The sequence below is a fragment of the Theobroma cacao genome, chromosome 4 (assembly GCF_053813885.1).
Source record: "Theobroma cacao isolate CCN51 chromosome 4, ASM5381388v1, whole genome shotgun sequence".
In the NCBI taxonomy this organism is placed as follows: domain Eukaryota; kingdom Viridiplantae; phylum Streptophyta; class Magnoliopsida; order Malvales; family Malvaceae; genus Theobroma; species Theobroma cacao.
The window spans coordinates 16402170-16690527 of record NC_142642.1 but is presented as its reverse complement, the minus strand read 5'-3'; the positions used below and the strand labels follow the sequence as shown (position 1 = coordinate 16690527).

The following is a 288358-nucleotide window of genomic DNA, read 5'->3' as shown; positions in this document are numbered from 1 at the left end:
ACTATGTTTTAATGAAAAATGTAAAAAAATATAACCTATAATCAATAATGAGATTATAAAACCATTTAAAGCGAGTTATAAGGCTTTCAAAGGCAAGAGTGACTATAAACGGAATTTTCTTGTTAGTGGATGGCTTTCGCTCTATGTTTCCCAAGGTAAACATGCAATCTCAATATGTTTTAACGAAAAATGTAAAAAAATTCAACTTAAAATCAATAATGAGATTATAAAACCATTTAAAGCAAGTAATAAGGCTTTCAAAGGCATGAGTGACTGTGAATAGACTTTTCTTGTTAGTGGATGGCCTTCACTCCATGTTTCCCGAGGTAAACATGCAATTTCAATCTGTTTAAAGAAAAATGTAAAAACATTCACCTCAAAATTAATAATGAGATTATAAAACCATTTAAAGCGAGTAATAAGGCTTTCAAAGGCATGAGTGACTATAAATAGACTTTTCTTGTTGGTGGATGACTTTCAAAGGCATGAGTGACTATAAATAGACTTTTCTTGTTGGAGGATGGCTTTCGCTCCATGTTTCTCGAGGTAAACATGCAATCTCAATATGTTTTAACAAAAAATATAAAAAAACTCAACTTAAAATCAGTAATGAGATTATAAAACCATTTAAAGCGAGTAATAAGGCTTTGGAAGGCATAAGTGACTATAAATAGACTTTTCTTGTTAATGGATGGCTTTCGCTTCACGTTTCTTGAGGTAAACATTCAATTATAAGCTGTTTTTATCAAAATTGTAAAAAAATTCACCTCAAAATTAATAATGAGATTATAAAACCATTTAAACCGTGTAATAAGGCTTTCAACGACATGAGAGACTAAAAGTGGACTTTTTTTGTTAGTGGATGGCTTTCACTCCATGTTTCTCGAAGTAAACATTCAATTTCAATCTGTTTTAATGAAAAATGTAAAAAAATTTACCTCAAAATTAGTAATGAGATTATAAAACCATTTAAAGTGAGTAATAAGGCTTTCAAAGGCATAAGTGAATGTAAATAGGCTTTTCTTGTAAGCGGATGGCTTTAACTCCATGTTTTCTGAGATAAACATGCAATTTCAATCTGTTTTAATAAAAAATGTCAAAATATTCACCTAAAAATTAGTAATGAGATTATAAAAATATTTAAAGCGTGTAATAAGGCTCTCAAAGGCATGAGTGATGTAAATAGGCTTTTCTTGTAAGTGGATGGCTTTCACTCCATGTTTCCCGAGGCAAACATGCGATTTCAATCTGTTTTAATAAAAAATGTAAACATATTCACCTCAAAATTAGTAATGAGATTATAAAAACATTTAAAGCGTGTAATAAGGCTTTCAAAGGCATGAGTGACTATAAATAGACTTTTCTTGTTGGTGGATGGCTTTCGCTCCATGTTTCTCGAGGTAAACATGCAATCTCAATATGTTTTAACAAAAAATATAAAAAAACTCAACTTAAAATCAATAATGAGATTATAAAACCATTTAAAGCGAGTAATAAGGCTTTGAAAGCCATGAGTGACTATAAATAGACTTTTCTTATCAATGGATGGCTTCCACTTCACGTTTCTTGAGGTAAACATTCAATTATAAGCTGTTTTTATCAAAAATGTAAAAAAATTCACCTCAAAATTAATAAGGAGATTATCAAACCATTTAAAGCGAGTAATAAGGCTTTCAACGGCATGAGTAACTAAAAATGGACTTTTCCTATAAGTGGATGGCTTTCAATCCACGTTTCCCATGGTAAACATGCATTTTCAATATGTTTTAATGAAAAATGTAAAAAAATTCACCTCAAAATTAATAATGAGATTATAAAACCATTTAAAGCGAGTAATAAGGCTTTCAACGGCATGAGTGACTAAAAATGGACTTTTCTTGTAAGTGGATGGCTTTCACTCCACGTTTCCTGAGGTAAACATGCAATTTCAATATGTTTTAAAGAAAAATGTAAAAAAATTCACCTCAAAATTAATAATGAGATTATAAAACAATTTAAAGCGAGTAATACGGCTTTCAACGGCATGAGTGACTAAAAATGGACTTTTCTTGTACATGGATGGCCTTCACTCCACGTTTCTCGAGGTAAACATGCAATTTCAATATGTTTTAATGAAAAATGTAAAAAAATTCACCTCAAAATAAATAATGAGATTATAAAACCATTTAAAGCGAGTAATAAGGCTTTCAACGACATCAGTGGCTAAAAATGGAGTTTTCTTGTTAGTGGATGGCTTTCACTCCACGTTTCTCGAGGTAAACGTGCAATTTCAATATGTTTTAACGAAAAATGTAAAAAAATTCACCTCAAAATTAATAATGAGATTATAAAACCATTTAAAGCGAGTAATAAGGCTTTCAAAGGCATGAGTGACTGTAAATAGACTTTTCTTGTCAATGAATGGCTTTCGCTTCACGTTTCTTGAGGTAAACATTCACTTATAAGCTATTTTTATCAAAAATGTGAAAAAATTCACCTCAAAATTAATAATCAGATTATAAAACCATTTAAAGCGAGTAATAAGGCTTTCAACGGCATGAATGACTAAAAATGGACTTTTCTTGTTAGTGGATGGCATTCACTCCACGTTTCTCGAAGTAAACATTCAATATTAATATGTTTTAATGAAAAATGTAAAAACATTCACCTCAAAATTAATAATGAGATTATAAAACCATTTAAAGCGAGTAATAAGCCTTTCAAAGGCATGAGTGACAATAAATGGACTTTTCTTGTAAGTGGATGGCTTTCACTCCATGTTTCTCCAGGTAAACATGCAATTTCACTCTGTTTTAATGAAAAATGTAAAAAAATATAATTTATAATCAATAATGAGATTATAAAACCATTTAAAGCGAGTTATAAAGCTTTCAAAGGCATGAGTGACTGTAAATAGACTTTTTTTGTTAGTGGATGGCTTTCACTCCATGTTTCCCGATGTAAACATGCAATTTCAATCTGTTTAAAGAAATGTAAAAACATTCACCTCAAAATTCATAGTGAGATTATAAAACCATTTAAAGTGAGTAATAAGGCTTTCAAAGGCATGAGTGACTATAAATATACTTTTCTTGTTGGTGGATGGCTTTCAAAGGCATGAGTGACTATAAATAGACTTTTCTTGTTGGTGGATGGCTTTCAAAGGCATGAGTGACTATAAATAGAATTTTCTTGTCAATGGATGGCTTTCGCTACACGTTTCTTGAGGTAAACATTCAATTAGAAGCTGTTTTTATCAAAAATGTCAAAAAATTCACCTCAAAATTCATAATGAGATTATAAAACCATTTAAAGCGAGTAATAAGGCTTTCAAAGGCATGACTAACAATAAATGGACTTTTCTTGTTAGTGAATGGCTTTCACTCCATGTTTCTCGAGGTAAACAAGCAATTTCACTATGTTTTAATGAAAAATGTAAAAAAATATAACCTATAATAAAAAATGAGATTATAAAACCATTTAAAGCGTGTTATGAGGCTTTCAAAGGCATGAGTGACTATAAACGGAATTTTCTTGTTAGTGGATGGCTTTCGCTCTATTTTTCCCAAGGTAAACATGCAATCTCAATATGTTTTAACGAAAAATGTAAAAAAATTCAACTTAAAATCAATAATGAGATTATAAAACCATTTAAAGCGAGTAATAAGGCTTTCAAAGGCATGAGTGACTGTGAATAGACTTTTCTTGTTAGTGGATGGCCTTCACTCCATGTTTCCTGAGGTAAACATGCAATTTCAATCTGTTTAAAGAAAACTGTAAAAACATTCACCTCAAAATTAATAATGAGATTATAAGACCATTTAAAGCGAGTAATAAGGCTTTCGAAGGCATGAGTGACTGTAAATAGACTTTTCTTATCAATGGATGGCTTTCGCTTCACGTTTCTTAAGGTAAACATTCAATTTTAAGCTATTTTTATCAAAAATGTAAAAAAATTCACCTCAAAATTAATAATCAGATTATAAAACCATTTAAAGCGAGTAATAAGGCTTTCAACGGCATGAATGACTAAAAATGGACTCTTTTTGTTAGTGGATGGCATTCACTCCACGTTTCTCGAAGTAAACATTCAATTTCAATATGTTTTAATGAAAAATGTAAAAACATTCACCTCAAAATTAATAATGAGATTATAAAACCATTTAAAGCGAGTAATAAGGCTTTCAAAGGCATGAGTGACAATAAATGGACTTTTCTTGTAAGTGGATGGCTTTCACTCCATGTTTCTCGAGGTAAACATGCAATTTCACTCTGTTTTAATGAGAAATGCAAAAAAATATAACCTATAATCAATAATGAGATTATAAAACCATTTAAAGCGAGTTATAAGGCTTTCAAAGGCATGAGTGACTATAAACGGAATTTTCTTGTTAGTGGATGGCTTTCTCTCTATGTTTCCCAAGGTAAACATGCAATCTCAATATGTTTTAATGAAAAATGTTAAAAAATTCAACTTAAAATCAATAATGAGATTATAAAACCATTGAAAGCGAGTAATAAGGCTTTCAAAGGCATGAGTGACTGTAAATAGACTTTTCTTGTTAGTGGATGGCTTTCACTCCATGTTTCCCGCGGTAAACAAGAAATTTCAATCTGTTTAAAGAAAAATGTGAAAACATTCACCTCAAAATTAATAATGAGATTATAAAACCATTTAAAGCGAGTAATAAGGCTTTCAAAGGCATGAGTGACTATAAATAGACTTTTCTTGTTGGTGGATGGCTTTCAAAGGCATGAGTGACTATAAATAGACTTTCCTTGTTGGTGGATGGCTTCCAAAGGCATGAGCGACTATAAATAGAATTTTCTTGTCAATGGATAGCTTTCGCTACACGTTTCTTGAGGTAAACATTCAATTATAAGTTGTTTTTATGAAAAATGTCAAAAAATTCACCTCAAAATTAGTAATGAGATTATAAAACCATTTAAAGCGAGTAATAAGGCTTTCAAAGGCATGACTAACAATAAATGGACTTTTCTTGTTAGTGGATGGCTTTCACTCCATGTTTCTCGAGGTAAACAAGCAATTTCACTCTGTTTTAATGAAAAATGTAAAAAAATTATAACCTATAATCAATAATGAGATTATAAAACCATTTAAAGCGAGTTATAAGGCTTTCAAAGGCATGAGTGACTATAAACGGAATTTTCTTGTTAGTGGATGGCTTTCGCTCTATGTTTCCCAAGGTAAACATGCAATCTCAATATGTTTTAACGAAAAATGTAAAAAAATTCAACTTAAAATCAATAATGAGATTATAAAACCATTTAAAGCGAGTAATAAGGCTTTCAAAGGCATGAGTGACTGTGAATAGACTTTTCTTGTTAGTGGATGGCCTTCACTCCATGTTTCCTGAGGTAAACATGCAATTTCAATCTGTTTAAAGAAAAATGTAAAAACATTCACCTCAAAATTAATAATGAGATTATAAAACCATTTAAAGCGAGTAATAAGGCTTTCAAAGACATGAGTGACTATAAATAGACTTTTCTTGTTGGTGGATGGCTTTTAAAGGCATGAGTGACTATAAATAGACTTTTCTTGTTGGTGGATGGCTTTCGCTCCATGTTTCTCGAGGTAAACATGCAATCTCAATATGTTTTAACAAAAAATATAAAAAAACTCAACTTAAAATCTGGAATGAGATTATAAAACCATTTAAAGCGAGTAATAAGGCTTTCAAAGGCATGACTAACAATAAATGGACTTTTCTTGTTAGTGAATGGCTTTCACTCCATGTTTCTCGAGGTAAACAAGCAATTTCACTATGTTTTAATGAAAAATGTAAAAAAATATAACCTATAATCAAAAATGAAATTATAAAACTATTTAAAGCGTGTTATGAGGCTTTCAAAGGCATGAGTGACTATAAACGGAATTTTCTTGTTAGTGGATGGCTTTCGCTCTATGTTTCCCAAGGTAAACATGCAATCTCAATATGTTTTAACAAAAAATGTAAAAAAATTCAACTTAAAATCAATAATGAGATTATAAAACAATTTAAAGCGAGTAATAAGGCTTTCAAAGGCATGAGTGACTGTGAATAGACTTTTCTTGTTAGTGGATGGCCTTCACTCCATGTTTCCTGAGGTAAACATGCAATTTCAATCTGTTTAAAGAAAACTGTAAAAACATTCACCTCAAAATTAGTAATGAGATTATAAGACCATTTAAAGCGAGTAATAAGGCTTTCGAAGGCATGAGTGACTGTAAATAGACTTTTCTTATCAATGGATGGCTTTCGCTTCACGTTTCTTGAGGTAAACATTCAATTTTAAGCTATTTTTATCAAAAATGTGAAAAAATTCACCTCAAAATTAATAATCAGATTATAAAACCATTTAAAGCGAGTAATAAGGCTTTCAACGGCATGAATGACTAAAAATGGACTTTTCTTGTTAGTGGATGGCATTCACTCCACGTTTCTCGAAGTAAACATTCAATTTCAATATGTTTTAATGAAAAATGTAAAAACATTCACCTCAAAATTAATAATGAGATTATAAAACCATTTAAAGCGAGTAATAAGGCTTTCAAAGGCATGAGTGACAATAAATGGACTTTTCTTGTAAGTGGATGGCTTTCACTCCATGTTTCTCGAGGTAAACATGTAATTTCACTATGTTTTAATCAAAAATGTAAAAAAATATAACCTATAATCAATAATGAGATTATAAAACCATTTAAAGCGAGTTATAAGGTTTTCAAAGGCATGAGTGACTATAAACGGAATTTTCTTGTTAGTGGATGGCTTTCGCTCTATGTTTCCCAAGGTAAACATGCAATCTCAATATGTTTTAACGAAAAATGTTAAAAAATTCAACTTAAAATCAATAATGAGATTATAAAACTATTGAAAGCGAGTAATAAGGCTTTCAAAGGCATGAGTGACTGTAAATAGACTTTTCTTGTTAGTGGATGGCTTTCACTCCATGTTTCCCGAGGTAAACAAGCAATTTCAATCTGTTTAAAGAAAAATGTGAAAACATTCACCTCAAAATTAATAATGAGATTATAAAACCATTTAAAGCGAGTAATAAGGCTTTCAAAGGCATGAGTGACTATAAATAGACTTTTCTTGTTGGTGGATGGCTTTCAAAGGCATGAGTGACTATAAATAGACTTTCCTTGTTGGTGGATGGCTTCCAAAGGCATGAGCGACTATAAATAGAATTTTCTTGTCAATGGATAGCTTTCGCTACATGTTTCTTGAGGTAAACATTCAATTTAAAGCTGTTTTTATCAAAAATGTCAAAAAATTCACCTCAAAATTAGTAATGAGATTATAAAACCATTTAAAGCGAGTAATAAGGCTTTCAAAGGCATGACTAACAATAAATGGACTTTTCTTGTTAGTGGATGGCTTTCACTCCATGTTTCTCGAGGTAAACAAGCAATTTCACTCTGTTTTAATGAAAAATGTAAAAAAATATAACCTATAATCAATAATGAGATTATAAAACCATTTAAAGCGAGTTATAAGGCTTTCAAAGGCATGAGTGACTATAAACGGAATTTTCTTGTTAGTGGATGGCTTTCGCTCTATGTTTCCCAAGGTAAACATGCAATCTCAATATGTTTTAACGAAAAATGTAAAAAAATTCAACTTAAAATCAATAATGAGATTATAAAACCATTTAAAGCGAGTAATAAGGCTTTCAAAGGCATGAGTGACTGTGAATAGACTTTTCTTGTTAGTGGATGGCCTTCACTCCATGTTTCCTGAGGTAAACATGCAATTTCAATCTGTTTAAAGAAAAATGTAAAAACATTCACCTCAAAATTAATAATGAGATTATAAAACCATTTAAAGCGAGTAATAAGGCTTTCAAAGACATGAGTGACTATAAATAGACTTTTCTTGTTGGTGGATGGCTTTCAAAGGCATGAGTGACTATAAATAGACTTTTCTTGTTGGTGGATGGCTTTCGCTCCATGTTTCTCGAGGTAAACATGCAATCTCAATATGTTTTAACAAAAAATATAAAAAAACTCAACTTAAAATCTGTAATGAGATTATAAAACCATTTAAAGCGAGTAATAAGGCTTTGAAAGGCATGAGTGACTATAAATAGACTTTTCTTGTCAATGGATGGCTTTCACTTCACGTTTCTTGAGGTAAACATTCAATTATAAGCTGTTTTTATCAAAATGGTAAAAAAATTCACCTCAAAATTAATAATGAGATTATAAAACCATTTAAAGCGTGTAATAAGGCTTTCAACGGTATGAGTGACTAAAAATGGACTTTTCTTGTTAGTGGATGGCTTTCACTCCATGTTTCTCGAAGTAAACATTCAATTTCAATCTGTTTTAATGAAAAATGTAAAAAAATTTACCTCAAAATTAATAATGAGATTATAAAACCATTTAAAGCGAATAATAAGGCTTTTAAAGGCATGGGTGACAATAAATGGACTTTTCTTGTTAGTGGATGGCTTTTACTCCATGTTTCTCGAGGTAAACATGCAATTTCACTCTGTTTCAATGAAAAATGTAAAAACATTTAACCTATAATCAATAATGAGATTATAAAGCCATTTAAAGCGAGTAATAAGGCTTTCAAATGCATGAGTGACTATAAACGGAATTTTCTTGTTAGTGGATGGCTTTCGCTCTATGTTTCCCAAGGTAAACATGCAATCTCAATATGTTTTAACGAAAAATGTAAAAAAATTCAGCTTAAAATCAATAATGAGAGTATAAAACCATTTAAAGCGCGTAATAAGGCTTTCAAAGGTATGAGTGAGTGTAAATAGACTTTTCTTGTTAGTGGATGGCTTTCACTCCATGTTTCCTGAGGTAAACATGCAATTTCAATCTGTTTAAAGAGAAATGTAAAAACATTCACCTCAAAATTAATAATGAGATTATAAAACCATTTAAAGCTAGTAATAAGGCTTTCAAAGGCATGACTGACAATAAATGGACTTTTCTTGTTAGTGGATGGTTTTCACTCCATGTTTCTTGAGGAAAACATGCAATTTCACTCTTTTCAATGAAAAATGTAAAAAACTTTAACCTATAATCAATAATGAGATTATAAAACCATTTAAAGCGAGTAATAAGGCTTTCAAAGGCATTAGTGACTATAAACGGAATTTTCTTGTTAGTGGATGGCTTTCGCTCTATGTTTCCCAAGGTAAACATGCAATCTCAATATGTTTTAATTAAAAATGTAAAAAAATTCAATTTAAAATCAATAATGAGATTATAAAACCATTTAAAGCGAGTAATAAGGCTTTCAAAGGCATGAGTGACTGTGAATAGACTTTTCTTGTTAGTGGATGGCCTTCACTCCATGTTTCCTGAGGTAAACATGCAATTTCAATCTGTTTAAAGAAAACTGTAAAAACATTCACCTCAAAATTAATAATGAGATTATAAGACCATTTAAAGCGAGTAATAAGGCTTTCGAAGGCATGAGTGACTGTAAATAGACTTTTCTTATCAATGGATGGCTTTCGCTTCACGTTTCTTGAGGTAAACATTCAATTTTAAGCTATTTTTATCAAAAATGTGAAAAAATTCACCTCAAAATTAATAATCAGATTATAAAACCATTTAAAGCGAGTAATAACGCTTTCAACGGCATGAATGACTAAAAATGGACTTTTCTTGTTAGTGGATGGCATTCACTCCACGTTTCTCGAAGTAAACATTCAATTTCAATATGTTTTAATGAAAAATGTAAAAACATTCACCTCAAAATTAATAATGAGATTATAAAACCATTTAAAGCGAGTAATAAGGCTTTCAAAGGCATGAGTGACAATAAATGGACTTTTCTTGTAAGTGGATGGCTTTCACTCCATGTTTCTCGAGGTAAACAAGCAATTTCACTATGTTTTAATGAAAAATGTAAAAAAATATAACCTATAATCAATAATGAGATTATAAAACCATTTAAAGCGAGTTATAAGGCTTTCAAAGGCATGAGTGACTATAAACGGAATTTTCTTGTTAGTGGATGGCTTTAGCTCTATGTTTCCCAAGGTAAACATGCAATCTCAATATGTTTTAACGAAAAATGTAAAAAAATTCAACTTAAAATCAATAATGAGATTATAAAACCATTTAAAGCGAGTAATAAGGCTTTCAAAGGCATGAGTGACTGTGAATAGACTTTTCTTGTTAGTGGATGGCCTTCACTCCATGTTTCCTGAGGTAAACATGCAATTTCAATCTGTTTAAAGAAAAATGTAGAAACATTCACCTCAAAATTAATAATGAGATTATAAAATCATTTAAAGCGAGTAATAAGGCTTTCAAAGACATGAGTGACTATAAATAGACTTTTCTTGTTGGTGGATGGCTTTCAAAGGCATGAGTGACTATAAATAGACTTTTCTTGTTGGTGGATGGCTTTCGCTCCATGTTTCTCGAGGTAAACATGCAATCTCAATATGTTTTAACAAAAAATATAAAAAAACTCAACTTAAAATCTGTAATGAGATTATAAAACCATTTAAAGCGAGTAATAAGGCTTTCAAAGGCATGACTAACAATAAATGGACTTTTCTTGTTAGTGAATGGCTTTCACTCCATGTTTCTCGAGGTAAACAAGCAATTTCACTATGTTTTAACGAAAAATGTAAAAAAATATAACCTATAATCAAAAATGAGATTATAAAACCATTTAAAGCGTGTTATGAGGCTTTCAAAGGCATGAGTGACTATAAACGGAATTTTCTTGTTAGTGGATGGCTTTCGCTCTATGTTTCCCAAGGTAAACATGCAATCTCAATATGTTTTAACGAAAAATGTAAAAAAATTCAACTTAAAATCAATAATGAGATTATAAAACCATTTAAAGCGAGTAATAAGGCTTTCAAAGGCATGAGTTACTGTGAATAGACTTTTCTTGTTAGTGGATGGCCTTCACTCCATGTTTCCTGAGGTAAACATGCAATTTCAATCTGTTTAAAGAAAACTGTAAAAACATTCACCTCAAAATTAATAATGAGATTATAAGACCATTTAAAGCGAGTAATAAGGCTTTCGAAGGCATGAGTGACTGTAAATAGACTTTTCTTATCAATGGATCGCTTTCGCTTCACGTTTCTTGAGGTAAACATTCAATTTTAAGCTATTTTTATCAAAAATGTGAAAAAATTCACCTCAAAATTAATAATCAGATTATAAAACCATTTAAAGCGAGTAATAAGGCTTTCAACGGCATGAATGACTAAAAATGGACTTTTCTTGTTAGTGGATGGCATTCACTCCACGTTTCTCGAAGTAAACATTCAATTTCAATATGTTTTAATGAAAAATATAAAAACATTCACCTCAAAATTAATAATGAGATTATAAAACCATTTAAAGCGAGTAATAAGGCTTTCAAAGGCATGAGTGACAATAAATGGACTTTTCTTGTAAGTGGATGGCTTTCACTCCATGTTTCTCGAGGTAAACATGCAATTTCACTCTGTTTTAATGAAAAATGTAAAAAAATATAACCTATAATCAATAATGAGATTATAAAACCATTTAAAGCGAGTTATAAGGCTTTCCAAGGCATGAGTGACTATAAACGGAATTTTCTTGTTAGTGGATGGCTTTCGCTCTATGTTTCCCAAGGTAAACATGCAATCTCAATATGTTTTCACGAAAAATGTTAAAAAATTCAACTTAAAATCAATAATGAGATTATAAAACCATTGAAAGCGAGTAATAAGGCTTTCAAAGGCATGAGTGACTGCAAATAGACTTTTCTTGTTAGTGGATGGCTTTCACTCCATGTTTCCCGAGGTAAACAAGCAATTTCAATCTGTTTAAAGAAAAATGTGAAAACATTCACCTCAAAATTAATAATGAGATTATAAAATCACTTAAAGCGAGCAATAAGGCTTTCAAAGCCATGAGTGACTATAAATAGACTTTTCTTGTTCGTGGATGGCTTTCGCTCCATGTTTATCGAGGTAAACATGCAATCTCAATATGTGTTAACAAAAAATATAAAAAAACTCAACTTAAAATCAATAATGAGATTATAAAACCATTTAAAGCGAGTAATAAGGCTTTCAAAGGCATGAGTGACTATAAATAGACTTTTCTTATCAATGGATGGCTTTCACTTCACGTTTCTGGAGGTAAACATTCAATTATAAGCTGTTTTTATCAAAAATGTAAAAACATTCACCTCAAAATTAATAAGGAGATTATCAAACCATTTAAAGCGAGTAATAAGGCTTTCAATGGCATGAGTAACTAAAAATGGACTTTTCTAGTAAGTTGATGGCTTTCACTCCAAGTTTCCCGAGGAAAACAAGCAATTTCAATATGTTTTAATGAAAAATGTAAAAAAAATTCACCTTAAAATTAATAATGAGATTATAAAACCATTTAAAGCGAGTAATACGGCTTTCAACGGCATGAGTGACTAAAAATGGACTTTTCTAGTAAGTTGATGGCTTTCACTCCACGTTTCCCGAGGAAAACAAGCAATTTCAATATGTTTTAATGAAAAATGTAAAAAAATTCACCTTAAAATTAATAATGAGATTATAAAACCATTTAAAGCGAGTAATAAGGATTTCAAAGGCATGAGTGACTGTAAATAGGCTTTTCTTGTAAGTGGATGGCTTTCACTCCATGTTTCCCGAGGTAAACATGCAATTTCAATCTCTTTTAAAAAAAATGTAAGAATATTCACCTCAAAATTAGTAATGAGATTATAAAAACATTTAAAGCGTGTAATAAGGCTTTTAAAGGCATGGGTGACTATAAATAGACTTTTCCTGTTGGTGGATGGCTTTCGCTCCATGTTTCTCGAGGTAAACATGCAATCTCAATATGTTTTAACAAAAAATATAAAAAAACTCAACTTAAAATCAATAATGAGATTATAAAACCATTTAAAGCGAGTAATAAGGCTTTGAAAGGCATGAGTGACTATAAATAGACTTTTCTTATCAATGGATGGCTTTCACATCACGTTTCTTGAGGTAAACATTCAATTATGAGCTGTTTTTATCAAAAATGTAAACAAATTCACCTCAAAATTAATAAGGAGATTATCAAACCATTTAAAGCGACTAGTAAGGCTTTCAACGGCATGAGTAACTAAAAATAGACTTTTCCTGTAAGTGGATGGCTTTCAATCCACGTTTCCCGTGGTAAACATGCATTTTCAATATGTTTTAATGAAAAATGTAAAAAAATTCACCTCAAAATTAATAATGAGATTATAAAACCATTTAAAGCGAGTAATACGGCTTTCAACGGCATGAGTGACTAAAAATGGACTTTTCTTGTAAGTTGATGGCTTTCACTCCACGTTTCCTGAGGTAAACATGCAATTTCATAATGTTTTAATGAAAAATGTAAAAAAATTCAGCTCAAAATTAATAATGAGATTATAAAACCATTTAAAGCGAGTAATACGGCTTTCAACGGCATGAGTGACTAAAAATAGACTTTTCTTGTACATGGATGGCTTTCACTCCACGTTTCTCAATGTAAACATGCAATTTCAATATGTTTTAATGAAAAATGTAAAAAAATTCACCTCAAAATAAATAATGAGATTATAAAACCATTTAAAGCGAGTAATAAGGCTTTCAACGGCATCAGTGACTAAAAATGGACTTTTCTTGTTAGTGTATGGCTTTCACTCCACGTTTAACGAGGTAAACATGCAATTTCAATTTGTTTTAAGGAAAAATGTAAAACAATTCACCTCAAAATTAATAATGAGATTATAAAACCATTTAAAGCGAGTAATAAGGCTTTCAAAGGCATGAGTGACTGTCAATAGACTTTTCTTGTCAATGGATGGCTTTCGCCTCATGTTTCTTGAGGTAAACATTCAATTATAAGCTATTTTTATCAAAAATGTGAAAAAATTCACCTCAAAATTAATAATGAGATTATAAAACCATTTAAAGCGAGTAATAAGGCATTCAACGGCATAAATGACTAAAAATGAACTTTTCTTGTTAGTGGATGGCATTCACTCCACGTTTCTCGAAGTAAACATTCAATTTCAATTTGTTTTAATGAAAAATGTAAAAAAATTCACCTCAAAATTAATAATGAGATTATAAAACCATTTAAAGCGAGTAATAAGGCTTTCAAAGGCATGAGTGACAATAAATGGACTTTTCTTGTAAGTGGATGGCTTTCACTCCATGTTTCTCGAGGTAAACAAGCAATTTCACTCTGTTTTAATGAAAAATGTAAAAAAATATAACCTATAATCAATAATGAGATTATAAAACCATTTAAAGCGAGTTATAAGGCTTTCAAAGGCATGAGTGACTATAAACGGAATTTTCTTGTTAGTGGATGGCTTTCGCTCTATGTTTCCCAAGGTAAACATGCAATCCCAATATGTTTTAATGAAAAATACAAAAAAATTCAACTTAAAATCAATAATGAGATCATAAAACCATTTAAAGTGAGTAATAAGGCTTTCAAAGGCATGAGTGACTGTGAATAGACTTTTCTTGTTAGTGGATGGCCTTCACTCCATGTTTCCCGAGGTAAACATGCAATTTCAATCTGTTTAAAGAAAAATGTAAAAACATTCACCTCAAAATTAATAATGAGATTATAAAAGCATTTAAAGCAAGTAATAAGGCTTTCAAAGGCATGAGTGACTATAAATAGACTTTTCTTGTTGGTGGATGGCTTTCAAAGGCATGAGTGACTATAAATAGACTTTTCTTGTTGGTGGATGGCTTTCGCTCCATGTTTATCGTGGTAAACATGCAATCTCAATATGTGTTAACAAAAAATATAAAAAAACTCAACTTAAAATCAATAATGAGATTATAAAACCATTTAAAGCGGGTAATAAGGCTTTCAAAGGCATGAGTGACTATAAATAGACTTTTCTTATCAATGGATGGCTTTCACTTCACGTTTCTTGAGGTAAACATTCAATTATAAGCTGTTTTTATCAAAAATGTAAAAAAATTCAGCTCAAAATTAATAAGGAGATTATCAAACCATTTAAAGTGAGTAATAAAGCTTTAAACGGCATGAGTAACTAAAAATGGACTTTTCTAGTAAGTTGATGGCTTTCACTCCACGTTTCTCGAGGAAAACAAGCAATTTCAATATGTTTTAATGAAAAATGTAAAAAAATTCACCTAAAAATTAATAATGAGATTATAAAACCATTTAAAGCGAGTAATACGGCTTTCAACGGCATGAGTGACTAAAAATGGACTTTTCTTGTAAGTGGATGGCTTTCACTCCACGTTTCCCGAGGTAAACAAGTAATTTCAATATGTTTTAATGAAAAATCTAAAAAAATTCAGCTCAAAATTAATAATGAGATTATAAAAACATTTAAAGCGAGTAATAAGGCTTTCATTGGCATGAGTGACTGTAAATAGGCTTTTCTTGTAAGTGGATGGCTTTCACTCCATGTTTCCTGAGGTAAACATGCAATTTCAATCTCTTTTTAAAAAAATGTAAGAATATTCACCTCAAAATTAGTAATGAGATTATAAAAACATTTAAAGCGTGTAATAAGGCTTTTAAAGGCATGGGTGACTATAAATAGACTTTTCCTATTGGTGGATGGCTTTCGCTCCATGTTTCTCGAGGTAAACATGCAATCTCAATATGTTTTAACAAAAAATATAAAAAAACTCAACTTAAAATCAATAATGAGATTATAAAACCATTTAAAGCGAGTAATAAGGCTTTGAAAGGCATGAGTGACTATAAATAGACTTTTCTTATCAATTGATGGCTTTCACTTCACGTTTCTTGAGGTAAACATTCAATTATGAGCTGTTTTTATCAAAAATGTAAAAACATTCACCTCAAAATTAATAAGGAGATTATCAAACCATTTAAAGCGAGTAATAAGGCTTTCAATGGCATGAGTAACTAAAAATGGACTTTTCTAGTAAGTTGATGGCTTTCACTCCAAGTTTCCCGAGGAAAACAAGCAATTTCAATATGTTTTAATGAAAAATGTAAAAAAATTCACCTTAAAATTAATAATGAGATTATAAAACCATTTAAAGTGAGTAATACGGCTTTCAACGGCATGAGTGACTAAAAATGGACTTTTCTAGTAAGTTGATGGCTTTCACTCCACGTTTCCCGAGGAAAACAAGCAATTTCAATATGTTTTAATGAAAAATGTAAAAAAATTCACCTTAAAATTAATAATGAGATTATAAAACCATTTAAAGCGAGTAATACGGCTTTCAACGGCATGAGTGACTAAAAATGGACTTTTCTTGTAAGTGGATGGCTTTCACTCCATGTTTCCCGAGGTAAACAAGTAATTTCAATATGTTTTAATGAAAAATGTAAAAAAATTCAGCTCAAAATTAATAATGAGATTATAAAACCATTTAAAGCGAGTAATAAGGCTTTCAAAGGCATGAGTGACTGTAAATAGGCTTTTCTTGTAAGTGGATGGCTTTCACTCCATGTTTCCCGAGGTAAACATGCAATTTCAATCTCTTTTAAAAAAAATGTAAGAATATTCACCTCAAAATTAGTAATGAGATTATAAAAACATTTAAAGCGTGTAATAAGGCTTTTAAAGGCATGGGTGACTATAAATAGACTTTTCCTGTTGGTGGATGGCTTTCGCTCCATGTTTCTCGAGGTAAACATGCAATCTCAATATGTGTTAACAAAAAATATAAAAAAACTCAACTTAAAATCAATAATGAGATTATAAAACCATTTAAAGCGGGTAATAAGGCTTTCAAAGGCATGAGTGACTATAAATAGACTTTTCTTATCAATGGATGGCTTTCACTTCACGTTTCTTGAGGTAAACATTCAATTATAAGCTGTTTTTATCAAAAATGTAAAAAAATTCAGCTCAAAATTAATAAGGAGATTATCAAACCATTTAAAGTGAGTAATAAGGCTTTAAACGGCATGAGTAACTAAAAATGGACTTTTCTAGTAAGTTGATGGCTTTCACTCCACGTTTCTCGAGGAAAACAAACAATTTCAATATGTTTTAATGAAAAATGTAAAAAAATTCACCTAAAAATTAATAATGAGATTATAAAACCATTTAAAGCGAGTAATACGGCTTTCAACGGCATGAGTGACTAAAAATGGACTTTTCTTGTAAGTGGATGGCTTTCACTCCACGTTTCCCGAGGTAAACAAGTAATTTCAATATGTTTTAATGAAAAATGTAAAAAAATTCAGCTCAAAATTAATAATGAGATTATAAAAACATTTAAAGCGAGTAATAAGGCTTTCATTGGCATGAGTGACTGTAAATAGGCTTTTCTTGTAAGTGGATGGCTTTCACTCCATGTTTCCTGAGGTAAACATGCAATTTCAATCTCTTTTTAAAAAAATGTAAGAATATTCACCTCAAAATTAGTAATGAGATTATAAAAACATTTAAAGCGTGTAATAAGGCTTTTAAAGGCATGGGTGACTATAAATAGACTTTTCCTATTGGTGGATGGCTTTCGCTCCATGTTTCTCGAGGTAAACATGCAATCTCAATATGTTTTAACAAAAAATATAAAAAAACTCAACTTAAAATCAATAATGAGATTATAAAACCATTTAAAGCGAGTAATAAGGCTTTGAAAGGCATGAGTGACTATAAATAGACTTTTCTTATCAATGGATGGCTTTCACTTCACGTTTCTTGAGGTACACATTCAATTATGAGCTGTTTTTATCAAAAATGTAAAAACATTCACCTCAAAATTAATAAGGAGATTATCAAACCATTTAAAGCGAGTAATAAGGCTTTCAATGGCATGAGTAACTAAAAATGGACTTTTCTAGTAAGTTGATGGCTTTCACTCCAAGTTTCCCGAGGAAAACAAGCAATTTCAATATGTTTTAATGAAAAATGTAAAAAAATTCACCTTAAAATTAATAATGAGATTATAAAACCATTTAAAGCGAGTAATACGACTTTCAACGGCATGAGTGACTAAAAATGGACTTTTCTAGTAAGTTGATGGCTTTCACTCCACGTTTCCCGAGGAAAACAAGCAATTTCAATATGTTTTAATGAAAAATGTAAAAAAATTCACCTTAAAATTAATAATGAGATTATAAAACCATTTAAAGCGAGTAATACGGCTTTCAACGGCATGAGTGACTAAAAATGGACTTTTCTTGTAAGTGGATGGCTTTCACTCCATGTTTCCCGAGGTAAACAAGTAATTTCAATATGTTTTAATGAAAAATGTAAAAAAATTCAGCTCAAAATTAATAATGAGATTATAAAACCATTTAAAGCGAGTAATAAGGCTTTCAAAGGCATGAGTGACTGTAAATAGGCTTTTCTTGTAAGTGGATGGCTTTCACTCCATGTTTCCCGAGGTAAACATGCAATTTCAATCTCTTTTAAAAAAAATGTAAGAATATTCACCTCAAAATTAGTAATGAGATTATAAAAACATTTAAAGCGTGTAATAAGGCTTTTAAAGGCATGGGTGACTATAAATAGACTTTTCCTGTTGGTGGATGGCTTTCGCTCCATGTTTCTCGAGGTAAACATGCAATCTCAATATGTTTTAACAAAAAATATAAAAAAACTCAACTTAAAATCAATAATGAGATTATAAAACCATTTAAAGCGAGTAATAAGGCTTTGAAAGGCGTGAGTGACTATAAATAGACTTTTCTTATCAATGGATGGCTTTCACTTCACGTTTCTTGAGGTAAACATTCAATTATGAGCTGTTTTTATCAAAAATGTAAACAAATTCACCTCAAAATTAATAAGGAGATTATCAAACCATTTAAAGCGACTAGTAAGGCTTTCAACGGCATGAGTAACTAAAAATAGACTTTTCCTGTAAGTGGATGGCTTTCAATCCACGTTTCCCGTGGTAAACATGCATTTTCAATATGTTTTAATGAAAAATGTAAAAAAATTCACCTCAAAATTAATAATGAGATTATAAAACCATTTAAAGCGAGTAATACGGCTTTCAACGGCATGAGTGACTAAAAATGGACTTTTCTTGTAAGTTGATGGCTTTCACTCCACGTTTCCTGAGGTAAACATGCAATTTCATAATGTTTTAATGAAAAATGTAAAAAAATTCAGCTCAAAATTAATAATGAGATTATAAAACCATTTAAAGCGAGTAATACGGCTTTCAACGGCATGAGTGACTAAAAATAGACTTTTCTTGTACATGGATGGCTTTCACTCCACGTTTCTCAATGTAAACATGCAATTTCAATATGTTTTAATGAAAAATGTAAAAAAAATTCACCTCAAAATAAATAATGAGATTATAAAACCATTTAAAGCGAGTAATAAGGCTTTCAACGGCATCAGTGACTAAAAATGGACTTTTCTTGTTAGTGTATGGCTTTCACTCCACGTTTCACGAGGTAAACATGCAATTTCAATTTGTTTTAAGGAAAAATGTAAAACAATTCACCTCAAAATTAATAATGAGATTATAAAACCATTTAAAGCGAGTAATAAGGCTTTCAATGGCATGAGTGACTGTAAATAGACTTTTCTTGTCAATGGATGGCTTTCGCCTCATGTTTCTTGAGGTAAACATTCAATTATAAGCTATTTTTATCAAAAATGTGAAAAAATTCACCTCAAAATTAATAATGAGATTATAAAACCATTTAAAGCGAGTAATAAGGCATTCAACGGCATAAATGACTAAAAATGAACTTTTCTTGTTAGTGGATGGCATTCACTCCACGTTTCTCGAAGTAAACATTCAATTTCAATTTGTTTTAATGAAAAATGTAAAAAAATTCACCTCAAAATTAATAATGAGATTATAAAACCATTTAAAGCGAGTAATAAGGCTTTCAAAGGCATGAGTGACAATAAATGGACTTTTCTTGTAAGTGGATGGCTTTCACTCCATGTTTCTCGAGGTAAACAAGCAATTTCACTCTGTTTTAATGAAAAATGTAAAAAAATATAACCTATAATCAATAATGAGATTATAAAACCATTTAAAGCGAGTTATAAGGCTTTCAAAGGCATGAGTGACTATAAACGGAATTTTCTTGTTAGTGGATGGCTTTCGCTCTATGTTTCCCATGGTAAACATGCAATCCCAATATGTTTTAATGAAAAATACAAAAAAATTCAACTTAAAATCAATAATGAGATCATAAAACCATTTAAAGTGAGTAATAAGGCTTTCAAAGGCATGAGTGACTGTGAATAGACTTTTCTTGTTAGTGGATGGCCTTCACTCCATGTTTCCCGAGGTAAACATGCAATTTCAATCTGTTTAAAGAAAAATGTAAAAACATTCACCTCAAAATTAATAATGAGATTATAAAAGCATTTAAAGCGAGTAATAAGGCTTTCAAAGGCATGAGTGACTATAAATAGACTTTTCTTGTTGGTGGATGGCTTTCAAAGGCATGAGTGGCTATAAATAGACTTTTCTTGTTGGTGGATGGCTTTCGCTCCATGTTTATCGAGGTAAACATGCAATCTCAATATGTGTTAACAAAAAATATAAAAAAACTCAACTTAAAATCAATAATGAGATTATAAAACCATTTAAAGCGGGTAATAAGGCTTTCAAAGGCATGAGTGACTATAAATAGACTTTTCTTATCAATGGATGGCTTTCACTTCACGTTTCTTGAGGTAAACATTCAATTATAAGCTGTTTTTATCAAAAATGTAAAAAAATTCAGCTCAAAATTAATAAGGAGATTATCAAACCATTTAAAGCGAGTAATAAGGCTTTAAACGGCATGAGTAACTAAAAATGGACTTTTCTAGTAAGTTGATGGCTTTCACTCCACAGTTCTCGAGGAAAACAAGCAATTTCAATATGTTTTAATGAAAAATATAAAAAAATTCACCTAAAAATTAATAATGAGATTATAAAACCATTTAAAGCGAGTAATACGGCTTTCAACGGCATGAGTGACTAAAAATGGACTTTTCTTGTAAGTGGATGGCTTTCACTCCACGTTTCCCGAGGTAAACAAGTAATTTCAATATGTTTTAACGAAAAATGTAAAAAAATTCAGCTCAAAATTAATAATGAGATTATAAAAACATTTAAAGCGAGTAATAAGGCTTTCAATGGCATGAGTGACTGTAAATAGGCTTTTCTTGTAAGTGGATGGCTTTCACTCCATGTTTCCTGAGGTAAACATGCAATTTCAATCTCTTTTAAAAAAAATGTAAGAATATTCACCTCAAAATTAGTAATGAGATTATAAAAACATTTAAAGCGTGTAATAAGGCTTTTAAAGGCATGGGTGACTATAAATAGACTTTTCCTGTTGGTGGATGGCTTTCGCTCCATGTTTCTCGAGGTAAACATGCAATCTCAATATGTTTTAACAAAAAATATAAAAAAACTCAACTTAAAATCAATAATGAGATTATAAAACCATTTAAAGCGAGTAATAAGGCTTTGAAAGGCATGAGTGACTATAAATAGACTTTTCTTATCAATGGATGGCTTTCACTTCACGTTTCTTGAGGTAAACATTCAATTATGAGCTGTTTTTATCAAAAATGTAAAAACATTCACCTCAAAATTAATAAGGAGATTATCAAACCATTTAAAGCGAGTAATAAGGCTTTCAATGGCATGAGTAACTAAAAATGGACTTTTCTAGTAAGTTGATGGCTTTCACTCCAAGTTTCCCGAGGAAAACAAGCAATTTCAATATGTTTTAATGAAAAATGTAAAAAAATTCACCTTAAAATTAATAATGAGATTATAAAACCATTTAAAGCGAGTAATACGGCTTTCAACGGCATGAGTGACTAAAAATGGACTTTTCTAGTAAGTTTATGGCTTTCACTCCACGTTTCCCGAGGAAAACAAGCAATTTCAATATGTTTTAATGAAAAATGTAAAAAAATTCACCTTAAAATTAATAATGAGATTATAAAACCATTTAAAGCGAGTAATACGGCTTTCAACGGCATGAGTGACTAAAAATGGACTTTTCTTGTAAGTGGATGGCTTTCACTCCATGTTTCCCGAGGTAAACAAGTAATTTCAATATGTTTTAATGAAAAATGTAAAAAAATTCAGCTCAAAATTAATAATGAGATTATAAAACCATTTAAAGCGAGTAATAAGGCTTTCAAAGGCATGAGTGACTGTAAATAGGCTTTTCTTGTAAGTGGATGGCTTTCACTCCATGTTTCCCGAGGTAAACATGCAATTTCAATCTCTTTTAAAAAAAATGTAAGAATATTCACCTCAAAATTAGTAATGAGATTATAAAAACATTTAAAGCGTGTAATAAGGCTTTTAAAGGCATGGGTGACTATAAATAGACTTTTCCTGTTGGTGGATGGCTTTCGCTCCATGTTTCTCGAGGTAAACATGCAATCTCAATATGTTTTAACAAAAAATATAAAAAAACTCAACTTAAAATCAATAATGAGATTATAAAACCATTTAAAGCGAGTAATAAGGCTTTGAAAGGCATGAGTGACTATAAATAGACTTTTCTTATCAATGGATGGCTTTCACTTCACGTTTCTTGAGGTAAACATTCAATTATGAGCTGTTTTTATCAAAAATGTAAACAAATTCACCTCAAAATTAATAAGGAGATTATCAAACCATTTAAAGCGACTAGTAAGGCTTTCAACGGCATGAGTAACTAAAAATAGACTTTTCCTGTAAGTGGATGGCTTTCAATCCACGTTTCCCGTGGTAAACATGCATTTTCAATATGTTTTAATGAAAAATGTAAAAAAATTCACCTCAAAATTAATAATGAGATTATAAAACCATTTAAAGCGAGTAATACGGCTTTCAACGGCATGAGTGACTAAAAATGGACTTTTCTTGTAAGTTGATGGCTTTCACTCCACGTTTCCTGAGGTAAACATGCAATTTCAATATGTTTTAATGAAAAATGTAAAAAAATTCACCTCAAAATTAATAATGAGATTATAAAACCATTTAAAGCGAGTAATACGGCTTTCAACGGCATGAGTGACTAAAAATAGACTTTTCTTGTACATGGATGGCTTTCACTCCACGTTTCTCAAGGTAAACATGCAATTTCAATATGTTTTAATGAAAAATGTAAAAAAATTCACCTCAAAATAAATAATGAGATTATAAAACCATTTAAAGCGAGTAATAAGGCTTTCAACGGCATCAGTGACTAAAAATGGACTTTTCTTGTTAGTGTATGGCTTTCACTCCACGTTTAACGAGGTAAACATGCAATTTCAATTTGTTTTAAGGAAAAATGTAAAACAATTCACCTCATAATTAATAATGAGATTATAAAACCATTTAAAGCGAGTAATAAGGCTTTCAAAGGCATGAGTGACTGTAAATAGACTTTTCTTGTCAATGGATGGCTTTCGCTTCATGTTTCTTGAGGTAAACATTCAATTATAAGCTATTTTTATCAAAAATGTGAAAAAATTCACCTCAAAATTAATAATGAGATTATAAAACCATTTAAAGCGAGTAATAAGGCATTCAACGGCATAAATGACTAAAAATGAACTTTTCTTGTTAGTGGATGGCATTCACTCCACGTTTCTCGAAGTAAACATTCAATTTCAATTTGTTTTAATGAAAAATGTAAAAAAATTCACTTCAAAATTAATAATGAGATTATAAAACCATTTAAAGCGAGAAATAAGGCTTTCAAAGGCATGAGTGACAATAAATGGACTTTTCTTGTAAGTGGATGGCTTTCACTCCATGTTTCTCGAGGTAAACAAGCAATTTCACTCTGTTTTAATGAAAAATGTAAAAAAATATAACCTATAATCAATAATGAGATTATAAAACCATTTAAAGCGAGTTATAAGGCTTTCAAAGGCATGAGTGACTATAAACGGAATTTTCTTGTTAGTGGATGGCTTTCGCTCTATGTTTCCCAAGGTAAACATGCAATCCCAATATGTTTTAATGAAAAATGCAAAACAATTCACCTCAAAATTAATAATGAGATTATAAAACCATTTAAAGCGAGTAATAAGGCTTTCAAAGGCATGAGTGACTGTAAATAGACTTTTCTTGTCAATGGATGGCTTTCGCTTCATGTTTCTTGAGGTAAACATTCAATTATAAGCTATTTTTATCAAAAATGTGAAAAAATTCACCTCAAAATTAATAATGAGATTATAAAACCATTTAAAGCGAGTAATAAGGCATTCAACGGCATAAATGACTAAAAATGAACTTTTCTTGTTAGTGGATGGCATTCACTCCACGTTTCTCGAAGTAAACATTCAATTTCAATTTGTTTTAATGAAAAATGTAAAAAAATTCACCTCAAAATAAATAATGAGATTATAAAACCATTTAAAGCGAGTAATAAGGCTTTCAAAGGCATGAGTGACTATAAATAGACTTTTCTTGTTGGTGGATGGCTTTCAAAGGCATGAGTGACTATAAATAGACTTTTCTTGTTGGTGGATGGCTTTCGCTCCATGTTTATCGAGGTAAACATGCAATCTCAATATGTGTTAACAAAAAATATAAAAAAACTCAACTTAAAATCAATAATGAGATTATAAAACCATTTAAAGCGGGTAATAAGGCTTTCAAAGGCATGAGTGACTATAAATAGACTTTTCTTATCAATGGATGGCTTTCACTTCACGTTTCTTGAGGTAAACATTCAATTATAAGCTGTTTTTATCAAAAATGTAAAAAAATTCACCTCAAAATTAATAAGGAGATTATCAAACCATTTAAAGCGAGTAATAAGGCTTTCAACGGCATGAGTAACTAAAAATGGACTTTTCTAGTAAGTTGATGGCTTTCACTCCACGTTTCCCGAGGAAAACAAGCAATTTCAATATGTTTTAATGAAAAATGTAAAAAAATTCACCTCAAAATTAATAATGAGATTATAAAACCATTTAAAGCGAGTAATACGGCTTTCAACGGCATGAGTGACTAAAAATAGACTTTTCTTGTACATGGATGGCTTTCACTCCACGTTTCTCAAGGTAAACATGCAATTTCAATATGTTTTAATGAAAAATGTAAAAAAATTCACCTCAAAATAAATAATGAGATTATAAAACCATTTAAAGCGAGTAATAAGGCTTTCAACGGCATCAGTGACTAAAAATGGACTTTTCTTGTTAGTGTATGGCTTTCACTCCACGTTTCACGAGGTAAACATGCAATTTCAATTTGTTTTAAGGAAAAATGTAAAACAATTCACCTCAAAATTAATAATGAGATTATAAAACCATTTAAAGCGAGTAATAAGGCTTTCAAAGGCATGAGTGACTGTAAATAGACTTTTCTTGTTGGTGGATGGCTTTCAAAGGCATGAGTGACTATAAATAGACTTTTCTTGTTGGTGGATGGCTTTCGCTCCATGTTTATCGAGGTAAACATGCAATCTCAATATGTGTTAACAAAAAATATAAAAAAACTCAACTTAAAATCAATAATGAGATTATAAAACCATTTAAAGCGGGTAATAAGGCTTTCAAAGGCATGAGTGACTATAAATAGACTTTTCTTATCAATGGATGGCTTTCACTTCACGTTTCTTGAGGTAAACATTCAATTATAAGCTGTTTTTATCAAAAATGTAAAAAAATTCACCTCAAAATTAATAAGGAGATTATGAAACCATTTAAAGCGAGTAATAAGGCTTTCAACGGCATGAGTAACTAAAAATGGACTTTTCTAGTACGTTGATGGCTTTCACTCCACGTTTCCCGAGGAAAACAAGCAATTTCAATATGTTTTAATGAAAAATGTAAAAAAATTCACCTCAAAATTAATAATGAGATTATAAAACCATTTAAAGCGAGTAATACGGCTTTCAACGGCATGAGTGACTAAAAATAGACTTTTCTTGTACATGGATGGCTTTCACTCCACGTTTCTCAAGGTAAACATGCAATTTCAATATGTTTTAATGAAAAATGTAAAAAAATTCACCTCAAAATAAATAATGAGATTATAAAACCATTTAAAGCGAGTAATAAGGCTTTCAACGGCATCAGTGACTAAAAATGGACTTTTCTTGTTAGTGTATGGCTTTCACTCCACGTTTCACGAGGTAAACATGCAATTCCAATTTGTTTTAAGGAAAAATGTAAAACAATTCACCTCAAAATTAATAATGAGATTATAAAACCATTTAAAGCGAGTAATAAGGCTTTCAAAGGCATGAGTGACTGTAAATAGACTTTTCTTGTCAATGGATGGCTTTCGCTTCATGTTTCTTGAGGTAAACATTCAATTATAAGCTATTTTTATCAAAAATGTGAAAAAATTCACCTCAAAATTAATAATGAGATTATAAAACCATTTAAAGCGAGTAATAAGGCATTCAACGGCATAAATGACTAAAAATGAACTTTTCTTGTTAGTGGATGGCATTCACTCCACGTTTCTCGAAGTAAACATTCAATTTCAATTTGTTTTAATGAAAAATGTAAAAAAATTCACCTCAAAATAAATAATGAGATTATAAAACCATTTAAAGCGAGTAATAAGGCTTTCAAAGGCATGAGTGACTATAAATAGACTTTTCTTGTTGGTGGATGGCTTTCAAAGGCATGAGTGACTATAAATAGACTTTTCTTGTTGGTGGATGGCTTTCGCTCCATGTTTATCGAGGTAAACATGCAATCTCAATATGTGTTAACAAAAAATATAAAAAAACTCAACTTAAAATCAATAATGAGATTATAAAACCATTTAAAGCGGGTAATAAGGCTTTCAAAGGCATGAGTGACTATAAATAGACTTTTCTTATCAATGGATGGCTTCCACTTCACGTTTCTTGAGGTAAACATTCAATTATAAGCTGTTTTTATCAAAAATGTAAAAAAATTCACCTCAAAATTAATAAGGAGATTATCAAACCATTTAAAGCGAGTAATAAGGCTTTCAACGGCATGAGTAACTAAAAATGGACTTTTCTAGTAAGTTGATGGCTTTCACTCCACGTTTCCCGAGGAAAACAAGCAATTTCAATATGTTTTAATGAAAAATGTAAAAAAATTCACCTCAAAATTAATAATGAGATTATAAAACCATTTAAAGCGAGTAATACGGCTTTCAACGGCATGAGTGACTAAAAATAGACTTTTCTTGTACATGGATGGCTTTCACTCCACGTTTCTCAAGGTAAACATGCAATTTCAATATGTTTTAATGAAAAATGTAAAAAAATTCACCTCAAAATAAATAATGAGATTATAACACCATTTAAAGCGAGTAATAAGGCTTTCAACGGCATCAGTGACTAAAAATGGACTTTTCTTGTTAGTGTATGGCTTTCACTCCACGTTTCACGAGGTAAACATGCAATTTCAATTTGTTTTAAGGAAAAATGTAAAACAATTCACCTCAAAATTAATAATGAGATTATAAAACCATTTAAAGCGAGTAATAAGGCTTTCAAAGGCATGAGTGACTGTAAATAGACTTTTCTTGTTGGTGGATGGCTTTCAAAGGCATGAGTGACTATAAATAGACTTTTCTTGTTGGTGGATGGCTTTCGCTCCATGTTTATCGAGGTAAACATGCAATCTCAATATGTGTTAACAAAAAATATAAAAAAACTCAACTTAAAATCAATAATGAGATTATAAAACCATTTAAAGCGGGTAATAAGGCTTTCAAAGGCATGAGTGACTATAAATAGACTTTTCTTATCAATGGATGGCTTTCACTTCACGTTTCTTGAGGTAAACATTCAATTATAAGCTGTTTTTATCAAAAATGTAAAAAAATTCACCTCAAAATTAATAAGGAGATTATCAAACCATTTAAAGCGAGTAATAAGGCTTTCAACGGCATGAGTAACTAAAAATGGACTTTTCTAGTACGTTGATGGCTTTCACTCCACGTTTCCCGAGGAAAACAAGCAATTTCAATATGTTTTAATGAAAAATGTAAAAAAATTCACCTCAAAATTAATAATGAGATTATAAAACCATTTAAAGCGAGTAATACGGCTTTCAACGGCATGAGTGACTAAAAATAGACTTTTCTTGTACATGGATGGCTTTCACTCCACGTTTCTCAAGGTAAACATGCAATTTCAATATCTTTTAATGAAAAATGTAAAAAAATTCACCTCAAAATAAATAATGAGATTATAAAACCATTTAAAGCGAGTAATAAGGCTTTCAACGGCATCAGTGACCAAAAATGGACTTTTCTTGTTAGTGTATGGCTTTCACTCCACGTTTCACGAGGTAAACATGCAATTTCAATTTGTTTTAAGGAAAAATGTAAAACAATTCACCTCAAAATTAATAATGAGATTATAAAACCATTTAAAGCGAGTAATAAGGCTTTCAAAGGCATGAGTGACTGTAAATAGACTTTTCTTGTCAATGGATGGCTTTCGCTTCATGTTTCTTGAGGTAAACATTCAATTATAAGTTATTTTTATCAAAAATGTGAAAAAATTCACCTTAAAATTAATAATGAGATTATAAAACCATTTAAAGCGAGTAATAAGGCATTCAACGGCATAAATGACTAAAAATGAACTTTTCTTGTTAGTGGATGGCATTCACTCCACGTTTCTCGAAGTAAACATTCAATTTCAATTTGTTTTAATGAAAAATGTAAAAAAATTCACCTCAAAATTAATAATGAGATTATCAAACCATTTAAAGCGAGTAATAAGGCTTTCAAAGGCATGAGTGACTATAAATAGACTTTTCTTGTTGGTGGATGGCTTTCAAAGGCATGAGTGACTATAAATAGACTTTTCTTGTTGGTGGATGGCTTTCGCTCCATGTTTATCGAGGTAAACATGCAATCTCAATATGTGTTAACAAAAAATATAAAAAAACTCAACTTAAAATCAATAATGAGATTATAAAACCATTTAAAGCGGGTAATAAGGCTTTCAAAGGCATGAGTGACTATAAATAGACTTTTCTTATCAATGGATGGCTTTCACTTCACGTTTCTTGAGGTAAACATTCAATTATAAGCTGTTTTTATCAAAAATGTAAAAAAATTCACCTCAAAATTAATAAGGAGATTATCAAACCATTTAAAGCGAGTAATAAGGCTTTCAACGGCATGAGTAACTAAAAATGGACTTTTCTAGTAAGTTGATGGCTTTCACTCCACGTTTCCCGAGGAAAACAAGCAATTTCAATATGTTTTAATGAAAAATGTAAAAAAATTCACCTCAAAATTAATAATGAGATTATAAAACCATTTAAAGCGAGTAATACGGCTTTCAACGGCATGAGTGACTAAAAATAGACTTTTCTTGTACATGGATGGCTTTCACTCCACGTTTCTCAAGGTAAACATGCAATTTCAATATGTTTTAATGAAAAATGTAAAAAAATTCACCTCAAAATAAATAATGAGATTATAAAACCATTTAAAGCGAGTAATAAGGCTTTCAACGGCATCAGTGACTAAAAATGGACTTTTCTTGTTAGTGTATGGCTTTCACTCCACGTTTCACGAGGTAAACATGCAATTTCAATTTGTTTTAAGGAAAAATGTAAAACAATTCACCTCAAAATTAATAATGAGATTATAAAACCATTTAAAGCGAGTAATAAGGCTTTCAAAGGCATGAGTGACTGTAAATAGACTTTTCTTGTTGGTGGATGGCTTTCAAAGGCATGAGTGACTATAAATAGACTTTTCTTGTTGGTGGATGGCTTTCGCTCCATGTTTATCGAGGTAAACATGCAATCTCAATATGTGTTAACAAAAAATATAAAAAAACTCAACTTAAAATCAATAATGAGATTATAAAACCATTTAAAGCGGGTAATAAGGCTTTCAAAGGCATGAGTGACTATAAATAGACTTTTCTTATCAATGGATGGCTTTCACTTCACGTTTCTTGAGGTAAACATTCAATTATAAGCTGTTTTTATCAAAAATGTAAAAAAATTCACCTCAAAATTAATAAGGAGATTATCAAACCATTTAAAGCGAGTAATAAGGCTTTCAACGGCATGAGTAACTAAAAATGGACTTTTCTAGTACGTTGATGGCTTTCACTCCACGTTTCCCGAGGAAAACAAGCAATTTCAATATGTTTTAATGAAAAATGTAAAAAAATTCACCTCAAAATTAATAATGAGATTATAAAACCATTTAAAGCGAGTAATACGGCTTTCAACGGCATGAGTGACTAAAAATAGACTTTTCTTGTACATGGATGGCTTTCACTCCACGTTTCTCAAGGTAAACATGCAATTTCAATATCTTTTAATGAAAAATGTAAAAAAATTCACCTCAAAATAAATAATGAGATTATAAAACCATTTAAAGCGAATAATAAGGCTTTCAACGGCATCAGTGACCAAAAATGGACTTTTCTTGTTAGTGTATGGCTTTCACTCCACGTTTCACGAGGTAAACATGCAATTTCAATTTGTTTTAAGGAAAAATGTAAAACAATTCACCTCAAAATTAATAATGAGATTATAAAACCATTTAAAGCGAGTAATAAGGCTTTCAAAGGCATGAGTGACTGTAAATAGACTTTTCTTGTCAATGGATGGCTTTCGCTTCATGTTTCTTGAGGTAAACATTCAATTATAAGTTATTTTTATCAAAAATGTGAAAAAATTCACCTTAAAATTAATAATGAGATTATAAAACCATTTAAAGCGAGTAATAAGGCATTCAACGGCATAAATGACTAAAAATGAACTTTTCTTGTTAGTGGATGGCATTCACTCCACGTTTCTCGAAGTAAACATTCAATTTCAATTTGTTTTAATGAAAAATGTAAAAAAATTCACCTCAAAATTAATAATGAGATTATAAAACCATTTAAAGCGAGTAATAAGGCTTTCAAAGGCATGAGTGACTATAAATAGACTTTTCTTGTTGGTGGATGGCTTTCAAAGGCATGAGTGACTATAAATAGACTTTTCTTGTTGGTGGATGGCTTTCGCTCCATGTTTATCGAGGTAAACATGCAATCTCAATATGTGTTAACAAAAAATATAAAAAAACTCAACTTAAAATCAATAATGAGATTATAAAACCATTTAAAGCGGGTAATAAGGCTTTCAAAGGCATGAGTGACTATAAATAGACTTTTCTTATCAATGGATGGCTTTCACTTCACGTTTCTTGAGGTAAACATTCAATTATAAGCTGTTTTTATCAAAAATGTAAAAAAATTCACCTCAAAATTAATAAGGAGATTATGAAACCATTTAAAGCGAGTAATAAGGCTTTCAACGGCATGAGTAACTAAAAATGGACTTTTCTGGTAAGTTGATGGCTTTCACTCCACGTTTCCCGAGGAAAACAAGCAATTTCAATATGTTTTAATGAAAAATGTAAAAAAAATTCCCCTCAAAATTAATAATGAGATTATAAAACCATTTAAAGCGAGTAATACGGCTTTCAACGGCATGAGTGACTAAAAATAGACTTTTCTTGTACATGGATGGCTTTCACTCCACGTTTCTCAAGGTAAACATGCAATTTCAATATGTTTTAATGAAAAATGTAAAAAAAATTCACCTCAAAATAAATAATGAGATTATAAAACCATTTAAAGCGAGTAATAAGGCTTTCAACGGCATCAGTGACTAAAAATGGACTTTTCTTGTTAGTGTATGGCTTTCACTCCACGTTTCACGAGGTAAACATGCAATTTCAATTTGTTTTAAGGAAAAATGTAAAACAATTCACCTCAAAATTAATAATGAGATTATAAAACCATTTAAAGCGAGTAATAAGGCTTTCAAAGGCATGAGTGACTGTAAATAGACTTTTCTTGTCAATGGATGGCTTTCGCTTCATGTTTCTTGAGGTAAACATTCAATTATAAGCTATTTTTATCAAAAATGTGAAAAAATTCACCTCAAAATTAATAATGAGATTATAAAACCATTTAAAGCGAGTAATAAGGCATTCAACGGCATAAATGACTAAAAATGAACTTTTCTTGTTAGTGGATGGCATTCACTCCACGTTTCTCGAAGTAAACATTCAATTTCAATTTGTTTTAATGAAAAATGTAAAAAAATTCACCTCAAAATTAATAATGAGATTATAAAACCATTTAAAGCGAGTAATAAGGCTTTCAAAGGCATGAGTGACTATAAATAGACTTTTCTTGTTGGTGGATGGCTTTCAAAGGCATGAGTGACTATAAATAGACTTTTCTTGTTGGTGGATGGCTTTCGCTCCATGTTTATCGAGGTAAACATGCAATCTCAATATGTGTTAACAAAAAATATAAAAAAACTCAACTTAAAATCAATAATGAGATTATAAAACCATTTAAAGCGGGTAATAAGGCTTTCAAAGGCATGAGTGACTATAAATAGACTTTTCTTATCAATGGATGGCTTTCACTTCACGTTTCTTGAGGTAAACATTCAATTATAAGCTGTTTTTATCAAAAATGTAAAAAAATTCACCTCAAAATTAATAAGGAGATTATCAAACCATTTAAAGCGAGTAATAAGGCTTTCAACGGCATGAGTAACTAAAAATGGACTTTTCTAGTAAGTTGATGGCTTTCACTCCACGTTTCCCGAGGAAAACAAGCAATTTCAATATGTTTTAATGAAAAATGTAAAAAAAATTCACCTCAAAATTAATAATGAGATTATAAAACCATTTAAAGCGAGTAATACGGCTTTCAACGGCATGAGTGACTAAAAATAGACTTTTCTTGTACATGGATGGCTTTCACTCCACGTTTCTCAAGGTAAACATGCAATTTCAATATGTTTTAATGAAAAATGTAAAAAAATTCACCTCAAAATAAATAATGAGATTATAAAACCATTTAAAGCGAGTAATAAGGCTTTCAACGACATCAGTGACTAAAAATGGACTTTTCTTGTTAGTGTATGGCTTTCACTCCACGTTTCACGAGGTAAACATGCAATTCCAATTTGTTTTAAGGAAAAATGTAAAACAATTCACCTCAAAATTAATAATGAGATTATAAAACCATTTAAAGCGAGTAATAAGGCTTTCAAAGGCATGAGTGACTGTAAATAGACTTTTCTTGTCAATGGATGGCTTTCGCTTCATGTTTCTTGAGGTAAACATTCAATTATAAGCTATTTTTATCAAAAATGTGAAAAAATTCACCTCAAAATTAATAATGAGATTATAAAACCATTTAAAGCGAGTAATAAGGCACTCAACGGCATAAATGACTAAAAATGAACTTTTCTTGTTAGTGGATGGCATTCACTCCACGTTTCTCGAAGTAAACATTCAATTTCAATTTGTTTTAATGAAAAATGTAAAAAAATTCACCTCAAAATAAGTAATGAGATTATAAAACCATTTAAAGCGAGTAATAAGGCTTTCAAAGGCATGAGTGACTATAAATAGACTTTTCTTGTTGGTGGATGGCTTTCAAAGGCATGAGTGACTATAAATAGACTTTTCTTGTTGGTGGATGGCTTTCGCTCCATGTTTATCGAGGTAAACATGCAATCTCAATATGTGTTAACAAAAAATATAAAAAAACTCAACTTAAAATCAATAATGAGATTATAAAACCATTTAAAGCGGGTAATAAGGCTTTCAAAGGCATGAGTGACTATAAATAGACTTTTCTTATCAATGGATGGCTTTCACTTCACGTTTCTTGAGGTAAACATTCAATTATAAGCAGTTTTTATCAAAAATGTAAAAAAATTCACCTCAAAATTAATAAGGAGATTATCAAACCATTTAAAGCGAGTAATAAGGCTTTCAACGGCATGAGTAACTAAAAATGGACTTTTCTAGTAAGTTGATGGCTTTCACTCCACGTTTCCCGAGGAAAACAAGCAATTTCAATATGTTTTAATGAAAAATGTAAAAAAATTCAACTCAAAATTAATAATGAGATTATAAAACCATTTAAAGCGAGTAATACGGCTTTCAACGGCATGAGTGACTAAAAATAGACTTTTCTTGTACATGGATGGCTTTCACTCCACGTTTCTCAAGGTAAACATGCAATTTCAATATGTTTTAATGAAAAATGTAAAAAAATTCACCTCAAAATAAATAATGAGATTATAAAACCATTTAAAGCGAGTAATAAGGCTTTCAACGACATCAGTGACTAAAAATGGACTTTTCTTGTTAGTGTATGGCTTTCACTCCACGTTTCACGAGGTAAACATGCAATTCCAATTTGTTTTAAGGAAAAATGTAAAACAATTCACCTCAAAATTAATAATGAGATTATAAAACCATTTAAAGCGAGTAATAAGGCTTTCAAAGGCATGAGTGACTGTAAATAGACTTTTCTTGTCAATGGATGGCTTTCGCTTCATGTTTCTTGAGGTAAACATTCAATTATAAGCTATTTTTATCAAAAATGTGAAAAAATTCACCTCAAAATTAATAATGAGATTATAAAACCATTTAAAGCGAGTAATAAGGCACTCAACGGCATAAATGACTAAAAATGAACTTTTCTTGTTAGTGGATGGCATTCACTCCACGTTTCTCGAAGTAAACATTCAATTTCAATTTGTTTTAATGAAAAATGTAAAAAAATTCACCTCAAAATAAGTAATGAGATTATAAAACCATTTAAAGCGAGTAATAAGGCTTTCAAAGGCATGAGTGACTATAAATAGACTTTTCTTGTTGGTGGATGGCTTTCAAAGGCATGAGTGACTATAAATAGACTTTTCTTGTTGGTGGATGGCTTTCGCTCCATGTTTATCGAGGTAAACATGCAATCTCAATATGTGTTAACAAAAAATATAAAAAAACTCAACTTAAAATCAATAATGAGATTATAAAACCATTTAAAGCGGGTAATAAGGCTTTCAAAGGCATGAGTGACTATAAATAGACTTTTCTTATCAATGGATGGCTTTCACTTCACGTTTCTTGAGGTAAACATTCAATTATAAGCAGTTTTTATCAAAAATGTAAAAAAATTCACCTCAAAATTAATAAGGAGATTATCAAACCATTTAAAGCGAGTAATAAGGCTTTCAACGGCATGAGTAACTAAAAATGGACTTTTCTAGTAAGTTGATGGCTTTCACTCCACGTTTCCCGAGGAAAACAAGCAATTTCAATATGTTTTAATGAAAAATGTAAAAAAATTCAACTCAAAATTAATAATGAGATTATAAAACCATTTAAAGCGAGTAATACGGCTTTCAACGGCATGAGTGACTAAAAATAGACTTTTCTTGTACATGGATGGCTTTCACTCCACGTTTCTCAAGGTAAACATGCAATTTCAATATGTTTTAATGAAAAATGTAAAAAAATTCACCTCAAAATAAATAATGAGATTATAAAACCATTTAAAGCGAGTAATAAGGCTTTCAACGACATCAGTGACTAAAAATGGACTTTTCTTGTTAGTGTATGGCTTTCACTCCACGTTTCACGAGGTAAACATGCAATTCCAATTTGTTTTAAGGAAAAATGTAAAACAATTCACCTCAAAATTAATAATGAGATTATAAAACCATTTAAAGCGAGTAATAAGGCTTTCAAAGGCATGAGTGACTGTAAATAGACTTTTCTTGTCAATGGATGGCTTTCGCTTCATGTTTCTTGAGGTAAACATTCAATTATAAGCTATTTTTATCAAAAATGTGAAAAAATTCACCTCAAAATTAATAATGAGATTATAAAACCATTTAAAGCGAGTAATAAGGCACTCAACGGCATAAATGACTAAAAATGAACTTTTCTTGTTAGTGGATGGCATTCACTCCACGTTTCTCGAAGTAAACATTCAATTTCAATTTGTTTTAATGAAAAATGTAAAAAAATTCACCTCAAAATAAGTAATGAGATTATAAAACCATTTAAAGCGAGTAATAAGGCTTTCAAAGGCATGAGTGACTATAAATAGACTTTTCTTGTTGGTGGATGGCTTCCAAAGGCATGAGTGACTATAAATAGACTTTTCTTGTTGGTGGATGGCTTTCGCTCCATGTTTATCGAGGTAAACATGCAATCTCAATATGTGTTAACAAAAAATATAATAAAACTCAACTTAAAATCAATAATGAGATTATAAAACCATTTAAAGCGGGTAATAAGGCTTTCAAAGGCATGAGTGACTATAAATAGACTTTTCTTATCAATGGATGGCTTTCACTTCACGTTTCTTGAGGTAAACATTCAATTATAAGCTGTTTTTATCAAAAATGTAAAAAAATTCACCTCAAAATTAATAAGGAGATTATCAAACCATTTAAAGCGAGTAATAAGGCTTTCAACGGCATGAGTAACTAAAAATGGACTTTTTTAGTACGTTGATGGCTTTCACTCCACGTTTCCCGAGGAAAACAAGCAATTTCAATATGTTTTAATGAAAAATGTAAAAAAATTCACCTCAAAATTAATAATGAGATTATAAAACCATTAAAGCGAGTAATACGGCTTTCAACGGCATGAGTGACTAAAAATAGACTTTTCTTGTACATGGATGGCTTTCACTCCACGTTTCTCAAGGTAAACATGCAATTTCAATATCTTTTAATGAAAAATGTAAAAAAATTCACCTCAAAATAAATAATGAGATTATAAAACCATTTAAAGCGAGTAATAAGGCTTTCAACGGCATCAGTGACTAAAAATGGACTTTTCTTGTTAGTGTATGGCTTTCACTCCACGTTTCACGAGGTAAACATGCAATTTCAATTTGTTTTAAGGAAAAATGTAAAACAATTCACCTCAAAATTAATAATGAGATTATAAAACCATTTAAAGCGAGTAATAAGGCTTTCAAAGGCATGAGTGACTGTAAATAGACTTTTCTTGTCAATGGATGGCTTTCGCTTCATGTTTCTTGAGGTAAACATTCAATTATAAGCTATTTTTATCAAAAATGTGAAAAAATTCACCTCAAAATTAATAATGAGATTATAAAACCATTTAAAGCGAGTAATAAGGCATTCAACGGCATAAATGACTAAAAATGAACTTTTCTTGTTAGTGGATGGCATTCACTCCACGTTTCTCGAAGTAAACATTCAATTTCAATTTGTTTTAATGAAAAATGTAAAAAAATTCACCTCAAAATTAATAATGAGATTATAAAACCATTTAAAGCGAGTAATAAGGCTTTCAAAGGCATGAGTGACTATAAATAGACTTTTCTTGTTGGTGGATGGCTTTCAAAGGCATGAGTGACTATAAATAGACTTTTCTTGTTGGTGGATGGCTTTCGCTCCATGTTTATCGAGGTAAACATGCAATCTCAATATGTGTTAACAAAAAATATAAAAAAACTCAACTTAAAATCAATAATGAGATTATAAAACCATTTAAAGCGGGTAATAAGGCTTTCAAAGGCATGAGTGACTATAAATAGACTTTTCTTATCAATGGATGGCTTTCACTTCACGTTTCTTGAGGTAAACATTCAATTATAAGCTGTTTTTATCAAAAATGTAAAAAAATTCACCTCAAAATTAATAAGGAGATTATCAAACCATTTAAAGCGAGTAATAAGGCTTTCAACGGCATGAGTAACTAAAAATGGACTTTTCTAGTAAGTTGATGGCTTTCACTCCACGTTTCCCGAGGAAAACAAGCAATTTCAATATGTTTTAATGAAAAATGTAAAAAAATTCACCTCAAAATTAATAATGAGATTATAAAACCATTTAAAGCGAGTAATACGGCTTTCAACGGCATGAGTGACTAAAAATAGACTTTTCTTGTACATGGATGGCTTTCACTCCACGTTTCTCAAGGTAAACATGCAATTTCAATATGTTTTAATGAAAAATGTAAAAAAATTCACCTCAAAATAAATAATGAGATTATAAAACCATTTAAAGCGAGTAATAAGGCTTTCAACGGCATCAGTGACTAAAAATGGACTTTTCTTGTTAGTGTATGGCTTTCACTCCACCTTTCACGAGGTAAACATGCAATTTCAATTTGTTTTAAGGAAAAATGTAAAACAATTCACCTCAAAATTAATAATGAGATTATAAAACCATTTAAAGCGAGTAATAAGGCTTTCAAAGGCATGAGTGACTGTAAATAGACTTTTCTTGTCAATGGATGGCTTTCGCTTCATGTTTCTTGAGGTAAACATTCAATTATAAGCTATTTTTATCAAAAATGTGAAAAAATTCACCTCAAAATTAATAATGAGATTATAAAACCATTTAAAGCGAGTAATAAGGCATTCAACGGCATAAATGACTAAAAATGAACTTTTCTTGTTAGTGGATGGCATTCACTCCACGTTTCTCGAAGTAAACATTCAATTTCAATTTGTTTTAATGAAAAATGTAAAAAAATTCACCTCAAAATTAATAATGAGATTATAAAACCATTTAAAGCGAGTAATAAGGCTTTCAAAGGCATGAGTGACTATAAATAGACTTTTCTTGTTGGTGGATGGCTTTCAAAGGCATGAGTGACTATAAATAGACTTTTCTTGTTGGTGGATGGCTTTCGCTCCATGTTTATCGAGGTAAACATGCAATCTCAATATGTGTTAACAAAAAATATAAAAAAACTCAACTTAAAATCAATAATGAGATTATAAAACCATTTAAAGCGGGTAATAAGGCTTTCAAAGGCATGAGTGACTATAAATAGACTTTTCATATCAATGGATGGCTTTCACTTCACGTTTCTTGAGGTAAACATTCAATTATAAGCTGTTTTTATCAAAAATGTAAAAAAATTCACCTCAAAATTAATAAGGAGATTATCAAACCATTTAAAGCGAGTAATAAGGCTTTCAACGGCATGAGTAACTAAAAATGGACTTTTCTAGTAAGTTGATGGCTTTCACTCCACGTTTCCCGAGGAAAACAAGCAATTTCAATATGTTTTAATGAAAAATGTAAAAAAATTCACCTCAAAATTAATAATGAGATTATAAAACCATTTAAAGCGAGTAATACGGCTTTCAACGGCATGAGTGACTAAAAATAGACTTTTCTTGTACATGGATGGCTTTCACTCCACGTTTCTCAAGGTAAACATGCAATTTCAATATGTTTTAATGAAAAATGTAAAAAAATTCACCTCAAAATAAATAATGAGATTATAAAACCATTTAAAGCGAGTAATAAGGCTTTCAACGGCATCAGTGACTAAAAATGGACTTTTCTTGTTAGTGTATGGCTTTCACTCCACATTTCACGAGGTAAACATGCAATTTCAATTTGTTTTAAGGAAAAATGTAAAACAATTCACCTCAAAATTAATAATGAGATTATAAAACCATTTAAAGCGAGTAATAAGGCTTTCAAAGGCATGAGTGACTGTAAATAGACTTTTCTTGTCAATGGATGGCTTTCGCTTCATGTTTCTTGAGGTAAACATTCAATTATAAGCTATTTTTATCAAAAATGTGAAAAAATTCACCTCAAAATTAATAATGAGATTATAAAACCATTTAAAGCGAGAAATAAGGCATTCAACGGCATAAATGACTAAAAATGAACTTTTCTTGTTAGTGGATGGCATTCACTCCACGTTTCTCGAAGTAAACATTCAATTTCAATTTGTTTTAATGAAAAATGTAAAAAAATTCACCTCAAAATTAATAATGAGATTATAAAACCATTTAAAGCGAGTAATAAGGCTTTCAAAGGCATGAGTGACTATAAATAGACTTTTCTTGTTGGTGGATGGCTTTCAAAGGCATGAGTGACTATAAATAGACTTTTCTTGTTGGTGTATGGCTTTCGCTCCATGTTTATCGAGGTAAACATGCAATCTCAATATGTGTTAACAAAAAATATAAAAAAACTCAACTTAAAATCAATAATGAGATTATAAAACCATTTAAAGCGGGTAATAAGGCTTTCAAAGGCATGAGTGACTATAAATAGACTTTTCTTATCAATGGATGGCTTTCACTTCACGTTTCTTGAGGTAAACATTCAATTATAAGCAGTTTTTATCAAAAATTGAAAAAAATTCACCTCAAAATTAATAAGGAGATTATCAAACCATTTAAAGCGAGTAATAAGGCTTTCAACGGCATGAGTAACTAAAAATGGACTTTTCTAGTAAGTTGATGGCTTTCACTCCACGTTTCCCGAGGAAAACAAGCAATTTCAATATGTTTTAATGAAAAATGTAAAAAAATTCACCTCAAAATTAATAATGAGATTATAAAACCATTTAAAGCGAGTAATACGGCTTTCAACGGCATGAGTGACTAAAAATAGACTTTTCTTGTACATGGATGGCTTTCACTCCACGTTTCTCAAGGTAAACATGCAATTTCAATATGTTTTAATGAAAAATGTAAAAAAATTCACCTCAAAATAAATAATGAGATTATAAAACCATTTAAAGCGAGTAATAAGGCTTTCAAAGGCATGAGTGACAATAAATGGACTTTTCTTGTAAGTGGATGGCTTTCACTCCATGTTTCTCGAGGTAAACAAGCAATTTCACTCTGTTTTATTGAAAAATGTAAAAAAATATAACCTATAATCAATAATGAGATTATAAAACCATTTAAAGCGAGTTATAAGGCTTTCAAAGGCATGAGTGACTATAAACGGAATTTTCTTGTTAGTGGATGGCTTTCGCTCTATGTTTCCCAAGGTAAACATGCAATCCCAATATGTTTTAATGAAAAATGTAAAAAAATTCAACTTAAAATCAATAATGAGATCATAAAACCATTTAAAGTGAGTAATAAGGCTTTCAAAGGCATGAGTGACTGTGAATAGACTTTTCTTGTTAGTGGAAGGCCTTCACTCCATGTTTCCCGAGGTAAACATGCAATTTCAATCTGTTTAAAGAAAAATGTAAAAACATTCACCTCAAAATAAATAATGAGATTATAAAACCATTTAAAGCGAGTAATAAGGCTTTCAAAGGCATGAGTGACTATAAATAGACTTTTCTTGTTGGTGGATGGCTTTCAAAGGCATGAGTGACTATAAATAGACTTTTCTTGTTGGTGGATGGCTTTCGCTCCATGTTTATCGAGGTAAACATGCAATCTCAATATGTGTTAACAAAAAATATAAAAAAACTCAACTTAAAATCAATAATGAGATTATAAAACCATTTAAAGCGGGTAATAAGGCTTTCAAAAGCATGAGTGACTATAAATAGACTTTTCTTATCAATGGATGGCTTTCACTTCACGTTTCTTGAGGTAAACATTCAATTATAAGCTGTTTTTATCAAAAATGTAAAAAAATTCACCTCAAAATTAATAAGGAGATTATCAAACCATTTAAAGCGAGTAATAAGGCTTTCAACGGCATGAGTAACTAAAAATGGACTTTTCTAGTAAGTTGATGGCTTTCACTCCACGTTTCCCGAGGAAAACAAGCAATTTCAATATGTTTTAATGAAAAATGTAAAAAAATTCACCTAAAAATTAATAATGAGATTATAAAACCATTTAAAGCGAGTAATACGGCTTTCAACGGCATGAGTGACTAAAAATGGACTTTTCTTGTAAGTGGATGGCTTTCACTCCACGTTTCCCGAGGTAAACAAGTAATTTCAATATGTTTTAATGAAAAATGTAAAAAAATTCAGCTCAAAATTAATAATGAGATTATAAAACCATTTAAAGCGAGTAATAAGGCTTTCAAAGGCATGAGTGACTGTAAATAGGCTTTTCTTGTAAGTGGATGGCTTTCACTCCATGTTTCCCAAGGTAAACATGCAATTTCAATCTCTTTTAAAAAAAATGTAAAAATATTCACCTCAAAATTAGTAATGAGATTATAAAAACATTTAAAGCATGTAATAAGGCTTTTAAAGGCATGGGTGACTATAAATAGACTTTTCCTGTTGGTGGATGGCTTTTGCTCCATGTTTCTCGAGGTAAACATGCAATCTCAATATGTTTTAACAAAAAATATAAAAAAACTCAACTTAAAATCAATAATGAGATTATAAAACCATTTAAAGCGAGTAATAAGGCTTTAAAAGGCATGAGTGACTATAAATAGACTTTTCTTATCAATGGATGGCTTTCACTTCACGTTTCTTGAGGTAAACATTCAATTATGAGCTGTTTTTATCAAAAATGTAAACAAATTCACCTCAAAATTAATAAGGAGATTATCAAACCATTTAAAGCGACTAATAAGGCTTTCAACGGCATGAGTAACTAAAAATAGACTTTTCCTGTAAGTGGATGGCTTTCAATCCACGTTTCCCGTGGTAAAGATGCATTTTCAATATGTTTTAATGAAAAATATAAAAAAATTCACCTCAAAATTAATAATGAGATTATAAAACCATTTAAAGCGAGTAATAAGGCTTTCAACGGCATGAGTGACTAAAAATGGACTTTTCTTGTAAGTGGATGGCTTTCACTCCACGTTTCTCGAGGTAAACATGCAATTTCAATATGTTTTAATGAAAAATGTAAAAAAATTCACCTCAAAATTAATAATGAGATTATAAAACCATTTAAAGCGAGTAATTAGGTTTTCAAAGGCATGGGTGACTGTAAATAGGCTTTTCTTGTAAGTGGATGGCTTTCACTCCATGTTTCCCGAGGTAAACATGCAATTTCAATCTGTTTCAATAAAAAATGTAAAAATATTCACCTCAAAATTAGTAATGAGATTATAAAAATATCAAAGCGTGTAATAAGGCTTTCAAAGGCATGAGTGACTCTAAATAGGCTTTTCTTGTAAGTGGATGGCTTTCACTCCATGTTTTCCGAGGTAAACATGCAATTTCAATCTGTTTTAATAAAAAATCTAAAAATATTCACCTCAAAATTAGTAATGAGATTATAAAAACATTTAAAGCGTGTAATTAGGCTTTCAAAGGCATGAGTGACTATAAATAGACTTTTCTTGTTGGTGGATGGCTTTCGCTCCATATTTCTCAAGGTAAACATGCAATCTCAATATGTTTTAACAAAAAATATAAAAAAACTCAACTTAAAATCAATAATGAGATTATAAAACCATTTAAAGCGAGTAATAAGGCTTTGAAAGGCATGAGTGACTATAAATAGACTTTTCTTATCAATGGATGGCTTTCACTTCACGTTTCTTGAGGTAAACATTCAATTATAAGCTGTTTTTATCAAAAAGGTAAAAAAATTCACTTCAAAATTAATAAGGAGATTATCAAACCATTTAAAGCGAGTAATAAGGCTTTCAACGGCATGAGTAACTAAAATGGACTTTTCCTGTAAGTGGATGGCTTTCAATCCACGTTTCCCGTGGTAAACATGCATTTTCAATATGTTTTAATGAAAAATGTAAAAAAATTCACCTCAAAATTAATAATGAGATTATAAAACCATTTAAAGCGAGTAATACGGCTTTCAACGGCATGAGTGACTAAAAATGGACTTTTCTTGTAAGTGGATGGCTTTCACTCCACGTTTCCTGAGGTAAACATGCAATTTCAATATGTTTTAATGAAAAATGTAAAAAAATTCACCTCAAAATTAATAATGAGATTATAAAACCATTTAAAGCGAGTAATACGGCTTTCAACGATATGAGCGACTAAAAATGGACTTTTCTTGTACATGGATGGCTTTCACTCCACGTTTCTCGAGGTAAACATGCAATTTCAATATGTTTTAATGAAAAATGTAAAAAAATTCACCTCAAAATAAATAATGAGATTATAAAACCATTGAAAGCGAGACATAAGGCTTTCAACGGCATCAGTGACTAAAAATGGACTTTTCTTGTTAGTGGGTGGCTTTCACTCCACGTTTCTCGAGGTAAACGTGCAATTTCAATATATTTTAAGGAAAAATGTAAAACAATTCACCTCAAAATTAATAATTAGATTATAAAACCATTTAAAGCGAGTAATAAGGCTGTCAAAGGCATGAATGACTGTAAATAGACTTTTCTTGTCAATGGATGGCTTTCGCTTCACGTTTCTTGAGGTAAACATTCAATTATAAGCTATTTTTATCAAAAATGTGAAAAAATTCACCTCAAAATTAATAATGAGATTATAAAACCATTTAAAGCGAGTAATAAGGCTTTCAACGGCATAAATGACTAAAAATGGACTTTTCTTGTTAGTGGATGGCATTCACTCCACGTTTCTCGAAGTAAACATTCAATTTCAATATGTTTTAATGAAAAATGTAAAAAAATTCACCTCAAAATTAATAATGAGATTAAAAAACCATTTAAAGCGAGTAATAAAGCTTTCAAAGGCATGAGTGACAATAAATGGACTTTTCTTGTAAGTGGATGGCTTTCACTCCATGTTTCTCGAGGTAAACATGCAATTTCACTCTGTTTTAATGAAAAACGAAAAAAAATATAACCTATAATCAATAATGAGATTATAAAATCATTTAAAGCGAGTTACAAGGCTTTCAAAGGTATGAGTGACTATAAACTGAATTTTCTTGTTAGTGGATGGCTTTCGTTCTATGTTTCCCAAGGTAAACATGCAATCTCAATATGTTTTAACAAAAAATGTAAAAAAATTCAACTTAAAATCAATAATGAGATTATAAAACCATTTAAAGCCAGTAATAAGGCTTTCAAAAGCATGAGTGACTGTAAATAGACCTTTCTTATTAGTGGATGGCTTTCACTCCATGTTTCCCGAGGTAAACATGCAATTTCAATCTGTTTAAAGAAAAATGTAAAAACATTCATCTCAAAATTAATAATGAGATTATAAAACCATTTAAAGCGAGTAATAAGGCTTTCAAAGGCATGAGTGACTATAAATAGACTTTTCTTGTTGGTGGATGGCTTTCAAAGGCATGAGTGACTATAAATAGACTTTTCTTGTTGGTGGATGGCTTTCAAAGGCATGAGTGACTATAAATAGAATTTTCTTGTCAATGGATGGCTTTCGCTACACGTTTCTTGAGGTAAACATTCAATTATAAGCTGTTTTTATCAAAAATGTCAAAAAATTCACCTCAAAATTAATAATGAGATTATAAAACCTTTTAAAGCGAGTAATAAGGCTTTCAAAGGCATGACTAACAATAAATGGACTTTTCTTGTTAGTGGATGGCTTTCACTCCATGTTTCTCGAGGTAAACATGCAATTTCACTCTGTTTTAATGAAAAATGTAAAAAAATATAACCTATAATCAATAATGAGATTATAAAACCATTTAAAGCTAGTTATAAGGCTTTCAAAGGCATGAGTGACTATAAACGAAATTTTCTTGTTACTGGATGGCTTTCGCTCTATGTTTCCCAAGGTAAACATGCAATCCCAATATGTTTTAACGAAAAATGTAAAAAAATTCAACTTAAAATCAATAATGAGATTATAAAACCATTTAAAGTGAGTAATAAGGCTTTCAAAGGCATGAGTGACTGTGAATAGACTTTTCTTGTTAGTGGATGGCCTTCACTCCATGTTTCCCGAGGTAAACATGCAATTTCAATCTCTTTAAAGAAAAATGTAAAAACGTTCACCTCAAAATTAATAATGAGATTATAAAACCATTTAAAGCGAGTAATAAGGCTTTCAAAGGCATGAGTGACTGTAAATAGGCTTTTCTTGTAAGTGGATGGCTTTCACTCCATGTTTCCCGAGGTAAACATGCAATTTCAATCTCTTTAAAGAAAAATGTAAAAACGTTCACCTCAAAATTAATAATGAGATTATAAAACCATTTAAAGCGAGTAATAAGGCTTTCAAAGGCATGAGTGACTGTAAATAGGCTTTTCTTGTAAGTGGATGGCTTTCACTCCATGTTTCCCGAGGTAAACATGCAATTTCAATCTCTTTAAAGAAAAATGTAAAAACGTTCACCTCAAAATTAATAATGAGATTATAAAACCATTTAAAGCGAGTAATAAGGCTTTCAAAGGCATGAGTGACTATAAATAGACTTTTCTTGTTGGTGGATGGCTTTCAAAGGCATGAGTGACTATAAATAGACTTTTCTTGTTGGTGTATGGCTTTCGCTCCATGTTTATCGAGGTAAACATGCAATCTCAATATGTGTTAACAAAAAATATAAAAAAACTCAACTTAAAATCAATAATGAGATTATAAAACCATTTAAAGCGGGTAATAAGGCTTTCAAAGGCATGAGTGACTATAAATAGACTTTTCTTATCAATGGATGGCTTTCACTTCACGTTTCTTGAGGTAAACATTCAATTATAAGCAGTTTTTATCAAAAATTGAAAAAAATTCACCTCAAAATTAATAAGGAGATTATCAAACCATTTAAAGCGAGTAATAAGGCTTTCAACGGCATGAGTAACTAAAAATGGACTTTTCTAGTAAGTTGATGGCTTTCACTCCACGTTTCCCGAGGAAAACAAGCAATTTCAATATGTTTTAATGAAAAATGTAAAAAAATTCACCTCAAAATTAATAATGAGATTATAAAACCATTTAAAGCGAGTAATACGGCTTTCAACGGCATGAGTGACTAAAAATAGACTTTTCTTGTACATGGATGGCTTTCACTCCACGTTTCTCAAGGTAAACATGCAATTTCAATATGTTTTAATGAAAAATGTAAAAAAATTCACCTCAAAATAAATAATGAGATTATAAAACCATTTAAAGCGAGTAATAAGGCTTTCAAAGGCATGAGTGACAATAAATGGACTTTTCTTGTAAGTGGATGGCTTTCACTCCATGTTTCTCGAGGTAAACAAGCAATTTCACTCTGTTTTATTGAAAAATGTAAAAAAATATAACCTATAATCAATAATGAGATTATAAAACCATTTAAAGCGAGTTATAAGGCTTTCAAAGGCATGAGTGACTATAAACGGAATTTTCTTGTTAGTGGATGGCTTTCGCTCTATGTTTCCCAAGGTAAACATGCAATCCCAATATGTTTTAATGAAAAATGTAAAAAAATTCAACTTAAAATCAATAATGAGATCATAAAACCATTTAAAGTGAGTAATAAGGCTTTCAAAGGCATGAGTGACTGTGAATAGACTTTTCTTGTTAGTGGAAGGCCTTCACTCCATGTTTCCCGAGGTAAACATGCAATTTCAATCTGTTTAAAGAAAAATGTAAAAACATTCACCTCAAAATAAATAATGAGATTATAAAACCATTTAAAGCGAGTAATAAGGCTTTCAAAGGCATGAGTGACTATAAATAGACTTTTCTTGTTGGTGGATGGCTTTCAAAGGCATGAGTGACTATAAATAGACTTTTCTTGTTGGTGGATGGCTTTCGCTCCATGTTTATCGAGGTAAACATGCAATCTCAATATGTGTTAACAAAAAATATAAAAAAACTCAACTTAAAATCAATAATGAGATTATAAAACCATTTAAAGCGGGTAATAAGGCTTTCAAAAGCATGAGTGACTATAAATAGACTTTTCTTATCAATGGATGGCTTTCACTTCACGTTTCTTGAGGTAAACATTCAATTATAAGCTTTTTTTATCAAAAATGTAAAAAAATTCACCTCAAAATTAATAAGGAGATTATCAAACCATTTAAAGCGAGTAATAAGGCTTTCAACGGCATGAGTAACTAAAAATGGACTTTTCTAGTAAGTTGATGGCTTTCACTCCACGTTTCCCGAGGAAAACAAGCAATTTCAATATGTTTTAATGAAAAATGTAAAAAAATTCACCTAAAAATTAATAATGAGATTATAAAACCATTTAAAGCGAGTAATACGGCTTTCAACGGCATGAGTGACTAAAAATGGACTTTTCTTGTAAGTGGATGGCTTTCACTCCACGTTTCCCGAGGTAAACAAGTAATTTCAATATGTTTTAATGAAAAATGTAAAAAAATTCAGCTCAAAATTAATAATGAGATTATAAAACCATTTAAAGCGAGTAATAAGGCTTTCAAAGGCATGAGTGACTGTAAATAGGCTTTTCTTGTAAGTGGATGGCTTTCACTCCATGTTTCCCAAGGTAAACATGCAATTTCAATCTCTTTTAAAAAAAATGTAAAAATATTCACCTCAAAATTAGTAATGAGATTATAAAAACATTTAAAGCATGTAATAAGGCTTTTAAAGGCATGGGTGACTATAAATAGACTTTTCCTGTTGGTGGATGGCTTTTGCTCCATGTTTCTCGAGGTAAACATGCAATCTCAATATGTTTTAACAAAAAATATAAAAAAACTCAACTTAAAATCAATAATGAGATTATAAAACCATTTAAAGCGAGTAATAAGGCTTTAAAAGGCATGAGTGACTATAAATAGACTTTTCTTATCAATGGATGGCTTTCACTTCACGTTTCTTGAGGTAAACATTCAATTATGAGCTGTTTTTATCAAAAATGTAAACAAATTCACCTCAAAATTAATAAGGAGATTATCAAACCATTTAAAGCGACTAATAAGGCTTTCAACGGCATGAGTAACTAAAAATAGACTTTTCCTGTAAGTGGATGGCTTTCAATCCACGTTTCCCGTGGTAAAGATGCATTTTCAATATGTTTTAATGAAAAATATAAAAAAATTCACCTCAAAATTAATAATGAGATTATAAAACCATTTAAAGCGAGTAATAAGGCTTTCAACGGCATGAGTGACTAAAAATGGACTTTTCTTGTAAGTGGATGGCTTTCACTCCACGTTTCTCGAGGTAAACATGCAATTTCAATATGTTTTAATGAAAAATGTAAAAAAATTCACCTCAAAATTAATAATGAGATTATAAAACCATTTAAAGCGAGTAATTAGGTTTTCAAAGGCATGGGTGACTGTAAATAGGCTTTTCTTGTAAGTGGATGGCTTTCACTCCATGTTTCCCGAGGTAAACATGCAATTTCAATCTGTTTCAATAAAAAATGTAAAAATATTCACCTCAAAATTAGTAATGAGATTATAAAAATATCAAAGCGTGTAATAAGGCTTTCAAAGGCATGAGTGACTCTAAATAGGCTTTTCTTGTAAGTGGATGGCTTTCACTCCATGTTTTCCGAGGTAAACATGCAATTTCAATCTGTTTTAATAAAAAATCTAAAAATATTCACCTCAAAATTAGTAATGAGATTATAAAAACATTTAAAGCGTGTAATTAGGCTTTCAAAGGCATGAGTGACTATAAATAGACTTTTCTTGTTGGTGGATGGCTTTCGCTCCATATTTCTCAAGGTAAACATGCAATCTCAATATGTTTTAACAAAAAATATAAAAAAACTCAACTTAAAATCAATAATGAGATTATAAAACCATTTAAAGCGAGTAATAAGGCTTTGAAAGGCATGAGTGACTATAAATAGACTTTTCTTATCAATGGATGGCTTTCACTTCACGTTTCTTGAGGTAAACATTCAATTATAAGCTGTTTTTATCAAAAAGGTAAAAAAATTCACTTCAAAATTAATAAGGAGATTATCAAACCATTTAAAGCGAGTAATAAGGCTTTCAACGGCATGAGTAACTAAAATGGACTTTTCCTGTAAGTGGATGGCTTTCAATCCACGTTTCCCGTGGTAAACATGCATTTTCAATATGTTTTAATGAAAAATGTAAAAAAATTCACCTCAAAATTAATAATGAGATTATAAAACCATTTAAAGCGAGTAATACGGCTTTCAACGGCATGAGTGACTAAAAATGGACTTTTCTTGTAAGTGGATGGCTTTCACTCCACGTTTCCTGAGGTAAACATGCAATTTCAATATGTTTTAATGAAAAATGTAAAAAAATTCACCTCAAAATTAATAATGAGATTATAAAACCATTTAAAGCGAGTAATACGGCTTTCAACGATATGAGCGACTAAAAATGGACTTTTCTTGTACATGGATGGCTTTCACTCCACGTTTCTCGAGGTAAACATGCAATTTCAATATGTTTTAATGAAAAATGTAAAAAAATTCACCTCAAAATAAATAATGAGATTATAAAACCATTGAAAGCGAGACATAAGGCTTTCAACGGCATCAGTGACTAAAAATGGACTTTTCTTGTTAGTGGGTGGCTTTCACTCCACGTTTCTCGAGGTAAACGTGCAATTTCAATATATTTTAAGGAAAAATGTAAAACAATTCACCTCAAAATTAATAATTAGATTATAAAACCATTTAAAGCGAGTAATAAGGCTGTCAAAGGCATGAATGACTGTAAATAGACTTTTCTTGTCAATGGATGGCTTTCGCTTCACGTTTCTTGAGGTAAACATTCAATTATAAGCTATTTTTATCAAAAATGTGAAAAAATTCACCTCAAAATTAATAATGAGATTATAAAACCATTTAAAGCGAGTAATAAGGCTTTCAACGGCATAAATGACTAAAAATGGACTTTTCTTGTTAGTGGATGGCATTCACTCCACGTTTCTCGAAGTAAACATTCAATTTCAATATGTTTTAATGAAAAATGTAAAAAAATTCACCTCAAAATTAATAATGAGATTAAAAAACCATTTAAAGCGAGTAATAAAGCTTTCAAAGGCATGAGTGACAATAAATGGACTTTTCTTGTAAGTGGATGGCTTTCACTCCATGTTTCTCGAGGTAAACATGCAATTTCACTCTGTTTTAATGAAAAACGAAAAAAAATATAACCTATAATCAATAATGAGATTATAAAATCATTTAAAGCGAGTTACAAGGCTTTCAAAGGTATGAGTGACTATAAACTGAATTTTCTTGTTAGTGGATGGCTTTCGTTCTATGTTTCCCAAGGTAAACATGCAATCTCAATATGTTTTAACAAAAAATGTAAAAAAATTCAACTTAAAATCAATAATGAGATTATAAAACCATTTAAAGCCAGTAATAAGGCTTTCAAAAGCATGAGTGACTGTAAATAGACCTTTCTTATTAGTGGATGGCTTTCACTCCATGTTTCCCGAGGTAAACATGCAATTTCAATCTGTTTAAAGAAAAATGTAAAAACATTCATCTCAAAATTAATAATGAGATTATAAAACCATTTAAAGCGAGTAATAAGGCTTTCAAAGGCATGAGTGACTATAAATAGACTTTTCTTGTTGGTGGATGGCTTTCAAAGGCATGAGTGACTATAAATAGACTTTTCTTGTTGGTGGATGGCTTTCAAAGGCATGAGTGACTATAAATAGAATTTTCTTGTCAATGGATGGCTTTCGCTACACGTTTCTTGAGGTAAACATTCAATTATAAGCTGTTTTTATCAAAAATGTCAAAAAATTCACCTCAAAATTAATAATGAGATTATAAAACCTTTTAAAGCGAGTAATAAGGCTTTCAAAGGCATGACTAACAATAAATGGACTTTTCTTGTTAGTGGATGGCTTTCACTCCATGTTTCTCGAGGTAAACATGCAATTTCACTCTGTTTTAATGAAAAATGTAAAAAAATATAACCTATAATCAATAATGAGATTATAAAACCATTTAAAGCTAGTTATAAGGCTTTCAAAGGCATGAGTGACTATAAACGAAATTTTCTTGTTACTGGATGGCTTTCGCTCTATGTTTCCCAAGGTAAACATGCAATCCCAATATGTTTTAACGAAAAATGTAAAAAAATTCAACTTAAAATCAATAATGAGATTATAAAACCATTTAAAGTGAGTAATAAGGCTTTCAAAGGCATGAGTGACTGTGAATAGACTTTTCTTGTTAGTGGATGGCCTTCACTCCATGTTTCCCGAGGTAAACATGCAATTTCAATCTCTTTAAAGAAAAATGTAAAAACGTTCACCTCAAAATTAATAATGAGATTATAAAACCATTTAAAGCGAGTAATAAGGCTTTCAAAGGCATGAGTGACTGTAAATAGGCTTTTCTTGTAAGTGGATGGCTTTCACTCCATGTTTCCCGAGGTAAACATGCAATTTCAATCTCTTTAAAGAAAAATGTAAAAACGTTCACCTCAAAATTAATAATGAGATTATAAAACCATTTAAAGCGAGTAATAAGGCTTTCAAAGGCATGAGTGACTATAAATAGACTTTTCTTGTTGGTGGATGGCTTTCAAAGGCATGAGTGACTATAAATAGACTTTTCTTGTTGGTGGATGGCTTTCGCTCCATGTTTATCAAGGTAAACATGCAATCTCAATATGTGTTAACAAAAAATATAAAAAAACTCAACTTAAAATCAATAATGAGATTATAAAATCATTTAAAGCGTGTAATAAGGCTTTCAAAGGCATGAGTGACTATAAATAGACTTTTCTTATCAATGGATGGCTTTCACTTCACGTTTCTTGAGGTAAACATTCAATTATAAGCTGTTTTTATCAAAAATGTAAAAAAATTCACCTCAAAATTAATAAGGAGATTATCAAACCATTTAAAGCGAGTAATAAGGCTTTCAACGGCATGAGTAACTAAAAATGGACTTTTCTAGTAAGTGGATGGCTTTCACTCCACGTTTCCCGAGGAAAAGAAGCAATTTCAATATGTTTTAATGAAAAATGTAAAAAAATTCACCTCAAAATTAATAATGAGATTATAAAACCATTTAAAGCGAGTAATACGGCTTTCAACGGCATGAGTGACTAAAAATGGACTTTTCTTGTAAGTGGATGGCTTTCACTCCACGTTTCCCGAGGTCAACAAGTAATTTCAATATGTTTTAATGAAAAATGTAAAAAAATTCAGCTCAAAATTAATAATGAGATTATAAAACCATTTAAAGCGAGTAATAAGGCTTTCAAAGGCATGAGTGACTGTAAATAGGCTTTTCTTGTAAGTGGATGGCTTTCACTCCATGTTTCCTGAGGTAAACATGCAATTTCAATCTCTTTTAAAAAAAATGTAAGAATATTCACCTCAAAATTAGTAATGAGATTATAAAAACATTTAAAGCGTGTAATAAGGCTGTTAAAGGCATGAGTGACTATAAATAGACTTTTCCTGTTGGTGGATGGCTTTCGCTCCATGTTTCTCGAGGTAAACATGCAATCTCAATATGTTTTAACAAAAAATATAAAAAAACTCAACTTAAAATCAATAATGACATTACAAAACCATTTAAAGCGAGTAATAAGGCTTTGAAAGGCATGAGTGGCTATAAATAGACTTTTCTTATCAATGGATGGCTTTCACTTCACGTTTTTTGAGGTAAACATTCAATTATAAGCTGTTTTTATCAAAAATGTAAAAAAATTCACCTCAAAATTAATAAGGAGATTATCAAACCATTTAAAGCGAGTAATAAGGCTTTCAACGGCATGAGTGACTCAAAATGGACTTTTCTTGTAAGTGGATGGCTTTCACTCCACGTTTCTTGAGGTAAACATGCAATTTCAATATGTTTTAATGAAAAATGTAAAAAAATTCACCTCAAAATTAATAATGAGATTATAAAACCATTTAAAGCCAGTAATTAGGTTTTCAAAGGCATGGGTGACTGTAAATAGGCTTTTCTTGTAAGTGGATGGCTTTCACTCCATGTTTCCCGAGGTAAACATGCAATTTCAATCTGTTTTAATAAAAAATGTAAAAATATTCACCTCAAAATTAGTAATGAGATTATAAAAACATTGAAAGCGTGTAATAAGGCTTTCAAAAGCATGAGTGACTACAAATAGGCTTTTCTTGTAAGTGGATGGCTTTCACTCCATGTTTCCCGAGGTAAACATGCCATTTCAATCTGTTTTAATAAAAAATCTAGAAATATTCACCTCAAAATTAGTAATGAGATTATAAAAACATTTAAAGCGTGTAATACAGCTTTCAACGGCATGAGTGACTAAAAATGGACTTTTCTTGTAAGTGGATGGCTTTCACTCCACGTTTCTCGAGGTAAACATGCAATTTCGATATGTTTTAATGAAAAATGTAAAAAAATTCACCTCAAAATTAATAATGAGATTATAAAACCATTTAAAGCGAGTAATAAGGCTTTCAAAGGCATGAGTGACTGTAAATAGGCTTTTCTTGTAAGTGGATGGCTTTCACTCCATGTTTCCCGAGGTAAACATGCAATTTCAATATGTTTTAATAAAAAATATAAAAATATTCACCTCAAAATTAGTAATGAGATTATAAAAACATTTAAAGCGTGTAATAAGGCTTTCAAAGGCATGAGTGACTATAAATAGACTTTTGTTGTTGGTGGATGGCTTTCGCTCCATGTTTCTCGAGGTAAACGTGCAATCTCAATATGTTTTAACAAAAAATATAAAAAACTCAACTTAAAATCAATAATGAGATTATAAAACCATTTAAAGCGAGTAATAAGGCTTTGAAAGGCATGAGTGACTATAAATAGACTTTTCTTATCAATGGATGGCTTTCACTTCACGTTTCTTGAGGTAAACATTCAATTATAAGCTGTTTTTATCAAAAATGTTAAACAATTCACCTCAAAATTAATAAGGAGATTATCAAACCATTTAAAGCGAGTAATAAGGCTTTCAACGGCATGAGTTACTAAAAATGGACTTTTCTTGTAAGTGGATGGCTTTCACTCCACGTTTCCCGAGGTAAACATGCAATTTCAATATGTTTTAATGAAAAATGTAAAAAAATTCACCTCAAAATTAATAATGAGATTATAAAACCATTTAAAACGAGTAATACGGCTTTCAACGGCATGAGTGACTAAAAATGGACTTTTCTTATAAGTGGATGGCTTTCACTCCACGTTTCTCGAAGTAAACATGCAATTTCAATATGTTTTAATGAAAAATGTAAAAAAATTCACCTCAAAATTAATAATGAGATTATAAAACCATTTAGAGCGAGTAATAAGGCTTTCAAAGGCATGAGTGACTGTAAATAAACTTTTCTTGTTAGTCGATGGCTTTCACTCCACGTTTCTTGAGGAAAACATGCAATTTCAATATGTTTTAATGAAAAATGTAAAAAAATTCACCTCAAAATTAATAATGAGATTATAAAACCATTTAAAGCGAGTAAAAAGGCTTTCAAAGGCATGAGTGACTGTAAATAAGCTTTTCTTGTTAGTGGATGGCTTTCACTCCACGTTTCTCGAGGAAAACATGCAATTTCAATATGTTTTAATGAAAAATGTAAAAAAATTCACCTCAAAATTAATAATGAGATTATAAAACCATTTAAAGCGAGTAAAAAGGCTTTCAAAGGCATGAGTGATAATAAATGGACTTTTCTTGTTAGTGGATGGCTTTCACTCCATGTTTCTCGAGGTTAACATGAAATTTCACTCTGTTTCAATGAAAAATGTAAAAAAATTTAACCTATAATCAATAATGAGATTATAATACTATTTAAAGCAAGTAATAAGGCTTTCAAAGGCATGAGTGACTATAAACTGAATTTTCTTGTTAGTGCATGGCTTTCACTCTATGTTTCCCAAGGTAAACATGTAATCTCAATATGTTTTAGCGAAAAATGTAAAAAAATTCAACTTAAAATCAATAATGAGATTATAAAACCATTTAAAGCGAGTAATAAGGCTTTCAAAGGCATGAGTGTCTGTAAATAGACTTTTCTTGTTAGTGGATGGCTTTCACTCCATGTTTCTCGAGGTAAACATGCAATTTCAATCTATTTAAAGAAAAATGTAAAAACATTCACCTCAAAATTAGTAATGAGATTATAAAACCATTTAAAGCGAGTAATAAGGCATTCAAAGGCATGAGCGAATATAAATGGACTTTTCTTGTTAGTGAATGGCTTTCACTTTATGTTTCTCGAGGTAAACATGCAATTTCACTCTGTTTCAATGAAAAATGTAAAAAAATTTAACCTATAATCAATAATGAGATTATAAAACCATTTAAAGCGAGTAATAAGGCTTTCAAAGGCATGAGTGACTATAAACGAAATTTTCTTGTTAGTGGATGGCTTTCGCTCTATGTTTCCCAAGGTAAACATGCAATCTCAATATGTTTTAACGAAAAATGTAAAAAAATTCAATTTGAAATCAATAATGAGATTATAAAACCATTTAAAGCGAGTAATAAGGCTTTCAAAGGCATGAGTGACTGTAAATAGACTTTTCTTGTTAGTGGATGGCTTTCACTCCATGTTTCCCGAGGTAAACATGCAATTTCTATATGTTTTAATGAGAAATGTCAAAAAATTCACCTCAAAATTAATAATGAGATTATAAAACCATTTAAAGTGAGTAATAAGGCTTTCAAAGGCATGGGTGACTGTAAATAGGCTTTTCTTGTAAGTGGATGGCTTTAACTCCATGTTTACCGAAGTAAACATGCAATTTCAATCTGTTTTAATATAAAATGTAAAAATATTCACCTCAAAATTAGTAATGAGATTATAAAAACATTTAAAGCGTGTAATAAGGCTTTCAAAGGCATGAGTGATTGTAAATAGGCTTTTCTTGTAAGTGGATGGCTTTCACTCCATGTTTCCCGAGGTAAACATGCAATTTCAATCTGTTTTAATAAAAAATGAAAAAATATTCACCTCAAAATTAGTAATGAGATTATAAAAACATTTAAAGCGTGTAATACAGCTTTCAACGGCATGAGTGACTAAAAATGGACTTTTCATGTAAGTGAATGGCTTTCACTCCACGTTTCCCGAGGTAAACATGCAATTTCAATATGTTTTAATGAAAAATGTAAAAAAAATCACCTTAAAATTAATAATGAGATTATAAAACCATTTAAAGCGAGTAATAAGGCTTTGAAAGGTATGAGTGACTGTAAATAGGCTATTCTTGTAAGTGGATGGCTTTCACTCCATGTTTCCCGAGATAAACATGCAATTTCAATCTGTTTTAATAAAAAATGTAAAAATATTCACCTCAAAATTAGTAATGAGATTATTAAAACATTTAATGCGGGTAATAAGGCTTTCAAAGGCATGAGTGACTATAAATAGACTTTTCTTGTTGGTGGATGGCTTTCGCTCCATGTTTCTCGAGGTAAACATGCAATCTCAATATGTTTTAACAAAAATAATAAAAAAACTCAACTTAAAATCAATAATGAGATTATAAAACCATTTAAAGCGAGTAATAAGGCTTTAAAAGGCATGAGTGACAATAAATAGACTTTTCTTATCAATGGATGGCTTTCACTTCACGTTTCTTGAGGTAAACATTCAATTATAAGCTGTTTTTAACAAAAATATAAAAAAATTCACCTCAAAATTAATAAGGAGATTATCAAACCATTTAAAGCGAGTAATAAGGCTTTCAACGGCATGAGTGACCAAAAATGGACTTTTCTTGTAAGTGGATGGCTTTCACTCCACGTTTCCCGAGGTAAACATGCAATTTCAATATGTTTTAATGAAAAATGTAAAAAAAATCACCTCAAAATTAATAATGAGATTGTAAAACCATTTAAAGCGAGTAATACGGCTTGCAACGGCATGAGTGACTAAAAATGGACTTTTCTTGCAAGTGGATGGCTTTCACTCCACGTTTCCCGAGGTAAACATGCAATTTCAATATGTTTTAATGAAAAATGTAAACAAATTCACCTCAAAATTAATAATGAGATTATAAAACCATTTAAAGCGAGTAATTAGGTTTTCAAAGGCATGGGTGACTGTAAATAGGCTTTTCTTGCAAGTGGATGGCTTTCACTCCATGTTTCCCGAGGTAAACATGCAATTTCAATCTGTTTTAATAAAAAATATAAAAGTATTCACCTCAAAATTAGTAATGAGATTATAAAAACATTTAAAGCGTGTAATACAGCTTTCAACGGCATGAGTGACTAAAAATGGACTTTTTTTGTAAGTGGATGGCTTTCACTCCACGTTTCCCGAGGTAAACATGCAATTTCAATATGTTTTAATGAAAAATGTAAAAAAATTCACCTCAAAATTAATAATGAGATTATAAAACCATTTAAAGCGAGTAATAAGGCTTTCAACGACATGAGTGACTGTAAATAGGCTTTTCTCGTTAGTGGATGGCTTTCACTCCATGTTTCCCGAGGTAAACATGCAATTTCAATCTGTTTTAATAAAAAATGTAAAAATATTCACCTCAAAATTAGTAATGAGATTATAAACACATTTAAAACGTGTAATAAGGCTTTCAAAGGCATTAGTGACTATAAATAGACTTTTCTTGTTGGTGGATGGCTTTCGCTTCATGTTTCTCAAGGTAAACATGCAATCTCAATATGTTTTAACAAAAAATATAAAAAAACTCAACTTAAAATCAATAATGAAATTATAAAACCATTTAAAGCGAGTAATAAGACTTTGAAAGGCATGAGTGACAATAAATAGACTTTTCTTATCAATGGATGGCTTTCATTTCACGTTTCTTGACGTAAACATTCAATTATAAGCTATTATTATCAAAAATGTAAAAAAATTCACCTCAAAATTAATAAGGAGATTATCAAACCATTTAAAGCGAGTAATAAGGCTTTCAACGGCATGAGTGACCAAAAATGGACTTTTCATGTAAGTGGATGACTTTCACTCCATGTTTCACGTGGTAAACATGCAATTTCAATATTTTTTAATGAAAAATGTAAAAAATTCACCTCAAAATTAATAATGAGATTATAAAACCATTTAAAGCGAGTAATACGGCTTTCAATGGCATAAGTGACTAAAAATGGACTTTTCTTCTAAGTGGATGGCTTTCACTCCTCGTTTCTCGAGTTAAACATGCAATTTCAATATGTTTTAATGAAAAATGTAAAAACATTTACCTCAAAATTAATAATGAGATTATAAAACCATTTAGAGCGAGTAATAAGGCTTTCAAAGGCATGAGTGACTGTAAATAGGCTTTTCTTGTTAGTGGATGGCTTTCACTCCAGGTTTCTCGAGCTAAACATGCAATTTCAATATGTTTTAATGAAAAATGTAAAAAAATTCACCTCAAAATTAATAATGAGATTATAAAACCATTTAAAGCGAGTAATAAGGCTTTCAAAGGCATGAGTGACTGTAAATAGGCTTTTCTTGTTAGTGGATGGCTTTCACTCCATGTTTCTCGAGGTAAACATTCAATTTCAATCTGTTTTAATAAAAAATATGAAAATATTCACCTCAAAATTAGTATTGAGATTGTAAAAATATTTAAAGCGTGTAATAAGGCTTTCAAAGGCATGAGTGACTATAAATAGACTTTTCTTGTTGGCGGATGGCTTTCACTCCATGTTTCTCGAGGTAAACAAGCAATCTCAATATGTTCTAACAGAAAATATAAAAAAACTCAACTTAAATTCAATAATGAGATTATAAAACCATTTAAAGCAAGTAATAAGGCTTTGAAAGGCATGAGTGAATATAAATAGACTTTTCTTGTCAATGGATGGCTTTCGCTGCACGTTTTTTGAGGTAAACATTCAATTATAAGCTGTTTTTATCAAAAATGTCAAAAAATTCACCTTAAAATTAATAATGAGATTATAAAACCATTTAAAGCGAGTAATACGGCTTTCAAGGGCATGAGTGACTAAAAATGGACTTTTCTTGCAAGTGGATGGCTTTCACTCCACGTTTCCCGAGGTAAACATGCAATTTCAATATGTTTTAATAAAAAATATAAAAAAAATCACCTCAAATTAATAATGAGATTATAAAACCATTTAAAGCGAGTAATAAGGCTTTCAAAGGTACGAGTGACTGTAAATAGGCTTTTCTTGTAAGTGGATGGCTTTCACTCCATGTTTCCCGAGGTAAACATGCAATTTCAATCTGTTTTAATAAAAAATGAAAAAATATTCACCTCAAAATTAGTAATGAGATTATAAAAACATTTAAAGCGTGTAATACAGCTTTCAACGGCATGAGTGACTAAAAATGGACTTGTCTTTTAAGTGAATGGCTTTCACTCCACGTTTCCCGAGGTAAACATGCAATTTCAATATGTTTTAATGAAAAATGTAAAAAAAATCACCTTAAAATTAATAATGAGATTATAAAACCATTTAAAGCGAGTAATAAGGCTTTGAAAGGTATGAGTGACTGTAAATAGGCTTTTCTTGTAAGTGGATGGCTTTCACTCCATGTTTCCTGAGGTAAACATGCAATTTCAATCTCTTTTAAAAAAAATGTAAGAATATTCACCTCAAAATTAGTAATGAGATTATAAAAACATTTAAAGCGTGTAATAAGGCTGTTAAAGGCATGAGTGACTATAAATAGACTTTTCCTGTTGGTGGATGGCTTTCGCTCCATGTTTCTCGAGGTAAACATGCAATCTCAATATGTTTTAACAAAAAATATAAAAAAACTCAACTTAAAATCAATAATGACATTACAAAACCATTTAAAGCGAGTAATAAGGCTTTGAAAGGCATGAGTGGCTATAAATAGACTTTTCTTATCAATGGATGGCTTTCACTTCACGTTTTTTGAGGTAAACATTCAATTATAAGCTGTTTTTATCAAAAATGTAAAAAAATTCACCTCAAAATTAATAAGGAGATTATCAAACCATTTAAAGCGAGTAATAAGGCTTTCAACGGCATGAGTGACTCAAAATGGACTTTTCTTGTAAGTGGATGGCTTTCACTCCACGTTTCTTGAGGTAAACATGCAATTTCAATATGTTTTAATGAAAAATGTAAAAAAATTCACCTCAAAATTAATAATGAGATTATAAAACCATTTAAAGCCAGTAATTAGGTTTTCAAAGGCATGGGTGACTGTAAATAGGCTTTTCTTGTAAGTGGATGGCTTTCACTCCATGTTTCCCGAGGTAAACATGCAATTTCAATCTGTTTTAATAAAAAATGTAAAAATATTCACCTCAAAATTAGTAATGAGATTATAAAAACATTGAAAGCGTGTAATAAGGCTTTCAAAAGCATGAGTGACTACAAATAGGCTTTTCTTGTAAGTGGATGGCTTTCACTCCATGTTTCCCGAGGTAAACATGCCATTTCAATCTGTTTTAATAAAAAATCTAGAAATATTCACCTCAAAATTAGTAATGAGATTATAAAAACATTTAAAGCGTGTAATACAGCTTTCAACGGCATGAGTGACTAAAAATGGACTTTTCTTGTAAGTGGATGGCTTTCACTCCACGTTTCTCGAGGTAAACATGCAATTTCGATATGTTTTAATGAAAAATGTAAAAAAATTCACCTCAAAATTAATAATGAGATTATAAAACCATTTAAAGCGAGTAATAAGGCTTTCAAAGGCATGAGTGACTGTAAATAGGCTTTTCTTGTAAGTGGATGGCTTTCACTCCATGTTTCCCGAGGTAAACATGCAATTTCAATATGTTTTAATAAAAAATATAAAAATATTCACCTCAAAATTAGTAATGAGATTATAAAAACATTTAAAGCGTGTAATAAGGCTTTCAAAGGCATGAGTGACTATAAATAGACTTTTGTTGTTGGTGGATGGCTTTCGCTCCATGTTTCTCGAGGTAAACGTGCAATCTCAATATGTTTTAACAAAAAATATAAAAAACTCAACTTAAAATCAATAATGAGATTATAAAACCATTTAAAGCGAGTAATAAGGCTTTGAAAGGCATGAGTGACTATAAATAGACTTTTCTTATCAATGGATGGCTTTCACTTCACGTTTCTTGAGGTAAACATTCAATTATAAGCTGTTTTTATCAAAAATGTTAAACAATTCACCTCAAAATTAATAAGGAGATTATCAAACCATTTAAAGCGAGTAATAAGGCTTTCAACGGCATGAGTTACTAAAAATGGACTTTTCTTGTAAGTGGATGGCTTTCACTCCACGTTTCCCGAGGTAAACATGCAATTTCAATATGTTTTAATGAAAAATGTAAAAAAATTCACCTCAAAATTAATAATGAGATTATAAAACCATTTAAAACGAGTAATACGGCTTTCAACGGCATGAGTGACTAAAAATGGACTTTTCTTATAAGTGGATGGCTTTCACTCCACGTTTCTCGAAGTAAACATGCAATTTCAATATGTTTTAATGAAAAATGTAAAAAAATTCACCTCAAAATTAATAATGAGATTATAAAACCATTTAGAGCGAGTAATAAGGCTTTCAAAGGCATGAGTGACTGTAAATAAACTTTTCTTGTTAGTCGATGGCTTTCACTCCACGTTTCTTGAGGAAAACATGCAATTTCAATATGTTTTAATGAAAAATGTAAAAAAATTCACCTCAAAATTAATAATGAGATTATAAAACCATTTAAAGCGAGTAAAAAGGCTTTCAAAGGCATGAGTGACTGTAAATAAGCTTTTCTTGTTAGTGGATGGCTTTCACTCCACGTTTCTCGAGGAAAACATGCAATTTCAATATGTTTTAATGAAAAATGTAAAAAAATTCACCTCAAAATTAATAATGAGATTATAAAACCATTTAAAGCGAGTAATAAGGCTTTCAATGGCATGAGTGATAATAAATGGACTTTTCTTGTTAGTGGATGGCTTTCACTCCATGTTTCTCGAGGTTAACATGAAATTTCACTCTGTTTCAATGAAAAATGTAAAAAAATTTAACCTATAATCAGTAATGAGATTATAATACTATTTAAAGCAAGTAATAAGGCTTTCAAAGGCATGAGTGACTATAAACTGAATTTTCTTGTTAGTGCATGGCTTTCACTCTATGTTTCCCAAGGTAAACATGTAATCTCAATATGTTTTAGCGAAAAATGTAAAAAAATTCAACTTAAAATCAATAATGAGATTATAAAACCATTTAAAGCGAGTAATAAGGCTTTCAAAGGCATGAGTGTCTGTAAATAGACTTTTCTTGTTAGTGGATGGCTTTCACTCCATGTTTCTCGAGGTAAACATGCAATATCAATCTATTTAAAGAAAAATGTAAAAACATTCACCTCAAAATTAGTAATGAGATTATAAAACCATTTAAAGCGAGTAATAAGGCATTCAAAGGCATGAGCGAATATAAATGGACTTTTCTTGTTAGTGAATGGCTTTCACTTTATGTTTCTCGAGGTAAACATGCAATTTCACTCTGTTTCAATGAAAAATGTAAAAAAATTTAACCTATAATCAATAATGAGATTATAAAACCATTTAAAGCGAGTAATAAGGCTTTCAAAGGCATGAGTGACTATAAACGAAATTTTCTTGTTAGTGGATGGCTTTCGCTCTATGTTTCCCAAGGTAAACATGCAATCTCAATATGTTTTAACGAAAAATGTAAAAAAATTCAATTTGAAATCAATAATGAGATTATAAAACCATTTAAAGCGAGTAATAAGGCTTTCAAAGGCATGAGTGACTGTAAATAGACTTTTCTTGTTAGTGGATGGCTTTCACTCCATGTTTCCCGAGGTAAACATGCAATTTCTATATGTTTTAATGAGAAATGTCAAAAAATTCACCTCAAAATTAATAATGAGATTATAAAACCATTTAAAGTGAGTAACAAGGCTTTCAAAGGCATGGGTGACTGTAAATAGGCTTTTCTTGTAAGTGGATGGCTTTAACTCCATGTTTACCGAAGTAAACATGCAATTTCAATCTGTTTTAATATAAAATGTAAAAATATTCACCTCAAAATTAGTAATGAGATTATAAAAACATTTAAAGCGTGTAATAAGGCTTTCAAAGGCATGAGTGATTGTAAATAGGCTTTTCTTGTAAGTGGATGGCTTTCACTCCATGTTTCCCGAGGTAAACATGCAATTTCAATCTGTTTTAATAAAAAATGTAAAAATATTCACCTCAAAATTAGTAATGAGATTATTAAAACATTTAATGCGGGTAATAAGGCTTTCAAAGGCATGAGTGACTATAAATAGACTTTTCTTGTTGGTGGATGGCTTTCGCTCCATGTTTCTCGAGGTAAACATGCAATCTCAATATGTTTTAACAAAAATAATAAAAAAACTCAACTTAAAATCAATAATGAGATTATAAAACCATTTAAAGCGAGTAATAAGGCTTTAAAAGGCATGAGTGACAATAAATAGACTTTTCTTATCAATGGATGGCTTTCACTTCACGTTTCTTGAGGTAAACATTCAATTATAAGCTGTTTTTAACAAAAAGATAAAAAAATTCACCTCAAAATTAATAAGGAGATTATCAAACCATTTAAAGCGAGTAATAAGGCTTTCAACGGCATGAGTGACCAAAAATGGACTTTTCTTGTAAGTGGATGGCTTTCACTCCACGTTTCCCGAGGTAAACATGCAATTTCAATATGTTTTAATGAAAAATGTAAAAAAAATCACCTCAAAATTAATAATGAGATTATAAAACCATTTAAAGCGAGTAATACGGCTTGCAACGGCATGAGTGACTAAAAATGGACTTTTCTTGCAAGTGGATGGCTTTCACTCCACGTTTCCCGAGGTAAACATGCAATTTCAATATGTTTTAATGAAAAATGTAAACAAATTCACCTCAAAATTAATAATGAGATTATAAAACCATTTAAAGCGAGTAATTAGGTTTTCAAAGGCATGGGTGACTGTAAATAGGCTTTTCTTGCAAGTGGATGGCTTTCACTCCATGTTTCCCGAGGTAAACATGCAATTTCAATCTGTTTTAATAAAAAATATAAAAGTATTCACCTCAAAATTAGTAATGAGATTATAAAAACATTTAAAGCGTGTAATACAGCTTTCAACGGCATGAGTGACTAAAAATGGACTTTTTTTGTAAGTGGATGGCTTTCACTCCACGTTTCCCGAGGTAAACATGCAATTTCAATATGTTTTAATGAAAAATGTAAAAAAATTCACCTCAAAATTAATAATGAGATTATAAAACCATTTAAAGCGAGTAATAAGGCTTTCAACGACATGAGTGACTGTAAATAGGCTTTTCTCGTTAGTGGATGGCTTTCACTCCATGTTTCCCGAGGTAAACATGCAATTTCAATCTGTTTTAATAAAAAATGTAAAAATATTCACCTCAAAATTAGTAATGAGATTATAAACACATTTAAAACGTGTAATAAGGCTTTCAAAGGCATTAGTGACTATAAATAGACTTTTCTTGTTGGTGGATGGCTTTCGCTTCATGTTTCTCAAGGTAAACATGCAATCTCAATATGTTTTAACAAAAAATATAAAAAAACTCAACTTAAAATCAATAATGAAATTATAAAACCATTTAAAGCGAGTAATAAGACTTTGAAAGGCATGAGTGACAATAAATAGACTTTTCTTATCAATGGATGGCTTTCATTTCACGTTTCTTGACGTAAACATTCAATTATAAGCTATTATTATCAAAAATGTAAAAAAATTCACCTCAAAATTAATAAGGAGATTATCAAACCATTTAAAGCGAGTAATAAGGCTTTCAACGGCATGAGTGACCAAAAATGGACTTTTCATGTAAGTGGATGACTTTCACTCCATGTTTCACGTGGTAAACATGCAATTTCAATATTTTTTAATGAAAAATGTAAAAAATTCACCTCAAAATTAATAATGAGATTATAAAACCATTTAAAGCGAGTAATACGGCTTTCAATGGCATAAGTGACTAAAAATGGACTTTTCTTCTAAGTGGATGGCTTTCACTCCTCGTTTCTCGAGTTAAACATGCAATTTCAATATGTTTTAATGAAAAATGTAAAAACATTTACCTCAAAATTAATAATGAGATTATAAAACCATTTAGAGCGAGTAATAAGGCTTTCAAAGGCATGAGTGACTGTAAATAGGCTTTTCTTGTTAGTGGATGGCTTTCACTCCAGGTTTCTCGAGCTAAACATGCAATTTCAATATGTTTTAATGAAAAATGTAAAAAAATTCACCTCAAAATTAATAATGAGATTATAAAACCATTTAAAGCGAGTAATAAGGCTTTCAAAGGCATGAGTGACTGTAAATAGGCTTTTCTTGTTAGTGGATGGCTTTCACTCCATGTTTCTCGAGGTAAACATTCAATTTCAATCTGTTTTAATAAAAAATATGAAAATATTCACCTCAAAATTAGTAATGAGATTATAAAAATATTTAAAGCGTGTAATAAGGCTTTCAAAGGCATGAGTGACTATCAATAGACTTTTCTTGTTGGCGGATGGCTTTCACTCCATGTTTCTCGAGGTAAACAAGCAATCTCAATATGTTCTAACAGAAAATATAAAAAAACTCAACTTAAATTCAATAATGAGATTATAAAACCATTTAAAGCAAGTAATAAGGCTTTGAAAGGCATGAGTGAATATAAATAGACTTTTCTTGTCAATGGATGGCTTTCGCTGCACGTTTTTTGAGGTAAACATTCAATTATAAGCTGTTTTTATCAAAAATGTCAAAAAATTCACCTTAAAATTAATAATGAGATTATAAAACCATTTAAAGCGAGTAATACGGCTTTCAAGGGCATGAGTGACTAAAAATGGACTTTTCTTGCAAGTGGATGGCTTTCACTCCACGTTTCCCGAGGTAAACATGCAATTTCAATATGTTTTAATAAAAAATATAAAAAAAATCACCTCAAATTAATAATGAGATTATAAAACCATTTAAAGCGAGTAATAAGGCTTTCAAAGGTACGAGTGACTGTAAATAGGCTTTTCTTGTAAGTGGATGGCTTTCACTCCATGTTTCCCGAGGTAAACATGCAATTTCAATCTGTTTTAATAAAAAATGAAATAATATTCACCTCAAAATTAGTAATGAGATTATAAAAACATTTAAAGCGTGTAATACAGCTTTCAACGGCATGAGTGACTAAAAATGGACTTGTCTTTTAAGTGAATGGCTTTCACTCCACGTTTCCCGAGGTAAACATGCAATTTCAATATGTTTTAATGAAAAATGTAAAAAAAATCACCTTAAAATTAATAATGAGATTATAAAACCATTTAAAGCGAGTAATAAGGCTTTGAAAGGTATGAGTGACTGTAAATAGGCTTTTCTTGTAAGTGGATGGCTTTCACTCCATGTTTCCTGAGGTAAACATGCAATTTCAATCTCTTTTAAAAAAAATGTAAGAATATTCACCTCAAAATTAGTAATGAGATTATAAAAACATTTAAAGCGTGTAATAAGGCTGTTAAAGGCATGAGTGACTATAAATAGACTTTTCCTGTTGGTGGATGGCTTTCGCTCCATGTTTCTCGAGGTAAACATGCAATCTCAATATGTTTTAACAAAAAATATAAAAAAACTCAACTTAAAATCAATAATGACATTACAAAACCATTTAAAGCGAGTAATAAGGCTTTGAAAGGCATGAGTGGCTATAAATAGACTTTTCTTATCAATGGATGGCTTTCACTTCACGTTTTTTGAGGTAAACATTCAATTATAAGCTGTTTTTATCAAAAATGTAAAAAAATTCACCTCAAAATTAATAAGGAGATTATCAAACCATTTAAAGCGAGTAATAAGGCTTTCAACGGCATGAGTGACTCAAAATGGACTTTTCTTGTAAGTGGATGGCTTTCACTCCACGTTTCTTGAGGTAAACATGCAATTTCAATATGTTTTAATGAAAAATGTAAAAAAATTCACCTCAAAATTAATAATGAGATTATAAAACCATTTAAAGCCAGTAATTAGGTTTTCAAAGGCATGGGTGACTGTAAATAGGCTTTTCTTGTAAGTGGATGGCTTTCACTCCATGTTTCCCGAGGTAAACATGCAATTTCAATCTGTTTTAATAAAAAATGTAAAAATATTCACCTCAAAATTAGTAATGAGATTATAAAAACATTGAAAGCGTGTAATAAGGCTTTCAAAAGCATGAGTGACTACAAATAGGCTTTTCTTGTAAGTGGATGGCTTTCACTCCATGTTTCCCGAGGTAAACATGCCATTTCAATCTGTTTTAATAAAAAATCTAGAAATATTCACCTCAAAATTAGTAATGAGATTATAAAAACATTTAAAGCGTGTAATACAGCTTTCAACGGCATGAGTGACTAAAAATGGACTTTTCTTGTAAGTGGATGGCTTTCACTCCACGTTTCTCGAGGTAAACATGCAATTTCGATATGTTTTAATGAAAAATGTAAAAAAATTCACCTCAAAATTAATAATGAGATTATAAAACCATTTAAAGCGAGTAATAAGGCTTTCAAAGGCATGAGTGACTGTAAATAGGCTTTTCTTGTAAGTGGATGGCTTTCACTCCATGTTTCCCGAGGTAAACATGCAATTTCAATATGTTTTAATAAAAAATATAAAAATATTCACCTCAAAATTAGTAATGAGATTATAAAAACATTTAAAGCGTGTAATAAGGCTTTCAAAGGCATGAGTGACTATAAATAGACTTTTGTTGTTGGTGGATGGCTTTCGCTCCATGTTTCTCGAGGTAAACGTGCAATCTCAATATGTTTTAACAAAAAATATAAAAAACTCAACTTAAAATCAATAATGAGATTATAAAACCATTTAAAGCGAGTAATAAGGCTTTGAAAGGCATGAGTGACTATAAATAGACTTTTCTTATCAATGGATGGCTTTCACTTCACGTTTCTTGAGGTAAACATTCAATTATAAGCTGTTTTTATCAAAAATGTTAAACAATTCACCTCAAAATTAATAAGGAGATTATCAAACCATTTAAAGCGAGTAATAAGGCTTTCAACGGCATGAGTTACTAAAAATGGACTTTTCTTGTAAGTGGATGGCTTTCACTCCACGTTTCCCGAGGTAAACATGCAATTTCAATATGTTTTAATGAAAAATGTAAAAAAATTCACCTCAAAATTAATAATGAGATTATAAAACCATTTAAAACGAGTAATACGGCTTTCAACGGCATGAGTGACTAAAAATGGACTTTTCTTATAAGTGGATGGCTTTCACTCCACGTTTCTCGAAGTAAACATGCAATTTCAATATGTTTTAATGAAAAATGTAAAAAAATTCACCTCAAAATTAATAATGAGATTATAAAACCATTTAGAGCGAGTAATAAGGCTTTCAAAGGCATGAGTGACTGTAAATAAACTTTTCTTGTTAGTCGATGGCTTTCACTCCACGTTTCTTGAGGAAAACATGCAATTTCAATATGTTTTAATGAAAAATGTAAAAAAATTCACCTCAAAATTAATAATGAGATTATAAAACCATTTAAAGCGAGTAAAAAGGCTTTCAAAGGCATGAGTGACTGTAAATAAGCTTTTCTTGTTAGTGGATGGCTTTCACTCCACGTTTCCCGAGGTAAACATGCAATTTCAATCTGTTTTAATAAAAAATATAAAAGTATTCACCTCAAAATTAGTAATGAGATTATAAAAACATTTAAAGCGTGTAATACAGCTTTCAACGGCATGAGTGACTAAAAATGGACTTTTTTTGTAAGTGGATGGCTTTCACTCCACGTTTCCCGAGGTAAACATGCAATTTCAATATGTTTTAATGAAAAATGTAAAAAAATTCACCTCAAAATTAATAATGAGATTATAAAACCATTTAAAGCGAGTAATAAGGCTTTCAACGACATGAGTGACTGTAAATAGGCTTTTCTCGTTAGTGGATGGCTTTCACTCCATGTTTCCCGAGGTAAACATGCAATTTCAATCTGTTTTAATAAAAAATGTAAAAATATTCACCTCAAAATTAGTAATGAGATTATAAACACATTTAAAACGTGTAATAAGGCTTTCAAAGGCATTAGTGACTATAAATAGACTTTTCTTGTTGGTGGATGGCTTTCGCTTCATGTTTCTCAAGGTAAACATGCAATCTCAATATGTTTTAACAAAAAATATAAAAAAACTCAACTTAAAATCAATAATGAAATTATAAAACCATTTAAAGCGAGTAATAAGACTTTGAAAGGCATGAGTGACAATAAATAGACTTTTCTTATCAATGGATGGCTTTCATTTCACGTTTCTTGACGTAAACATTCAATTATAAGCTATTATTATCAAAAATGTAAAAAAATTCACCTCAAAATTAATAAGGAGATTATCAAACCATTTAAAGCGAGTAATAAGGCTTTCAACGGCATGAGTGACCAAAAATGGACTTTTCATGTAAGTGGATGACTTTCACTCCATGTTTCACGTGGTAAACATGCAATTTCAATATTTTTTAATGAAAAATGTAAAAAATTCACCTCAAAATTAATAATGAGATTATAAAACCATTTAAAGCGAGTAATACGGCTTTCAATGGCATAAGTGACTAAAAATGGACTTTTCTTCTAAGTGGATGGCTTTCACTCCTCGTTTCTCGAGTTAAACATGCAATTTCAATATGTTTTAATGAAAAATGTAAAAACATTTACCTCAAAATTAATAATGAGATTATAAAACCATTTAGAGCGAGTAATAAGGCTTTCAAAGGCATGAGTGACTGTAAATAGGCTTTTCTTGTTAGTGGATGGCTTTCACTCCAGGTTTCTCGAGCTAAACATGCAATTTCAATATGTTTTAATGAAAAATGTAAAAAAATTCACCTCAAAATTAATAATGAGATTATAAAACCATTTAAAGCGAGTAATAAGGCTTTCAAAGGCATGAGTGACTGTAAATAGGCTTTTCTTGTTAGTGGATGGCTTTCACTCCATGTTTCTCGAGGTAAACATTCAATTTCAATCTGTTTTAATAAAAAATATGAAAATATTCACCTCAAAATTAGTAATGAGATTATAAAAATATTTAAAGCGTGTAATAAGGCTTTCAAAGGCATGAGTGACTATAAATAGACTTTTCTTGTTGGCGGATGGCTTTCACTCCATGTTTCTCGAGGTAAACAAGCAATCTCAATATGTTCTAACAGAAAATATAAAAAAACTCAACTTAAATTCAATAATGAGATTATAAAACCATTTAAAGCAAGTAATAAGGCTTTGAAAGGCATGAGTGAATATAAATAGACTTTTCTTGTCAATGGATGGCTTTCGCTGCACGTTTTTTGAGGTAAACATTCAATTATAAGCTGTTTTTATCAAAAATGTCAAAAAATTCACCTTAAAATTAATAATGAGATTATAAAACCATTTAAAGCGAGTAATACGGCTTTCAAGGGCATGAGTGACTAAAAATGGACTTTTCTTGCAAGTGGATGGCTTTCACTCCACGTTTCCCGAGGTAAACATGCAATTTCAATATGTTTTAATAAAAAATATAAAAAAAATCACCTCAAATTAATAATGAGATTATAAAACCATTTAAAGCGAGTAATAAGGCTTTCAAAGGTACGAGTGACTGTAAATAGGCTTTTCTTGTAAGTGGATGGCTTTCACTCCATGTTTCCCGAGGTAAACATGCAATTTCAATCTGTTTTAATAAAAAATGAAAAAATATTCACCTCAAAATTAGTAATGAGATTATAAAAACATTTAAAGCGTGTAATACAGCTTTCAACGGCATGAGTGACTAAAAATGGACTTGTCTTTTAAGTGAATGGCTTTCACTCCATGTTTCCCGAGGTAAACATGCAATTTCAATATGTTTTAATGAAAAATGTAAAAAAAATCACCTTAAAATTAATAATGAGATTATAAAACCATTTAAAGCGAGTAATAAGGCTTTGAAAGGTATGAGTGACTGTAAATAGGCTTTTCTTGTAAGTGGATGGCTTTCACTCCATGTTTCCCGAGATAAACATGCAATTTCAATCTGTTTTAATAAAAAATGTAAAAATATTCACCTCAAAATTAGTAATGAGATTATTAAAACATTTAATGCGTGTAATAAGGCTTTCAAAGGCATGAGTGACTATAAATAGACTTTTCTTTTTGGTGGATGGCTTTCGCTCCATGTTTCTCGAGGTAAACATGCAATCTCAATATGTTTTAACAAAAATAATAAAAAAACTCAACTTAAAATCAATAATGAGATTATAAAACCATTTAAAGCGAGTAATAAGGCTTTAAAAGGCATGAGTGACAATAAATAGACTTTTCTTATCAATGGATGGCTTTCACTTCACGTTTCTTGAGGTAAACATTCAATTATAAGCTGTTTTTAACAAAAATATAAAAAAATTCACCTCAAAATTAATAAGGAGATTATCAAACCATTTAAAGCGAGTAATAAGGCTTTCAACGGCATGAGTGACCAAAAATGGACTTTTCTTGTAAGTGGATGGCTTTCACTCCACGTTTCCCGAGGTAAACATGCAATTTCAATATGTTTTAATGAAAAATGTAAAAAAAATCACCTCAAAATTAATAATGAGATTATAAAACCATTTAAAGCGAGTGATACGGCTTGCAACGGCATGAGTGACTAAAAATGGACTTTTCTTGCAAGTGGATGGCTTTCACTCCACGTTTCCCGAGGTAAACATGCAATTTCAATATGTTTTAATGAAAAATGTAAACAAATTCACCTCAAAATTAATAATGAGATTATAAAACCATTTAAAGCGAGTAATTAGGTTTTCAAAGGCATGGGTGACTGTAAATAGGCTTTTCTTGCAAGTGGATGGCTTTCACTCCATGTTTCCCGAGGTAAACATGCAATTTCAATCTGTTTTAATAAAAAATATAAAAGTATTCACCTCAAAATTAGTAATGAGATTATAAAAACATTTAAAGCGTGTAATACAGCTTTCAACGGCATGAGTGACTAAAAATGGACTTTTTTTGTAAGTGGATGGCTTTCACTCCACGTTTCCCGAGGTAAACATGCAATTTCAATATGTTTTAATGAAAAATGTAAAAAAATTCACCTCAAAATTAATAATGACATTATAAAACCATTTAAAGCGAGTAATAAGGCTTTCAACGACATGAGTGACTGTAAATAGGCTTTTCTCGTTAGTGGATGGCTTTCACTCCATGTTTCCCGAGGTAAACATACAATTTCAATCTGTTTTAATAAAAAATGTAAAAATATTCACCTCAAAATTAGTAATGAGATTATAAACACATTTAAAACGTGTAATAAGGCTTTCAAAGGCATTAGTGACTATAAATAGACTTTTCTTGTTGGTGGATGGCTTTCGCTTCATGTTTCTCAAGGTAAACATGCAATCTCAATATGTTTTAACAAAAAATATAAAAAAACTCAACTTAAAATCAATAATGAGATTATAAAACCATTTAAAGCGAGTAATAAGACTTTGAAAGGCATGAGTGACAATAAATGGACTTTTCTTGTTGGCGGATGGCTTTCACTCCATGTTTCTCGAGGTAAACATGCAATTTCAATATGTTTTAATAAAAAATGTAAAAAAAATCACCTCAAATTAATAATGAGATTATAAAACCATTTAAAGCGAGTAATAAGGCTTTCAAAGGTATGAGTGACTGTAAATAGGCTATTCTTGTAAGTGGATGGCTTTCACTCCATGTTTCCCGAGATAAACATGCAATTTCAATCTGTTTTAATAAAAAATGTAAGAATATTCACCTCAAAATTAGTAATGAGATTATTAAAACATTTAATGCGTGTAATACAGCTTTCAACGGCATGAGTGACTAAAAATGGACTTTTCTTGTAAGTGGATGGCTTTCACTCCACGTTTCCCGAGGTAAACATGCAATTTCAATATGTTTTAATGAAAAATGTAAAAAAAATCACCTTAAAATTAATAATGAGATTATAAAACCATTTAAAGCGAGTAATAAGACTTTCAAAGGTATGAGTGACTGTAAATAGGCTATTCTTGTAAGTGGATGGCTTTCACTCCATGTTTCCCGAGATAAACATGCAATTTCAATCTGTTTTAATAAAAAATGTAAGAATATTCACCTCAAAATTAGTAATGAGATTATTAAAACATTTAATGCGTGTAATAAGGCTTTCAAAGGCATGAGTGACTATAAATAGACTTTTCTTGTTGGTGGATGGCTTTCGCTCCATGTTTCTCGAGGTAAACATGCAATCTCAATATGTTTTAACAAAAATAATAAAAAAACTCAACTTAAAATCAATAATGAGATTATAAAACCATTTAAAGCGAGTAATAAGGCTTTAAAAGGCATGAGTGACAATAAATAGACTTTTCTTATCAATGGATGGCTTTCACTTCACGTTTCTTGAGGTAAACATTCAATTATAAGCTGTTTTTAACAAAAATATAAAAAAATTCACCTCAAAATTAATAAGGAGATTATCAAACCATTTAAAGCGAGTAATAAGGCTTTCAACGGCATGAGTGACCAAAAATGGACTTTTCTTGTAAGTGGATGGCTTTCACTCCACGTTTCCCGAGGTAAACATGCAATTTCAATATGTTTTAATGAAAAATGTAAAAAAAATCACCTCAAAATTAATAATGAGATTATAAAACCATTTAAAGCGAGTAATACGGCTTGCAACGGCATGAGTGACTAAAAATGGACTTTTCTTGCAAGTGGATGGCTTTCACTCCACGTTTCCCGAGGTAAACACGCAATTTCAATATATTTTAATGAAAAATGTAAACAAATTCACCTCAAAATTAATAATGAGATTATAAAACCATTTAAAGCGAGTAATTAGGTTTTCAAAGGCATGGGTGACTGTAAATAGGCTTTTCTTGCAAGTTGATGGCTTTCACTCCATGTTTCCCGAGGTAAACATGCAATTTCAATCTGTTTTAATAAAAAATATAAAAATATTCACCTCAAAATTAGTAATGAGATTATAAAAACATTTAAAGCGTGTAATACAGCTTTCAACGGCATGAGTGACTAAAAATGGACTTTTTTTGTAAGTGGATGGCTTTCACTCCACGTTTCCCGAGGTAAACATGCAATTTCAATATGTTTTAATGAAAAATGTAAAAAAATTCACCTCAAAATTAATAATGAGATTATAAAAACATTTAAAGCGAGTAATAAGGCTTTCAACGACATGAGTGACTGTAAATAGGCTTTTCTTGTTAGTGGATGGCTTTCACTCCATGTTTCCCGAGGTAAACATGCAATTTCAATCTGTTTTAATAAAAAATGTAAAAATATTCACCTCAAAATTAGTAATGAGATTATAAACACATTTAAAACGTGTAATAAGGCTTTCAAAGGCATTAGTGACTATAAATAGACTTTTCTTGTTGGTGGATGGCTTTCGCTCCATGTTTCTCAAGGTAAACATGCAATCTCAATATGTTTTAACAAAAAATATAAAAAAACTCAACTTAAAATCAATAATGAGATTATAAAACCATTTAAAGCGAGTAATAAGACTTTGAAAGGCATGAGTGACAATAAATAGACTTTTCTTATCAATGGATGGCTTTCATTTCACGTTTCTTGACGTAAACATTGAATTATAAGCTATTATTATCAAAAATATAAAAAAATTCACCTCAAAATTAATAAGGAGATTATCAAACCATTCAAAGCGAGTAATAATGCTTTCAACGGCATGAGTGACCAAAAATGGACTTTTCATGAAAGTGGATGACTTTCACTCCATGTTTCCCGAGGTAAACATGCAATTTCAATATTTTTTAATGAAAAATCTAAAAAGTTCACCTCAAAATTAATAATGAGATTATAAAACCATTTAAAGCGAGTAATACGGCTTTCAATGGCATAAGTGACTAAAAATGGACTTTTCTTCTAAGTGGATGGCTTTCACTCCTCGTTTCTCGAGTTAAACATGCAATTTCAATATGTTTTAATGAAAAATGTAAAAACATTCACCTCAAAATTAATAATGAGATTATAAAACCATTTAGAGCGAGTAATAAGGCTTTCAAAGGCATGAGTGACTGTAAATAGGCTTTTCTTGTTAGTGGATGGCTTTCACTCCAGGTTTCTCGAGCTAAATATGCAATTTCAATATGTTTTAATGAAAAATGTAAAAAAATTCACCTCAAAATTAATAATGAGATTATCAAACCATTTAAAGCGAGTAATAAGGCTTTCAAAGGCATGAGTGACTGTAAATAGGCTTTTCTTGTTAGTGGATGGCTTTCACTCCATGTTTCTCGAGGTAAACATTCAATTTCAATCTGTTTTAATAAAAAATATGAAAATATTCACCTCAAAATTAGTAATGAGATTATAAAAATATTTAAAGCGTGTAATAAGGCTTTCAAAGGCATGAGTGACTATAAATAGACTTTTCTTGTTGGCGGATGGCTTTCACTCCATGTTTCTCGAGGTAAACAAGCAATCTCAATATGTTCTAACAGAAAATATAAAAAAACTCAACTTAAATTCAATAATGAGATTATAAAACCATTTAAAGCAAGTAATAAGGCTTTGAAAGGCATGAGTGAATATAAATAGACTTTTCTTGTCAATGGATGGCTTTCGCTGCACGTTTTTTGAGGTAAACATTCAATTATAAGCTTTTTTTATCAAAAATGTCAAAAAATTCACCTTAAAATTAATAATGAGATTATAAAACCATTTAAAGCGAGTAATACGGCTTTCAAGGGCATGAGTGACTAAAAATGGACTTTTCTTGCAAGTGGATGGCTTTCACTCCACGTTTCCCGAGGTAAACATGCAATTTCAATATGTTTTAATGAAAATTGTAAAAAAAATCACCTCAAATTAATAATGAGATTATAAAACCATTTAAAGCGAGTAATAAGGCTTTCAAAGGTACGAGTGACTGTAAATAGGCTTTTCTTGTAAGTGGATGGCTTTCACTCCATGTTTCCCGAGGTAAACATGCAATTTCAATCTGTTTTAATAAAAAATGTAAAAATATTCACCTCAAAATTAGTAATGAGATTATTAAAACATTTAATGCGTGTAATAAGGCTTTCAAAGGCATGAGTGACTATAAATAGACTTTTCTTGTTGGTGGATGGCTTTCGCTTCATGTTTCTCGAGGTAAACATGCAATCTCAATATGTTTTAACAAAAATAATAAAAAAACTCAACTTAAAATCAATAATGAGATTATAAAACCATTTAAAGGGAGTAATAAGGCTTTGAAAGGCATGAGTGACAATAAATAGACTTTTCTTATCAATGGATGGCTTTCACTTCACGTTTCTTGAGGTAAACATTCAATTATAAGCTGTTTTTATCAAAAATGTAAAAAAATTCACCTCAAAATTAATAAGGAGATTATCAAACCATTTAAAGCGAGTAATAAGGCTTTCAACGGCATGATTGACTAAAAATGGACTTTTCTTGTAAGTGGATGGCTTTCACTCCACATTTCCCGAGGTAAACATGCAGTTTCAATATGTTTTAATGAAAAAAGTAAAAAAACTCACCTCAAAATTAATAATGAGATTATAAAACCATTTAAAACCAGTAATACGGCTTGCAACGGCATGAGTGACTAAAAATGGACTTTTCTTGCAAGTGGATGGCTTTCACTCCACGTTTCTCGAGGTAAACATGCAATTTCAATATGTTTTAATGAAAAATGTAAACAAATTCACCTCAAAATTAATAATGAGATTATAAAACCATTTAAAGCGAGTAATTAGGTTTTCAAAGGCATGGGTGACTGTAAATAGGCTTTTCTTGTAAGTGGATGGCTTTCACTCCATGTTTCCCGCGGTAAACATGCAATTTTAATCTGTTTTAATAAAAAATGAAAAAATATTCACCTCAAAATTAGTAATGAGATTATAAAAACATTTAAAGCGTGTAATACAGCTTTCAACGGCATGAGTGACTAAAAATGGACTTTTCTTGTAAGTGGATGGCTTTCACTCCACGTTTCCCGAGGTAAACATGCAATTTCAATATGTTTTAATGAAAAATTTAAAAAAATTCACCTCAAAATTAATAATGAGATTATAAAACCATTTAAAGCGAGTAATAAGGCTTTCAAAGGCATGAGTGACTGTAAATAGGCTTTTCTTGCAAGTGGATGGCTTTCACTCCATGTTTCTCGAGGTAAACATGCAATTTCAATATGTTTTAACAAAAAATATAAAAATATTCACCTCAAAATTAGTAATGAGATTATAAAAACCTTTAAAGCGTGTAATAAGGCTTTCAAAGGCATGAGTGACTATAAATAGACTTTTCTTGTTGGTGGATGGCTTTCGCTCCATGTTTCTCGAGGTAAACATGCAATCTCAATATGTTTTAAAAAAATATATAAAAAAAGTCAACTTAAAATCAATAATGAGATTATAAAACCATTTAAAGCGAGTAATAAGGCTTTGAAAGGCATGAGTGACTATAAATAGACTTTTCTTATCAATGGATGGCTTTCACTTCACGTTTCTTGAGGTAAACATTCAATTATGAGCTGTTTTATCAAAAATGTAAAAACATTCACCTCAAAATTAATAAGGAGATTATCAAACCATTTAAAGTGAGTAATAAGACTTTCAACGTCATGAGTGACTAAAAATGGACTTTTCTTGTAAGTGGATGGCTTTCACTCCACGTTTCCCGAGGAAAACTTGCAATTTCAATATGTTTTAATAAAAAATGTAAAAAAATTCACCTCAAAATTTATAATGAGATTATAAACCCATTTAAAGCGAGTAGTAAAGCTTTCAAAGGCATGAGTGACTGTAAATGGGGTTTTCTTGTTAGCGGATGGCTTTCCCTCCATGTTTCTTGAGGTAAACATGTAATTTCAATCTGTTTTAATAAAAAATATAAAAATATTCACCTCAAAATTAGTAATGAGATTATAAAAACATTTAAAGCGTGTAATAAGGCTTTCAAAGGCATGAATGGCTGTAAATAGGCTTTTCTTGTAAGTGGATGGCTTTCACTCCATATTTCCCGAGGTAAACATGCAATTTCAATATGTTTTAATGAAAAATGTAAAAAAATTCACCTCAGAATTAATAATGAGATTATAAAACCATTTAAAGCGAGTAATACGGCTTTCAACGGCATGAGTGACTAAAAATGGACTTTTCTTGCAAGTGGATGGCTTTCACTCCATGTTTCCCGAGGTAAACAAGTAATAAGGCTTTCAAAGGCATGAGTGACTGTAAATAGGCTTTTCTTGTAAGTGGATGGCTTTCACTCCATGTGTCCCGAGGTAAACATGCAATTTCAATCTGTTTTAAAAAAAAATGTAAAAATATTCACCTCAAAATTAGTAATGAGATTATAAAAACATTTAAAGCGTGTAATAAGGCTTTTAAAGGCATGAGTTATTATAAATAGACTTTTCTTGTTGGTGGATGGCTTTCGCTCCATGTTTCTCGAGGTAAACATGCAATCTCAATATGTTTTAACAAAAAATATAACAAAACTCAACTTAAAATCAATAATGAGATTATAAAACCATTTAAAGCGAGTAATAAGGCTTTGAAAGGCATGAGTGACTATAAATAGACTTTTCTTATCAATGGATGGCTTTCACTTCACGTTTCCTGAGGTAAACATTCAATTATAAGCTGTTTTTATCAAAAATGTAAAAAAATTCACCTCAAAATTAATAAGGAGATTATCAAACCATTTAAAGCGAGTAATAAGGCTTTCAACGGCATGAGTGACTAAAAATGAACTTTTCTTGTAAGTGGATGGCTTTCACTCCACGTTTCCCGAGGTAAACATGCAATTTCAATTTGTTTTAATGAAAAATGTAAAAAAATTCACCTCAAAATTAATAATGAGATTATAAAACCATTTAAAGCGAGTAATTAGGTTTTCAAAGGCATGGGTGACTGTAAATAGGCTTTTCTTGTAAGTGGATGGCTTTCACTCCATGTTTCCCGTGGTAAACATGCAATTTCAATATGTTTTAATAAAAAATCTAAAAATATTCACCTCAAAATTAGTAATGAGATTATAAAAACATTTAAAGCGTGTAATACAGCTTTCAACGGCATGAGTGACTAAAAATGGACTTTTCTTGTAAGTGGATGGCTTTCACTCCACGTTTCCCGAGGTAAACATGCAATTTCAATATGTTTTAATGAAAAATGTAAAAAAATTCGCCTCAAAATTAATAATGAGATTATCAAACCATTTAAAGTGAGTAATAAGGCTTTAAAGGCATGAGTGACTGTAAATAGGCTTTTCTTGTAAGTGGATGGCTTTCACTCCATGATGCCCGAGGTAAACATGCAATTTCAATCTGTTTTAATAAAAAATCTAAAAATATTCACCTCAAAATTAGTAATGAGATTATAAAAACATTTAAAGCGTCTAATACAGCTTTCAACGGCATGAGTGACTAAAAATAGACTTTTCTTGTAAGTGGATGGCTTTCACTCCACGTTTCCCGAGGTAAACATGCAATTTCAATATGTTTTAACGAAAAATGTAAAAAAATTCGCCTCAAAATTAATAATGAGATTATCAAACCATTTAAAGCGAGTAATAAGGCTTTCAAAGGCATGAGTGACTGTAAATAGGCTTTTCTTGTAAGTGGATGGCTTTCACTCCATGTTTCCCGAGGTAAACATGCAATTTCAATCTGTTTTAATAAAAAATGTAAAAATATTCACCTCAAAATTAGTAATGAGATTATAAAAACATTTAAAGCGTGTAATAAGGCTTTAAAAGGCATGAGTGACTACAAATAGGCTTTTCTTGTAAGTGGATGGCTTTCACTCCATGTTTCCGGAGGTAAACATGCAATTTCAATATGTTTTAATAAAAAATATAAAAATATTCTTCTCAAAATTAGTAATGAGATTATAAAAACATTTAAAGCGTTTAATAAGGCTTTCAAAGGCATGAGTGACTATAAATAGACTTTTCTTGTTGGTGGATGGCTTTCGCTCCATGTTTCTCGAGGTAAACATGCAATCTCAATATGTTTTAACAAAAAATATAAAAAAACTCAACTTAAAATCAATAATGAGATTATAAAACCATTTAAAGCGAGTAATAAGGCTTTAAAAGGCATGAGTGACTATAAATAGACTTTTCTTATCAATGGATGGCTTTCACTTCACGTTTCTTGAGGTAAACATTCAATTATGAGCTGTTTTTATCAAAAATGTAAAAAATTCACCTCAAAATTAATAAGGAGATTATCAAACCATTTAAAGCGAGTAATAAGGCTTTCAACGGCATGAGTGACTAAAAATGGACTTTTCTTGTAAGTGGATGGCTTTCACTCCGCGTTTCCCTAGGAAAACATGCAATTTCAATATGTTTTAATGAAAAATGTAAAAAAATTCCTCTCAAAATTAATAATGAGATTGTAAAACCATTTAAAGCGAGTAATACGGCTTTCAACGGCATGAGTGACTAAAAATGGACTTTTCTTCTAAGTGGATGGCTTTCACTCCACGTTTCTCGAGGTAAACATGCAATTTCAATATGTTTTAATGCAAAATGTAAAAAAATTCACCTCAAAAGTAATAATGAGATTATAAAACCATTTAGAGCGAGTAATAAGCCTTTCAAAGACATGAGCGACTGTAAATAAACTTTTCTTGTTAGTGGATGGCTTTCACTCCACGTTTCTCGAGGAAAACATGCAATTTCAATATGTTTTAATGAAAAATGTAAAAAAATTCACCTCAAAATTAATAATGAGATTATAAAACCATTTAAAGCGAGTAATAAGGCTTTCAAAGGCATGAGTGGCTGTAAATAGGCTTTTCTTGTAAGTGGATGGCTTTCACTCCATGTTTCCCGAGGTAAACATGCAATTTCAATCTGTTTTAATAAAAAATCTAAAAATATTCACCTCAAAATTAGTAATGAGATTATAAAAACATTTAAAGCGTGTAACACAAGTTTCAACGGCATGAGTGACTAAAAATGGACTTTTCTTGTAAGTGGATGGCTTTCACTCCACGTTTCCCGAGGTAAACATGCAATTTCAATATGTTTTAATGAAAAATGTAAAAAAATTCACCTCAAAATTAATAATGAGATTATAAAACCATTTAAAGCGAGTAATAAGGCTTTCAAAGGCATGAGTGACTGTAAATAGGCTTTTCTTGTAAGTGGATGGCTTTCACTCCATGTTTCCCGAGGTAAACATGCAATTTCAAGATGTTTTAATAAAAAATATAAAAATATTCACCTCAAATTTAGTAATGAGATTATAAAAACATTTAAAGCGTGTAATAAGGCTTTCAAAGGCATGAGTGACTATAAATAGACTTTTCTTGTTGGAGGATGGCTTTCGCTCCATGTTTCCCGAGGTAAACATGCAATTTCAATATGTTTAATAAAAAATATAAAAATATTCACCTCAAAATTAGTAATGAGATTATAAAAACATTTAAAGCGTGTAATAAGGCTTTCAAAGGCATGAGTGGCTGTAAATAGGCTTTTCTTGTAAGTGGATGGCTTTCACTCCATGTTTCCTGAGGTAAACATGCAATTTCAATCTGTTTTAATAAAAAATCTAAAAATATTCACCTCAAAAATAGTAATGAGATTATAAAAACATTTAAAGCGTGTAATACAGGTTTCAACGGCATGAGTGACTAAAAATGGACTTTTCTTGTAAGTGGATGGCTTTCACTCCCCGTTTCCCGAGGTAAACATGTAATTTCAATATGTTTTAATGAAAAATGTAAAAAAATTCACCTCAAAATTAATAATGAGATTATAAATCCATTTAAAGCGAGTAATAAGGCTTTCAAAGGCATGAGTGACTGTAAATAGGGTTTTCTTGTTAGTGGATGGCTTTCACTCCATGTTTTCCGAGGTAAACATGCAATTTCAATCTATTTTAATAAAAAATGTAAAAATATTCACCTCAAAATTAGTAATGAGATTATAAAAACATTTAAAGCGTGTAATAAGGCTTTCAAAGACATGAGTGGCTATAAATAGGCTTTTCTTGTAAGTGGATGGCTTTCACTCCATGTTTCCCGAGGTAAACATGCAATTTCAATCTGTTTTAATAACAAATCTAAAAATATTCACCTCAAAATTAGTAATGAGATTATAAAAGCATTTAAAGCGTGTAATACAACTTTCAACGGCATGAGTGACTAAAAATGGACTTTTCTTGTAAGTGGATGGCTTTCACTCCACGTTTCCCGAGGTAAACATGCAATTTCAATATGTTTTAATGAAAAATGTAAAAAAACTTACCTCAAAATTAATAATGAGATTATAAAACCATTTAAAGCGAGTAATAAGGCTTTTAAAGGCATGAGTGACTGTAAATAGGCTTTTCTTGTAAGTGGATGGCTTTCACTCCATGTTTCCCGAGGTAAACATGCAATTTCAATATGTTTTAATAAAAAATATAAAAATATTCACCTCAAAATTAGTAATGAGATTATAAAAACATTTAAAGCGCGTAATAAGGCTTTCAAAGGCATGAGTGACTATAAATAGACTTCTCTTTTTGGTGGATGGCTTTTGCTCCATGTTTCTCGAGGTAGACATGCAATCTCAATATGATTTAACAAAAAGTATAAAAAAACTCAACTTAAAATCAATAATGAGATTATAAAACCATTTAAAGCGAGTAATAAGGCTTTAAAAGGTATGAGTGACTAGAAATAGACTTTTCTTATCAATGGATGGCTTCCACTTCACGTTTCTTAAGGTAAACATTCAATTATGAGCTGTTTTTATCAAAAATGTAAAAAAATTCACCTCAAAATTAATAAGGAGATTATCAAACCATTTAAAGCTAGTAATAAGGCTTTCAAAGGCATGAGTGACTAAAAATGGACTTTTCTTGTAAGTGGATGGCTTTCACTCCACGTTTCTCGAGGAAAACATGCAATTTGAATATGTTTTAATGAAAAATGTAAAAAAATTCACGTCAAAATTAATAATGAGATTATAAAACCATTTAAAGCGAGTAATACGGCTTTCAACGGCATGAGTGACTAAAAATGGACTTTTCTTGCAAGTGGATGGCTTTCACTCCATGTTTCCCGAGGTAAACAAGTAATTTCAATATGTATTAATGAAAAATGTAAAAAAATTCAGCTCAGAATTAATAATGAGATTATAAAACCATTTAAAGCGAGTAATAAGGCTTTCAAAGGCATGAGTGACTGTAAATAGGCTTTTCTTGTAAGTGGATGGCTTTCACTCCATGTGTCCCGAGGTAAACATGCAATTTCAATCTCTTTTAAAAAAAAATGTAAAAATATTCACCTCAAAATTAGTAATGAGATTATAAAAACATTTAAAGCGTGTAATAAGGCTTTTAAAGGCATGAGTTATTATAAATAGACTTTTCTTGTTGGTGGATGGCTTTCGCTCCATGTTTCTCGAGGTAAACATGCAATCTCAATATGTTTTAACAAAAAATATAACAAAACTCAACTTAAAATCAATAATGAGATTATAAAACCATTTAAAGCGAGTAATAAGGCTTTGAAAGGCATGAGTGACTATAAATAGACTTTTCTTATCAATGGATGGCTTTCACTTCACGTTTCCTGAGGTAAACATTCAATTATGAGCTGTTTTTATCAAAAATGTAAAAAATTCACCTCAAAATTAATAAGGAGATTATCAAACCATTTAAAGCGAGTAATAAGGCTTTCAACGGCATGAGTGACTAAAAATGGACTTTTCTTGTAAGTGGATGGCTTTCACTCCGCGTTTCCCTAGGAAAACATGCAATTTCAATATGTTTTAATGAAAAATGTAAAAAAATTCCTCTCAAAATTAATAATGAGATTGTAAAACCATTTAAAGCGAGTAATACGGCTTTCAACGGCATGAGTGACTAAAAATGGACTTTTCTTCTAAGTGGATGGCTTTCACTCCACGTTTCTCGAGGTAAACATGCAATTTCAATATGTTTTAATGCAAAATGTAAAAAAATTCACCTCAAAAGTAATAATGAGATTATAAAACCATTTAGAGCGAGTAATAAGCCTTTCAAAGACATGAGCGACTGTAAATAAACTTTTCTTGTTAGTGGATGGCTTTCACTCCACGTTTCTCGAGGAAAACATGCAATTTCAATATGTTTTAATGAAAAATGTAAAAAAATTCACCTCAAAATTAATAATGAGATTATAAAACCATTTAAAGCGAGTAATAAGGCTTTCAAAGGCATGAGTGGCTGTAAATAGGCTTTTCTTGTAAGTGGATGGCTTTCACTCCATGTTTCCCGAGGTAAACATGCAATTTCAATCTGTTTTAATAAAAAATCTAAAAATATTCACCTCAAAATTAGTAATGAGATTATAAAAACATTTAAAGCGTGTAACACAAGTTTCAACGGCATGAGTGACTAAAAATGGACTTTTCTTGTAAGTGGATGGCTTTCACTCCACGTTTCCCGAGGTAAACATGCAATTTCAATATGTTTTAATGAAAAATGTAAAAAAATTCACCTCAAAATTAATAATGAGATTATAAAACCATTTAAAGCGAGTAATAAGGCTTTCAAAGGCATGAGTGACTGTAAATAGGCTTTTCTTGTAAGTGGATGGCTTTCACTCCATGTTTCCCGAGGTAAACATGCAATTTCAAGATGTTTTAATAAAAAATATAAAAATATTCACCTCAAATTTAGTAATGAGATTATAAAAACATTTAAAGCGTGTAATAAGGCTTTCAAAGGCATGAGTGACTATAAATAGACTTTTCTTGTTGGAGGATGGCTTTCGCTCCATGTTTCCCGAGGTAAACATGCAATTTCAATATGTTTAATAAAAAATATAAAAATATTCACCTCAAAATTAGTAATGAGATTATAAAAACATTTAAAGCGTGTAATAAGGCTTTCAAAGGCATGAGTGGCTGTAAATAGGCTTTTCTTGTAAGTGGATGGCTTTCACTCCATGTTTCCTGAGGTAAACATGCAATTTCAATCTGTTTTAATAAAAAATCTAAAAATATTCACCTCAAAAATAGTAATGAGATTATAAAAACATTTAAAGCGTGTAATACAGGTTTCAACGGCATGAGTGACTAAAAATGGACTTTTCTTGTAAGTGGATGGCTTTCACTCCCCGTTTCCCGAGGTAAACATGTAATTTCAATATGTTTTAATGAAAAATGTAAAAAAATTCACCTCAAAATTAATAATGAGATTATAAATCCATTTAAAGCGAGTAATAAGGCTTTCAAAGGCATGAGTGACTGTAAATAGGGTTTTCTTGTTAGTGGATGGCTTTCACTCCATGTTTTCCGAGGTAAACATGCAATTTCAATCTATTTTAATAAAAAATGTAAAAATATTCACCTCAAAATTAGTAATGAGATTATAAAAACATTTAAAGCGTGTAATAAGGCTTTCAAAGACATGAGTGGCTATAAATAGGCTTTTCTTGTAAGTGGATGGCTTTCACTCCATGTTTCCCGAGGTAAACATGCAATTTCAATCTGTTTTAATAACAAATCTAAAAATATTCACCTCAAAATTAGTAATGAGATTATAAAAGCATTTAAAGCGTGTAATACAACTTTCAACGGCATGAGTGACTAAAAATGGACTTTTCTTGTAAGTGGATGGCTTTCACTCCACGTTTCCCGAGGTAAACATGCAATTTCAATATGTTTTAATGAAAAATGTAAAAAAACTTACCTCAAAATTAATAATGAGATTATAAAACCATTTAAAGCGAGTAATAAGGCTTTTAAAGGCATGAGTGACTGTAAATAGGCTTTTCTTGTAAGTGGATGGCTTTCACTCCATGTTTCCCGAGGTAAACATGCAATTTCAATATGTTTTAATAAAAAATATAAAAATATTCACCTCAAAATTAGTAATGAGATTATAAAAACATTTAAAGCGCGTAATAAGGCTTTCAAAGGCATGAGTGACTATAAATAGACTTCTCTTTTTGGTGGATGGCTTTTGCTCCATGTTTCTCGAGGTAGACATGCAATCTCAATATGATTTAACAAAAAGTATAAAAAAACTCAACTTAAAATCAATAATGAGATTATAAAACCATTTAAAGCGAGTAATAAGGCTTTAAAAGGTATGAGTGACTAGAAATAGACTTTTCTTATCAATGGATGGCTTCCACTTCACGTTTCTTAAGGTAAACATTCAATTATGAGCTGTTTTTATCAAAAATGTAAAAAAATTCACCTCAAAATTAATAAGGAGATTATCAAACCATTTAAAGCTAGTAATAAGGCTTTCAAAGGCATGAGTGACTAAAAATGGACTTTTCTTGTAAGTGGATGGCTTTCACTCCACGTTTCTCGAGGAAAACATGCAATTTGAATATGTTTTAATGAAAAATGTAAAAAAATTCACGTCAAAATTAATAATGAGATTATAAAACCATTTAAAGCGAGTAATACGGCTTTCAACGGCATGAGTGACTAAAAATGGACTTTTCTTGCAAGTGGATGGCTTTCACTCCATGTTTCCCGAGGTAAACAAGTAATTTCAATATGTATTAATGAAAAATGTAAAAAAATTCAGCTCAGAATTAATAATGAGATTATAAAACCATTTAAAGCGAGTAATAAGGCTTTCAAAGGCATGAGTGACTGTAAATAGGCTTTTCTTGTAAGTGGATGGCTTTCACTCCATGTGTCCCGAGGTAAACATGCAATTTCAATCTCTTTTAAAAAAAAATGTAAAAATATTCACCTCAAAATTAGTAATGAGATTATAAAAACATTTAAAGCGTGTAATAAGGCTTTTAAAGGCATGAGTTATTATAAATAGACTTTTCTTGTTGGTGGATGGCTTTCGCTCCATGTTTCTCGAGGTAAACATGCAATCTCAATATGTTTTAACAAAAAATATAACAAAACTCAACTTAAAATCAATAATGAGATTATAAAACCATTTAAAGCGAGTAATAAGGCTTTGAAAGGCATGAGTGACTATAAATAGACTTTTCTTATCAATGGATGGCTTTCACTTCACGTTTCCTGAGGTAAACATTCAATTATAAGCTGTTTTTATCAAAAATGTAAAAAAATTCACCTCAAAATTAATAAGGAGATTATCAAACCATTTAAAGCGAGTAATAAGGCTTTCAACGGCATGAGTGACTAAAAATGAACTTTTCTTGTAAGTGGATGGCTTTCACTCCACGTTTCCCGAGGTAAACATGCAATTTCAATTTGTTTTAATGAAAAATGTAAAAAAATTCACCTCAAAATTAATAATGAGATTATAAAACCATTTAAAGCGAGTAATTAGGTTTTCAAAGGCATGGGTGACTGTAAATAGGCTTTTCTTGTAAGTGGATGGCTTTCACTCCATGTTTCCCGTGGTAAACATGCAATTTCAATATGTTTTAATAAAAAATCTAAAAATATTCACCTCAAAATTAGTAATGAGATTATAAAAACATTTAAAGCGTGTAATACAGCTTTCAACGGCATGAGTGACTAAAAATGGACTTTTCTTGTAAGTGGATGGCTTTCACTCCACGTTTCCCGAGGTAAACATGCAATTTCAATATGTTTTAATGAAAAATGTAAAAAAATTCGCCTCAAAATTAATAATGAGATTATCAAACCATTTAAAGTGAGTAATAAGGCTTTAAAGGCATGAGTGACTGTAAATAGGCTTTTCTTGTAAGTGGATGGCTTTCACTCCATGTTGCCCGAGGTAAACATGCAATTTCAATCTGTTTTAATAAAAAATCTAAAAATATTCACCTCAAAATTAGTAATGAGATTATAAAAACATTTAAAGCGTCTAATACAGCTTTCAACGGCATGAGTGACTAAAAATAGACTTTTCTTGTAAGTGGATGGCTTTCACTCCACGTTTCCCGAGGTAAACATGCAATTTCAATATGTTTTAATGAAAAATGTAAAAAAATTCGCCTCAAAATTAATAATGAGATTATCAAACCATTTAAAGCGAGTAATAAGGCTTTCAAAGGCATGAGTGACTGTAAATAGGCTTTTCTTGTAAGTGGATGGCTTTCACTCCATGTTTCCCGAGGTAAACATGCAATTTCAATCTGTTTTAATAAAAAATGTAAAAATATTCACCTCAAAATTAGTAATGAGATTATAAAAACATTTAAAGCGTGTAATAAGGCTTTAAAAGGCATGAGTGACTACAAATAGGCTTTTCTTGTAAGTGGATGGCTTTCACTCCATGTTTCCGGAGGTAAACATGCAATTTCAATATGTTTTAATAAAAAATATAAAAATATTCTTCTCAAAATTAGTAATGAGATTATAAAAACATTTAAAGCGTTTAATAAGGCTTTCAAAGGCATGAGTGACTATAAATAGACTTTTCTTGTTGGTGGATGGCTTTCGCTCCATGTTTCTCGAGGTAAACATGCAATCTCAATATGTTTTAACAAAAAATATAAAAAAACTCAACTTAAAATCAATAATGAGATTATAAAACCATTTAAAGCGAGTAATAAGGCTTTAAAAGGCATGAGTGACTATAAATAGACTTTTCTTATCAATGGATGGCTTTCACTTCACGTTTCTTGAGGTAAACATTCAATTATGAGCTGTTTTTATCAAAAATGTAAAAAATTCACCTCAAAATTAATAAGGAGATTATCAAACCATTTAAAGCGAGTAATAAGGCTTTCAACGGCATGAGTGACTAAAAATGGACTTTTCTTGTAAGTGGATGGCTTTCACTCCGCGTTTCCCTAGGAAAACATGCAATTTCAATATGTTTTAATGAAAAATGTAAAAAAATTCCTCTCAAAATTAATAATGAGATTGTAAAACCATTTAAAGCGAGTAATACGGCTTTCAACGGCATGAGTGACTAAAAATGGACTTTTCTTCTAAGTGGATGGCTTTCACTCCACGTTTCTCGAGGTAAACATGCAATTTCAATATGTTTTAATGCAAAATGTAAAAAAATTCACCTCAAAAGTAATAATGAGATTATAAAACCATTTAGAGCGAGTAATAAGCCTTTCAAAGACATGAGCGACTGTAAATAAACTTTTCTTGTTAGTGGATGGCTTTCACTCCACGTTTCTCGAGGAAAACATGCAATTTCAATATGTTTTAATGAAAAATGTAAAAAAATTCACCTCAAAATTAATAATGAGATTATAAAACCATTTAAAGCGAGTAATAAGGCTTTCAAAGGCATGAGTGGCTGTAAATAGGCTTTTCTTGTAAGTGGATGGCTTTCACTCCATGTTTCCCGAGGTAAACATGCAATTTCAATCTGTTTTAATAAAAAATCTAAAAATATTCACCTCAAAATTAGTAATGAGATTATAAAAACATTTAAAGCGTGTAACACAAGTTTCAACGGCATGAGTGACTAAAAATGGACTTTTCTTGTAAGTGGATGGCTTTCACTCCACGTTTCCCGAGGTAAACATGCAATTTCAATATGTTTTAATGAAAAATGTAAAAAAATTCACCTCAAAATTAATAATGAGATTATAAAACCATTTAAAGCGAGTAATAAGGCTTTCAAAGGCATGAGTGACTGTAAATAGGCTTTTCTTGTAAGTGGATGGCTTTCACTCCATGTTTCCCGAGGTAAACATGCAATTTCAAGATGTTTTAATAAAAAATATAAAAATATTCACCTCAAATTTAGTAATGAGATTATAAAAACATTTAAAGCGTGTAATAAGGCTTTCAAAGGCATGAGTGACTATAAATAGACTTTTCTTGTTGGAGGATGGCTTTCGCTCCATGTTTCCCGAGGTAAACATGCAATTTCAATATGTTTAATAAAAAATATAAAAATATTCACCTCAAAATTAGTAATGAGATTATAAAAACATTTAAAGCGTGTAATAAGGCTTTCAAAGGCATGAGTGGCTGTAAATAGGCTTTTCTTGTAAGTGGATGGCTTTCACTCCATGTTTCCTGAGGTAAACATGCAATTTCAATCTGTTTTAATAAAAAATCTAAAAATATTCACCTCAAAAATAGTAATGAGATTATAAAAACATTTAAAGCGTGTAATACAGGTTTCAACGGCATGAGTGACTAAAAATGGACTTTTCTTGTAAGTGGATGGCTTTCACTCCCCGTTTCCCGAGGTAAACATGTAATTTCAATATGTTTTAATGAAAAATATAAAAAAATTCACCTCAAAATTAATAATGAGATTATAAATCCATTTAAAGCGAGTAATAAGGCTTTCAAAGGCATGAGTGACTGTAAATAGGGTTTTCTTGTTAGTGGATGGCTTTCACTCCATGTTTTCCGAGGTAAACATGCAATTTCAATCTATTTTAATAAAAAATGTAAAAATATTCACCTCAAAATTAGTAATGAGATTATAAAAACATTTAAAGCGTGTAATAAGGCTTTCAAAGACATGAGTGGCTATAAATAGGCTTTTCTTGTAAGTGGATGGCTTTCACTCCATGTTTCCCGAGGTAAACATGCAATTTCAATCTGTTTTAATAACAAATCTAAAAATATTCACCTCAAAATTAGTAATGAGATTATAAAAGCATTTAAAGCGTGTAATACAACTTTCAACGGCATGAGTGACTAAAAATGGACTTTTCTTGTAAGTGGATGGCTTTCACTCCACGTTTCCCGAGGTAAACATGCAATTTCAATATGTTTTAATGAAAAATGTAAAAAAACTTACCTCAAAATTAATAATGAGATTATAAAACCATTTAAAGCGAGTAATAAGGCTTTTAAAGGCATGAGTGACTGTAAATAGGCTTTTCTTATAAGTGGATGGCTTTCACTCCATGTTTCCCGAGGTAAACATGCAATTTCAATATGTTTTAATAAAAAATATAAAAATATTCACCTCAAAATTAGTAATGAGATTATAAAAACATTTAAAGCGCGTAATAAGCCTTTCAAAGGCATGAGTGACTATAAATAGACTTCTCTTTTTGGTGGATGGCTTTTGCTCCATGTTTCTCGAGGTAAACATGCAATCTCAATATGTTTTAACAAAAAGTATAAAAAAACTCAACTTAAAATCAATAATGAGATTATAAAACCATTTAAAGCGAGTAATAAGGCTTTAAAAGGTATGAGTGACTAGAAATAGACTTTTCTTATCAATGGATGGCTTCCACTTCACGTTTCTTAAGGTAAACATTCAATTATGAGCTGTTTTTATCAAAAATGTAAAAAAATTCACCTCAAAATTAATAAGGAGATTATCAAACCATTTAAAGCTAGTAATAAGGCTTTCAAAGGCATGAGTGACTAAAAATGGACTTTTCTTGTAAGTGGATGGCTTTCACTCCACGTTTCTCGAGGAAAACATGCAATTTGAATATGTTTTAATGAAAAATGTAAAAAAATTCACGTCAAAATTAATAATGAGATTATAAAACCATTTAAAGCGAGTAATACGGCTTTCAATGGCATGAGTGACTAAAAATGGACTTTTCTTGTAAGTGGATGGCTTTCACTCCACGTTTCTCGAGGAAAACATGCAATTTGAATATGTTTTAATGAAAAATGTAAAAAAATTCACGTCAAAATTAATAATGAGATTATAAAACCATTTAAAGCGAGTAATACGGCTTTCAATGGCATGAGTGACTAAAAATGGACTTTTCTTGTTAGTGGATGGCTTTCACTCCACGTTTCTCGAGGAAAACATGCAATTTCAATATGGTTTAATGAAAAATGTAAAAAAGTTCACCTCAAAATTAATAATGTGATTATAAAACCATTTAATGCGAGTAATAAGGCTGTTAAAGGCATGAGTGACTATAAATAGGCTTTTCTTGTTGGTGGGTGGCTTTCGCTCCATGTTTCTCGAGGTAAACATGCAATCTCAATATGTTTTAACAAAAAATATAAAAAAACTCAACTTAAAATCAATAATGAGATTATAAAACCATTTAAAGCGAGTAATATGGCTTTGAAAGGCATGAGTGACTATAAATAGACTTTTCTTATCAATGGATGGCTTTCACTTCATGTTTCTTGAGGTAAACATTCAATTATAAGCTGTTTTTATCAAAAATGTAAAAAAATTCACCTCAAAATTAATAAGGAGATTATCAAACCATTTAAAGCGAGTAATAAGGCTTTCAACAGCATGAGTGAGTAAAAATGAACTTTTCTTGTAAGTGGATGGCTTTCACTCCACGTTTCTCGAGGTAAACATGCAATTACAATATGTTTTAATGAAAAATGTAAACAAATTCACCTCAAAATTAATAATGAGATTATAAATCCATTTAAAGCCAGTAATTAGGTTTTCAAAGGCATGGGTGACTGTAAATAGGTTTTTCTTGTAAGTGGATGGCTTTCACTCCATGTTTCCCGAGGTAAACATGCAATTTCAATCTGTTTTAATAAAAAATCTAAAAATATTCACCTCAAAATTAGTAATGAGATTATAAAAACATTTAAAGCGTGTAATAAGGCTTTCAAAGGCATGAGTGGCTGTAAATAGGCTTTTCTTGTAAGTGGATGGCTTTCACTCCATGTTTCCCAAGGTAAACATGCAATTTCAATCTGTTTTAATAAAAAATCTAAAAATATTCACCTCAAAATTAGTAATGAGATTATAAAAATACATAAAGCGTGTACTACAGCTTTCAACGGCATGAGTGACTAAAAATGGACTTTTCTTGTAGGTGGATGGCTTTCACTGCACGTTTCCCGAGGTAAACATGCAATTTCAATATGTTTTAATGAAAAATGTAAAAAAATTCACCTCAAAATTAATAATGAGATTATAAAACCATTTAAAGCGAGTAATAAGGCTTTCAAAGGCATGAGTGATTGTAAATCGGCTGTTCTTGCAAGTGGATGGCTTTCACTCCATGTTTCCCGAGGTAAACATGCAATTTCAATATGTTTTAATAAAAAATATAAAAATATTCACCTCAAAATTAGTAATGAGATTATAAAAACATTTAAAGCGTGTAATAAGGCTTTCAAAGGCATGAGTGACTATAAATAGACTTTTCTTGTTGGTGGATGGCTTTCACTCCATGTTTCTCGAGGTAAACATGCAATCTCAATACGTTTTAACAAAAAATATAAAAAAACTCAAATTAAAATCAATAATGAGATTATAAAAACATTTAAAGCGCGTAATAAGGCTTTGAAAGGCATGAGTGACTATAAATAGACTTTTCTTATCAATGGATGGCTTTCACTTCACGTTTCTTGAGGTAAACATTCAATTATGAGCTGTTTTTATCAAAAATGTAAAAAAATTCACCTCAAAATTAATAAGGAGATTATCAAACCATTTAAAGTGAGTAATAAGACTTTCAACGACATGAGTGACTAAAAATGGACTTTTCTTGTAAGTGGATGGCTTTTACTCTACGTTTCCCGAGGAAAACATGCAATTTCAATATGTTTTAATGAAAAATGTAAAAAAATTCAACTCAAAATTAATAATGACATTATAAAACCATTTAAAGCGAGTAATACGGCTTTCAACGGCATGAGTGACTAAAAATGAACTTTTCTTCTAAGTGGATGGCTTTTACTCCACGTTTCTCGAGGTAAACATGCAATTTCAATATGTTTTAATGAAAAATGAAAAAAAATTTACCTCAAAATTAATAATGAGATTATAAAACCATTTAGAGCGAGTAATAAGGCTTTCAAAGGCATGAGTGACTGTAAATAAGCTTTTCTTGTTAGTGGATGGCTTTCACTCCACGTTTCTCGAGGAAAACATGCAATTTCAATATGTTTTAATGAAAAATGTAAAAAAATTCACCTTAAAATTAATAATGAGATTATAAAACCATTTAAAGCGAGTAATAAGGCTTTCAAAGGCATGAGTGACTGTAAATAGGGTTTTCTTGTTAGCGGATAGCTTTCCCTCCATGTTTCCTGAGGTAAACATGCAATTTCAATCTGTTTTAATAAAAAATATAAAAATATTCACCTCAAAATAAGTAATGAGATTATAAAAACATTTAAAGCATGTAATCAGGCTTTCAAAGGCATGAGTGGCTGTAAATAGGCTTTTGCTGTAAATGGATGGCTTTTACTCCATGTTTCCCGAGGTCAACATGCAATTTCAATATGTTTTAATGAAAAATGTAAAAAAATTCACCTCAGAATTAATAATGAGATTATAAAACCATTTAAAGCGAGTAATACGGCTTTCAACGGCATGAGTGACTAAAAATGATCTTTTCTTGCAAGTGGATGGCTTTCACTCCACGTTTAAACAAGTAATTTCAACATGTTTTAATGAAAAATATAAAAAAATTCAGCTCAGAATTAATAATGAGATTATAAAACCATTTAAAGCGAGTAATAAGGTTTTCAAAGGCATGAGTGACTGTAAATAGGCTTTTCTTGTAAGTGGATGGCTTTCACTCCATGTCACCCGAGGTAAACAAGCAATTTCAATCTCTTTTAAAAAAAAAATGTAAAAATATTCACCTCAAAATTAGTAATGAGATTATAAAAACATTTAAAGCGTGTAATAAGGCTTTTAAAGGCATGAGTGACTATAAATAGACTTTTCTTGTTGGTGGATGGCTTTCGCTCCATGTTTCTCGAGGTAAACATGCAATCTCAATATGTTTTAACAAAAAATATAACAAAACTCAACTTAAAATCAATAATGAGATTATAAAACCATTTAAAGCGAGTAATAAGGCTTTGAAAGGCATGAGTGACTATAAATAGACTTTTCTTATCAATGGATGGCTTTCACTTCACATTTCCTGAGGTAAACATTCAATTATAAGCTGTTTTTATCAAAAATGTAAAAAAATTCACTTCAAAATTAATAAGGAGATTATTAAACCATTTAAAGCGAGTAATAAGGCTTTCAACGGCATGAGTGACTAAAAATGGACTTTTCTTGTAAGTGGATGGCTTTCACTCCACGTTTCCCAAGGTAAACATGCAATTTCAATTTGTTTTAATGAAAAATGTAAAAAAATTCACCTCAAAATTAATAATGAGATTATAAAACCATTTAAAGCGAGTAATTAGATTTTCAAAGGCATGGGTGACTGTAAATAGGCTTTTCTTTTAAGTGGATGGCTTTCACTCCATGTTTCCCGAGGTAAACATGCAATTGCAGTCTGTTTTAATAAAAAATGTAAAAATATTCACCTCAAAATTAGTAATGAGATTATAAAACCATTTAAAGCGTGTAATAAGGCTTTCAAAGGCATGAGTGGCTGTAAATAGGCTTTTCTTGTAAGTGGATGGCTTTCACTCCATGTTTCCCGAGGTAAACATGCAATTTCAATATGTTTTAATAAAAAATATAAAAATATTCACCTCAAAATTAGTAATGAGATTATAAAAACATTTAAAGCGAGTAATAAGGCTTTCAACGGCATGAGTGACTAAAAATGGACTTTTCTTGTAAGTGGATGGCTTTCACTCCGCGTTTCCCGAGTAAAAGATGCAATTTCAATATGTTTTAATGAAAAATGTAAAAAAATTCGCCTGAAAATTAATAATGAGATTATAAAACCATTTAAAGCGAGTAATAAGGCTTTCAAAGGCATGAGTGACTGTAAATAGGCTTTTCTTGTAAGTGGATGGCTTTCACTCCATGTTGCCCGAGGTAAACATGCAATTTCAATCTCTTTTAATAAAAAATCTAAAAATATTCACCTCAAAATTACTAATGAGATTATAAAAACATTTAAAGCGTGTAATACAGCTTTCAACGGCATGAGTGACTAAAAATGGACTTTTCTTGTAAGTGGATGGCTTTCACTCCACGTTTCCCGAGGTAAACATGCAATTTCCATATGTTTCAATGAAAAATGTAAAAAAATTCACCTCAAAATTAATAATGAGATTATAAAATCATTTAAAGCGAGTAATAAGGCTTTCAAAGGCATGAGTGACTGTAAATAGGCTTTTCTTGTAAGTGGATGGCTTTCACTCCATGTTTCCCGAGGTAAACATGCAATTTCAATATGTTTTAATAAAAAATATAAAAATATTCACCTCAAAATTAGTAATGAGATTATAAAAACATTTAAAGCGAGTAATAAGGCTTTCAACGACATGAGTGACTAAAAATGGACTTTTCTTGTAAGTGGATGGCTTTCACTCCGCGTTTCCCGAGTAAAAGATGCAATTTCAATATGTTTTAATGAAAAATGTAAAAAAATTCTCCTCAAAATTAATAATGAGATTATAAAACCATTTAAAGCGAGTAATACGGCTTTCAACGGCATGAGTGACTAAAAATGGACTTTTCTTCTAAGTGGATGGCTTTCACTCCACGTTTCTCGAGGTAAACATGCAATTTCAATATGTTTTAATGAAAAATGTAAAAAAATTCACCTCAAAAGTAATAATGAGATTATAAAACCATTTAGAGCGAGTAATAAGGCTTTCAAAGGCATGAGTGACTGTAAATAAGCTTTTCTTGTTAGTGGATGGATTTCACTCCACGTTTCTCGAGGAAAACATGGAATTTCAATATGTTTTAATAAGAAATGTAAAAATATTCACCTCAAAATTAATAATGAGATTATAAAACCATTTAAAGCGAGTAATAAGGCTTTCAAAGGCATAAGTGGCTGTAAATAGGCTTTTCTTGTAAGTGGATGGCTTTCACTCCATGTTTCCCGAGGTAAACATGCAATTTCAATCTGTTTCAATAAAAAATCTAAAAATATTCAACTCAAAATTAGTAATGAGATTATAAAAACATTTAAAGCGTGTAATACAGGTTTCAACGGCATGAGTGACTAAAAATGGACTTTTCTTGTAGGTGGATGGCTTTCACTCCACGTTTCCCGAGGTAAACATGCAATTTGAATATGTTTTGATGAAAAATGTAAAAAAATTCACCTCAAAATTAATAATGAGATTGTAAAACCACTTAAAGCGAGTAATAAGGCTTTCAAAGGCATGAGCGACTGTAAATAGGCTTTTCTTGTAAGTGGATGGCTTTCACTCCATGTTTCCTGAGGTAAACATGCAATTTCAATATGTTTTAATAAAAAATATAAAAATATTCACCTCAAAATTAGTAATGAGATTATAAAAACATTTAAAGAGTATAATAAGGCTTTCAAAGGCATGAGTGACTATAAATAGACCTTTCTCTTTGGTGGATGGCTTTCGCTCCATGTTTCTCGAGGTAAACATGCAATCTCAGTATGTTTTAACAAAAAATATAAAAAAACTCAACTTAAAATTAATAATGAGATTATAAAACCATTTAAAGCGAGTAATAAGGCTTTGAAAGGCATGAGTGACTATAAATAGACTTTTCTTATCAATGGATGGCTTTCACTTCACGTTTCTTGAGGTAAACATTCAATTATGAGCTGTTTTTATCAAAAGTGTAAAAAAATTCACCTCAAAATTAAGAAGGAGATTATCAAACCATTTAAAGCGAGTAATAAGGCTTTCAACGACATGAGTGACTAAAAATGGACTTTTCTTGTAAGTGGATGGCTTTCACTCCGCGTTTCCCGAGGAAAACATGCAATTTCAATATGTTTTAATGAAAAATGTAAAAAAATTCTCCTCAAAATTAATAATGAGATTATAAAACCATTTAAAGCGAGTAATACGGCTTTGAACGGCATGAGTGACTAAAAATGGACTTTTCTTCAAAGTGCATGGCTTTCACTCCACGTTTCTCGACGTAAACACGCAATTTCAATATGTTTTAATGAAAAATGTAAAAAAATTCACCTCAAAAGTAATAATGAGATTATAAAACCATTTAGAGCGAGTAATAAGGCTTTCAAAGGCATGAGTGACTGTAAATAAGCTTTTCTTGTTAGTGGATGGCTTTCACTCCACGTTACTCGAGGAAAACATGCAATTTCAATATGTTTTAATGAGAAATGTAAAACTATTCACCTCAAAATTAATAATGAGAATATAAAACCATTTAAAGCGAGTAATAAGGCTTTCAAAGGCATGAGTGGCTTTAAATAGGCTTTTCTTGTAAGTGGATGGCTTTCACTCCATGTTTCCCGAGGTAAACATGCAATTTCAATCTGTTTCAATAAAAAATCTAAAAATATTCACCTCAAAATTAGTAATGAGATTATAAAAATATTTAAAGCGTGTAATACAGGTTTCAACGGCATGAGTGACTAAAAATGGACTTTTCTTGTAGGTGGATGGCTTTCACTCCGCATTTCCCGAGGTAAACATGCAATTTGAATATGTTTTGATGAAAAATGTAAAAAAATTCACCTCAAAATTAATAATGAGATTGTAAAACCATTTAAAGCGAGTAATAAGGCTTTCAAAGGCATGAGCGACAGTAAATAGGCTTTTCTTGTAAGTGGATGGCTTTCACTCCATGTTTCCCGAGGTAAACATGCAATTTCAATATGTTTTAATAAAAAATATAAAAATATTCACCTCAAAATTAGTAATGAGATTATAAAAACATTTAAAGAGTGTAATAAGGCTTTCAAAGGCATGAGTGACTATAAATAGACTTTTCTCTTTGGTGGATGGCTTTCGCTCCATGTTTCTGGAGGTAAACATGCAATCTCAGTATGTTTTAACAAAAAATATAAAAAAACTCAACTTAAAATCAATAATGAGATTATAAAACCATTTAAAGCGAGTAATAAGGCTTTGAAAGGCATGAGTGACTATAAATAGACTTTTCTTATCAATGGATGGCTTTCACTTCACGTTTCTTGAGGTAAACATTCAATTATGAGCTGTTTTTATCAAAAATGTAAAAAAATTCACCTCAAAATTAATAAGGAGATTATCAAACCATTTAAAGCGGGTAATAAGGCTTTCAACGACATGAGTGACTAAAAATGGACTTTTCTTGTAAGTGGATGGCTTTCACTCCGCGTTTCCCGAGGAAAACATGCAATTTCAATATGTTTTAATGAAAAATGTAAAAAAATTCTCCTCAAAATTAATAATGAGATTATAAAACCATTTAAAGCGAGTAATACGGCTTTCAACGGCTTGAGTGACTAAAAATTGACTTTTCTTCTAAGTGGATGGCTTTCACTCCACGTTTCTCGAGGTAAACATGCAATTTCAATATGTTTTAATGAAAAATGTAAAAAAATTCACCTCAAAAGTAATAATGAGATTATAAAACCATTTAGAGCGAGTAATAAGGCTTTCAAAGGCATGAGTGACTGTAAATAAGCTTTTCTTGTTAGTGGATGGCTTTCACTCCACATTGCTCGAGGTAAACATGCAATTTGAATATGTTTTGATGAAAAAAGTAAAAAAATTCACCTCAAAATTAATAATGAGATTGTAAAACCATTTAAAGCGAGTAATAAGGCTTTCAAAGGCATGAGCGACAATAAATAGGCTTTTCTTGTAAGTGGATGGCTTTCACTCCATGTTTCCCGAGGTAAACATGCAATTTCAATATGTTTTAATAAAAAATATAAAAATATTCACCTCAAAATTAGTAATGAGATTATAAAAACATTTAAAGAGTGTAATAAGGCTTTCAAAGGCATGAGTGACTATAAATAGACTTTTCTCTTTGGTGGATGGCTTTCGCTCCATGTTTCTGGAGGTAAACATGCAATCTCAGTATGTTTTAACAAAAAATATAAAAAAACTCAACTTAAAATCAATAATGAGATTATAAAACCATTTAAAGCGAGTAATAAGGCTTTGAAAGGCATGAGTGACTATAAATAGACTTTTCTTATCAATGGATGGCTTTCACTTCACGTTTCTTGAGGTAAACATTCAATTATGAGCTGTTTTTATCAAAAATGTAAAAAAATTCACCTCAAAATTAATAAGGAGATTATCAAACCATTTAAAGCGAGTAATAAGGCTTTCAACGACATGAGTGACTAAAAATGGACTTTTCTTGTAAGTGGATGGCTTTCACTCCGCGTTTCCCGAGGAAAACATGCAATTTCAATATGTTTTAATGAAAAATGTAAAAAAATTCTCCTCAAAATTAATAATGAGATTATAAAACCATTTAAAGCGAGTAATACGGCTTTGAACGGCATGAGTGACTAAAAATGGACTTTTCTTCTAAGTGGATGGCTTTCACTCCACGTTTCTCGAGGTAAACATGCAATTTCAATATGTTTTAATGAAAAATGTAAAAAAATTCACGTCAAAAGTAATAATGAGATTATAAAACCATTTAGAGCGAGTAATAAGGCTTTCAAAGGCATGAGTGACTGTAAATAAGCTTTTCTTGTTAGTGGATGGCTTTCACTCCACGTTTCTCAAGGAAAACATGCAATTTCAATATGTTTTAATGAGAAATGTAAAAATATTCACCTCAAAATTAAAAATGAGATTATAAAACCATTTAAAGCGAGTAATAAGGCTTTCAAAGGCATGAGTGGCTGTAAATAGGCTTTTCTTGTAAGTGGATGGCTTTCACTCCATGTTTCCCGAGGTAAACATGCAATTTCAATCTGTTTCAATAAAAAATCTAAAAATATTCAACTCAAAATTAGTAATGAGATTATAAAAACATTTAAAGCGTGTAATACAGGTTTCAACGGCATGAGTGACTAAAAATGGACTTTTCTTGTAGGTGGATGGCTTTCACTCCACGTTTCCCGAGGTAAACATGCAATTTGAATATGTTTTGATGAAAAATGTAAAAAAATTCACCTCAAAATTAATAATGAGATTGTAAAACCACTTAAAGCGAGTAATAAGGCTTTCAAAGGCATGAGCAACTGTAAATAGGCTTTTCTTGTAAGTGGATGGCTTTCACTCCATGCTTCCCGAGGTAAACATGCAATTTCAATATGTTTTAATAAAAAATATAAAAATATTCACCTCAAAATTAGTAATGAGATTATAAAAACATTTAAAAAGTGTAATAAGGCTTTCAAAGGCATGAGCGACTATAAATAGACTTTTCTCTTTGGTGGATGGCTTTCGCTCCATGTTTCTCGAGGTAAACATGCAATCTCAGTATGTTTTAACAAAAAATATAAAAAAACTCAACTTAAAATCAATAATGAGATTATAAAACCATTTAAAGCGAATAATAAGGCTTTGAAAGGCATGAGTGACTATAAATAGACTTTTCTTATCAATGGATGGCTTTCACTTCACGTTTCTTGAGGTAAACATTCAATTATGAGCTGTTTTTATCAAAAATGTAAAAAAATTCACCTCAAAATTAATAAGGAGATTATCAAACCATTTAAAGCGAGTAATAAGGCTTTCAACGACATGAGTGACTAAAAATGGACTTTTCTTGTAAGTGGATGGCTTTCACTCCGCGTTTCCCGAGGAAAACATGCAATTTCAATATGTTTTAATGAAAAATGTAAAAAAATTCTCCTCAAAATTAATAATGAGATTATAAAACCATTTAAAGCGAGTAATACGGCTTTCAACGGCATGAGTGACTAAAAATGGACTTTTCTTCTAAGTGGATGGCTTTCACTCCACGTTTCTCGAGGTAAACATGCAATTTCAATATGTTTTAATGAAAAATGTAAAAAAATTCACCTCAAAAGTAATAATGAGATTATAAAACCATTTAGAGCGAGTAATAAGGCTTTCAAAGGCATGAGTGACTGTAAATAAGCTTTTCTTGTTAGTGGATGGCTTTCACTCCACATTTCTCGAGGAAAACATGCAATTTCAATATGTTTTAATGAGAAATGTAAAAATATTCACCTCAAAATTAATAATGAGATTATAAAACCATTTAAAGCGAGTAATAAGGCTTTCAAAGGCATGAGTGGCTGTAAATAGGGTTTTCTTGTTAGTGGATGGCTTTCACTCCATGTTTCCCGAGGTAAACATGCAATTTCAATCTGTTTCAATAAAAAATCTAAAAATATTCACCTCAAAATTAGTAATGAGATTATAAAAACATTTAAAGCGTGTAATACAGGTTTCAACGGCATGAGTGACTAAAAATGGACTTTTCTTGTAGGTGGATGGCTTTCACTCCACGTTTCCCGAGGTAAACATGCAATCTGAATATGTTTTGATGAAAAATGTAAAAAAATTCACCTCAAAATTAATAATGAGATTGTAAAACCATTTAAAGCGAGTAATAAGGCTTTCAAAGGCATGAGCGACAGTAAATAGGCTTTTCTTGTAAGTGGATGGCTTTCACTCCATGTTTCCTGAGGTAAACATGCAATTTCAATATGTTTTAATAAAAAATATAAAAATATTCACCTCAAAATTAGTAATGAGATTATAAAAACATTTAAAGAGTATAATAAGGCTTTCAAAGGCATGAGTGACTATAAATAGACTTTTCTCTTTGGTGGATGGCTTTCGCTCCATGTTTCTCGAGGTAAACATGCAATCTCAGTATGTTTTAACAAAAAATATAAAAAAACTCAACTTAAAATTAATAATGAGATTATAAAACCATTTAAAGCGAGTAATAAGGCTTTGAAAGGCATGAGTGACTATAAATAGACTTTTCTTATCAATGGATGGCTTTCACTTCACGTTTCTTGAGGTAAACATTCAATTATGAGCTGTTTTTATAAAAAGTGTAAAAAAATTCACCTCAAAATTAATAAGGAGATTATCAAACCATTTAAAGCGAGTAATAAGGCTTTCAACGACATGAGTGACTAAAAATGGCCTTTTCTTGTAAGTGGATGGCTTTCACTCCGCGTTTCCCAAGGAAAACATGCAATTTCAATATGTTTTAATGAAAAATGTAAAAAAATTCTCCTCAAAATTAATAATGAGATTATAAAACCATTTAAAGCGAGTAATACGGCTTTCAACGGCATGAGTGACTAAAAATGGACTTTTCTTCTAAGTGGATGGCTTTCACTCCACGTTTCTCGAGGTAAACATGCAATTTCAATATGTTTTAATGAAAAATGTAAAAAAATTCACCTCAAAAGTAATAATGAGATTATAAAACCATTTAGAGCGAGTAATAAGGCTTTCAAAGGCATGAGTGACTGTAAATAAGCTTTTCTTGTTAGTGGATGGCTTTCACTCCACATTTCTCGAGGAAAACATGCAATTTCAATATGTTTTAATGAGAAATGTAAAAATATTCACCTCAAAATTAATAATGAGATTATAAAACCATTTAAAGCGAGTAATAAGGCTTTCAAAGGCATGAGTGGCTGTAAATAGGGTTTTCTTGTTAGTGGATGGCTTTCACTCCATGTTTCCCGAGGTAAACATGCAATTTCAATCTGTTTCAATAAAAAATCTAAAAATATTCACCTCAAAATTAGTAATGAGATTATAAAAACATTTAAAGCGTGTAATACAGGTTTCAATGGCATGAGTGACTAAAATTGGACTTTTCTTGTAGGTGGATGGCTTTCACTCCACGTTTCCCGAGGTAAACATGCAATTTGAATATGTTTTGATGAAAAATGTAAAAAAATTCACCTCAAAATTAATAATGAGATTGTAAAACCATTTAAAGCGAGTAATAAGGCTTTCAAAGGCATGAGCGACAGTAAATAGGCTTTTCTTGTAAGTGGATGGCTTTCACTCCATGTTTCCTGAGGTAAACATGCAATTTCAATATGTTTTAATAAAAAATATAAAAATATTCACCTCAAAATTAGTAATGAGATTATAAAAACATTTAAAGAGTATAATAAGGCTTTCAAAGGCATGAGTGACTATAAATAGACTTTTCTCTTTGGAGGATGCCTTTCGCTCCATGTTTCTCGAGGTAAACATGCAATCTCAGTATGTTTTAACAAAAAATATAAAAAAACTCAACTTAAAATTAATAATGAGATTATAAAACCATTTAAAGCGAGTAATAAGGCTTTGAAAGGCATGAGTGACTATAAATAGACTTTTCTTATCAATGGATGGCTTTCACTTCACGTTTCTTGAGGTAAACATTCAATTATGAGCTGTTTTTATAAAAAGTGTAAAAAAATTCACCTCAAAATTAATAAAGAGATTATCAAACCATTTAAAGCGAGTAATAAGGCTTTCAACGACATGAGTGACTAAAAATGGACTTTTCTTGTAAGTGGATGGCTTTCACTCCGCGTTTCCCGAGGAAAACATGCAATTTCAATATGTTTTAATGAAAAATGTAAAAAAATTCTCCTCAAAATTAATAATGAGATTATAAAACCATTTAAAGCGAGTAATACGGCTTTCAACGGCATGAGTGACTAAAAATGGACTTTTCTTCTAAGTGGATGGCTTTCACTCCACGTTTCTCGAGGTAAACATGCAATTTCAATATGTTTTAATGAAAAATGTAAAAAAATTCACCTCAAAAGTAATAATGAGATTATAAAACCATTTAGAGCGAGTAATAAGGCTTTCAAAGGCATGAGTGACTGTAAATAAGCTTTTCTTGTTAGTGGATGGCTTTCACTCCACATTGCTCGAGGAAAACATGCAATTTCAATATGTTTTAATGAGAAATGTAAAAATATTCACCTCAAAATTAATAATGAGATTATAAAACCATTTAAAGCGAGTAATAAGGCTTTCAAAGGCATGAGTGGCTGTAAATAGGCTTTTCTTGTAAGTGGATGGCTTTCACTCCATGTTTCCCGAGGTAAACATGCAATTTCAATCTGTTTCAATAAAAAATCTAAAAATATTCACCTCAAAATTAGTAATGAGATTATAAAAACATTTAAAGCGTGTAATACAGGTTTCAACGGCATGAGTGACTAAAAATGGACTTTTCTTGTAGGTGGATGGCTTTCACTCCACGTTTCCCGAGGTAAACATGCAATTTGAATATGTTTTGATGAAAAATGTAAAAAAATTCACCTCAAAATTAATAATGAGATTGTAAAACCATTTAAAGCGAGTAATAAGGCTTTCAAAGGCATGAGCGACAGTAAATAGGCTTTTCTTGTAAGTGGATGGCTTTCACTCCATGTTTCCTGAGGTAAACATGCAATTTCAATATGTTTTAATAAAAAATATAAAAATATTCACCTCAAAATTAGTAATGAGATTATAAAAACATTTAAAGAGTGTAATAAGGCTTTCAAAGGCATGAGTGACTATAAATAGACTTTTCTCTTTGGTGGATGGCTTTCGCTCCATGTTTCTCGAGGTAAACATGCAATCTCAGTATGTTTTAACAAAGAATATAAAAAAACTCAACTTAAAATCAATAATGAGATGATAAAACCATTTAAAGCGAGTAATAAGGCTTTGAAAGGCATGAGTGACTATAAATAGACTTTTCTTATCAATGGATGGCTTTCACTTCACGTTTCTTGAGGTAAACATTCAATTATGAGCTGTTTTTATCAAAAATGTAAAAAAATTCACCTCAAAATTAATAAGGAGATTATCAAACCATTTAAAGCGAGTAATAAGGCTTTCAACGACATGAGTGACTAAAAATGGACTTTTCTTGTAAGTGGATGGCTTTCACTCCGCGTTTCCCGAGGAAAACATGCAATTTCAATATGTTTTAATGAAAAATGTAAAAAAATTCTCCTCAAAATTAAAAATGAGATTATAAAACCATTTAAAGCGAGTATTACGGCTTTCAATGGCATGAGTGACTAAAAATGGACTTTTCTTCTAAGTGGATGGCTTTCACTCCACGTTTCTCGAGGTAAACATGCAATTTCAATATGTTTTAATGAAAAATGTAAAAAAATTCACCTTAAAATTAGTAATGAGATTATAAAACCATTTAGAGCGAGTAATAAGGCTTTCAAAGGCATGAGTGACTGTAAATAAGCTTTTCTTGTTAGTGGATGGCTTTCACTCCACGTTTCTCGAGGAAAACATGGAATTTCAATATGTTTTAATGAAAAATGTAAAAAAATTCACCTCAAAATTAATAATGAGATTATAAAACCATTTAAAGCGAGTAATAAGGCTTTCAAAGGCATGAGTGACTGTAAACAGGGTTTTCTTGTTAGTGGATGGCTTTCACTCCATGTTTCCCGAGGTAAACATGCAATTTCAATCTGTTTTAATAAAAAATGTAAAAATATTCACCTCAAAATTAGTAATGAGATTATAAAACCATTTAAAGCGTGTAATAAGGCTTTCAAAGGCATGAGTGGCTGTAAATAGGCTTTTCTTGTAAGTGGATGGCTTTCACTGCATGTTTCCTGAGGTAAACATGCAATTTCAATCTGTTTTAATAAAAAATCTAAAAATATTCACCTCAAAATTAGTAATGAGATTATAAAAACATTTAAAGCGTGTAATACAGCTTTCAACGGTATGAGTGACTAAAAATAGACTTTTCTTGTAAGTGGATGACTTTCACTCCACGTTTCCCAAGGTAAACATGCAATTTCAATATGTTTTCATGAAAAATGTAAAAAAATTCGCCTGAAAATTAATAATGAGATTATAAAACCATTTAAAGCGAGTAATAAGGCTTTCAAATGCATGAGTGACTGTAAATAGGCTTTTCTTGTAAGTGGATGGCTTTCACTCCATGTTGCCCGAGGTAAACATGCAATTTCAATCTCTTTTAATAAAAAATCTAAAAATATTCACCTCAAAATTACTAATGAGATTATAAAAACATTTAAAGCGTGTAATACAGCTTTCAACGGCATGAGTGACTAAAAATGGACTTTTCTTGTAAGTGGATGGCTTTCACTCCACGTTTCCCGAAGTAAACATGCAATTTCCATATGTTTTAATGAAAAATGTAAAAAAATTCACCTCAAAATTAATAATGAGATTATAAAACCATTTAAAGCGAGTAATAAGGCTTTCAAATGCATGAGTGACTGTAAATAGGCTTTTCTTGTAAGTGGATGGCTTTCACTCCATGTTTCCCGAGGTAAACATACAATTTCAATATGTTTTAATAAAAAATATAAAAATATTCACCTCAAAATTAGTAATGAGATTATAAAAACATTTAAAGCGTGTAATAAGGCTTTCAAAGGCATGAGTGACTATAAATAGACTTTTCTTGTTGGTGGATGGCTTTCGCTCCATGTTTCTTGAGGTAAACAAGCAATCTCAATATGTTTTAACAAAAAATATAGAAAAACTCAAGTTAAAGTCAATAATGAGATTATAAAACCATTTAAAGCGAGTAATAAGGCTTTGAAAGGCATGAGTGACTATAAATAGACTTTTCTTATCAATGGATGGCTTTCACTTCACGTTTCTTGAGGTAAACATACAATTATGAGCACTTTTTATCAAAAATTTAAAAAAATTAACCTCAAAATTAGTAAGGAGATTATCAAACCATTTAGAGCGAGTAATAAGGCTTTCAACGGCATGAGTGACTAAAAATGGACTTTTCTTGTAAGTGGATGGCTTTCACTCCGCGTTTCCCGAGTAAAAGATGCAATTTCAATATGTTTTAATGAAAAATGTAAAAAAATTCACCTCAAAATTAATAATGAGATTATAAAACCATTTAAAGCGAGTAATACGGCTTTCAACGGCATGAGTGACTAAAAATGGACTTTTCTTCTAAGTGGATGGCTTTCACTCCACGTTTCTCGAGGTAAACATGCAATTTCAATATGTTTTAATGAAAAATGTAAAAAAATTCACCTCAAAAGTAATAATGAGATTATAAAACCATTTAGAGCGAGTAATAAGGCTTTCAAAGGCATGAATGACTGTAAATAAGCTTTTCTTGTTAGTGGATGGCTTTCACTCCATGTTTCTCGAGGAAAACATGGAATTTCAATATGTTTTAACGAGAAATGTAAAAATATTCAAATCAAAATTAATAATGGGATTATAAAACCATTTAAAGCGAGTAATAAGGCTTTCAAAGGCATGAGTGGCTGTAAATAGGCTTTTCTTGTAAGTGGATGGCTTTCACTCCATGTTTCCCGAGGTAAACATACAATTTCAATCTGTTTCAATAAAAAATCTAAAAATATTCACCTCAAAATTAGTAATGAGATTATAAAAACATTTAAAGCGTGTAATACAGGTTTCAACGGCATGGGTGACTAAAAATGGACTTTTCTTGTAGGTGGATGGCTTTCACTCCACGTTTCCCGAGGTAAACATGCAATTTGAATATGTTTTGATGAAAAATGTAAAAAAATTCACCTTAAAATTAATAATGAGATTGTAAAACCATTTAAAGCGAGTAATAAGGCTTTCAAAGGCATGAGCGACTGTAAATAGGCTTTTCTTGTAAGTGGATGCCTTTCACTCCATGTTTCCCGAGGTAAACATGCAATTTCAATATGTTTTAATAAAAAATATAAAAATATTCACCTCAAAATTAGTAATGAGATTATAAAAACATTTAAAGAGTGTAATAAGGCTTTCAAAGGCATGAGTGACTATAAATAGACTTTTCTCTTTGGTGGATGGCTTTCGCTCCATGTTTCTCGAGGTAAACATGCAATCTCAGTAGGTTTTAACAAAAAATATAAAAAAACTCAACTTAAAATCAATAATGAGATTATAAAACCATTTAAAGCGAGTAATAAGGCTTTGAAAGGCATGAGTGACAATAAATAGACTTTTCTTATCAATGGATGGCTTTCACTTCACGTTTCTTGAGGTAAACATTTAATTATGAGCTGTTTTTATCAAAAATTTAAAAAAATTCACCTCAAAATTAATAAGGAGATTATCAAACCATTTAAAGCGAGTAATAAGGCTTTCAACGACTTGAGTGAATAAAAATGGACTTTTCTTGTAAGTGGATGGCTTTCACTCCGCGTTTCCCGAGGAAAACATGCAATTTCAATATGTTTTAATGAAAAATGTAAAAAAATTCACCTCAAAATTAATAATGAGATTATAAAACCATTTAAAGCGAGTAATAAGGCTTTCAAAGGCATGAGTGACTGTAAACAGGGTTTTCTTGTTAGTGGATGGCTTTCACTCCATGTTTCCCGAGGTAAACATGCAATTTCAATATGTTTTAATAAAAAATGTAAAAATATTCACCTCAAAATTAGTAATGAGATTATAAAACCATTTAAAGCGTGTAATAAGGCTTTCAAAGGCATGAGTGGCTGTAAATAGGCTTTTCTTGTAAGTGGATGGCTTTCGCTCCATGTTTCTCGAGGTAAACATGCAATCTCAATATGTTTTAACAAAAAATATAAAAAAACTCAACTTAAAATCAATAATTAGATTATAAAACCATTTAAAGCGAGTAATAAGGCTTTGAAAGGCATGAGTGACTATAAATAGACTTTTCTTATCAATGGATGGCTTTCACTTCACGTTTCTTGAGGTAAACATTCAATTATGAGCTGTTTTTATCAAAAATGTAAAACAATTCACCTCAAAATTAATAAGGAGACTATCAAACCATTTAAAGCGAGTAATAAGGCTTTCAACGGCATGAGTGACTAAAAATGGACTTTTCTTGTAAGTGGATGGCTTTCACTCCGCGTTTCCCGAGGAAAACATGCAATTTCAATATGTTTTAATGAAAAATGTAAAAAAATTCCTCTCAAAATTAATAATGAGATTGTAAAACCATTTAAAGCGAGTAATACGGCTTTCAACGGCATGAGTGACTAAAAATGAACTTTTCTTCTAAGTGGATAGCTTTCACTCCACGTTTCTCGAGGTAAACATGCAATTTCAATATGTTTTAATGAAAAATGTAAAAAAATTCACCTCAAAAGTAATAATGAGATTATAAAACCATTTAGAATGAGTAATAAGGCTTTCAAAGGCATGAGTGACTGTAAATAAGCTTTTCTTGTTAGTGGATGGCTTTCACTCCACATTTCTCGAGGAAAACATGCAATTTCAATATGTTTTAATGAAAAATGTAAAAAAATTCACCTCAAAATTAATAATGAGATTATAAAACCATTTAAAGCGAGTAATAAGGCTTTCAAAGGCATGAGTGGCTGTAAATAGGCTTTTCTTGTAAGTGGATGGCTTTCACTCCATGTTTCCCGAGGTAAACATGCAATTTCAATCTGTTTTAATAAAAAATCTAAAAATATTCACCTCAAAATTAGTAATGAGATTATAAAAACATTTAAAGCGTGTAATACAGGTTTCAACGGCATGAGTGACTAAAAATGGACTTTTCTTGTAAGTGCATGGCTTTCACTCCACGTTTCCCGAGGTAAACATGCAATTTCAATATGTTTTAATGAAAAATGTAAAAAAATTCACCTCAAAATTAATAATGAGATTATAAAACCATTTAAAGCGAGTAATAAGGCTTTAAAAGGCATGAGTGACTGTAAATAGGCTTTTCTTGTAAGTGGATGGCTTTCACTCCATGTTTCCCGAGGTAAACATGCAATTTCAATATGTTTTAATAAAAAATATAAAAATATTCACCTCAAAATTAGTAATGAGATTATAAAAATATTTAAAGCGTGTAATAAGGCTTTCAAAGGCATGAGTGACTATAAATAGACTTTTCTTGTTGGAGGATGGCTTTCGCTCCATGTTTCCCGAGGTAAACATGCAATTTCAATATGTTTTAACAAAAAATATAAAAAAATTCACCTCAAAAGTAGTAATGAGATTATAAAACCATTTAGAGCGAGTAATAAGGCTTTCAAAGGCATGAGTGACTGTAAATAAGCTTTTCTTGTTAGTGGATGGCTTTCAGTCCACGTTTCTCGAGGAAAACATGGAATTTCAATATGTTTTAATGAAAAATGTAAAAAAATTCACCTCAAAATTAATAATGAGATTATAAAACCATTTAAAGCGAGTAATAAGGCTTTCAAAGGCATGAGTGACTGTAAACAGGGTTTTCTTGTTAGTGGATGGCTTTCATTCCATGTTTCCCGAGGTAAACATGCAATTTCAATCTGTTTTAATAAAAAATGTAAAAATATTCACCTCAAAATTAGTAATGAGATTATAAAACCATTTAAAGCGTGTAATAAGGCTTTCAAAGGCATGAGTGGCTGTAAATAGGCTTTTCTTGTAAGTGGATGGCTTTCGCTCCATGTTTCTCGAGGTAAACATGCAATCTCAATATGTTTTAACAAAAAATATAAAAAAACTCAACTTAAAATCAATAATGAGATTATAAAACCATTTAAAGCGAGTAATAAGGCTTTGAAAGGCATGAGTGACTATAAATAGACTTTTCTTATCAATGGATGGCTTTCACTTCACGTTTCTTGAGGTAAACTTTCAATTATGAGCTGTTTTTGTCAAAAATGTAAAAAAATTCACCTCAAAATTAGTAAGGAGATTATCAAACCATTTAAAGCGAGTAATAAGGCTTTCAACGGCATGAGTGACTAAAAATGGACTTTTCTTGTAAGTGGATGGCTTTCACTCCGCGTTTCCCGAGAAAAACATGCAATTTCAATATGTTTTAATGAAAAATGTAAAAAAATTCACCTCAAAATTAATAATGAGATTATAAAACCATTTAAAGCGAGTAATACGGCTTTCAACGGCATGAGTGACTAAAAATGGACTTTTCTCCTAAGTGGATGGCTTTCACTCCACGTTTCTCAAGGTAAACATGTAATTTCAATATGTTTTAATGAAAAATGTAAAAATATTCACCTCAAAAGTAATAATGAGATTATAAAACCATTTAGAGCGAGTAATAAGGCTTTCAAAGGCATGAGTGACTGTAAATAAGCTTTTCTTGTTAGTGGATGGCTTTCACTCCACGTTTCTCGAGGAAAACATCCAATTTCAATATCTTTTAATGAAAAATGTAAAAATATTCACCTCAAAATTAATAATGAGATTATAAAACCATTTAAAGCGAGTAACAAGGCTTTTCAAAGGCATGAGTGGCTGTAAATAGGCTTTTCTTGTAAGTGGATGGCTTTCACTCCATGTTTCCCGAGGTAAACATGCAATTTCAATCTGTTTTAATAAAAAATCTAAAAATATTCACCTCAAAATTAGTAATGAGATTATAAAAACATTTAAAGCGTGTAATACAGGTTTCAACGGCATGAGTGACTAAAAATGGACTTTTCTTGTAAGTGGATGGCTTTCACTCCACGTTTCTCGAGGTAAACATGCAATTTCAATATGTTTGAATGAAAAATGTAAAAAAATTTACCTCAAAAGTAATAATGAGATTATAAACCATTTAGAGCGAGTAATAAGGCTTTCAAAGGCATGAGTGACTGTAAATAAGCTTTTCTTGTTAGTGGATGGCTTTCACTCCACGTTTCTCGAGGAAAACATGCAATCTCAATATGTTTTAATGAAAAATGTAAAAAAATTCACCTCAAAATTAATAATGAGATTATAAAACCATTTAAAGCGAGTAATAAGGCTTTCAAAGGCATGAGTGACTGTAAATAGGGTTTTATTGTTAGTGGATGGCTTTCACTCCACGTTTCCCGAGGTAAACATGCAATTTCAATCTGTTTTAATAAAAAATGTAAAAATATTCACCTCAAAATTAGTAATGAGATTATAAAACCATTTAAAGCGTGTAATAAGGCTTTCAAAGGCATGAGTGGCTGTAAATAGGCTTTTCTTGTAAGTGGATGGCTTTCACTCCATGTTTCCCGAGGTAAAAATGCAATTTCAATCTGTTTTAATAAAAAAGCTAAAAATATTCACCTCAAAATTAGTAATGAGATTATAAAAACATTTAAAGCGTGTAATACAGGTTTCAACGGCATGAGTGACTAAAAATGGACTTTTCTTGTAAGTGGATGCCTTTCACTCCGCGTTTCCCAAGGCAAACATGCAATTTCAATATGTTTTCATGAAAAATGTAAAAAAATTCGCCTGAAAATTAATAATGAGATTATAAAACCATTTAAAGCGAGTAATAAGGCTTTCAAAGGCATGAGTGACTGTAAATAGGCTTTTCTTATAAGTGGATGGCTTTCACTCCATGTTGCCCGAGGTAAACATGCAATTTCAATCTCTTTTAATAAAAAATCTAAAAATATTCACCTCAAAATTAGTAATGAGATTATAAAAAGATTTAAAGCGTGTAATGCAGCTTTCAAAAGCATGAGTGACTAAAAATGGACTTTTCTTGTAAATTGATGGCTTTCACTCCACGTTTCCCGAGGTAAACATGCAATTTCCATATGTTTTAATGAAAAATGTAAAAAAATTCACCTCAAAATTAATAATGAGATTATAAAACCATTTAAAGCGAGTAATAAGGCTTTCAAAGGCATGAGTTACTGTAAATAGGCTTTTCTTGTAAGTGGATGGCATTCACTCCATGTTTGCCGAGGTAAACATGCAATTTCAATATGTTTTAATAAAAAATATAAAAATATTCACCTCAAAACTAGTAATGAGATTATAAAAACATCTAAAGCGTGTAATAGGGCTTTCAAAGGCATGAGTGACTATAAATAGACTTTTCTTGTTGGTGGATGGCTTTCGCTCCTTGTTTCTCAAGGTAAACATGCAATCTCAATATGTTTTAACAAAAAATATAAAAAAACTCAACCTAAAATCAATAATGAGATTATAAAACCATTTAAAGCGAGTAATAAGGCTTTGAAAGGCATGAGTGACTATAAATAGACTTTTCTTATCAATGGATGGCTTTCACTTCACGTTTCTTGAGGTAAACTTTCAATTATGAGCTGTTTTTGTCAAAAATGTAAAAAAATTCACCTCAAAATTAGTAAGGAGATTATCAAACCATTTAAAGCGAGTAATAAGGCTTTCAACGGCATGAGTGACTAAAAATGGACTTTTCTTGTAAGTGGATGGCTTTCACTCCGCGTTTCCCGAGGAAAACATGCAATTTCAATATGTTTTAATGAAAAATGTAAAAAAATTCACCTCAAAATTAATAATGAGATTATAAAACCATTTAAAGCGAGTAATACGGCTTTCAACGGCATGAGTGACTAAAAATGGACTTTTCTCCTAAGTGGATGGCTTTCACTCCACGTTTCTCAAGGTAAACATGCAATTTCAATATGTTTTAATGAAAAATGTAAAAAAATTCACCTCAAAAGTAATAATGAGATTATAAAACCATTTAGAGCGAGTAATAAGGCTTTCAAAGGCATGAGTGACTGTAAATAAGCTTTTCTTGTTAGTGGATGGCTTTCACTCCACGTTTCTCGAGGAAAACATCCAATTTCAATATCTTTTAATGAAAAATGTAAAAATATTCACCTCAAAATTAATAATGAGATTATAAAACCATTTAAAGCGAGTAATAAGGCTTTCAAAGGCATGAGTGGCTGTAAATAGGCTTTTCTTGTAAGTGGATGGCTTTCACTCCATGTTTCCCGAGGTAAACATGCAATTTCAATCTGTTTTAATAAAAAATCTAAAAATATTCACCTCAAAATTAGTAATGAGATTATAAAAACATTTAAAGAGTGTAATACAGGTTTCAACGGCATGAGTGACTAAAAATGGACTTTTCTTGTAAGTGGATGGCTTTCACTCCACGTTTCTCGAGGTAAACATGCAATTTCAATATGTTTTAATGAAAAATGTAAAAAAATTTACCTCAAAAGTAATAATGAGATTATAAAACCATTTAGAGCGAGTAATAAGGCTTTCAAAGGCATGAGTGACTGTAAATAAGCTTTTCTTGCTAGTGGATGGCTTTCACTCCACGTTTCTCGAGGAAAACATGCAATTTTAATATGTTTTAATGAAAAATGTAAAAAAATTCACCTCAAAATTAATAAAGAGATTATAAAACCATTTAAAGCGAGTAATAAGGCTTTCAAAGGCATGAGTGACTGTAAATAGGGTTTTCTTGTTAGTGGATGGCTTTCACTCCAGGTTTCCCGAGGTAAACATGCAATTTCAATATGTTTTAATAAAAAATATAAAAATATTCATCTCAAAATTAGTAATGAGAATATAAAAACATTTAAAGAGTGTAATAAGGCTTTCAAAGGCATGAGTGACTAGAAATAGACTTTTCTCTTTGGTGGATGGCTTTCGCTCCATGTTTCTCGAGGTAAACATGCAATCTCAGTATGTTTTAACAAAAAATATAAAAAAACTCAACTCAAAATCAATAATGAGATTATAAAACCATTTAAAGCGAGTAATAAAGCTTTGAAAGGCATGAGTGACTATAAATAGACTTTTCATATCAATGGATGGCTTTCACTTCATGTTTCTTGAGGTAAACATTCAATTATGAGCTGTGTTTATTAAAAATGTAAAAAAATTCACCTCGAAATTAATAAGGAGATTATCAAACCATTTAAAGCGAGTAATAAGGCTTTCAACGACATGAGTGACTAAAAATGGACTTTTCTTGTAAGTGCATGGCTTTCACTCCGCGTTTCCCGAGGAAAACATGCAATTTCAATATGTTTTAATGAAAAATGTAAAAAAATTCTCCTCAAAATTAATAATGAGATTATAAAACCATTTAAAGCGAGTAATACGGCTTTCAACGGCATGAGTGACTAAAAATGGACTTTTCTTCTAAGTGGATGGCTTTCACTCCACGTTTCTCGAGGTAAACATGCAATTTCAATATGTTTTAATGAAAAATGTAAAAAAATTCACCTCAAAAGTAATAATGAGATTATAAAACCATTTAGAGCGAGTAATAAGGCTTTCAAAGGCATGAGTGACTGTAAATAAGCTTTTCTTGTTAGTGGATGGCTTTCACTCCACGTTTCTCGAGGAAAACATGGAATTTCAATATGTTTTAATTAAAAATGTAAAAAAATCCACCTCAAAATTAATAATGAGATTATAAAACCATTTAAAGCGAGTAATAAGGCTTTCAAAGGCATGAGTGACTGTAAATAGGGTTTTCTTGTTAGTGGATGGCTTTCACTCCACGTTTCCCGAGGTAAACATGCAATTTCAATCTGTTTTAATAAAAAATGTAAAAATATTCATCTCAAAATTAGTAATGAGATTCTAAAACCATTTAAAGCGTGTAATAAGGCTTTCAAAGGCATGAGTGGCTGTAAATAGGCTTTTCTTGTAAGTGGATGGCTTTCACTCCATGTTTCCCGAGGTAAACATGCAATTTCAATCTGTTTGAATAAAAAAGCTAAAAATATTCACCTCAAAATTAGTAATGAGATTATAAAAACATTTAAAGCGTGTAATACAGGTTTCAACGGCATGAGTGACTAAAAATGGACTTTTCTTGTAAGTGGATGCCTTTCACTCCGCGTTTCCCAAGGCAAACATGCAATTTCAATATGTTTTCATGAAAAATGTAAAAAAATTCGCCTGAAAATTAATAATGAGATTATAAAACCATTTAAAGCGAGTAATAAAGCTTTGAAAGGCATGAGTGACTATAAATAGACTTTTCATATCAATGGATGGCTTTCACTTCATGTTTCTTGAGGTAAACATTCAATTATGAGCTGTTTTTATCAAAAATGTAAAAAAATTCACCTCAAAATTAATAAGGAGATTATTAAACCATTTAAAGCGAGTAATAAGGCTTTCAACGACATGAGTGACTAAAAAAGGACTTTTCTTGTAAGTGCATGGCTTTCACTCCGCGTTTCCCGAGGAAAACATGCAATTTCAATATGTTTTAATGAAAAATGTAAAAAAATTCTCCTCAAAATTAATAATGAGATTATAAAACCATTTAAAGCGAGTAATACAGCTTTCAACGGCATGAGTGACTAAAAATGGACTTTTCTTCTAAGTGGATGGCTTTCACTCCACGTTTCTCGAGGTAAACATGCAATTTCAATATGTTTTAATGAAAAATGAAAAAAAATTCACCTCAAAAGTAGTAATGAGATTATAAAACCATTTAGAGCGAGTAATAAGGCTTTCAAAGGCATGAGTGACTGTAAATAAGCTTTTCTTGTTAGTGGATGGCTTTCAGTCCACGTTTCTCGAGGAAAACATGGAATTTCAGTATGTTTTAATGAAAAATGTAAAAAAATTCACCTCAAAATTAATAATGAGATTATAAAACCATTTAAAGCGAGTAATAAGGCTTTCAAAGGCATGAGTGACTGTAAATAGGGTTTTCTTGTTAGTGGATGGCTTTCACTCCACGTTTCCCGAGGTAAACATGCAATTTCAATCTGTTTTAATAAAAAATGTAAAAATATTCACCTCAAAATTAGTAATGAGATTATAAAACCATTTAAAGCGTGTAATAAGGCTTTCAAAGGCATGAGTGGCTGTAAATAGGCTTTTCTTGTAAGTGGATGGCTTTCACTCCATGTTTCCCGAGGTAAACATGCAATTTCAATCTGTTTGAATAAAAAAGCTAAAAATATTCACCTCAAAATTAGTAATGAGATTATAAAAACATTTAAAGCGTGTAATACAGGTTTCAACGGCATGAGTGACTAAAAATGGACTTTTCTTGTAAGTGGATGCCTTTCACTCCGCGTTTCCCAAGGCAAACATGCAATTTCAATATGTTTTCATGAAAAATGTAAAAAAATTCGCCTGAAAATTAATAATGAGATTATAAAACCATTTAAAGCGAGTAATAAGGCTTTCAAAGGCATGAGTGACTGCAAATAGGCTTTTCTTATAAGTGGATGGCTTTCACTCCATGTTGCCCGAGGTAAACATGCAATTTCAATCTCTTTTAATAAAAAATCTAAAAATATTCACCTCAAAATTAGTAATGAGATTATAAAAAGATTTAAAGCGTGTAATGCAGCTTTCAAAGGCATGAGTGACTAAAAATGGACTTCTCTTGTAAATGGATGGCTTTCACTCCACGTTTCCCGAGGTAAACATGCAATTTCCATATGTTTTAATGAAAAATGTAAAAAAATTCACCTCAAAATTAATAATGAGATTATAAAACCATTTAAAGCGAGTAATAAGGCTTTCAAAGGCATGAGTGACTGTAAATAGGCTTTTCTTGTAAGTGGATGGCTTTCACTCCATGTTTCCCGAGGTAAACATGCAATTTCAATATGTTTTAATAAAAAATATAAAAATATTCACCTCAAAATTAGTAATGAGATTATAAAAACATTTAAAGCGTGTAATAGGGCTTTCAAAGGCATGAGTGACTATAAATAGACTTTTCTTGTTGGTGGATGGCTTTCGCTCCTTGTTTCTTAAGGTAACCATGCAATCTCAATATGTTTTAACAAAAAATATAAAAAAACTCAACCTAAAATCAATAATGGGATTATAAAACCATTTTAAGCGAGTAATAAGGCTTTGAAAGGCATGAGTGACTATAAATAGACTTTTCTTATCAATGGATGGCTTTCACTTCACGTTTCTTGAGGTAAACATTCAATTATGAGCTGTTTTTGTCAAAAATGTAAAAAAATTCACCTCAAAATTAGTAAGGAGATTATCAAACCATTTAAAGCGAGTAATAAGGCTTTCAACGGCATGAGTGACTAAAAATGGACTTTTCTTGTAAGTGGATGGCTTTCACTCCGCGTTTCCCGAGGAAAACATGCAATTTCAATATGTTTTAATGAAAAATGTAAAAAAATTCACCTCAAAATTAATAATGAGATTATAAAACCATTTAAAGCGAGTAATACGGCTTTCAACGGCATGAGTGACTAAAAATGGACTTTTCTCCTAAGTGGATGGCTTTCACTCCACGTTTCTCCAAGTAAATATGCAATTTCAATATGTTTTAATGAAAAATGTAAAAAAATTCACCTCAAAAGTAATAATGAGATTATAAAACCATTTAGAGCGAGTAATAAGGCTTTCAAAGGCATGAGTGACTGTAAATAAGCTTTTCTTGTTAGTGGATGGCTTTCACTCCACGTTTCTCAAGGAAAACATGCAATTTCAATATCTTTTAATGAAAAATGTAAGAATATTCACCTCAAAATTAATAATGAGATTATAAAACCATTTAAAGCGAGTAATAAGGCTTTCAAAGGCATGAGTGGCTGTAAATAGGCTTTTCTTGTAAGTGGATGGCTTTCACTCCATGTTTCCCAAGGTAAACATGCAATTTCAATCTGTTTTAATAAAAAATCTAAAAATATTCACCTCAAAATTAGTAATGAGATTATAAAAACATTTAAAGCGTGTAATACAGGTTTCAACGGCATGATTGACTAAAAATGGACTTTTCTTGTAAGTGGATGGCTTTCACTCCACATTTCTCGAGGTAAACATGCAATTTCAATATGTTTTAATGAAAAATGTAAAAAAATTTACCTCAACAGTAATAATGAGATTATAAAACCATTTAGAGCGAGTAATAAGGCTTTCAAAGGCATGAGTGATTGTAAATAAGCTTTTCTTGTTAGTGGATGGCTTTCACTCCACGTTTCTCGAGGAAAACATGCAATTTCAATATGTTTTAATGAAAAATGTAAAAAAATTCACCTCAAAATTAATAATGAGATTATAAAACCATTTAAAGCGAGTAATAAGGCTTTCAAAGGCATGAGTGACTGTAAATAGGGTTTTCTTGTTAGTGGATGGCTTTCACTCCATGTTTCCCGAGGTAAACATGCAATTTCAATATGTTTTAATAAAAAATATAAAAATATTCACCTCAAAATTAGTAATAAGATTATAAAAACATTTAAAGAGTGTAATAAGGCTTTCAAAGGCATGAGTGACTATAAATAGACTTTTCTCTTTGGTGGATGGCTTTCGCTCCATGTTTCTCGAGGTAAACATGCAATCTCAGTATGTTTTAACAAAAAATATAAGAAAACTCAACTTAAAATCAATAATGAGATTATAAAACCATTTAAAGCGAGTAATAAAGCTTTGAAAGGCATGAGTGACTATAAATAGACTTTTCATATCAATGGATGGCTTTCACTTCATGTTTATTGAGGTAAACATTCAATTATGAGCTGTTTTTATTAAAAATGTAAAAAAATTCACCTCAAAATTAATAAGGAGATTATCAAACCATTTAAAGCGAGTAATAAGGCTTTCAACGACATGAGTGAATAAAAATGGACTTTTCTTGTAAGTGCATGGCTTTCACTCCGCGTTTCCCGAGGAAAACATGCAATTTCAATATGTTTTAATGAAAAATGTAAAAAAATTCTCCTCAAAATTAATAATGAGATTATAAAACCATTTAAAGCGAGTAATACGGCTTTCAACGGCATGAGTGACTAAAAATGGACTTTTCTTCTAAGTGGATTGCTTTCACTCCACGTTTCTCGAGGTAAACATGCAATTTCAATATGTTTTAATGAAAAATGAAAAAAAATTCACCTTAAAAGTAGTAATGAGATTATAAAACCATTTAGAGCGAGTAATAAGGCTTTCAAAGGCATGAGTGACTGTAAATAAGCTTTTCTTGTTAGTGGATGGCTTTGAGTCCACGTTTCTCGAGGAAAACATGGAATTTCAGTATGTTTTAATGAAAAATGTAAAAAAATTCACCTCAAAATTAATAATGAGATTATAAAACCATTTAAAGCGAGTAATAAAGCTTTCAAAGGCATGAGTGACTGTAAATAGGGTTTTCTTGTTAGTGGATGGCTTTCACTCCACGTTTCCCGAGGTAAACATGCAATTTCAATCTGTTTTAATAAAAAATGTAAAAATATTCACCTCAAAATTAGTAATGAGATTATAAAACCATTTAAAGCGTCTAATAAGGCTTTCAAAGGCATGAGTGGCTGTAAATAGGCTTTTCTTGTAAGTGGATGGCTTACACTCCATGTTTCCCGAGGTAAACATGCAATTTCAATCTGTTTGAATAAAAAAGCTAAAAATATTCACCTCAAAATTAGTAATGAGATTATAAAAACATTTAAAGCGTGTAATACAGGTTTCAACGGCATGAGTGACTAAAAATGGACTTTTCTTGTAAGTGGATGCCTTTCACTCCGCGTTTCCCAAGTCAAACATGCAATTTCAATATGTTTTCATGAAAAATGTAAAAAAATTCGCCTGAAAATTAATAATGAGATTATAAAACCATTTAAAGCGAGTAATAAGGCTTTCAAAGGCATGAGTGACTGTAAATAGGCTTTTCTTATAAGTGGATGGCTTTCACTCCATGTTGCCCGAGGTAAACATGCAATTTCAATCTCTTTTAATAAAAAATCTAAAAATATTCACCTCAAAATTAGTAATGAGATTATAAAAAGATTTAAAGCGTGTAATGCAGCTTTCAAAGGCATGAGTGACTAAAAATGGACTTTTCTTGTAAATGGATGGCTTTCACTCCACGTTTCCCGAGGTAAACATGCAATTTCCATATGTTTTAATGAAAAATGTAAAAAAATTCACCTCAAAATTAATAATGAGATTATAAAACCATTTAAAGCGAGTAATAAGGCTTTCAAAGGCATGAGTGACTGTAAATAGGCTTTTCTTGTAAGGGGATGGCTTTCACTCCATGTTTCCCGAGGTAAACATGCAATTTCAATATGTTTTAATAAAAAATATAAAAATATTCACCTCAAAATTAGTAATGAGATTATAAAAACATTTAAAGCGTGTAATAGGGCTTTCAAAGGCATGAGTGACTATAAATAGACTTTTCTTGTTGGTGGATGGCTTTCGCTCCTTGTTTCTCAACGTAAACATGCAATCTCAATATGTTTTAACAAAAAATATAAAAAAACTCAACCTAAAATCAATAATGAGATTATAAAACCATTTAAAGCGAGTAATAAGGCTTTGAAAGACATGAGTGACTATAAATAGACTTTTCTTATCAATGGATGGCTTTCACTTCACGTTTCTTGAGGTAAACATTCAATTATGAGCTGTTTTTGTCAAAAATGTAAAAACATTCACCTCAAAATTAGTAAGGAGATTATCAATCCATTTAAAGCGAGTAATAAGGCTTTCAATGGCATGAGTGACTAAAAATGGACTTTTCTTGTAAGTGGATGGCTTTCACTCCGCATTTCCCGAGGAAAACATGCAATTTCAATATGTTTTAATGAAAAATGTAAAAAAATTCACCTCAAAATTAATAATGAGATTATAAAACCATTTAAAGCGAGTAATACGGCTTTCAACGGCATGAGTGACTAAAAATGGACTTTTCTCCTAAGTGGATGGCTTTCACTCCACGTTTCTCAAGGTAAACACGCAATTTCAATATGTTTTAATGAAAAATGTAAAAAAATTCACCTCAAAAGTAATAATGAGATTATAAAACCATTTAGAGCGAGTAATAAGGCTTTCAAAGGAATGAGTGACTGTAAATAAGCTTTTCTTGTTAGTGGATGGCTTTCACTCCACGTTTCTCGAGGAAAACATGCAATTTCAATATCTTTTAATGAAAAAAGTAAAAATATTCACCTCAAAATTAATAATGAGATTATAAAACCATTTAAAGCGAGTAATAAGGCTTTCAAAGGCATGAGTGGCTGTAAATAGGCTTTTCTTGTCAGTGGATGGCTTTCACTCCATGTTTCCCGAGGTAAACATGCAATTTCAATCTGTTTTAATAAAAAATCTAAAAATATTCACCTCAAAATTAGTAATGAGATTATAAAAACATTTAAAGCGTGTAATACAGGTTTCAACGGCATGAGTGACTAAAAATGGACTTTTCTTGTAAGTGGATGGCTTTCACTCCACGTTTCTCGAGGTAAACATGCAATTTCAATATGTTTTAATGAAAAATGTAAAAAATTTACCTCAAAATTAATAATGAGATTATAAAACCATTTAGAGCGAGTAATAAGGCTTTCAAAGGCATGAGTGACCGTAAATAAGCTTTTCTTGTTAGTGGATGGCTTTCACTCCACGTTTCTCGAGGAAAACATGCAATTTCAATATGTTTTAATGAAAAATGTAAAAAAATTCACCTCAAAATTAATAATGAGATTATAAAACCATTTAAAGCGAGTAATAAGGCTTTCAAAGGCATGAGTGACTGTAAATAGGGTTTTCTTGTTAGTGGATGGCTTTCACTCCATGTTTCCCGAGGTAAACATGCAATTTCAATATGTTTTAATAAAAAATATAAAAATATTCACCTCAAAATTAGTAATGAGATTATAAAAACATTTAAAGAGTGTAATAAGGCTTTCAAAGGCATGAGTGACTATAAATAGACTTTTCTCTTCGGTGGATGGCTTTCGCTCCATGTTTCTCGAGGTAAACATGCAATCTCAGTATGTTTTAACAAAAAATATAAAAAAACTCAACTTAAAATCAATAATGAGATTATAAAACCATTTAAAGCGAGTAATAAAGCTTTGAAAGGCATGAGTGACTATAAATAGACTTTTCATATCAATGGATGGCTTTCACTTCATGTTTCTTGAGGTAAACATTCAATTATGAGCTGTTTTTATTAAAAATGTAAAAAAATTCACCTCAAAATTAATAAGGAGATTATCAAAGCATTTAAAGCGAGTAATAAGGCTTTCAACGACATGAGGGACTAAAAATGGACTTTTCTTGTAAGTGCATGGCTTTCACTCCGCGTTTCCCGAGGAAAACATGCAATTTCAATATGTTTTAATGAAAAATGTAAAAAAATTCTCCTCAAAATTAAAAATGAGATTATAAAACCATTTAAAGCGAGTAATACGGCTTTCAACGGCATGAGTGACTAAAAATGGACTTTTCTTCTAAGTGGATGGCTTTCACTCCACGTTTCTCGAGGTAAACATGCAATTTCAATATGTTTTAATGAAAAATGAAAAAAAATTCACCTCAAAAGTAGTAATGAGATTATAAAACCATTTAGAGCGAGTAATAAGGCTTTCAAAGGCATGAGTGACTGTAAATAAGCTTTTCTTGTTAGTGGATGGCTTTCACTCCACGTTTCTCGAGGAAAACATGGAATTTCAATATGTTTTAATGAAAAATGTAAAAAAATTCACCTCAAAATTAATAATGAGATTATAAAACCATTTAAAGCGAGTAATAAGGCTTTCAAAGGCATGAGTGACTGTAAATAGGGTTTTCTTGTTAGTGGATGGCTTTCACTCCACGTTTCCCGAGGTAAACATGCAATTTCAATCTGTTTTAATAAAAAATGTAAAAATATTCACCTCAAAATTAGTAATGAGATTATAAAACCATTTAAAGCGTGTAATAAGGCTTTCAAAGGCATTAGTGGCTGTAAATAGGCTTTTCTTGTAAGTGGATGGCTTTCACTCCATGTTTCCCGAGGTAAACATGCAATTTCAATCTGTTTGAATAAAAAAGCTAAAAATATTCACCTCAAAATTAGTAATGAGATTATAAAAATATTTAAAGCGTGTAATACAGGTTTCAACGGCATGAGTGACTAAAAATGGACTTTTCTTATAAGTGGATGCCTTTCACTCCGCGTTTCCCAAGGCAAACATGCAATTTCAATATGTTTTCATGAAAAATGTAAAAAAATTCGCCTGAAAATTAATAATGAGATTATAAAACCATTTAAAGCGAGTAATAAGGCTTTCAAAGGCATGAGTGACTGTAAATAGGCTTTTCTTATAAGTGGATGGCTTTCACCCCATGTTGCCCGAGGTAAACATGCAATTTCAATCTCTTTTAATAAAAAATCTAAAAATATTCACCTCAAAATTAGTAATGAGATTATAAAAAGATTTAAAGCGTGTAATGCAGCTTTCAAAGGCATGAGTGACTAAAAATGGACTTTTCTTGTAAATGGATGGCTTTCACTCCACGTTTCCCGAGGTAAACATGCAATTTCCATATGTTTTAATGAAAAATGTAAAAAAATTCACCTCAAAATTAATAATGAGATTATAAAACCATTTAAAGCGAGTAATAAGGCTTTCAAATGCATGAATGACTGTAAATAGGCTTTTCTTGTAAGTGGATGGCTTTCACTCCATGTTTCCCGAGGTAAACATGCAATTTCAATATGTTTTCATAAAAAATATAAAAATATTCACCTCAAAATTAGTAATGAGATTATAAAAACATTTAAAGCGTGTAATAGGGCTTTCAAAGGCATGAGTGACTATAAATAGACTTTTCTTGTTGGTGGATGGCTTTCGCTCCTTGTTTCTCAACGTAAACATGCAATCTCAATATGTTTTAACAAAAAATATAAAAAAACTCAACCTAAAATCAATAATGAGATTATAAAACCATTTAAAGCGAGTAATAAGGCTTTGAAAGACATGAGTGACTATAAATAGACTTTTCTTATCAATGGATGGCTTTCACTTCACGTTTCTTGAGGTAAACATTCAATTATGAGCTGTTTTTGTCAAAAATGTAAAAACATTCACCTCAAAATTAGTAAGGAGATTATCAATCCATTTAAAGCGAGTAATAAGGCTTTCAATGGCATGAGTGACTAAAAATGGACTTTTCTTGTAAGTGGATGGCTTTCACTCCGCATTTCCCGAGGAAAACATGCAATTTCAATATGTTTTAATGAAAAATGTAAAAAAATTCACCTCAAAATTAATAATGAGATTATAAAACCATTTAAAGCGAGTAATACGGCTTTCAACGGCATGAGTGACTAAAAATGGACTTTTCTCCTAAGTGGATGGCTTTCACTCCACGTTTCTCAAGGTAAACACGCAATTTCAATATGTTTTAATGAAAAATGTAAAAAAATTCACCTCAAAAGTAATAATGAGATTATAAAACCATTTAGAGCGAGTAATAAGGCTTTCAAAGGAATGAGTGACTGTAAATAAGCTTTTCTTGTTAGTGGATGGCTTTCACTACACGTTTCTCGAGGAAAACATGCAATTTCAATATCTTTTAATGAAAAAAGTAAAAATATTCACCTCAAAATTAATAATGAGATTATAAAACCATTTAAAGCGAGTAATAAGGCTTTCAAAGGCATGAGTGGCTGTAAATAGGCTTTTCTTGTCAGTGGATGGCTTTCACTCCATGTTTCCCGAGGTAAACATGCAATTTCAATCTGTTTTAATAAAAAATCTAAAAATATTCACCTCAAAATTAGTAATGAGATTATAAAAACATTTAAAGCGTGTAATACAGGTTTCAACGGCATGAGTGACTAAAAATGGACTTTTCTTGTAAGTGGATGGCTTTCACTCCACGTTTCTCGAGGTAAACATGCAATTTCAATATGTTTTAATGAAAAATGTAAAAAATTTACCTCAAAATTAATAATGAGATTATAAAACCATTTAGAGCGAGTAATAAGGCTTTCAAAGGCATGAGTGACCGTAAATAAGCTTTTCTTGTTAGTGGATGGCTTTCACTCCACGTTTCTCGAGGAAAACATGCAATTTCAATATGTTTTAATGAAAAATGTAAAAAAATTCACCTCAAAATTAATAATGAGATTATAAAACCATTTAAAGCGAGTAATAAGGCTTTCAAAGGCATGAGTGACTGTAAATAGGGTTTTCTTGTTAGTGGATGGCTTTCACTCCATGTTTCCCGAGGTAAACATGCAATTTCAATATGTTTTAATAAAAAATATAAAAATATTCACCTCAAAATTAGTAATGAGATTATAAAAACATTTAAAGAGTGTAATAAGGCTTTCAAAGGCATGAGTGACTATAAATAGACTTTTCTCTTCGGTGGATGGCTTTCGCTCCATGTTTCTCGAGGTAAACATGCAATCTCAGTATGTTTTAACAAAAAATATAAAAAAACTCAACTTAAAATCAATAATGAGATTATAAAACCATTTAAAGCGAGTAATAAAGCTTTGAAAGGCATGAGTGACTATAAATAGACTTTTCATATCAATGGATGGCTTTCACTTCATGTTTCTTGAGGTAAACATTCAATTATGAGCTGTTTTTATTAAAAATGTAAAAAAATTCACCTCAAAATTAATAAGGAGATTATCAAAGCATTTAAAGCGAGTAATAAGGCTTTCAACGACATGAGGGACTAAAAATGGACTTTTCTTGTAAGTGCATGGCTTTCACTCCGCGTTTCCCGAGGAAAACATGCAATTTCAATATGTTTTAATGAAAAATGTAAAAAAATTCTCCTCAAAATTAAAAATGAGATTATAAAACCATTTAAAGCGAGTAATACGGCTTTCAACGGCATGAGTGACTAAAAATGGACTTTTCTTCTAAGTGGATGGCTTTCACTCCACGTTTCTCGAGGTAAACATGCAATTTCAATATGTTTTAATGAAAAATGAAAAAAAATTCACCTCAAAACTAGTAATGAGATTATAAAACCATTTAGAGCGAGTAATAAGGCTTTCAAAGGCATGAGTGACTGTAAATAAGCTTTTCTTGTTAGTGGATGGCTTTCACTCCACGTTTCTCGAGGAAAACATGGAATTTCAATATGTTTTAATGAAAAATGTAAAAAAATTCACCTCAAAATTAATAATGAGATTATAAAACCATTTAAAGCGAGTAATAAGGCTTTCAAAGGCATGAGTGACTGTAAATAGGGTTTTCTTGTTAGTGGATGGCTTTCACTCCACGTTTCCCGAGGTAAACATGCAATTTCAATCTGTTTTAATAAAAAATGTAAAAATATTCACCTCAAAATTAGTAATGAGATTATAAAACCATTTAAAGCGTGTAATAAGGCTTTCAAAGGCATTAGTGGCTGTAAATAGGCTTTTCTTGTAAGTGGATGGCTTTCACTCCATGTTTCCCGAGGTAAACATGCAATTTCAATCTGTTTGAATAAAAAAGCTAAAAATATTCACCTCAAAATTAGTAATGAGATTATAAAAATATTTAAAGCGTGTAATACAGGTTTCAACGGCATGAGTGACTAAAAATGGACTTTTCTTATAAGTGGATGCCTTTCACTCCGCGTTTCCCAAGGCAAACATGCAATTTCAATATGTTTTCATGAAAAATGTAAAAAAATTCGCCTGAAAATTAATAATGAGATTATAAAACCATTTAAAGCGAGTAATAAGGCTTTCAAAGGCATGAGTGACTGTAAATAGGCTTTTCTTATAAGTGGATGGCTTTCACCCCATGTTGCCCGAGGTAAACATGCAATTTCAATCTCTTTTAATAAAAAATCTAAAAATATTCACCTCAAAATTAGTAATGAGATTATAAAAAGATTTAAAGCGTGTAATGCAGCTTTCAAAGGCATGAGTGACTAAAAATGGACTTTTCTTGTAAATGGATGGCTTTCACTCCACGTTTCCCGAGGTAAACATGCAATTTCCATATGTTTTAATGAAAAATGTAAAAAAATTCACCTCAAAATTAATAATGAGATTATAAAACCATTTAAAGCGAGTAATAAGGCTTTCAAATGCATGAATGACTGTAAATAGGCTTTTCTTGTAAGTGGATGGCTTTCACTCCATGTTTCCCGAGGTAAACATGCAATTTCAATATGTTTTCATAAAAAATATAAAAATATTCACCTCAAAATTAGTAATGAGATTATAAAAACATTTAAAGCGTGTAATAGGGCTTTCAAAGGCATGAGTGACTATAAATAGACTTTTCTTGTTGGTGGATGGCTTTCGCTCCTTGTTTCTCAACGTAAACATGCAATCTCAATATGTTTTAACAAAAAATATAAAAAAACTCAACCTAAAATCAATAATGAGATTATAAAACCATTTAAAGCGAGTAATAAGGCTTTGAAAGACATGAGTGACTATAAATAGACTTTTCTTATCAATGGATGGCTTTCACTTCACGTTTCTTGAGGTAAACATTCAATTATGAGCTGTTTTTGTCAAAAATGTAAAAACATTCACCTCAAAATTAGTAAGGAGATTATCAATCCATTTAAAGCGAGTAATAAGGCTTTCAATGGCATGAGTGACTAAAAATGGACTTTTCTTGTAAGTGGATGGCTTTCACTCCGCATTTCCCGAGGAAAACATGCAATTTCAATATGTTTTAATGAAAAATGTAAAAAAATTCACCTCAAAATTAATAATGAGATTATAAAACCATTTAAAGCGAGTAATACGGCTTTCAACGGCATGAGTGACTAAAAATGGACTTTTCTCCTAAGTGGATGGCTTTCACTCCACGTTTCTCAAGGTAAACACGCAATTTCAATATGTTTTAATGAAAAATGTAAAAAAATTCACCTCAAAAGTAATAATGAGATTATAAAACCATTTAGAGCGAGTAATAAGGCTTTCAAAGGAATGAGTGACTGTAAATAAGCTTTTCTTGTTAGTGGATGGCTTTCACTCCACGTTTCTCGAGGAAAACATGCAATTTCAATATCTTTTAATGAAAAAAGTAAAAATATTCACCTCAAAATTAATAATGAGATTATAAAACCATTTAAAGCGAGTAATAAGGCTTTCAAAGGCATGAGTGGCTGTAAATAGGCTTTTCTTGTCAGTGGATGGCTTTCACTCCATGTTTCCCGAGGTAAACATGCAATTTCAATCTGTTTTAATAAAAAATCTAAAAATATTCACCTCAAAATTAGTAATGAGATTATAAAAACATTTAAAGCGTGTAATACAGGTTTCAACGGCATGAGTGACTAAAAATGGACTTTTCTTGTAAGTGGATGGCTTTCACTCCACGTTTCTCGAGGTAAACATGCAATTTCAATATGTTTTAATGAAAAATGTAAAAAATTTACGTCAAAATTAATAATGAGATTATAAAACCATTTAGAGCGAGTAATAAGGCTTTCAAAGGCATGAGTGACCGTAAATAAGCTTTTCTTGTTAGTGGATGGCTTTCACTCCACGTTTCTCGAGGAAAACATGCAATTTCAATATGTTTTAATGAAAAATGTAAAAAAATTCACCTCAAAATTAATAATGAGATTATAAAACCATTTAAAGCGAGTAATAAGGCTTTCAAAGGCATGAGTGACTGTAAATAGGGTTTTCTTGTTAGTGGATGGCTTTCACTCCATGTTTCCCGAGGTAAACATGCAATTTCAATATGTTTTAATAAAAAATATAAAAATATTCACCTCAAAATTAGTAATGAGATTATAAAAACATTTAAAGAGTGTAATAAGGCTTTCAAAGGCATGAGTGACTATAAATAGACTTTTCTCTTCGGTGGATGGCTTTCGCTCCATGTTTCTCGAGGTAAACATGCAATCTCAGTATGTTTTAACAAAAAATATAAAAAAACTCAACTTAAAATCAATAATGAGATTATAAAACCATTTAAAGCGAGTAATAAAGCTTTGAAAGGCATGAGTGACTATAAATAGACTTTTCATATCAATGGATGGCTTTCACTTCATGTTTCTTGAGGTAAATATTCAATTATGAGCTGTTTTTATTAAAAATGTAAAAAAATTCACCTCAAAATTAATAAGGAGATTATCAAAGCATTTAAAGCGAGTAATAAGGCTTTCAACGACATGAGGGACTAAAAATGGACTTTTCTTGTAAGTGCATGGCTTTCACTCCGCGTTTCCCGAGGAAAACATGCAATTTCAATATGTTTTAATGAAAAATGTAAAAAAATTCTCCTCAAAATTAAAAATGAGATTATAAAACCATTTAAAGCGAGTAATACGGCTTTCAACGGCATGAGTGACTAAAAATGGACTTTTCTTCTAAGTGGATGGCTTTCACTCCACGTTTCTCGAGGTAAACATGCAATTTCAATATGTTTTAATGAAAAATGAAAAAAAATTCACCTCAAAAGTAGTAATGAGATTATAAAACCATTTAGAGCGAGTAATAAGGCTTTCAAAGGCATGAGTGACTGTAAATAAGCTTTTCTTGTTAGTGGATGGCTTTCACTCCACGTTTCTCGAGGAAAACATGGAATTTCAATATGTTTTAATGAAAAATGTAAAAAAATTCACCTCAAAATTAATAATGAGATTATAAAACCATTTAAAGCGAGTAATAAGGCTTTCAAAGGCATGAGTGACTGTAAATAGGGTTTTCTTGTTAGTGGATGGCTTTCACTCCACGTTTCCCGAGGTAAACATGCAATTTCAATCTGTTTTAATAAAAAATGTAAAAATATTCACCTCAAAATTAGTAATGAGATTATAAAACCATTTAAAGCGTGTAATAAGGCTTTCAAAGGCATTAGTGGCTGTAAATAGGCTTTTCTTGTAAGTGGATGGCTTTCACTCCATGTTTCCCGAGGTAAACATGCAATTTCAATCTGTTTGAATAAAAAAGCTAAAAATATTCACCTCAAAATTAGTAATGAGATTATAAAAATATTTAAAGCGTGTAATACAGGTTTCAACGGCATGAGTGACTAAAAATGGACTTTTCTTATAAGTGGATGCCTTTCACTCCGCGTTTCCCAAGGCAAACATGCAATTTCAATATGTTTTCATGAAAAATGTAAAAAAATTCGCCTGAAAATTAATAATGAGATTATAAAACCATTTAAAGCGAGTAATAAGGCTTTCAAAGGCATGAGTGACTGTAAATAGGCTTTTCTTATAAGTGGATGGCTTTCACCCCATGTTGCCCGAGGTAAACATGCAATTTCAATCTCTTTTAATAAAAAATCTAAAAATATTCACCTCAAAATTAGTAATGAGATTATAAAAAGATTTAAAGCGTGTAATGCAGCTTTCAAAGGCATGAGTGACTAAAAATGGACTTTTCTTGTAAATGGATGGCTTTCACTCCACGTTTCCCGAGGTAAACATGCAATTTCCATATGTTTTAATGAAAAATGTAAAAAAATTCACCTCAAAATTAATAATGAGATTATAAAACCATTTAAAGCGAGTAATAAGGCTTTCAAATGCATGAATGACTGTAAATAGGCTTTTCTTGTAAGTGGATGGCTTTCACTCCATGTTTCCCGAGGTAAACATGCAATTTCAATATGTTTTAATAAAAAATATAAAAATATTCACCTCAAAATTAGTAATGAGATTATAAAAACATTTAAAGCGTGTAATAGGGCTTTCAAAGGCATGAGTGACTATAAATAGACTTTTCTTGTTGGTGGATGGCTTTCGCTCCTTGTTTCTCAAGGTAAACATGCAATCTCAATATGTTTTAACAAAAAATATACAAAAACTCAACCTAAAATCAATAATGAGATTATAAAACCATTTAAAGCGAGTAATAATGCTTTGAAAGGCATGAGTGACTATAAATAGACTTTTCTTATCAATGGATGGCTTTCACTTCACGTTTCTTGAGGTAAACATTCAATTGTGAGCTGTTTTTGTAAAAAATGTAAAAAAATTCACCTCAAAATTAGTAAAGAGATTATCAAACCATTTAAAGCGAGTAATAAGGCTTTCAACGGCATGAGTGACTAAAAATGGACTTTTCTTGTAAGTGGATGGCTTTCACTCCGCGTTTCTCGAGGAAAACATGCAATTTCAATATGTTTTAATGAAAAATGTAAAAAAAATCACCTCAAAATTAATAATAAGATTATAAAACCATTTAAAGCGAGTAATACGGCTTTCAACGGCATGAGTGACTAAAAATGGACTTTTCTCTTAAGTGGATGGCTTTCACTCCACGTTTCTCAAGGTAAACATGCAATTTCAATATGTTTTAATGAAAAATGTAAAAAAATTCACCTCAAAAGTAATAATGAGATTATAAAACCATCTAGAGCGAGTAATAAGGCTTTCAAAGGCATGAGTGACTGTAAATAAGCTTTTCTTGTTATTGGATGGCTTTCACTCCACGTTTCTCGAGGAAAACATGCAATTTCAATATCTTTTAATGAAAAATGTAAAAATATTCACCTCAAAATTAATAATGAGATTATAAAACCATTTAAAGCGAGTTATAAGGCTTTCAAAGGCATGAGTGGCTGTAAATAGGCTTTTCTTGTAAGTGGATGGCTTTCACTCCATGTTTCCCGAGGTAAACATGCAATTTCAATCTGTTTTAATAAAAAATCTAAAAATATTCACCTCAAAATTAGTAATGAGATTATAAAAACATTTAAAGCGTGTAATACAGGTTTCAACGGCATGAGTGACTAAAAATGGACTTTTCTTGTAAGTGGATGGCTTTCACTCCACGTTTCTCGAGGTAAACATGCAATTTCAATATGTTTTAATGAAAAATGTAAAAATATTTACCTCAAAAGTAATAATGAGATTATAAAACCATTTAGAGCGAGTAATAAGGCTTTCAAAGGCATGAGTGACTTTAAATAAGCTTTTCTTGTTAGTGGATGGCTTTCACTCCACGTTTCTCGAGGAAAACATGCAATTTCAATATGTTTTAATGAAAAATGTAAAAGAATTCACCTCAAAATTAATAATGAGATTATAAAACCATTTAAAGCGAGTAATAAGGCTTTCAAAGGCATGAGTGACTGTAAATAGGGTTTTCTTGTTAGTGGATGGCTTTCACTCCATGTTTCCCGAGGTAAACATGCAATTTCAATATGTTTTAATAAAAAATATAAAAATATTCACCTCAAAATTAGTAATGAGATTATAAAAACATTTAAAAAGTGTAATAAGGCTTTCAAAGGCATGAGTGACTATAAATAGACTTTTCTCTTTGGTTGATGGCTTTCGCTCCATGTTTCTCGAGGTAAACATGCAATCTCAGTATGTTTTAACAAAAAATATAAAAAAACTCAACTTAAAATCAATAATGAGATTATAAAACCATTTAAAGCGAGTAATAAAGCTTTGAAAGGCATGAGTGACTATAAATAGACTTTTCATATCAATGGATGGCTTTCACTTCATGTTTCTTGAGGTAAACATTCAATTATGAGCTGTTTTTATTAAAAATGTAAAAAAATTCACCTCAAAATTAATAAGGAGATTATCAAACCATTTAAAGCGAGTAATAAGGCTTTCAACGACATGAGTGACTAAAAATGGACTTTTCTTGTAAGTGCATGGCTTTCACTCCGCGTTTCCCGAGGAAAACATGCAATTTCAATATGTTTTAATGAAAAATGTAAAAAAATTCTCCTCAAAATTAATAATGAGATTATAAAACCATTTAAAGCGAGTAATACGGCTTTCAACGGCATGAGTGACTAAAAATGGACTTTTCTTGTAAGTGCATGCCTTTCACTCCGCGTTTCCCGAGGAAAACATGCAATTTCAATATGTTTTAAAGAAAAATGAAAAAAAATTCTCCTCAAAATTAATAATGAGATTATAAAACCATTTAAAGCGAGTAATACGGCTTTCAACGGCATGAGTGACTAAAAATGGACTTTTCTTGTAAGTGCAAGGCTTTCACTCCGCATTTCCCGAGGAAAACATGCAATTTCAATATGTTTTAAAGAAAAATGAAAAAAAATTCTCCTCAAAATTAATAATGAGATTATAAAACCATTTATAGCGAGTAATACGGCTTTCAACGGCATGAGTGACTAAAAATGGACTTTTCTTGTAAGTGCAAGGCTTTCACTCCGCATTTCCCGAGGAAAACATGCAATTTCAATATGTTTTAATGAAAAATGAAAAAAAATTCTCCTCAAAATTAATAATGAGAATATAAAACCATTTAAAGCGAGTAATACGGCTTTCAACGGCATGAGTGACTAAAAATGGACTTTTCTTGTAAGTGCATGGCTTTCACTCCGCGTTTCCCAAGGCAAACATGCAATTTCAATATGTTTTCATGAAAAATGTAAAAAAATTCGCCTGAAAATTAATAATGAGATTATAAAACCATTTAAAGCGAGTAATAAGGCTTTCAAAGGCATGAGTGACTGTAAATAGGCTTTTCTTATAAGTGGATGGCTTTCACTCCATGTTGCCCGAGGTAAACATGCAATTTCAATCTCTTTTAATAATAAATCTAAAAATATTCACCTCAAAATTAGTAATGAGATTATAAAAAGATTTAAAGCGTGTAATGCAGTTTTCAAAGGCATGAGTGACTAAAAATGGACTTTTCTTGTAAATAGATGGCTTTCACTCCACGTTTCCCGAGGTAAACATGCAATTACCATATGTTTTAATGAAAAATGTAAAAAAATTCACCTCAAAATTAATAATGAGATTATAAAACCATTTAAAGCGAGTACTAAGGCTTTCAAAGGCATGAGTGACTGTAAATAGGCTTTTCTTGTAAGTGGATGGCTTTCACTCCATGTTTCCCGAGGTAAACATGCAATTTCAATATGTTTTAATAAAAAATATAAAAATATTCACCTCAAAATTAGTAATGAGATTATAAAAACATTTAAAACGTGTAATAGGGCTTTCAAAGGCATGAGTGACTATAAATAGACTTTTCTTGTTGGTGGATGGCTTTCGCTCCTTGTTTCTCAAGGTAAACATGCAATCTCAATATGTTTTAACAAAAAATATAAAAAACTCAACCTAAAATCAATAATGAGATTATAAAACCATTTAAAACGAGTAATAAGGCTTTGAAAGGCATGAGTGACTATAAATAGACTTTTCTTATCAATGGATGGCTTTCACTTCACGTTTCTTGAGGTAAACATTCAATTATGAGCTGTTTTTGTCAAAAATGTAAAAAAATTCACCTCAAAATTAGTAAGGAGATTATCAACCATTTAAAGCGAGTAATAAGGCTTTCAATGGCATGAGTGACTAAAAATGGACTTTTCTTGTAAGTGGATGGCTTTCACTCCGCGTTTCCCGAGGAAAACAGGCAATTTCAATATGTTTTAATGAAAAATGTAAAAAAATTCATCTCAAAATTAATAATGGGATTATAAAACCATTTAAAGCGAGTAATACGGCTTTCAACGGCATGAGTGACTAAAAATGGACTTTTCTCCTAAGTGGATGGCTTTCACTCCACGTTTCTCAAGGTAAACATGCAATTTCAATATGTTTTAATGAAAAATGTAAAAAAATTCACCTCAAAAGTAATACTGAGATTATAAAACCATTTAGAGCGAGTAATAAGGCTTTCAAAGGCATGAGTGACTGTAAATAAGCTTTTCTTGTTAGTGGATGGCTTTCACTCCACGTTTCACGAGGAAAACATGGAATTTCAGTATGTTTTAATGAAAAATGTAAAAAAATTCACCTCAAAATTAATAATGAGATTATAAAACCATTTAAAGCGAGTAATAAGGCTTTCAAAGGCATGAGTGACTGTAAATAGGGTTTTCTTGTTAGTGGATGGCTTTCACTCCAAGTTTCCCGAGGTAAACATGCAATTTCAATCTGTTTTAATAAAAAATGTAAAAATATTCACCTCAAAATTAGTAATGAGATTATAAAACCATTTAAAGCGTGTAATAAGGCTTTCAAAGGCATGAGTGGCTGTAAATAGGCTTTTCTTGTAAGTGGATGGCTTACACTCCATGTTTCCCGAGGTAAACATGCAATTTCAATCTGTTTGAATAAAAAAGCTAAAAATATTCACCTCAAAATTAGTAATGAGATTATAAAAACATTTAATGCGTGTAATACAGGTTTCAACGGCATGAGTGACTAAAAATGGACTTTTCTTGTAAGTGGATGCCTTTCACTCCGCGTTTCCCAAGTCAAACATGCAATTTCAATATGTTTTCATGAAAAATGTAAAAAAATTCGCCTGAAAATTAATAATGAGATTATAAAACCATTTAAAGCGAGTAATAAGGCTTTCAAAGGCATGAGTGACTGTAAATAGGCTTTTCTTATAAGTGGATGGCTTTCACTCCATGTTGCCCGAGGTAAACATGCAATTTCAATCTCTTTTAATAAAAAATCTAAAAATATTCACCTCAAAATTAGTAATGAGATTATAAAAAGATTTAAAGCGTGTAATGCAGCTTTCAAAGGCATGAGTGACTAAAAATGGACTTTTCTTGTAAATGGATGGCTTTCACTCCACGTTTCCCGAGGTAAACATGCAATTTCCATATGTTTTAATGAAAAATGTAAAAAAATTCACCTCAAAATTAATAATGAGATTATAAAACCATTTAAAGCGAGTAATAAGGCTTTCAAAGGCATGAGTGACTGTAAATAGGCTTTTCTTGTAAGTGGATGGCTTTCACTCCATGTTTCCCGAGGTAAACATGCAATTTCAATATGTTTTAATAAAAAATATAAAAATATTCACCTCAAAATTAGTAATGAGATTATAAAAACATTTAAAGCGTGTAATAGGGCTTTCAAAGGCATGAGTGACTATAAATAGACTTTTCTTGTTGGTGGATGGCTTTCGCTCCTTGTTTCTCAAGGTAAACATGCAATCTCAATATGTTTTAACAAAAAATATAAAAAAACTCAACCTAAAATCAATAATGAGATTATAAAACCATTTAAAGCGAGTAATAAGGCTTTGAAAGGCATGAGTGACTATAAATAGACTTTTCTTATCAATGGATGGCTTTCACTTCACGTTTCTTGAGGTAAACATTCAATTATGAGCTGTTTTTGTCAAAAATGTAAAAAAATTCACCTCAAAATTAGTAAGGAGATTATCAAACCATTTAAAACGAGTAATAAGGCTTTCAATGGCATGAGTGACTAAAAATGGACTTTTCTTATAAGTGGATGGCTTTCACTCCGCGTTTCCCGAGGAAAACATGCAATTTCAGTATGTGTTAATGAAAAATGTAAAAAAATTCACCTCAAAATTAATAATGAGATTATAAAACCATTTAAAGCGAGTAATACGGCTTTCAACAGCATGAGTGACTATAAATAGACTTTTCTCTTTGGTGGATGGCTTTCGCTCCATGTTTCTCGAGGTAAACATGCAATCTCAGTATGTTTTAACAAAAAATATAAAAAAACTCAACTTAAAATCAATAATGAGATTATAAAACCATTTAAAGCGAGTAATAAAGCTTTGAAAGGCATGAGTGACTATAAATAAACTTTTCATATCAATGGATGGCTTTCACTTCATGTTTCTTGAGGTAAACATTCAATTATGAGCTGTTTTTATTAAAAATGTAAAAAAATTCACCTCAAAATTAATAAGGAGATTATCAAACCATTTAAAGCGAGTAATAAGGCTTTTAACGACATGAGTGACTAAAAATGGACTTTTCTTGTAAGTGCATGGCTTTCACTCTGCGTTTCCCGAGGAAAACATGCAATTTCAATATGTTTTAATGAAAAATGTAAAAAAATTCTCCTCAAAATTAATAATGAGATTATAAAACCATTTAAAGCGAGAAATATGGCTTTCAACGGCATGAGTGACTAAAAATCGACTTTTCTTCTAAGTGGATGGCTTTCACTCCACGTTTCTCGAGGTAAACATGCAATTTCAATATGTTTTAATGAAAAATGAAAAAAAATTCACCTCAAAAGTAGTAATGAGATTATAAAACCATTTAGAGCGAGTAATAAGGCTTTGAAAGGCATGAGTGACTGTAAATAAGCTTTTCTTGTTAGTGGATGGCTTTCACTCCACGTTTCTCGAGGAAAACATGGAATTTCAGTATGTTTTAATGAAAAATGTAAAAAAATTCACCTCAAAATTAATAATGAGATTATAAAACCATTTAAAGTGAGTAATAAGGCTTTCAAAGGCATGAGTGACTGTAAATAGGGTTTTCTTGTTAGTGGATGGCTTTCACTCCACGTTTCCCGAGGTAAACATGCAATTTCAATCTGTTTTAATAAAAAAAGTAAAAATATTCACCTCAAAATTAGTAATGAGATTATAAAACCATTTAAAGCGTGTAATAAGGCTTTCAAAGGCATGAGTGGCTGTAAATAGGATTTTCTTGTAAGTGGATGGCTTTCACTCCATGTTTCCCGAGGTAAACATGCAATTTCAATCTGTTTGAATAAAAAAGCTAAAAATATTCACCTCAAAATTAGTAATGAGATTATAAAAACAATTAAAGCGTGTAATACAGGTTTCAACGGCATGAGTGACTAAAAATGGACTTTTCTTGTAAGTGGATGGCTTTCACTCCACGTTTCCCAAGGCAAACATGCAATTTCAATATGTTTTCATGAAAAATGTAAAAAAATTCGCGTGAAAATTAATAATGAGATTATAAAACCGTTTAAAGCGAGTAATAAGGCTTTCAAAGGCATGAGTGACTGTAAATAGGCTTTTCTTATAAGTGGATGGCTTTCACTCCATGTTGCCCGAGTTAAACATGCAATTTCAATCTCTTTTAATAAAAAATCTAAAAATATTCACCTCAAAATTAGTAATGAGATTATAAAAAGATTTAAAGCGTGTAATGCAGCTTTCAAAGCCATGAGTGACTAAAAATGGACTTTTCTTGTAAATGGATGGCTTTCACTCCACGTTTCCCGAGGTAAACATGCAATTTCCATATGTTTTAATGAAAAATGTAAAAAAATTCACCTCAAAATTAATAATGAGATTATAAAACCATTTAAAGCGAGTAATAAGGCTTTCAAAGGCATGAGTGACTGTAAATAGGCTTTTATTGTAAGTGGATGGCTTTCACTCCATGTTTCCCGAGGTAAACATGCAATTTCAATATGTTTTAATAAAAAATATAAAAATATTCACCTCAAAATTAGTAATGAGATTATAAAAACATTTAAAGCGTGCAATAGGGCTTTCAAAGGCATGGGTGACTATAAATAGACTTTTCTTGTTGGTGGATGGCTTTCGCTCCTTGTTTCTCAAGGTAAACATGCAATCTCAATATGTTTTAACAAAAAATATAAAAAAACTCAACCTAAAATCAATAATGAGACTATAAAACCATTTAAAGCGAGTAATAAGGCTTTGAAAGGCATGAGTGACTATAAATAGACTTTTCTTATCAATGGATGGCTTTCACTTCACGTTTCTTGAGGTAAACATTCAATTATGAGCTGTTTTTGTCAAAAATGTAAAAAAATTCACCTCAAAATTAGTAAGGAGATTATCAAACCATTTAAAGCGAGTAATAAGGCTTTCAACGGCATGAGTGACTAAAAATGGACTTTTCTTGTAAGTGGATGGCTTTCACTCCGCGTTTCCCGAGGAAAACATGCAATTTCAATATGTTTTAATGAAAAATGTAAAAAAAATCACCTCAAAATTAATAATGAGATTATAAAACCATTTAAAGCGAGTAATACGGCTTTCAACGGCATGAGTGACTAAAAATGGATTTTTCTCCTAAGTGGATGTCTTTCACTCCACGTTTCTCAAGGTAAACATGCAATTTCAATATGTTTTAATGAAAAATGTAAAAAAATTCACCTCAAAAGTAATAATGAGACTATAAAACCATTTAGAGCGAGTAATAAGGCTTTCAAAGGCATGAGTGACTGTAAATAAGCTTTTCTTGTTAGTGGATGGCTTTCATTCCACGTTTCTCGAGGAAAACATGGAATTTCAATATCTTTTAATGAAAAATGTAAAAATATTCACCTCAAAATTAATAATGAGATTATAAAACCATTTAAAGCGAGTAATAAGGCTTTCAAAGGCATGAGTGGCTGTAAATAGGCTTTTCTTGTAAGTGGATGGCTTTCACTCCATGTTTCCCGAGGCAAACATGCAATTTCAATCTGTTTTAATAAAAAATCTAAAAATATTCACCTCAAAACTAGTAATGAGATTATAAAAAGATTTAAAGCGTGTAATACAGGTTTCAACGGCATGAGTGACTAAAAATGGACTTTTCTTGTAAGTGGATGGCTTTCACTCCACGTTTCTCGAGGTAAACATGCAATTTCAATATGTTTTAATGAAAAATGTAAAAAAATTTACCTCAAAAGTAATAATGAGATTATAAAACCATTTAGAGCGAGTAATAAGGCTTTCAAAGGCATGAGTGACTGTAAATAAGCTTTTCTTGTTAGTGGATGGCTTTCACTCCACGTTTATCAAGGAAAACATGCAATTTCAATATGTTTTAATGAAAAATGTAAAAAAATTCACCTCAAAATTAATAATGAGATTATAAAACCATTTAAAGCGAGTAATAAGGCTTTCAAAGGCATGAGTGACTGTAAATAGGGTTTTCTTGTTAGTGGATGGCTTTCACTCCATGTTTCCCGAGGTAAACATGCAATTTTAATATGTTTTAATAAAAAATATAAAAATATTCACCTCAAAATTAGTAATGAGATTATAAAAACATTTAAAGAGTGTAATAAGGCTTTCAAAGGCATGAGTGACTATAAATAGACTTTTCTCTTTGGTGGATGGCTTTCGCTCCATGTTTCTCGAGGTAAACATGCAATCTCAGTATGTTTTAACAAAAAATATAAAAAAACTCAACTTAAAATCAATAATGAGATTATAAAACCATTTAAAGCGAGTAATAAAGCTTTGAAAGGCATGAGTGACTATAAATAGACTTTTCATATCAATGGATGGCTTTCACTTCATGTTTCTTGAGGTAAACATTCAATTATGAGCTGTTTTTATTAAAAATATAAAAAAATTCACCTCAAAATTAATAAGGAGATTATCAAACCATTTAAAGCGAGTAATAAGGCTTCCAACGACATGAGTGACTAAAAATGGACTTTTCTTGTAAGTGCATGGCTTTCACTCCGCGTTTCCCGAGGAAAACATGCAATTTCAATATGTTTTAATGAAAAATGTAAAAAAATTCTCCTCAAAATTAATAATGAGATTATAAAACCATTTAAAGCGAGTAATACGGCTTTCAACGGCATGAGTGACTAAAAATGGACTTTTCTTCTAAGTGGATGGCTTTCACTCCACGTTTCTCGAGGTAAACATGCAATTTCAATATGTTTTAATGAAAAATGAAAAAAAATTCACCTCAAAACTAGTAATGAGATTATAAAACCATTTAGAGCGAGTAATAAGGCTTTCAAAGGCATGAGTGACTGTAAATAAGCTTTTCTTGTTAGTGGATGGCTTTCAGTCCACGTTTCTCGAGGAAAACATGGAATTTCAGTATGTTTTAATGAAAAATGTAAAAAAATTCACCTCAAAATTAATAATGAGATTATAAAACCATTTAAAGCGAGTAATAAGGCTTTCAAAGGCATGAGTGACTGTAAATAGGGTTTTCTTGTTAGTGGATGGCTTTCACTCCACGTTTCTCGAGGTAAACATGCAATTTCAATCTGTTTTAATAAAAAATGTAAAAATATTCACCTCAAAATTAGTAATGAGATTATAAAACCATTTAAAGCGTGTAATAAGGCTTTCAAAGGCATGAGTGGCTGTAAATAGGCTTTTCTTGTAAGTGGATGGCTTTCACTCCATGTTTCCCGAGGTAAACATGCAATTTCAATCTGTTTGAATAAAAAAGCTAAAAATATTCACCTCAAAATTAGTAATGAGATTATAAAAACATTTAAAGCGTGTAATACAGGTTTCAACGGCATGAGTGACTAAAAATGGACTTTTCTTGTAAGTGGATGGCTTTCACTTCGCGTTTCTCAAGGCAAACATGCAATTTCAATATGTTTTCATGAAAAATGTAAAAAAATTTGCCTGAAAATTAATAATGAGATTATAAAACCATTTAAAGCGAGTAATAAGGCTTTCAAAGGCATGAGTGACTGTAAATAGGCTTTTCTTATAAGTGGATGGCTTTCACTCAATGTTGCCCGAGGTAAACATGCAATTTCAATCTCTTTTAATAAAAAATCTAAAAATATTCACCTCAAAATTAGTAATGAGATTATAAAAAGATTTAAAGCGTGTAATGCAGCTTTCAAAGGCATGAGTGACTAAAAATGGACTTTTCTTGTAAATGGATGGCTTTCACTCCACGTTTCCCGAGGTAAACATGCAATTTCCATATGTTTTAATGAAAAATGTAAAAAAATTCACCTCAAAATTAATAATGAGATTATAAAACCATTTAAAGCGAGTAATAAGGCTTTCAAAGGCATGAGTGACTGTAAATAGGCTTTCCTTGTAAGTGGATGGCTTTCACTCCATGTTTCCCGAGGTAAACATGCAATTTCAATATGTTTTAATAAAAAATATAAAAATATTCACCTCAAAATTAGTAATGAGATTATAAAAACATTTAAAGCGTGTAATAGGGCTTTCAAAGGCATGAGTGACTATAAATAGACTTTTCTTGTTGGTGGATGGCTTTCGCTCCTTGTTTCTCAAGGTAAACATGCAATCTCAATATGTTTTAACAAAAAATATAAAAAAACTCAACCTAAAATCAATAATGAGATTATAAAACCATTTAAAGCGAGTAATAAGGCTTTGAAAGGCATGAGTGACTATAAATAGACTTTTCTTATCAATGGATGGCTTTCACTTCACGTTTCTTGAGGTAAACATTCAATTATGAGCTGTTTTTGTCAAAAATGTAAAAAAATTCACCTCAAAATTCGTAAGGAGATTATCAAACCATTTAAAGCGAGTAATAAAGCTTTCAACGGCATGAGTGACTAAAAATGGACTTTTCTTGTAAGTGGATGGCTTTCACTCCACGTTTCCCGAGGAAAACATGCAATTTCAATATGTTTTAACGAAAAATGTAAAAAAATTCTCCTCAAAATTAATAATGAGATTATAAAACCATTTAAAGCGAGTAATACGGCTTTCAACGGCATTAGTGACTAAAAATAGACTTTTCTTCTAAGTGGATGGCTTTCACTCCACGTTTCTCAGGGTAAACATGCAATTTCAATATGTTTTAATGAAAAATATAAAAAAATTCACCTCAAAAGTAATAATGAGATTATAAAACCATTTAGAGCGAGTAATAAGGCTTTCAAAGGCATGAGTGACTGTAAATAAGCTTTTCTTGTTAGTGGATGGCTTTCACTCCACGTTTCTCGAGGAAAACATGCAATTTCAATATCTTTTAATGAAAAATGTAAAAATATTCTTCTCAAAATTAATAATGAGATTATAAAACCATTTAAAGCGAGTAATAAGGCTTTCAAAGGCATGAGTGACTGTAAATAGGCTTTTCTTGTAAGTGGATGGCTTTCACTCCATGTTTCCCGAGGTAAACATGCAATTTCAATCTGATTTATTAAAAAATCTAAAAATATTCACCTCAAAATTAGTAATGAGATTATAAAAACATTTAAAGCGTGTAATACAGGTTTCAACGGCATGAGTGACTAAAAATGGACTTTTCTTGTAAGTGGATGGCTTTCACTCCACGTTTCTCGAGGTAAACATGCAATTTCAATATGTTTTAATGAAAAATGTAAAACAATTTACCTCAAAAGTAATAATGAGATTATAAAACCATTTAGAGCGAGTAATAAGGCTTTCAAAGGCATGAGTGACTGTAAATAAGCTTTTCTTGTTAGTGGATGGCTTTCACTCCACGTTTCTCGAGGAAAACATGCAATTTCAATATGTTTTAATGAAAAATGTAAAACAATTCACCTCAAAATTAATAATGAGATTATAAAACCATTTAAAGCGAGTAATAGGGCTTTCAAAGGCATGAGTGACTATAAATAGGGTTTTCTAGTTAGTGGATGGCTTTCACTCCATGTTTCCCGAGGTAAACATGCAATTTCAATCTGTTTTAATAAAAAATGTAAAAATATTCACCTCAAAATTAGTAATGAGATTATAAAATCATTTAAAGCGTGTAATAAGGCTTTCAAAGGCATGAGTGGCTGTAAATAGGCTTTTCTTGTAAGTGGATGGCTTTCACTCCATGTTTCCCGAGGTAAACATGCAATTTCAATCTCTTTTAATAAAAAATCTAAAAATATTCACCTCAAAATTAGTAATGAGATTATAAAAACATTTAAAGCGTGTAATACAGCTTTCAACGGCATGAGTGACTAAAAATGGACTTTTCTTGTAAGTGGATGGCTTTCACTCCATGTTTCCCGAGGTAAACATGCAATTTCAATATGTTTTCATGAAAAATGTAAAAAAATTCGCCTGAAAATTAATAATGAGATTATAAAACCATTTAAAGCGAGTAATAAGGCTTTCAAAGGCATGAGTGACTGTAAATAGGCTTTTCTTATAAGTGGATGGCTTTCACTCCATGTTGCCCGAGGTAAACATGCAATTTCAATTTCTTTTAATAAAAAATCTAAAAATATTCACCTCAAAATTAGTAATGAGATTATAAAAACATTTAAAGCGTGTAATGCAGCTTTCAACGGCATGAGTGACTAAAAATGGACTTTTCTTGTAAGTGGATGGCTTTCACTCCACGTTTCCCGAGGTAAACATGCAATTTCCATATGTTTTAATGAAAAAATGTAAAAAAATTCACCTCAAAATTAATAATGAGATTATAAAACTATTTAAAGCGAGTAATAAGGCTTTCAAAGGCATGAGTGACTGTAAATAGGCTTTTCTTGTAAGTGGATGGCTTTCACTCCATGTTTCCCGAGGTAAACATGCAATTTCAATATGTTTTAATAAAAAATATAAAAATATTCACCTCAAAATTAGTAATGAGATTATAAAAACATTTAAAGAGTGTAATAAGGCTTTCAAAGGCATGAGTGACTATAAATAGACTTTTCTCTTTGGTGGATGGCTTTCGCTCCATGTTTCTCGAGGTAAACATGCAATCTCAGTATGTTTTAACAAAAAATATAAAAAAACTCAACTTAAAATCAATAAGGAGATTATAAAACCATTTAAAGCGAGTAATAAGGCTTTGAAAGGCATGAGTGACTATAAATAGACTTTTCTTATCAATGGATGGCTTTCACTTCACGTTTCTTGAGGTAAACATTCAATTATGAGCTGTTTTTATCAAAAATGTAAAAAAATTCACCTCCAAATTAATAAGGAGATTATCAAACCATTTAAAGCGAGTAATAAGGCTTTCAACGGCATAAGTGACTAAAAATGGACTTTTCTTGTAAGTGGATGGCTTTCACTCCGCGTTTACCGAGGAAAACAAGCAATTTCAATATGTTTTATTGAAAAATGTAAAAAAATTTGCCTCAAAATTAATAATGAGATTATAAAACCATTTAAAGCCAGTAATACGGCTTTCAACGGCATGAGTGACTAAAAATGGACTTTTCTTTTAAGTGGATGGCTTTCACTCCACGTTTCCCGAGGTAAACATGCAATTTCAATATGTTTTAATGAAAAATGTAAAAAAATTCACCTCAAAAGTAATAATGAGATTATAAAACTATTTAGAGCGAGTAATAAGGCTTTCAAAGGCATGAGTGACTGTAAATAAGCTTTTCTTGTTAGTGGATGGCTTTCACTCCACGTTTCTCGAGGAAAACATGCAATTTCAATATGTTTTAATGAAAAATCTAAAAAAATTCACCTCAAAATTAATAATGAGATTATAAAACCATTTAAAGCGAGTAATAAGGCTTTCAAAGGCATGAGTGACTGTAAATAGGGTTTTCTTGTTAGTGGATGGCTTTCACTCCATGTTTCCTGAGGTAAACATGCAATTTCAATCTGTTTTAATAAAAAATGTAAAAATATTCACCTCAAAATTAGTAATGAGATTATAAAACAATTTAAAGCGTGTAATAAGGCTTTCAAAGGCATGAGTGGCTGTAAATAGGCTTTTCTTGTAAGTGGATGGCTTTCACTCCATGTTTCCCGAGGTAAACATGCAATTTCAATCTCTTTTAATAAAAAATCTAAAAATATTCACCTCAAAATTAGTAATGAGATTATAAAAACATTTAAAGCGTGTAATGCAGCTTTCAAAAGCATGAGTGACTAAAAATGGACTTTTCTTGTAAGTGGATGGCTTTCACTCCACGTTTCCCGAGGTAAACATGCAATTTCCATATGTTTTAATTAAAAATGTAAAAAAATTCACCTCAAAATTAATAATGAGATTATAAAATCATTTAAAGCGTGTAATAAGGCTTTCAAAGGCATGAGTGACTATAAATAGACTTTTCTTGTTGGTGGATGGCTTTCGCTCCATGTTTCTCGAGGTAAACATGCAATCTCAATATGTTTTAACAAAAAATATAAAAAAACTCAACTTAAAATCAATAATGAGATTATAAAACCATTTAAAGCGAGTAATAAGGCTTTGAAAGGCATGAGTGACTATAAATAGACTTTTCTTATCAATGGATGGCTTTCACTTCACGTTTCTTGAGGTAAACATTCAATTATGAGCTGTTTTTATCAAAAATGTAAAAAAATTCACCTTAAAATTAATAAGGAGATTATCAAACCATTTAAAGCGAGTAATAAGGCTTTCAACGGCATGAGTGACTAAAAATGGAGTTTTCTTGTAAGTGGATGGCTTTCACTCCACGTTTCCCGAGGAAAACATGCAATTTCAATATGTTTTAATGAAAAATGTAAAAAAATTCACCTCAAAATTAATAATGAGATTATAAAACCATTTAAAGCGAGAAATACGGCTTTCAACGGCATGAGTGACTAAAAATGGACTTTTCTTCTAAGGGATGGCTTTCAGTCCACGTTTCTCGAGGTAAACTTGCAATTTCAATATGTTTTAATGAAAAATGTAAAAAAATTCACCTCAAAATTAATAATGAGATTATAAAACCATTTAGAGCGAGTAATAAGGCTTTCAAAGGGATGAGTGACTGTAAATAAGCTTTTTTTGCTAGTGGATGGCTTTCACTCCACGTTTCTCGAGGAAAACATGCAATTTCAATATGTTTTAATGAAAAATGTAAAAAAATTCACCTCAAAATTAATAATGAGATTATAAAAACATTTAAAGCGTGTAATAAGGTTTTCAAAGGCATGAGTGACTATAAATAGACTTTTCTTGATGGTGGATGGCTTTCGCTCCATGTTTCTCGAGGTAAACATGCAATCTCAATATGTTCTAACATGCAATTTCAATCTGTTTTAATAAAAAATATAAAAAAACTCAACTTAAATTCAGTAATGAGATTATAAAACCATTTAAAGCAAGTAATAAGGCTTTGAAAGGCATGAGTGAATATAAATAGACTTTTCTTGTCAATGGATGGCTTTCGCTGCACGTTTTTTGAGGTAAACATTCAATTATAAGCTGTTTTTATAAAAAATGTCAAAAAATTCACCTCAAAATTAATAATGAGATTATAAAACCATTTAAAACGAGTAATATGGCTTTCAACGGCATGAGTGACTAAAAATGGACTTTTCTTGTAAGTGGATGGCTTTCACTCCACGTTTCCCGAGGTAAACATGCAATTGCAATATGTTTTAATGAAAAATGTAAAAAAATTCACCTCAAAATTAATAATGAGAATATAAAACCATTTAAAGCGAGTAATAAGGCTTTCAAAGGCATGAGTGACTGTAAATAGGCTTTTCTTGTTAGTGAATGGCTTTCACTCCATGTTTCCCGAGGTAAAGATGCAATTTCAATCTGTTTTAATAAAAAATATAAAAATATTCACCTCAAAATTAGTAATGAGATTATAAAAACATTTAAAGCGTGTGATAAGGCTTTCAAAGGCATGAGTCACTATAAATAGACTTTTCTTGTTGGTGGATGGGTTTCGCTCCATGTTTCTCGAGGTAAACATGCAATCTCAATATGTTTTAACAAAAAATATGAAAAACTCATCTTAAAATCAATAATGAGATTATAAAACCATTTAAAGCGAGTAATAAGGCTTTGAAAGGCATGAGTGACTATAAATAGACTTTTCTTGTCAATGGATGGCTTTCGCTTCATGTTTCTTGAGGTAAACATTGAATTATAAGCTGTTTTTATCAAAATTGTAAAAAAATTCACCTTAAAATTAATAATGAGATTATAAAACCATTTAAAGCGAGTAATAAGGCTTTCAAAGGCATGAGTGACAATAAATGGACTTTTCTTGTTAATGGGTGGCTTTCACTCCATGTTTCTCGAGGTAAACATGCAATTTCACTCTGTTTCAATGAGAAATGTAAAAAAATTTAACCTATAATCAATAATGAGATTATAAAAACATTTAAAGCGTGTAATAAGGCTTTCAAAGGCATGAGTGGCTGTAAATAGGCTTTTCTTGTAAGTGGATGGCTTTCACTCCATGTTTCCCGAGGTAAACATGCAATTTCAATCTGTTTTAATAAAAAATCTAAAAATATTCATCTCAAAATTAGTAATGAGATTATAAAAACATTTAAAGCGTATAATACAGGTTTCAACGGCATGAATGACTGAAAATGGACTTTTTTTGTAAGTGGATGGCTTTCACTCCACGTTTCTCGAGGTAAACATGCAATTTCCATATGTTTTAATGAAAAATGTAAAAAAATTCACCTCAAAATTAATAATGAGATTATAAAACCATTTAAAGCGAGTAATAAGGCTTTCAAAGGCATGAGTGACTGTAGATAGGCTTTTCTTGTAAGTGGATGGCTTTCAGTCCATGTTTCCCGAGGTAAACATGCAATTTCAATATGTTTTAATAAAAAATATAAAAATATTCACCTCAAAATTAGTAATGAGATTATAAAAACATTTAAAGCGTGTAATAAGGCTTTCAAAGGCATGAGTGACTATAAATAGACTTTTCTTGTTGGTGGATGGCTTTCGCTCCATATTTCTCGAGGTAAACATGCAATCTCAATATGTTTTAAGAAAAAATATAAAAAAACTCAACTTAAAAACAATAATGAGATTATAAAACCATTTAAAGCGAGTAATAAGGCTTTGAAAGGCATGAGTGACTATAAATAGACTTTTCTTATCAATGGATGGCTTTCACTTCAGGTTTCTTGAGGTAAACATTCAATTATGAGCTGTTTTTATCAAAAATGTAAAAAAATTCACCTCAAAATTAATAAGGAGATTATCAAACCATTTAAAGCGAGTAATAAGGCTTTCAACGGCATGAGTGACTAAAAATGGAGTTTTCTTGTAAGTGGATGGCTTTCACTCCACGTTTCCCGAGGAAAACATGCAATTTCAATATGTTTTAATGAAAAATGTAAAAAAATTCACCTCAAAATTAATAATGAGATTATAAAACCATTTAAAGTGAGTAATACGGCTTTCAACGGCATGAGTGACTAAAAATGGACTTTTCTTGTAAGTGGATGGCTTTCACTCAACGTTTCCCGAGGTATACATGCAATTGCAATATGTTTTAATGAAAAATGTAAAAAAATTCACCTCAAAATTAATAATGAGATTATCAAAACCATTTAAAGCGAGTAATAAGGCTTTCAAAGGCATGAGTGACTGTAAATAGGCTTTTCTTGTTAGTGAATTGCTTTCACTCCATGTTTCCTGAGGTAAAGCTGCAATTTCAATCTGTTTTAATAAAAAATGTAAAAATATTCACCTCAAAATTAGTAATGAGATTATAAAAACATTTAAAGCGTGTAATAAGGCTTTCAAAGGCATGAGTGACTATAAATAGACTTTTCTTGTTGGTGGATGGGTTTCGCTCCATGTTTCTCGAGGTAAACATGCAATCTCAATATGTTTTAACAAAAAACATAAAAAACTCAACTTAAAATCAATAATGAGATTATAAAACCATTTAAAGCGAGTAATAAGGCTTTGAAAGGTATGAGTGACTATAAATAGACTTTTCTTGTCAATGGATGGCTTTCGCTTCATGTTTCTTGAGGTAAACATTGAATTATAAGCTGTTTTTATCAAAATTGTAAAAAAATTCACCTTAAAATTAATAATGAGATTATAAAACCATTTAAAGCGAGTAATAACGCTTTCAAAGGCATGAGTGACAATAAATGGACTTTTCTTGTTAATGGATGGCTTTCACTCCATGTTTCTCGAGGTAAACATGCAATTTCGCTCTGTTTCAATGAAAAATGTAAAAAACTTTAACCTATAATGACTAATGAGATTATAAAACCATTTAAAGCGAGTAATAAGGCTTCCAAAGACATGAGTGACTATAAACGGAATTTTCTTGTTAGTGGATGGCTTTCGCGCTATGTTTCCCAAGGTAAACATGCAATCTCAATATGTTTTAACAAAAAATGCAAAAAAATTGAACTTAAAATCAATAATGAGATTATAAAACCATTTAAAGCGAGTAATAAGGCTTTCAAAGGCATGAGTGACTGTAAATAGACTTTTCTTGTTAGTGGATGGCTTTCACTCCATGTTTCCCGAGGTAAACATGCAATTTCAATCTGTTTAAAGAAAAATGTAAAAACATTCACCTCAAAATTAATAATGTGATTATAAAACCGTTTAAACCGAGTAATAAGGCTTTCAAAGGCATGAGTGACAATAAATGGACTTTTCTTGTTAGTGGATGGCTTTCACTCCATGTTTCTCGAGGTCAACATGCAATTTCACTCTGTTTCTATGAAAAATGTAAAAAAATTTAACCTATAATCAATAATGAGATTATAAAACCATTTAAAGCGAGTAATAAGGCTTTCAAAGGAATGAGTGACTATAAATAGACTTTTCTTGTTGGTGGATGGCTTTCAAAGGCATGAGTGACTGTAAATTGACTTTTCTTGTTGGTGGATGGCTTTCGCTCCATGTTCCTCGAGGTAAACATGCAATCTCAATATGTTTTAACAAAAAATATAAAAAAACTCAACTTAAAATCAATAATGAGATTATAAAACCATTTAAAGCGAGTAATAAGGCTTTAAAAGGCATGAGTGACTATAAATAGACTTCTCTTATCAATGGATGGCTTTCGCTTCATGTTTCTTGAGGTAAACATTGAATTATAAGCTGTTTTTATGAAATTGTAAAAAACTTCACCTTAAAATTAATAATGAGATTATAAAACCATTTAAAGCGAGTAATAAGGCTTTCAAAGGCATGAGTGACAATAAATGGACTTTTCTTGTTAATGGATGGCTTTCACTCCATGTTTCTCGAGGTAAACATGCAATTTAACTCTGTTTCAATGAAAAATGTAAAAACATTTAACCTATAATCAATAATGAGATTATAAAACCATTTAAAGCGAGTAATAAGGCTTTCAAAGGCATGAGTGACTATAAACGGAATTTTCTTGTTAGTGGATGGCTTTCGCTTTATGTTTCCCAAGGTAAACAAGCAATCTCAATATGTTTTAACAAAAAATGTAAAAAAATTCAACTTAAAATCAATAATGAGATTATAAAACCATTTAAAGCGTGTAATAAGGCTTTCAAAGCCATGAGTGACTGTAAATAGACTTATCTTGTTAGTGGATGGCTTTGACTCCATGTTTCCCGAGGTAAACATGCAATTTCAATCTGTTTAAAGAAAAATGTAAAAACATTCACCGCAAAATTAATAATGAGATTATAAAACCATTTAAAGCGAGTAATAAGGCTTTCAAAGGCATGAGTGACAATAAATGGCCTTTCCTTGTTAGTGGATGGCTTTCACTCCATGTTTCTCGAGGTAAACATGCAATTTCACTCTGTTTTAATGAAAAATGTAAAAAAATATAACCTATAATCAATAATGAGATTATAAAACTGTTTAAAGCGAGTAATAAGGCTTTCAAAGGCATGAGTGACAATAAATGGCCTTTCCTTGTTAGTGGATGGCTTTCACTCCATGTTTCTCGAGGTAAACATGCAATTTCACTCTGTTTTAATGAAAAATGTAAAAAAATATAACCTATAATCAATAATGAGATTACAAAACCATTTAAAGCGAGTAATAAGGCTTTCAAAGGCATGAGTGACTATAAACGGAATTTTCTTGTTAGTGGATGGCTTTCGCTCTATGTTTTCCAAGGTAAACATGCAATCTCAATATGTTTTAACGAAAAATGTAAAAAAATTCAACTTAAAATCGATAATGAGAATATAAAACCATTTAAAGAGAGTAATAAGGGTTTCAAAGGCATGAGTGACTGTAAATAGACTTTTCTTGTTAGTGGATGGCTTTCACTCCGTGTTTCCCGAGGTAAACATGCAATTTCAGTCTGTTTAAAGAAAAATGTAAAAGCATTCACCTCAAAATTAACAATGAGATTATAAAACCATTTAAAGCGAGTAATAAGGCTTTCAAAGGCATGAGTGACTATAAGTAGACTTTTCTTGTTGGTGGATGGCTTTCAAAGGCATGAGTGACTATAAATGGACTTTTCTTGTTGGTGGATGGCTTTCGCTCCATGTTTCTCGAGGTAAACATGCAATCTCAATATGTTTTAACAAAAAATATAAAAAACTCAACTTAAAATCAATAATGAGATTATAAAACCATTTAAAGCGAGTAACAAGGCTTTGAAAGGCATGAGTGACTATAAATAGACTTTTCTTGTCAATGGATGGCTTTCGCTTCATGTCTCTTGAGGCAAACATTGGATTATAAGCTGTTTTTATCAAATTGTAAAACAATTCACCTTAAAATTAATAATGAGATTATAAAACCATTTAAAGCGAGTAATAAGGGTTTCAAAGGCATGAGTGACAATAAATGGACTTTTCTTGTTAGTGGGTAGCTTTCACTCCATGTTTCTCGAGGTAAACATGCAATTTCACTCTATTTCAATGAAAAATGTAAAAAAATTTAACCTATAATCAATAATGAGATTACAAAACCTTTTAAAGCGAGTAATAAGGCTTTCAAAGCCATGAGTGACTGTAAATAGACTTTTCTTGTTAGTGGATGGCTTTCACTCCATGTTTCCCGAGGTAAACATGCAATTTCAATCCTTTTAAAGAAAGACATAAAAACATTCACCTCAAAATTAATAATGAGATTATAAAATCATTTAAAGCGAGTAATAAGGCTTTCAAAAGCATGAGTGAGAATAAATAGACTTTTCTTGTTGGTGGATGGCTTTCAAAGGCATGAGTGACTATAAATGGACTTTTCTTGTTGGTGGATGGATTTCGCTCCATGTTTCTCGAGGTAAACATGCAATCTCAATATGTTTTAACAAAAAATATAAAAAAACTCAACTTAAAATCAATAACGAGATTATAAAACCATTTAAAGCGAGTAATAAGGCTTTGAAAGGCATGAGTGACTATAAATAGACTTTTCTTGTCAATGGATGGCTTTCGCTTCATGTTTCTTGATGTAAACATTGAATTATAAGCTGTTTTTATCAAAATTGTAAAAAAATTCACCTTAAAATTAATAATGAGATTATAAAACCATTTAAAGCGAGTAATAAGGCTTTCAAAGGCATGAGTGACAATAAATGGACTTTCCTTGTTAGTGGATGGCTTTCACTCCATGTTTCTCGACGTAAACATGCAATTTCACTCTGTTTCAATGAAAAATGTAAAAAAATTTAACCTATAATCAATAATGAGATTATAAAACCATTTAAAGCGAGTAATAAGGCTTTCAAAGGCATGAGTGACAATAAATGGACTTTTCTTGTTAGTGGATGGCTTTCACTCCATATTTCTCAAAGTAAACATGCAATTTCACTCTTTTTTAATGAAAAATGTAAAAAAATATAACCTATAATCAATAATGAGGTTATAAAACCGTTTAAAGCGAGTAATAAGGCTTTCAAAGGCATGAGTGACTATAAACGGAATTTTCTTGTTAGTGGATGGCTTTCGCTCTATGTTTCCCAAGGTAAACAAGCAATCTCAATTTGTTTTAACAAAAAATGTAAAAAAATTCAACTTAAAATCAATAATGAGATTATAAAGCCATTTAAAGCGAGTAATAAGGCTTTCAAAGGCATGAGTGACTGTAATAGACTTTTCTTGTTAGTGGATGGCTTTCACTCCATGTTTCCCAAGGTAAACATGCAATTTAATTCTGTTTAAAGAAAAATGTAAAAACAGTCACCTCAAAATTAATAATGAGATTATAAAACCATTTAAACCGAGTAATAAGGCTTTCAAAGGCATGAGTGACAATAAATGGACTTTTCTTGTTAGTCGATGGCTTTCACTCCATGTTTCTCGACGTAAACATGCAATTTCACTCTGTTTCAATGAAAAATGTGAAAAAATTTACCCTATAATCAATAATGAGATTATAAAACCATTTAAAGCGAGTAATAAGGCTTCCAAAGGCATGAGTGACTATGAACAAAATTTTCTTGTTAGTGGATGGCTTTCGCTCTATGTTTCCCAAGGTAAACAAGCAATGTCAATATGTTTTAACAAAATATGTAAAAAAATTCAACTTAAAATCAATAATGAGAATATAAAACCATTTAAAGCGAGTAATAAGGCTTTCAAAGGCATGAGTGACTGTAAATAGACTTTTTTTGTTAGTGGATGGCTTTCACTCCATGTTTCCCGAGGTAAACATGCAATTTCAATCTGTTTAAAGAAAAATGTGAAAACATTCACCTCAAAATTAATAATGAGATTATAAAACCATTTAAACCGAGTAATAAGGCTTTCAAAGGCATGAGTGACAATAAATGGACTTTTCTTGTTAGTGGATGGCTTTTACTCCATGTTTCTCGACGTAAACATGCAATTTCACTCTGTTTCAATGAAAAATGTAAAAAAATTTAACCTATAATCAATAATGAGATTATAAAACCATTTAAAGCGAGTAATACGGCTTTCAAAGGCATGAGTGACAATAAATGGACTTTTCTTGTTAGTGGATGGCTTTCACTCCATATTTCTCAAAGTAAACATGCAATTTCACTCTTTTTTAATGAAAAATGTAAAAAAATATAACCTATAATCAATAATGAGGTTATAAAACCGTTTAAAGCGAGTAATAAGGCTTTCAAAGGCATGAGTGACTATAAACGGAATTTTCTTGTTAGTGGATGGCTTTCGCTCTATGTTTCCCAAGGTAAACAAGCAATCTCAATTTGTTTTAACAAAAAATGTAAAAAAATTCAACTTAAAATCAATAATGAGATTATAAAGCCATTTAAAGCGAGTAATAAGGCTTTCAAAGGCATGAGTGACTGTAATAGACTTTTCTTGTTAGTGGATGGCTTTCACTCCATGTTTCCCAAGGTAAACATGCAATTTAATTCTGTTTAAAGAAAAATGTAAAAACAGTCACCTCAAAATTAATAATGAGATTATAAAACCATTTAAACCGAGTAATAAGGCTTTCAAAGGCATGAGTGACAATAAATGGACTTTTCTTGTTAGTCGATGGCTTTCACTCCATGTTTCTCGACGTAAACATGCAATTTCACTCTGTTTCAATGAAAAATGTGAAAAAATTTACCCTATAATCAATAATGAGATTATAAAACCATTTAAAGCGAGTAATAAGGCTTCCAAAGGCATGAGTGACTATGAACAAAATTTTCTTGTTAGTGGATGGCTTTCGCTCTATGTTTCCCAAGGTAAACAAGCAATGTCAATATGTTTTAACAAAATATGTAAAAAAATTCAACTTAAAATCAATAATGAGAATATAAAACCATTTAAAGCGAGTAATAAGGCTTTCAAAGGCATGAGTGACTGTAAATAGACTTTTTTTGTTAGTGGATGGCTTTCACTCCATGTTTCCCGAGGTAAACATGCAATTTCAATCTGTTTAAAGAAAAATGTGAAAACATTCACCTCAAAATTAATAATGAGATTATAAAACCATTTAAACCGAGTAATAAGGCTTTCAAAGGCATGAGTGACAATAAATGGACTTTTCTTGTTAGTGGATGGCTTTTACTCCATGTTTCTCGACGTAAACATGCAATTTCACTCTGTTTCAATGAAAAATGTAAAAAAATTTAACCTATAATCAATAATGAGATTATAAAACCATTTAAAGCGAGTAATACGGCTTTCAAAGGCATGAGTGACAATAAATGGACTTTTCTTGTTAGTGGATGGCTTTCACTCCATATTTCTCAAAGTAAACATGCAATTTCACTCTTTTTTAATGAAAAATGTAAAAAAATATAACCTATAATCAATAATGAGGTTATAAAACCGTTTAAAGCGAGTAATAAGGCTTTCAAAGGCATGAGTGACTATAAACGGAATTTTCTTGTTAGTGGATGGCTTTCGCTCTATGTTTCCCAAGGTAAACAAGCAATCTCAATATGTTTTAACAAAAAATGTAAAAAAATTCAACTTAAAATCAATAATGAGATTATAAAACCATTTAAAGCGAGTTATAAGGCTTTCAAAGGCATGAGTGACTATAAACGGAATTTTCTTGTTAGTGGATGGCTTTCGCTCTATGTTTCCCAAGGTAAAATGCAATCTCAATATTTTTTAACAAAAAATGTAAAAAAATTCAACTTAAAATCAATAATGAGATTATAAAACCATTTAAAGTGAGTAATAAGGCTTTCAAAGGCATGAGTGACTGTAAATAGACTTTTCTTGTTAGTGGATGGCTTTCACTCCATGTTTCTTGAGGTAAACATGCAAGTTCAATCTGTTTAAAGAAAAATGTAAAAACATTAACTTCAAAATTAATAATGAGATTATAAAACCATTTAAAGCGAGTAATAAGGCTTTCAAAGGCATGAGTGACAATAAATGGACTTTTCTTGTTAGTGGATGGCTTTCACTCCATGTTTCTCGAGGTAAACATGCAATTTCACTCTGTTTCAATGAAAAATGTAAAAAAATTTAACCTATAATCAATAATGAGATTATAAAACCATTTAAAGCGAGTAATAAGGCTTTCAAAGGCATGAGTGACTATAAACGGAATTTTCTTGTTAGTGGATGGCTTTCGCTCTATGTTTCCCAAGGTACACATGCAATCTCAATATGTTTTAACGAAAAATGAAAAAAATTTCAACTTAAAATCAATAATGAGATTATAAAACTATTTAAAGCGACTAATAAGGGTTTGAAAGGCATGAGTGACTGTAAATAGACTTTTCTTGTTAGTGGATGGCTTTCACTCCATGTTTCCCGAGGTAAACATGCAATTTCAATCTGTTTAAAGAAAAATGTAGAAACATTCACCTCAAAATTAACAATGAGATTATAAAACCATTTAAAGCGAGTAATAAGGCTTTCAAAGGCATTAGTGACTATAAATAGACTTTTCTTGTTGGTGGATGGCTTTCAAAGGCATGAGTGACTATAAATAGACTTTTCTTGTTGGTGGATGGCTTTCGCTCCATGTTTCTCGAGGTAAACATGCAATCTCAATATGTTTTAACAAAAAATATAAAAAAAGTCAACTTAAAATCAATAATGAGATTATAAAACAATTTAAAGCCAGTAATAAGGCTTTGAAAGGCATGAGTGACTATAAATAGAATTTTCTTATCAATGGATGGCTTTCGCTTCACGTTTCTTGAGGTAAATATTCAATTATAACCTGTTTTTATAAAAAATGCAAAAAAATTCTCCTCAAAATTAATAATGAGATTATAAAACCATTTAAAGCGAGTAATAAGGCTTTCAAAGGCATGAGTGACTATAAATGGACTTTTCTTGTTAGTGGATGGCTTTCGCTCCATGTTTCTAGGGGTAAACAAGCAATTTCACTCTGTTTTAATGAAAAATGTAAAAAAATTCAGCCTATAATCAATAATGAGATTATAAAACCATTTAAAGCGAGTAATAAGGCTTTTAAAAGCATGAGTGACTATAAACGGAATTTTCTTGTTAATGGATGGCTTTCGCTCCATGTTTCCCAAGGTAAAAATGCAATCTCAATATGTTTTAATGAAAAATGAAAAAAAATTTAACTTAAAATCAATAATGAGATTATAAAACCATTTAAAGCGAGTAATAAGGCTTTCAAAGCCATGAGTGACTGTAAATAGACTTTTCTTGTTAATGGAAGGCTTTCACTCCATGTTTCGCTAGGTAAACATGCAATTTCAATCTGTTTCAATGAAAAATGTAAAAACATTCACCTCAAAATTAATAATGAGATTATAAAACCATTTAAAGCGAGTAATAAGGCTTTCAAAGGCATGAGTGACTATAAATAGACTTTTCTTGTTGGTGGACGACTTTCAAAGGCATGAGTGACTATAAATAGACTTTTCTTGTTGGTGGATGGCTTTCGCTCCATGTTTCTCGAGGTAAACAAGCAATCTCAATATGTTTGAACAAAAAATGTAAAAAAACTCAACTTAAAATCAATAATGAGATTATAAAACTATTTAAAGCGAGTAATAAGGCTTTGAAAGGCATGAGTGACTATAAATAGACTTTTCTTGTCAATGGATGGCTTCCACTTCACGTTTTTTGAGGTAAACATTCAACTTTAAGCTGTTTTTATCAAAAATGTAAAAACATTCACCTCAAAATTAATAATGAGATTATAAAACCATTTAAAGCGAGTAATAAGGCTTTCAACGGCATGAGTGACTAAAAATGGACTTTTCTTGTTAGTGGATGGCATTCACTCCACGTTTCTCAAAGTAAACATTCAATTTCAATCGTTTTAATGAAAAATGTAAAAAAATTCACGTCAAAATTTATAATGAGATTATAAAACCATTTAAAGCGAGTAATAAGGCTTTCAAAGGCATGAGTGACTATAAACGGACTTTTCTTGTAAGTGGATGGCTTTCGCTCCATGTTTCCCAAGGTAACCATGCAATCTCAATATGTTTTAATGAAAAATGAAAAAAACTTCAACTTAAAATCAATAATAAGATTATAAAACCATTTAAAGCGAGTAATAAGGCTTTGAAAGACATGAGTGACTGTAAATGGACGTTTCTTGTTAGTGGATGGCTTTCACTCCATGTTTCCCGAGGTAAACATGCAATTTCAATCTGTTTTATTGAAAAATGTAAAAGCATTCACCTCAAAATTAATAATGAGATTATAAAACTATTTAAAGCGGGTAATAAGGCTTTGAAATGCATGAGTGACTATAAATAGACTTTTCTTATCAATGGATGGCTTTTGCTTCACGTTTCTTGAGGTAAACATTCAATTATAAGCTGTTTTTATCAAAAATGTAAAAAAATTCATCTCAAAATTAATAATGAGGTTATAAAACCATTTAAAACAAGTAATAAGGCTTTCAACTGCATGAGTGACTAAAAATGGACTTTTCTATTTAGTGGATGGCTTTCACTCCACGTTTCTCGAGGTAAACATGCAATTTCAATCAGTTTTAATGGAAAATGTAAAAAAATTCACCTCAAAATTGATAATGAGACCATAAAACCATTTAAAACGAGTAATAAGGCTTTCAAAGGCATGAGTGACTATAAATATACTTTTCTTGTTGGTGGATGGCTTTTGCTCCAGGTTTCCCAAGGTAAACATGCAATTTCAATCTATATTAATAAAAAAATGTAAGAAAATTCACCTCAAAATCAATAATGAGATTATAAAACCATCTAAAGTGAGTAATAAGACTTACAAAGGCATGAGTGACTATAACTGGAGTTTTCTTGTTAGTGGATGGTTTTCGCTCCATGTTTGCCGAGGTAAACACGCAATTTCAATCTGTTTTAATGAAAAATGTGAGAAAATTCAAATTAAAATCAATAATGAGATTGTAAAACCATTTAAAGCGAGTAATAAGGCTTTCAAAGGCATGAGTGACTATAAACGGAATTTTCATTCTAGCGGATGGCTTTCACTCCATGTTTCCCAAGGTAAACATGCAATCTCAATATGTTTTAATGAAAAAGGTAAAAGAATTCAACTTAAAATCAATAATGAGATTATAAAACCATTTAAAGAGAGTAATAAGGCTTTGAAAGGCATGAGTTACTATAAATAGACTTTTCTTGTCAATGGATGGCTTTCGCTTCACGTTTCTTGAGTTAAACTTTCAATTATAAGCTGTTTTTATCAAAATTGTAAAAAAATTCACCTCAAAATTAATAATGAGATTATAAAACCTTTTAAAGCGAGTAATAAGGTTTTCAAAGGCATGAGTGAGTATAAATAGAGTTTTCTGGTTAGTGGAATGCTTTCACTCCATGTTTCCCGAGGTAAACATGCAATTTCAATCTGTTTTAATAAAAAATGTAAAAAAATTCACCTCAAAATCAATAATGAGATTATAAAATCATTTAAAGCGAGTAATAAGGCTTTCAAAGCCATGAGTTACTATAAATGGACTTTTCTTGTTAGTGGATGGCTTTCACTCCATGTTTCTCGAGATAAACATGCAATTTCAATCTGTTTTAATAAAAAAGATAAAAAAATTCACCTCAAAATTAGTAATGAGGTTATAAAACCATTTAAAGCGAGTAATAAGGGTTTCAAAGGCATGAGTGACTGTAAATAGACTTTTCTTGTTAGTCGATGGCTTTCACTCCATGTTTCCCGAGGTAAACATGCAATTTCAGTCTGTTTAAAGAAAAATGTAAAAGCATTCACCTCAAAATTAACAATGAGATTATAAAACCATTTAAAGCGAGTAATAAGGCTTTCAAAGGCATGAGTGACTATAAATAGACTTTTTTTGTCAATGGATGGCTTGTGCTTCACGTTTCTTGAGGTAAACATTCAATTATGAGCTGTTTTTATCAAAAATGTAAAAGCATTCTCCTCAAAATTAATAATGAGATTATAAAACCATTTAAAGCGAGTAATAAGGCTTTCAAACGCATGAGTGACTATAAATGGACTTTTCTTGTTAGTGGATTGCTTTGACTCCATGTTTCTCGAGGTAAACATGCAATTTCAATCTGTTTTAATGAAAAATGTAAAAAAATTCAACCTATAATCAATAATGAGATTATAAAGCCATTTAAAGTGAGTAATAAGACTTTCAAAGACATGAGTGACTATAAACGGAATTTTCTTCTTAGTGGATGGCTTTCGCTGCATGTTTCCCAAGGTAAACATGCAATCTCAATATGTTTTAACAAAAAATGTAAAACAATTTAACTTAAAATCAATTATCAAATTATAAAACCACTTAAAGCGAGTAATAAGGCTTTGAAAGGCATGAGTGACTATAAATAGACTTTTCTTCTCAATGGGATGCTTTCGCTTCATGTTTCTTGAGGTAAACATTCATTTATAAGCTGTTTCTATTAAAAATGTAAAAAAAATTCAACTTAGAATTGTTAAAGACATTATAAAACCATTTAAAGCGAGTAATAAGGCTTTCAAAAGAATGAATGAATATAAATGGAGTTTTCTTGTTAATGGATGGCTTTCGCTTTATGTTTTTGGGGGTAAACATTCAATTCCGATCTGTTTTAATGAAAAATGAAAAAAAATTCAACTTAAAATCAATAATGACATTATAAAACCATTTAAAGTGAGTAATAAGGCTTTCAAAGGCATGAGTGACTATAAATAGACTTTTCTTGTCAATGAATGGCTTTGGCTTCACGTTTCTCAAGGTAAACATTCAATTATAAGCTGTTTTTATGAAAAATGTAAAAACAATTCGACTTGAAATCAGCAATGACATTATAAAACCATTTAAAGCGAGTAATAAGGCTTTGAAAGGCATGAGTGACTATAAATAGACTTTTCTTGTTGGTGGATGGATTTCGCTCCATGTTTCCCGAGGTAAACATGCAATTTCAATCTATTTTAATAAAAAATGTAAAACAATTCACCTCAAAATCAATAATGAGATTATAAAACCATTTAAAGCGAGTAATAAGGCTTACAAAGGCTTGAGTGACTATAAATGGACTTTTCTTGTAAGTGGATGGCTTTCACTCCATGTTTCCCAAGGTAAACATGCAATTTCAAGCTGTTTTAATGAAAAATGTAAAAAAATTAAACTTAAAATCAATAATGAGATTATAAAACCATTTAAAGCGAGTAATAAGGCTTTCAAAGACATGAGTGACTATAAACGGAATTTTCTTGTTAGCGGATGGCTTTCGCTCCATGTTTCCCAAGGTAAACTTCCAATCTCAATATGTTTTAACGAAAGAGGAAAAAAATTCAACTTAAAATCATTAATGAGATTATAAAACCATTTAAAGCGAGTAATAAGGCTTTGAAAGGCATGAGTGACTATAAATAGACTTTTCTTGTCAATGAATAGGTTTTGCTTCACGTTTCATGAGGTAAACATTCAATTATAAGCTGTTTTTATAAAAAATATAAAAAAATTCACCTTAAAATTAATAATGAGATTATAAAACCATTTAAAGCGAGTAATAAGGCTTTCAAAGGCATGAGTGACTATAAATGGACTTTTCTTCTTAGTGGATGGCTTTCACTCCATGTTTCTAGAGGTAAACATGCAATTTTAATTTGTTTTAATAAAAAATGTAAAACAATTCACTTCAAAATTGATAATGAGATTATAAAACCGTTTAAAGCGAGTAATAACGCTTTCAAAGATATGAGTGACTATAAATGGACTTTTCTTGTTAGTGGATGGCTTTCGCTCCATGTTTCCCAAGGTAAACATGCAATCTCAATATGTTTTAACAAAAAATGTAAAACAATTCGACTTAAAGTCAATAATGAGATTATAAATCCATTTAAAGCGAGTAATAAGGCTTTAAAAGGCATTAGTTACTATAAATAGACTTTTCTTGTCAATGGATGGCTTTCGCTTCAACTTTCTTGAGGTTAAAATTTAATTATAAGTTGTTTTTATCAAAAATGTAAAAAATTCACCTCAAAATTAATAACGAGATTATAAAACCATTTTAAAACGAGTAATAAGGCTTTCAAAGGCATGAGTGACTATAAACGGAATTTTCTTATTAGTGGATGGCTTTCGCTCCATGTTTCCCAAGGTAAACATTCAATCTCAATATGTTTTAACAAAAAATATAAAAAAATTCAACTTAAATTAAATAATGAGATTATAAAACCATTTAAAGCGAGTAATAAGGCTTTGAAAGGCATGAGTGACTATAAATAGACTTTTCTTGTCAATGGATGGCTTTCGCTTCACGTTTCTTGAGGTAAACATTCAATTATAAGCTGTTTTTATGAAAAATGCAAAAACATTCACCTCAAAATTAATAATGAGATTATAAAACCTTTTAAAGCGAGCAATAAGGTTTTCAAAGGCATGAGGGACTATAAATAGAGTTTTCTTGTTAGTGGAATGCTTTCACTCCATGTTCCCCAAGGTAAACAGCAATTTCAATATGTTTTATTAAAAAATGTAAAAAAATTCACCTCAAAATCAAGAATGAGATTATAAAACCATTTAAACGAGTAATAAGGCTTTGAAAGGCATAAGTGACTATAAATTGACTTTTCTTGTTAGTGGATGACTTTCACTCCATGTTTGTCGAGGTAAACATGCAATTTCAATCTGTTTGAATAAAAAATGTAAAACAATTCACCTCAAAATTAAGAATGAGATTATAAAACCATTTAAAGTGAGTAATAAGGCTTTCAAAGGCATGAGAGACTATAAATGGACTTTTCTTGTTAATGGATGGCTTTTGCTCCATGTTTCCCAAGGTAAACATGCAATCTCAATATGTTTCAACAAAAAATGTAAAAAAATTCAACTTAAAATCAATAATGAGATTATAAAACCAAATAAAGCGAGTAATAAGGCTTTGAAAGGCATGAGTTACTATAAATAGTCTTTTCTTGTCAATGGATGGCTTTCGCTTCAACTTTCTTGAGGTTAACATTTAATTATAAGTTGTTTTTATCAAAAATGCAAAAAAATTCACCTCAAAATTAATAACGAGATTATAAAACCATTTTAAAGCGAGTAATAAGGCTTTCAAAGGCATTAGTGACTATAAACGGAATTTTCTTGTTAGTGGATGGCTTTCACTCCACGTTTCCCGAGGTAAACATGCAATTTCCATATGTTTCAATGAAAAATGTAAAAAAATTCACCTCAAAATTAATAATGAGATTATAAAACCATTTAAAGCGAGTAATAAGGCTTTCAAAGGCATGAGTGATTGTAAATCGGCTGTTCTTGCAAGTGGATGGCTTTCACTCCATGTTTCTCGAGGTAAACATGCAATTTCAATATGTTTTAATAAAAAATATAAAAATATTCACCTCAAAATTAGTAATGAGATTATAAAAACATTTAAAGCGTGTAATAAGGCTTTCAAAGGCATGAGTGACTATAAATAGACTTTTCTTGTTGGTGGATGGCTTTCACTCCATGTTTCTCGAGGTAAACATGCAATCTCAATACGTTTTAACAAAAAATATAAAAAAACTCAAATTAAAATCAATAATGAGATTATAAAAACATTTAAAGCGCGTAATAAGGCTTTGAAAGGCATGAGTGACTATAAATAGAATTTTCTTATCAATGGATGGCTTTCGCTTCACGTTTCTTGAGGTAAATATTCAATTATAACCTGTTTTTATAAAAAATGCAAAAAAATTCTCCTCAAAATTAATAATGAGATTATAAAACCATTTAAAGCGAGTAATAAGGCTTTCAAAGGCATGAGTGACTATAAATGGACTTTTCTTGTTAGTGGATGGCTTTCGCTCCATGTTTCTAGGGGTAAACAAGCAATTTCACTCTGTTTTAATGAAAAATGTAAAAAAATTCAGCCTATAATCAATAATGAGATTATAAAACCATTTAAAGCGAGTAATAAGGCTTTTAAAAGCATGAGTGACTATAAACGGAATTTTCTTGTTAATGGATGGCTTTCGCTCCATGTTTCCCAAGGTAAAAATGCAATCTCAATATGTTTTAATGAAAAATGAAAAAAAATTTAACTTAAAATCAATAATGAGATTATAAAACCATTTAAAGCGAGTAATAAGGCTTTCAAAGCCATGAGTGACTGTAAATAGACTTTTCTTGTTAATGGAAGGCTTTCACTCCATGTTTCGCTAGGTAAACATGCAATTTCAATCTGTTTCAATGAAAAATGTAAAAACATTCACCTCAAAATTAATAATGAGATTATAAAACCATTTAAAGCGAGTAATAAGGCTTTCAAAGGCATGAGTGACTATAAATAGACTTTTCTTGTTGGTGGACGACTTTCAAAGGCATGAGTGACTATAAATAGACTTTTCTTGTTGGTGGATGGCTTTCGCTCCATGTTTCTCGAGGTAAACAAGCAATCTCAATATGTTTGAACAAAAAATGTAAAAAAACTCAACTTAAAATCAATAATGAGATTATAAAACTATTTAAAGCGAGTAATAAGGCTTTGAAAGGCATGAGTGACTATAAATAGACTTTTCTTGTCAATGGATGGCTTCCACTTCACGTTTTTTGAGGTAAACATTCAACTTTAAGCTGTTTTTATCAAAAATGTAAAAACATTCACCTCAAAATTAATAATGAGATTATAAAACCATTTAAAGCGAGTAATAAGGCTTTCAACGGCATGAGTGACTAAAAATGGACTTTTCTTGTTAGTGGATGGCATTCACTCCACGTTTCTCAAAGTAAACATTCAATTTCAATCGTTTTAATGAAAAATGTAAAAAAATTCACGTCAAAATTTATAATGAGATTATAAAACCATTTAAAGCGAGTAATAAGGCTTTCAAAGGCATGAGTGACTATAAACGGACTTTTCTTGTAAGTGGATGGCTTTCGCTCCATGTTTCCCAAGGTAACCATGCAATCTCAATATGTTTTAATGAAAAATGAAAAAAACTTCAACTTAAAATCAATAATAAGATTATAAAACCATTTAAAGCGAGTAATAAGGCTTTGAAAGACATGAGTGACTGTAAATGGACGTTTCTTGTTAGTGGATGGCTTTCACTCCATGTTTCCCGAGGTAAACATGCAATTTCAATCTGTTTTATTGAAAAATGTAAAAGCATTCACCTCAAAATTAATAATGAGATTATAAAACTATTTAAAGCGGGTAATAAGGCTTTGAAATGCATGAGTGACTATAAATAGACTTTTCTTATCAATGGATGGCTTTTGCTTCACGTTTCTTGAGGTAAACATTCAATTATAAGCTGTTTTTATCAAAAATGTAAAAAAATTCATCTCAAAATTAATAATGAGGTTATAAAACCATTTAAAACAAGTAATAAGGCTTTCAACTGCATGAGTGACTAAAAATGGACTTTTCTATTTAGTGGATGGCTTTCACTCCACGTTTCTCGAGGTAAACATGCAATTTCAATCAGTTTTAATGGAAAATGTAAAAAAATTCACCTCAAAATTGATAATGAGACCATAAAACCATTTAAAACGAGTAATAAGGCTTTCAAAGGCATGAGTGACTATAAATATACTTTTCTTGTTGGTGGATGGCTTTTGCTCCAGGTTTCCCAAGGTAAACATGCAATTTCAATCTATATTAATAAAAAAATGTAAGAAAATTCACCTCAAAATCAATAATGAGATTATAAAACCATCTAAAGTGAGTAATAAGACTTACAAAGGCATGAGTGACTATAACTGGAGTTTTCTTGTTAGTGGATGGTTTTCGCTCCATGTTTGCCGAGGTAAACACGCAATTTCAATCTGTTTTAATGAAAAATGTGAGAAAATTCAAATTAAAATCAATAATGAGATTGTAAAACCATTTAAAGCGAGTAATAAGGCTTTCAAAGGCATGAGTGACTATAAACGGAATTTTCATTCTAGCGGATGGCTTTCACTCCATGTTTCCCAAGGTAAACATGCAATCTCAATATGTTTTAATGAAAAAGGTAAAAGAATTCAACTTAAAATCAATAATGAGATTATAAAACCATTTAAAGAGAGTAATAAGGCTTTGAAAGGCATGAGTTACTATAAATAGACTTTTCTTGTCAATGGATGGCTTTCGCTTCACGTTTCTTGAGTTAAACTTTCAATTATAAGCTGTTTTTATCAAAATTGTAAAAAAATTCACCTCAAAATTAATAATGAGATTATAAAACCTTTTAAAGCGAGTAATAAGGTTTTCAAAGGCATGAGTGAGTATAAATAGAGTTTTCTGGTTAGTGGAATGCTTTCACTCCATGTTTCCCGAGGTAAACATGCAATTTCAATCTGTTTTAATAAAAAATGTAAAAAAATTCACCTCAAAATCAATAATGAGATTATAAAATCATTTAAAGCGAGTAATAAGGCTTTCAAAGCCATGAGTTACTATAAATGGACTTTTCTTGTTAGTGGATGGCTTTCACTCCATGTTTCTCGAGATAAACATGCAATTTCAATCTGTTTTAATAAAAAAGATAAAAAAATTCACCTCAAAATTAGTAATGAGGTTATAAAACCATTTAAAGCGAGTAATAAGGGTTTCAAAGGCATGAGTGACTGTAAATAGACTTTTCTTGTTAGTCGATGGCTTTCACTCCATGTTTCCCGAGGTAAACATGCAATTTCAGTCTGTTTAAAGAAAAATGTAAAAGCATTCACCTCAAAATTAACAATGAGATTATAAAACCATTTAAAGCGAGTAATAAGGCTTTCAAAGGCATGAGTGACTATAAATAGACTTTTTTTGTCAATGGATGGCTTGTGCTTCACGTTTCTTGAGGTAAACATTCAATTATGAGCTGTTTTTATCAAAAATGTAAAAGCATTCTCCTCAAAATTAATAATGAGATTATAAAACCATTTAAAGCGAGTAATAAGGCTTTCAAACGCATGAGTGACTATAAATGGACTTTTCTTGTTAGTGGATTGCTTTGACTCCATGTTTCTCGAGGTAAACATGCAATTTCAATCTGTTTTAATGAAAAATGTAAAAAAATTCAACCTATAATCAATAATGAGATTATAAAGCCATTTAAAGTGAGTAATAAGACTTTCAAAGACATGAGTGACTATAAACGGAATTTTCTTCTTAGTGGATGGCTTTCGCTGCATGTTTCCCAAGGTAAACATGCAATCTCAATATGTTTTAACAAAAAATGTAAAACAATTTAACTTAAAATCAATTATCAAATTATAAAACCACTTAAAGCGAGTAATAAGGCTTTGAAAGGCATGAGTGACTATAAATAGACTTTTCTTCTCAATGGGATGCTTTCGCTTCATGTTTCTTGAGGTAAACATTCATTTATAAGCTGTTTCTATTAAAAATGTAAAAAAAATTCAACTTAGAATTGTTAAAGACATTATAAAACCATTTAAAGCGAGTAATAAGGCTTTCAAAAGAATGAATGAATATAAATGGAGTTTTCTTGTTAATGGATGGCTTTCGCTTTATGTTTTTGGGGGTAAACATTCAATTCCGATCTGTTTTAATGAAAAATGAAAAAAAATTCAACTTAAAATCAATAATGACATTATAAAACCATTTAAAGTGAGTAATAAGGCTTTCAAAGGCATGAGTGACTATAAATAGACTTTTCTTGTCAATGAATGGCTTTGGCTTCACGTTTCTCAAGGTAAACATTCAATTATAAGCTGTTTTTATGAAAAATGTAAAAACAATTCGACTTGAAATCAGCAATGACATTATAAAACCATTTAAAGCGAGTAATAAGGCTTTGAAAGGCATGAGTGACTATAAATAGACTTTTCTTGTTGGTGGATGGATTTCGCTCCATGTTTCCCGAGGTAAACATGCAATTTCAATCTATTTTAATAAAAAATGTAAAACAATTCACCTCAAAATCAATAATGAGATTATAAAACCATTTAAAGCGAGTAATAAGGCTTACAAAGGCTTGAGTGACTATAAATGGACTTTTCTTGTAAGTGGATGGCTTTCACTCCATGTTTCCCAAGGTAAACATGCAATTTCAAGCTGTTTTAATGAAAAATGTAAAAAAATTAAACTTAAAATCAATAATGAGATTATAAAACCATTTAAAGCGAGTAATAAGGCTTTCAAAGACATGAGTGACTATAAACGGAATTTTCTTGTTAGCGGATGGCTTTCGCTCCATGTTTCCCAAGGTAAACTTCCAATCTCAATATGTTTTAACGAAAGAGGAAAAAAATTCAACTTAAAATCATTAATGAGATTATAAAACCATTTAAAGCGAGTAATAAGGCTTTGAAAGGCATGAGTGACTATAAATAGACTTTTCTTGTCAATGAATAGGTTTTGCTTCACGTTTCATGAGGTAAACATTCAATTATAAGCTGTTTTTATAAAAAATATAAAAAAATTCACCTTAAAATTAATAATGAGATTATAAAACCATTTAAAGCGAGTAATAAGGCTTTCAAAGGCATGAGTGACTATAAATGGACTTTTCTTCTTAGTGGATGGCTTTCACTCCATGTTTCTAGAGGTAAACATGCAATTTTAATTTGTTTTAATAAAAAATGTAAAACAATTCACTTCAAAATTGATAATGAGATTATAAAACCGTTTAAAGCGAGTAATAACGCTTTCAAAGATATGAGTGACTATAAATGGACTTTTCTTGTTAGTGGATGGCTTTCGCTCCATGTTTCCCAAGGTAAACATGCAATCTCAATATGTTTTAACAAAAAATGTAAAACAATTCGACTTAAAGTCAATAATGAGATTATAAATCCATTTAAAGCGAGTAATAAGGCTTTAAAAGGCATTAGTTACTATAAATAGACTTTTCTTGTCAATGGATGGCTTTCGCTTCAACTTTCTTGAGGTTAAAATTTAATTATAAGTTGTTTTTATCAAAAATGTAAAAAATTCACCTCAAAATTAATAACGAGATTATAAAACCATTTTAAAACGAGTAATAAGGCTTTCAAAGGCATGAGTGACTATAAACGGAATTTTCTTATTAGTGGATGGCTTTCGCTCCATGTTTCCCAAGGTAAACATTCAATCTCAATATGTTTTAACAAAAAATATAAAAAAATTCAACTTAAATTAAATAATGAGATTATAAAACCATTTAAAGCGAGTAATAAGGCTTTGAAAGGCATGAGTGACTATAAATAGACTTTTCTTGTCAATGGATGGCTTTCGCTTCACGTTTCTTGAGGTAAACATTCAATTATAAGCTGTTTTTATGAAAAATGCAAAAACATTCACCTCAAAATTAATAATGAGATTATAAAACCTTTTAAAGCGAGCAATAAGGTTTTCAAAGGCATGAGGGACTATAAATAGAGTTTTCTTGTTAGTGGAATGCTTTCACTCCATGTTCCCCAAGGTAAACAGCAATTTCAATATGTTTTATTAAAAAATGTAAAAAAATTCACCTCAAAATCAAGAATGAGATTATAAAACCATTTAAACGAGTAATAAGGCTTTGAAAGGCATAAGTGACTATAAATTGACTTTTCTTGTTAGTGGATGACTTTCACTCCATGTTTGTCGAGGTAAACATGCAATTTCAATCTGTTTGAATAAAAAATGTAAAACAATTCACCTCAAAATTAAGAATGAGATTATAAAACCATTTAAAGTGAGTAATAAGGCTTTCAAAGGCATGAGAGACTATAAATGGACTTTTCTTGTTAATGGATGGCTTTTGCTCCATGTTTCCCAAGGTAAACATGCAATCTCAATATGTTTCAACAAAAAATGTAAAAAAATTCAACTTAAAATCAATAATGAGATTATAAAACCAAATAAAGCGAGTAATAAGGCTTTGAAAGGCATGAGTTACTATAAATAGTCTTTTCTTGTCAATGGATGGCTTTCGCTTCAACTTTCTTGAGGTTAACATTTAATTATAAGTTGTTTTTATCAAAAATGCAAAAAAATTCACCTCAAAATTAATAACGAGATTATAAAACCATTTTAAAGCGAGTAATAAGGCTTTCAAAGGCATTAGTGACTATAAACGGAATTTTCTTGTTAGTGGATGGCTTTCGCCCCATGTTTCCCAAGGTAAACATGCAATCTCAATATGTTTTAACAAAAACTATAAAAAAATTCAACTTAAATTCAATAATGAGATTATAAAACCATTTAAAGCGAGTAATAAGGCTTTGAAAGGCATAAGTGACTATAAATAGACTTTTCTTGTCAATGGATGGCTTTTGCTTCACGTTTCTTGAGGTAAACATTCAATTATAAGCTGTTTTTATCAAAAATGCAAAAACATTCACCTCAAAATTAATAATGAGATTATAAAACCTTTAAAGCGAGCAATAAGGTTTTCAAAGGCATGAGGGACTATAAATAGAGTTTTCTTGTTAGTGGAATGCTTTCACTCCATGTTCCCCGAGGTAAACAAGCAATTTCAATATGTTTTATTAAAAAATGTAAAACAATTCACCTCAAAATTAAGAATGAGGTTATAAAATCATTTAAAGTGAGTAATAAGGCTTTCAAAGGCATGAGAGACTATAAATGGACTTTTCTTGTTAGTGGGTGGCTTTTGCTCCATGTTTCCCAAGGTAAACATGCAATCTCAATATGTTTCAACGAAAAATGTAAAACAATTCAACTTAAAATCAATAATGAGATTATAAAACCATTTAAAGCGAGTAATAAGGCTTTGAAAGGCATGAGTTACTATAAATAGTCTTTTCTTGTCAATGGATGGCTTTCGCTTCAACTTTCTTGAGGTTAACATTTAATTATAAGTTGTTTTTATCAAAAATGTAAAAAAATTCACCTCAAAATTAATAACGAGATTATAAAACCATTTTAAAGCGAGTAATAAGGCTTTCAAAGGCATGAGTGACTATAAACGGAATTTTCTTGTTAGTGGATGGCTTTCGCTCCATGTTTCCCAAAGTAAACATGCAATCTCAATATGTTTTAACAAAAACTGTAAAAAAATTCAACTTAAATTCAATAATGAGATTATAAAACCATTTAAAGCGAGTAATAAGGCTTTGAAAGGCATAAGTGACTATAAATAGATTTTTCTTGTCAATGGATGGCTTTCGCTTCACGTTTCTTGAGGTAAACATTCAATTATAAGCTGTTTTTATCAAAAATGTAAAAATATTCACCTCAAAATTAATAATGAGATTATAAAACCTTTTAAAGCGAGCAATAAAATTTTCAAAGGCATGAGTGACTATAAATAGAGTTTTCTTGTTAGCAGAATGCTTTCACTCCATGTTTCCCGAGGTAAACAAGCAATTTCAATATGTTTTATTAAAAAATGTAAAAAAATTCACCTCAAAATCAATAATGAGATTATAAGACCATTTAAAGCGAGTAATAAGGCTTTGAAAGGCATGAGTGACTATAAATGGACTTTTCTTCTTAGTGGATGGCTTTCACTCCATGTTTCTCGAGGTAAACATGCAATTTCAATCTGTTTGAATGAAAAATGTAAAACAATTCACCTCAAAATTAAGAATGAGGTTATAAAACCATTTAAAGTGAGTAATAAGGCTTTCAAAGGCATGAGAGACTATAAATGGACTTTTCTTGTTAGTGGATGGCTTTTGCTCCATGTTTCCCAAGGTAAAATGCAATCTCAATATGTTTCAACGAAAAATGTAAAAAAATTCAACTTAAAATCAATAATGAGATTATAAAACCATTTAAAGCGAGTAATAAGGCTTTGAAAGGCATGAGTTACTATAAATAGTCTTTTCTTGTCAATGGATGGCTTTCGCTTCAACTTTCTTGAGGTTAACATTTAATTATAAGTTGTTTTTATCAAAAATGTAAAAAAATTCACCTCAAAATTAATAACGAGATTATAAAACCATTTTAAAGCGAGTAATAAGGCTTTCAAAGGCATGAGTGACTATAAACGGAATTTTCTTGTTGGTGGATGGCTTTCGCTCCATGTTTCCCAAGGTAAACATGCAATCTCAATATGTTTTAACAAAAAATGTAAAAAAATTCAACTTAAATTCAAAAATGAGATTATAAAACCATTTAAAGCGAGTAATAAGGCTTTGAAAGGCATGAGTGACTATAAATAGACATTTCTTGTCAATGGATGGCTTTCGCTTCACGTTTCTTGAGGTAAACATTCAATTATAAGCTGTTTTTATCAAAAATGTAAAAACATTAACCTCAAAATTAATAATGAGATTATAAAATCTTTTAAAGCGAGCAATAAGGTTTTCAAAGGCATGAGTGACTGTAAATAGAGTTTTCTTGTTAGTGGAATGCTTTCACTCCATGTTTCTCGAGGTAAACTAGCAATTTCAATATGTTTTATTAAAAACTGTACAAAAATTCACCTCAAAATCAATAATGAGATTATAAAACCATTTAAAGCGAGTAATAAGGCTCTCAAAGGCATGAGTGACTATAAATGGACTTTTCTTCCTAGTGGATGGCTTTCACTCCATGTTTCTCGAGGTAAACATGCAATTACAATCTGTTTGAATAAAAAATGTAAAACAATTCACCTCAAAATTAAGAATGAGGTTATAAAACCATTTAAAGTGAGTAATAAGGCTTTCAAAGGCATGAGAGACTATAAATGGACTTTTCTTGTTAGTGGATGGCTTTTGCTCCATGTTTCCCAAGGTAAACATGCAATCTCAATATGTTTCAATGAACAATGTAAAAAAATTCAACTTAAAATCAATAATGAGATTATAAAACCATTTAAAGCGAGTAATAAGGCTTTGAAAGGCATGAGTTACTGTAAATAGTCTTTTCTTGTCAATGGATGGCTTTCGCTTCAACTTTCTTGAGGTTAACAGTTAATTATAAGTTGTTTTTATCAAAAATGTAAAAAAATTCACCTCAAAATTAATAACGAGATTATAAAACCATTTTAAAGCGAGTAATAAGGCTTTCAAAGGCATGAGTGACTATAAACGGAATATTCTTGTTAGTGGATGGCTTTCGCTCCATGTTTCCCAAGCTAAACATGCAATCTCAATATGTTTTAACAAAAAATGTAAAACATTTCAACTTAAATTAAATAATGAGATTATAAAACCATTTAAAGCGAGTAATAAGGCTTCGAAAGGCATGAGTGACTATAAGTAGACTTTTCTTGTCAATGGATGGCTTTCGCTTCACGTTTCTTGAGGTAAACATTCAATTATAAGCTGTTTTTATCAAAAATGTAAAAACATTCACCTCAAAATTAATAATGAGATTATAAAACCTTTTAAAGCGAGCAATAAGGTTTTCAAAGGCATGAGTGACTATAAATAGAGTTTTCTTGTTAGTGGAATGCTTTCACTCCATGTTTCCCAAGGTAAACAAGCAATTTCAATATGTTTTATTAAAAAATGTAAAAAAATTCACCTCAAAATCAATAATGAGATTATAAAACCATTTAAAGCGAGTAATAAGGCTTTGAAAGGCATGAGTGACTATAAATGGACTTTTCTTGCTAGTGGATGACTTTCACTCCATGTTTCTCGAGGTAAACATTCAATTTCAATCTGTTTGAATAAAAAATGTAAAACAATTCACCTCAAAATTAAGAATGAGGTTATAAAACCATTTAAAGTGAGTAATAAGGCTTTCAAAAGCATGAGAGACTATAAATGGACTTTTCTTGTTAGTGGATGGCTTTTGCTCCATGTTTCCCAAGGTAAACATACAATCTCAATATGTTTCAACGAAAAATGTAAAAAAATTCAACTTAAAATCAATAATGAGATTATAAAACCATTTAAAGCGAGTAATAAGGCTTTGAAAGGCATGAGTTACTATAAATAGTCTTTTCTTGTCAATGGATGGCTTTCGCTTCAACTTTCTTGAGGTTAACATTTAATTATAAGTTGTTTTTATCAAAACTGTAAAAAAATTCACCTCAAAATTAATAACGAGATTATAAAACCATTTTAAAGAGCGTAATAAGGCTTTCAAAGGCATGAGTGACTATAAACGGAATTTTCTTGTTAGTGGATGGCTTTCGCTCAATGTTTCCCAAGGTAAACATGCAATCTCAATATGTTTTAACAAAAAATGCAAAAAAATTCAACTTAAATTCAATAATGAGATTATAAAACCATTTAAAGTGAGTAATAAGGCTTTGAAAGGCATGAGTGACTATAAATAGACTTTTCTTGTCAATTGATGGCTTTCGCTTCAGGTTTCTTGAGGTAAACATTCAATTACAAGCTGTTTTTATCAAAAATGTAAAAACATTCACCTCAAAATTAATAATGAGATTATAAAACCTTTTAAAGCGAGCAATAAGGTTTTCAAAGGCATGAGTGACTATAAATAGGGTTTTCTTGTTAGTGGACTGCTTTCACTCCATGTTTTCCGAGGTAAACAAGCAATTTCAATATGTTTTATTAAAAAAAGTAAAAAAATTCACCTCAAAATCAATAATGAGATTATGAAATCATTTAAAGCGAGTAATAAGGCTTTGAAAGGCATGAGTGACTATAAATGGACTTTTCTTGTTAGTGGATGGCTTTAACTCCATGTTTCTTGAGGTAAACATGCAATTTCAATCTGTTTGACTAAAAAATGTAAAACAATTCACCTCAAAATTAAGAATGAGGTTATAAAACCATTTAAAGTGAGTAATAAGGCTTTCAAAGGCATGAGAGACTATAAATGGACTTTTCTTGTTAGTGGATGGCTTTTGGTCCATGTTTCCCAAGGTAAACATGCAATCTCAATATGTTTCAATGAAAAATGTAAAAAAATTCAACTTAAAATCAATAATGAGATTATAAAACCATTTAAAGCGAGTAATAAGGCTTTGAAAGGCATGAGTTACTATAAATAGTCTTTTCTTGTCAATGGATGGCTTTCGCTTCAACTTTCTTGAGGTTAACATTTAATTATAAGTTGTTTTTATCAAAAATGTAAAAAAATCCACCTCAAAATTAATAACGAGATTATAAAACCATTTTAAAGAGAGTAATAAGGCTTTCAAAGGCATGAGTGACTATAAACGGAATTTTCTTGTTAGTGGATGGCTTTCGCTCAATGTTTCCCAAGGTAAACATGCAATCTCAATTTGTTTTAACAAAAAATGCAAAAAAATTCAACCTAAATTCAATAATGAGATTATAAAACCATTTAAAGTGAGTAATAAGGCTTTGAAAGGCATGAGTGACTATAAATAGACTTTTCTTGTCAATGGATGGCTTTCGCTTCACGTTTATTGAGGTAAACATTCAATTATAAGCTGTTTTTATCAAAAATGTAAAAACATTCACCTCAAAATTAATAATGAGATTATAAAACCTTTTAAAGCGAGCAATAAGGTTTTCAAAGGCATGAGTGACTATAAATAAAGTTTTCTTGTTAGTGGAATGCTTTCACTCCATGTTTCCCGAGGTAAACAAGCAATTTCAATATGTTTTATTAAAAAATGTAAAAAAATTCACCTCAAAATCAATAATGAGATTATAAAATCATTTAAAGCGAGTAATAAGGCTTTGAAAGGCATTAGTGACTATAAATGGACTTTTCTTGTTAGTGGATGGCTTTCACTCCATGTTTCTTGAGGTAAACATGCAATTTCAATCTGTTTGACTAAAAAATGTAAAACAATTCACCTCAAAATTAAGAATGAGGTTATAAAACCATTTAAAGTGAGTAATAAGGCTTTCAAAGGCATGAGAGACTATAAATGGACTTTTCTTGTTAGTGGATGGCTTTTGCTCCATGTTTCCCAAGGTAAACATGCAATCTCAATATGTTTCAACGAAAAATGTAAAAAAATTTAACTTAAAATCAATAATGAGATTATAAAACCATTTAAAGCGAGTAATAAGGCTTTGAAAGGCATGAGTTACTATAAATAGTCTTTTCTTGTCAATGGATGGCTTTCGCTTCAACTTTCTTGAGGTTAACATTTAATTATAAGTTGTTTTTATCAAAAATGTAAAAAAATCCACCTCAAAATTAATAACGAGATTATAAAACCATTTTAAAGAGAGTAATAAGGCTTTCAAAGGCATGAGTGACTATAAACGGAATTTTCTTGTTAGTGGATGGCTTTCGCTCCATGTTTCCCAAGGTAAACATGCAATCTCAATATGTTTTAACAAAAAATGTAAAAAAATTCAACTTAAATTCAATAATGAGATTATAAAACCATTTAAAGCGAGTAATAAGGCTTTGAAAGGCATGAGTGACTATAAATAGACTTTTCTTGTCAATGGATGGCTTTCGCTTCACGTTTCTTGAGGTAAACATTCAATTATAAGCTGTTTTTATCAAAAATGTAAAAATATTCACCTCAAAATTAATAATGAGATTATAAAACCTTTTAAAGCGAGCAATAAGGTTTTCAAAGGCATGAGTGACTATAAATAGAGTTTTCTTGTTAGTGGAATGCTTTCACTCCATGTTTCTCGAGGTAAACAAGCAATTTCAATATGTTTTATTAAAAAAAGTAAAAAAATTCACCTCAAAATGAATAATGAGATTATAAAACCATTTAAAGCGAGTAATAAGGCTTTGAAAGGCATGAGTGACTATAAATGGACTTTTCTTCTTAGTGGATGGCTTTCACTCCATGTTTCTCGAGGTAAACATGCAATTCCAATCTATTTGAATAAAATATGTAAAACAATTCACCTCAAAATTAAGAATGAAGTTATAAAACCATTTAAAGTGAGTAATAAGGCTTTCAAAGGCATGAGAGACTATAAATGGACGTTTCTTGTTAGTGGATGGCTTTTGCTCCATGTTTCCCAAGGTAAACATGCAATCTCAATATGTTTCAACGAAAAATGTAAAAAAATTCAACTTAAAATCAATAATGAGATTATAAAACCATTTAAAGCGAGTAATAAGGCTTTGAAAGGCATGAGTTACTATAAATAGTCTTTTCTTGTCAATGGATGGCTTTCGCTTCAACTTTCTTGAGGTTAACATTTAATTATAAGTTGTTTTTATCAAAAATGTAAAAAAATCCACCTCAAAATTAATAACGAGATTATAAAACCATTTTAAAGCGAGTAATAAGGCTTTCAAAGGCATGAGTGACTATAAACGAAATTTTCTTGTTAGTGGATGGCTTTCGCTCCATGTTTCCCCAGGTAAACATGCAATCTCAATATGTTTTAACAAAAAATGTAAAAAAATTCAACTTAAATTCAATAATGAGATTATAAAACCATTTAAAGCGAGTAAGAAGGCTTTGAAACACATGAGTGACTATAAATAGACTTTTCTTGTCAATGGATGGCTTTTGCTTCACGTTTCTTAAGGTAAACATTCAATTATAAGCTGTTTTTATCAAAAATGTAAAAACATTCTCATCAAAATTAATAATGAGATTATAAAACCTTTTAAAGCGAGCAATAAGGTTTTCAAAGGCATGAGTGACTATAAATAGAGTTTTCTTGTTAGTGGAATGCTTTCACTCCATGTTTCTCGAGGTAAACAAGCTATTTCAATATGTTTTATTAAAAAATGTAAAAAAATTCACCTCAAAATCAATAATGAGATTATAAAACCATTTAAAGCGAGTAATAAGGCTTTGAAAGGCATGAGTGACTATAAATGGACTTTTCTTCTTAGTGGATGGCTTTCACTCCATGTTTCTCGAGGTAAACATGCAATTTCAATCTGTTTGAGTAGAAAATGTAAAACAATTCACCTCAAAATTAAGAATGAGGTTATAAAACCATTTAAAGTGAGTAATAAGGCTTTCAAAGGCATGAGAGACTATAAATGGACTTTTCTTGTTAGTGGATGGCTTTTGCTCCATGTTTCCCAAGGTAAACATGCAATCTCAATATGTTTCAACAAAAAATGTAAAAAAATTCAACTTAAAATCAATAATGAGATTATAAAACCATTTAAAGCGAGTAATAAGGCTTTGAAAGGCATGAGTTACTATAAATAGTCTTTTCTTGTCAATGGATGGCTTTCGCTTCAACTTTCTTGAGGTTAACATTTAATTATAAGTTGTTTTTATCAAAAATGTAAAAAAATTCACCTCAAAATTAATAACGAGATTATAAAACCATTTTAAAGCGAGTAATAAGGCTTTCAAAGGCATGAGTGACTATAAACGGAATTTTCTTGTTAGTGGATGGCTTCCGCTCCATGTTTCCCCAGGTAAACATGCAATCTCAATATGTTTTAACAAAAAATGTAAAAAAATTCAACTTAAATTCAATAATAAGATTATAAAACCATTTAAAGCGAGTAATAAGGCTTTGAAAGGCATGAGTGACTATAAATTGACTTTTCTTGTCAATGGATGGCTTTCGCTTCACGTTTCTTGAGGTAAACATTCAATTATAAGCTATTTTTATCAAAAATGTAAAAACATTCACCTCAAAATTAATAATGAGATTATAAAACCTTTTAAAGCGAGCAATAAGGTTTTCAAAGGCATGAGTGACTGTAAATAGAGTTTTCTTGTTAGTGGAATGCTTTCACTCCATGTTTCCCGAGATAAACTAGCAATTTCAATATGTTTTATTAAAAAATGTAAAAAAATTCACCTCAAAATCAATAATGAGATTATAAAACCATTTAAAGCGAGTAATAAGGCTTTGAAAGGCATGAGTGACTATAAATGGACTTTTCTTCTGAGTGGATAGCTTTCACTCCATGTTTCTCGAGGTAAACATGCAATTTCAATCTGTTTGAATAAAAATTGTAAAACAATTCACCTCAAAATTAAGAATGAGGTTATAAAACCATTTAAAGTGAGTAATAAGGCTTTCAAAGGCATGAGAGACTATAAATGGACTTTTCTTGTTAGTGGATGGCTTTTGCTCCATGTTTCCCAAGGTAAACATGCAATCTCAATATGTTTCAACGAAAAATGTAAAAAAATTCAACTTAAAATCAATAATGAGATTATAAAACCATTTAAAGCGAGTAATAAGGCTTTGAAAGGCATGAGTTACTATAAATAGTCTTTTCTTGTCAATGGATGGCTTTCGCTTCAACTTTCTTGAGGTTAACATTTAATTCTAAGTTGTTTTTATCAAAAATGTAAAAACATTCACCTCAAAATTAATAACGAGATTATAATACCATTTTAAAGCGAGTAATAAGGCTTTCAAAGGCATGAGTGACTATAAACGGAATTTTCTTGTTAGTGGATGGCTTCCGCTCCATGTTTCCCCAGGAAAACATGCAATCTCAATATGTTTTAACAAAAAATGTAAAAAAATTCAACTTAAATTCAATAATAAGATTATAAAACCATTTAAAGCGAGTAATAAGGCTTTGAAAGGCATGAGTGACTATAAATTGACTTTTCTTGTCAATGGATGGCTTTCGCTTCACGTTTCTTGAGGTAAACATTCAATTATAAGCTATTTTTATCAAAAATGTAAAAACATTCACCTCAAAATTAATAATGAGATTATAAAACCTTTCAAAGCGAGCAATAAGGTTTTCAAAGGCATGAGTGACTGTAAATAGAGTTTTCTTGTTAGTGGAATGCTTTCACTCCATGTTTCCCGAGATAAACTAGCAATTTCAATATGTTTTATTAAAAAATGTAAAAAAATTCACCTCAAAATCAATAATGAGATTATAAAACCATTTAAAGCGAGTAATAAGGCTTTGAAAGGCATGAGTGACTATAAATGGACTTTTCTTCTTAGTGGATAGCTTTCACTCCATGTTTCTCGAGGTAAACATGCAATTTCAATCTGTTTGAATAAAAATTGTAAAACAATTCACCTCAAAATTAAGAATGAGGTTATAAAACCATTTAAAGTGAGTAATAAGGCTTTCAAAGGCATGAGAGACTACAAATGGACTTTTCTTGTTAGTGGATGGCTTTTGCTCCATGTTTCCCAAGGTAAACATGCAATCTCAATATGTTTCAACGAAAAATGTAAAAAAATTCAACTTAAAATCAATAATGAGATTATAAAACCATTTAAAGCGAGTAATAAGGCTTTGAAAGGCATGAGTTACTATAAATAGTCTTTTCTTGTCAATGGATGGCTTTCGCTTCAACTTTCTTGAGGTTAACATTTAATTCTAAGTTGTTTTTATCAAAAATGTAAAAACATTCACCTCAAAATTAATAACGAGATTATAAAACCATTTTAAAGCGAGTAATAAGGCTTTCAAAGGCATAAGTGACTATAAACGGAATTTTCTAGTTAGTGGATGGCTTTCGCTCCATGTTTCCCCAGGTAAACATGCAATCTCAATATGTTTTAACAAAAAATGTAAAAAAATTCAACTTAAATTCAATAATAAGATTATAAAACCATTTAAAGCGAGTAATAAGGCTTTGAAAGGCATGAGTGACTATAAATAGACTTTTCCTGTCAATGGATGGCTTTCGCTTCACGTTTCTTGAGGTAAACATTCAATTATAAGCTGTTTTTATCAAAAATGTAAAAACATTCACCTCAAAATTAATAATGAGATTATAAAACCTTTTAAAGCGAGCAATAAGGTTTTCAAAGGCATGAGTGACTATAAATAGAGTTTTCTTGTTAGTGGAATGCTTTCACTCCATGTTTCTCGAGGTAAACAAGCAATTTCAATATGTTTTATTAAAAAATGTAAAAAAATTCACCTCAAAATCAATAATGAGATTATAAAACCATTTAAAGCGAGTAATAAGGCTTTGAAAGGCATGAGTGACTATAAATGGACTTTTCTTCTTAGTGGATGGCTTTCACTCCATGTTTCTCGAGGTAAACATGCAATTTCAATCTGTTTGAATAAAAATTGTAAAACAATTCACCTCAAAATTAAGAATGAGGTTATAAAACCATTTAAAGTGAGTAATAAGGCTTTCAAAGGCATGAGAGACTATAAATGGACTTTTCTTGTTAGTGGATGGCTTTTGCTCCATGTTTCCCAAGGTAAACATGCAATCTCAATATGTTTCAACGAAAAATGTAAAAAAATTCAACTTAAAATCAATAATGAGATTATAAAACCATTTAAAGCGAATAATAAGGCTCTAAGAGGCATGAGTTACTATAAATAGTCTTTTCTTGTCAATGGATGGCTTTCGCTTCAACTTTCTTGAGGTTAACATTTAATTATAAGTTGTTTTTATCAAAAATGTAAAAAAATTCACCTCAAAATTAATAACGAGATTATAATACCATTTTAAAGCGAGTAATAAGGCTTTCAAAGGCATGAGTGACTATAAACGGAATTTTCTTGTTAGTGGATGGCTTCCGCTCCATGTTTCCCCAGGTAAACATGCAATCTCAATATGTTTTAACAAAAAATGTAAAAAAATTCAACTTAAATTCAATAATGAGATTATAAAATCATTTAAAGCGAGTAATAAGGCTTTGAAAGGCATGAGCGACTATAAATAGACTTTTCTTACCAATGGATGGCTTTCGCTTCACGTTTCTTGAGGTAAACATTCAATTATAAGCTGTTTTTATCAAAAATGTAAAAAAATTCACCTCAAAATTAATAATGAGATTATAAAACCTTTTAAAGCGAGTAATAAGGTTTTCAAAGGCATGAGTGACTATAAATGGACTTTTCTTTTTAGTGGATTGCTTTCACTCTATGTTTCTAGTGTAAACATGCAATTTTAATCTGTTTTAATGAAAAATATAAAAAAATTCACCTCAAAATTAATAATGAGATTATAAAACCGTTTGAAGCGAGTAATAATGCTTTCAAAGGTATGAGTGACTATAAATGGACTTTTCTTGTTAGTGGATGGCTTTCGCTCCATTTTTCCCAAGGTAAACATGCAATCTCAATATGTTTTAACAAAAAATGTAAAACAATTCGACTTAAATTCAATAATGAGATTATAAATCCATTTAAAGCGAGTAATAAGGCTTTAAAAGGCACGAGTGAATATAAATAGACTTTTCTTGTCAATGGATGGCTTTCGCTTCACATTTCTTGAGGTAAACATTCAATTATAAGCTGTTTTTATCAAAAATGTAAAAGCAATTCAACTTAAAATCAGTAATGATATTATAAAACCATTTAAAGCGAATAATAGAGATTTCCAAGACATGAGTGACTATAAAAGGAATTTTCTTGTTAGTGGATGGCTTTCCCTCCATGTTTCCCAGGGTAAACATGGAATCTCAATTTGTTTTAATGCAAAATGTAAAAAAATTCAACCTAAAATCAATAATGAGATTATAAAACCATTTAAAGCGAGTAACAAGGCTTTCAAAGGCATGAGTGACTATAAATGGACTTTTCTTGTTAGTGGATGGCTTTCGCTCCATGTTTCCCAAGGTAAACATGTAATCTCAATATGTTTCAACCAAAAATGTAAAAAAATTCAACCTAAAATCAATAATGAGATTATAAAACTATTTAAAGCGAGTAATAAGGCTTTGAAAGGCATGAGTTACTATAAATAGACTTTTCTTGTCAATTGATGGCTTTCGCTTCACATTTCTTGAGGTAAACATTCAATTATAAGCTGTTTTGATAAAAAATGTAAAAACAATTCAACTTAAAATCAGTAATGACATTATAAAACCATTTAAAGCGAGTAATAAGGATTTCCAAGACATGAGTGACTATAAAAGGAATTTTCTTGTTAGTGGATGACTTTCGCTCCATGTCTCCCAGGGTAAACATGGAATCTCAATTTGTTTTAATGCAAAATGTAAAAAAATTCAACTTAAAATCAATAATGAGATTATAAAACCATTTAAAGCGAATAATAAGGCTTTGAAAGGTATGAGTGACTATAAATAGACTTTTCTTGTCAATGGATGGCTTGTGCTTCACGTTTCTTGAGGTAAACATTCAATTATGAGTTGTTTTTATCAAAAATGTAAAAACATTCTCCTCAAAATTAATAATGAGATTATAAAACCATTTAAAGCGAGTAATAAGGCTTTCAAAGGCATGAGTGACTATAAATGGACTTTTCTTTTTAGTGGATTGCTTTCACTCTATGTTTCTCGAGGTCAACATGCAATTTCAATCTGTTTTAATGAAAAATGTAAAACAATTCAACCTATAATCAATAATGAGATTATAAAGCCATTTAAAGTGAGTAATAAGGCTTTCGAAGGCATGAGTGACTATAAACGGAATTTTCTTCTTAGTGGATGGCTTTCGCTGCATGTTTCCCAAGGTAAACATGCAATCTCAATATGTTTTAACAAAAAATGTAAAAAAATTCAACTTAAAATCAATTATCAAATTATAAAACCACTTAAAGCGAGTAATAAGGCTTTGAAAGGCATGAGTGACTATAAATAGACTTTTCTTTTCAATGGGATGCTTTTGCTCCACGTTTCTTGAGGTAAACATTCATATATAAGCTGTTTTTATTAAAAATGCAAAAAAAATTCAACTTAGAATCGTTAAAGACATTATAAAACCATTTAAAACGAGTAATAATGCTTTCAAAAGAATGAATGAATATAAATGGAGTTTTCTTGTTAATGGATGGCTATCGCTACATGTTTTTGGGGGTAAACAGTCAATTCCGATCTGTTTTAATGAAAAATGTAAAAAAATTTAACTTAAAATCAATAATGACATTATAAAACCATTTAAAGTGAGTAATAAGGCTTTCAAAGGCATAAGTGACTATAAATAGACTTTTCTTGTCAATGAATGGCTTTGGCTTCACGTTTCTCAAGGTAAACATTCAATTATAAGCTGTTTTTATGAAAAATGTAAAAAAAATTCTACTTAAAATCAGTAATGACATTATAAAACCATTTAAAGCGAGTAATAAGGCTTTCAAAGGCATGAGTGACTATAAATAGACTTTTCTTGTTGGTGGATGGATTTCGCTCCATGTTTCCCGAGGTAAACATGCAATTTCAATCTATTGCAATAAAAAATGTAAAAAAATTCACCTCAAAATCAATAATGAGATTATAAAACCATTTAAAGCGAGTAATAAGGCTTACAAAGGCTTGAGTGATTATAAATGGACTTTTCTTGTTAGCGGATGGCTTTCGCTCCATGTTTCTCGAGGTAAACATGCAATTTCTAGCTGTTTTAATGAAAAATGTAAAAAAATTCAACTTAAAATCAATAATGAGATTATAAAACCATTTAAAGCGAGTAATAAGGCTTTCAAAGACATGAGTGACTATAAACGGAATTTTCTTGTTAGTGGATGGCTTTCGCTCCATGTTTCCCAAGGTAAACTTGCAATGTCAATATGTTTTAACGAAAGAGAAAAAAAATTCAACTTAAAATCAATAATGAGATTATAAAACCATTTAAAGCGAGTAATAAGGCTTTGAAAGGTATGAGTGACTATAAATAGACTTTTCTTGTCAATGGATAGGTTTTGCTTCACGTTTCATGAGGTAAACATTCAATTATAAGCTGTTTTTATCAAAAATGTAAAAAAATTCACCTTAAAATTAATAATGAGATTATAAAATCATTTAAAGCGAGTAATAAGGCTTTCATAGGCATGAGTGACTATAAATGGACTTTTCTTGTTAGTGGATGGCTTTCACTCCATGTTTCTAGAGGTAAACATTCAATTTTAATCTGTTTTAATGAAAAATATAAAAAATTTCACCTCAAAATTAATAATGAGATTATAAAACCGTTGAAAGCGAGTAATAACGCTTTCAAAGGTATGAGTGACTATAAATGGACTTTTCTTGTTAGTGGATGGCTTTCGCTCCATGTTTCCCAAGGTAAACATGCAATCTCAATATGTTTTAACAAAAAATGTAAAACAATTCGACTTAAATTCAATAATGAGATTATAAATCCATTTAAAGCGAGTAACAAGGTTTTAAAAGGCATGAGTGAATATAAATAGACTTTTCTTGTCAATGGATGGCTTTCGCTTCACGTTTCTTGAGGTAAACATTCAATTATAAGCTGTTTTTATCAAAAATGTAAAAACAATTCAACTTAAAATCAGTAATGACATTATAAAACCATTTAAAGCGAATAATAGGGATTTCCAAGACATGAGTGACTATAGAAGGAATTTTCTTGTTAGTGGATGCCTTTCGCTCAATGTTTCCCAGGGTAAACATGGAATCTCAATTTGTTTTAATGCAAAATGTAAAAAAATTCAACCTAAAATCAATAATGAGATTATAAAACCATTTAAAGCGAGTAACAAGGCTTTCAAAGGCATGAGTGACTATAAATGGACTTTTCTTGTTAGTGGATGGCTTTCGCTCCATGTTTCCCAAGGTAAACATGCAATCTCAATATGTTTCAACCAAAAATGTAAAAAAATTCAACCTAAAATCAATAATGAGATTATAAAACTATTTAAAGCGAGTAATAAGGCTTTGAAAGGCATGAGTGACTATAAATAGACCTTTCTTGTCAATGGATGGCTTTCGCTTCACATTTCTTGAGGTAAACATTCAATTATAAGCTGTTTTGATCAAAAATGTAAAAACAATTCAACTTAAAATCAGTAATGACATTATAAAATCATTTAAAGCGAGTAATAAGGATTTCCAAGACATGAGTGACTATAAAAGGAATTTTCTTGTTAGTGGATGACTTTCGCTCCATGTTTCCCAGGGTAAACATGGAATCTCAATTTGCTTTACTGCAAAATGTAAAAAAATTCAACTTAAAATCAATAATGAGATTATAAAACCATTTAAAGCGAGTAATAAGGCTTTCAAAGGCATGAGTGACTATAAATGGACTTTTCTTGTTAGTGGATGGCTTTCGCTCCATGTTTCCCAAGGTCAACATGCAATCTCAATATGTTTTAACCAAAAATGTAAAAAAATTCAACCTAAAATCAATAATGAGATTATAAAACCATTTAAAGCGAGTAATAAGGCTTTGAAAGGCATGAGTGACTGTAAATAGACTTTTTTTGTCAATGGATGGCTTTCGCTTCACGTTTCTTGAGGTAAACATTCAATTATAAGCTGTTTTTATCGAAAATGTAAAAACAATTCAACTTAAAATCAGTAATGACATTATAAAACCATTTAAAGCGAATAATCAGGATTTCCAAGACATGAGTGACTATAAAAGGAATTTTCTTGTTAGTGGATGGCTTTCGCTCCATGTTTCCCAGGGTAAACATGGAATCTCAATTTGTTTTAATGCAAAATGTAAAAAAATTCAACCTAAAATCAATAATGAGATTATAAAACCATTTAAAGCGAGTAACAAGGCTTTCAAAGGCATGAGTGACTATAAATGGACTTTTCTTGTTAGTGGATGGCTTTCGCTCCATGTTTCCCAAGGTAAACATGCAATCTCAATATGTTTTAACCAAAAATGTAAAAACATTCAACGTAAATTCGATAATGAGATTATAAAACTATTTAAAGCGAGTAATAAGGCTTTGAAAGGCATGAGTGACAATAAATAGACTTTTCTTGTCAATGGATGGCTTTCGCTTCACATTTCTTGAGGTAAACATTCAATTATAAGCTGTTCTGATCAAAAATGTAAAAAAATTCAACATAAAATCAATAATGAGATTATAAAACCATTTAAATCGAGTAATAAGGCTTTCAAAGGCAAGAGTAACTATAAACGCAATTTTCTTGTTAGTGGATGGCTTTCGCTCCATGTTTCCCAAGGTAAACATGCAATCTCAATATGTTTTAACAAAAAATGTAAAAAAATTCAACTTAAAATCAATAATGAGATTATAAAACCATTTAAAGAGAGTAACAAGGCTTTCAAAGGCATGAGTGACTGTAAATGGACTTTTCTTGTTAGTGGATGGCTTTCGCTCCATGTTTCCCAAGGTAAACATGGAATCTCAATATGTTTTAACCAGAAATGTAAAAAAATTCAACTTAAAATCAATAATGAGATTATAAAACCATTTAAAGCGAGTAATAAGGCTTTGAAAGGCATGAGTGACTGTAAATAGACTTTTGTTGTCAATGGATGGCTTTCGCTTCACGTTTCTTGAGGTAAACATTCAATTATATGCTGTTTTTATCAAAAATACAAAAAAATTCACCTTAAAATTAATAAAGAGATTATAAAACCATTTAAAGCAAGTAATAAGGCTTTCAAAGGCATGACTAACTATAAATGGACTTTTGTTGTTAGTGGTTGGCTTTCACTCCATGTTTCTCTAGGTAAACATGCAATTTCAATCTGTTTTAATAAAAAATGTAAAAAAAGTCACCTCAAAATTAATAATGAGATTATAAAACCATTTAAAGCGAGTAATAAGGCTTTCAAAGGCATGAGTGACTATAAATGAACTTTTCTTGTTAGTGGATGGCTTTCACTCCATGTTTCTCAAGGTAAACATGCAATTTCAATCTGTTTTAATGAAAAATGTAAAAAAGCTCACCTCAAAATTAATAATGAGATTATAAAACCATTTAAAGCGAGTAATAAGGCTTTCGAAGGCATGAGTGACTATAAATGGACTTTTCTTGTTAGTGGATGGCTTTCACTCCATGTTTCTCGAGGTAAACATGCAATTTCAATATGTTTTAATGAAAAATGTAAAAAAATTCACCTCAAAATTAATAATGAGATTATAAAACTATTCAAAGCGAGGAATAACGCTTTCAGAGTCATGAGTGACTATAAATAGACTTTTCTTGTCAATGGATGGCTTACGCCTCAAGTTTATCAAGGTAAACATTCAATTATATGCTGTTTTTATCAAAAATGTAAAAACAATTCAACTTAAAATCAGTAATGACATTATAAAACCATTTAAAGCGAGTAATAAGGATTTCCAAGACATGAGTGACTATAAAAGGAATTTACTTGTTAGTGGATGGCTTTCGCTCCAGGTTTCCCAAGGTAAACATGGAATCTCAATTTGTTTTAATGCAAAATGTAAAAAAATTCAACTTAAAATCAATAATGAGATTATAAAACCATTTAAAGCGAGTAATAAGGCTTTGGAAGGCATAGGCGACTATAAATAGACTTTTCTTGTCAATGGATGGCTTTCGCTTCACGTCTCTTGAGGTAAATATTCAATTATAAGCTGTTTTTATCAAAAATGTAAAAAAATTCACCTCAAAATTAATAATGAGATTATAAAACCATTTAAAGCTAGTAATAAGGTTTTCAAAGGCATGGGTGACTATAAATAGACTTTTCTTGTTAGTGGAATGCTTTCACTCCATGTTTCCCGAGGTAAACATGTAATTTCATTCTGTTTTAGTAAAAAATGTAAAAACATTCACTTCAAAATTAATAATGAGATTATAAAACCATTTAAAGCGAGTAATAAGGCTTTCAAAGGCATGAGTGACTATAAATGAACTTTTCTTGTTAGTGGATGGCTTTCACTCCATGTTTCCCAAGGTAAACATGCAATCTCAATATGTTTTAAGCAAAAATGTAAAACAATTCAACCTAAAATCAATAATGAGATTATAAAACCATTTAAAGCGAGTAATAAGGCTTTGAAAGGCATGAGTGACTATAAATAGACTTTACGTGTCAATGGATGGCTTTGCATCACGTTTCTAGAGGTAAACATTCAATTATGAGCTAGTTTTATCAAAAATGTAAAATAAATTCAACTTAAAATCAATAATGAGATTATAAAACAATTTAAAGCGAGTAATAAGGCTTTCAAAGGCATGACTGACTATAAATGGACTTTTCTTGTTAGTGGATGGCTTTCACTCCATGTTTCTCGAGGTAAACATGCAATTTCAATCTGTTTTAAGAAAAAATCTAAAACAATTCACCTCAAAATTAATAATGAGATTATAAAACCATTTAAAGTGAATAATAAGGCTTTTAAAGGCATGAGTGACTATAAATGGACTTTTCTTGTTAGTGGATGGCTTTCGCTCCATGTGTCCCAAGGTAGACATGCAATCTCAATATGTTTTAACCAAAAATGTAAAAAAATTCAACCTAAAATCAATAATGAGATTATAAAACCATTTAAAGCGAGTTATAAGGCTTTGAAAGGCATGAGTGACTATAAATAGACTTTTCTTGTTAGTGGATGGCTTTCGCTCCATGTTTCCCAAGGTAAACATGCAATCTCAATATGTTTTAACCAAAAATGTAAAAAAATTCAACCTAAAATCAATAATGAGATTATAAAACCATTTAAAGCGAGTAATAAGGCTTTGAAAGGCATGAGTGACTATAAATAGACTTTTCTTGTTAGTGGATGGCTGTCGCTCCATGTTTCCCAAGGTAAACAAGCAATCTCAAAATGCTTTAACCAAAAATGTAAAAAAAATCAACCTAAAATCAATAATGAGATTATAGAACAATTTAAAGCGAGTAATACGACTTTGAAAGGCATGAGTGACTGTAAATAGACTTTTCTTGTCAATGGATGGCTTTCGCTTCACGTTTCTTGAGGTAAACATTCAATTATAAGCTGTTTTTCTAAAAAATGTAAAACAATTCACCTCAAATTTGATAATGAGATTATAAAACCATTTAAAGCGAGTAATAAGGCTTTCAAAAGGCATGAGTGACGATAAATGGACTTTACTTGTTAGTGGATGGCTTTCGCTCCATGTTTCTCTAGGTAAACATGCAATTTCAATCTGTTTTAAGAAAAAATGTAAAAAAAGTCACCTCAAAATTAATAATGAGATTATAAAATCATTTAAAGCGAGTAACAGGGCTTTCAAAGGAATGAGTGACTATAAATGGACTTTTCTTGTTAGTGGATGGCTTTTACTCCATGTTTCTCGACGTAAACATGCAATTTCAATTTTTTTTAATGAAAAATGTAAAAAAAGCCACCTCAAAATTAATAATGAGATTATAAAACCATTTAAAGCGAGTAATAAGGTTTTTAAAGGCATGAGTGACTATAAATGGACTTTTCTTGTTAGTGGATGGCTTTCTCTCCACGTTTTCCAAGGTAAACAAGCAATCTCAATATGTTTTAACCAAAAATGTAAAAAAATTCAACCTAAAATCAATAATGAGATTATAGAACCATTTAAAGCGAGTAATAGGGCTTTGAAAGGCATGAGTGACTGTAAATAGACTTTTCTTGTCAATGGATGCCTTTTCGCTTCACTTTTCTTAAGGTAAACATTCAATTATAAGCTGCTTTTCTCAAAAATGTAAAACAATTCACCTCAAAATTAATAATGAGATTATAAAACCATTTAAAGCGAGTAAAAAGGCTTTCAAAGGCATGAGTGACGATAAATGGAGTTTTCTTGTTAGTGGATGGCTTTCGCTCCATGTTTCTCGAGGTAAACATGCAATTTCAATCTGTTTTAAGAAAAAATGTAGAAAAAGTCACCTCAAAATTAATAATGAGATTATAAAACCATTTAAAGCGAGTAATAAGGCTTTTAAAGTCACGAGTGACTATAAATAGACTTTTCGTGTCAATGGATGGCTTTGCTTCACGTTTCTGGAGGTAAACTTTCAATTATGAGCTAGTTTTATCAAAAATGTAAAAAAAGTTAAACTTAAAATCAATAATGAGATTATAAAACCATTTAAATGGAGTAATAAGGCTTTCAAAGGCATGAGTGACTATAAATGGACTTTTCTTGTTAGTGGATGGCTTTCACTCCATATTTCTCGAGGTAAACATGCAATTTCAATCTGTTTTAAGAAAAAATGTAGAAAAAGTAACCTCAAAATTAATAATGAGATTATAAAACCATTGAAAGTGAGTAATAAGGCTTTCAAAGGCATGAGTGACTATAAATAGACTTTTCTTGTTCGTGGATGGCTTTCGCTCCATGTTTCCTGATGTAAACATGCAATTGCAATATGTTTTAATGAAAAATGTAAAACAAGTAACCTCAAAATTAATAATGAGATTATAAAACCATTTAAAGCGAGTAATGAGACTTTGAAAGGCATGAGCGACTATAAACAGACTTTTCTTGTCAATGGATGGCTTTCGGTTCACGTTTCTTGAGGTAAACATGCAATTATAAGCTGTTTTTATCAAAAATGTAAAAAAATTCACCTCAAAATTAATAATGAGATTATAAAACCATTTAAAGCGAGCAATAAGGTTTTCAAAGGCATGAGTGACTATAAATAGACTTTTCTTGTTAGTGGAATGCTTTCACTCCAGGTTTCCCGAAGTAAACATGCAATTTCAATCTATCTTAATAAAAAATGTAAAAAAATTCACCTCAAAATTAATAATGAGATTATAAAACCATTTAAAGCGAGTAATAAGGCTTTTAAAGGCATGAGTGACTATAAATGGACATTTCTTGTTAGTGGATGGCTTTCGCCCCATGTTTCCTGATGTAAACATGCAATTTCAATCGGTTTTAATGTAAAATGTAAAAAAATTCAACTTAAAATCAATAATGAGATTATAAAACCATTTAAAGCGAGCAATAAGGCTTTTAAAGGCATGAGTGACTATAAATAGACTTTTCATGTCAATGGATGGCTTACGCTTCACGTTTCTTGAGGTAAACATTCAATTATAAGCTGTTTTTATAAAAAATGTAAAAAAATTCACCTCAAAATTAATAATGAGATGATAAAACCATTTAAAACGAGTAATAAGGCTTTCAAAGGCATGAGTGACAATAAATGGACTTTTCTTATTAGTGGATGGCTTTCGCTCCATGTTTCCCAAGGTAAACATGCAATCTCAATATGTTTTAATCAAAAATTTAAAAAAATTAAACCTAAAATCAATAATGAGATTATAAAACCATTTAAAGCGAGCAATAAGGCTTTGGAAGGCATGAGTGACTATAAATAGACTTTTCTTGTTAGGGGATGGCTTTCGCTCCATGTTTCCCAAGGTAAACAAGCAATCTCAATATGTTTTAACCAAAAATGTAAAAAAAATCAACCTAAAATCAATAATGAGATTATAGAACCATTTAAAGCGAGTAATAAAGCTTTGAAAGGCCTGAGTGACTGTAAATAGACTTTTCTTGTCAATGGATGGCTTTCGCTTCACGTTTCTTGAGGTAAACATTCAATTACAAGCTGTTTTTCTCAAAAATGTAAAAAAATTCACCTCAAAATTAATAATGAGATTATAAAATCATTTAAAGCGAGTAATAAGGCTTTCAAAGGTATGAGTGACTATAAATGGACTTTTCTTGTTAGTGGATGACTTTCGCTCCATGTTTCTCGCGGTAAACATGCAATTTCAATCTGTTTTAAGAAAAAATCTAAAAAAAGTCACCTCAAAATTAATAATGAGATTATAAATCCATTTAAAGCGAGTAATAAGGCTTTCAAAGACATGAGTGACTATAAATGGACTTTTCTTGTTAGTGGATGGCTTTCACTCCATGTTTCTCGAGGTAAACAAGCAATTTAAATATGTTTTAATAAAAAATGCCAAACAAGTAACCTCAAAATTAATAATGAGATTATAAAACCATTTAAAACGAGTAATAAGGCTTTCAAAGGCATAAGTGAATATAAATAGACTTTTCTTGTTTGTGGATGCCTTTCGCTCCATGTTTCCTGATGTAAACATGCAATTCAATCTGTTTTAATGAAAAATGTTAAAAAATTCAACTTAAAATCAATAATGAGATTATAAAAAAATTTAAAGCGAGTAATAAGGCTTTGAAAGGCATGAGCGACAATAAATAGACTTTTCTTGTCAATGGATGGCTTTCGCTTCACGTTTCTTGAGGTAAACATTCAATTATAAGCTGTTTTTATCAAAAATGTAAAAAAATTCACCTCAAAATTAATAATGAGATTATAAAACCATTTAAAGCGAGCAATAAGGTTTTCAAAGGCATGAGTGACTATAAATAGACTTTTCTTGTTAGTGGAATGCTTTCACTCCAGGTTTCCCGAGGTAAACATGCAATGTCAATCTGTTTTAATGAAAAATGTAAAACAATTCACCTCAAAATTAATAATGAGATTATAAAACCATTTAAAGCGAGTAATAAGGCTTTCAAAGGTATGAGTGACTATAAATGGACTTTTCTTGTTAGTGGATTGCCTTAACTCCATCTTTCTCGTGGTAAACATGCAATTTCAATCTGTCTTAATGAAAAATGTAAAAGCATTCACCTCAAAATTAATAATGAGATTATAAAACCATTTAAAGCGAGTAATAAGGCTTTTAAAGGCATGAGTGACAATAAATGGACATTTCTTGTTAGTGGATGGCTTTCGGCCCATGTTTCCTGATGTAAACATGCAATGTCAATCGGTTTTAATGTAAAATGTAAAAAAATTCAACTTAAAATCAATAATGAGATTATAAAACCATTTAAAGCGAGCAATAAGGCTTTTAAAGCCATGAGTGACTGTAAATAGACTTTTCATGTCAATGGATGGCTTACGCTTCACGTTTCTTGAGGTAAACATTCAATTATAAACTGTTTTTTTGAAAAATGTAAAAACATTTACCTCAAAATTAATACTGAGATTATAAAACCATTTAAAGCGAGTAATAAGGCTTTCAAAGGCATGAGTGACTATAAATGGACTTTTCTTGTTAGTGGATGGCTTTCGCTCCATGTTTCCCAAGGTAAACATGCAAACGCAATATGTTTTATCAAAAAATGTAAAAAAATTCAACCTAAAATCAATAATGAGATTATAAAACCATTTAAAGCGAGTAATAAGGCTTTGAAAGGCATGAGTGACTATAAATAGACTTTTCTTGTTAGGGGATGGCTTTCGCTCCATGTTTCCCAAGGTAAATAATCAATCTAAAAATGTTTTAACCAAAAATGTAAAAAAAATCAACCTAAAATCAATAATGAGATTATAGAACCATTTAAAGCGAGTAATAAGGCTTTAAAAGGCATGAGTGACTGGAAATAGACTTTTCTTGCCAATGGATGGCTTTCGCTTCACGTTTCTTGCGGTAAACATTCAATTATAAGCTGTTTTTCTCAAAAATGTAAAAAAATTCACCTCAAAATTAATAATGAGATTGTAAAACCATTTAAAGCGAGTAATAAGGCTTTCAAAGGTATGAGTGACTATAAATGGACTTTTCTTGTTAGTGGATGGCTTTCACTCCATGTTTCTCGTGGTAAACATGCAATTTCAATCGATTTTATTGAAAAATGTAAAAGCATTCACCTCAAAATTAATAATGAGATTATAAAACCATTTAAAGCGAGTAATAAGACTTTTAAAGGCATGAGTAACTATAAATGGACATTTCTTGCTAGTCGATGGCTTTCGCTCCATGTTTCCTGATGTAAACATGCAATTTAATCGGTTTTAATGTAAAATGTAAAAAAATTCAACTTAAAATCAATAATGAGATTATAAAACCATTTAAAGGGAGCAATAAGGCTTTTAAAGCCATGAGTGACTATAAATAGACTTTTCTTGTCAATGCATGGCTTACGCTTCACGTTTCTTGAGGTAAACATTCAATTATAAGCTGTTTTTTTCAAAAATTTAAAAACATTCACCTTAAAATTAATAATGAGATTATAAAACCATTTAAGGCGAGTAATAAGGCTTTCAAAGGCATGAGTGACTATAAATGAACTTTTCTTGTTAGTGGATGGCTTTCGCTCCATGTTTCCCGAGGTAAACATGCAATTTCAATATGTTTTAATGAAAAATGTAAAAAAATTCAACTTAAAATCAATAATGAGATTATAAAACCATTTAAAGCAAGCAAAAAGTCTTTCAAAGCCATGAGTGACTATAAATAGACTTTTCATGCCAATGGATGGCTTTCGCTTCACGTTTCATGAGCTAAACATTCAATTATAAGCTGTTTTTATCAAAAATGTAAAAAAATTCACCTTAAAACTAATAAGGAGATTATAAAACCATTTAAAGCGAGTAATAAGGCATTCAAAGGCACGAGTGACTATAAATGGACTTTTCTTGTTAGTGGATGGCTTTCGCTCCACGTTTCTCGAGGTAAACATGCAATTTCAATCTGTTTTCAGAAAAAATCTAAAAAAAATCACCTCAAAATTAATAATGAGATTATAAAACCATTTAAAGCGAGTAATAAGGCTTTCAAAGGCATGAGTGACTATAAATGGACTTTTCTTGTTAGTGGATGGCTTTCACTCCATGTTTCTCGAGGTAAACAACCAACTTCAATATGTTTTAATAAAAAATGTAAAACAAGTAACCTCAAAATAAATAATGAGATTATAAAACCATTTAAAGCGAGTAATAAGGCTTTCAAAGGCATGAGTGACTATAAATAGACTTTTCTTGTTCGTGGATGCCTTTCGCTCCATGTTTCCTGATGTAAACATGCAATTCAATCTGTTTTAATGAAAAATGTAAAAAAATTCAACTTAAAATCAATAATGAGATTGTAAAAAATTTTAAAGCGAGTAATAAGGCTTTGAAAGGCATGAGCGACAATAAATAGACTTTTCTTGTCAATGGATGGCTTTTGCTTCACGTTTCTTGAGGTAAACATTCAATTATAAGCTGTTTTTATCAGAAACGTAAAAGAATTCACCTCAAAATTAATAATGAGATTATAACACCATTTAAAGCGAGCAATAAGGTTTTCAAAGGCATGAGTGACTATAAATAGACTTTTCTTATTAGTGGAATGCTTTCACTCCAGGTTTCCCGAGGTAAACATGCAATGTCAATATGTTTTAATGAAAAATGTAAAACAATTCACCTCAAAATTAATAATGAGATTACAAAACCATTTAAAGCGAGTAATAAGGCTTTCAAAGGTATGAGTGACTATAAATGGACTTTTCTTGTTAGTGGATTGCTTTCACTCCATGTTTCTCGTGGTAAACTTGCAATTTCAATCTGTTTTAATGAAAATTGTAAAAGCATTCACCTCAAAATTAATAATGACATTATAAAACCATTTAAGGCGAGTAATAAGGGTTTTAAAGGCATGAGTAACTATAAATGGACATTTCTTGTTAGTGGATGGCTTTCGCCCCATGTTTTCTGATGTAAACATGCAATTTAATCGGTTTTAATGTAAAATGTAAAAAAATTCAACTTAAAATCAATAATGAGATTATAAAACCATTTAAAGCAAGCAATAAGGCTTTTAAAGTCGTGAGTGACTATAAATAGAGTTTTCTTGTCAATGGATGGCTTACGCTTCACGTTTCTTGAGGTAAACATTCAATTATAAGCTGTTTTTTTCAAAAATGTAAAAACATTCACCTTAAAATTAATAATGAGATTATAAAACCATTTAAAGCGAGTAATAAGGCTTTTAAAGGCATGAGTGACTATAAATGAACTTTTCTTGTTAGTGGATGGCTTTCGCTACCTGTTTCCCGAGGTAAACATGCAATTTTAATCTGTTTTAATGAAAAATATAACAAAATTCAATTTAAAATCAATAATGAGATTATAAAACCATTTAAAGCGTGTGATAAGTCTTTCGAAGCCATGAGTGGCTATAAATAGACTTTTCATGCCAATGGATGGCTTACGCTTCACGTTTCTTGAGGTAAACATTCAATTATAAGCTATTTTTTTCAAAAATGTAAAAACATTCACTTTAAAATTAATAAGTCTTTCAAAGGCATGAGTGACTATAAATGAACTTTTCTTGTTAGTGGATGGCTTTCGCTCCATGTTTCCCGAGGTAAACATGCAATTTCAATCTGTTTTAATGTAAAATGTAAAAAAATTCAACTTAAAATCAATAATGAGATTATAAAACCATTTAAAGCGAGTAATAAGTCTTTCAAAGCCATGAGTGACTATAAATAGACTTTTCATGTCAATGGATGGCTTTCGCTTCACGTTTCTTGAGGTAAACATTCAATTATAAGCTGTTTTTTTTAAAAATTTAAAAACATTCACCTTAAAATTAATAATGAGATTATAAAACTATTTAAAGCGAGTAATAAGGCTTTCAAAGGCATGAGTGACTATAAATGAACTTTTCTTGTTAGTGGATGGCTTTCGCTCCATGTTTCTCGAGGTAAACATGCAATTTCAATGTGTTTTAAGAAAAAATGTAAAAAAAGTCACCTCAAAATTAATAATGAGATTATAAAACCATTTAAAGCGAGTAATAAGGCTTTCAAAGGCATGAGTGACTGTAAATGGACTTTTCTTGTTAGTGGATGGATTTCACTCCATGTTTCTCTAGGTAAACATACAATTTCAATCTGTTTTAATAAAAAATGTAAAAAAAGTCACCTCAAAGTTAATAATGAGATTATAAAACCATTTAAAGTGAGTAATAAGGCTTTCAAAGGCATGAGTCACTGTAAATGGACTTTTCTTGTTAGTGGATGGATTTCGCTCCATGTTTCTCGAGGTAAACAAGCAATTTCAATATGTTTTAATAAAAAATGTAAAACAAGTAACCTCAAAATTAATAATGAGATTATAAAACCATTTAAAGCGAGTAATAAGGCTTTCAAAGGCATGAGTGACTATAAATAGACTTTTCTTGTTCGTGGATGCCTTTCGCTCCATGTTTCCTGATGTAAACATGCAATTCAATCTGTTTTAATGAAAAATGTAAAAAAATTCAATTTAAAATCAATAATGAGATTACAAAAAAATTTAAAGCGAGTAATAAGGCTTTGAAAGGCATGAGCGACAATAAATAGACTTTTCTTGTCAATGGATGGCTTTCGCTTCACGTTTCTTGAGGTAAACATTCAATTATAAGCTGTTTTTATCAAAAATGTAAAAAAATTCACCTCAAAATTAATAATGAGATTATAAACCATTCAAAGCGAGCAATAAGGTTTTCAAAGGCATGAGTGACTATAAATAGACTTTTCTTCTTAGTGGAATGCTTTCACTCCAGGTTTCCCGAGATAAACACGCAATGTCAATCTGTTTTAATGAAAAATGTAAAACAATTCACCTCAAAATTAATAATGAGATTATAAAACCATTTAAAACGAGTAATAAGGTTTTCAAAGGTATGAGTGACTATAAATGGACTTTTCTTGTTAGTGGATGGCTTTCACTCCATGTTTCTCGTGGTAAACATGCAATCTCAATCTGTTTTAATGAAAAATGTAAAAGCATTCACTTCAAAATTAATAATGAGATTGTAAAACCATTTAAAGCGAGTAATAAGGCTTTTAAAGGCATGAGTGACTATAAATGGACATTTCTTGTTAGTGGATGGCTTTCACCCCTTGTTTCCTGATGTAAACATGTAATTTCAATCGGTTTTAATGTAAAATGTAAAAAAAATCAACTTAAAATCAATAATGAGATTATAAAACCATTTAAAGCGAATAATAAGGCTTTCAAAGGTATGAGTGACTATAAATGGACTTTTTTTGTTAGTGGATGGCTTTCACTCCATGTTTCTCATGGTAAACATGCAATTTCAATCTGTTTTAATGAAAAATGTAAAAACATTCACCTCAAAATTAATAATGAGATTATAAAACCATTTAAAGCGAGTATTAAGGCTTTTAGAGGCGTGAGTGACTATAAATGGACATTTCTTGTTAGTGGATGGCTTTTGCCCCATATTTCCTGATGTAAACATGCAATTTCAATCGGTTTTAATGTAAAATGTAAAAAAAATTCAACTTAAAATCAATAATGAGATTATAAAACCATTTAAAGCGAGCAATAAGGCTTTTAAAGCCATGAGTGACTATAAATAGACTTTTCATGTCAACGGATGGCTTACGCTTCACGTTTCTTGAGGTAAACTTTCAATTATAAGCTGTTTTTTTCAAAAATATAAAAACATTCACCTCAAAATTAATAATGAGATTATAAAACCATTTAAAGCGAGTAATAAGGCTTTCAAGGTCATGAGTGACTATAAATGGAATTTTCTTGTTAGTGGATGGCTTTCGCTCCATGTTTCCCGAGGTAAACATGCAATTTCAATCTGTTTTAATGTAAAATGTAAAAAAATTCAACTTAAAATCAATAATGAGATTATAAAACCATTTAAAGCGAGCAATAAGGCTTTTAAAGCCATGAGTATCTATAAATAGACTTTTCTTGTCAATGGATGGCTTATCCTTCACGTTTCTTGAGGTAAACATTCAATTATAAGCTGTTTTTTTCCAAAATATAAAAACATTCACCTTAAAATTAATAATGAGATTATAAAACCATTTAAAGCGAGTAATAAGGCTTTCAAAGGCATTGGTGACTATAAATAGACTTTTCTTGTTCGTGGATGCCTTTCACTCCATGTTTCCTGATGTAAACATGCAATTCAATCTGTTTTAATGAAAAATGTAAAACAATTCAACTTAAAATCAATAATGAGATTGTAAAAAAATTTAAAGCGAGTAATAAGGCTTTCAAAGGTATGAGTGACTATAAATGGACTTTTCTTGTTAGTGGATTGCTTTCACTCCATGTTTCTCGTGGTAAACATGCAATTTCAATCTGTTTTAATGAAAAATGTAAAAGCATTCACCTCAAAATTAATAATGAGATTATAAAACCATTTAAAGCGAGTAATAAGGCTTTTAAAGGCATGAGTAACTTTAAATGGACATTTCTTGTTAGTGGATGGCTTTCGCCCCATGTTTCCTGATGTAAACATGCAATTTAATCGGTTTTAATGTAAAATGTAAAAAAATTCAACTTAAAATCAATAATGAGATTATAAAACCATTTAAAGCAAGCAATAAGGCTTTTAAAGCCATGAGTGACTATAAATAGACTTTTCTTGTCAATGGATGGCTTACGCTTCACGTTTCTTGAGGTAAACATTCAATTATAAGCTGTTTTTTTCAAAAATTTAAAAACATTCACCTTCAAATTAATGATGAGATTATAAAACCATTTAAAGCGAGTAATAAGGCTTTCAAAGGCATGAGTGACTATAAATGAACTTTTCTTGTTAGTGGATGGCTTTCGCTCCATGTGTCTCGAGGTAAACATGCAATTTCAATCTATTTTAATGAAAAAGGTAAAAAAATTGAACCTAAAATCAATAATGAGATTATAAAACCATTTAAAGCGAGTAATAAGGCTTTCAAAGGCATGAGTGACTATAAATAGACTTTTCTTGTTCGTGGTTGCCTTTTGCTCCATATTTCCTTATGTAAACATGCAATTCAATCTGTTTTAATGGAAAATGTAAAAAAATTCAACTTAAAATCAATAATGAGATTATAAAAAAATTTAAAGCGAGTAATAAGGCTTTGAAAGGCATGAGCGACAATAAATAGACTTTTCTTGTCAATGGATGGCTTTCGCTTCACGTTTCTTAAGGTAAACATTCAATTATCAGCTGTTTTTATCAAAAATGTAAAAAAATTCATCTCAAAATTAATAATGAGATTATAAAACCATTTAAAGCGAGTAATAAGGCTTTCAAAGGCATGAGTGACTATAAATAGACTTTTCTTGTTCGTGGATGCCTTTCGCTCCATGTTTCCTGATGTAAACATGCAATTCAATCTGTTTTAATGAAAAATGTAAAACAATTCAACTTAAAATCAATAATGAGATTGTAAAAAAATTTAAAGCGAGTAATAAGGCTTTCAAAGGTATGAGTGACTATAAATGGACTTTTCTTGTTAGTGGATTGCTTTCACTCCATGTTTCTCGTGGTAAACATGCAATTTCAATCTGTTTTAATGAAAAATGTAAAAGCATTCACCTCAAAATTAATAATGAGATTATAAAACCATTTAAAGCGAGTAATAAGGCTTTCAAAGGCACGAGTGACTATAAATGGACTTTTCTTGTTAGTGGATGGCTTTCGCTCCATGTTTCTCGAGGTAAACATGCAATTTCAATCTGTTTTAAGAAAAAATGTAAAAAAAGTCACCTCAAAATTAATAATAAGATTATAAAACCATTTAAAGCGAGTAATAAGGCTTTCAAAGGCATGAGTGACTATAAATAGACTTTTCTTGTTCGTGGATGCCTTTCGCACCATGTTTCCTGATGTAAACATGCAATTCAATCTGTTTTAATGAAAAATGTAAAAAAATTCAACTCAAAATCAATAATGATATTATAAAAAAATTTAAAGCGAGTAATAAGGCTTTGAAAGGCATGAGCGACAATAAATAGACTTTTCTTCTCAATGGATGGCTTTCGCTTCACGTTTCTTGAGGTAAACATTCAATTATAAGCTGTTTTTATCAAAAATGTAAAACAATTCGCCTTAAAATTAATAATGAGGTTATAAAACCATTTAAAGCGAGCAATAAGGTTTTCAAAGGCATGAGTAACTATAAATAGACTTTTCTTGTTAGTGGAATGCTTTCACTCCAAGTTTCCCGAGGTAAACATGCAATGTCAATCTGTTTTAATGAAAAATGTAAAACAATTCACCTCAAAATTAATAATGAGATTATAAAACCATCTAAAGCGAGTAATAAGGCTTTCAAAGGTATGAGTGACTATAAATGGACTTTTCTTGTTAGTGGATTGCTTTCACTCCATGTTTCTCATGGTAAACATGCAATTTCAATCTGTTTTAATGAAAAATGTAAAAGCATTCACCTCAAAATTAATAATGAGATTATAAAACCATTTAAAGCGAGTAATAAGGCTTTCAAAGGCATGAGTGACTATAAATAGACTTTTCTTGTTCGTGGATGCCTTTCGCTCCATGTTTCCTGATGTAAACATGCAATTCAATCTGTTTTAATGAAAAATGTAAAACAATTCAACTTAAAATCAATAATGAGATTGTAAAAAAATTTAAAGCGAGTAATAAAGTTTTGAAAGGCATGAGCGACAATAAATAGACTTTTCTTGTCAATGGATGGCTTTCGCTTCACGTTTCTTGAGGTAAACATTCAATTATAAGCTGTTTTTATCAAAAATGCAAAACAATTCACCTCAAAATTAATAATGAGATTATAAAACCATTTAAAGCGAGCAATAAGGTTTTCAAAGGCATGAGTGACTATAAATAGACTTCTCTTGTTAGTGGAATGCTTTCACTCCAGGTTTCCCGAGGTAAGCATGCAATGTCAATATGTTTTAATGAAAAATGTAAAACAATTCACCTAAAAATTAGTAATGAGATTACAAAACCATTTAAAGCGAGTAATAAGGCTTTCAAAGGTAAGAGTGACTATAAATGGACTTTTCTTGTTAGTGGATTGCTTTCACTCCATGTTTCTCGTGGTAAACATGCAATTTCAATCTGTTTTAATGAAAAATGTAAAAGCATTCACCTCAAAATTAATAATGAGATTATAAAACCATTTAAAGCGAGTAATAAGGCTTTTAAAGGCATGAGTAACTATAAATGGACATTTCTTGTTAGTGGATGGCTTTCGCCCCATGTTTCCTGATGTAAACATGCAATTTAATCGGTTTTAACGTAAAATGTAAAAAAATTCAACTTAAAATCAATAATGAGATTATAAAACCATTTAAAGCAAGCAATAAGGCTTTTAAAGCCATGAGTGACTATAAATAGACTTTTCTTGTCAATGGATGGCTTACGCTTCACGTTTCTTGAGGTAAACATTCAATTATAAGCTGTTTTTTTCAAAAAGTTAAAAACATTCACCTTCAAATTAATGATGAGATTAGAAAACCATTTAAAACGAGTAATAAGGCTTTCAAAGGCATGAGTGACTATAAATGAACTTTTCTTGTTAGTGGATGGCTTTCGCTCCATGTGTCTCGAGGTAAACATGCAATTTCAATCTATTTTAATGAAAAATGTAAAAAAATTCAACTTAAAATCAATAATGAGATTACAAAACCATTTAAAGCGAGTAATAAGGCTTTCAAAGGTATGAGTGACTATAAATGGACTTTTCTTGTTAGTGGATTGCTTTCACTCCATGTTTCTCATGGTAAACATGCAATTTCAATCTGTTTTAATGAAAAATGTAAAAGCATTCACCTCAAACATAATAATGAGATTATAAAACCATTTAAAGCGAGTAATAAGGCTTTCAAAGGCATGAGTGACTATAAATAGACTTTTCTTGTTCGTGGATGCCTTTCACTCCATGTTTCTTGATGTAAACATGCAATTCAATCTGTTTTAATGAAAAATGTAAAACAATTCAACTTAAAATCAATAATGAGATTGTAAAAAAATTTAAAGCGAGTAATAAAACTTTCAAAGGTATGAGTGACTATAAATGGACTTTTCTTGTTAGTGGATTGCTTTCACTCCATGTTTCTCGTGGTAAACATGCAATTTCAATCTGTTTTAATGAAAAATGTAAAAGCATTCACCTCAAAATTAATAATGAGATTATAAATCCATTTAAAGCGAGTAATAAGGCTTTCAAAGGCATGAGTGACTATAAATAGACTTTTCTTGTTCGTGGATGCCTTTCGCTCCATGTTTCCTGATGTAAACATGCAATTCAATCTGTTTTAATGAAAAATGTAAAACAATTCAACTTAAAATCAAAAATGAGATTATAAAAAAATTTAAAGCGAGTAATAAGGCTTTGAAAGGCATGAGCGACAATAAATAGACTTTTCTTGTCAATGGATGGCTTTCGCTTCACGTTTCTTGAGGTAAACATTCAATTATAAGCTGTTTTTATCAAAAATGTAAAACAATTCGCCTTAAAATTAATAATGAGGTTATAAAACCATTTAAAGCGAGCAATAAGGTTTTCAAAGGCATGAGTGACTATAAATAGACTTTTCTTGTTAGTGGAATGCTTTCACTCCAAGTTTCCCGAGGTAAACATGCAATGTCATCTGTTTTAATGAAAAATGTAAAACAATTCACCTCAAAATTAATAATGAGATTATAAAACCATTTAAAGCGAGTAATAAGGCTTTCAAAGGTATGAGTGACTATAAATGGACTTTTCTTGTTAGTGGATCCTTTCACTCCATGTTTCTCGTGGTAAACATGCAATTTCAATCTGTTTTAATGAAAAATGTAAAAGCATTCACCTCAAAATTAATAATGATATTATAAAACCATTTAAAGCGAGCAATAAGGTTTTCAAAGGCATGAGTCACTATAAATAGACATTTCTTGTTAGTGGATGGCTTTCGCCCCATGTTTCCTGATGTAAACATGCAATTTCAATCGAGTTTAATGTAAAATGTAAAAAAATTCGACTTAAAATCAATAATGAGATTATAAAACCATTTGAAGCGAGTAATAAGGCTTTCAAAGGTATGAGTGACTATAAATGGACTTTTCTTGTTAGTGGATGACTTTCACTCCATGTTTCTCGTGGTAAACATGCAATTTCAATATGTTTTAATGAAAAATGTAAAAGCATTCACCTCAAAATTAATAATAAGATTATAAAACCATTTAAAGCGAGTAATAAGGCTTTTAAAGGCATGAGTGACTATAAATGGACATTTCTTGTTAGTGGATGGCTTTCGCCCCATGTTTCCTGATGTAAACATGCAATTTCAATCGGTTTTAATGTAAAATATAAAAAAATTCAACTTAAAATTAATAATGAGATTATAAAACCATTTAAAGCGAGTAATAAGGCTTTCAAAGGTATGAGTGACTATAAATGGACTTTTCTTGTTAGTGGATGGCTTTCGCCCCTTGTTTCCTGATGTAAACATGCAATTTCGATCGGTTTTAATGTAAAATGTAAAAAAATTCAACTTAAAATCAATAATGAGATTATAAAACCATTTAAAGCGAATAATAAGGCTTTCAAAGGTATGAGTGACTATAAATGGACCTTTCTTGTTAGTGGATGGCTTTCACTCCATGTTTCTCATGGTAAACATGCAATTTCAATCTGTTTTAATGAAAAATGTAAAAACATTCACCTCAAAATTAATAATGAGATTATAAAACCATTTAAAGCGAGTAATAGGGCTTTTAAAGGCTTGAGTGACTATAAATGGACATTTCTTGTTAGTGGATGGCTTTCGCCCCATGTTTCCTGATGTAAACATGTAATTTCAATCGGTTTTAATGTAAAATGTAAAAAAAATTCAACTTAAAATCAATAATGAGATTATAAAACCATTTAAAGCGAGCAATAAGGCTTTTAAAGCCATGAGTGACTATAAATAAACTTTTCATGTCAATGGATGGCTTACGCTTCACGTTTCTTGAGGTAAACATTCAATTATAAGCTGTTTTTTTAAAAAATGTAACAACATTCACCTCAAAATTAATAATGAGATCATAAAACCATTTAAAGCGAGTAATAAGGCTTTGAAAGGCATGAGTGACTATAAATGGACTTTTCTTGATAGTGGATGGCTTTCGCTCCATGTTTCCCGAGGTAAACATGCAATTTCAATCTGTTTTAATGTAAAATGTAAAAAAATTCAACTTAAAATCAATAATGAGATTATAAAACGATTTAAAGGGAGCAATAAGGCTTTTAAAGCCATGAGTATCTATAAATAGACTTTTCTTGTCAATGGATGGCTTATGCTTCACGTTTCTTGAGGTAAACATTCAATTATACGCTGTTTTTTCCAAAAATGTAAAAACATTCACCTTAAAATTAATAATGAGATTACAAAACCATTTAAAGCGAGTAATAAGGCGTTCAAAGGCATGAGTGACTACAAATAGACTTTTCTTGTTCGTGGATGCCTTTCGCTCCATGTTTCCTGATGTAAACATGCAATTCAATCTGTTTTAATGAAAAATGTAAAAAAATTCAACTCAAAATCAATAATGAGATTATAAAAAAATTTAAAGCGAGTAATAAGGCTTTGAAAGGCATGAGCGACAATAAATAGACTTTTCTTGTCAATGGATGGCTTTCGCTTCACGTTTCTTGAGGTAAACATTCAATTATAAGCTGTTTTTATCAAAAATGTAAAAAAATTCGCCTTAGAATTAATAATGAGGTTATAAAACCATTTAAAGCGAGCAATAAGGTTTTCAAAGGCATGAGTGACTATAAATAGACTTTTCTTGTTAGTGGAATGCTTTCACTCCAAGTTTCCCGAGGTAAACATGCAATGTCAATCTGTTTTAATGAAAAATGTAAAACAATTCACCTCAAAATTAATAATGAGATTATAAAACCATTTAAAGCGAGTAATAAGGCTTTCAAAGGTATGAGTGACTATAAATGGACTTTTCTTGTTAGTGGATCCTTTCACTCCATGTTTCTCGTGGTAAACATGCAATTTCAATCTGTTTTAATGAAAAATGTAAAAGCATTCACCTCAAAATTAATAATGAGATTATAAAACCATTTAAAGCGAGTAATAAGGCTTTTAAAGGCATGAGTGACTATAAATGGACATTTCTTGTTAGTGGATGGCTTTCGCCCCATGTTTCCTGATGTAAACATGCTATGTCAATCGGTTTTAATGTAAAATGTAAAAAAATTCAACTTAAAATCAATAATGAGATTATAAAACCATTTAAAGGGAGCAATAAGGCTTTTAAAGCCATGAGTGACTATAAATAGACTTTTCTTGTCAATGGATGGCTTACGCTTTACGTTTCTTGAGGTAAACTTTCAATTATAAGCTGTTTTTTTCAAAAATGTAAAAACATTCACCTTAAAATTAATAATGAGATTACAAAACCATTTAAAGCGAGTAATAAGAAGTTCAAAGGCATGAGTGACTACAAATAGACTTTTCTTGTTCGTGGATGCCTTTCGCTCCATGTTTCCTGATGTAAACATGCAATTTCAATCTGTTTTACTGAAAAATGTAAAAAAGTTCAACTTAAAATCAATAATGAGAATATAAAACAATTTAAAGCGAGTAATAAGGCTTTCAAAGGTATGAGTGACTATAAATGGACTTTTCTTGTTAGTGGATTGCTTTCACTCCATGTTTCTCTTGGTAAACATGCAATTTCAATCTGTTTTAATGAAAAATGTAAAAGCATTCACCTCAAAATTAATAATGAGATTATAAAACCATTTAAAGCGAGTAATAAGGCTTTCAAAGGCATGAGTGACTATAAATAGACTTTTCTTGTTCGTGGATGCCTTTCACTCCATGTTTCTTGATGTAAACATGCAATTCAATCTGTTTTAATGAAAAATGTAAAACAATTCAACTTAAAATCAATAATGAGATTGTAAAAAAATTTAAAGCGAGTAACAAGGCTTTCAAAGGTATGAGTGACTATAAATGGACTTTTCTTGTTAGTGGATTGCTTTCACTCCATGTTTCTCGTGGTAAACATGCAATTTCAATCTGTTTTAATGAAAAATGTAAAAGCATTCACCTCAAAATTAATAATGAGATTATAAAACCATTTAAAGCGAGTAATAAGGCTTTCAAAGGCATGAGTGACTATAAATAGACTTTTCTTGTTCGTGGATGCCTTTCACTCCATGTTTCTTGATGTAAACATGCAATTCAATCTGTTTTAATGAAAAATGTAAAACAATTCAACTTAAAATCAATAATGAGATTGTGAAAAAATTTAAAGCGAGTAATAAGGCTTTCAAAGGTATGAGTGACTATAAATGGACTTTTCTTGTTAGTGGATTGCTTTCACTCCATGTTTCTCGTGGTAAACATGCAATTTCAATCTGTTTTAATGAAAAATGTAAAAGCATTCACCTCAAAATTAATAATGAGATTATAAAACCATTTAAAGCGAGTAATAAGGCTTTCAAAGGCATGAGTGACTATAAATAGACTTTTCTTGTTCGTGGATGCCTTTCGCTCCATGTTTCCTGATGTAAACATGCAATTCAATCTGTTTTAATGAAAAATGTAAAAAAATTCAACTCAAAATCAATAATGAGATTATAAAAAAATTTAAAGCGAGTAATAAGGCTTTGAAAGGCATGAGCGTCAATAAATAGACTTTTCTTGTCAATGGATGGCTTTCGCTTCACGTTTCTTGAGGTAAACATTCAATTATAAGCTGTTTTTATCAAAAATGTAAAAAAATTCGCCTGAAAATTAATAATGAGGTTATAAAACCATTTAAAGCGAGCAATAAGGTTTTCAAAGGCATGAGTGACTATAAATAGACTTTTCTTGTTAGTGGAATGCTTTCACTCGAAGTTTCCCGAGGTAAACATGCAATGTCAATCTGTTTTAATGAAAAATGTAAAACAATTCACCTCAAAATTAATAAAGAGATTATAAAACCATTTAAAGCGAGTAATAAGGCTTTCAAAGGTATGAGTGACTATAAATGGACTTTTCTTGTTAGTGGATCCTTTCACTCCATGTTTCTCGTGGTAAACATGCAATTTCAATCTGTTTTAATGAAAAATGTAAAAGCATTCACCTCAAAATTAATAATGAGATTATAAAACCATTTAAAGCGAGTAATAAGGCTTTTAAAGGCATGAGTGACTATAAATGGACATTTCTTGTTAGTGGATGGCTTTCACCCCATGTTTCCTGATGTAAACATGCTATGTCAATCGGTTTTAATGTAAAATGTAAAAAAATTCAACTTAAAATCAATAATGAGATTATAAAACCATTTGAAGGGAGCAATAAGGCTTTTAAAGCCATGAGTGACTATAAATAGACTTTTCTTGTCAATGGATGGCTTACGCTTTACGTTTCTTGAGGTAAACTTTCAATTATAAGCTGTTTTTTTCAAAAATGTAAAAACATTCACCTTAAAATTAATAATGAGATTACAAAACCATTTAAAGCGAGTAATAAGGCGTTCAAAGGCATGAGTGACTACAAATAGACTTTTCTTGTTCGTGGATGCCTTTCGCTCCATGTTTCCTGATGTAAACATGCAATTTCAATCTGTTTTACTGAAAAATGTAAAAAAGTTCAACTTAAAATCAATAATGAGAATATAAAACAATTTAAAGCGAGTAATAAGGCTTTCAAAGGTATGAGTGACTATAAATGGACTTTTCTTGTTAGTGGATTGCTTTCACTCCATGTTTCTCTTGGTAAACATGCAATTTCAATCTGTTTTAATGAAAAATGTAAAAGCATTCACCTCAAAATTAATAATGAGATTATAAAACCATTTAAAGCGAGTAATAAGGCTTTCAAAGGCATGAGTGACTATAAATAGACTTTTCTTGTTCGTGGATGCCTTTCACTCCATGTTTCTTGATGTAAACATGCAATTCAATCTGTTTTAATGAAAAATGTAAAACAATTCAACTTAAAATCAATAATGAGATTGTAAAAAAATTTAAAGCGAGTAATAAGGCTTTCAAAGGTATGAGTGACTATAAATGGACTTTTCTTGTTAGTGGATTGCTTTCACTCCATGTTTCTCGTGGTAAACATGCAATTTCAATCTGTTTTAATAAAAAATGTAAAAGCATTCACCTCAAAATTAATAATGAGATTATAAAACCATTTAAAGCGAGTAATAAGGCTTTCAAAGGCATGAGTGACTATAAATAGACTTTTCTTGTTCGTGGATGCCTTTCGCTCCATATTTCCTGATGTAAACATGCAATTCAATCTGTTTTAATGAAAAATGTAAAAAAATTCAACTCAAAATCAATAATGAGATTATAAAAAAATTTAAAGTGAGTAATAAGGCTTTGAAAGGCATGAGCGACAATAAATAGACTTTTCTTGTCAATGGATGGCTTTCGCTTCACGTTTCTTGAGGTAAACATTCAATTATAAGCTGTTTTTATCAAAAATGTAAAAAAATTCACCTCAAAATTAATAATGAGATTATAAAACCATTTAAAGCGAGCAATAAGGTTTTCAAAGGCATGAGTGACTATAAATAGACTTCTCTTGTTAGTGGAATGCTTTCACTCCAGGTTTCCCGAGGTAAGCATGCAATGTCAATATGTTTTAATGAAAAATGTAAAACAATTCACCTAAAAATTAATAATGAGATTACAAAACCATTTAAAGCGAGTAATAAGGCTTTCAAAGGTATGAGTGACTATAAATGGACTTTTCTTGTTAGTGGATTGCTTTCACTCCATGTTTCTCGTGGTAAACATGCAATTTCAATCTGTTTTAATGAAAAATGTAAAAGCATTCACCTCAAAATTAATAATGAGATTATAAAACCATTTAAAGCGAGTAATAAGGCTTTCAAAGGCATGAGTGACTATAAATAGACTTTTCTTGTTAGTGGAATGCTTTCACTCCAAGTTTCCTGAGGTAAACATGCAATGTCAATCTGTTTTAATGAAAAATGTAAAACAATTCACCTCAAAATTAATAATGAGATTATAAAACCATTTAAAGCGAGTAATAAGGCTTTCAAAGGCATGAGTGACTATAAATAGACTTTTCTTGTTAGTGGAATGCTTTCACTCCAAGTTTCCTGAGGTAAACATGCAATGTCAATCTGTTTTAATGAAAAATGTAAAACAATTCACCTCAAAATTAATAATGAGATTATAAAACCATTTAAAGCGAGTAATAAGGCTTTCAAAGGCATGAGTGACTATAAATGAACTTTTCTTGTTAGTGGATGGCTTTCGCTCCATGTGTCTCGAGGTAAACATGCAATTTCAATCTATTTTAATGAAAAATGTAAAAAAATTCAACTTAAAATCAATAATGAGATTACAAAACCATTTAAAGCGAGTAATAAGGCTTTTAAAGCCATGAGTGACTATAAATAAACTTTTCATGTCAATGGATGGCTTACGCTTCACGTTTCTTGAGGTAAACATTCAATTATAAGCTGTTTTTTTTAAAAAATGTAACAACATTCACCTCAAAATTAATAATGAGATCATAAAACCATTTAAAGCGAGTAACAAGGCTTTGAAAGGCATGAGTGACTATAAATGGACTTTTCTTGTTAGTGGATGGCTTTCGCTCCATGTTTCTCGAGGTAAACGTGCAATTTCAATCTGTTTTAATGTAAAATGTAAAAAAATTCAACTTAAAATCAATAATGAGATTATAAAACCATTTAAAGGGAGCAATAAGGCTTTTAAAGCCATGAGTATCTATAAATAGACTTTTCTTGTCAATGGATGGCTTATGCTTCACGTTTCTTGAGGTAAACATTCAATTATACGCTGTTTTTTCCAAAAATGTAAAAACATTCACCTTAAAATTAATAATGAGATTACAAAACCATTTAAAGCGAGTAATAAGGCGTTCAAAGGCATGAGTGACTACAAATAGACTTTTCTTGTTCGTGGATGCCTTTCGCTCCATGTTTCCTGATGTAAACATGCAATTTCAATCTGTTTTATTGAAAAATGTAAAAAAGTTCAACTTAAAATCAATAATGAGAATATAAAACAATTTAAAGCGAGTAATAAGGCTTTCAAAGGTATGAGTGACTATAAATGGACTTTTCTTGTTAGTGGATTGCTTTCACTCCATGTTTCTCTTGGTAAACATGCAATTTCAATCTGTTTTAATGAAAAATGTAAAAGCATTCACCTCAAAATTAATAATGAGATTATAAAACCATTTAAAGCGAGTAATAAGGCTTTCAAAGGCATGAGTGACTATAAATAGACTTTTCTTGTTCGTGGATGCCTTTCACTCCATGTTTCTTGATGTAAACATGCAATTCAATCTGTTTTAATGAAAAATGTAAAACAATTCAACTTAAAATCAATAATGAGATTGTAAAAAAATTTAAAGCGAGTAACAAGGCTTTCAAAGGTATGAGTGACTATAAATGGACTTTTCTTGTTAGTGGATTGCTTTCACTCCATGTTTCTCGTGATAAACATGCAATTTCAATCTGTTTTAATGAAAAATGTAAAAGCATTCACCTCAAAATTAATAATGAGATTATAAAACCATTTAAAGCGAGTAATAAGGCTTTCAAAGGCATGAGTGACTATAAATAGACTTTTCTTGTTCGTGGATGCCTTTCACTCCATGTTTCCTGATGTAAACATGCAATTCAATCTGTTTTAATGAAAAATGTAAAACAATTCAACTTAAAATCAATAATGAGATTGTGAAAAAATTTAAAGCGAGTAATAAGGCTTTCAAAGGTATGAGTGACTATAAATGGACTTTTCTTGTTAGTGGATTGCTTTCACTCCATGTTTCTCGTGGTAAACATGCAATTTCAATCTGTTTTAATGAAAAATGTAAAAGCATTCACCTCAAAATTAATAATGAGATTATAAAACCATTTAAAGCGAGTAATAAGGCTTTCAAAGGCATGAGTGACTATAAATAGACTTTTCTTGTTCGTGGATGCCTTTCGCTCCATATTTCCTGATGTAAACATGCAATTCAATCTGTTTTAATGAAAAATGTAAAAAAATTCAACTCAAAATCAATAATGAGATTATAAAAAAATTTAAAGCGAGTAATAAGGCTTTGAAAGGCATGAGCGACAATAAATAGACTTTTCTTGTCAATGGATGGCTTTCGCTTCACGTTTCTTGAGGTAAACATTCAATTATAAGCTGTTTTTATCAAAAATGTAAAAAAATTCACCTCAAAATTAATAATGAGATTATAAAACCATTTAAAGCGAGCAATAAGGTTTTCAAAGGCATGAGTGACTATAAATAGACTTCTCTTGTTAGTGGAATGCTTTCGCTCCAGGTTTCCCGAGGTAAGCATGCAATGTCAATATGTTTTAATGAAAAATGTAAAACAATTCACCTAAAAATTAATAATGAGATTACAAAACCATTTAAAGCGAGTAATAAGGCTTTCAAAGGTATGAGTGACTATAAATGGACTTTTCTTGTTAGTGGATTGCTTTCACTCCATGTTTCTCGTGGTAAACATGCAATTTCAATCTGTTTTAATGAAAAATGTAAAAGCATTCACCTCAAAATTAATAATGAGATTATAAAACCATTTAAAGCGAGTAATAAGGCTTTCAAAGGCATGAGTGACTATAAATAGACTTTTCTTGTTAGTGGAATGCTTTCACTCCAAGTTTCCTGAGGTAAACATGCAATGTCAATCTGTTTTAATGAAAAATGTAAAACAATTCACCTCAAAATTAATAATGAGATTATAAAACCATTTAAAGCGAGTAATAAGGCTTTCAAAGGCATGAGTGACTATAAATGAACTTTTCTTGTTAGTGGATGGCTTTCGCTCCATGTGTCTCGAGGTAAACATGCAATTTCAATCTATTTTAATGAAAAATGTAAAAAAATTCAACTTAAAATCAATAATGAGATTACAAAACCATTTAAAGCGAGTAATAAGGCTTTTAAAGCCATGAGTGACTATAAATAAACTTTTCATGTCAATGGATGGCTTACGCTTCACGTTTCTTGAGGTAAACATTCAATTATAAGCTGTTTTTTTAAAAAAATGTAACAACATTCACCTCAAAATTAATAATGAGATCATAAAACCATTTAAAGCGAGTAATAAGGCTTTGAAAGGCATGAGTGACTATAAATGGACTTTTCTTGTTAGTGGATGGCTTTCGCTCCATGTTTCTCGAGGTAAACGTGCAATTTCAATCTGTTTTAATGTAAAATGTAAAAAAATTCAACTTAAAATCAATAATGAGATTATAAAACCATTTAAAGGGAGCAATAAGGCTTTTAAAGCCATGAGTATCTATAAATAGACTTTTCTTGTCAATGGATGGCTTATGCTTCACGTTTCTTGAGGTAAACATTCAATTATACGCTGTTTTTTCCAAAAATGTAAAAACATTCACCTTAAAATTAATAATGAGATTACAAAACCATTTAAAGCGAGTAATAAGGCGTTCAAAGGCATGAGTGACTACAAATAGACTTTTCTTGTTCGTGGATGCCTTTCGCTCCATGTTTCCTTATGTAAACATGCAATTTCAATCTGTTTTACTGAAAAATGTAAAAAAGTTCAACTTAAAATCAATAATGAGAATATAAAACAATTTAAAGCGAGTAATAAGGCTTTCAAAGGTATGAGTGACTATAAATGGACTTTTCTTGTTAGTGGATTGCTTTCACTCCATGTTTCTCGTGGTAAACATGCAATTTCAATCTGTTTTAATGAAAAATGTAAAAGCATTCACCTCAAAATTAATAATGAGATTATAAAACCATTTAAAGCGAGTAATAAGGCTTTCAAAGGCATGAGTGACTATAAATAGACTTTTCTTGTTCGTGGATGCCTTTCACTCCATGTTTCCTGATGTAAACATGCAATTCAATCTGTTTTAATGAAAAATGTAAAACAATTCAACTTAAAATCAATAATGAGATTGTGAAAAAATTTAAAGCGAGTAATAAGGCTTTCAAAGGTATGAGTGACTATAAATGGACTTTTCTTGTTAGTGGATTGCTTTCACTCCATGTTTCTCGTGGTAAACATGCAATTTCAATCTGTTTTAATGAAAAATGTAAAAGCATTCACCTCAAAATTAATAATGAGATTATAAAACCATTTAAAGCGAGTAATAAGGCTTTCAAAGGCATGAGTGACTATAAATAGACTTTTCTTGTTCGTGGATGCCTTTCGCTCCATGTTTCCTGATGTAAACATGCAATTCAATCTGTTTTAATGAAAAATGTAAAAAAATTCAACTCAAAATCAATAATGAGATTATAAAAAAATTTAAAGCGAGTAATAAGGCTTTGAAAGGCATGAGCGTCAATAAATAGACTTTTCTTGTCAATGGATGGCTTTCGCTTCACGTTTCTTGAGGTAAACATTCAATTATAAGCTGTTTTTATCAAAAATGTAAAAAAATTCGCCTGAAAATTAATAATGAGGTTATAAAACCATTTAAAGCGAGCAATAAGGTTTTCAAAGGCATGAGTGACTATAAATAGACTTTTCTTGTTAGTGGAATGCTTTCACTCGAAGTTTCCCGAGGTAAACATGCAATGTCAATCTGTTTTAATGAAAAATGTAAAACAATTCACCTCAAAATTAATAAAGAGATTATAAAACCATTTAAAGCGAGTAATAAGGCTTTCAAAGGTATGAGTGACTATAAATGGACTTTTCTTGTTAGTGGATCCTTTCACTCCATGTTTCTCGTGGTAAACATGCAATTTCAATCTGTTTTAATGAAAAATGTAAAAGCATTCACCTCAAAATTAATAATGAGATTATAAAACCATTTAAAGCGAGTAATAAGGCTTTTAAAGGCATGAGTGACTATAAATGGACATTTCTTGTTAGTGGATGGCTTTCACCCCATGTTTCCTGATGTAAACATGCTATGTCAATCGGTTTTAATGTAAAATGTAAAAAAATTCAACTTAAAATCAATAATGAGATTATAAAACCATTTAAAGGGAGCAATAAGGCTTTTAAAGCCATGAGTGACTATAAATAGACTTTTCTTGTCAATGGATGGCTTACGCTTTACGTTTCTTGAGGTAAACTTTCAATTATAAGCTGTTTTTTTCAAAAATGTAAAAACATTCACCTTAAAATTAATAATGAGATTACAAAACCATTTAAAGCGAGTAATAAGGCGTTCAAAGGCATGAGTGACTACAAATAGACTTTTCTTGTTCGTGGATGCCTTTCGCTCCATGTTTCCTGATGTAAACATGCAATTTCAATCTGTTTTACTGAAAAATGTAAAAAAGTTCAACTTAAAATCAATAATGAGAATATAAAACAATTTAAAGCGAGTAATAAGGCTTTCAAAGGTATGAGTGACTATAAATGGACTTTTCTTGTTAGTGGATTGCTTTCACTCCATGTTTCTCTTGGTAAACATGCAATTTCAATCTGTTTTAATGAAAAATGTAAAAGCATTCACCTCAAAATTAATAATGAGATTATAAAACCATTTAAAGCGAGTAATAAGGCTTTCAAAGGCATGAGTGACTATAAATAGACTTTTCTTGTTCGTGGATGCCTTTCACTCCATGTTTCTTGATGTAAACATGCAATTCAATCTGTTTTAATGAAAAATGTAAAACAATTCAACTTAAAATCAATAATGAGATTGTAAAAAAATTTAAAGCGAGTAATAAGGCTTTCAAAGGTATGAGTGACTATAAATGGACTTTTCTTGTTAGTGGATTGCTTTCACTCCATGTTTCTCGTGGTAAACATGCAATTTCAATCTGTTTTAATGAAAAATGTAAAAGCATTCACCTCAAAATTAATAATGAGATTATAAAACCATTTAAAGCGAGTAATAAGGCTTTCAAAGGCATGAGTGACTATAAATAGACTTTTCTTGTTCGTGGATGCCTTTCGCTCCATATTTCCTGATGTAAACATGCAATTCAATCTGTTTTAATGAAAAATGTAAAAAAATTCAACTCAAAATCAATAATGAGATTATAAAAAAATTTAAAGCGAGTAATAAGGCTTTGAAAGGCATGAGCGACAATAAATAGACTTTTCTTGTCAATGGATGGCTTTCGCTTCACGTTTCTTGAGGTAAACATTCAATTATAAGCTGTTTTTATCAAAAATGTAAAAAAATTCACCTCAAAATTAATAATGAGATTATAAAACCATTTAAAGCGAGCAATAAGGTTTTCAAAGGCATAAGTGACTATAAATAGACTTCTCTTGTTAGTGGAATGCTTTCACTCCAGGTTTCCCGAGGTAAGCATGCAATGTCAATATGTTTTAATGAAAAATGTAAAACAATTCACCTAAAAATTAACAATGAGATTACAAAACCATTTAAAGCGAGTAATAAGGCTTTCAAAGGTATGAGTGACTATAAATGGACTTTTCTTGTTAGTGGATTGCTTTCACTCCATGTTTCTCGTGGTAAACATGCAATTTCAATCTGTTTTAATGAAAAATGTAAAAGCATTCACCTCAAAATTAATAATGAGATTATAAAACCATTTAAAGCGAGTAATAAGGCTTTCAAAGGCATGAGTGACTATAAATAGACTTTTCTTGTTAGTGGAATGCTTTCACTCCAAGTTTCCTGAGGTAAACATGCAATGTCAATCTGTTTTAATGAAAAATGTAAAACAATTCACCTCAAAATTAATAATGAGATTATAAAACCATTTAAAGCGAGTAATAAGGCTTTCAAAGGCATGAGTGACTATAAATGAACTTTTCTTGTTAGTGGATGGCTTTCGCTCCATGTGTCTCGAGGTAAACATGCAATTTCAATCTATTTTAATGAAAAATGTAAAAAAATTCAACTTAAAATCAATAATGAGATTACAAAACCATTTAAAGCGAGTAATAAGGCTTTTAAAGCCATGAGTGACTATAAATAAACTTTTCATGTCAATGGATGGCTTACGCTTCACGTTTCTTGAGGTAAACATTCAATTATAAGCTGTTTTTTTTAAAAAATGTAACAACATTCACCTCAAAATTAATAATGAGATCATAAAACCATTTAAAGCGAGTAATAAGGCTTTGAAAGGCATGAGTGACTATAAATGGACTTTTCTTGTTAGTGGATGGCTTTCGCTCCATGTTTCTCGAGGTAAACGTGCAATTTCAATCTGTTTTAATGTAAAATGTAAAAAAATTCAACTTAAAATCAATAATGAGATTATAAAACCATTTAAAGGGAGCAATAAGGCTTTTAAAGCCATGAGTATCTATAAATAGACTTTTCTTGTCAATGGATGGCTTATGCTTCACGTTTCTTGAGGTAAACATTCAATTATACGCTGTTTTTTCCAAAAATGTAAAAACATTCACCTTAAAATTAATAATGAGATTACAAAACCATTTAAAGCGAGTAATAAGGCGTTCAAAGGCATGAGTGACTACAAATAGACTTTTCTTGTTCGTGGATGCCTTTCGCTCCATGTTTCCTGATGTAAACATGCAATTTCAATCTGTTTTACTGAAAAATGTAAAAAAGTTCAACTTAAAATCAATAATGAGAATATAAAACAATTTAAAGCGAGTAATAGGGCTTTCAAAGGTATGAGTGACTATAAATGGACTTTTCTTGTTAGTGGATTGCTTTCACTCCATGTTTCTCTTGGTAAACATGCAATTTCAATCTGTTTTAATGAAAAATGTAAAAGCATTCACCTCAAAATTAATAATGAGATTATAAAACCATTTAAAGCGAGTAATAAGGCTTTCAAAGGCATGAGTGACTATAAATAGACTTTTCTTGTTCGTGGATGCCTTTCACTCCATGTTTCTTGATGTAAACATGCAATTCAATCTGTTTTAATGAAAAATGTAAAACAATTCAACTTAAAATCAATAATGAGATTGTAAAAAAATTTAAAGCGAGTAACAAGGCTTTCAAAGGTATGAGTGACTATAAATGGACTTTTCTTGTTAGTGGATTGCTTTCACTCCATGTTTCTCGTGGTAAACATGCAATTTCAATCTGTTTTAATGAAAAATGTAAAAGCATTCACCTCAAAATTAATAATGAGATTATAAAACCATTTAAAGCGAGTAATAAGGCTTTCAAAGGCATGAGTGACTATAAATAGACTTTTCTTGTTCGTGGATGCCTTTCACTCCATGTTTCCTGATGTAAACATGCAATTCAATCTGTTTTAATGAAAAATGTAAAACAATTCAACTTAAAATCAATAATGAGATTGTGAAAAAATTTAAAGCGAGTAATAAGGCTTTCAAAGGTATGAGTGACTATAAATGGACTTTTCTTGTTAGTGGATTGCTTTCACTCCATGTTTCTCGTGGCAAACATGCAATTTCATTCTGTTTTAATGAAAAATGTAAAAGCATTCACCTCAAAATTAATAATGAGATTATAAAACCATTTAAAGCGAGTAATAAGGCTTTCAAAGGCATGAGTGACTATAAATAGACTTTTCTTGTTCGTGGATGCCTTTCGCTCCATGTTTCCTGATGTAAACATGCAATTCAATCTGTTTTAATGAAAAATGTAAAAAAATTCAACTCAAAATCAATAATGAGATTATAAAAAAATTTAAAGCGAGTAATAAGGCTTTGAAAGGCATGAGCGTCAATAAATAGACTTTTCTTGTCAATGGATGGCTTTCGCTTCACGTTTCTTGAGGTAAACATTCAATTATAAGCTGTTTTTATCAAAAATGTAAAAAAATTCGCCTGAAAATTAATAATGAGGTTATAAAACCATTTAAAGCGAGCAATAAGGTTTTCAAAGGCATGAGTGACTATAAATAGACTTTTCTTGTTAGTGGAATGCTTTCACTCGAAGTTTCCCGAGGTAAACATGCAATGTCAATCTGTTTTAATGAAAAATGTAAAACAATTCACCTCAAAATTAATAAAGAGATTATAAAACCATTTAAAGCGAGTAATAAGGCTTTCAAAGGTATGAGTGACTATAAATGGACTTTTCTTGTTAGTGGATTGCTTTCACTCCATGTTTCTCGTGGCAAACATGCAATTTCATTCTGTTTTAATGAAAAATGTAAAAGCATTCACCTCAAAATTAATAATGAGATTATAAAACCATTTAAAGCGAGTAATAAGGCTTTCAAAGGCATGAGTGACTATAAATAGACTTTTCTTGTTCGTGGATGCCTTTCGCTCCATGTTTCCTGATGTAAACATGCAATTCAATCTGTTTTAATGAAAAATGTAAAAAAATTCAACTCAAAATCAATAATGAGATTATAAAAAAATTTAAAGCGAGTAATAAGGCTTTGAAAGGCATGAGCGTCAATAAATAGACTTTTCTTGTCAATGGATGGCTTTCGCTTCACGTTTCTTGAGGTAAACATTCAATTATAAGCTGTTTTTATCAAAAATGTAAAAAAATTCGCCTGAAAATTAATAATGAGGTTATAAAACCATTTAAAGCGAGCAATAAGGTTTTCAAAGGCATGAGTGACTATAAATAGACTTTTCTTGTTAGTGGAATGCTTTCACTCGAAGTTTCCCGAGGTAAACATGCAATGTCTATCTGTTTTAATGAAAAATGTAAAACAATTCACCTCAAAATTAATAAAGAGATTATAAAACCATTTAAAGCGAGTAATAAGGCTTTCAAAGGTATGAGTGACTATAAATGGACTTTTCTTGTTAGTGGATCCTTTCACTCCATGTTTCTCGTGGTAAACATGCAATTTCAATCTGTTTTAATGAAAAATGTAAAAGCATTCACCTCAAAATTAATAATGAGATTATAAAACCATTTAAAGCGAGTAATAAGGCTTTTAAAGGCATGAGTGACTATAAATGGACATTTCTTGTTAGTGGATGGCTTTCACCCCATGTTTCCTGATGTAAACATGCTATGTCAATCGGTTTTAATGTAAAATGTAAAAAAATTCAACTTAAAATCAATAATGAGATTATAAAACCATTTAAAGGGAGCAATAAGGCTTTTAAAGCCATGAGTGACTATAAATAGACTTTTCTTGTCAATGGATGGCTTACGCTTTACGTTTCTTGAGGTAAACTTTCAATTATAAGCTGTTTTTTTCAAAAATGTAAAAACATTCACCATAAAATTAATAATGAGATTACAAAACCATTTAAAGCGAGTAATAAGGCGTTCAAAGGCATGAGTGACTACAAATAGACTTTTCTTGTTCGTGGATGCCTTTCGCTCCATGTTTCCTGATGTAAACATGCAATTTCAATCTGTTTTACTGAAAAATGTAAAAAAGTTCAACTTAAAATCAATAATGAGAATATAAAACAATTTAAAGCGAGTAATAAGGCTTTCAAAGGTATGAGTGACTATAAATGGACTTTTCTTGTTAGTGGATTGCTTTCACTCCATGTTTCTCTTGGTAAACATGCAATTTCAATCTGTTTTAATGAAAAATGTAAAAGCATTCACCTCAAAATTAATAATGAGATTATAAAACCATTTAAAGCGAGTAATAAGGCTTTCAAAGGCATGAGTGACTATAAATAGACTTTTCTTGTTCGTGGATGCCTTTCACTCCATGTTTCTTGATGTAAACATGCAATTCAATCTGTTTTAATGAAAAATGTAAAACAATTCAACTTAAAATCAATAATGAGATTGTAAAAAAATTTAAAGCGAGTAATAAGGCTTTCAAAGGTATGAGTGACTATAAATGGACTTTTCTTGTTAGTGGATTGCTTTCACTCCATGTTTCTCGTGGTAAACATGCAATTTCAATCTGTTTTAATGAAAAATGTAAAAGCATTCACCTCAAAATTAATAATGAGATTATAAAACCATTTAAAGCGAGTAATAAGGCTTTCAAAGGCATGAGTGACTATAAATAGACTTTTCTTGTTCGTGGATGCCTTTCGCTCCATATTTCCTGATGTAAACATGCAATTCAATCTGTTTTAATGAAAAATGTAAAAAAATTCAACTCAAAATCAATAATGAGATTATAAAAAAATTTAAAGCGAGTAATAAGGCTTTGAAAGGCATGAGCGACAATAAATAGACTTTTCTTGTCAATGGATGGCTTTCGCTTCACGTTTCTTGAGGTAAACATTCAATTATAAGCTGTTTTTATCAAAAATGTAAAAAAATTCACCTCAAAATTAATAATGAGATTATAAAACCATTTAAAGCGAGCAATAAGGTTTTCAAAGGCATGAGTGACTATAAATAGACTTCTCTTGTTAGTGGAATGCTTTCACTCCAGGTTTCCCGAGGTAAGCATGCAATGTCAATATGTTTTAATGAAAAATGTAAAACAATTCACCTAAAAATTAATAATGAGATTACAAAACCATTTAAAGCGAGTAATAAGGCTTTCAAAGGTATGAGTGACTATAAATGGACTTTTCTTGTTAGTGGATTGCTTTCACTCCATGTTTCTCGTGGTAAACATGCAATTTCAATCTGTTTTAATGAAAAATGTAAAAGCATTCACCTCAAAATTAATAATGAGATTATAAAACCATTTAAAGCGAGTAATAAGGCTTTCAAAGGCATGAGTGACTATAAATAGACTTTTCTTGTTAGTGGAATGCTTTCACTCCAAGTTTCCTGAGGTAAACATGCAATGTCAATCTGTTTTAATGAAAAATGTAAAACAATTCACCTCAAAATTAATAATGAGATTATAAAACCATTTAAAGCGAGTAATAAGGCTTTCAAATGCATGAGTGACTATAAATGAACTTTTCTTGTTAGTGGATGGCTTTCGCTCCATGTGTCTCGAGGTAAACATGCAATTTCAATCTATTTTAATGAAAAATGTAAAAAAATTCAACTTAAAATCAATAATGAGATTACAAAACCATTTAAAGCGAGTAATAAGGCTTTTAAAGCCATGAGTGACTATAAATAAACTTTTCATGTCAATGGATGGCTTACGCTTCACGTTTCTTGAGGTAAACATTCAATTATAAGCTGTTTTTTTTAAAAAATGTAACAACATTCACCTCAAAATTAATAATGAGATCATAAAACCATTTAAAGCGAGTAATAAGGCTTTGAAAGGCATGAGTGACTATAAATGGACTTTTCTTGTTAGTGGATGGCTTTCGCTCCATGTTTCTCGAGGTAAACGTGCAATTTCAATCTGTTTTAATGTAAAATGTAAAAAAATTCAACTTAAAATCAATAATGAGATTATAAAACAATTTAAAGGGAGCAATAAGGCTTTTAAAGCCATGAGTATCTATAAATAGACTTTTCTTGTCAATGGATGGCTTATGCTTCACGTTTCTTGAGGTAAACATTCAATTATACGCTGTTTTTTCCAAAAATGTAAAAACATTCACCTTAAAATTAATAATGAGATTACAAAACCATTTAAAGCGAGTAATAAGGCGTTCAAAGGCATGAGTGACTACAAATAGACTTTTCTTGTTCGTGGATGCCTTTCGCTCCATGTTTCCTGATGTAAACATGCAATTTCAATCTGTTTTACTGAAAAATGTAAAAAAGTTCAACTTAAAATCAATAATGAGAATATAAAACAATTTAAAGCGAGTAATAAGGCTTTCAAAGGTATGAGTGACTATAAATGGACTTTTCTTGTTAGTGGATTGCTTTCACTCCATGTTTCTCGTGGTAAACATGCAATTTCAATCTGTTTTAATGAAACATGTAAAAGCATTCACCTCAAAATTAATAATGAGATTATAAAACCATTTAAAGCGAGTAATAAGGCTTTCAAAGGCATGAGTGACTATAAATAGACTTTTCTTGTTCGTGGATGCCTTTCACTCCATGTTTCCTGATGTAAACATGCAATTCAATCTGTTTTAATGAAAAATGTAAAACAATTCAACTTAAAATCAATAATGAGATTGTAAAAAAATTTAAAGCGAGTAATAAGGCTTTCAAAGGTATGAGTGACTATAAATGGACTTTTCTTGTTAGTGGATTGCTTTCACTCCATGTTTCTCGTGGTAAACATGCAATTTCAATCTGTTTTAATGAAAAATGTAAAAGCATTCACCTCAAAATTAATAATGAGATTATAAAACCATTTAAAGCGAGTAATAAGGCTTTCAAAGGCATGAGTGACTATAAATAGACTTTTCTTGTTCGTGGATGCCTTTCGCTCCATATTTCCTGATGTAAACATGCAATTCAATCTGTTTTAATGAAAAATGTAAAAAAATTCAACTCAAAATCAATAATGAGATTATAAAAAAATTTAAAGCGAGTAATAAGGCTTTGAAAGGCATGAGCGACAATAAATAGACTTTTCTTGTCAATGGATGGCTTTCGCTTCACGTTTCTTGAGGTAAACATTCAATTATAAGCTGTTTTTATCAAAAATGTAAAAAAATTCACCTCAAAATTAATAATGAGATTATAAAACCATTTAAAGCGAGCAATAAGGTTTTCAAAGGCATGAGTGACTATAAATAGACTTTTCTTGTTAGTGGAATGCTTTCAATCCAAGTTTCCCGAGGTAAACATGCAATGTCAATCTGTTTTAATGAAAAATGTAAAACAATTCACCTCAAAATTAATAATGAGATTATAAAACCATTTAAAGCGAGTAATAAGGCTTTCAAAGGTATGAGTGACTATAAATGGACTTTTCTTGTTAGTGGATCCTTTCACTCCATGTTTCTCGTGGTAAACATGCAATTTCAATCTGTTTTAATGAAAAATGTAAAAGCATTCACCTCAAAATTAATAATGAGATTATAAAACCATTTAAAGCGAGTAATAAGGCTTTCAAAGGCATGAGTGACTATAAATAGACTTTTCTTGTTAGTGGAATGCTTTCACTCAAAGTTTCCCGAGGTAAACATGCAATGTCAATCTGTTTTAATGAAAAATGTAAAACAATTCACCTCAAAATTAATAATGAGAATATAAAACAATTTAAAGCGAGTAATAAGGCTTTCAAAGGTATGAGTGACTATAAATGGACTTTTCTTGTTAGTGGATTGCTTTCACTCCATGTTTCTCGTGGTAAACATGCAATTTCAATCTGTTTTAATGAAAAATGTAAAAGCATTCACCTCAAAATTAATAATGAGATTATAAAACCATTTAAAGCGAGTAATAAGGCTTTCAAAGGCAAGAGTGACTATAAATAGACTTTTCTTGTTCGTGGATGCCTTTCGCTCCATGTTTCCTGATGTAAACATGCAATTCAATCTGTTTTAATGAAAAATGTAAAAAAATTCAACTCAAAATCAATAATGAGATTATAAAAAAATTTAAAGCGAGTAATAAGGCTTTGAAAGGCATGAGCGACAATAAATAGACTTTTCTTGTCAATGGATGGCTTTCGCTTCACGTTTCTTGAGGTAAACATTCAATTATAAGCTGTTTTTATCAAAAATGTAAAAAAATTCGCCTTAGAATTAATAATGAGGTTATAAAACCATTTAAAGTGAGCAATAAGGTTTTCAAAGGCATGAGTGACTATAAATAGACTTTTCTTGTTAGTGGAATGCTTTCACTCCAAGTTTCCCGAGGTAAACATGCAATGTCAATCTGTTTTAATGAAAAATGTAAAACAATTCACCTCAAAATTAATAATGAGATTATAAAACCATTTAAAGCGAGTAATAAGGCTTTCAAAGGTATGAGTGACTATAAATGGACTTTTCTTGTTAGTGGATCCTTTCACTCCATGTTTCGCGTGGTAAACATGCAATTTCAATCTGTTTTAATGAAAAATGTAAAAGCATTCACCTCAAAATTAATAATGAGATTATAAAACCATTTAAAGCGAGTAATAAGGCTTTTAAAGGCATGAGTGACTATAAATGGACATTTCTTGTTAGTGGATGGCTTTCGCCCCATGTTTCCTGATGTAAACATGCTATGTCAATCGGTTTTAATGTAAAATGTAAAAAAATTCAACTTAAAATCAATAATGAGATTATAAAACCATTTAAAGGGAGCAATAAGGCTTTTAAAGCCATGAGTGACTATAAATAGACTTTTCTTGTCAATGGATGGCTTACGCTTTACGTTTCTTGAGGTAAACTTTCAATTATAAGCTGTTTTTTTCAAAAATGTAAAAACATTCACCTTAAAATTAATAATGAGATTACAAAACCATTTAAAGCGAGTAATAAGGCGTTTAAAGGCATGAGTGACTACAAATAGACTTTTCTTGTTCGTGGATGCCTTTCGCTCCATGTTTCCTGATGTAAACATGCAATTTCAATCTGTTTTACTGAAAAATGTAAAAAAGTTCAACTTAAAATCAATAATGAGAATATAAAACAATTTAAAGCGAGTAATAAGGCTTTCAAAGGTATGAGTGACTATAAATGGACTTTTCTTGTTAGTGGATTGCTTTCACTCCATGTTTCTCGTGGTAAACATGCAATTTCAATCTGTTTTAATGAAAAATGTAAAAGCATTCACCTCAAAATTAATAATGAGATTATAAAACCATTTAAAGCGAGTAATAAGGCTTTCAAAGGCATGAGTGACTATAAATAGACTTTTCTTGTTCGTGGATGCCTTTCGCTCCATGTTTCCTGATGTAAACATGCAATTCAATCTGTTTTAATGAAAAATGTAAAAAAATTCAACTCAAAATCAATAATGAGATTATAAAAAAATTTAAAGCGAGTAATAAGGCTTTGAAAGGCATGAGCGACAATAAATAGACTTTTCTTGTCAATGGATGGCTTTCGCTTCACGTTTCTTGAGGTAAACATTCAATTATAAGCTGTTTTTATCAAAAATGTAAAAAAATTCGCCTTAAAATTAATAATGAGGTTAGAAAACCATTTAAAGCGAGAAATAAGGTTTTCAAAGGCATGAGTGACTATAAATAGACTTTTCTTGTTAGTGGAATGCTTTCACTCCAAGTTTCCCGAGGTAAACATGCAATGTCAATCTGTTTTAATGAAAAATGTAAAACAATTCACCTCAAAATTAATAATGAGATTATAAAACCATTTAAAGCGAGTAATAAGGCTTTCAAAGGCATGAGTGACTATAAATAGACTTTTCTTGTTCGTGGATGCCTTTCGCTCCATGTTTCCTGATGTAAACATGCAATTCAATCTGTTTTAATGAAAAATGTAAAAAAATTCAACTCAAAATCAATAATGAGATTATAAAAAAATTTAAAGCGAGTAATAAGGCTTTGAAAGGCATGAGCGACAATAAATAGACTTTTCTTGTCAATGGATGGCTTACGCTTCACGTTTCTTGAGGTAAACATTCAATTATAAGCTGTTTTTTTTAAAAAATGTAACAACATTCACCTCAAAATTAATAATGAGATCATAAAACCATTTAAAGCGAGTAATAAGGCTTTGAAAGGCATGAGTGACTATAAATGGACTTTTCTTGTTAGTGGATGGCTTTCGCTCCATGTTTCTCGAGGTAAACGTGCAATTTCAATCTGTTTTAATGTAAAATGTAAAAAAATTCAACTTAAAATCAATAATGAGATTATAAAACAATTTAAAGGGAGCAATAAGGCTTTTAAAGCCATGAGTATCTATAAATAGACTTTTCTTGTCAATGGATGGCTTATGCTTCACGTTTCTTGAGGTAAACATTCAATTATACGCTGTTTTTTCCAAAAATGTAAAAACATTCACCTTAAAATTAATAATGAGATTACAAAACCATTTAAAGCGAGTAATAAGGCGTTCAAAGGCATGAGTGACTACAAATAGACTTTTCTTGTTCGTGGATGCCTTTCGCTCCATGTTTCCTGATGTAAACATGCAATTCAATCTGTTTTAATGAAAAATGTAAAAAAATTCAACTCAAAATCAATAATGAGATTATAAAAAAATTTAAAGCGAGTAATAAGGCTTTGAAAGGCATGAGCGACAATAAATAGACTTTTCTTGTCAATGGATGGCTTACGCTTCACGTTTCTTGAGGTAAACATTCAATTATAAGCTGTTTTTTTTAAAAAATGTAACAACATTCACCTCAAAATTAATAATGAGATCATAAAACCATTTAAAGCGAGTAATAAGGCTTTGAAAGGCATGAGTGACTATAAATGGACTTTTCTTGTTAGTGGATGGCTTTCGCTCCATGTTTCTCGAGGTAAACGTGCAATTTCAATCTGTTTTAATGTAAAATGTAAAAAAATTCAACTTAAAATCAATAATGAGATTATAAAACAATTTAAAGGGAGCAATAAGGCTTTTAAAGCCATGAGTATCTATAAATAGACTTTTCTTGTCAATGGATGGCTTATGCTTCACGTTTCTTGAGGTAAACATTCAATTATACGCTGTTTTTTCCAAAAATGTAAAAACATTCACCTTAAAATTAATAATGAGATTACAAAACCATTTAAAGCGAGTAATAAGGCGTTCAAAGGCATGAGTGACTACAAATAGACTTTTCTTGTTCGTGGATGCCTTTCGCTCCATGTTTCCTGATGTAAACATGCAATTTCAATCTGTTTTACTGAAAAATGTAAAAAAGTTCAACTTAAAATCAATAATGAGAATATAAAACAATTTAAAGCGAGTAATAAGGCTTTCAAAGGTATGAGTGACTATAAATGGACTTTTCTTGTTAGTGGATTGCTTTCACTCCATGTTTCTCGTGGTAAACATGCAATTTCAATCTGTTTTAATGAAACATGTAAAAGCATTCACCTCAAAATTAATAATGAGATTATAAAACCATTTAAAGCGAGTAATAAGGCTTTCAAAGGCATGAGTGACTATAAATAGACTTTTCTTGTTCGTGGATGCCTTTCACTCCATGTTTCCTGATGTAAACATGCAATTCAATCTGTTTTAATGAAAAATGTAAAACAATTCAACTTAAAATCAATAATGAGATTGTAAAAAAATTTAAAGCGAGTAATAAGGCTTTCAAAGGTATGAGTGACTATAAATGGACTTTTCTTGTTAGTGGATTGCTTTCACTCCATGTTTCTCGTGGTAAACATGCAATTTCAATCTGTTTTAATGAAAAATGTAAAAGCATTCACCTCAAAATTAATAATGAGATTATAAAACCATTTAAAGCGAGTAATAAGGCTTTCAAAGGCATGAGTGACTATAAATAGACTTTTCTTGTTCGTGGATCCTTTCACTCCATGTTTCTCGTGGTAAACATGCAATTTCAATCTGTTTTAATGAAAAATGTAAAAGCATTCACCTCAAAATTAATAATGAGATTATAAAACCATTTAAAGCGAGTAATAAGGCTTTCAAAGGCATGAGTGACTATAAATAGACTTTTCTTGTTAGTGGAATGCTTTCACTCCAAGTTTCCCGAGGTAAACATGCAATGTCAATCTGTTTTAATGAAAAATGTAAAACAATTCACCTCAAAATTAATAATGAGAATATAAAACCATTTAAAGCGAGTAATAAGGCTTTCAAAGGCATGAGTGACTATAAATAGACTTTTCTTGTTCGTGGATGCCTTTCGCTCCATGTTTCCTGATGTAAACATGCTATGTCAATCGGTTTTAATGTAAAATGTAAAAAAATTCAACTTAAAATCAATAATGAGATTATAAAACCATTTAAAGGGAGCAATAAGGCTTTTAAAGCCATGAGTGACTATAAATAGACTTTTCTTGTCAATGGATGGCTTACGCTTTACGTTTCTTGAGGTAAACTTTCAATTATAAGCTGTTTTTTTCAAAAATGTAAAAACATTCACCTTAAAATTAATAATGAGATTACAAAACCATTTAAAGCGAGTAATAAGGCGTTTAAAGGCATGAGTGACTACAAATAGACTTTTCTTGTTCGTGGATGCCTTTCGCTCCATGTTTCCTGATGTAAACATGCAATTTCAATCTGTTTTACTGAAAAATGTAAAAAAGTTCAACTTAAAATCAATAATGAGAATATAAAACAATTTAAAGCGAGTAATAAGGCTTTCAAAGGTATGAGTGACTATAAATGGACTTTTCTTGTTAGTGGATTGCTTTCACTCCATGTTTCTCGTGGTAAACATGCAATTTCAATCTGTTTTAATGAAAAATGTAAAAGCATTCACCTCAAAATTAATAATGAGATTATAAAACCATTTAAAGCGAGTAATAAGGCTTTCAAAGGCATGAGTGACTATAAATAGACTTTTCTTGTTCGTGGATGCCTTTCGCTCCATGTTTCCTGATGTAAACATGCAATTCAATCTGTTTTAATGAAAAATGTAAAAAAATTCAACTCAAAATCAATAATGAGATTATAAAAAAATTTAAAGCGAGTAATAAGGCTTTGAAAGGCATGAGCGACAATAAATAGACTTTTCTTGTCAATGGATGGCTTTCGCTTCACGTTTCTTGAGGTAAACATTCAATTATAAGCTGTTTTTATCAAAAATGTAAAAAAATTCGCCTTAAAATTAATAATGAGGTTAGAAAACCATTTAAAGCGAGAAATAAGGTTTTCAAAGGCATGAGTGACTATAAATAGACTTTTCTTGTTAGTGGAATGCTTTCACTCCAAGTTTCCCGAGGTAAACATGCAATGTCAATCTGTTTTAATGAAAAATGTAAAACAATTCACCTCAAAATTAATAATGAGATTATAAAACCATTTAAAGCGAGTAATAAGGCTTTCAAAGGTATGAGTGACTATAAATGGACTTTTCTTGTTAGTGGATCCTTTCACTCCATGTTTCTCGTGGTAAACATGCAATTTCAATCTGTTTTAATGAAAAATGTAAAAGCATTCACCTCAAAATTAATAATGATATTATAAAACCATTTAAAGCGAGCAATAAGGTTTTCAAAGGCATGAGTCACTATAAATAGACATTTCTTGTTAGTGGATGGCTTTCGCCCCATGTTTCCTGATGTAAACATGCAATTTCAATCGGTTTTAATGTAAAATGTAAAACAATTCGACTTAAAATCAATAATGAGATTATAAAACCATTTGAAGCGAGTAATAAGGCTTTCAAAGGTATGAGTGACTATAAATGGACTTTTCTTGTTAGTGGATGACTTTCACTCCATGTTTCTCGTGGTAAACATGCAATTTCAATATGTTTTAATGAAAAATGTAAAAGCATTCACCTCAAAACTAATAATAAGATTATAAAACCATTTAAAGCGAGTAATAAGGCTTTTAAAGGCATGAGTGACTATAAATGGACATTTCTTGTTAGTGGATGGCTTTCGCCCCATGTTTCCTGATGTAAACATGCAATTTCAATCGGTTTTAATGTAAAATATAAAAAAATTCAACTTAAAATTAATAATGAGATTATAAAACCATTTAAAGCGAGTAATAAGGCTTTCAAAGGTATGAGTGACTATAAATGGACTTTTCTTGTTAGTGGATGGCTTTCGCCCCTTGTTTCCTGATGTAAACATGCAATTTCGATCGGTTTTAATGTAAAATGTAAAAAAATTCAACTTAAAATCAATAATGAGATTATAAAACCATTTAAAGCGAATAATAAGGCTTTCAAAGGTATGAGTGACTATAAATGGACCTTTCTTGTTAGTGGATGGCTTTCACTCCATGTTTCTCATGGTAAACATGCAATTTCAATCTGTTTTAATGAAAAATGTAAAAACATTCACCTCAAAATTAATAATGAGATTATAAAACCATTTAAAGCGAGTAATAGGGCTTTTAAAGGCTTGAGTGACTATAAATGGACATTTGTTGTTAGTGGATGGCTTTCGCCCCATGTTTCCTGATGTAAACATGTAATTTCAATCGGTTTTAATGTAAAATGTAAAAAAAATTCAACTTAAAATCAATAATGAGATTATAAAACCATTTAAAGCGAGCAATAAGGCTTTTAAAGCCATGAGTGACTATAAATAAACTTTTCATGTCAATGGATGGCTTACGCTTCAAGTTTCTTGAGGTAAACATTCAATTATAAGCTGTTATTTTAAAAAATGTAACAACATTCACCTCAAAATTAATAATGAGATCATAAAACCATTTAAAGCGAGTAATAAGGCTTTGAAAGGCATGAGTGACTATAAATGGACTTTTCTTGTTAGTGGATGGCTTTCGCTCCATGTTTCCCGAGGTAAACATGCAATTTCAATCTGTTTTAATGTAAAATGTAAAAAAATTCAACTTAAAATCAATAATGAGATTATAAAACCATTTACAGGGAGCAATAACGCTTTTAAAGCCATGAGTATCTATAAATAGACTTTTCTTGTCAATGGATGGCTTATGCTTCACGTTTCTTGAGGTAAACATTCAATTATACGTTGTTTTTTCCAAAAATGTAAAAACATTCACCTTAAAATTAATAATGAGATTACAAAACCATTTAAAGCGAGTAATAAGGCGTTCAAAGGCATGAGTGACTACAAATAGACTTTTCTTGTTCGTGGATGCCTTTCGCTCCATGTTTCCTGATGTAAACATGCAATTTCAATCTGTTTTACTGAAAAATGTAAAAAAGTTCAACTTAAAATCAATAATGAGAATATAAAACAATTTAAAGTGAGTAATAAGGCTTTCAAAGGTATGAGTGACTATAAATGGACTTTTCTTGTTAGTGGATTGCTTTCACTCCATGTTTCTCGTGGTAAACATGCAATTTCAATCTGTTTTAATGAAAAATGTAAAAGCATTCACCTCAAAATTAATAATGAGATTATAAAACCATTTAAAGCGAGTAATAAGGCTTTCAAAGGCATGAGTGACTATAAATAGACTTTTCTTGTTCGTGGATGCCTTTCACTCCATGTTTCCTGATGTAAACATGCAATTCAATCTGTTTTAATGAAAAATGTAAAACAATTCAACTTAAAATCAATAATGAGATTGTAAAAAAATTTAAAGCGAGTAATAAGGCTTTCAAAGGTATGAGTGACTATAAATGGACTTTTCTTGTTAGTGGATTGCTTTCACTCCATGTTTCTCGTGGTAAACATGCAATTTCAATCTGTTTTAATGAAAAATGTAAAAGCATTCACCTCAAAATTAATAATGAGATTATAAAACCATTTAAAGCGAGTAATAAGGCTTTCAAAGGCATGAGTGACTATAAATAGACTTTTCTTGTTCGTGGATGCCTTTCGCTCCATGTTTCCTGATGTAAACATGCAATTCAATCTGTTTTAATGAAAAATGTAAAAAAATTCAACTCAAAATCAATAATGAGATTATAAAAAAATTTAAAGCGAGTAATAAGGCTTTGAAAGGCATGAGCGTCAATAAATAGACTTTTCTTGTCAATGGATGGCTTTCGCTTCACGTTTCTTGAGGTAAACATTCAATTATAAGCTGTTTTTATCAAAAATGTAAAAAAATTCGCCTTAAAATTAATAATGAGGTTATAAAACCATTTAAAGCGAGCAATAAGGTTTTCAAAGGCATGAGTGACTATAAATAGACTTTTCTTGTTAGTGGAATGCTTTCACTCCAAGTTTCCCGAGGTAAACATGCAATGTCAATCTGTTTTAATGAAAAATGTAAAACAATTCACCTCAAAATTAATAATGAGATTATAAAACCATTTAAAGCGAGTAATAAGGCTTTCAAAGGTATGAGTGACTATAAATGGACTTTTCTTGTTAGTGGATCCTTTCACTCCATGTTTCTCGTGGTAAACATGCAATTTCAATCTGTTTTAATGAAAAATGTAAAAGCATTCACCTCAAAATTAATAATGAGATTATAAAACCATTTAAAGCGAGTAATAAGGCTTTTAAAGGCATGAGTGACTATAAATGGACATTTCTTGTTAGTGGATGGCTTTCGCCCCATGTTTCCTGATGTAAACATGCTATGTCAATCTGTTTTAATGTAAAATGTAAAAAAATTCAACTTAAAATCAATAATGAGATTATAAAACCATTTAAAGGGAGCAATAAGGCTTTTAAAGCCATGAGTGACTATAAATAGACTTTTCTTGTCAATGGATGGCTTACGCTTTACGTTTCTTGAGGTAAACTTTCAATTATAAGCTGTTTTTTTCAAAAATGTAAAAACATTCACCTTAAAATTAATAATGAGATTACAAAACCATTTAAAGCGAGTAATAAGGCGTTCAAAGGCATGAGTGACTACAAATAGACTTTTCTTGTTCGTGGATGCCTTTCGCTCCATGTTTCCTGATGTAAACATGCAATTTCAATCTGTTTTACTGAAAAATGTAAAAAAGTTCAACTTAAAATCAATAATGAGAATATAAAACAATTTAAAGCGAGTAATAAGGCTTTGAAAGGCATGAGCGACAATAATAGACTTTTCTTATCAATGGATGGCTTTCGCTTCACGTTTATTGATGTAAACATTCAACTATAAGCTGTTTTTATCAAAAATGTAAAAAAATTCACCTCAAAATTAATAATGAGATTATAAAACCATTTAAAGCGAGCAATAAGGTTTTCAAAGGCATGAATGACTATAAATAGACTTTTCTTGTTAGTGGAATGCTTTCACTCCAGGTTTCCTGAGGTAAACACGCAATGTCAATCTGTTTTAATGAAAAATGTAAAACAATTCACTTCAAAATTAATAATGAGATTATAAAACCATTTAAAGCGAGTAATAAGGCTTTCAAAGGTATGAGTGACTATAAATGGACTTTTCTTGTTAGTGGATGGCTTTCACTCCATGTTTCTCGTGGTAAACATGCAATCTCAATCTGTTTTAATGAAAAATGTAAAAGCATTCACCTCAAAATTAATAATGAGATTGTAAAACCATTTAAAGCGAGTAATAAGGCTTTTAAAGGCATGAGTGACTATAAATGGACATTTCTTATTAGTGGATGGCTTTCGCCCCTTGTTTCCTGATGTAAACATGCAATTTCAATCGGTTTTAATCTAAAATGTAAAAAAATTCAACTTAAAATCAATAATGAGATTATAAAACCATTTAAAGCGAATAATAAGGCTTTCAAAGGTATGAGTGACTATAAATGGACTTTTCTTGTTAGTGGATGGCTTTCACTCCATGTTTCTCCTGGTAAACATGCAATTTCAATCTGTTTTAATGAAAAATGTAAAAACATTCACCTCAAAATTAATAATGAGATTATAAAACCATTTAAAGCGAGTAATAGGGCTTTTAAAGGCATGAGTGACTATAAATGGACATTTCTTGTTAGTGGATGGCTTTCGCCCTATGTTTCCTGATTTAAACATGTAATTTCAATCGATTTTAATGTAAAATGAAAAAAAAATTCAACTTAAAATCAATAATGAGATTATAAAACCATTTAAAGCGAGCAATAAGGCTTTTAAAGCCATGAGTGACTATAAATAGACTTTTCTTGTCAATGGATGGCTTATGCTTCACGTTTCTTGAGGTAAACATTCAATTATAAGCTGTTTTTTAAAAAAATGTAAAAACATTCACCTCAAAATTAATAATGAGATTATAAAACCATTTAAAGCGAGTAATAAGGCTTTGAAAGGCATGAGTGACTATAAATGGACTTTTCTTGTTAGTGGATGGCTTTCACTCCATGTTTCCTGAGGTACACATGCAATTTCAATCTGTTTTAATGTAAAATGTAAAAAAATTCAACTTAAAATCAATAATGAGGTTATAAAACCATTTAAAGCGAGCAATAAGGCTTTTAAAGCCATGAGTATCTATAAATAGACTTTTCTTGTCAATGGATGGCTTATGCTTCACGTTTCTTGAGGTAAACATTCAATTATAAGCTGTTTTTTCCAAAAATGTAAAAACATTCACCTTAAAATTAATAATGAGATTATAAAACCATTTAAAGCGAGTAATAAGGCTTTCAAAGGCATGAGTGACTATAAATGAACTTTTCTTGTTAGTGGATGGCTTTCGCTCCATGTTTCCCGAGGTAAACATGCAATTTCAATCTGTTTTAATGAAAAATGTAAAAAAATTCAACTTAAAATCAATAATTAGATTATAAAACAATTTAAAGCGAGTAATAAGGCTTTGAAAGGCATGAGCGACCATAAATAGACTTTTCTTGTCAATGGATGGCTTTCGCTTCACGTTTCTTGAGGTAAACATTCAATTATAAGCTGTTTTTATAAAAAATGTAAAAAAATTCACCTCAAAATTAATAATGATATTATAAAACCATTTAAAGCGAGCAATAAGGTTTTCAAAGGCATGAGTCACTATAAATAGACATTTCTTGTTAGTGGATGGCTTTCGCCCCATGTTTCCTGATGTAAACATGCAATTTCAATCGGTTTTAATGTAAAATATAAAAAAATTCAACTTAAAATGAATAATGAGATTATAAAACCATTTAAAGCGAGTAATAAGGCTTTCAAAGGTATGAGTGACTATAAATGGACTTTTCTTGTTAGTGGATGGCTTTCGCCCCTTGTTTCCTGATGTAAACATGCAATTTCGATCGGTTTTAATGTAAAATGTAAAAAAATTCAACTTAAAATCAATAATGAGATTATAAAACCATTTAAAGCGAATAATAAGGCTTTCAAAGGTATGAGTGACTATAAATGGACCTTTCTTGTTAGTGGATGGCTTTCACTCCATGTTTCTCATGGTAAACATGCAATTTCAATCTGTTTTAATGAAAAATGTAAAAACATTCACCTCAAAATTAATAATGAGATTATAAAACCATTTAAAGCGAGTAATAGGGCTTTTAAAGGCATGAGTGACTATAAATGGACATTTCTTGTTAGTGGATGGCTTTCACCCCATGTTTCCTGATGTAAACATGTAATTTCAATCGATTTTAATGTAAAATGTAAAAAAAATTCAACTTAAAATCAATAATGAGATTATAAAACCATTTAAAGGGAGCAATAAGGCTTTTAAAACCATGAGTATCTATAAATAGACTTTTCTTGTCAATGGATGGCTTATGCTTCACGTTTCTTGAGGTAAACATTCAATTATACGCTGTTTTTTCCAAAAAAGTAAAAACATTCACCTTAAAATTAATAATGAGATTATAAAACCATTTAAAGCGAGTAATAAGGCTTTCAAAGGCATGAGTGACTATAAATGAACTTTTTTTGTTAGTGGATGGCTTTCGCTCCATGTTTCCCGAGGTAAACATGCAATTTCAATCTATTTTAATGAAAAATGTAAAACAATTCAACTTTAAATCAATAATGAGATTATAAAACAATTTAAAGCGAGTAATAAGGCTTTGAAAGGCATGAGCGACCATAAATAGACTTTTCTTGTCAATGGATGGCTTTCGCTTCACGTTTCTTGAGGTAAACATTCAATTATAAGCTGTTTTTATAAAAAATGTAAAAAAATTCACCTCAAAATTAATAATGAGATTATAAAACCATTTAAAGCGAGCAATCAGGTTTTCAAAGGCATGAGTCACTATAAATAGACATTTCTTGTTAGTGGATGGCTTTCGCCCCATGTTTCCTGATGTAAACATGCAATTTCAATCGGTTTTAATGTAAAATGTAAAAAAATTCGACTTCAAATCAATAATGAGATTATAAAACCATTTGAAGCGAGTAATAAGGCTTTCAAAGGTATGAGTGACTATAAATGGACTTGTCTTGTTAGTGGATGGCTTTCACTCCATGTTTCTTGTGGTAAACATGCAATTTCAATAAGTTTTAATGAAAAATGTAAAAGCATTCACCTCAGAATTAATAATAAGATTATAAAACCATTTAAAGCGAGTAATAAGGCTTTTAAAGGCATGGATGACTATAAATGGACATTTCTTGTTAGTGGATGGCTTTCGCCCCATGTTTCCTGATGTAAACATGCAATTTCAATCCGTTTTAATGTAAAATATAAAAAAATTCAACTTAAAATCAATAATGAGATTATAAAACCATTTAAAGCGAGTAATAAGGCTTTCAAAGGTATGAGTGACTATAAATGGACTTTTCTTGTTAGTGGATGGCTTTCGCCCCTTGTTTCTTGATGTAAACATGCAATTTCAATCAGTTTTAATGTAAAATGTAAAAAAATTCAACTTAAAATCAATAATGAGATTATAAAACCATTTAAAGCGAATAATAAGGCTTTCAAAGGTATGAGTGACTATAAATGGACTTTTCTTGTTAGTGGATGGCTTTCACTCCATGTTTCTCATGGTAAACATGCAATTTCAATCTGTTTTAATGAAAAATGTAAAAACATTCACCTCAAAATTAATAATGAGATTATAAAACCATTTAAAGCGAGTAATAGTGCTTTTAAAGGCATGAGTGACTATAAATGGACATTTCTTGTTAGTGGATGGCTTTCGCCCCATGTTTCCTGATGTAAACATGTAATTTCAATCGGTTTTAATGTAAAATGTAAAAAAAATTCAACTTAAAATCAATAATGAGATTATAAAACCATTTAAAGCGAGCAATAAGGCTTTTAAAGCCATGAGTGACTATAAATAAACTTTTCATGTCAATGGATGGCTTACGCTTCACGTTTCTTAAGGTAAACATTCAATTATAAGCAGTTTTTTAAAAAAATGTAAAAACATTCACCTCAAAATTAATAATGAGATTATAAAACCATTTAAAGCGAGTAAAAAGGCTTTGAAAGGCATGAGTGACTATAAATGGACTTTTCTTGTTAGTGGATGGCTTTCGCTCCATGTTTCCCGAGGTAAACATGCAATTTCAATCTGTTTTAATGTAAAATGTAAAAAAATTCAACTTAAAATCAATAATGAGATTATAAAACCATTTAAAGCGAGCAATAAGGCTTTTAAAGCCATGATTATCTATAAATAGACTTTTCTTGTCAATGGATGGCTTATGCTTCACGTTTCTTGAGGTAAACATTCAATTATAAGCTATTGTTTCCAAAAATGTAAAAACATTCACCTTAAAATTAATAATGAGATTATAAAACCATTTAAAGCGAGTAATTACGCTTTCAAAGGCATGAGTGACTATAAATGAACTTTTCTTGTTAGTGGATGGCTTTCGCTCCATGTTTCCTGAGGTAAACATGCAATTTCAATCTATTTTAATGAAAAATGTAAAAAAATTCAACTTAAAATCCATAATGAGATTATAAAACAATTTAAAGTGAGTAATAAGGCTTTGAAAGGCATGAGCGACCATAAATAGACTTTTCTTGTCAATGGATGGCTTTTGCTTCATGTTTCTTGAGGTAAACATTCAATTATAAGCTGTTTTTATAAAAAATGTAAAAACATTCACCTCAAAATTAATAATGAGATTATAAAATCATTTAAAGTGAGCAATAAGGTTTTCAAAGGCATGAGTCACTATAAATAGACATTTCTTGTTAGTGGATGGCTTTCGCCCCATGTTTCCTGATGTAAACATGCAATTTCAATCGGTTTTAATGTAAAATGTAAAAAATTCAACTTAAAATCAATAATGAGATTATAAAACCATTTGAAGCGAGTAATAAGGCTTTCAAAGGTATGAGTGACTATAAATGGACTTTTCTTGTTAGTGGATGGCTTTCACTCCATGTTTCTCGTGGTAAACATGCAATTTCAATCTGTTTTAATGAAAAATGTAAAAGCATTCACCTCAAAATTAATAATAAGATTATAAAACCATTTAAAGCGAGTAATAAGGCTTTTAAAGGCATGAGTGACTATAAATGGACATTTCTTGTTAGTGGATGGCTTTCGCCCCATGTTTCCTGATGTAAACATGCAATTTCAATCGGTTTTAATGTAAAATATAAAAAAATTCAACTTAAAATCAATAATGAGATTATAAAACCATTTAAAGCGAGTAATAAGGCTTTCAAAGGTATGAGTGACTATAAATGGACTTTTCTTGTTAGTGGATGGCTTTCACTCCATGTTTCTCGTGGTAAACATGCAATTTCAATCTGTTTTAATGAAAAATGTAAAAGCATTCACCTCAAAATTAATAATGAGATTATAAAACCATTTAAAGCGAGTAATAAGGCTTTGAAAGGCATGAGTGACTATAAATGTACATTTCTTGTTAGTGGATGGCTTTCGCCCCATGTTTCCTGATGTAAACATGCAATTTCAATCGGTTTTAATGTAAAATGTAAAAAAATTCAACTTAAAATCAATAATGGGATTATAAAACCATTTAAAGCGAATAATAAGGCTTTCAAAGGTATGAGTGACTATAAATGGACTTTTCTTGTTAGTGGATGGCTTTCACTCCATGTTTCTCGTGGTAAACATGCAATTTCAATCTGTTTTAATGAAAAATGTAAAAACATTCACCTCAAAATTAATAATGAGATTATAAAACCCTTTAATGCGAGTAATAAGGCTTTCAAAGGCATGAGTGACTATAAATGTACATTTCTTGTTAGTGGATGACTTTCGCCCCATGTTTCCTGATGTAAACATGCAATTACAATCGTTTTTAATGTAAAATGTAAAAAAATTCAACTTAAAATCAATAATGGGATTATAAAACCATTTAAAGCGAACAATAAGGCTTTTAAAGCCATGAGTGACTGTAAATAGACTTTTCATTTCAATGGATGGCTTACGCTTCACGTTTCTTGAGGTAAACATTCAATTATAAGCTGTTTTTTCAAAAATGTAAAAACATTCACTTAAAAATTAATAATGAGATTATAAAATCATTTAAAGCGAGTAATAAGGCTTTCAAAGGCATGAGTGACTATAAATGGACTTTTCTTGTTCGTGGATGGCTTTCGCTCCATGTTTCCCGAGGTAAACATGCAATTTCAATATGTTTTAATGAAAAATGTAAAAAAATTCAACTTAAAATCAATAATGAGATTATAAAACCATTTAAAGCGAGTAATAAGGCTTTCAAAGCCATGAGTGACTATAAATAAACTTTTCATACCAATGGATGGCTTTTGCTTCACGTTTATTGAGGTAAACATTCAATTATGAGCTGTTTTTATCAAAAATGTAAAAAAATTCACCTTAAAATTAATAATGAGATTATAAAACCATTTAAAGCGAGTAATAAGGCTTTCAAAGGCATGAGTGACGATAAATGGACTTTTCTTGTTAGTGGATGGCTTTCGCTCCATGTTTCTCGAGGTAAACAAGCAATTTCAATCTGTTTTAATAAAAAATATAAAAAAAGTAACCTCAAAATTAATAAAGAGATTATAAAACCATTTAAAGCGAGTAATAAGGCTTTCAAAGGTATGAGTGACTATAAATGGACTTTTCTTGTTAGTGGATGGCTTTCACTCCATGTTTCTCGTGGTAAACATGTAATTTCAATCTGTTTTAAAGAAAAATGTAAAAATATTCACCTCAAAATTAATAATGAGAGTATAAAACCATTTAAAGCTAGTAATAAGGCTTTCAAAGCCATCAGTGACTATATATGGACTTTTCTTGTTAGTGGATGGCTTTCACTCCATGTTTCTCAAGGTAAACATGCAATTTCAATCTGTTTTAAGAAAGAATGTAAAAAAAGTCACCTCAAAATTAATAATGAGATTATAAAACCATTTAAAGTGTCACGACCCGGAACTCCCCATCGAGCCCGTGACAATCGTCGCGAGGCCTCAACAAACATTTTTCACCCCGAATGCCGATCGAAACCCCGCAAGGCTTAGCATCAGCTTCTGCATCTTCCCGGTGAGCAACAATTATTAAATCTCGCATTTCAAAAAAAATCATAAGTCATTTTCAAATAAGGACAATAAAATTTTATTTTCTGGCTCACAGGGGCATTTTCGTAATTTTTCGTCAAAAATCTCAAAACTTGTTAAAAATGTAGTAGGTGAGCAGAAAATATATATTTAATGATTTAAAAACAAATTAAATATCTAAAACGTTCATTTGAAAGCAAATTGTTAACAATTAGTACTATTAAAAAATAATCAATAAAATATTCTATTTTCTCATAAAATAAATTTTTATAGAAATATTCGTAAATAATTTTTCGCACATGAAAGTAAAGTAAAAATTGTATGAATAGAAATACAGATAACCAAAATATAAGTTTTGATCTGCAATGACACGTGGGCTCCAATTGACCAAGAGGATGTAAGATTGTGAACTCTTACTTTCTATAATGCAGTTTCGAGCTTAGTTCTCGTCCTACTCGACTATCTACAAACTGTCCTGAGCCTGAAAAATGTATAGGAAGAAGGGGTGAGATTTTATAATCCTAGTGAGTAAACAGATACCATCTAAAGTATCTAAAGCCGAGTAAATAAAGACAATTAAAATAAGTCATCATACTGTAATTTCATTACCTTTCAGTTCATTTCAACCAAATAAAATCAATCCATATAAATCGAGTAATCAACTTGGCTTATGAATTTCTTAAAACTTTGGCTCGTGCCAAAACTCATACTCAGTGATACCTTGCGCAGGGCATCCAACCGAGTCCGTCAAGGCTGTTAAAATTTCATATACACTTAAAATATAATTTTAGTTTGAGAAAAATACAGCCGTTCCTTGGCGTTGGCTGAGTTCCCCTTCACGTGGTGGTTTAGCGTGAAGTGAACCCTAAGCTTTACCCCAGGAGATACCCTACGTGCCTCTCCGTTCGAGGTAATAATATAATGGAGTTTACCGTGCCCCTCTAATAGGCTGGTCCATGGAACTCCCTCTGCAGTAAATAATTAATATAGAATCCACCAATCAATAAAATTCATTCTAGCATGACATGGCAATTTATTGCAACCTAGCCTCTCAAGGCTAAATACACAATACAAATAATTCTGACACCAAAATCAATTTAGCCATTCATGCTCATATATTGTCATAAGCCATTCAATTTAAAACCATAAATTTGCAACACCAGCAGGCAGTCTCCAATTACTCTATTTTCAAAACCAGTATTCGATTTTCCAGAAAATTTATAAAATCATTTTATAAAATCACAATTTCTCCTAAAACATAGCAATTTACCATTTAAACCCATTTTCCATAAAATCACACAGTTGTATAAAACTACTCTAGATAATTAAGATGATAATAAGTTTACTCACAGTATTAGGAGTAGAAATACTCCTATCTTTCGCCCTCGGGTGCAGTATCTTACCCGAAACAATTGACTCACCACCTATCCATAATCTATGACACAAAATTCAATAAATTGTGTCAATTTATCATAAATTATTTTAAGCTCTTATCCATGCGTATGCACTAGATAGGATTTGAAATGTTTAGACAATCGCTTAATTGCGGTGTCCGACCTAACTCGCCTATACACGGTGTAAAGTCCTAAAATCACCAATTCGACTCCAATTCCATCCATTTCAATTTCAATTATCCAATTATATCCACAATACCTCAATGACTGTGAATTTGGTCCAATTTATCAGTTCGGACTGTAAATTACGCTTTTACCCCTAGTGGGTAAAAATTTCAATTTATTGCACCGAAAATTCCCATTTAATTTCCAACCTCATAATTCATCATTTTTCCACCCAATTCTCTTAAAATAAAGTCAACCTCATCCTCACATACCATTGGCTAGATTCGACCTAGGAAAATTCATGGAGAAGATAAATATTTTTCTTGTTGTTTTACTCATAAACATGCTACACTAACACTAAACACTAACATAGCTCAAAATCAAATTTATCTAACAACTTTCTCTCTGTAAACCCATATGACCAGAATTGAAATCATCCTCAAATCACATGATTCAACCATGGAAAATGATGGGAAATGCATGGGAAAGGTAAAGCACAAGACAAATTTAAGAAATGTTACCTTTTTTCACTTGATTTTTGAATTTTCACCTATTTTCCCTTTAAATTTCTTGGCTAGGGTTTTATTTTCTCCTTTCTCTCTCTTGTTTCTTGCTTGGCCGAATGTTGAAGAAGAAGAATGGGTGGGCTGATTTTTTTTATGCCTTTTTATTGTTTAATGAAATAATATTATTTTATTTATATTTTAAATATTTTATTAATTCATTTTTTTCTAGCCATCCACTTGTCCTACTTTTTCCACCATGCATTCCCTTTGACTTATCCAAGTCTTAAGTGAAATTTCCAGAATTTTCCAAAGTTTTGGTCGAGCAAATTTTTCAAAATTACACTTTTGCCCCTGAACTTTTCAAAAATTACATTTTTGCCCCAAAAATTGAAAATTTGCCATAATGCATAATTTGCACTCCTCATACTCATTTCACACTCCAAATAATTAAATTTGATCAAAATCCTTTCAAAAATTAAATTTTCGATTCCATATGATAAAATTACCATTTTACCTTTTTACTCCAAATTATACTGAAATTAAAATTTTTCACTCCTAAACTTCAAATCTTACTCCAATAAGTCAAATTATACTCCAATAAGTCAAATGGGGCCAAAAAAAATCTTTTCTAAAATTCTCATTTTGTCCTCAGGTGGCAAATGATCATTTTGCCCCTGGATAGCGAAAATTCCGGTTTGACTCCAAATTGATCGTCAAACTCCGAATTACCATATTAAACCATTCTGTGAGTTTAAAATTCTTAATTTCATCATAAATTCTCTATTTGATCTAGTTCGAGGTTTAAATCAACTTTGTTGTACCTCTAGGTACAATACCGACTTTTGTAAATTTTTTTCGGGACTCTCCTAGCATACAAACATGCTATCCATCACGTGTATGTCATGATAAATATTTTTATAGAGTCGGGCTTGTCATCTTCTCCCCCACTTGAATCAACCATATGATCTTTCTTCTTGACTGATTTCGACATCCGGCTAAATATTAATATTTTAAAAATTTTATCTTGTCTCCTTGGTACCTAAAATACCTTATTATGCCTCATTTGACTTTTGAATCGCCTTTTATCTCACAAATTCTCCTCTGATAGAATTATTATTATTTTATTATTATTTTCTCACTTGCGAAATATTTTATCCTAAACTACTCCTTTCGTTTTTTATCACTTTTAAACGTTTTAATTGACCTCAATTTGCATTCGATCAACTTTATTTATCACTATATCAAAGTATGGGGTATTTCATAAAGCGAATAATAAGGCTTTCAAAGGCATGAGTGACTATAAATGGACTTTTCTTATTAGTGGATGGCTTTCACTCCATGTTTCTCGAGGTAAACATGCAATTTCAATCTGTTTTAATAAAAAATGTAAAAAAAGTAACCTCAAAATTAATAATGAGATTATAAAACCATTGAAAGTGAGTAATAAGGCTTTCAAAGGCAGGAGTGACTATAAATAGACTTTTCTTGTTCGTGGATGGCTTTCGCTCCATGTTTCCTGATGTAAACATGCAATTGCAATCTGTTTTAATGAAAAATGTAAAAAAATTCAACTTAAAATCAATAATGAGATTATAAAACAATTTAAAGCGAGTAATAAGGCTTTGAAAGGCATGAGCGACAATAAATAGACTTTTCTTGTCAATGGATGGCTTTCGCTTCACGTTTCTTGAGGTAAACATTCAATTATAAGCTGTTTTTATCAAAAATGTAAAAAAATTCACCTCAAATTAATAATGAGATTATAAAACCATTTAAAGCGAGCAATAAGGTTTTCAAAGGCATGAGTGACTATAAATAGACTTTTCTTGTTAGTGGAATGCTTTCACTCCAGGTTTCCCTAGGTAAACATGCAATGTCAATCTGTTTTAATGAAAAATGCAAAAACATTCACTTCAAAATTAATAATTAGATTATAAAACCATTTAAAGCGAGTAATAAGGCTTTTAAAGGCATGAGTGACTATAAATGGACATTTCTTGTTAGTGGATGGCTTTCGCCCCATGTTTCCTGATGTAAACATGCAATTTCAATCGGTTTTAATGTAAAATGTAAACAAATTCAACTTAAAATGAATAATGAGATTATAAAACCATTTAAAGCGAATAATAAGGCTATCAAAGATATGAGTGACTATAAATGGACTTTTCTTGTTAGTGGATGGCTTTCACTCCATGTTTCTCATGGCAAATATGCAATTTCAATCTGTTTTAATGAAAAATGTAAAAACATTCACATCAAAATTAATAATGAGATTATAAAACCATTTAAAGCGAGTAATAAGGCTTTTAAAGGCATGAGTGCCTATAAATGGACATTTCTTGTTAGTGGATGGCTTTCGCCCCATGTTTCCTGATGTAAACATGCAATTTCAATCGGTTTTAATGTAAAATGTAAAAAAATTCAACTTAAAATCAATAATGAGATTATAAAACCATTTAAAGCGAGCAATAAGGCTTTTAAAGCCATGAGTGACTATCAATAGACTTTTCATGTCAATGGATGGCTTACGCTTCACGTTTCTTGAGGTAAACATTCAATTATAGGCTGTTTTTTTCAAAAATGTAAAAACATTCACCTCAAAATTAATAATGAGATTATAAAATCATTTAAAGCGAGTAATAAGGCTTTCAAAGGCATGAGTGACTATATATGGACTTTTCTTCTTAGTGGATGGCTTTCACTCCATGTTTCTCGAGGTAAACATGCAATTTCAATATGTTTTAATAAAAAATGTAAAAAAAATAGCCTCAAAATTAATAATGAGATTATAAAACCATTGAAAGTGAGTAATAAGGCTTTCAAAGGCAGGAGTGACTATAAATAGACTTTTCTTGTTCGTGGATGGCTTTCGCTCCATGTTTCCCGAGGTAAACATGCAATTTCTATCTGTTTTAAGAAAAAATGTAAAAAAAGTCACCTTAAAATTAATAATGAGATTATAAAACCATTTAAAGCGAGTAATAAGGCTTTCAAAGGTATGAGTGACTATAAATGGACTTTTCTTGTTAGTGGATAGCTTTCACTCCGTGTTTCTCGAGGTAAACATGCAATTTCAATCTGTTTTAATAAAAAATGTAAAAAAAGTAACCTCAAAATTAATAATGAGATTATAAAACCATTGAAAGTGAGTAATAAGGCTTTCAAAGGCAGGAGTGACTCTAAATAGACTTTTCTTGTTCGTGGATGGCTTTTGCTCCATGTTTCTTGATGTAAACATGCAATTGCAAACTGTTTTAATGAAAAATGTACAAAAATTCAACTTAAAATCAATAATGAGATTATAAAACAATTTAAAGCGAGTAATAAGGCTTTGAAAAGCATGAGCGACTATAAATAGACTTTTCTTGTCAATGGATGGCTTTCGCTTCACGTTTCTTGAGGTAAACATTGAATTATAAGCTGTTTTTATCAAAAAGGTAAAAAAATTCACCTCAAATAAATAATGAGATTATAAAACCATTTAAAGCGAGCAATAAGGTTTTCAAAGGCATGAATGACTATAAATAGACTTTTCTTGTTAGTGGAATGCTTTCAGTCCAGGTTTCCCGAGGTAAACATGCAATGTCAATCTGTTTTAATGAAAAATGTAAAAACATTCACCTCAAAATTAATAATGAGATTATAAAACCATTTAAAGCGAGAAATAAGGCGTTTAAAGGCATGAGTGACTATAAATGGACATTTCTTGTTAGTGGATGGCTTTCGCCCCATATTTCCTGATGTAAACATGCAATTTCAATCGGTTTTAATGTAAAATGTAAAAACAATTCAACTTAAAATCAATAATGAGATTATAAAAACATTTAAAGCGAGCAATAAGGCTTTTAAAGCCATGAGTGACCATAAATAGAGTTTTCATGTCAATGGATGGCTTACGCTTCACGTTTCTGTAGGTAAACATTCAATTATAAGCTGTTTTTTTCAAAAATGTAAAAACATTCACCTCAAAATTAATAATGAGATTATAAAACCATTTAAAGCAAGTAATAAGGCTTTCAAAGGCATAAGTGACTATAAATGGACTTTTCTTGTTAGTGGATGGCTTTCGCTCCATGTTTCCCGAGGTAAACATGCAATTTCAATCTGTTTTCATGAAAAATATTAAAAAATTCAACTTAAAATCAATAATGAGATTATAAAACCATTCAAAGCAAGTAATAAGGCTTTCAAAGCCATGAGTGACTATAAATAGACTTTTCATGCCAATGGATGTCTTTCGCTTCATGTTTCTTGAGGTAAACATTCAATTATAAGCAGTTTTTATCAAAAATGTAAAAAAATTCACCTTAAAATTAATAATGAGATTATAAAACCATTTAAAGCGGGTAATAAGGCTTTCAAAGGCATGAGTGACGATAAATGGACTTTTCTTGTTAGTGGATGGCTTTCGCTTCGTGTTTCTCGAGGTAAGCATGCAATTTCAATCTGTTTTAAGAAAAAATGTAAAAAAAGTCACCTCAAAATTAATAATGAGTTTATAAAACCATTTAAAGTGAGTAATAAGGCTTTCAAAGGCATGAGTGACTATAAATGGACTTTTGTTGTTAGTGGATGGCTTTCACTCCATGTTTCTTGTGGTAAACATGCAATTTCAATCTGTTTTAATGAAAAATGTAAAAACATTCACCTCAAAATTAATAATGAGATTATAAAACCATTTAAAGCGAGTAATAAGGCTTTCAAAGGCATGAGTGACTATATATGGACTTTTCTTCTTAGTGGATGGCTTTCACTCCATGTTTCTCGAGGTAAACATGCAATTTCAATATGTTTTAAAAAAAAATGTAAAAAAAGTAACCTCAAAATTAATAATGAGATTATAAAACCATTGAAAGTGAGTAATAAGGGTTTCAAAGGCAGAAGTGACTATAAATAGACTTTTCTTGTTTGTGGATGGCTTTCGCTCCATGTTTCCCGAGATAAACATGCAATTTCTATCTGTTTTAAGAAAAAATGTAAAAAAAGTCACCTCAAAATTAATAATGAGATTATAAAACCATTTAAAGCGAGTAATAAGGCTTTCAAAAGCATGAGTGACTATAAATGGACTTTTCTTGTTAGTGGATGGCTTTCACTCCATGTTTCTCGAGGTAAACATGCAATTTCAATCTGTTTTAATAAAAAATGTAAAACAAGTAACCTCAAAATTAATAATGAGATTATAAAACCATTGAAAGTGAGTAATAAGGCTTTCAAAGGCAGTAGTGACTATAAATAGACTTTTCTTGTTCGTGGATGGCTTTTGCTCCATGTTTCTTGATGTAAACATGCAATTGCAATCTGTTTTAATGAAAAATGTAAAAAAATTCACCTTAAAATCAATAATGAGATTATAAAACAATTTAAAGCGATTAATAAGGCTCTGAAAGGCATGAGCGACTATAAATAGACTTTTCTTGTCAATGGATGGCTTTCGCTTCAGGTTTCTTGAGGTAAACATTCAATTATAAGCTGTTTTTATCAAAAAGGTAAACAAATTCACCTCAAATTAATAATGAGATTATAAAACCATTTAAAGCGAGCAATAAGGTTTTCAAAGGCATGAGTGACTATAAATAGACTTTTCTTGTTAGTGGAATGCTTTCACTCCAGGTTTCCCGAGGTAAACATGCAATGTCAATCTGTTTTAATGAAAAATGTAAAAACATTCACCTCAAAATTAATAATGGGATTATAAAACCATTTAAAGTGAGTGATAAGGCTTTTAGAGGCATGAGTGACTATAAATGGACATTTCTTGTTAGTGGATGGCTTTCGCCCCATGTTTCCTGATGTAAACATGCAATTTCAATCAGTTTTAATGTAAAATGTAAAAAAATTCAACTTAAAATCAATAATGAGATTATAAAACCATTTAAAGCGAGCAATAAGGCTTTTAAAGCCATGAGTGACTATAAATAGACTTTTCATGTTAATGGATGGCTTATGCTTCACGTTTCTTGAGGTAAACTGTCACGACCCGGTACTCCCCTCGAGCCCGTGACAACCGCAGCAGTGTCCCGGTAGACACTTATTGCCCGAAATGTCAACCCGAAACCCCGCAAGGCTTTACTATCAGTTTCTCTGTTCCCTTGTGAGGAACCATTGTCAAATATCGTGTTCTAAAAGATTTAAAGCTGTTTGCAGCTTTAAACAAATAAAATATTAATTTTTCGTCTCACAAGGGTATTTTGGTCATTTTTCTCAAAAATTTCGAAACTGGCTAAAACGTAATATACAAGTACAAAACACATAATTCATATTCAAAATGAGTTTAAAAGTCTAAAATCTTCATTTAAAACGAAATTATGGTTATTTGAATATAATAAGAAAATAAAAAAAATATGAAGTAAAATATTCTATTTTCTTATAAAACAATATTTATAGAGTTATACGTGAATAATTTTTATAGCGTAAAAACTAAATAAATTTATACATACTTAAATACAATAAGCCAAAATATTTAATTTAATTTACAATAACAAGAGTGCCCTCGAATAAACAAAAGTAAAGAGGACTGTGAACCTACGGTTTGGAAAATGCAGATCCCACTGTAGTCCTCGATGAGATCAGCTATCTACAGTCTATACTGAACCTGAAATGGGTGGAAAGGAGGGTGGTGAGATTATAAAATCCCAATGAGTAAACAAACATCATCATAAACATCTAGAGTTGAGTACATGGAGACAATAAAGTAAATCATCATAAACTGGGTTATACCATTAGAACACATCTCGTTCAAAATAAGTAAAAAGGCTTATGAATCTCCTAAAAATCTAGGCTTGTGCCATAAATCCATTCTCGGGGACACCTTGGCCGAGGCATCCTACCGAGACCGCCAAGGCTATTAAAATTCACATTTCACATAAATCGTATTTTTGTTTTGAAAACATAGCCGTTCCTTGGCGTTGGCTGAGTTCCCCTTCACGTGGTGGTTTGGCGTGAAGTGAACCCAAGCTTTACCCCAGGAGATACCCTACGCGCCTCTCCGATCAAGGTAAGAATATAATGGGGTTTACCGTGCCCCTCTAAAAGGCTGGTCCACAGAAACCCCCTACTGCAGTGATTAATTAATATATAATCCACCATATAATAAAACTCAATAACATGATATGGTAATTTTGTAATTCGCAGTTTTTCAAGGCAACCAAACAATTCGCATTTCAATACAATTGCCAACTAGCCAATCATGCTCGATTTATCATAAGCCAGTCAATTTAAACAATCAAATTGTCACAATTAACAATCTCCGTGTACTCTATTTTTCAAAATCATTATTAATTCCAAAACAATTTATAAATTAATTTCATTAAAACTCATTTATTCATAAAACATGAAAATTTACCTTTTTAAATTTCTTTTTCCATAGAATTCATGAAAGCATCTAAAAACCACCCTAGATAATTAAAATGACAGTAAGTTTACTCACAATGTCTAGAATGCAGACTTTCAAAGCACTCTGTCTACTGGTCCTCGGATGCAATTTCCTTGCCTTTATCGGAGGACTCACCACCTTGACACAATACAAAATTGAGAATTTTACCAAGTTGGTACTAAATCAAAATTAAACTAATTTAGACTACCAATGCATGATATGGAATGCAAAAATGCACTGGTAACTATCTAAACCCGGTATTGACCTAATTCATCTTATCACCCGATTAAATTCCTAACGCGTCCGTTTAAACTGCAATTTAATTCTTTTCAGTTTCTATACCTCAATTGCACCCAAATTAACTTAATGTCCCTCAGTGTGGTGCAAATTATCAATCCCAACAGCAAATTACGAAAATACCCTTAGTGGGTAAAAATTCGTATTTTTGCTCCGAAAATTCCCATTATTTTTCTAAGCTCATAATTCATTATTCCTTAACCAATTCTCCTAGAATAAAATCAAACTCATCCTCACTCACTACATGGTAAATTCAGCCATTAATGGTTGGGGGAGAAAATAAATTCTTTTCTTGTTGTTTTGTTTCTAAATATGCTAAACTAACTAAAAACACTAACATAAATTAAAATCAAATAAATCCAACAACTTTCTCTCTCCTAACCCATTTTTTCAGAATTGAATTCATCATGAAAACATGTAATTTAATCATGAAAAATAAAGAGAAATGCTTGGGAATAAGAAAACTCAAGCTTAATAGAAAAAATCTCACCTTTTTCACTTAATTTCCTTGAAAATTCACACTTTTTCTTTGATTTTCTCTCTCTAGGGTTTTGTTTTTGTTTTCTCTCTCTTCTTGCTGGTTTCGCCGGCCATGGGGAGGAAGATGAGCTGATTTTTGTGCCTTTTAAAAAGGAAAATAATAAATTAATAAAGGCATGATACGTGGCATCATGTCATTGGTTCGTTTTTAAAATTTTAAAAATTTAAACATTTTATCTCCACCACATGTTTATTCAAGGGTCAAAGCTGAAGACAAAGGAAGACCATGTGCTGGAAAAAATATCCTGGTGGTGGAAAATTACAATTTTACCCCTGAGGTGGCAAAATTACCATTTTACCCCTATACTCCAAATTACACCGAAATTAAAATTTTTTCACTTTTAAACCTCAAATCATACTCCAATAAGTCAAATGGGGCCAAAAAAATTCTTTTCTAAAATTCTCATTTTGTCCTCAGGTGGCAAATGACCATTTTGCCCCTAGTTAGTGAAAATTCCGATTTGACTGAAAATTGATCCTCAAACTCCAAATTACCATTTTAAGTCATTCATAAACTGTGAAACTCTTAATCTCACCTTAAAATTCCTATTTGATCTAGTTCGAGGATTAAATAAACTTTGTTGTACCTCTAGGTACAATACCGACTTTTGTAAATTTTTCGGGACTCTCATAGCATGAAATTATGCTATCATCACATGTATGTCATGAATAGTATTTTATAAGGTCGGGCTTTACATAAACATTCAATTATAAGCTGTTTTTTTCAAAAATGTAAAAACATTCACCTCAAAATTAATAATGAGATTATAAAACCATTTAAAGCGAATAATAAGGCTTTCAAAGGCATGAGTGACTATAAATGGACTTTTTTTGTTAGTGGATGGCTTTCGCTCCATGTTTCCCGAGGTAAACATGCAATTTCAATCTGTTTTAATGAAAAATGTAAAAAAATTCAACTTAAAATAAAAAATGAGATTATAAAACCATTCAAAGCGAGTAATAAGGCTTTCAAAGCCATGAGTGACTATAAATAGACTTTTCATGCCAATGGATGGCTTTCACTTCACGTTTCTTGAGGTAAACATTCAATTATAAGTGTTTTTATCAAAAATGTAAAAAAATTCACCTTAAAATTAATAATGAGATTATAAAACCATTTAAAGCGGGTAATAAGGCTTTCAAAGGCATGAGTGATGATAAATGGACTTTTCTTGTTAGTGGATGGCTTTCGCTTCATGTTTCTCGAGGTAAATATGCAATTTCAATCTGTTTTAAGAAAAAATGTAAAAAAAGTCACCTCAAAATTAATAATGAGATTATAAAACCATTTAAAGTGAGTAATAAGGCTTTCAAAGGCATGAGTGACTATAAATGGACTTTTCTTGTTAGTGGATGGCTTTCACTCCATGTTTCTCGAGGTAAACAAGCAATTTCAATCTGTTTTAATAAAAAATGTAAAAAAAGTAACCTCAAAATTCATAATGAGATTATAAAAGCATTTAAAGCGAGTAATAAGGCTTTCAAAGGTATAAGTGACTATAAATGGACTTTTCTTGTTAACGGATGGCTTTCACTCCATGTTTCGCGTGGTAAACATGCAATTTCAATCTATTTTAATGAAAAATGTAAAAACATTCACCTCAAAATTAATAGTGAGATTATAAAACCATTTAAAGCGAGTAATAAGGCTTTCAAAGGCATGAGTGACTATATATGGACTTTTCTTCTTAGTGGATGGCTTTCACTCCATGTTTCTCGAGGTAAACATGCAATTTCAATCTGTTTTAGTAAAAAATGTAAAAAAAGTAACCTCAAAATTAATAATGAGATTATAAAACCATTGAAAGTGAGTAATAAGGCTTTCAAAGGCAGGAGTGACTATAAAAAGACTTCTCTTGTTCGTGGATGCCTTTCGCTCCATATTTCCTGGTGTAAACAAGCAATTGCAATCTGTTTTAATGAAAAATGAAAACAAATTCAACTTAAAATCAATACTGAGATTGTAAAATAATTTAAAGCGAGTAATAATGCTTTGAAAGGCCTGAGCGACTATAAATAGACTTTTCTTTTCAATGGATGGCTTTCGCTTCATGTTTCTTGAGGTAAACATTCAATTATAAGCTGTTTTTATAAAAAATGTAAAAAAATTCACCTCAAAATTAATAATGAGATTGTAAAACCATTTAAAGCGAGCAATAAGGTTTTCAAAGGCATGAGTGACTACAAATAGACTTTTCTTGTTAGTGGAATGCTTTCACTCCAGGTTTCCCGAGGTAAACATGCAATGTCAATCTGTTTTAATGAAAAATGTAAACATATTCACCTCAAAATTAATAATGAGATTATAAAACCATTTAAAGCGAGAAATAAGGCTTTTAAAGGCATGAGTGACTATAAATGGACATTTCTTGTTAGTGGATGGCTTTCGCCCCATGTTTCCTGATGTAAACATGCAATTTCAATCGGTTTTAATGCAAAATGTGAAAAAATTCAACTTAAAATCAATAATTAGATTATAAAACCATTTAAAGCGAGCAATAAGGCTTTTAAAGCCATGAGTGACTATAAATAGACTTTTCATGTCAACGGATGGCTTAAGCTTCACGTTTCTTGAGGTAAACATTCAAGTATAAGCTGTTTTTTTCAAAAATATAAAAACATTCACCTCAAAATTAATAATGAGATCATAAAACCATTTAAAGCGAGTAATAAGGCTTTCAGAGGCATGAGTGACTATAAATGGACTTTTCTTGTTAGTGGATGGCTTTCGCTCCATGTTTCCCGAGGTAAACATGCAATTTCAATCTGTTTTAATGAAAAATGTAAAAAAATTCAACTTAAAATCAATAATGAGATTGTAAAACCATTTAAAGCGAGTAATAAGGCTTTTAAAGCCATGAGTGACTATAAATAAACTTTTCATGCCAATGGATGGCTTTTGCTTCACGTTTCTTGAGGTAAACATTGAATTATAAGCTGTTTTTATCAAAAATGTAAAAAAATACACCTTTAAAACTAATAATGAGATTATAAAACCATTTAAAACGAGTAATAAGGCTTTCAAAGGCAGGAGTGACGATAAATGGACTTTTATTGTTAGTGGATGGCTTTCGCTTCCTGTTTCTCGAGGTAAACATGCAATTTTAATCTGTTTTAAGAAAATATGTAAAAAAAGTCACCTCCAAATTAATATTGAGATTATAAAACCATTTAAAGCGAGCAATAAGGCTTTCAAAGGCATGAGTGACTATAAATGGACTTTTCTTGCTAGTGGATGGCTTTCACTCCATGTTTCTCGAGGTAAACAAGCAATTTCAATCTGTTTTAATAAAAAATGTAAAAAAAGTAACCTCAAAAGTAGTAATGAGATTATAAAACCATTTAAAGCGAGTAAGAAGGCTTTTAAAGGTATGAGTGACTATAAACGGACTTTTCTTGTTAGTGGATGGCTTTCACTCCATGTTTCTCGTGGTAAACATGCAATTTCAATCTGTTTTAATGAAAAATGTAAAAATATTCACCTCAAAATTAATAATGAGATTATAAAACCATTTAAAGCTAGTAATAAGGCTTTCAAAGCCATCAGTGACTATATATGGACTTTTCTTGTCCGTGGATGGCTTTCACTCCATTTTTCTCAAGGTAAACATGCAATTTCAATCTGTTTTAGGAAAAAATGTTAAAAAAGTCACCTCAAAATTAATAATGAGATTATAAAACCATTTAAAGCGAGTAATAAGGCTTTCAAAGGCATGAGTGACTATAAATGGACTTTTCTTGTTAGTGGATAGCTTTCACTCCATGTTTCTCGAGGTAAACATGCAATTTCAATCCGTTTTAACAAAAAATGTAAAAAAAGTAACCTCAAAATTAATAATGAGATTATAAAACCATTGAAAGTGAGTAATAAGGCTTTCAAAGGCAGGAGTGACTATAAATAGACTTTTCTTGTTTGTGGATGGCTTTCGCTCTATGTTTCCTGATGTAAACATGCAATTGCAATATGTTTTAATGAAAAATGTAAAAAAATTCAACTTAAAATCAATAATAAGATTGTAAAACAATTTCAAGCGAGTAATAAAGCTTTGAAAGGCATGAGCGACTATAAATAGACTTTTCTTTTCAATGGATGGCTTTCGCTTCACGTTTCTTGAGGTAAACATTCAATTATAAGCTGTTTTTATCAAAAATGTAAAACAATTCACCTCAAAATTAATAATGAGATCATAAAACCATTTAAAGCGAGTAATAAGGCTTTCAGAGGCATGAGTGACTATAAATGGACTTTTCTTGTTAGTGGATGGCTTTCGCTCCATGTTTACCGAGGTAAACATGCAATTTCAATCTGTTTTAATGAAAAATGTAAAAAAATTCAACTTAAAATCAATAATGAGATTGTAAAACCATTTAAAGCGAGTAATAAGGCTTTCAAAGCCATGAGTGACTATAAATAAACTTTTCATGCCAATGGATGGCTTTTGCTTCACGTTTCTTGAGGTAAACATTGAATTATAAGTTGTTTTTATCAAAAATGTAAAAAAATTCACCTTAAAAACTAATAATGAGATTATAAAACCATTTAAAACGAGTAATAAGGCTTTCAAAGGCATGAGTGACGATAAATGGACTTTTACTGTTAGTGGATGGCTTTCGCTTCCTGTTTCTTGAGGTAAACATGCAATTTTAATCTGTTTTAAGAAAATATGTAAAAAAAGTCACCTCCAAAATAATAATGAGATTATAAAACCATTTAAAGCGAGCAATAAGGCTTTCAAAGGCATGAGTGACTATAAATGGACTTTTCTTGTTAGTGGATGGCTTTCACTCCATGTTTCTCGAGGTAAACAAGCAATTTCAATCTGTTTTAATAAAAAAAGTAAAAAAAGTAACCTCAAAAGTAGTAATGAGATTATAAAACCATTTAAAGCGAGTAAGAAGGCTTTCAAAGGCATGAGTGACTATAAATGGACTTTTCTTGTTAGTGGATAGCTTTCACTCCATGTTTCTCGAGGTAAACATGCAATTTCAATCTGTTTTAACAAAAAATGTAAAAAAAATAATCTCAAAATTAATAATGAGATTATAAAACCATTGAAAGTGAGTAATAAGGCTTTCAAAGGCAGGAGTGACTATAAATAGTCTTTTCTTGTTCGTGGATGGCATTCGCTCTATGTTTCCTGATGTAAACATGCAATTGCAATCTGTTTTAATGAAAAATGTAAAAAAATTGAACTTAAAATCAATAATAAGATTGTAAAACAATTTAAAGCGAGTAATAAGGCTTTGAAAGGCATGAGCGACTATAAATAGACTTTTCTTTTCAATGGATGGCTTTCGCTTCACGTTTCTTGAGGTAAACATTCAATTATAAGCTGTTTTTATCAAAAATGTAAAACAATTCACCTCAAAATTAATAATGAGATTATAAAACCATTTAAAGCGAGCAATAAGGTTTTCAAAGGCATCAGTGACTATAAATGGACTTTTCTTGTTAGTGGATGGCTTTCACTCCATGTTTCTCGAGGTGAACATGCAATTTCAATCTGTTTTAATGAAAAATGTAAAACAATTCAACTTAAAATCGATAATAAGATTGTAAAACAATTTAAAGCGAGTAATAAGGCTTTGAAAGGCATGAGCGACTATAAATAGACTTTTCTTTTCAATGGATGGCTTTCGCTTCACGTTTCTTGAGGTAAACATTCAATTATAAGTTGTTTTTATAAAAAATGTAAAAAAATTCAGCTCAAAATTAATAATGAGATTATAAAACCATTTAAAGCGAGCAATAAGGTTTTCAAAGGCATCAGTGACTATAAATGGACTTTTCTTGTTAGTGGATGGCTTTCACTCCATGTTTCTCGAGGTAAACATGCAATTTCAATCTGTTTTAATAAAAAATGTAAAAAAAGTAACCTCAAAATTAATAATGAGATTATAAAACCATTGAAAGTGAGTAATAAAACTTTCAAAGGCTGGAGTGACTATAAATAGACTTTTCTTGTTCGTGGATGGCTTTCGCTCTATGTTTCCTGATGTAAACATGCAATTGCAATCTGTTTTAATGAAAAATGTAAAAAAATTCAACTTAAAATCAATAATAAGATTGTAAAACAATTTAAAGCGAGTAATAAGGCTTTGAAAGGCATGAGCGACAATAAATAGACTTTTATTTTCAATGGATGGCTTTCGCTTCACGTTTCTTGAGGTAAACATTCAATTATAAGCTGTTTTTATCAAAAATGTAAAACAATTCACCTCAAAATTAATAATGAGATTATAAAACCATTTAAAGCGAGCAATAAGGTTTTCAAAGGCATCAGTGACTATAAATGGACTTTTCTTGTTAGTGGATGGCTTTCACTCCATGTTTCTCGAGGTGAACATGCAATTTCAATCTGTTTTAATGAAAAATGTAAAACAATTCAACTTAAAATCGATAATAAGATTGTAAAACAATTTAAAGCGAGTAATAAGGCTTTGAAAGGCATGAGCGACTATAAATAGACTTTTCTTTTCAATGGATGGCTTTCGCTTCACGTTTCTTGAGGTAAACATTCAATTATAAGTTGTTTTTATAAAAAATGTAAAAAAATTCAGCTCAAAATTAATAATGAGATTATAAAACCATTTAAAGCGAGCAATAAGGTTTTCAAAGGCATCAGTGACTATAAATGGACTTTTCTTGTTAGTGGATGGCTTTCACTCCATGTTTCTCGAGGTAAACATGCAATTTCAATCTGTTTTAATAAAAAATGTAAAAAAAGTAACCTCAAAATTAATAATGAGATTATAAAACCATTGAAAGTGAGTAATAAAACTTTCAAAGGCTGGAGTGACTATAAATAGACTTTTCTTGTTCGTGGATGGCTTTCGCTCTATGTTTCCTGATGTAAACATGCAATTGCAATCTGTTTTAATGAAAAATGTAAAAAAATTCAACTTAAAATCAATAATAAGATTGTAAAACAATTTAAAGCGAGTAATAAGGCTTTGAAAGGCATGAGCGACAATAAATAGACTTTTATTTTCAATGGATGGCTTTCGCTTCACGTTTCTTGAGGTAAACATTCAATTATAAGCTGTTTTTATCAAAAATGTAAAACAATTCACCTCAAAATTAATAATGAGATTATAAAACCATTTAAAGCGAGCAATAAGGTTTTCAAAGGCATCAGTGACTATAAATGGACTTTTCTTGTTAGTGGATGGCTTTCACTCCATGTTTCTCGAGGTGAACATGCAATTTCAATCTGTTTTAATGAAAAATGTAAAACAATTCAACTTAAAATCGATAATAAGATTGTAAAACAATTTAAAGCGAGTAATAAGGCTTTGAAAGGCATGAGCGACTATAAATAGACTTTTCTTTTCAATGGATGGCTTTCGCTTCACGTTTCTTGAGGTAAACATTCAATTATAAGTTGTTTTTATAAAAAATGTAAAAAAATTCAGCTCAAAATTAATAATGAGATTATAAAACCATTTAAAGCGAGCAATAAGGTTTTCAAAGGCATCAGTGACTATAAATGGACTTTTCTTGTTAGTGGATGGCTTTCACTCCATGTTTCTCGAGGTAAACATGCAATTTCAATCTGTTTTAATAAAAAATGTAAAAAAAGTAACCTCAAAATTTATAATGAGATTATAAAACCATTGAAAGTGAGTAATAAAACTTTCAAAGGCAGGAGTGACTATAAATAGACTTTTCTTGTTCGTGGATGGCTTTTGCCCCATGTTTCCTAATGTAAACATGTAATTTCAATCGGTTTTTATGTAAAATGTAAAAAAATTCACCTCAAAATAAATAATGAGATTATAAAACCATTTGAAGCGAGTAATAAGGCTTTTAAGGGCATGAGTGACTATAAATGGACATTTCTTGTTAGTGGATGGCTTTCGCCCCATGTTTCCTAATGTAAAAATGCAATTTCAATCGGTTTTAATGTAAAATGTAAAAAAATTCAACTTAAAATCAATAATGAGATTATAAAACCATTTAAAGCGAGCAATAAGGCTTTTAAAGCCATGAGTGACTATAAATAGACTTTTCATGTCAATGGATGGCTTACGCTTCACGTTTCTTGAGGTGAACAATCAATTATAAGCTGTTTTTATCAAAAATGTAAAAAAATTCACCTCAAAATTAATAATGGGATTGTAAAACCATTTAAAGCGAGCAATAAGGTTTTCAAAGGCATGAGTGACTACAAATAGACTTTTCTTGTTAGTGGAATGCTTTCACTCCAGGTTTCCCGAGGTAAACATGCAATGTCAATCTGTTTTAATGAAAAATGTAAACATATTCACCTCAAAATTAATAATGAGATTATAAAACCATTTAAAGCGAGAAATAAGGCTTTTAAAGGCATGAGTGACTATAAATGGACATTTCTTGTTAGTGGATGGCTTTCGCCCCATGTTTCCTGATGTAAACATGCAATTTCAATCGGTGTTAACGTAAAATGTGAAAAAATTCGAGTTAAAATCAATAATTAGATTATAAAACCATTTAAAGCGAGCAATAAGGCTTTTAAAGCCATGAGTGACTATAAATAGACTTTTCATGTCAACGGATGGCTTAAGCTTCACGTTTCTTGAGGTAAACATTCAAGTATAAGCTGTTTTTTTCAAAAATGTAAAAACATTCACCTCAAAATTAATAATGATATCATAAAACCATTTAAAGCGAGTAATAAGGCTTTCAGAGGCATGAGTGACTATAAATGGACTTTTCTTGTTAGTGGATGGCTTTCGCTCCATGTTTCCCGAGGTAAACATGCAATTTCAATCTGTTTTAATGAAAAATGTAAAAAAATTCAACTTAAAATCAATAATGAGATTGTAAAACCATTTAAAGCGAGTAATAAGGCTTTTAAAGCCATGAGTGACTATAAATAAACTTTTCATGCCAATGGATGGCTTTTGCTTCACGTTTCTTGAGGTAAACATTGAATTATAAGCTGTTTTTATCAAAAATGTAAAAAAATTCACCTTTAAAACTAATAATGAGATTATAAAACCATTTAAAACGAGTAATAAGGCTTTCAAAGGCATGAGTGACGATAAATGGACTTTTATTGTTAGTGGATGGCTTTCGCTTCCTATTTCTCGAGGTAAACATGCAATTTTAATCTGTTTTAAGAAAATATGTAAAAAAAGTCACCTCCAAATTAATAATGAGATTATAAAACCATTTAAAGCGAGCAATAAGGCTTTCAAAGGCATGAGTGACTATAAATGGACTTTTCTTGTTAGTGGATGGCTTTCACTCCATGTTTCTCGATGTAAACAAGCAATTTCAATCTGTTTTAATAAAAAATGTAAAAAAAGTAACCTCAAAAGTAGTAATGAGATTATAAAACCATTTAAAGCGAGTAAGAAGGCTTTTAAAGGTATGAGTGACTATAAACGGACTTTTCTTGTTAGTGGATGGCTTTCACTCCATGTTTCTCGTGGTAAACATGCAATTTCAATCTGTTTTAATGAAAAATGTAAAAATATTCACCTCAAAATTAATAATGAGATTATAAAACCATTTAAAGCTAGTAATAAGGCTTTCAAAGCCATCAGTGACTATATATGGACTTTTCTTGTTCGTGGATGGCTTTCACTCCATTTTTCTCAAGGTAAACATGCAATTTCAATCTGTTTTAAGAAAAAATGTTAAAAAAGTCACCTCAAAATTAATAATGAGATTATAAAACCATTTAAAGCGAGTAATAAGGCTTTCAAAGGCATGAGTGACTATAAATGGACTTTTCTTGTTAGTGGATAGCTTTCACTCCATGTTTCTCGAGGTAAACATGCAATTTCAATCTGTTTTAGCAAAAAATGTAAAAAAAGTAACCTCAAAATTAATAATGAGATTATAAAACCATTGAAAGTGAGTAATAAGGCTTTCAAAGGCAGGAGTGACTATAAATAGACTTTTCTTGTTCGTGGATGGTTTTCGCTCTATGTTTCCTGATGTAAACATGCAATTGCAATATGTTTTAATGAAAAATGTAAAAAAAATCAACTTAAAATCAATAATAAGATTGTAAAACAATTTCAAGCGAGTAATAAAGCTTTGAAAGGCATGAGCGACTATAAATAGACTTTTCTTTTCAATGGATGGCTTTCGCTTCACGTTTCTTGAGGTAAACATTCAATTATAAGCTGTGTTTATCAAAAATGTAAAACAATTTACCTCAAAATTAATAATGAGATCATAAAACCATTTAAAGCGAGTAATAAGGCTTTCAGAGGCATGAGTGACTATAAATGGACTTTTCTTGTTAGTGGATGGCTTTCGCTCCATGTTTACCGAGGTAAACATGCAATTTCAATCTGTTTTAATGAAAAATGTAAAAAAATTCAACTTAAAATCAATAATGAGATTGTAAAACCATTTAAAGCGAGTAATAAGGCTTTCAAAGCCATGAGTGACTATAAATAAACTTTTCATGCCAATGGATGGCTTTTGCTTCACGTTTCTTGAGGTAAACATTGAATTATAAGTTGTTTTTATCAAAAATGTAAAAAAATTCACCTTAAAAACTAATAATGAGATTATAAAACCATTTAAAACGAGTAATAAGGCTTTCAAAGGCATGAGTGACGATAAATGGACTTTTACTGTTAGTGGATGGCTTCCGCTTCCTGTTTCTCGAGGTAAACATGCAATTTTAATCTGTTTTAAGAAAATATGTAAAAAAAGTCACCTCCAAAATAATAATGAGATTATAAAACCATTTAAAGCGAGGAATAAGGCTTTCAAAGGCATGAGTGACTATAAATGGACTTTTCTTGTTAGTGGATGGCTTTCACTCCATGTTTCTCGAGGTAAACAAGCAATTTCAATCTGTTTTAATAAAAAATGTAAAAAAAGTAACCTCAAAAGTAGTAATGAGATTATAAAACCATTTAAAGCGAGTAAGAAGGCTTTTTAAGGTATGAGTGACTATAAACAAACTTTTCTTGTTAGTGGATGGCTTTCACTCCATATTTCTCGTGGTAAACATGCAATTTCAATTTGTTTTAATGAAAAATGTAAAAATATTCACCTCAAAATTAATAATGAGATTATAAAACCATTTAAAGTTAGTAATAAGGCTTTCAAAGCCATCAGTGACTATATATGGACTTTTCTTGTTCGTGGATGGCTTTCACTCCATTTTTCTCAAGGTAAACATGCAATTTCAATCTGTTTTAAGAAAAAATGTTAAAAAAGTCATCTCAAAATTAATAATGAGATTATAAAACCATTTAAAGCGAGTAATAAGGCTTTCAAAGGCATGAGTGACTATAAATGGACTTTTCTTGTTAGTGGATAGCTTTCACTCCATGATTCTCGAGGTAAACATGCAATTTCAATCTGTTTGAACAAAAAATGTAAAAAAAGTAATCTCAAAATTAATAATGAAATTATAAAACCATTGAAAGTGAGTAATAAGGCTTTCAAAGGCAGGAGTGACTATAAATAGACTTTCCTTGTTCGTGGATGGCTTTCGCTCTATGTTTCCTGATGTAAACATGCAATTGCAATCTGTTTTAATGAAAAATGTAAAAAAATTCAACTTAAAATCCATAATAAGATTGTAAAACAATTTAAAGCGAGTAATAAGGCTTTGAAAGGCATGAGCGACTATAAATAGACTTTTCTTTTCAATGGATGGCTTTCGCTTCACGTTTCTTGAGGTAAACATTCAATTATAAGCTGTTTTTATCAAAAATGTAAAACAATTCACCTCAAAATTAATAATGAGATTATAAAACCATTTAAAGCGAGCAATAAGGTTTTCAAAGGCATGAGTGACTATAAATGGACTTTTCTTGTTAGTGGATGGCTTTCACTCCATGTTTCTCGAGGTGAACATGCAATTTCAATCTGTTTTAATGAAAAATGTAAAACAATTCAACTTAAAATCCATAATAAGATTGTAAAACAATTTAAAGCGAGTAATAAGGCTTTGAAAGGCATGAGCGACTATAAATAGACTTTTCTTTTCAATGGATGGCTTTCGCTTCACGTTTCTTAAGGTAAACATTCAATTATAAGTTGTTTTTATAAAAAATGTAAAAAAATTCACCTCAAAATTAATAATGAGATTATAAAACCATTTAAAGCGAGCAATAAGGTTTTCAAAGGCATCAGTGACTATAAAAGGACTTTTCTTGTTAGTGGATGGCTTTCACTCCATGTTTCTCGAGGTAAACATGCAATTTCAATATGTTTTAATAAAAAATGTAAAAAAAGTAACCTCAAAATTAATAATGAGATTATAAAACCATTGAAAGTGAGTAATAAAACTTTCAAAGGCAGGAGTGACTATAAATAGACTTTTCTTGTTCGTGGATGGCTTTCGCCCCATGTTTCCTAATGTAAACATGTAATTTCAATCGGTTTTAATGTAAAATGTAAAAAAATTCACCTCAAAATTAATAATGAGATTATAAAACCATTTGAAGCGAGTAATAAGGCTTTTAAGGGCATGAGTGACTATAAATGGACATTTCTTGTTAGTGGATGGCTTTCGCCCCATGTTTCCTAATGTAAAAATGCAATTTCAATCGGTTTTAATGTAAAATGTAAAAAAATTCAACTTAAAATCGATAATGAGATTATAAAACAATTTAAAGCGAGCAATAAGGCTTTTAAAGCCATGAGTGACTATAAATAGACTTTTCATGTCAATGGATGGCTTACGCTTCACGTTTCTTGAGGTGAACAATCAATTATAAGCTGTTTTTTTCAAAAATGTTAAAACATTCACTTCAAAATTAATAATGAGATTATAAAACCATTTAAAGCGAGTAATAAGGCTTTCAAAGGCATGAGTGACTATAAATGGACTTTTCTTGTTAGTGGATGGCTTTCACTCCATGTTTCTCGAGGTAAACATGCAATTTCAATCTGTTTTAATAAAAAATGCAAAAAAAGTAACCTCAAAATCGACAATGAGATTATAAAAACATTTAAAGTGAGTAATAAGGCTTTCAAAGGCATGAGTGACTATAAATAGACTTTTTTTGTTCGTGGATGGCTTTCGCTCCATGTTCCCTGATGTAAACATGCAATTGCAATCTGTTTTAATCAAAAAATGTAAAACAATTCAACTTAAAATCAATAATGAGATTATAAAACAATTTAAAGCGAGTAATAAGGCTTTGAAAGGCATGAGCGACTATAAATAGACTTTTCTTGTCAATGGATGGCTTTCGCTTCACATTTCTTGAGGTAAACATTCAATTATAAGCTAATTTTTTCAAAAATGTAAAAACATTCACCTTAAAATTAATAATGAGATTATAAAACCATTTAAAGCGAGTAATAAGGCTTTCAAAGGCATGAGTGACTATAAATAGACTTTTCTTGTTAGTGGATGGCTGTCGCTCCATGTTTCCCGAGGTAAACATGCAATTGCAATATGTTTTAATGAAAAATGTAAAAAAATTCAACTTAAAATCAATAATGAGATTCTAAAACAATTTAAAGCGAGTAATAAGGCTTTGAAAGGCATGAGCGACTATAAATAGACTTTTCTTGTCAATGGATGGCTTTCGCTTCACGTTTCTTGAGGTAAACATTCAAATATAAGCTGTTTCTATCAAAAATGTAAAAAAATTCACCTTAAAATTAATAATGAGATTATAAAACCATTTAAAGTGAGCAATAAGGTTTTCAAAGGAATGAGTGACTATAAATAGACGTTTCTTGCTAGTGGAATGCTTTCACTCCAAATTTCCTGAGGTAAACATGCAATTTCAATCTACTTTAATAAAAAATGTAAAAAAATTGACCTCAAAATTAATAATGAGATTATAAAACCATTTAAAGCGAGTAATAAGGCTTTTAAAGGCATGAGTGACTATAAATAGACATTTCTTGTTAGTGGATGGCTTTCGCCCCATGTTTCCTAATGTAAACATGCAATTTCAATCGATTTTATTGTAAAATGTAAAAAAATTCAACTTAAAATCAATAATGAGATTATAAAACCATTTAAAGCGAGCAATAAGGCTTTTAAAGCCATGAGTGACTATAAATAGACTTTTCATGTCAATGGATGGCTTACACTTCAGGTTTCTTGTGGTAAACAATCAATTATAAGCTGTTTTTTTCAAAAATGTCAAAATATTCACCTCAAAATTAATAATGAGATTATAAAACCATTTAAAGCGAGTAATAAGGCTTTCACAGGCATGAGTGACTATAAATGGACTTTTCTTGTTAGTGGATGGCTTTCGTTCCATTTTTCCGGATGTAAACATGCAATTTCAATCGGTTTTAATGTAAAATGCTAAAAAATTCAACTTAAAATCAATAATGAGATTATAAAACCATTTAAAGCGAGCAATAAGGTTTTTAAGGCCATGAGTGACTATCAATAGACTTTTCATGTCAATGGATGGCTTACGCCTCACGTTTCTTGAGGTAAACATTCAATTATAAGCTATTTTTTTGAAAAATGTAAAAACATTCACCTCAAAATTAATAATGAGATTATAAAACCATTTAAAGCGTGTAATAAGGCTTTCAAAGGCATGAGTGACGATAAATGGACTTTTCTTGTTAGTGGATAGCTTTCGCTCCATGTTTCCCGAGGTAAACATGCAATTTCAATATGTTTTAATGAAAAATGTAAAAAAAATCAACTTAAAATCAATAATGAGATTATAAAACCATTTCAAGCGAGTAATAAGGCTTTCAAAGCCACGAGTGACTATAAATAGACTTTTCATGCCAAAGGATGGCTTTCGCTTCACGTTTCTTGAGATAAACATTCAATTATAAGCTGTTTTTATTAAAAATGTAAAAAAATTCACCTCAAAATTAATAATGAGATTATGAAACTATTTAAAGCGAGCAATAAGATTTTCAAAGGCATGAGTGACTATAAATAGACTTTTCTTGTTAGTGGAATGCTTTCACTCCAGGTTTCTCGAGGTAAACATGCAATTTCAATCTGTTTTAATAAAAAATGTAAAAAAATTCACCTCAAAATGAATAATGAGATTATAAAACCATTTAAAGCGAGTAATAAGGCTTTTAAAGGAATGAGTGACTACAAATGGACATTTCTTGTTAGTGGATGGCTTTCGCCCCATATTTCCTGATGTAAACATGCAATTTCAATCGGTTTTAATGTAAAATGTAAAAAAATTTAACTTAAAATCAATAACGAGATTATAAAACCATTTACAGCGAGCAATAAGGCTCTTAAAGCCATGAGTAACTATAAATAGACTTTTCATGTCAATGTATGTCTTACAATTCACGTTTCTTGAGGGAAACTTTGAATTATAAGTTTTTTTTTTCAAAAATGTAAAAACATTAACCTCAAAATTAATAATAAGATTATAAAACTATTTAAAGCTAGTAATAAGGCTTTCAAAGGCATGAGTGACTATAAATGGACTTTTCTTGTTAGTGGATGGCTTTCACTCCATGTTTCTCGAGGTAAACAAGCAATTTCAATCTGTTTTAATAAAAAATGTAAAAAAGTTAACCTCAAAATTAATAATGAGATTATAAAATCATTTAAAGCGAATAATAACGCTTTCAAAGGCATGAGTGACTATAAATAGATTTTTCTTGTTCGTGGATGGCTTTCGCTCCATGTTTCCCGAGGTAAACTTGCAATTTCAATCTGTTTTAAGAAAAAATGTAAAAAAAGTCACCTCAAAATTAATAATGAGATTATAAAACCATTTAAAGCGAGTAATAAGGCTTTCGAAGGCATGAGTGACTATAAATGGACTTTTCTTGTTAGTGGATAGCTTTCACTCCATGTTTCTCGAGGTAAAGATGCAATTTCAATCTGTTTTAATAAAAAATGTAAAAAAAGTAACCTCAAAATTAATAATGAGATTATAAAATAATTGAAAGTAAGTAATAAGGCTTTCAAAGGCAAAAGTGACTATAAATAGACTTTTCTTGTTCGTGGATGGCTTTCGCTCCATGTTTCCTGTTGTAAACATGCAATTGCAATATGTTTTAATGAAAAATGTAAAACAAGTCAACTTAAAATGAATAATGAGATTATAAAACAATTTAAAGCGAGTAATAAGGCTTTGAAAGGCATGAGCGACTATAAATAGACTTTTCTTTTCAATGGATGGCTTTTGCTTAACGTTTCATGAGGTAAACATTCAATTATAAGCTGTTTTTATCAAAAATGCAAAAAAATTCACCTCAAAATTAATAATGAGATTATAAAACCGTTTAAAGCGAGTAATAAGGCTTTCAAAGGCATGAGTGACTATAAATGGACTTTTCTTGTTAGTGGATGGCTTTCACTCCATGTTTCTCGAGGTGAACATGCAATTTCAATCTGTTTTAATGAAAAATGTAAGACAATTCAACTTAAAATCGATAATAAGATTGTAAAACAATTTAAAGCGAGTAATAAGGCTTTGAAAGGCATGAGCGACTATAAATAGACTTTTCTTTTCAATGGATGGCTTTCGCTTCACATTTCTTGAGGTAAACATTCAATTATAAGTTGTTTTTATAAAAAATGTAAAAAAATTCAGCTCAAAATTAATAATGAGATTATAAAACCATTTAAAGCGAGCAATAAGGTTTTCAAAGGCATCAGTGACTATAAATGGACTTTTCTTGTTAGTGGATGGCTTTCACTCCATGTTTCTCGAGGTAAACATGCAATTTCAATATGTTTTAATAAAAAATGTAAAAAAAGTAACCTCAAAATTAATAATGAGATTATAAAACCATTGAAAGTGAGTAATAAAACCTTCAAAGGCAGGAGTGACTATAAATAGACTTTTCTTGTTCGTGGATGGCTTTCGCCCCATGTTTCCTAATGTAAACATGTAATTTCAATCGGTTTTAATGTAAAATGTAAAAAAATTCACCTCAAAATTAATAATGAGATTATAAAACCATTTGAAGCGAGTAATAAGGCTTTTAAAGGCATGAGTGACTATAAATGGACATTTCTTGTTAGTGGATGGCTTTCGCCCCATGTTTCCTAATGTAAAAATGCAATTCCAATCGGTTTTAATGTAAAATGTAAAAAAAATTCAACTTAAAATCAATAATGAGATTATAAAACCATTTAAAGCGAGCAATAAGGCTTTTAAAGCCATTAGTGACTATAAATAGACTTTTCATGTCAATGGATGGCTTACGCTTCACGTTTCTTGAGGTGAACAATCAATTATAAGCTATTTTTTTCAAAAATGTAAAAACATTCACTTCAAAATTAATAATGAGATTATAAAACCATTTAAAGCGAGTAATAAGGCTTTCAAAGGCATGAGTGACTATAAATGGACTTTTCTTGTTAGTGGATGGCTTTCACTCCATGTTTCTCGAGGTAAACATGCAATTTCAATCTGTTTTAATAAAAACTGCAAAAAAAGTAACCTCAAAATCGACAATGAGATTATAAAAACATTTAAAGTGAGTAATAAGGCTTTCAAAGGCATGAGTGACTATAAATAGACTTTTTTTTGTTCGTGGATGGCTTTCGCTCCATGTTCCCTGATGTAAACATGCAATTGCAATCTGTTTTAATCAAAAAATGTAAAAAAATTCAACTTAAAATCAATAATGAGATTATAAAACAATTTAAAGCGAGTAATAAGGCTTTGAAAGGCATGAGCGACTATAAATAGACTTTTCCTTTCAATGGATGGCTTTTGCTTCACGTTTCATGAGGTAAACATTCAATTATAAGCTGTTTTTATCAAAAATGCAAAAAAATTCACCTCAAAATTAATAATGAGATTATAAAACCATTTAAAGCGAGCAATAAGGTTTTCAAAGGCATGAGTGACTATAAATGGACTTTTCTTGTTAGTGGATGGCTTTAACTCCATGTTTCTCTAGGTAAACATGCAATTTCAATCTGTTTTAATAAAAAATGTAAAAAAAGTAACCTCAAAATTAATAATGAGATTATAAACCATTGAAATTGAGTAATAAGGCTTTCAAAGGCAGGAGTGACTATAAATAGACTTTTCTTGTTCGTGGATGGCTTTTGCCCCATGTCTCCTAATGTAAACATGTAATTTCAATCGGTTTTAATGTAAAATGTAAAAAAATTCACCTCAAAATTAATAATGAGATTATAAAACCATTTAAAGCGAGCAATAAGGCTTTTAAAGCCATGAGTGACTATAAATAGACTTTTCATGTCAATGGATGGCTTAAGCTTCACGTTTCTTGAGGTAAACATTCAATTATAAGCTGTTTTTTTTCAAAAATGTAAAAACATTCACCTCGAAATTAATAATGAGATTATAAAACCATTTAAAGCGAGTAATAAGGCTTTCAAAGCCATGAGTGACTATAAATGGACTTTTCTTGTTAGTGGATGGCTTTCGATCCATGTTTCCCAAGGAAAACATGCAATTTCAATCTGTTTTAATGAAAAATGTAAAAAAATTCAACTTAAAATCAATTATGAGATTATAAAATCATTTAAAGCGAGTAATAAGGCTTTCAAAGCCATGAGTGACTATAAATAAACTTTTCATGCCAATAGATGGCTTTTGCTTCACGTTTCTTAAGGTAAACAATGAATTATAAGCTGTTTTTATCAAAAATGTAAAACAATTCACCTTAAAATTAATAATGAGATTATAAAACCATTTAAAACGAGTAATAAGGCTTTCAAAGGCATGAGTGACGATAAATGGACTTTTATTGTTAGTGGGTGGCTTTCGCTCCATGTTTCTCGAGGTAAACATGCAATTTGAATCTGTTTTAAGAAAAAATGTAAAAAAAGTCACCTCCAAATTAATAATGAGATTATAAAACCCTTTAAAGCGAGCAATAAGGCTTTCAAAGGCGTGAGTGACTATAAATTGACTTTTCTTGTTAGTGGATGGCTTTCACTCCATGTTTCTCGAGGTAAACAAGCAATTTCAATCTGTTTTAATAAAAAATGTAAAAAACGTCACCTCAAAATTAATAATGAGATTATAAAACCATTTAAAGCGAGTAAGAAGGCTTTCAAAGGTATGAGTGACAATAAATGGACTTTTCTTGTTAGTGATTGGCTTTCACTCCATGTTTCTCGTGGTAAACATGCAATTTCAATCTGTTTTAATGAAAAATGTAAAAATATTCACCTTAAAATTAATAATGAGATTATAAAACCATTTAAAGCTTGTAATAAGGCTTTCAAAGCCATCAATGACTATATATGGACTTTTCTTGTTAGTGGATGACTTTCACTCCATGTTTCTCAAGGTAAACATGCAATTTCAATCTGTTTTAAGAAAAAATGTTAAGAAAGTCACCTCAAAATTAATAATGAGATTATAAAACCATTTAAAGTGAGTAATAAGGCTTTCAAAGGCATGAGCGACTATAAATGGACTTTTCTTGTTAGTGGATGGCTTTCACTCCATGTTTCTCGAGGTAAACATGCAATTTCAATCTGTTTTAACAAAAAATGTAAAAAAAGTAACCTCAAAATTAATAATGAGATTATAAAACCATTGAAAGTGAGTAATAAGGCTTTCAAAGGCAGGAGTGACTATAAATAGACTTTTCTTGTTCGTGGATGGCTTTCGCTCCATGTTTCTTGATGTAAACATGCAATTGCAATCTGTTTTAAAGAAAAGTGTAAAAAAATTCAACTTAAAATCAATAATGAGATTATAAAACAATTTAAAGCGAGTAATAAGGCTTTGAGAGGCATGAGCGACTATAAATAGACTTTTCTTGTCAATGGATGGCTTTCGCTTCACGTTTCTTGAGGTAAACATTCAATTATAAGCTGTTTTTTTCAAAAATGTAAAAAAATTCACCTCAAACTAATAATGAGATTATAAAACCATTTAAAGCGAGCGATAAGGCTTTTAAAGGCATGAGTGACTATAAATAGACTGTTCTTCTTAGTGGAATGCTTTCACTCCAGGTTCCCGAGGTAAACATGCAATGTCAATCTGTTTTAATGAAAAATGTAAAAACATTCACCTTAAAATTAATAATGAGATTATAAAACCATTTAAAGCGAGTAATAAGGCTTTTAAAGGCATGAGTGACTATAAATGGACATTTCTTGTTAGTGGATGGCTTTCGCCCCATGTTTCCTGATGCAAACAAGCAATTTCAATCGGTTTTAATGTAAAATGTAAAAAAATTCAACTTAAAATCAATAATGAGATTATAAAACCATTTAAAGCGAGCAATAATGCTTTTAAAGCCATGAGTGACTATAAATAGACTTTTCATGTCAATGGATGGCTTACACTTCACGTTTCTTGAGGTAAACATTCAATTATAAGCTGTTTTTTTCAAAAATCTAAAAACATTCACCTCAAAATTAATAATGAGATTATAAAACCATTTAAAACGAGTAATAAGGCTTTCAAAGGCATGAGTGACTATATATGGACTTTTCTTGTTAGTGGATGGCTTTCACTCCATGTTTCTCAGGGTATACATGCAATTTCAATCTGTTTTAATAAAAAATGTAAAAAAAGTAACCTCAAAATTAATAATGAGATTATAAAACCATTGAAAGTGAGTAATAAGGCTTTCAAAGGCAGGAGTGACTATAAATAGACTTTTCTTGTTCGTGAATGGCTTTCGCTCCATGTTTCTTGATGTAAACAAGCAATTGCAATCTATTTTAAGCAAAAAATGTAAAAAAATTCAACTTAAAATCAATAATGAGATTGTAAAACAATTTAAAGCGAGTAAGAAGGCTTTGAAAGGCATGAGCGACTATAAAGAGACTTTTCTTTTCAATGCATGGCTTTCGCTTCACGTTTCTTAAGGTAAACATTCAATTATAAGCTGTTTTTATCAAAAATGTAAAAAAATTCACCTCAAAATTAATAATGAGATTATAAAATCATTTAAAGCGAGCAATAAGGTTTTCAAAGGCATGAGTGACTATAAATGGACTTTTCTTGTTAGTGGATGGCTTTCACTCCATGTTTCTTGAGGTAAACATGCAATTTAAATCTGTTTTAATAAAAAATGTAAAAAAAGAAACCTCAAAATTAATAATGAGATTATAAAACCATTGAAAGTGAGTAATAAGGCTTTCAAAGGCAGGAGTGACTATAAATAGACTTTTCCTGTTCGTGGATGGCTTTCGCCCCATGTTCCCTAATGTAAACATGTAATTTCAATCTGTTTTAATGTAAAATGTAAAAAAATTAACCTCAAAATTAATAATGAGATTATAAAACCATTTAAAGCGAGTAATAAGGCTTTTAAAGGCATGAGTGACTATAAATGGACATTTCTTGTTAGTGGATGGCTTTCGCCCCATGTTTCCTAATGTAAAAATGCAATTTCAATCGGTTTTAAAGTAAAATGTAAAAAAATTCAACTTAAAATCAATAATGAGATTATAAAACCCTTTAAAGCGAGCAATAAGGCTTTCAAAGCCAGGAGTGACTATAAATAGACTTTTCATGTTAATGGATGGCTTACGCTTCACATTTCTTGAGGTGAACAATCAATTATAAGCTGTTTTTTTCAAAAATGTAAAAACATTTACTTCAAAATTAATAATGAGATTATAAAACCATTTAAAGCGAGCAATAAGGCTTTCAAAGGCATGACTGACTATAAATGGACTTTTCTTGTTAGTGGATGGCTTTCACTCCATATTTCTCAAGGTAAACATGCAATTTCAATCTGTTTTAATAAAAAAATGTAAACAAAGTAACCTCAAAATTAATAATGAGTTTATAAAAACATTCAAAGTGAGTAATAAGGCTTTCAAAGGCAGGAGTGACTATAAATAGACTTTTCTTGTTCGTGGATGGCTTTCGCGCCATGTTCCTTGATGTAAACATGCAATTGCAATCTGTTTTAATGAAAAATGTACAAAAATTCAACTTAAAATCAATAATGACATTATAAAACAATTTAAAGCGAGTAATAAGGCTTTGAAAGGCATGAGCGACTATAAATAGACTTTTCTTGTCAATGGATGGCTTTCGCTTCACGTTTCTTGAGGTCAACACTCAATTATAAGCTGTTTTTTTCAAAAATGTAAAAACATTCACCTCAAAATTAATAATAAGATTATAAAACCATTTAAAGCGAGTAATAAGGCTTTCAAAGGCATGAGTGACTATAAATGGACTTCTCTAGTTAGTGGATGGCTTTCGCTCCATGTTTCCCGAGGTAAACATGCAATTGCAATCTGTTTTAATGAAAAATGTAAAAAAATTCAACTTAAAATCAATAATGAGATTCTAAAACAATTTAAAGCGAGTTATAAGACTTTGATAGGCATGAGCGACTATAAATAGATTTTTCTTGTCAATGGATGGCTTTCGCTTCACGTTTCTTGAGGTAAACATTCAATTATAAGCTGTTTTTATCAAAAATGTAAAAAAATTGACCTCAAAATTAATAATGAGATTATAAAACCATTTAAAGCGAGCAATAAGGTTTTCAAAGGCATGAGTGACTATAAATAGACTTTTCTTGTTAGTGGAATGCTTTCACTCCAGGTTTCCCGAGGTAAACAAGCAATTTCAATCTGTTTTTATAAAAAATGTAAACAAATTCACCTCAAAATTAATAATGAGATTATAAAACCATTTAAAGCGAGTAATAAGGCTTTTAAAGGCATGAGTGACTATAAATGGACATTTCTTGTTAGTGGATGGCTTTCGCCCCATGCTTCCTAATGTAAACAGGCAATTTCAATCGGTTTTAATGCAAAATGTAAAAAAAATCAACTTAAAATCAATAATGAGATTATAAAACCATTTAAAGCGAGCAATAAGGCTTTTAAAGCCATGAGTGACTATAAATAGACTTTTCATGTCAATGGATGGCTTACGCCTCATGTTTCTTGAGGTAAACATTCAATTATAAGCTATTTTTTTCAAAAATGTAAAAACATTCAGCTCAAAATTAATAATGAGATTATAAAACCATTTAAAGCGAGCAATAAGGCTTTTAAGGCCATGAGTGACTATAAATAGACTTTTCATGTCAATGGATGGCTTACACCTCATGTTTCTTGAGGTAAACATTCAATTATAAGCTATTTTTTTGAAAAATGTAAAAACATTCACCTCAAAATTAATAATGACAATATAAAACCATTTAAAGCGTGTAATAAGTCTTTCAAAGGCATGAGTGACTATAAATGGACTTTTCTTGTTAATGGATAGCTTTCGCTCCATGTTTCCTGAGGTAAAAATGCAATTTCAATCTGTTTTAATGAAAAATATAAAAAAATTCAACTTAAAATTAATAATGAGATTATAAAACCATTTAAAGCGAGTACTAAGGCTTTTAAAGGCATGAGTGACTATAAATGGACATTTATTGTTAGTGGATGGCTTTCGCCCCATGTTTCTTGATGTAAACATGCAATTGCAATCTGGTTTAATGAAAAATGTAAAAAAATTCAACTTAAAATCAATAATGAGATTCTAAAACAATTTAAAGCGAGTAATAAGACTTTGAAAGGCATGAGCGACTATAAATAGACTTTTCTTGTCAATGGATGGCTTTCGCTTCACGTTTCTTGAGGTAAACATTCAATTATAAGCTGTTTTTATCAAAAATGTAAAAAAATTCACCTCAAAGTTAAAAATGAGATTATAAAACCATTTAAAGCGAGCAATAAGGTTTTCAAAGGCATGAGTGACTATAAATAGACTTTTCTTGTTAGTGGAATGCTTTCACTCCAGGTTTCCCGAGGTAAACATGCAATTTCAATCTGTTTTAATAAAAAATGTAAAAAAATTCACCTCAAAATTAATAATGAGATTATAAAACCATTTAAAGCGAGTAATAAGGCTTTTAAACGCATGAGTGACTATAAATGGACATTTCTTGTTAGTGGATGGCTTTCGCCCCATGTTTCCTGATGTAAACATGCAATTTCAATCGGTTTTAATGTAAAATGTAAAAAAATTCAACTTAAAATCAATAATTAGATTATAAAACCATTTAAAGCGAGTAATAAGGCTTTTAAAGCCATGAGTGACTATAAATAGACTTTTCATGTCATTGGACGGCTTACACTTCATGTTTCTTGAGGTAAACATTCAATTATAAGCTGTTTTTTTCAAAAATGTAAAAGCATTCACCTCAAAATTAATAATGAGATTATAAAACTATTTAAAGCGAGTAATAAGGCTTTCAAAGGCATGAGTGACTATAAATGGACTTTTCTTGTCAGTGGATGGCTTTCACTCCATCTTTCTCGAGGTAAACAAGCAATTTCAATTTGTTTTAATAAAAAATGTAAAAAAAGTAACCTCAAAATTAATAATGAGATTATAAAACCATTTAAAGCGAGTAATAACGCTTTCAAAGGCATGAGTGACTATAAATAGACTTTTCTTGTTCGTGGATGGCTTTCGCTCCATGTTTCCCGAGGTAAACTTGCAATTTCAATCTGTTTTAAGAAAAAATGTAAAAAAAGTCACCTCAAAATTAATAATGAGATTATAAAACCATTTAAAGCGAGCAATAAGGTTTTCAAAGCCATGAGTGACTATAAATAGACTTTTCTTGTTAGTGGAATGCTTTCACTGCAGGTTTCCCGAGGTAAAAATGCAATTTCAATCTGTTTTAATAAAAAATGTAAAAAAATTCACCTCAAAATTAATAATGAGATTATAAAACCATTTAAAGCGAGTAATAAGGCTTTTAAAGGCATGAGTGACTATAAATGGACATTTCTTGTTAGTGGATGGCTTTCGCCCCATGCTTCCTAACGTAAGCATGCAATTTCAATCGGTTTTAATGCAACATGTAAAAAAATTTAACTTAAAATCAATAATGAGATTATAAAACCATTTAAAGCGAGCAATAAGGCTTTTAAAGCCAGGAGTGACTATAAATAGACTTTTCATGTCAATGGATGGCTTACGCTTCAGGTTTCTTGAGGTAAACAATCAATTATAAGCTGTTTTTATCAAAAATGTAAAAAAATTCACCTCAAAATTAATAATGAGATTATAAAACCATTTAAAGCGAGCAATAAGGTTTTCAAAGGCATGAGTGACTATAAATAGACTTTTCTTGTTAGTGGAATGCTTTCACTCCAGGTTTCCCGAGGTAAACATGCAATTTCAATCTGTTTTAATAAAAAATGTAAAAAAAGTAACCTCAAAATTAATAATGAGATTACAAAATCATTTAAAGCGAGTAATAAGGCTTTTAAAGGCATGAGTGACTATAAATGGACATTTCTTGTTAGTGGATGGCTTTCGCCCCATGCTTCCTAATGTAAACATGCAATTTCAATCGGTTTTAATGCAAAATGTAAAAAAATTCAACTTAAAATCAATAATGAGATTATAAAACCATTTAAAGCGAGCAATAAGGCTTTTAAAGCCATGAGTGAGTATAAATAGACTTTTCATATCAATGGATGGCTTACGCTTCAGGTTTCTTGAGGTAAACAATCAATTGTAAGCTGTTTTTTTCAAAAATGTAAAAACATTCACCTCAAAATTAATAATGAGATTATAAAACCATTTAAAGCGAGTAATAAGGCTTTCACAGGCATGAGTGACTATAAATGGACTTTTCTTGTTAGTGGATGGCTTTCGCTCCAGGTTTGCTGATATAAACATGCAATTTCAATCGGTTTTAATGTAAAATGCTAAAATATTGAACTCAAAATCAATAATGAGATTATAAAACCATTTAAAGCGAGCAATAAGGCTTTTAAGGCCATGAGTGACTATAAATAGACTTTTCATGTCAATGGATGGCTTACGCCTCATGTTTCTTGAGGTAAATATTCAATTATAAGCTATTTTTTTGAAAAATGTAAAAACATTCACCTCAAAATTAATAATGAGATTATAAAACCATTTAAAGCGTGTAATAAGTCTTTCAAAGGCATGAGTGACTATAAATGGACTTTTCTTGTTAATGGATAGCTTTCGCTCCATGTTTCCTGAGGTAAACATGCAATTTCAATCTGTTTTAATGAAAAATATAAAAAAATTCAACTTAAAATCAATAATGAGATTATAAAACCATTTAAAGCGAGGAATAAGGCTTTCAAAGCCACGAGTGACTATAAATAGACTTTTCATGCCAAAGGATGGCTTTCGCTTCACGTTTCTTGAGGTAAACATTCAATTATAAGCTGTTTTTATCAAAAATGTAAAAAAATTTACCTCAAAATTAATAATGAGATTATAAAACCATTTAAAGCGAGCAATAAAATTTTCAAAGGCATGAGTGACTATAAATAGACTTTTCTAGTTAGTGGAATGCTTTCACTCCAGGTTTCTCGAGGTAAACATGCAATTTCAATCTGTTTTAATAAAAAATGTAAAAAAATTCACCTCAAAATTAATAATGAGATTATAAAACCATTTAAAGCGAGTAATAAGGCTTTTAAAGCCATGAGTGACTATAAATGGACATTTCTTGTTAGTGGATGGCTTTCGCCCCATGTTTCCTAATGTAAACATGCAATTTCAATCGGTTTTAATGTAAAATGTAAAAAAAGTAACCTCAAAATTAATAATGAGATTATAAAACCATTTAAAGCGAGTAATAACGCTTTCAAAGGCATGAGTGACTATAAATAGACTTTTCTTGTTCGTGGATGGCTTTCGCTCCATGTTTCCCAAGGTAAACTTGCAATTTCAATCTGTTTTAAGAAAAAATGTAAAAAAAGTCACCTCAAAATTAATAATGAGATTATAAAACCATTTAAAGCGAGTAATAAGGCTTTCAAGGGCATGAGTGACTATAAATGGACTTTTCTTGTTAGTGGATGGCTTTCGCTCCAGGTTTGCTGATATAAACATGCAATTTCAATCGGTTTTAATGTAAAATGCTAAAAAATTCAACTTAAAATCAATAATGAGATTATAAAACCATTTAAAGCGAACAATAAGGCTTTTAAGGCCATGAGTGACTATAAATAGACTTTTCATGTCAATGGATGGCTTACGCCTCATGTTTCTTGAGGTAAACATTCAATTATAAGCTATTTTTTTGAAAAATGTAAAAACATTCACCTCAAAATTAATAATGAGATTCTAAAACCATTTAAAGCGTGTAATAAGTCCTTCAAAGGCATGAGTGACTATAAATGAACTTTTCTTGTTAATGGATAGCTTTCGCTCCATGTTTCCTGAGGCAAACATGCAATTTCTATCTGTTTTAATGAAAAATATAAAAAAATTCAACTTAAAATTAATAATGAGATTATAAAACCATTTAAAGCGAGTACTAAGGCTTTTAAAGGCATTAGTGACTATAAATGGACATTTCTTGTTAGTGGATGGCTTTCGCCCCATGTTTCCTGATGTAAACATACAATTGCAATCTGTTTTAATGAAAAATGTAAAAAAATTCAACTTAAAATCAATAATAAGATTCTAAAACAATTTAAAGCGAGTAATAAGACTTTGAAAGGCATGAGCGACTATAAATAGACTTTTCTTGTCAATGGATGGCTTTCGCTTCACGTTTCTTGAGGTAAACATTCAATTATAAGCTGTTTTTATCAAAAATGTCAAAAAATTCACCTCAAAATTAATAATGAGATTATAAAACCATTTAAAGCGAGCAATAAGGTTTTCAAAGGCATGAGTGACTATAAATAGACTTTTCTTGTTAGTGGAATGCTTTCACTCCAGGTTTCCCAAGGTAAACATGCAATTTCAATCTGTTTTAACAAAAAATGTAAAAAAATTCACCTCAAAATTAATAATGAGATTATAAAACCATTTAAAGCGAGTAATAAGGCTTTTAAAGGCATGAGTGACTATAAATGGACATTTCTTGTTAGTGGATGGCTTTCGCCCCATATTTCTTGATGTAAACATGCAATTTCAATCGGTTTTAATGTAAAATGTAAAAAAATTCAACTTAAAATCAATAATTAGATTATAAAACCATTTAAAGCGAGTAATAAGGCTTTTAAAGCCATGAGTGACTATAAATAGACTTTTCATGTCATTGGACGGCTTACACTTCATGTTTCTTGAGGTAAACATTCAATTATAAGCTGTTTTTTTTCAAAAATGTAAAAGCATTCACCTCAAAATTAATAATGAGATTATAAAATCATTTAAAGCGAGTAATAAGGCTTTCAAAGGCATGAGTGACTATAAATGGACTTTTCTTGTCAGTGGATGGCTTTCACTCCATCTTTCTCGAGGTAAACAAGCAATTTCAATCTGTTTTAATAAAAAATGTAAAAAAAGTAACCTCAAAATTAATAATGAGATTATAAAACCATTTAAAGCGAGTAATAACGCTTCCAAAGGCATGAGTGACTATAAATAGACTTTTCTTGTTCGTGGATGGCTTTCGCTCCATGTTTCCCGAGGTAAACTTGCAATTTCAATCTGTTTTAAGAAAAAATGTAAAAAAAGTCACCTCAAAATTAATAATGAGATCATAAAACCATTTAAAGCGAGCAATAAGATTTTTAAAGGCATGAGTGACTATAATAAAACTTTTCTTGTTAGTGGAATGCTTTCACTGCAGGTTTCCCTAGGTAAACATGCAATTTCAATCTGTTTTAATAAAAAATGTAAAAAAATTCACCTCAAAATTAATAATGAGATTATAAAACCATTTAAAGCGAGTAATAAGGCTTTTAAAGGCATGAGTGACTATAAATGGACATTTCTTGTTAGTGGATGGCTTTCGCCCCATGCTTCCTAATGTAAACATGCAATTTCAATCGGTTTTAATGCAAAATGTAAAAAAATTAAACTTAAAATCATAAATGAGATTATAAAACCATTTAAAGCGAGCAATAAGGCTTTTAAAGCCATGAGTGACTATAAATAGACTTTTCATGTCAATGGATGGCTTACGCTTCAGGTTTCTTGAGGTAAACAATCAATTATAAGCTATTTTTTTCAAAAATGTAAAAACATTCACCTCAAAATTAATAATGAGATTATAAAACCATTTAAAGCGAGTAATAAGGCTTTCACAGGCATGAGCGACTATAAATGGACTTTTCTTGTTAGTGGATGACTTTCGCTCCAGGTTTGCTGATATAAACATGCAATTTCAATCGGTTTTAATGTAAAATGCTAAAATATTGAACTTAAAATCAATAATGAGATTATAAAACCATTTAAAGCGAGCAATAAGGCTTTTAAAGCCATGAGTGACTATAAATAGACTTTTCATGTCATTGGACGGCTTACACTTCACGTTTCTTGAGGTAAACATTCAATTATAAGCTGTTTTTTTCAAAAATGTAAAAGCATTCACCTCAAAATTAATAATGAGATTATAAAACCATTTAAAGCGAGTAATAAGGCTTTCAAAGGCATGAGTGACTATAAATGGACTTTTCTTGTCAGTGGATGGATTTCACTCCATCTTTCTCGAGGTAAACAAGCAATTTCAATCTGTTTTAATAAAAAATGTAAAAAAAGTAACCTCAAAACTAATAATGAGATTATAAAACCATTTAAAGCGAGTAATAACGCTTTCAAAGGCATTAGTGACTATAAATAGACTTTTCTTGTTCGTGGATGGCTTTTGCTCCATGTTTCCCGAGATAAACTTGCAATTTTAATCTGTTTTAAGAAAAAATGTAAAAAAAGTCACCTCAAAATTAATAATGAGATTATAAAACCATTTAAAGCGAGTAATAAGGCTTTCAAGAGCATGAGTGACTATTAATGGACTTTTCTTGTCAGTGGATAGCTTTCACTCCATGTTTCTCGAGGTAAAGATGCAATTTCAATCTGTTTTAATAAAAAATGTAAAAAAAGTAACCTCAAAATTAATAATGAGATTATAAAACCATTGAAAGTGAGTAATAAGGCTTTCAAAGGCAGGAGTGACTATAAATAGACTTTTCTTGTTCGTGAATGGCTTTCGCTCCATGTTTCTTGATGTCAACAAGCAATTGCAATCTATTTTAAGGAAAGATGTAAAAAAATTCAACTTAAAATCAATAATGAGATTGTAAAACAATTTAAAGCGAGTAATAAGGCTTTGAAAGGCATGAGCGACTATAAATAGACTTTTCTTTTCAATGGATGGCTTTCGCTTCACGTTTCTTAAGGTAAACGTTCAATTATAAGCTGTTTTTATCAAAAATATAAAAAAATTCACTTCAAAATTAATAATGAGATTATAAAATCATTTAAAGCGAGCAATAAGGTTTTCAAAGGCATGAGTGACTATAAATGGACGTTTCTTGTTAGTGGATGGCTTTCACTCCATGTTTCTTGAGGTAAACATGCAATTTCAATCTGTTTTAATAAAAAATGTAAAACAAGTAACCTCAAAATTAATAATGAGATTATAAAACCATTGAAAGTGAGTAATATGGCTTTCAAAGGCAGGAGTGACTATAAATAGACTTTTCCTGTTCGTGGATGGCTTTCGCCCCATGTTCCCTAATGTAAACATGTAATTTCAATCGATTTTAATGTAAAATGTAAAAAAATTCACCTCAGAACTAATAATGAGATTATAAAACCATTTAAAGCGAGTAATAAGGCTTTTAAAGGCATGAGTGACTATAAATGGACATTTCTTGTTAGTGGATGGCTTTCGCCCCATGCTTCCTAATGTAAACATGCAATTTCAATCGGTTTTAATGCAACATGTAAAAAAATTCAACTTAAAATCAATAATGAGATTATAAAACCATTTAAAGCGAGCAATAAGGCTTTTAAAGCCATGAGTGACTATAAATAGACTTTTCATTTCAATGGATGGCTTACGCTTCAGGTTTCTTGAGGTAAACAATCAATTATAAGCTATTTTTTTCAAAAATGTAAAAACATTCACCTCAAAATTAATAATGAGATTATAAAACCATTTAAAGCGAGTAATAAGGCTTTCACAGGCATGAGCGACTATAAATGGACTTTTCTTGTTAGTGGATGACTTTCGCTCCAGGTTTGCTGATATAAACATGCAATTTCAATCGGTTTTAATGTAAAATGCTAAAATATTGAACTTAAAATCAATAATGAGATTATAAAACCATTTAAAGCGAGCAATAAGGCTTTTAAAGCCATGAGTGACTATAAATAGACTTTTCATGTCATTGGACGGCTTACACTTCACGTTTCTTGAGGTAAACATTCAATTATAAGCTGTTTTTTTCATAAATGTAAAAGCATTCACCTCAAAATTAATAATGAGATTATAAAACCATTTAAAGCGAGTAATAAGGCTTTCAAAGGCATGAGTGACTATAAATGGACTTTTCTTGTCAGTGGATGGCTTTCACTCCATCTTTCTCGAGGGAAACAAGCAATTTCAATCTGTTTTAATAAAAAATGTAAAAAAAGTAACCTCAAAACTAATAATGAGATTATAAAACCATTTAAAGCGAGTAATAACGCTTTCAAAGGCATTAGTGACTATAAATAGACTTTTCTTGTTCGTGGATGGCTTTCGCTCCATGTTTCCCGAGATAAACTTGCAATTTTAATCTGTTTTAAGAAAAAATGTAAAAAAAGTCACCTCAAAATTAATAATGAGATTATAAAACCATTTAAAGCGAGTAATAAGGCTTTCAAGAGCATGAGTGACTATTAATGGACTTTTCTTGTCAGTGGATAGCTTTCACTCCATGTTTCTCGAGGTAAAGATGCAATTTCAATCTGTTTTAATAAAAAATGTAAAAAAAGTAACCTCAAAATTAATAATGAGATTATAAAACCATTGAAAGTGAGTAATAAGGCTTTCAAAGGCAGGAGTGACTATAAATAGACTTTTCTTGTTCGTGAATGGCTTTCGCTCCATGTTTCTTGATGTCAACAAGCAATTGCAATCTATTTTAAGGAAAGATGTAAAAAAATTCAACTTAAAATCAATAATGAGATTGTAAAACAATTTAAAGCGAGTAATAAGGCTTTGAAAGGCATGAGCGACTATAAATAGACTTTTCTTTTCAATGGATGGCTTTCGCTTCACGTTTCTTAAGGTAAACGTTCAATTATAAGCTGTTTTTATCAAAAATATAAAAAAATTCACTTCAAAATTAATAATGAGATTATAAAATCATTTAAAGCGAGCAATAAGGTTTTCAAAGGCATGAGTGACTATAAATGGACTTTTCTTGTTAGTGGATGGCTTTCACTCCATGTTTCTTGAGGTAAACATGCAATTTCAATCTGTTTTAATAAAAAATGTAAAACAAGTAACCTCAAAATTAATAATGAGATTATAAAACCATTGAAAGTGAGTAATATGGCTTTCAAAGGCAGGAGTGACTATAAATAGACTTTTCCTGTTCGTGGATGGCTTTCGCCCCATGTTCCCTAATGTAAACATGTAATTTCAATCGGTTTTAATGTAAAATGTAAAAAAATTCACCTCAGAACTAATAATGAGATTATAAAACCATTTAAAGCGAGTAATAAGGCTTTTAAAGGCATGAGTGACTATAAATGGACATTTCGTGTTAGTGGATGGCTTTCGCCCCATGTTTCCTAATGTAAAAATGCAATTTCAATCGGTTTTAATGTAAAATGTAAAAAAATTCAACTTAAAATCATTAATGAGATTATCAAACCATTTAAAGCGAGCAATAAGGCTTTCAAAGCCAAGAGTGACTATAAATAGACTTTTCATGTCAATGGATGGCTTACGCTTCACGTTTCTTGAGGTGAACAATCAATTATAAGCTGTTTTTTTCAAAAATGTAAAAACATTCACTCCAAAATTAATAATGAGATTATAAAACCATTTAAAGCGAGTAATAAGGCTTTCAAAGGCATGAGTGACTATAAATGGACTTTTTTGTTAGTGGATGGCTTTCACTCCACGTTTCTCGAGGTAAACATGCAATTTCAATCTGTTTTAATAAAAAAATGTAAACAAAGTAACCTCAAAATTAATAATGAGATTATAAAAACATTTAAAGTGAGTAATAAGGCTTTCAAAGGCAGGAGTGACTATAAATAGACTTTTCTTGTTCGTGGATGGCTTTCGCTCCATGTTCCCCGATGTAAACATGCAATTGCAATCTGTTTTAATGAAAAATGTAAAAAAATTTAACTTAAAATCAATAATGAGATTATAAAACAATTTAAAGCGAGTAATAAGGCTTTGAAAGGCATGAGCGACTATAAATAGACTTTTCTTGTCAATGGATGGCTTTCGCTTCACGTTTCTTCAGGTAAACACTCAATTATAAGCTGTTTTTTTCAAAATGTAAAAACATTCACCTCAAAATTAATAATAAGATTATAAAACCATTGAAAGCCAGTAATAAGGCTTTCAAAGGTATGAGTGACTATAAATGGACTTCTCTTGTTAGTGGATGGCCTTTGCTCCATGTTTCCCGAGGTAAACATGCAATTGCAATCTGTTTTAATGAAAAATGTAAAAAAATTCAACTTAAAATCAATAATGAGATTCTAAAACAATTTAAAGCGAGTAATAAGACTTTGAAAGGCATGAGCGACTATAAATAGACTTTTCTTGTCAATGGATGGCTTTCGCTTCACATTTCTTGAGGTAAACATTCAATTATAAGCTGTTTTTATCAAAAATGTAAAAAAATTGACCTCAAAATTAATAATGAGATTATAAAACCATTTCAAGCGAGCAATAAGGTTTTCAAAGGCATGAGTGACTATAAATAGACTGTTCTTGTTAGTGGAATGCTTTCACTCCAGGTTTCCCGAGGTAAACACGCAATTTCAATCTGTTTTAATAAAAAATGTAAAAAAATTCACCTAAAAATTAATAATGAGATTATAAAACCATTTAAAGTAAGTAATAAGGCTTTTAAAGGCATGAGTGACTATAAATGGACATTTCTTGTTAGTGGATGGCTTTCGCCCCATGTTTCCTAATGTAAACATGCAATTTCAATCGGTTTTAATGTAAAATGTAAAAAAATTCAACTTAAAATCAATAATGAGATTGTAAAACCATTCAAAGCGAGCAATAACGCTTTTAAAGCCATGAGTGACTATAAATAGACTTTTCATGTCAATGGATGGCTTACGTCTCACGTTTCTTGAGGTAAACATTCAATTATAAGCTGTTTTTTTGAAAAATGTAAAAACATTTACCTCAAAATTAATAATGAGATTATAAAACCATTTAAAGTAAGTAATAAGGCTTTTAAAGGCATGAGTGACTATAAATGGACATTTCTTGTTAGTGGATGGCTTTCGCCCCATGTTTCCTAATGTAAACATGCAATTTCAATCGGTTTTAATGTAAAATGTAAAAAAATTCAACTTAAAATCAATAATGAGATTATAAAACCATTTAAAGCGAGCAATAAGGCTTTTAAAGCCATGAGCGACTATAAATAGACTTTTCTTTTCAATGGATGGCTTACGCTTCAGGTTTCTTGAGGTAAACAATCAATTATAAGCTGTTTTTTTCAAAAATGTAAAAACATTCACCTCAAAATTAATAATGAGATTATAAAACCATTTAAAGCGAGTAATAAGGCTTTCAAAGGCATGAGTGACTATAAATGGACTTTTCTTGTTAGTGGATGGCTTTCGCTCCATGTTTCTCGAGGTAAAGATGCAATTTCAATCTGTTTCAATAAAAAATGTAAAAAAAGTAACCTCAAAATTAATAATGAGATTATAAAACCATTGAAAGTGAGTATCAAGGCTTTCAAAGGCAAGAGTGACTATAAATAGACTTTTCTTGTTCGTGGATGGCTTTCGCTCCATGTTTCCTGATGTAAACGTGCAATTGCAATCTGTTTTAATGAAAAATGTAAAAAAATTCAACTTAAAATCAATAATGAGATTATCAAACAATTTAAAGCGAGTAATAAGGCTTTGAAAAGCATAAGCGACTATAAATAGACTTCTCTTTTCAATGGATGGCTTTCGCTTCACGTTTCTTGAGGTAAACATTCAATTATAAGCTGTTTTTATCAAAAATGTAAAAAAATTCACCTCAAAATTAATAATGAGATTATAAAACCATTTCAAGCGAGCAATAAGGTTTTCAAAGGCATGAGTGACTATAAATAGACTGTTATTGTTAGTGGAATGCTTTCACTCCAGGTTTCCCGAGGTAAACACGCAATTTCAATCTGTTTTAATAAAAAATGTAAAAAAATTCACCTAAAAATTAATAATGAGATTATAAAACCATTTAAAGTAAGTAATAAGGCTTTTAAAGGCATGAGTGACTATAAATGGACATTTCTTGTTAGTGGATGGCTTTCGCCCCATGTTTCCTAATGTAAACATGCAATTTCAATCGGTTTTAATGTAAAATGTAAAAAAATTCAACTTAAAATCAATAATGAGATTGTAAAACCATTCAAAGCGAGCAATAACGCTTTTAAAGCCATGAGTGACTATAAATAGACTTTTCATGTCAATGGATGGCTTACGTCTCACGTTTCTTGAGGTAAACATTCAATTATAAGCTGTTTTTTTGAAAAATGTAAAAACATTTACCTCAAAATTAATAATGAGATTATAAAACCATTTAAAGTAAGTAATAAGGCTTTTAAAGGCATGAGTGACTATAAATGGACATTTCTTGTTAGTGGATGGCTTTCGCCCCATGTTTCCTAATGTAAACATGCAATTTCAATCGGTTTTAATGTAAAATGTAAAAAAATTCAACTTAAAATCAATAATGAGATTATAAAACCATTTAAAGCGAGCAATAAGGCTTTTAAAGCCATGAGCGACTATAAATAGACTTTTCTTTTCAATGGATGGCTTACGCTTCAGGTTTCTTGAGGTAAACAATCAATTATAAGCTGTTTTTTTCAAAAATGTAAAAACATTCACCTCAAAATTAATAATGAGATTATAAAACCATTTAAAGCGAGTAATAAGGCTTTCAAAGGCATGAGTGACTATAAATGGACTTTTCTTGTTAGTGGATGGCTTTCGCTCCACGTTTCCTGATGGAAACATGCAATTGCAATATGTTTTAATGAAAAATGTAAAAAAATTCAACTTAAAATCAATAATGAGATTATAAAACAATTTAAAGCGAGTAATAAGGCTTTGAAAGGCATGAGCGACTATAAATAGACTTTTCTTGTCAATGAATGGCTTTCGCTTCACGTTTCTTGAGGTAAACAATCAATTATAAGCTGTTTTTATCAAAAATGTAAAAAAATTCACCTCAAAATTAATAATGAGATTATAAAACCATTTAAAGCGAGCAATAAGGTTTTCAAAGGCATGAGCGACTATAAATATACTTTTCTTGTTAGTGGAATGCTTTCACTCTAGGTTTCCCGAGGTAAACATGCAATTTCAATCTGTTTTAATAAAAAATGTAAAAAAATTCACCTCAAAATTAATATTGAGATTATAAAACCATTTAAAGCGAGTAATAAGGCTTTCAAGAGCATGAGTGACTATTAATGGACTTTTCTTGTCAGTGGATAGCTTTCACTCCATGTTTCTCGAGGTAAAGATGCAATTTCAATCTGTTTTAATAAAAAATGTAAAAAAAGTAACCTCAAAATTAATAATGAGATTATAAAACCATTTAAAGCGAGTAATAAGGCTTTCAAAGGCAGGAGTGACAATAAATAGACTTTTCTTGTCCGTGAATGGCTTTCGCTCCATGTTTCTTGATGTCAACAAGCAATTGCAATCTATTTTAAGGAAAAATGTAAAAAAATTCAACTTAGAATCAATAATGAGATTGTAAAACAATTTAAAGCGAGTAATAAGGCTTTGAAAGGCATGAGCGACTATAAATAGACTTTTCTTTTCAATGGATGGCTTTCGCTTCACGTTTCTTAAGGTAAACATTCAATTATAAGCTGTTTTTATCAAAAATATAAAAAAATTCACTTCAAAATTAATAATGAGATTATAAAATCATTTAAAGCGAGCAATAAGGTTTTCAAAGGCATGAGTGACTATAAATGGACTTTTCTTGTTAGTGGATGGCTTTCACTCCATGTTTCTTGAGGTAAACATGCAATTTCAATCTGTTTTAATAAAAAATGTAAAACAAGTAACCTCAAAATTAATAATGAGATTATAAAACCATTGAAAGTGAGTAATATGGCTTTCAAAGGCAGGAGTGACTATAAATAGACTTTTCCTGTTCGTGGATGGCTTTCGCCCCATGTTCCCTAATGTAAACATGTAATTTCAATCGGTTTTAATGTAAAATGTAAAAAAATTCACCTCATAACTAATAATGAGATTATAAAACCATTTAAAGCGAGTAATAAGGCTTTTAAAGGCATGAGTGACTATAAATGGACATTTCTTGTTAGTGGATGGCTTTCGCCCCATGCCTCCTAATGTAAACATGCAATTTCAATCGGTTTTAATGCAACATGTAAAAAAATTCAACTTAAAATCAATAATGAGATTATAAAACCATTTAAAGCGAGCAATAAGGCTTTTAAAGCCATGAGTGACTATAAATAGACTTTTCATTTCAATGGATGGCTTACGCTTCAGGTTTCTTGAGGTAAACAATCAATTATAAGCTATTTTTTTCAAAAATGAAAAAAACATTCACCTCAAAATTAATAATGAGATTAT

The 288358-nt window shown here is 30.5% G+C and overlaps 1 long non-coding RNA gene across 1 annotated transcript; it reads right to left on the bottom strand.

Annotated features, from left to right (window-relative positions):
* Positions 1-249267: 249267 nt before the first annotated feature.
* Positions 249268-251026, bottom strand: LOC148763134 (uncharacterized). The gene is made up of 3 exons (XR_016025714.1): positions 250938-251026; positions 250205-250288; positions 249268-249370 (listed from the first exon to the last, which is right to left on the bottom strand). It is a non-coding gene; the product is annotated as an uncharacterized LOC148763134 (long non-coding RNA).
* Positions 251027-288358: the final 37332 nt, after the last annotated feature.